The 288,358-nt window shown below is 39.6% G+C and overlaps 5 protein-coding genes and 3 non-coding genes across 25 annotated transcripts; 2 read left to right on the top strand and 6 right to left on the bottom strand.

The window, feature by feature from the left end:
* Positions 1–3,708: 3,708 nt before the first annotated feature.
* On the bottom strand, positions 3,709–51,840 carry CAPZA1 (capping actin protein of muscle Z-line subunit alpha 1). The gene is made up of 10 exons (XM_012466586.3): positions 51,157–51,840; positions 28,505–28,568; positions 26,353–26,404; positions 22,465–22,528; positions 21,478–21,684; positions 16,592–16,671; positions 15,594–15,672; positions 9,309–9,380; positions 5,715–5,777; positions 3,709–5,333 (listed from the first exon to the last, which is right to left on the bottom strand). Exons 1-10 carry the CDS (start codon positions 51,193–51,195, stop codon positions 5,193–5,195), a joined length of 861 nt encoding a protein of 286 aa, XP_012322009.1. The 5' UTR covers positions 51,196–51,840; the 3' UTR covers positions 3,709–5,192.
* LOC135273526 (small nucleolar RNA U13) lies at positions 23,412–23,512 on the bottom strand. The gene has a single exon (XR_010341315.1). It is a non-coding gene; the product is annotated as a small nucleolar RNA U13 (small nucleolar RNA).
* Positions 37,539–37,598, top strand: LOC135273498 (U7 small nuclear RNA). The gene has a single exon (XR_010341288.1). It is a non-coding gene; the product is annotated as a U7 small nuclear RNA (small nuclear RNA).
* ST7L (suppression of tumorigenicity 7 like) lies at positions 51,759–153,594 on the top strand. 16 transcript variants are annotated; one of them, XM_012466578.3, is made up of 16 exons: positions 51,860–52,097; positions 54,596–54,678; positions 60,828–60,990; positions 70,843–70,897; positions 72,816–72,931; positions 79,865–79,943; positions 89,233–89,387; positions 90,874–90,971; positions 91,239–91,353; positions 94,675–94,747; positions 95,652–95,754; positions 115,961–116,111; positions 120,647–120,739; positions 129,617–129,756; positions 141,006–141,053; positions 143,033–144,859. In XM_012466578.3, the coding sequence occupies exons 1-16, from the start codon at positions 51,893–51,895 to the stop codon at positions 143,039–143,041; spliced, it is 1,686 nt and encodes a 561-aa protein (XP_012322001.1). In that variant the 5' UTR covers positions 51,860–51,892; the 3' UTR covers positions 143,042–144,859. The 16 variants fall into 16 exon arrangements, 15 of the variants coding, with proteins under 15 accessions (XP_064228780.1, XP_012321998.1, XP_012322001.1 ...); XM_012466575.3 differs by lacking the exon at positions 143,033–144,859 and having other exon boundaries at positions 51,859–52,097; positions 54,647–54,678; positions 141,006–142,318; XM_064372705.1 differs by lacking the exons at positions 141,006–141,053; positions 143,033–144,859 and adding an exon at positions 153,303–153,594.
* On the bottom strand, positions 86,071–86,200 carry LOC135273519 (small nucleolar RNA SNORA17). The gene has a single exon (XR_010341309.1). It is a non-coding gene; the product is annotated as a small nucleolar RNA SNORA17 (small nucleolar RNA).
* On the bottom strand, positions 148,270–169,451 carry WNT2B (Wnt family member 2B). Of its 2 annotated transcripts, XM_012466584.2 has the most exons (5): positions 169,386–169,451; positions 156,311–156,531; positions 154,984–155,261; positions 154,015–154,279; positions 148,270–150,857 (listed from the first exon to the last, which is right to left on the bottom strand). In XM_012466584.2, the coding sequence occupies exons 2-5, from the start codon at positions 156,435–156,437 to the stop codon at positions 150,628–150,630; spliced, it is 900 nt and encodes a 299-aa protein (XP_012322007.2). In that variant the 5' UTR covers positions 156,438–156,531; positions 169,386–169,451; the 3' UTR covers positions 148,270–150,627. The 2 variants fall into 2 exon arrangements, with proteins under 2 accessions (XP_012322007.2, XP_012322006.2); XM_012466583.2 differs by lacking the exon at positions 169,386–169,451 and having other exon boundaries at positions 156,311–156,831.
* An 8,090-nt stretch (positions 169,452–177,541) lies between these two features.
* LOC135273434 (neuroblastoma breakpoint family member 4-like) lies at positions 177,542–200,327 on the bottom strand. 2 transcript variants are annotated; one of them, XM_064372714.1, is made up of 9 exons: positions 196,338–200,327; positions 190,764–190,906; positions 189,246–189,345; positions 187,819–188,021; positions 186,700–186,772; positions 185,638–185,774; positions 184,453–184,689; positions 182,246–182,446; positions 177,542–179,290 (listed from the first exon to the last, which is right to left on the bottom strand). In XM_064372714.1, the coding sequence occupies exons 2-9, from the start codon at positions 190,897–190,899 to the stop codon at positions 179,211–179,213; spliced, it is 1,167 nt and encodes a 388-aa protein (XP_064228784.1). In that variant the 5' UTR covers positions 190,900–190,906; positions 196,338–200,327; the 3' UTR covers positions 177,542–179,210. The 2 variants fall into 2 exon arrangements, with proteins under 2 accessions (XP_064228784.1, XP_064228783.1); XM_064372713.1 differs by lacking the exon at positions 196,338–200,327 and having other exon boundaries at positions 190,764–196,331.
* Positions 200,328–204,937: 4,610 nt separating this feature from the next.
* Positions 204,938–263,016, bottom strand: LOC135268153 (ATP-binding cassette sub-family D member 3-like). The gene is given in 8 exon segments (XM_064372715.1): positions 204,938–205,702; positions 208,831–208,954; positions 209,291–209,388; positions 211,419–211,488; positions 217,292–217,380; positions 220,437–220,535; positions 221,056–226,838; positions 262,781–263,016. Coding segments are annotated over 7 exon segments (492 nt in total). The 5' UTR covers positions 221,059–226,838; positions 262,781–263,016; the 3' UTR covers positions 204,938–205,693.
* Positions 263,017–288,358: the final 25,342 nt, after the last annotated feature.

Genomic DNA, 288,358 nt, shown 5'->3' on the forward strand with positions numbered 1-288,358 from the left:
GTGGGAGGGAGGGACAAGGGACAAACAGTCATTGCTTTTCTCTGCCACACCGGCTTCATTATGTGGAAAGGCTGGTGACCCTTACCCCTGAGCCGCATATTTGGGCGCTTAATTGCATTTCAGTCTGTGTTGCTCTTTTATTTTTTACTAGTATATAAGGTGGCCCCAGTCATCAAAACGCTAGCATCTTCAGAGTAAGGGACTGTTGTGTTAGGCAATAAGTGGTTAATAGTGACAGTACCATGAAGAGAAGAGCAGTTGTTTCACAAGATTGTATAGACAAATTAAAGGGGGTGGGGCTACAATAACAAGCCTTTGCATCAATTTTTTTTTTCTCGCAGAATGAAATCACACACACACACTAGAATGGGACAAGCTAAGTTACACTAAAAAGTTTTAAATCAAATATATCACTTTCAAATAAATCGAAGCTAGTGGTGTTCTCCATAGCAGTTACCAGCAGGAGGCCACACATTCAATCTAAGGAATTAAAGGAAGTCCAGAATCCAGATCGTACTCCAGCTGGGCTACCCTTGTACCTTCTCTCCGGCCAACAACCAACTGAAGCCAGGAATAACAGGCTTTAGCAACAGGAAATGCAGTCAGTGGGAACCAAAGCTACAGGGATGGGGAAAATAGAGCAGAGGAAAACATTGTTTTAGAAACGGATTATGCAAAGTAGAGGAAAAAAACTAGAAAAGTAGCCAAAGATGTTACCTTTTTTTCTCCCTCAATGTCCTGATGAGGTTCCAGAAGAGTAGAGAGGGTGAACTCAAAATTGCTTTGTTACTTACCATCTCAAAAACCTACCATCTACCATACTCAAACTGAATGCCTGGCTCCATTCTGACCAGCAAATCTAAGTCCATATTATTCTTGGATACAATCTACTCTCTTCTCTGGTCAGACTTCTCTTGGATGTTCTCAAAACGTAAACAAAAAGCTGCAGTATAGTAAAAACTTGGGTAAAAATGTGACGCATGTGGCTTTGTTTACAATAGAACTTCTCTAAACAAGTTTTATCCGGAAAAATCAACTTCACATGGGGTTCTAATTGTTATTGTCAGAGCCATTTGAACAGAGCAACTCCATCTTGAACAGGGGCTGGGTAAAATGAGACTGAGACCTACTGGACTGCATTCCCAGGAGGTTAGGCATTCTAAGTCACAGGATAAAACAGGAGGTCAGCACAAGATACACATCATAAAGACCTTGCTAATAAAACAGGTTGCAGTAAAGCAGCTGGCTAAAACCCACCAAAACCAAGATGGCGAGGAGAGTGACCTCTGGCCGTCCTCATGCCTCATTATATGATAGTTATAATACATTAGCATGCTAAAAGACACTCCTACCAGCACCATGACAGTATACATATACCATGGCAACATCAGGAAGTTACCCAATACAGTCTAAAAAGGGGATGAAGCCTCAGTTCTGGGAACTGACCACCCCATTCCTGGAAAACTCAGGAATCATCCACCGCTTGTTTAGCATATAATCAGGAAATGACCATAAAAGGGGACCATGAAAGCCCCTTGGGGATGTTCTGCCTATGGAGTAGCTATTTTTTATTCCTTTACTTTCTTAATAAATTTGCTTTCACTTTACTGTATGGACTCACCCCTAATTCTTTTCCTGCATGGGACCCAGGACCCGTTTCCAGTAACATTTTCACACATGCTGTTCTAGATGTCTAAAATGGCCTCCTTTCTCACCTTTCACATCCAGTTCGTTTCACTTCCTTGATTTCTTCCTTAAATCCATCTACATTTACATTAATCTACCTTAATTAAAAGATATAAGGTTGATTTAGGCATGCGTTGAAGGCAGTCTGAAAGTTAACTGGCCGACAGTGTTACTGGAATAAACCCATGGCCCTCCCAGTCTACCATAAACCAAAAGAGAGGCTGTGGCAAGTATAGTTGATCCTGCCTACAAATTCACCTACTCACTAAAATGTATTTGTAATCCCCAAATCAATACATGTAGTGCCTTTGTGGTCATTCATGGACACACACAGAGTGGCGAAAAACTTATGTGCATGTTCCAGTTGAGGTCCCACACAGTGCCCTGCTTTCTGGTTTCAGCCCTTGTATTGTAAAGTGCCCTTTCCATGGTCTATCTAGTGCCACACTTGTTGAATTCTTGTGCTTTTTGCTGGTGATTTCACTACTTAAAATGGCCACCAAGTATAGTGCTTAAGTGTGGTCCCATGTTCCTAAGCACAAGAAGGCTTTACAGGGAAAATTTCTGTTAAACTTCATTCAGGAATGAGTTTCAGTATTCACTAAGTCAGTATTCGAAGTGACTTTACAGAACCTAACCATGCTGAATAACCAGAATCAACTATGTGCTTATACATAACAGAATGCTTTTTGATACCTTAGATTTTAAGAGATGTGAGATTTGTTTTTGTGCTCAGAGAGCTTATATATACTCTGTGCCTTTATATATACCTTATCTGTTCTAAGGAGAAATTTAAGTTAGCTCAGTTTAAACTATAGGACAACCCAACTTTGTTCTGTACTTACTAATCTTCCTTTGATTTTTCATAGTAGGTAGCTGAAAAATGAGAAAGTGGTCACAAGTATTTGGTTTACTTGGTAGTTTTATAGATAATTGTAAATTCACAAGTTGGCATTCAAATATTTATCATTCTTTGAGCTTGAAGAGAATATGCCAAAAGTTTGCCAAGTGTCCCATAAACCTAGATGAGTCCAGCACCAAAGTCTTAGATTATAAAAGAGAACAGGCATTGGAACTAGGCAAGCAATAGAGGGATAACCACTGAGGCTCAGATGAAACGGTCTTCAGCAGTGCCATTTCAAACCAAATACACGAGGGAGGCTCCACAAAAATCTCTTTTCCAGATGGCTGGGAAATCTTTGCCCTAGGGTACAACAGGCTGATTTCAGCAGCTTGTGATAAAATAAATACAATTCAAGCAAATATTTCTGCTAAGGGAGGTTGAGAAGGTGGTAGGGGGGAGCCGGAGCTGGAGTGTCTCTGCCAGACTTAGTCAGGAGGGTTGATTTCCTCCCAATTATGCAAGAAACAACTTTAGATAGTCAAGGGGTTAAGAGATTTTTTTTTAAAGTCTAAGCTAAGGAATCAATGGGATAGCCTGGGGGTAAGATAAGAGAGTTCATAAATTAAAAGCAAGAATGTTTGAATCTATTTGCATTACAAGTAGAATGGAATGCAGCTAAATGTTTGGGAATTTGAACTGGCCTTGGATGGAGTATATGAAGCACAAAACTCCCTCTGGTTCTTTTAGGGAACGAGGATTAAAAAAAAGCCTCTCCGACAAGTCTGTAGCTAGGTCACCTAAGAAGCATTTCAAGATAACCCAGTGTGAAATATTAGCAAGTTTAAGGCAGGGATTCTTTCATTTCTACTTCTGCCTAGTGATTACGACCGTACTTGGGCCTTGCTTTCTGAATGACAGGTACAGAAGACAACTACATTTTTCCCTTTGAAAAACCAGTAGTCTCTGAGTGAAGAGCAGCATGATCCATAGATATTGCTCACGATTAAACAAGCTGTTCTTTATAAATCTTTGGATATTCACTGAGTCCATATAGTTGAAGGTAGAAACCAATTTCAGAAACCCTAAACATTCTCAACAAATAAGATCAAATACAGCTGAATATCTTACCTTGAGAACAAAGGCTGAAGCAATGAATCAAAAAGGAGAGACTCAGACGATTATAGAACAAAACAGGTATATTTCTATTAGACTACCTGATACAGAAGATAGTGTGGTATGGATGGACAGTATGAATGACAAATAATACAAATATATTTTATTTGAAATAAAAATGCATACATAGCTCAATGGGTCACTTGAAAACAAACTGTTCCTTGACTATATTACTGAGCAAAAACAAAACTGAAGCACAAACACCTTTCTTTTTTGACATGTATCTGGAGATAGATCGGAAGACACTACTTGATTTTTAAAAAAACTGACCTTCCATTAAGGCCTGGTCATAGAAGTGTAAACAATGTAAATGAATCCACCATTACCAGTTGTCATATCATATCTATGTCACCTGTGTATTCTGAGATTACACACATACCTGCCAATATACCTGGGAAAGGTTATTTGATCACAGTTACACTTGAGTTCTTGGCAGGCAGGACAGAGGAAGAGTAGTTTGAAATAAGTTTTACATCCTATTTAGAAGAAATCACTAGTATTTCCTTAAATAACAGGTTACAATAGAAAGATACTGCCTGGAATTTATCCTTTTCACTTTGGTTCATTTTTAGTTTTTGTTTGTGATTTACATAGCTGTTTAATTCATTTGCTTATAGTACAATCCTGCCATAAAGTATTAAAGCACAAGATACCTATTATTCCTTCAACATCTGCATTTTTCAAGTTTTATACTCTATATCCACAGTATGTCAGCAGTTCTTCAATGTTTAAAAAAAATAAATGGGTAAAACCCTTCTAAAAATGCAGATGTCTATAACTACAATGGTACTAAAATGGGAAGGAGACAATGAGAGAAGGGATAAAAGCAAACATGTTCATATGCAGGGAATGTGGTTCAAGTCTTTGGATTTAAAAACAAGTTCCCCAGAGAAGCTGGCACTTCCTTTGCCCTCCAAAAAGGACCTGAAAAGTCCCAATCCAAACTTTGGAAAATTACAGTTATGAGATGCAATAAATGATGATCAAAGCAGTCAGAGGGAGAAGGATGAATGTGTCTTCCATTTAGCTATAGATTGTAGCATAGCCTTTTTAGGTGTTGGTGGATCAGTAAAAACCACTGAAGTACCAGAAGTGCTTGGAGCTTGGAAGGATGGGGTAGAAAGTAATGACCATAATACCTTGTCTAAATCAGTAGCAGGGCTTCATGGCTAGGAAACTTTTTTAAACAGTAAAATGTCTCTAGGATAGATCTTTCTCTCTCCAACATTAAATGTGGCAGAATTAACCAAAAAAAAAAAAAAAAAAACATTTACACGTAGATATAGCAATAACAGAAAATTACAAGGCAGAGAACACAAAAGAATCAAGACAATGCTATAGGTTCAACAGTATTCCATGAGGCTAGAAAACTGGTTAACTTTGAAAGCCCTAGCAAAATATCACTCTTGTTTATAAATCACTTATTTATCATATGACCACACGTTGAATCCTTGTCTTTCCACATACTGGAGAATTCTACATTCAGCCTTTAAGCATTCTGCATTTCTTTGCCAATCTTGTAGCTGAGTATCTTGTTCCAGTCGATTTTGGTGCGGGTAACTGGAAGCTGCCGGCGCAAGGCCTTGAATGTGGTATCTGACATTGTTTGATAGTTTTCACTAATTGCTGTCTGCAATAGATAATTGAAGATGAGTTGCTTGAACAGAAATGAGGCTGGTTGTGAATAGGAAAATAACGCTATAGTCAAAGGATATGCTTGAGTCCCCTATAAAGGATAGACAGGGTATATTATTTTCAGTGAGCTCCTCTCCAACCTCTGAAGTAGGCCAAGAAGTTCACCTATATTATTTCTAAAACTAGAGCTACAGTCCCAAGCAATCCTGAAACCCTGATTGTAAGCAGAATGCCAAATTGGAAGGTCTGCAAAGTCTCCACATTTAGTAAAACTGAAGAGCAGGTGTATTTACATTAAAGGACACAGGCCTAACAAAGTATCTTAACAGCAAAATAATAAGATAGTAGATCTAGAAAAATCAGCTCCAAATCTTACCTGATACTCATTTTCTGCATTCTCTATGATTTTAATAAACTCCTTGGCAGTTTGGGCTTCATTCTAATGGAGGAAGGAAGAGGGGAAAAATCAGATTTTTTAAAATGTGTAAGCAGTAAGATCCTGAAAAGTAACTCCATCTTAACTAACATTTGTATAACAATTTCTAGTTTACAAAGTGTTTCCATGCCCACTACCTCCTTTGAGCCTCACAACAACTCTATGGAAGAGACTATGTTATAATCATAACCCCCATTTTGCAGATGAGAAAACAGAACCCTCTGTTTTCTTGACCAGAATTACACAGTTTTTGAATGATAAGGATGCAATCTGAAATTAGGTCTTCACCAAAAAAACCCATGCTCTTTCCACTCTACCACAGTACACCCAAAAGACATCATCAAGTCTTGAAAACGTGACGCCTTGAAAATATTTCTGGTTTAAAATGATATGAACAATGCCTTCAGACAGACACATCAGTCATATACCATAAGCTCACATATGCCTTTATTTGCCACTTAAGATGTTAAACTAGCCAATCACATTTTTGTACTACGTGGCTCAAGTATAAAATGAAATGAATCTCTCTCTTCCTGTTATCATTAAGTACAACAGATTTTTTTTTAAAGTATTTTTTTTTTTTTTTTGAGACGGAGTTTCGCCCTTGTTACCCAGGCTGGAGTGCAATGGCGCGATCTCGGCTCACCGCAACCTCCGCCTCCTGGGTTCAGGCAATTCTCCTGCCTCAGCCTCCTGAGTAGCTGGGATTACAGGCACGCGCCACCATGCCCAGCTAATTTTTTGTATTTTTAGTAGAGACGGGGTTTCACCATGTTGACCAGGATGGTCTCAATCTCTTGACCTCGTGATCCACCCGCCTCGGCCTCCCAAAGTGCTGGGATTACAGGCTTGAGCCACCGTGCCCGGCCGTATTTTTTTTTTTTTTTAATAAGATGAGGTTTCACCATGTTGGTCAGGCTGGTCTTGAACTCCTGACCTCAGGTGATTCGCCCGCCTTGGCCTCCAAAGTGCTTGGATTACAGGCACGAGCCACCACGCTCGGCCAGATTTTTTTTTTAAAGGGAAGAAGGTAGGATTTAATGTCTACAGCAGTGGTCCTAAGAGAGACTATAAGGTCAAAACTATTTTCTACTTTTTTTTTTTTTTTTTTCTGAGACAGAGTCTAGCTCTGTCTCACAGGCTGGAGTGCAGTGGCACAATCTTGGCTCACTAATTCGCCTCCCCAACTCAAGTGATTCTCTTGCCTCAGCCTCCCAAGTAGCTGGGATTATAGGAGCCTGCGACCACGTGCAGCTAATTTTTGAAATTTTAGTAGAAACAAGGTTTCACCGTGTTGGCCAGGCTGGTCTCGAACTCTTGACCTCGTGATCCGCCTGCCTTGGCCTCCCAAAGTACTGAGATTACAAAGTGTGAACCACCGCACCTGGCCTTTACTTTCACAATAATACTAACACAAAGTTATTTGCCTGTTTCGCTCTCACTCTGTAATATGTATATAATGTAATTTCCTAGAAACTACATAATGTACAATGACTTTTATCACTTTGAGGGATAATGAAATGTATGAAGCAGAGGCCAGTTGCAATGGCTCACATCTGCAATCCCAACACTTTGAGAGGCTGAAGCGGGTGAGGTCAGGAGTTTGAGACCAGCCTGGCCAACACAGTGAAACCCTGTCTCTACTAAAAATACAAAAATTAGCCGGGCGTGGTGGCACACACCTGTACTCACAGCTACTTGGGAAGTTGAGGTAGGAGAGTCGCTTGAACTCGGGAGGTGGAGGTTGCAGTGAGCTGAGACAGTGCTTGAGACAGGGCAACAAGAATGAAACTTCATTTCAAAAAACAAACAAACAAAAAACAACTAATATCACAATACTGATTGTTTTTTGTTTTTTGAGATGAAGTTTCAGCCACCTTTTAATGTCAGCCATCTTTTAATAAGCCAGACATTAAAAAATTTGTGAAGACACAGACTAATGTCATTCGTCTATTTTTTTTTTTGGATTTCAGAAATATATTTACAAAGATGTTACTTATTAACATACATGCATTTATCATTATTTTTAATAAACGAATATTTTGAACACGTCTTAGTTTTATTTATTTATTTGTTTTTGAGACAGGGTTTCACTCTGTCCCCCAGGCTGGAGTGCAGTGGCACGATCTTGGCTCACTGTAGCCTCAACCTTCCTAGGCTCAGGTGATCCTCCCACCACAGCCTCCCAAGTAGCTGGGACTACAGGCACTCAGCTGATTTTTATATTTTTTTTTTTGTAGAGATGGGGTTTCACCATGTTGCTCAGGCTGGTCTTGAACTCCCGGGCTTAAGCTTTCACCTGCCTTGGGCTCCCAAAGTGCTAGGATTACAGGTGTGAGCCAACTATACCCGGTCAACACTTCTTAGCTTTAATTTTTAGTGAGGTAAATATTCATAGATATGATGCATAAACAAAAACTCTTTGGGGGTATTCAATAACTTCTAAGAATATAAAGAAGTAATGAGACTACAAAAGAAATATAAGAACAAATCATGTCTTGGGCCAGGTGCAGTGGCTCACGCCTGTAATCCCAGCACTCTGGGAGGCTGAGGTGGGTCAGGAGTTCAAGACCAGCCTGGCCAAGATAGTGAAACCCTGCCTCTACTAAAAAAAAAAAAAAAAAAAAAAAAATTAGCTGGGTGTGGTGGCATGTGCCTGTAATCCCAGCTACTTGGGAGGCTGAGGCGGAAAAGTGCTTCAACCTGGGAGGTGGAGGTTGCAGTCAGCCGAGATCGCACCACTGCACTCCAGCCTGGGCGACAGAGCAAGATTCCATCTAAAATAAAGAAAGAAAGAAAAAAAAACAACAACAAATCATGTCTCTTCTTTCAAGGTACAGAACATAATATTGGCCAGGCATGGTGGCTTGCACCTGTAATCCCAGTACTTTGGGAGGCTGAGGCAGGAGGATCACTTCAGTCTAGGAGTTTGAGACCAGCCTGGGCAACACAGAGAGACCCCATCTCTCCCAAATATAAAAAAATAAGCTGGGCATGGTGGCGTGTGCCTGTGGTCCCAGCTACTTGGGAGGTTGAGGTGGGAGGATCACTTGAGCCTGGAAGCTTGTGGCTGCAGTGAGCTGTGATCATGTCCTTCCTTGCACTCCAGCCTGGGCACAGTGAGTCCCTGTCTCAAATAAAATGACAACAACAAACCATAAAACATTCTAATTGAATACTCCTAAAAATGTTGTTTCTCCAATGATATAAATGCAGCCCTATAGCATGCAATTTGGTAAACTTTCCTTGCTCTTAGTATTTATTGATTGAAGGCATTGCTTTCCTTGAGTAATTCTTACAATTGAGAGAGAGCGACTAAGAAGGACATTTGTCTAAAGCCATAATCAATGTTTTGAGTCAAAAACTGTGAACTAATATATGCCAGTTGGTGGTAAGAGGCACTAACAGAAGTTGCCAAAATCAAATCATTAAAAGCAAACTGAATTTCTACTGGCAGAATCAGCATTCAGGATCAAAACTAATTTTTTAAAGAAAAACAAGACATGAGTAAGCCAGACACTATTCCATACTCACCGAAACAGTTAGTGAATCCTGTACATCTTTATGACTAACCAACTGAACATTGCCATCTTCATAATAGTGAACCTGTGTGAGACAATGTTTGAGCATTTTTAGGGGAAGTTCATAGAGAAACCTGTTACTTAGGACAGAAATCCATGCTTTAAGATGATGAGCCATTTTATCAATGGTGAACAAATAATTAATATAACTAACGGTAATTCACAATGATGGTTAATTAATCCACAGAACATTAAGAATGCTTTTTCCTTAGCAGGGAAAACTGATTAAGTTCGACAAACATTTGTTATGTGCTTTTCACATTCTAAGCACTGTGCTAGGCATTGCAAATACAAAGGTTAAGATCCCACTCTTAACAATATTAAAATAATTAAAGTCATTAAACATTAGCTTTTCTCTGTGAAAACCAAGGAGTTTTAACGGATCCTAATACCTAATATCTAGCACATTTCTCCATTTTGGTAAGCAGATCTGACTAGATACAGGAAAAGTCTAATTGAGGGTTAAAGATGGACAGAAAACAAGTATTTTATTGGTAAAGCAGATATTTTTAAAAAGATAAAAGTAAGGCCGGGCGCGGTGGCTCAAGCCTGTAATCCCAGCACTTTGGGAGGCCGAGGCGGGTGGATCACGAGGTCGAGAGATCGAGACCATCCTGGTCAACATTGTGAAACCCCGTCTCTACTAATACAAAAAAAAAAATTAGCTGGGCACGGTGGCGCGTGCCTGTAATCCCAGCTACTCAGGAGGCTGAGGCAGGAGAATTGCCTGAACCCAGGAGGCGGAGGTTGCGGTGAGCCGAGATCGCGCCATTGCACTCCAGCCTGGGTAACAAGAGCGAAACTCCATCTCAAAAAAAAAAAAAAAAAAAAAAAAGATAAAAGTAGTTTCGAATAAAGTGAAGAGCTATAATTATGAAAACAATTAGCAAAAAGGAGGAGACAGACTAACAGATCAATGACATTTTAGGTTCAGTAAGTTTTGGCAACTTAAAAGATAGGTTTAGTCACCTTGACAAGGCTACTAACTGGTCATACAGAATAGGATAAGGGTATCCTTTTGTGCATTTGAATAGGCTCATGAAAGAAGCAGTTGTTACCTAAGTGGACAAGGTAGAGAAGGATATCTGCCAAGAAGATAAAAAAAAGTACAACAGAATAGAGTGTAACTGGTTTAGTTTAAAGAAGAACAAAGAACTCACTGCATATGAATATGTATAAAAAAGGAGTGTGGCAGGAGACATTGCTATGAAGTTGGAGACACAGACTGTGAAGAACAAAACACTTTATAAACCATGTTAAGAATTCAGACTACTCAGGAGGCTAGGATGGGAGGATCACTTGAGGCCAGAAGTTCAAGACCAGCCTGGGCAATATAGCAAGACCCCCATCTTAGGGAAAAAAAGAATTCAGATATTATCCTATTATAGGTGACACATAGGAAAAGGAATGTTTTAGAAAGATTACACTTGTGCCATGAAGAAAATAAAATGGAAGTAGCTGATATTAGAGCCATAATGCTAGAACAATAGTCCAGGTAATGCCATTTATCTAGTGCTATGATCTGAATGTTGGTGCCTTCCCAAAATTCTTATGTTGGAATCTAATACCCAATGTGATAGTATTAAGAGAAGGGGCCTTTGGGAAGTGATTAGGTCATGAGGGTAAAGTCTTCATGGGATTAGTGCCCTTCTAAAAGAGGTTCAGTCAAGCTCCCTTGCCACTCTTCTACCTCATGAGGACACAGTGTTTACCCCTTCTGTCACATGAGAATGCATAAGGTGTCACCTATGAGAAACAGAACTCACCAGACACTGAATCTAACAGCACCTTGATCTTCAACTTCTTACTCTCCAGAAATGTGAGAAATAAATTTCTGCTGTTTACAAATTACCCAGTCCAAGGTATTGTGTTATAATAGCCCAAACAAGGCTGGGCACAGTGGCTCATGCCTGTAATCACAGCCAAGGTAGGTGGATCACTTGAGGTAAGGAATTCGAAAACAGTCTGGCCAACATGGTGAAACCCCATCTCTACTAAAAATACAAAAAAATTAGCCAGGTGTGGTGGCAGGTGCCTGAAATCCCAGCTACTCAGGAGGCTGAGGCAGGAGAACTGCTTGAACCTGGGAGGAGAGGTTGCAGTGAGCTGAGATTGTGCCACGGCACTCCAGCCTGGCTAACAGAGAGACTGTCTCAAAAAAAAAAAGCCCAAACAAACTAAGACATCTGGTCTATGCTACCAGGAGATATTTGAACAAAACAGAATGTTTTGAGGGATAAAGCAGAAAAGGGAAAGAGAACAGTAATCTTCACTTACTTCATTTCACTTACTTAGTAATCTTAGCTGTAGTAGCTATTAGTTATTAAGCCTTTACTACGTGTTAGACACTGTGCAAACACTTCACCATTACTGCTATTCCCTCATTTAATCATTACAAAAACTATGAGATGAGGATTACTACTAACCCTATTTTACAGCTGAGGAAACAGACTTGCTTTGAGGCAGTTATTAAACAATAAGTTATCCATGTTCACATACCGAGTAAGAGGAGGAGCCAGGATGTGAATTAGGTCAAATTCCAGAGCTATCCAACATGTGTAATACCTCCCAATGCTATGTTTTGTCAAAAAGTTAGGAATTCCTTGATCTGGGTAGAAATAAAGTGTTTCAGCAGGGGCTGACTCTTTGTGGATATCATTAGAAGGGCATAACAGCCAAGCTCCATCTAGGCAGAAACCTATTTGCAATAAAAAGACTTCCCTGGACAACATGAACCTCCTACATATCCTTAAAGGACAAAATAAGTATCTTCTTTAATGGGGATAAACAGCTGGCTCTATCCAGATGGGCAGAAGAAGCTAGACTTTCCATACCCTCTCTAAACCTTAAAGTTTTACCTTTTGGCTTTTTAAGAGGTTAAAGAAGAAAAGGCAATATAAGAATCCACTGAGAACAGGCACAGTGGCTCACACCTTTAATCCCAGCTCTTTGGGAGGCCAAGGAGAGCAGATCACTGAGGTCAGGAGTTCAAGACCAGCCTGACCAACATGGCAAAACCCCGTCTCTACTAAAAATACAAAAAAAATTAGGCGGGTGTGGGGGTAGGTGCCTGTAATCCCAGCTACTTGGAAGGCTGAGGCAGGAGAATCATCTGAACCCAGGAGGTGAAGGTTGCAGTGAGATGAAATTGTGCCACTACATTCCAGCCTGGGCAATAGAGCGAGACCAGAATCCACTGGAGACGAGATGAAAATCCATTGGAAAAGAAGGGCGATAGTAAGAACCACTAATACTTACATGTAAAATGAGAACAGCAAAGATGTGAAAAAAGACTAGGCTAAATGATGATGACATATAAAGGTTAAAATCCCAATAGATAAGAATATTTAAAATATAGGTAGGTCCTACTCAAATATCAGCTTTGTTTCTTCATTAAAAAACTAGATCGTTCTTTCATTAAAAAAAACATTTGGTAGGGAAATGACTACAAACAGGATGGGAGATATTTAAAAAAAACAAAAAAAACTCAGAGAGCTGGCCATAGAAGAAACAAGATCTTCTGTATTTCTCAGAACTCGTCTGAAGAGAGGAGGTTGTGCAGAGCACATTCATTTTGTTCAAGAATAAAGACTATGCAATTAGTTTGAACTTCTGTTATGTTTCTTAATTAGGACATGGAAAAGAATATACAGTAAGGTCAATAAGCCTCACTGTTTATGATCTCAATAAAAAATTCCAAAATATATTAATTTCCTAATAATACCTAATTAATTACCTAATACACTAATGATATTATAATGTTTAGAAATTAACCCAGCCGGGACAACACAGTGAGACTCCGACTCTAAAAAAAATAAAAAAATAAAAAATAGCCAGATGCAGTGGTGTGTATTTTTAGTACCAGGTACTTGGGAGGCTGAGGTGGGAGGATCATTCAGTTGAGGAGTTCGAGGTTGCAGTGAGCTATGAAAGCACCACTGCACTCCAGCCTAGGTGACAGAGTGAGACACATCATTTCAAGAAATAAATTAAGCTCAAATTATATGTGTTCTAAAACCTTTTCTAGGTCTCATCTGCTAATATGAAAATGGTTCAATTAACTAATACAAATTTCAACATGACTGCCATCAACATAAATCCTCAGAAATTGTTGCCTTCTTAGCATGATGTTTTTGCCTATAGACTAGCCTGAAAGGCTAAATATCTTAATAATTTTTCCAAATAATTCTCACTCCAAAATTTAAAAGATATGTAAATAAATTAAGCCTTCCCCGAAAGTGTGATCAATCTGTGCTTAAAAAGGTTTAAATGTTGGTCTGTACACTGCTTACCAGAAATTATCACCCTTTGTGATGTGTGCCCATTTCATAGGTTTGCACTGGCTAAAATACAAATGGCTGTTTCTATCTAGAAACAAAATAAAACTTACCTACATAAAATTGACAGCAAAATTCCTTACTATAATGCTGATACCACAGTTACAAGAAGTTAATGCTGATGCCATAGTTACAAAAGGTCCAGAGTGTTAGGCTACTAACATATTTGGTTAACAGAAACAGAACAATATGCTGTTTTATGTTGCGCCTTCCCAGAAGCTGACCCTAAGACAAAGACTAGAGCCAGAAGCTGACCCTAAGACAAAGACTAGAGCAAAAGTAGTTTATTCAGGAGCAAATCCCACAGAGCTACAACAGGGACAGAAGAAGTGAGACACATAAGGAGAGGAAGCCTTACAGGTACATTTATGAGCAGGTTATAGCTGTGGGCATTAAGCTCCAGAAAACTAAATAGAAAATGCTTCAGAGTTGTCCTACTTGAGGAAGCTGCCATATTTCTCTACCAATATCACTGAGGGCTGCTCCAAGAGCTATGAACTCAACACCAGTCTGTCTCATCTGAGTAGGGCATGCTCCTATGGCCAGGAGCTACTTGTTGCAGGAAGCTATAGGTATATAAGAAATGAGCAGATTTACTTTTACAGAATTTATTACCTATACACTTCATTAAATTAGAGGATTAAAAAAGACAACTATTGGCAGGGTGCGGTGGCTCATCTGAGGTCAGGAGTTCAAGATCAGCCTGGCCAACATGGTGAAATCCATGTCTACTAAAAATACAAAAATTAGCTGGGCATGGTGGTGCACACCTGTAACCCTAGCTACTTGGGAGGCTGAGGCAGGAGAACTGCTTGAACCCGGGGAGGCAGAGGTTGCAGTGAGCCAAGATCCCACCACTGCACTCCAACCTGGGAGACAGAGCGAGACTCTGCATCAAAAAAAAAAAAAAAGACAACTCTTGGTAATTGTTGTTAAAGCACAGCTTAACACAATATAATACAGGTACAATTAGGTACTGATCTTCTCAGTTATCTGTACCTACTCTGACCTTAGAGTTAGTGAGGCTTAAAAATTAAACCATCCTAAATTTAGAAAGTCAAACCTCTGCTAGGATACTAAATTTCAATCCACATAGGCATCAAATGAGTTAAAAGCTATCTTATTCAGCTGCCTGTCTACCCTGACATCAGCATCAGAAATCTACTTCTGGGCTGGGTGCAGTGGCTCACATCTGTAATCCCAGCACTTTGGGAGGCTAAGCCAGGCGGATCACCTGAGGTCGAGAGTTCAAGAACAGCCTGACCAAACACGGAGAAACCCCATCTCTCCTAAAATTACAAAATTAGCCGGTGTGGTGCGCATGCCTGTAATCCCAGCAACTAGGGAGACTAAGGCAGGAGGATCACTTGAATCCGGGAGGCGGAGGTTGTGGTGAGCTGAGATCGCACCATTGCACTCCAGCCTGGGCAACAAGAGCAAAACTCTAAGAAATCTACTTCTGCTTGGCTATTTATATTCCAAAACACCAGCTATTCTCTCTCTGGGCTGGGAGGCAGAGGTTGCAGTTAGCTGAGATAATGTCACTGCACTCCAGTCTGGGTGACAGAGTGAGACTCTATCTCAAAAAATAATAATAATTATTATTAATTTTAATTCTTTCCTAAAACTGCTGTTTGACAATTCCTGGAAATATCTTATGTTACCTTTAAAGGAAAACAGTAAGTATAACAGTAAGTATATTGCCATATACTCTACATACTATCCTTTAACAACTCAGAATAGCTCTGTTTACGTCCCCAAGAAGGAAGCTTCTATTTCTATTCACTGCCGTCAATCTCCCTTTGCATCTACATATACTTGGTCCTTATTTAATACCAGAGCAACTTGTACATGTTTTAAAGATGTGAAGTTTGAAGTCTATAAACATGTTGGAATCTCACCTGAATCTTAAGCACTCCAACCACCTGCGCTGTAGGTGGTGTGATGGTGAACTTCCACTCTGATCTCCAACGACCATTCCTATTAAAACACACATATAACATTGCAGAATTAGCAATAAGCCCAAGAAAGAGGTGATTTGCCACTGAGGCACAGCAGCTGGGAAAGAGGGGTGCAAAAAAAGGAAAAAAAAAAAAAGAAAGCGTTATTTCCAGTTTGGCAAACTCAAAGCTCTGTCTACTCAAATAAAAGTTTGGATCTAAGTGGCCTGACCATAAGCCTTTTCTAAGTTATTTTGACTTTCATTTTTCCTTTTTTCCCTTGAAATGGAAAACCGGGCCGGGCGCGGTGGCTCACGCCTGTAATCCCAGCACTTTGGGAGGCCAAGGCGGGTGGATCACGAGGTCAATAGATCGAGACCATCCTGGTCAACATGGTGAAACCTCGTCTCTACTAAAAATACAAAAAAATTAGCTGGGAACGGTGGCGCGTGCCTGTAATCCCAGCTACTCAGGAGGCTGAGGCAGGAGAATTGCCTGAACCCAGGAGGCGGAGGTTGCGGTGAGCCGAGATCGCGCCATTGCACTCCAGCCTGGGTAACAAGAGCAAAACTCTGTCTCAAAAAAAAGAAATGAAAAACCATGCCTATTCTGCTCATGGGAGGCTCTTCCAAAATCAGATGAATAGGCTGCCGAGTTATACAATTAACTCAAGTAGCATTAACCCTAACTCAAGTAAAACTCAGATTTTCAACTGGGCACGTTACTAATCACTTGTTGTCACTCAAAATAAGAGTAACTTTTAAAGGAAAATATAATTATAAAGCCTTAGAACTGTAAGAAATCTAAATAATGTCAAAATCCTTCATTTATACATGGGAAACTGAAGTCTGTAAGTTAAATAATTATTCCAAGCTAGCTGGATTAAAAACGAAGTCTCAATTGCTGGCTTCTTTCCTATATAAATGACATACAAATAGAAGAGAATATCTATTTCTTACCAGAAGTTTTTAGGCTGAAACTGGTGGCTTTCAATACATGCAATAATAGTCTGTTGCCCATCAATAGTTTTAGCATAAACCTATTGTTTAGAAAAAAAAAAAGTTAAGACTCCAAACACATATTTAATTTAAACAACATGCACTGTACAAAAGCGGTGTGTTAAATCCTTTGGGGGAGACAAAGAATCAGATAAAATGAGCTTACAACACAATAGTGTTCATGGGATATGAACACAAAGCAGAACATACTAGGTTCTACTAGAGACAGTGATACAACGAAAACAGAGGGAAATACTGCTCCAGGTTTAGGGTACAAGGCAGGTGCCATTTAGGCTGGGTCTTACAAGACAGATGAGATTCTGATAAGCAGAGACCAAGAACAAATGCGAGGCACAAACTGAGGGCTTGTTCAGTGAAATCCCTGATAATTCCGTCAGGTTTAAAGAGTTTGTGGTGAAGTAGACTAATGAAAGACAAAACAGAATGGTAGATTTAGGTCATGTAATAGTAGATGTAAAGTAAGAAGTTTAAGACTTTATTCTACAGACATTGGAGAGACAGCAAAACATGACTAGAACCAAGAATAATCAATACTGGTATACAAGATAAAACAGAAGAAAAGCTGAAGCTTGGTTAGGACACCACAGGATTAATCTGGGCAACAAGCCAGAGTTGTATTAATGGGAATGGAAAGGAAGAGCTACATACAGAATGTAGAAATACAATCATAGTCTAGCAGTATATGGCAAATGAAGGGTAAAGGAAAGAAGGAACTTAAAGGGTGACTAAAAAGATGGTAGTGTCATTAACAAACTGGGAACTACAGATGGAGGTGTCTAGTTAGTAGTTAGAAACACTAACTCTTCCTTAGTGTGGGAAAGGTGAATGGAAATGCAATCACCAAGGGAAAGAAAAAAAAAAGTGCTTTATAGTCCACAAAATATGTTTCTACATATATTTTCTTTTACCTACAATAAATCTGATAAAATATATTGTTATCATCTACAGATGAGAAAGTTAAAGTTCACAAAGCTTCTTGCCTAAGGTCACTCAGACAGTGGTAAAGGCAGAATCCAAACCCACTGTTTTTGTGACACTGAAGTCCAAGTTACTTTACCTGCATTAAATGACTATGAACTTTGGGGAATGCCTACATTTACAAAGGTAGGGAAAAAAAAGAATGCAGTACAAACAGAGTAACAATAATTAGGCCAGGTGCGGCAGCTCATGAGGTCAGGAGATCAAGTCCATCCCGGACAATATGGTGAAACCCTGTCTCTACTAAAACACAAAAAATTAGCCGGGTGTGGTGGTGGGCATCTGTAGTCCCAGCTACTTGGGAGACTGAGAGAGAAGAATTGCTTGAACTCGTGAGGTGGAGGTTGCAGTGAGCTGAGATCGTACCACTGCACTCCAGCCTGGCAACAGAGTGACACTCTGTCTCAAAAAAAAAAAAAGAATTAGGGGGCTGGGCACAGTGGCTCACGCCTGTACTCCCAGCACTTTGAGAGGTCGTGGCAGGGGATCTTCTGAGGTCAGAAGTTCAAGACCAGCCTGGCCAACATGGTGAAACCTCATCTCTACTAAAAATACAAAAATTAGCCAGGTGTGGTTGTGGGTGCCTGTAATCCCAGCTACTCAGGGAGGCTGAGGCAGGAAAACTGCTTGAACCTGGGAGACAGAGGTTGCAGTGGGCTGAGATTGTGCCATTGCACTCCAGCCTGGACAACAAGAGCAAAACTCCATCTCAAAAAATAAATAAATAAAAGAAGGAAAAAAATAATAATTAGGGTTTGCTGATATAGCAGCCTAAGTAAAAGATAATTTCCAGAAGTAGCTGACTGGCTTCAGTGTGAAATGCCATACGGAGGGCAAGGATGAGGAAAAGGAAAGTGGACCAGGTAACTCAGGAACCATTAGTAATCTCAGAGAGCAGTTTCTGTAGAATGGGGACTAAAGTAAAAAATTCAGAAGTAAACAGAGGAAATGGCACTAGCCAGGAAAGAATGTGCACTGATTTGGTGGTGATGCAGAGAGAGATGAGAGCAGGGAAAAAGTGGAGAAGACGAAGAAAGAGCAAGGTGGAAAGGGCAGGTAAAGAAGGAGAAATAGGCTGGGCATGGTGGCTCATGCCTTGTAGTCCCAGCACCTTTGGAGGTGGAGGCAACCTAGGAGTCTGAGACCAGCCTGGGCAACATGGTGAAACCCCATCTATACACACACACACACACACCACAGAGAGACAGGGAGAGAGAGAGAGAGAGAGAGAGAAATTAGCCAGGTGTGGTGGTGTGCACCTGTGTGGTCCTAGCTACTTGGGAGGCTGAGGTGGGAGGATCCCTTGAGCCCAGGAGGTAGAGGCTACAGTGAGCCTGGGCAACAGAGCAAGACCTGCCTCAAAAAAAAAAAAAAAAAAAAGAGAGAGAAATAACTTACAGGAATTATGATTGAGGAAAGATTTTTATTCTCTTTAAGGACAGGAGAAATAAATCTTTTCTTAGGTAAAGAGAAATATATCAGAAGATAAAACAAAGTCCCAAGAAGATGTTTTGAAGTATATAGGATAGTATGAAATCAAGAATAAGGACCCTTCTCGCTCAGATTCGAGTAGGGAAGACTTCTGAGTATGAAGAAAAGAGATATAAAAAGATTTTCTGTCAATGTCAATACTTACAAAACGTGGGAGATTAGATGCCTGCCAGAGGACAATGAGAAATGTTTGGAACTATGTAGAAAACGTAATAGGGAATAATGAGATGAAATTACAGACTACCAAGCAGGTCAGCTTAAGACATAGGACACTGATGCACAGCAGACACCATCAGAACAACTCCATAACTTTCTGTGGCTTATTTGGTATCTAGTAAGGTTATTTGATGCTGGAGGTCTCCAAATTAAGAATGGGTATAGTCACAAACTTTGAATGGGTAACAATAAATTCAAAGTATATTTAGGATTAAAAAGTCAATTTCTAAATAGGAGTCCGTCATGTCTCCCCTTTGCAATACTGGTTTCCAAACGGGAATTCTGTACTTGTCTAGTCCACCATAATGGGTATTCTCCATTACTTAAAAAACAAAAACAAAACCAAACAAACAAAAAAACATAATGACACCTAGCCTAACATTTATCTAACATTTATTAGAGCTTACTTTGTGCCAGGTACTGTTCCAGGCATATATTACATATATTATTAATTCACTAAATCTTCACAACAATCCTATGAGGTAAAAACAATTATTTCCATTTGATAGTCATAGAATTGAGGCACAGAGATGTTAAGTAATTTACCTAAGGTCATACAACTAATTAATTGGCAGGGCCAGAATTCAAACCATTAGTAAGGCTTCAAAGTAGGTGCTCCTAACTGTATTCTAGACTGCCATGTAACTCATCATCATTGCATATTTAAAATATTCTAGTGAAAATTGCTGAGATATTTTCTCACAACAAAAAAAAATCAGTATGTGTAGTAATCCATGTTATTAGCTCAATATAGCCATCCCACAATGTATGTGTATTTCAAAACATCATGTTGTACATATTTTTGTCAATTTAAAAATAAATGCAAAAATAAAAAACATTTTAATGAATATTTTTCTTAATATACCATAATTTTATAAAGGAAAAATCATGATTAAAGCCAAATTTATCTATTTTTACACTCAAGAGGTAGTAAAAGAAAATCAGGCTGGGCACAGTGGCTCACACCTGTAATCCCAGCACTTTGGGAAGCTAAGGCAGGTGAATCACCTGATGACAGGAGTTCGAGACCAGCCTGGCCAACATGGTGAAAACTCGTCTCTACTAAAAATATAAAAATTAGCCAGGTGTGATGGTGGCGCCTATAATCCCAGCTATTTGGGAGGCTGAGGCAAGAGAATTGCTTGAACCTAGGAGATGGAAGTTGTGGTGACCCGACACAGCGTCTCTGCACTCCAGCCTGGGTGACAGAGTGAGACTCTGTCTCAAAAGAAAAGCAAATCAAACTACTCTTGATTAAAAAAGAAAAAAATTCTTTTTTTTTTTTGGAGACAGAGTCCCACTCTGTTGCCCAGGTTGTAGTGCAGTGGTGTGGTCTCAGTTCACTGCAACCTTCACCTCCCTGGTTCAAGTGATTCTTGTGCCTCAGCTTCCCGAGTAGTTGAGACTACAGTTGTACACCACCACATTTGGGTACTTTTTGTATTTTTTAAGTAGAGACAAGGTTTCATCCTGTTGACTAGGCTGGCCTCGAACTCCTGGCCTCAAGTGATCAGCCAACCTTGGCCTCCCAAAGTGCTGGGATTACAGGCATGAGCCACCATGCCCAGCCAATTGTTTGGTTCTAATAGTTCTGATTACCTAATATAAACATCTAAACTATGTAGAAGTAGCTTTACGTAAAAATGCCTGTATCAAAAACCCATAAATATGAGCAATAGCTTGATCAACAATTTTAGTATACATCTTTTTCCCCGTTTCCAAACCAAAGACTTTTTAGATCTGCATAAAAATACAAACAAGAAAGAAATTAGTGAAAAAGATTAATTTAAAAAAAGAATGAAAAAAACCAAAGACCTTTTTCTGATAGGTGTAAGGCATTTCTCAAAAGTAAATAAGTCAAATGTGAAAACAGAATACGTCGGGATCTAAATTTTTTGTGCACTGGGATTTTAAAAAGAAATTTTCTGTATAAAAATTTCCATTTTTTTCTAAACCCTTAGAAAGAAGGAAAAAAAAAATTTCCATTTATTTATACCCCTTTACAAAATGATTTAGGGAATAAAATGCAGAGAAGAGAGCATAACTAAGAAAGAAGTGATGTTTGGCAGGCCAAAGCTTCCAAAGGATAAGGTAAATATAAGAAAACATTCTCTTGATAACAAAGCAGTCAGATACTTAACAGTACAGAAGCCGTTGGAATAATGGTCTTTCACATAGGCTCTTAAAGCACTGTCACAGGATTCTCTCCAAGACTTCAGACCTCCATCAACTTCTTCTGGCTGGGGGTCACTTGCTTCTTTCCGTAGGTGATCAAATTTAAAGGAAATTTTGTTTCTTGGATCTAAAAATCTGCTATTACCCAGGTCACCATGCTCTGTAATTAAGACCTTCCAAAGAATAATTAAAAATATGAGTAACTTTTTAAAAAAGACAATTCTTACTGCCTTTTGTGAAACAAATCAATAAAAATTCTGAGGCAGTTAATTTTTCATTTAGTCAGATTTCTCTTTCATATTAATTTTTCAACCAAGTCCCATGCTACTAGGAATACTGTATTTATGAATGTCAACTTATATTACAAAATATCCTCCATATTAATAATATACTTTATTTCTTGGTTTCTAATATCTATATATGTACTTTATACATAGCTGTATTAATTTTTATGTACACTTTTGTATATTTTTTCATGTATTTTCCCAGAGGCGTTATGAAACTTTAGGGTCATTACACTTAGCATTTAAAATAGGTAGTACATTCATATGGTTCAAAAATAAAAAAATACATAAAGTGAAGTGTTTTCTCATCCCATCTCCCAACCACCAAAATCCTAAAGTAATAAGTAGTCTAAATTAAGGAGGAATGCCTCTATTTTTCCATTAAATATAATGTCTGCTGTTATTCTCATCAAGGAGAATAAAGACAGCTGGAAAACCTGTAAGACTCAAATCCTTCCATTTTCACTATTCTTGTTGCTCTCCTTTCTTGTCAAAGAAACCGATAGTATTATCAGAGAGAGGAAGAATATCCTAACATGTAGAATATTTACAAAACTATAAAAACTAAGACAGATTTATTCAGCACCTGGTTCAGACATCTGCTTTGGTTTCTATTAATAGGATATCTACTATCTGCCAGGCATAGCCTATCTAAAAGGCAATTATTACCTGATCTTCATATCCTTCTATCTTCACAGGTGTGAACTGATCCATGTTATACTGGGCAAATGCACTGTTTTTTAAAAAGTTTAAAAAAAAAAAAAAGGAGGAAGAGAGAAAAGAATTATGTGCAAATAAACACAAAAGGTAGTTTACAGAATAGTGAAAAGAAATGTGAAAATACTACCTGGTACTTTTCCCTTTTCTCCCCATACATCCAGTGTTAACATAATGCCTTCTAGCTTTCTGAAGGGACTCCTCTCCACAGGGATCTTAGAAGCTCCTCAAGCTCTGAAACTACCTTTTCCTCTCTGCTTTAAGCTCCAAAAGACCTTCTACTTTTACAATTCCAAAGTTGTTTTTTTTGAGATAGGGTCTCACTAGGTTGCCAGGCTGGCCTCAAACTCCTGGGCTCAAGAGATCTTCCCATCTCAGTTTCCCGGTAGCTGGGACTACAGGTTCGTACCACCACACTTGGCTGATTCCAAAGTTTGAAGCAATCTGATTATTGTGAACTGCCAATAATTTTAATCTTTTAGGCAGAAGCTTTCAGTAATTCAAAAGAATCTTCCACTGAAAAATGATTTTTTTTTCTCAGCTATCAGAGTCATGAGAAACTATAGTTAAATGTCAGAAGGCAACTGACACTAGAAGAAGGTGAAGTGAAGTTGAGCATGAGTCAAGTATCAAAGTAGAGCCTCAGGCACAGAATAGTTATTTTTAAGAGGCATGCATAAATAATCAAAGTACATGCCTAATATTACTGTTTGTCCAAAGCGTGATTTATTAAATTCTGCATTTTTAATGGCTCTCTAATACACTTAACAAAGCTAAAGCAAAAGACAAGGTAAAAGAAAGAAGTAAGAGCTACACTTATATTCTTGAAAAGTATCAGTCTTCTCACAGAATTCCCAATTTTAACCTACTAAAACAGACTGCTAGGATTTTTTCCCCCATGTCAGACAGGTAATGTGCCAACGTAACAAGGTGTGAGGGAGGCACATCTCACACATGCATGTGAAAACTCAATCATCACACTTATAAACTACAAAAGGATGGAGTTTTAAACAGTGTTAAACTTTCCCTAGGCTTTTCAAGACAAAGCAAAGTAACAAATATTAAACTTCTTAAAGTAGTTAAAGCCAATTTTCAATCTTACTTTGTTAAAGTTATTATTGTGTTATTTGTTTTGTTTTGAGACGGAGTCTTGCTCTGTCGCCCAGGCTGGAGTGTAGTGGTGGGATCTTGGATCACTGCAACCTCTGCCTCACAGATTCAAGCAATTCTCCTGCCTCAGCCTCCCAAATAGCTGGGATTACAGATGCACGCCACCACATCCAGCTAATTTTTGTATTTTTAGTAGAGATGGGGTTTCGCCATGTTGGCCAGGCTGGTCTCAAACTCCTGACCTTAGGTGATCCACCTACCTCAGCCTCCAAAAGTGCTGGGATTACAGGCATGAGCCACTGCACCCAGCCAAAAGTTATTACTGTGTTTTAAAATGAATCATCTCCTTAAAACACCACATCCCCATGTAACAAAATTAATCCTAAACACACTGGCTCCACAGAAAGGATATAAATTGTTCATAAAAAGTAGAATAGTTAAAAAAAAATGAGTAGGAAATAAATATTCTATTCTAGCATATGTCCTAAGACCATAGATTACAAACACCAACACCAAAATGAGCTTACCTTTAATTGCATCTCAAGTAAATAGGATCTCCACTCTACCAGCTGCCTAAGCCAAAGACTTGGGGTGATCTTTGATTCTTCTCTTTCTCTCACACTTCACATCCAATCCATCAGTAAATCTTACAGGCTCTACTTAAGTATATATTCAGAATCTGACTCCTTCCTACCACCTCCACTGCTACCACTCTAGTCCAATCACTAGCATCTATCCCTGAACTATTCTAATAGTCCTGCAATTACTAATCTTACTTCAGCTTTTGCCCCTCTACACAGCAGCTATTGATTATTCTAAAATATAAGTTGCATTATGTAATTCTCTGCTCAAAACAGTCTCACTTCCTATCTCTGTCAGAATGAAATTCACTCTTTAACATGACTTATAACACTCTACTTATTCCAGAAGTACTGGAATTATCTGGGGATGGTCCTGGTGGTCAGAAATCCAGGAAAGATGGCAAATCGTAGCTACTTCAGGACCTTCATTTTATATAGACTGAAGGCAATAATTATGATAATGATTATGAAAACATTAACTGAGCACTTACTATGAGGACTATGGCAAAGGGACTAAAATGCCTTTTTTTTTTTTTTTCGAGACAAAGTCTTGCTCTGTCACCCAGGCTGGAGTGCAATAGCACGATCTCAGCTCACTGCAACCTCCACGTCCTGAGTTCAAGTGATTCTATTGCCTCGGCCTCCCAAGTAGCTGGGATTACAGACACACGCCACCACGCCTGGCTAATCTTTGTATTTTTAGTAGAGACGGGGTTTCACCAGGTTGGCCAGGCTGGTCTCGAACTCCTGATCTTGTGATCTACCTGCCTTGGCCTCCCAAAGTGCTGGGGTTACAGGCATGAGCCACCACACCTGGCCTGAAATGCTTTAATACAGAAATAAAACTGAATTTTTATTCTCTATGGAAAATAAAATATTTGGGTCCAGGAAAATTCTCTTAACAAAAAGGTTCCCCAAGATCCTATAGTCTGTAAGAACCAGAATATTTATAAATACAAAGCTTTAGCGTCAGTGCAATTAAAGCAAATGAAGTATCTGAACTAGGTACCAACTTCTCTTGATCTTAGCCAAAGGCTGAGAAGCTACATGCCAACTTCTCTTTGGTTCTAATCGGAAACAGGACTACAGGCTTAGGTTGCAATTACACTTGGGTGATATTCAACACCCACCCCTTTCAGCTTCTCAAGTGATGTACAGAGCAGATTTATTGTGGGTAGCTCTCAAGGATAAAACTGGGACCAATATGGCAGGCAAATTGAAGAACTTGCCTTGTGAGATCGTGAATTCCTTATTACTAGAAGCACTCAGAGTAGATAACTGTCTGTTGACAGATGTTGACGAGATTCTTTCAGTAGAGAGGAGTTAAACTAGCAAATCATGAATGTCCTTTTCTATGGCAGATTCTATGAATCTAAGAGAAACCATCATTAGAGTGTATCTCTGATGTGAGCCTAGCTTCCTTAAAATAATGTATAATTAGGGTATCATTCATGATGATAATTCCAGTGACTTTAAGATAATTATTTGTTGCTCTGCATCAATCTGTCCTTGTCCTCTTTCCCCACCCCTACCCACCCTAGCCATTATTCAATTCTTTACAAAGAATTTGGTTAATAAGCATTATTCCACTCTTTACAAAGGAACTCTGGGCCAGTTGGGTAGACAGCAACTGAAACAGAACCTTTTCGTTTTTTTTAAAAGATGAGGTTTCACCATGTTGGTCAGGCTGGTCTTGAACTCCTGACTTCAGGTGATCCGCCCGCCTTGGCTTCCCAAAGTTCTAGGATTATAGGCATAAGCCACCTTGCCCAGCCAATATCTGCTATTCTTAAACATTATCGTTCCTCATTGGCAGATCATTCCTATCTATAGCTAGCCATTTAAAAACATTCAACACGAACTAGAACAACTATAAAGGAAAACCTAACAGGTAACATTAAACTCCGCTTTAATGGGGCTAATGTTGGCAGAAATAAAAATAGGTTCATATATTACAATAAGCTTTGAGGAAGTAAACAACATGTAGGGGGAACATGTTTTCTCCAAGAAAAAAAAAAACTAAAATTGCTAAAACCAACTGCCTTATTTTGAAGTATTTTAAACTTCATTTTTAGGGCACTAGTTTACTGTCAACATAGTTTATCCAATGTCAGAATAACACTGTAAGTGGATTTGGAAAGATACTTACTGTGCTGCCCCTTCCCTGAGGAGATTGTCATTATTAAGTAGTAGCCGAACATCTGAGGAAGAAAAAAATGTTATAATGTTCAGTGGAGGATAAATTTGAGAAATTTTAGCAGATTTCCAGGTTGAATTTTTAAAATTCAGGCTTTGTGAGATTAGTCTTCAGGTGTACTATATGAGTAGAAATTCTAAACATGCAAATGAAAAGATGCTAATGTTAACAGATTTGTGTACAATTATGTGTGCTATATAGTCTCAAAGAACTTCACAGCAAATGAAAAACATGGTTTATAGAAAGCTACAGTTAAGAGTGTTAATTTTATATCTAAATAAATCCTTTAATATGAGCATAGATCAGCAAAACTCTTAAACACATTTTTCGTTGGAGAATCTAATGTGGGGGTCTACAACCTTTTTAAAAAGCTGTGTGTCAAAAGTCTAGTCACTTTTCTTTCGGAAGGAGACAGTCTTTTGTTACTCAGAAACTACTAAGTATTAACTCCAAGAGGGAGGCTGATTACAAGGCAAAGGCCATTGACTTTCAGAGCTTCTGGAAGGCCTGGTAGTGGCCAATGTGTGCCAACAAAAACCAGCCCTCCTGCATGAGTAGCTTACCAATTCTTAACCTAATGCTTTGGTACCAGTTATTCTCATGTTATTCCTGTCAAGTATATTTGGTTGTCAGAATAAAACAAGGGACTTCTAACTACTAAGGATATTAATTTAAATTTTGTCAGTCAATTTTTTTTTTTTTTTTGAGACAAAGTCTCACTCTATCACCCAGGCTGGAGTGCAGTGGCACAATCTTGGCTCACTACAACATCTGCCTCCTGGGTTCAAGGGATTCTCCTGCCTCAGACTCCCAAGTAGCTGGGATTACAGGCGCATGACAACACACCTGGCTAATTTTTGTATTTTTAGTAGAGATGAGGTTTTACCATGTTGGCTAGGCTAGTCTTGAACTCTTGACCTCAGGTGATTCACCTGCTTTAGCCTCCCAAAGTGCTGGGATTACAGGTATGAGCCACCATACCCAGCCAGCTAGTCAAGAATTTATCTGAGCTAAAGTTCAAGAAGAATTTTCTATTAAAAACTGAAAATTTCAACAGAAAAAAATATTTTTCTAAATGTTACTAAGAATTTACATTTAGTCAATGTAAAAGAAAGACTAGAAAAAGGCTGCATTTGTTTCCTTTGCTGTTAGTGCACAAAATCCATAAACAATTTTATAAAAAATATCTTGATTTACTTCTATTATATCCTATATCCTTTGAAGCAAATATTTATGTTTCTCCTTGTTACTTTTACCAATTTTATCAATAAAGGTTATTATTGACTGTTCTACTGAGCTGGCTACAGAGGAATATCATACAGTTCCTCTGAAGTAGCTAACTTTCTAATATAAAATTAGAATCTCAAAATTAATGTTTGCTAACTGAACCAAGATGCACAACAATCATTATTTTACTTAAGGAATCTTTAAGATGCATTTAATAACTTAAGATGGGATTACAATGATTCAATTCATCATCAAATTTAAGATGCTCCATCACATTTTTCAGTTTGTAAAATGTATTAAGACAGCAGATAGTTTGGAAAGTTGTAAATAATTGTGGTTCCCAAACCTGCTGCGATTCACAATCACCTGGTAAAGAACTTGATGAAGTACAGATTAATCAGTTCCATCTCAGACCTAATGAATGTGAATCTTGAGGGAAGATAAAGCTGAATCTGCATATTTGACAAGCTTCTAAGATATACTCAGTTTGGTCCCACTGATAGTGTTCCATATCATGTGACTTCCTAAGTGAAAACACTGAAGAAAATTAAGCTATGACCTATAATGATAAAAATAAAACTATGAAAATAATTTAGTATTGCTTCTACATTTATTAATACTACTCTACCTTAAATCTTTTCTCACAAAGGACAGGCATACTAATTTATGGGTTAGGAGCTTTATTTTTACTCAGACCTGGGTTTGAATTCTTGCTTTGACATTTACTAACTGGGGGACCTTGGACAAGTTATTTTAATTTCTTTGAATCTTGATTTATTTAGTTATAGCTACAACAAGTCAAAACAGATAGCAAGTACTCAATAAATAATGATGATTAAGGAGGGATTAAAATAACTAAATACTTATCTTTACTCACCATTAAATACTTCATTAAATTCCCCTGGGGGTGCATGAGTGATGAACTTAGCAGCTATGCGTACCTAAAGAGAAACAAAATTTACACTAAGATAATTATGAAAAGTAACATATAAAAGGAGAAACAATTAACAAATTACAAAATTTTCATCACATCCCTTGAAAAAAGTGTCCTGTTTAAACCTTTACTGTCTAGGAGCCTTCAATTTTCTTTTCATAAAGCACCCCCAAAGCTGTTACTATCAGTATAGGTACATTCTGATTGGGGAATATATGTATTTTGATAATTCTGAATTTGTCTTTCAAGAACAGGATAATAGTTTTTGACCAAATATATTATATTCACAAAAAGAGAAAGCTATGATCTTGATACTGAACATTTAAGCAAAACTAAATAAAATATTAGCAAATTATGGAGTATACCAGTACCAATGATCTCAATGCAAGGATGGTTCAATATAATAAGTTAATGTAACTTACAAATTAAAAGAGCAAAAACATGTGATCATCTCAACTCATGCTGAAAAAAATAAAACTTAACACCTATTACAATAACATAAAAAAAAAAAACTATTAGTTTTTGGTAGATACAAAATAAATATCTTTAACTTAATAAAGGGTTATCGACCAAAATTCTATAGCAACCTTAATAATGAAGCACAAGCAATGTCACTAACTTTATTTATTAATTTATTTATTTTGAGATAGGGTCTTGGCTGTTGTCTAGGCTGGAGTGCAGTGGTATGATCAAGGCTTACTGCAGCCTCAACCTCCTGGGCTCAAGCATCTTCCTGCCTCAGAGAGTAGCTGGGGCCAAACGCACATGCCACCACATCTAATTCTGTAATTTTTATTTTTGTAGAGAGAGGTTTCACAATGCCCAGGCTGGTCTCAAACTCTAGGTTCAAGTGATCCTCTGGCCTTGGCCTCTTAAAGTGTTGGGATTATAGGTGTCAGCCGCTGTTCCTGCCCTGAGTCATCAACTTTAAAAGCAAGGCTAAGATGACTCGTATTGCCTCTGCTATTCAACACCATATTAGAGGTCGTGAGGAATGCTACGGAAAAACCTATTCTAGAGGTTATTAAACTTAACCTCTGCCCTCTGCCCCCTGTTGCCATTCTCCCTTTCTGGATATACTATTATAAATGGATGATAAAATGTTAAATTCTAACCTGCTTATCTCATTGGTTTCCTCTATATTGTATCTTTTTTGTCATTTTATGCTTTGCTTGGGGAAAATCCTCAACTCCAATTCACTAATGTATTCTTCATCTGTGCCCATTTTCCTGATCACACAATTTTTTTTTAAGAGATAGGGTCTCAATATGTTGCCCAGGCTGGAGTACACTGGTGTGATCATAGCTCACTACAGCCTCCAACTTCTGGCGCCTCAGGAATCTGCCCACCTCAGCCTCCTGAGTAGCTGGACTTCAGGTTCTTGTCACCAGGCCCAGCGTAACAATTATTTTGACTGGTCAATTTTTAATTTCCAATATTTTTGGTAATTTCTTTTTTCTTTCTTTTTTTTTTTTGCATTGGCAAGTACGTACAGCAAAGCATTCTTTTAGTGTATATGCAATCATCTCTATTACTTAATTTTTTTAGTTGTTTTTTCTTAGCGACAGTATCTCACTTGATCTTCCAGGCTAGAGTGCAGCAGTGTGATCATAGTTCACTGTAATCTCAAACTCCCAGGCTCAAGTGATTCTCCTGCCTCAAGCTCCCAACTACAGGTGTGTCTTACCATGCCTGGCTAATTTTTTAAAAATTTTAATTTCCTGCAGAGAGAGGGCCTCACTTTGTTACCCAGGTTGGTCTCGATATCCTGGCCTCAAGTGATCCTCCCACCTCAGCTTCTTAAAGCATTGAGATTACAGGTGTGAGCCACTGTGCCCAGCATAACTACTCATTTTAAAGTCTTGTTCTATTGTTTCCTAAAAATTTAGACAGATCCTCTGTTCACTGAGTTTGATTCTTCTCTTTCATGGTATTGGTTTTCCATAAATGGTGATCTGAATTTAATTTAATTTGCCTAGAGACGATAGTTTGTCTCTAGTGATTATAAGGGAGGAAAAGAGTAGATTTGCTTCCGCTCATCAGGATGTGTGAACAGTTTATCTTGTGAGCCTAAAGTCCACAGGCTATGTGGGACACTGCTCTGCCTCTAAGGTTCCAGTGCTAATACTCAGCCCTATATTCTGAGGACAAATGCTGTTTTTGTCTTCAGCTTAGCCCAAACCGGAGAGAAGGGAGGAGCTAAGTGGTCCAACTAGCTAGGGAGCAATTCTCCAATTAATCTACTCTAAGACTGTTCTGGGTCCTTTCCAGAAGAACATGGTATATCTAACAATAAACTGAACCTTATTTCTAGATAGGTATCCTCTGCTGACTTCTTTATTTCCTTCAAACAATTTCAAGTTATTGATGACCTCATCAAATTCAAATCATTCTTCAGCAGGAAAAAAAACTTTCAAGAGTCTTTTGAAAATAAAGCTGGGGCTAGGTGTGGTGGCTCACGACTCTAATCCCAGCACTTTGGGAGACTGAGGTGGGCAGATCACTTGAGGTCAGGAGTTCGAGATCAGTCTGGCCAACATGGCAAAACGCAAGTCTACCAAAAAAAACAAGAATTAGCTGGGTTTGGTGGTGGGTGCCTGTAATCCCAGCTACTTGGGAGGCTAAGGCAGGAGAATTGCTTGAACTCAGAAGGTGGAGGTTGCAGTGAACCAAGACTGCGCCATTGCACTCCAGCCTGGGCAACTGTGGGAGACTCTGTCTTAAAAAAAAAAAAAAGGGCCGGGCGCGGTGGCTCACGCCTGTAATCCCAGCACTTTGGGAGGCCGAGGCGGTGGATCACGAGGTCAAGAGATCGAGACCATCCTGGTCAACATGGTGAAACCCCGTCTCTACTAAAAATACAAAAATTAGCTGGGTACGGTGGCACGTGCCTGTAATCCCAGCTACTCAGGAGGCTGAGGCAGGAGAATTGCCTGAACCCAGGAGGCAGAGGTTGCGGTGAGCCGAGATCGTGCCATTGCACTCCAGCCTGGGTAACAAAAGCGAAACTCCGTCTCAAAAAAAACAAAACAAACAAACAAAAAAAACCTGGGACTGAGAAGAGAATTAGAAAAAAAACAGAAACTGAAGCCAGGCACGGTGGCTTATACCTGTAATCACAGCACTTTGGGTGGCTGACGTAGGCAGATCATTTGAGGTCAGGAGTTCGAGACCAGCCTGGCTAACAAGGTGAAACCCCATCTCTACTAAAAATACAAAAATTAGCCGGGCATGGTGGCTCACACCTGTAATCCCAGCTACCTGAGTGGCGGAGGCCGAATCTCGTTCTTGAACCCAGAAGGTGGAAGGTGCAGTGAGCCAAGATTGCACCACTGCACTCTATCCTGGGCAACAGGGTGAGACTCCGTCTCAAAAAAAAAAAAACAATTACAACTTTAATATCCCTAAGCTTATACAAATAATCTTACTGTAACTTCACTCTTATTCTGCAAACGACAAAGAAAAGCTGTTCTGTGATGAAACCAGTCAAGAAAGGCCTACTGATTGATGGAGCAAGGTAGAATGGAAAATCTGGGTTCCAAAAACTGTCTCTGTTGGTCCATTAGCTGACTAGATTTGTGATTCTGGAAACATTATTGTTTTTGGCCCTGCACTTTTCTCATTATAATCCAACTCTTCAAAAAGTCTTATTAGAAGATCTGCAAAATTTCTTTTAGCTATAAAATCCTACAAACTTTTTTAAGACTTGGAAGACAAAAGGTGGTATGTGAACTACCTGGAAACAGGGATCAGGAATTGACACCACAAAAGTATACATTGGAATATTCTTAGGTACATAAGGTTTTAGAACCCTGCCTTGAAGGGTAATTACAGATAGTATATTATTTTTTCTGTGATGAAAACTGGTGGAGAGGAAATGCTCCATAAGGCTCTTATATTAACTGAGCAAAAACAATAAAAAGGGATTCTGAACAGGAAGAAATCCTGCTCAACTCATGAAAATTACACTACATAGGACTAACTATTACAACATAGATTTCTAACTATATTTTCCTTGGCATGTACACTTAATCATATTTCTGTACTTTTCAACTGTTGGTATAAATCTCTTATTTAAGAAATCAGTAATCCTACTTTTAATAATAAACCTTTTTTTTTTTTTAGTCTATTTGTGACAAATCCCCATAGTGAGCTATGGTCTATACCCTTTCTGTCAAGGTGCATTTCTTATAATCTTTACATAACTGTGGAACTCTTTTCAGTCAAAGTGTGTGCAATCCAAAAAATAAGTATATATATATATATATATTTGTATATATCAAAAAAGTATCTTTCCTGAAAAGAATAAAGGAATAAAGCTACAGCCATATTTCACATACTACTTATATAACATAATGTTTGAATACATAATAAAATTACAAAACTGAAAATTCAAGATACTAATATTCCCAAAGTCCCACCCAAATTCTCAAAAGTTACAAAATCTGATGGAATTGGTACAACTGTAAGAACAGCAGTTTGTTTGGATAGAAGATGAACTGATACTGCATAAGGGGAAGTAATAATTCACCCATTCAGCAAACTAAGAAGAGAAGTATCAGTAAATAAAGACTGAAGACTGGATAAGACATTGTCACCACCCTCAAGGACCTGAAGCCTAGATAGTAATGTGGCAAGCAGGTATTAAATGCAGAGTGAGGCACAAAGGAAGATGCAATCAACTCTATACTGCCATTAAAAAGGGGGTGGTCTTCAAAGGCAGTGATGTTTGAGATGGATTGGAGGATGAGTAAGTAAGACCAGGGAGGGCATTCCAAGTAAAGGAAACAATAAGTACAAACTAAGACAACATATCATAACAAACTGAATGCAGACATTTACAAGATTTGCAAAATGTAAAACAATGTTACTCCTCACACTAATTCCTTTTTTATTTTGGAAAATAAAGTTTTTGTTTTTGTTTTTTTTAACAACAAATAACTAATTATGTTAAAATATAATAGTTTTATTATTAAGTATCAGGTTTTTTTTTTTTTTTTTTTTTGTTTTGTTTTTTGAGATAGAGTCTTTTTCTGTCACCCAGACTGGAGTGCGGTGGTTTGATCTAGGCTCACTGCAACCTCCATCTCCCAGGTTCAAGCAATTCTCCGGCCTCACCCTCCCAAGTAGCTGGGATTACAGGTGCATACCACTACGCCCAGCTAATTTTTGTATTTTTAGTAGAGACAGGGTTTTATCATGTTGGCCAGACTGGTCCTGAACGCGTGACCTCAAATGATCCACCTGCCTTGGCCTCCCAAAGTGCTGAGACTACAGGCGTGAGCCACTGTGTCCGGCCTCAGTTTTAATATCTAATGCAATAGATATAAGCCACACAAATAAAAACTCAGTTTTTAAGTATGTAAAGGGGTCCTGACAGTTTAAAAAGTTTGAGAAGTGCTCCATTTGTTGACTCAGGTAAATGTTTATAATATGCTGTTCAATGAAAAGGGTTTTTACTCCTCTCCTGGTCTTTTTAAAATTATATATTTACACCTATGTATAGCTACTAAATTTTAACTAGGACTGTCTCCAGTACAAAAGAATTTTTTTCTCTTTTTTTGGCTTACCTCTGTGTTCAAAAAGCTATACAAGAAACATAAGTTGCCGGGCGCGGTGGCTCACGCCTGTAATCCCAGCACTTTGGGAGGCCAAGGCGAGTGGATCACGAGGTCAAGAGATCGAGACCATCCTGGTCAACATGGTGAAACCCCGTCTCTACTAAAAATACAAAAAATTAGCTGGGCATGGTGGCGCGTGCCTGTAATCCCAGCTACTCAGAAGGCTGAGGCAGGAGAATTGCCTGAACCCAGGAGGCGGAGGTTGCGGTGAGCTGAGATCATGCCATTGCACTCCAGCCTGGGTAACAAGAACAAAACTGTCTCCAAAAAAAAAAAAAAAAAGAAATATGAGTTTACTAGTATGATAAAGCAAATTAAAATTTTTTTAAATAAAAGGAGCATGTCAACATTCCTCATCCTTTAACTTTTTTTAAAGATGAAAGAGGAAATAAAGGAAGATAAAGTCCACTGAGTGACATGAAAACTGAAAAAACCAGGTCAAGGAAGCCAAAGGACTGAATGAGGTAAGGTTGTAAAAATCCTAAGGCAATAAAGAAAGCTTTTTAAAGTTCCTACTTGACCAAGACCTTTGACTTATTCACTTAATATCTCTATAGTACCTTATGTTTTAAAATATACCGATTAATTGGTTAAACAAGGAAATTATATGAAAGAAAAAGGTAAACTAAAATCTCGCTTCTATTTTCTAAGTTAAAAAGTAAGGCAAGGGAAGAAAACCTAGTAGTAGTATTTGAATTCGGGTTCAAGTGCTGAAAAAACTTAAGTATTCCTTGAGCATCTGAGAATATCAAGAACAGGAGAAATATCCAATTAGAGGAACCAAAACATCTCCCAGTTTTTAAATGAAAGTGGAGAGATCTGAAGGTATATACGATGGCAAGGGTGAAATACGTAATGAATGGTTAAAGAGAATGTAGTTATCATTAGATGCCAACATGGGATCCTAAAACACATTGTCATGGCAAGAAATCCCATGTTATTTCCTGACAGTTACGAAAATAATGGATGGTTATTAGATATTTGACAGTTTTTGAAGTGTTCATTTTTCACTATTTGAACACGATACCACAAATATACCTTGAAGTAGTAGTAGACATAATTAATATATAATTTTATTAAAATTATATAATAGACATCATTATATAGACATTACATAAAATTATACATTGTCTATAATGTGATATATATATGTGTGTGTATATATATACATATATATGGAGTCTTGCTCTGTTGCCCAGGCTGGAGTACAGTGGTGTGATCTCAGCTCACTGCAACCTCTGCCTCCTGGGTTCAAGCAATTCTTGTGCCTCAGCCACCCAAGTAGCTGGGATTACAGGCATGTGCCACCACACCTGGGTAATTTTTGTATTTTCAGTAGGGACGGGGTTTCGCCATGTTGGTCAGGCTGGTCTCACACTCCTGACCTCAGGTGATCTACCCACTTCAACCTCCCAAAGTGCTGAGATTACAGATTTGAGCCACTATGTCCAGCCTGATACATATTTACATATTCACTATAAAATCTAAAGTCTGTTCCATGACTCCTCCTTCTCTAATTCCTCCACTGATACCACTTAGCTCCTAGATTTACAGCTACACTCATGCCTCAGGGCGTATTTCTCCTTCCTCTGGCCTGAAATGCTCTCTTGGATGATTCACTCCAATCTTCATTCAGTCTCTGTTCAAATGTTACCTGCCAAATAAACTACCCTTCTCTAACTCCCATATATAAATTAGCTGTTGTATCCTTCCAACATTTACAATTCTAGCCCCTTTACTGCTTTATTTTTCTTCAAGGAATTTGCTACCATTGATACTTAGATGTTTACTGTCCAACATCCCCCAAACAAGTCTAAGATCGTTGAGCAAGAGTCAGTAAACTGCTAATGTAAAGGGCAAATGGGCTTTGTGAGTCACAATGTTTCTGTCCCAACTGTAAACAAATAAGCATGACTGCGTTCCAATAAAACCTTATTTTGCTCATGCCTGTAATCCCAGCACTTTGGGAGGCCGAGGCGGGTGGATCACGAGGTCAAGAGATCGAGACCATCCTGGTCAACATGGTGAAACCCCGTCTCTACTAAAAATACAAAAAATTAGCCGGGCATGGTGGCGCGTGCCTGTAATCCCAGCTACTCAGGAGGCTGAGGCAGGAGAATTGCCTGAACCCAGGAGGCAGAGGTTGCGGTGAGCTGAGATCGCGCCATTGCACTCCAGCCTGGGTAACAAGAGCGAAACTCCGTCTCAAAAAAAACAAAAACAAAAACAAAAACAAAACAAAAAGAAACTTATTTTGTACACTGAAATTAGTATTTCATGTAATTTTCACATCACGAAATATTATTCTTTTTTGTTTTCAACCATTCACAAACAGCATTAGTTTATAAGCCCTATAAAAACAAGCAGTAGGCCCAGCACAGCAGCTCACACCTGTAATCCCAATACTTTAGGAGGCCAAAACTGGAGGATGGCTTGAGCTCAGGAATTCAAAACCCAGCCTAGGCAACATAGCAAGATCTTACCTCTATTAAAAATAATAAAGCAAGAGCCTGTCTCAATAAACAACAAAACAAAACAAAAACAGGTAGTGGACTAGATTTGGCCCACTGGCCGTAGTTTGTCAACCCTTGACAGAGAACAAAAGAACTTGTTATTAACATTTGTTCACTGCTGTATACCCAGGACAAAGACCTAGAACATGCTAGAAATGTAAATGAATGAATACTATTTTATTGTTTATAAAATTCTTTCATAATCTGTTTCTTTTTTGATCTTTAAAACAGTTTGTTAAAGCAGGCAGGGAACAGACCATTATCCCCATTTATAAATCAAAAAATAGGTTCAGGGGGTGTAAATGTCTTGCCTAAGATCACATGCTTATGATCAATGGGTGAAGCTGGAATTATAACTTAGACATTCAACTATATCATGTAGTATTAAATGGAAGTAAAATTCTAGAGGATTACCTTTAGTGTGTCACATGAATTTGGCTTTGTCAAAAAGTGTTCAAAGTGTATTTGAACACTTATCATATCACCTAAAATATAAGTGCTATTGATAATTAGTTCTATAGATACTAGTCTGCCTCCAAAGACTCAAGTTTTTTTTTGGAAGGGAAACTGCTTTGCTTTCCTTTTCTATACATTACAGGGTCTAGCAAATTAAATTACACATAGCAGGCAATGAGTAAATGTTTACAAAATCCCTTTTGAATAAAATGATGCAAAGGAAATGTTCTCAGCTTTAAGGATTATTATGAGGTACTATGGCAAAATGGAAAGATATAGGCTCTGGATTGGACAAACCTGGTTTTGAATTTCAGACACTTAAAAATCTCTTTGAACGATGTCCTCTCCCTAAAGTGGGACAGTATGTACTCCTTAAAAATTGTTGTGAAGTGTTACAGCTCTTTTAGAATTTGTGTAGCAGGTTTTCTGGTTTTCACCAGAAACTTTTTAAATTTTTAAAAATTGTTGTGAAGATTAAATAATAATATACAGTCAAGTCTTTGGCAGAACACTTATAATAGGAGAGGCTCAATAAATGTCAGCTACTATTAACTGGTCACAGCAAGATAACTGTTACTTTAAATTATAAACTGAGCTAACCCTTCAAATTACTATCAAATCACTACTTCAGAGAAAATAATTTTCTTTTTCTAGAAATCCTTTGGGTCCTAGCCACTTTATATTCTCTATCATTATCATCATAATAACCCCCACCAATAACTACAAACAGTAGCAGCTTCTTACTGACCAAATGTCTGTTCCAATTTCTCTTTAAAGTAATAACACATATTTCAAAGTTTTTTCAAGTTTCCTAAACAGGGTATATTTTAAGAAAGCACAATAGTAGTAAATTGTACCTCTGTAAATATTTGCTTATTTTTACTCTAAACCATTTCAAAAGTATTCAAGAATAAATAGTTGCATTTATTTTCCTGAAAGAGATATATACAGGATGTTATTCTTATCCTGCTAAGAAAGTAAGTTCTCTTTGCATAAAATTCAATGCTATTTCCTAAGGGAATTTTTCCCATTTGAAGATATTTCGGATGTTGCATCAAACTAAAAACTTCTGTATGGCAAGGAGAAAATTAACAGAATGAGAAGACAACCCACTGACTGAGAGGAAATATTTGCAAACCATACATCTGACAAAAGGCTAATATCGAAAATATATAAGGAACTCAAAACAACCCAATAGCAAGAAAACAAATAACCCAATTTAAAAATGGGCAAAAGGTCTGAACACATTTATCAAAAGAGATACAAATGGGCAACAGATATATGAAAAAATCCTCAACATCTCTAATCAGGGAAATGCAGATTAAAATCACAATGAGATATCACCTCATGCCTCTTAGAATGGCTGTTATCAAAAAGACAAATGATAACAAGTCTTGGGCCAGGATGAGGAGAAAAAGGAAACTTTCTATTTTGTTGGTGGGAATGTAAATTAGTACAGCCATTTTGGAAAATATTAATAGCATGGAAGTTCCACAAAATACTAAAATTACCATATGACTTAGAAATTCACTTTTGGATAGATAGCCAAAGGAACTGAAATTGGTACGTCAGAGAGATATCTGCATTCCCATGTTGATTTCAGCAGTATTCACAATAATCAAGATATGGAAGTATCAACCAAATCAACAGATGAATGGATAAAGAAAATGTGTTATATACACACAATGGAATACTCTATAGCCTTTAAAAAGAAGGAAATTCTGTCTTTTGCAACAAGAAGGATGGACCTGAAAGATACTATGCTAAGTGAAATAAGTCTGACACAGGAAGATGAATACTGTATAATCTCACTATAAGATATGTGGAATCTAAAACCAATCTCAGAGAAATAATGGTGGCTACCAGAGGCTAGGGGGTCAGGGAAGGGATGGGGAAAGGAAAGACATCAAAGATAGCAATCAGAAGGTACAAAGTTACAGTTAGACTGGGAGAATAAGTTCTAGTGCTCTACTGCACTGCATGGTGACCACAGTTAATAATGTATTGTATACAGTACTGGTTTCACTAAATAAAAGTTGCTGTTATCTATGTTTTTAAAAATTCAAAATAAGCTAAATATTATTTTCCCAGTTTAGACCTGGAGACACCTATGTGTCTTAGAAATAAAATATGCACTTACAAATAAAATTGTAGATGTATACGGTTTATTTTGATTTATCATCAACAGCAAGAGTAAGACTTGAAAAGCATAAAGATATGTCTTAAATTAGGATCAACATTATAAAAAACAGATGGTGGCACTTCCAAATAATTTGCTTTACATTCACTCTTTCAAAAGCCATTTTAATAGTCTTTAGAAATTGTTTTCTCTATTAGTAGCCAATTATGAGTTTTATTAGACACAAGTAGGTAGGGAAGCCAGGCAAGTTAGTTTTAAGTAGAACAATTTCACTTTAAAACATTCTACAAACTTAAGGGAATAACTGCTTTTTTGATTATGTCTTAAACACTTGACTATTTACTAAAGCAATTATGTACATCACAGACACACATGGAGTGGCATACTCCAGGCTTCTCTCTAAGGCCTCTTTTGAACTAAGATTTGACACCCCGCCCCACCTCCCTTACCCACATCCCCCTGTCTCTGGCCTGCCTAGCCCAGTTTCAGCAAGAATCTGCCCACCCTTGATATCTGATCAAGTTCTTCATTCCCTACCTCTGACATGTAAGTCTTTGACCTGCCTTCAGCAAGAATACCCCTACCCTCATGTCTCTTCTTAATAATTTTCTCCCCCACTCTGCTTATTGGCTATATGTAAATACTCAGCTGTTTTTACTGTATTAGGAGTTGAGCTTGATTTTTTTGCCTCATTCTAATAGTTTTTCTTTTTTTTAGATTAAGTCTTGCTCTGTCACCCAGGATGGAGTGCAGTGGTGTGATCTTGGCTCACTGCAACCTGTACCTCCTGGGTCCAAGCAATTCTCCCGCCTTAGCCTCCCAAGTAGCTGGATTTATTACAGGCATCCACCACCACGCCCTGCTAATTTTTGTATTTTTAGTAGAGATGGGGTTTCACCATGTTGGCCAGGCTGACCTCGAATTCCTGACCCCAGGTGATCTGCCTGCCTTGGCTTTCCGAAGTGCTGGGATTACAGACATACCATATCCAGCCATAACAGTCTTCTTTACTGTTTTAATAAGCATTAGAATAATTTTTACTTGAACTAGGAGTCACTGTATTTCATACCACTTAGTATAGTAGTGTTTAAAAATGACATACTTGGGGCCAGGCGCGGTGGCTCACGCCTGTAATCCCAGCACTCTGGGAGGCCGAGGCAGGTGGATCACAAGGTCAAGAGATCGAGGCCATCCTGGTCAACATGATGAAACCCCGTCTCTACTAAAAATACAAAAAATTAGCTGGGCATGGTGGCGCGTGCCTGTAATCCCAGCTACTCAGGAGGCTGAGGCAGGTGAATTGCCTGAACCCAGGAGGCGGAGGTTGTGGTGAGCCGAGATCGTGCCATTGCACTCCAGCCTGGATAACAAGAGTGAAACTCCGTCTCCCAAAAAAAAAAAAAAAAAAAAAAAAGACATACTTGGCCGGGGGATCAAAAAAAAAGAAAAAAAATGACATACTTAAGTATAAAATTTACAACATACAAGAATGTCAAATAGCGGCTCCTATTTTCTAGTTATCCCTTTCAACCACTCCCTTTTAATTTACAACTTCTCTATATCCCACATTAGAAATCATTCCGTAAGTTCTCATTCTGGTCTCTCCTAATACAAGGTATCCAGAATGTTGGTAAAAGACTGACAAGCATTCATCTTCTGTGTTTATTTAGAAGTTCACAGTGATAAGCCACAGTCATCAACTATTAAACAAAATAAAAATTTTAAAGTATTGGTTCAATCTCAGTGAAGATTAAAAAGTTAAGTCTTATCCTAAATGCAAAATAGCACTGATATATATACATATGAAGGAAAGGACCCTATTTAGTTTAATTTGCAGATCTGCCTAAATGTCTAGATCAAGAACTACACAAATACAAAAATCTGAGGTAAAACGCCCAAACTAGGAAAAGAAGATAAAAATGCATGAAAATATCCCATAAGCAACTTGTTTAGGAGCTTAAATGTGCTTAAAAAAATGCCCACAAGATTAAAAAATTAGGGAAAAGCCTCTTTGAACCTATTCTGGTCTGAGAGCTGCCCGAAAATAAAATAAATTAGGGAAAAATGATGAAGAACTTTGAGATTCACATATTAGCAAGCAATGATGCAGATGTCAAGTTTGAAACGGTAAAACTCGGCAGTGAGAACACATGATAGATGGAAAAAGCAGGAGTGGGAAACAAGAACGATTCTGTCTTTAAGATTTGGTAGGTATCTGGCATGTTACGACATTCTAACTTAAAGAATATCTTTTTACCAATATTTTTTCCTCAAAATCACTGGGAGTCAGATACGGTTTCACATGCCAGCTTTACCGCTAAATTGCTTGGGTATTAGTTTCTCCATTTGTGATTATAAAACTTACTCATATCTAGGACTGTTTTAAGAACCCAATGAGGTACTATGAGACGGACCCATATATAATATCTGCTATATATGGGAATATATATACCAGGCTGGGCATGGTAGGCTCATGCTTGTAATCCCGGCACTTTGGGAGGCCAAGGCAGGCAGATAGCTTGAGCCCAGCCTGGGCACACAGTGATATCTCACCTCAAAAAATAAAAAATAAAATAATCAGCCGGGGCTGGGTGCAGTGGCTCATGCCTGTAATCCCAGGAGTTTGAGACCAGCCTGGGCACAGAGTGATTATCTTGTCTCAAAAAATAAAAAAGAAAATAATTAGCTGGGGCCGAGTGCAGTGGCTCATGCCTGTAATCCCAGGAGTTTGAGACCAGTCTGGGCAATACAGTGATACTGTCTCTACAAATAAAAAAAAATTTTTTTTTTTTTTGAAACAGAATTTTGCTCTTGTTACCCAGGCTGGAGTACAATGGCGCGATCTCGGCTCACCGCAACCTCCGCCTCCTGGGTTCAAGCAATTCTCCTGCCTCAGCCTCCCAAGTAGCTGGGACTACAGGCGCACGCCACCATGCCCAGCTAATTTTTGTATTTTTAGTAGAGACGGGGTTTCACCATGTTGACCAGGATAGTCTCGATCTCTTGACCTCGTGATCCACCGCCTCGGCCTCCCAAAGTGCTGGGATTATAGGCGTGAGCCACCGTGCCCGGCCCAAAATTTTTTTTTTTAAGATAGGGTTTCACCATGTTGGCCAGTCTGGTCTCAAACTCCTGACCTCTAATGATCCGCCCACCTCACGCCTGTAATCCCAGCACTTTGGGAAATGGAGGCAGGCGAATTAGAAGGTCAGGAGTTCAAGACCAGCCTGGCCAACATAGTGAAACCCCATCTCTACTAAAAATACAAAAATTAGCCGGGCATGGTGGCACGTGCCTGTAGTTCCAGCTACTTGAGAGGCTGAGGCAGGAGAATCGCTTGAACCCAGGAGATGGAGGTTGCAGTGAGCCCAGATTGCATCACTGAACTCTAGCTTGGGCAACAGAGACTTTGTCAGAATGAATGAATGAATGAATAAATAAATAAAATCTATCAATAATACAGAAGTACTGGAGTCCTCAATATAGCCTCACAAAATTTGGAAATCAGACTGCCCTATGAGAGTTGACAACGAAATCAAGAAAGATGCTACCAAAGCAAGATTCATTCACTCAACAAATATCAGAAGACCCACTACGTTTTAGGCAATGGTGACTCACTAGCATACTGTCTTCATGGAGTTTACATTGTAGTGGGTAAAGAAAACAGAAGATTAAGTAAGTAAAATACTAGCTAGCAAGTGATAAATGCTAAGGAGAAAAAAGGCAAAGAAAGGGACATGAAATGTTAGAATTTGGAATTGGACAGAATAACCAGAGAAGGCTTTCTTAAGGAGGTGACTTCTGGTTAAGTATCTGAAGGGAGAGATACAGAAGGAAGAGAACTCCAGAAAAAAGAACAAATGCAAAGATTCTTCAGTGAGAATATGTGATTGGAACAGAGAAGACTAGGAGAAGAACAAGTAGGAGATAAAGTAAGAGATAATCTTCTCCTGGCAGCTTTTGATTAAAAAAAAAAAAAAAGTAAGAGATAAGTGGCAAAGAGATAACATCCCAGAACAAAGGGACTTGTCAGAAGATGGAAAGCCATGAGAGGGCTTTGAGCTGAAAAGTCACATGTTCTGACCTACATTTTAACCAGATCACTCTGGATGCTTCATTGGGGACAGACTGCTGGGAAGAAGCAACAGCAGAAGCAGGGAAACCAGAAAAAATAGTATGGTAATAATTTAGAGGTCATAGTGGTCTCTTCCAGAGTGGTTGGAATAAGGGTGTGGTAAGAAATAGTCAAATTCTGGGTTTAAAGACAAATCCTACAGGATTTGCCAGTGGACTATATGTGGATTGTGAGAGAAATAGGAGTCAAAGATAATGCTAATGTTTTTGACCTGAGCAACTAAAGAATGGAAGTGTCATTAACTAAGGAGGACAGACTGAAGGAGAAGCTGTAGCATGCAAATTTTTGACACATAACCAGCCCTCCAAAACTCTCGTGCTAGTAACGTGACAACAAATGAACCTATCTAGAGAAAAAATGTCCACTGCTGTTATACAAAGACCTGACTTGGTTTTGGTATTGGGTATATATGCCTATCATGAAATAAAATGCCATCAATATTTTAGACTATCTAGTTAAATTCCTTTCTTCTAATTCCATGCTCCATTAAAACATTCTAACTTGATTTCCCATGTTCCTGACCTATCTGAAAAAAAGAATCTAGTTCCTTCTATATGTATTGTTATTCCACTTTTATACATTAGTATCATAAGCCTAGCTAAAATGAGTTAATCCCCGAGAGAGACTTGGGTTTAGTATCCTGATCAATCAGGCTTCTGAGCTAAATAAGCAAAGGACTAAGATTTGAACCACAGCAAGTTCGCTAAGATAATGGTTCTCAAGTATCCCAATAATTATTGAGAGGCTTATTACAAATATTTTCTGACCACTGTTTCCAAAAAATTCTGATTCAGTACACATAGGATAGAACTCAGAAATCTGCTTTTGAAAGAAAAAGATTCTACTGTAGGCAAGGATGTTCTAAGATACTGTCATACTGTAAAGTTTCTCCCTGACCTTTTCACGGGGACTTTAATGATCTTTAAATTTCTAGAGCCATGTTTTTCAACGTGTGTTTAATAACACAGCATAAATACTAGAATTCTTCATGGCATACTTAAGCTCAAAAGGGCACTAAGCAACTTCCTTTTGTTTTTGAGACAGAGTCTCACACTGTCGCCCAGACCAGGCTGGAGTTCAATGGGGTGATCTCGGCTCACTGCAACCTCCTACTATCAGAGTCAAGTGATTCACCCGAGTAGCTAGGACTTTAGGCGTGTGCCACTATGCCCGGCTAATTTTTGTATTTTTTGTAGAGGTGGGGTTTCACTACGTTGTTCAGGCTGTCTTGAACTCCTAGGCTCAAGCAATCTGCCTGCCTTGGCCTCCCAAAGTGCTGAGATTACAGCCATGAACCACGGCACTGGGACATTCAGCAACAATTACAATGCAGTCAGGACCAGAGAACACCAATGTTTCAGTGTCTATAAAAGCATCCAGGTTACTACATCATTAAGTAGGTTGCTGTTTAGGACTATGTCTTTATTTCATCAAAACTGCTTACTATGTTACTATATACTCAAAGGAATTGAAATGGGTAAGAGCATAGGCTCTGACAGCAGACAACAGCATTGTATCCACTCTGCCATTTACTAGTTCTGGACACTTGGTCATATATTTTAACCTGAAATGTGCCTGTGCCTTAGTTTACTCTACTGTAAAATGGGTATAAGTATCTGTCCTATAAGGATGTTGTGAGATAAATGCATGGTTAATACATAAAGTAGCTAGCACAAAATAAGCACTTAAATGTCATTCAAATATAAAATAAAGAATCCATACAGCAAAGTTCTCTCACCATCTTCCTTTGGTGCAGTCTGGCATTACGCTGTTTTCTTGTTTATACAGTAATGTTATACCACGACCTATACTCAACAGAATGTTCCATCAGTGTTCCATTTCACCAACATTGCCTTAACAATCTGTATGTGCAGTTGTAGCAAAGATAAATTTTACACACTGCTCAAAATTTCATAATACATTGTAACTGTGAAGAATTATGATAAACCAGGAAGGATGTAGAGAAAAAGAAGAGGCTTGGGGCAGAGATAATTAAAAATGTTGTTAAAAATAATTGAAGCAAGGCAGGGCGCGGTGGTTCACGCCTGTAATCCCAGCACTTTGGGAGGCAGAGGCAGGTGGATCACTTGAGGTCAGAAGTTCGAGACCAGACTGGCCAACATGGAGAAACCCTGTCTCTACTAAAAATACAAAAAAATTAGCATGGCCTTGTGGTGGTTGCCTGTAATCTCAGCTTGAACCAAGGAGTTGGAGACTGCAGTGAGTCAAGATGGTGCCACTGCACTCCAGCCTGGGTGACAGACTGAAACTCCGTCTCAAAAAAACAAAAACAAAAACAAAATACAAGAATTCAAACATTAAAAAAAGGTCATGAATGAAAATAATGGTAGAAGGAATGTGGACAGGTTAGAGGTATTATTAAGTGAAAAGTGTATTTGTTTGTATATGCATAGAATTAGAAAAGATATTGGCAATTAGAAAGGAATTGGTAATATTGGCTGCTTGTCAGGGAAACTGGGTGGATAGAAAACAGGAGCAGGAGGCCTTTTCTACCATTTTAATTTAATTTTTTTGAGGGGACGGGTAGAGACCGGGATCTTGCTGTGTTGCCCAGGCTAGTCTCAAACTTCTGGGCACAAGTGATTGTCCCGCCTCAGCCTCCCAAAATATCAGATTACAGGTTGGCAGCCACCTTGGCTAGGGTTGGTCTCTCATCTGTCAAGCAGGTTCAGGTTCAATTCTACCCCTTTGAGAAGTGGAGTTGATAAGGACCTTCCTCTAGGTGTAATGAGAAGGTTCACTCCATCAATCTCAACTGCTCAGCTATTGTGGATACGAGGCGCACATGCAGCACAATGACTCTGAGCCCTGTGTGGAAATGCTGTTCAGTGATACTGTGTGGATATCACCTCATTATGTGCTGCACCCATCTTACCACTCTGGAATTGCTCACTGCCTTTGCCTCTCACATTGAGGCCAGAGATGTGGCAAGGAGCCAAGAGTGTGCTGGTACTGAGCAATGACAGTGCCAAAAAGACCAACAAGCTGACCTTAGCCTGGACTAGAACACTTATCTAAAAAGAGCTTGACTTAATTATTCAAATCACTATATGGAGGGCCACAGTGTAAGGCCTTCCAAATGCTTAGCAAGACCGAGATATCATAATTAGGAAGCTAACTTATCGGGGTGGGAGGCTGAAAGCCCTGTGACCCCAATGTTTCTGGGTCAAGGCAAGATTGGGGAGGTGTCTGGGTGAAACTGAATTTATTTCACTTTCTTATGTCAATCACTGCTTACCCCTTCCAATATGTCTTCTCCCACTGCTCACTCGAGGTACCTCTTACCCTTATTTACCAAATCCAGTTGGAAAGAATACTGTCAGAGTGAGTGCTGTTTTCTCCATCCTCATCTTTCTATCTCAGTAGCATCTGCTACTCTTTTAATTCATGTCTAGGAAACTTTTTCCCTCTTGGGTCCTTTTCCTTTAAAACACACACTTATTTTAATCTGATCATTTAAAGGAGAGTACTTCCAGCAGGTGAAGGAAATACTTTCATTAGGGGCTTTGCAAGGTTCCAAGTATATATACATTATCATTTTGGTAACCATAAGGCTTTGCAGTTTATGGTATCTATTAGGAAGATGCTCCCAGTGGGGTCAAATATTCTCAGCAGTGGCATGGCAGAGCACCAATGATGGTAGCAGATGCTTAGATACAAGGAATGCACAGAGGCACCCAAACTGTGGACGTACTCTTGGAACACAGGAAACACTCAGAGACTAAAAGAAATAATAGTGGGGGAAGGGCTGTTTTATAGGAGATGGAGTGTGAACTGGGGAGATATGAGAATTAATGAAGTTGTGTTCTCTTTCATACAATTAGGCTGTGCCTACACTGTGTGCTTGGCACTATGCTAGGCATTAGATTAAAAAAACATGGTTTCAGTTACCAAGGAACTCACAGTCTTGTTATCAGGACAAATATAGGAAAGCAGACAATAACTAGAACCTCCTGGAACATTTTAGTGTTTCAATTTTTAAAACAGAGATTTTTCATTAGAGTTTGAAAAAGTTAATTAAGAAGTTTTCTTGGGCTGGTTTGATCTAATTCCCCCGCTACCTCCCTATTTTAGATGGAAATTGAGGCCCACCCATAGAGGTTAAGTGATGTTTCCAAAATCAGTCACAGGTGGCTAGAAGCACGACAGGAAAAGGCCAAATCTAACACTCACAATTACTCTTTTCCATTACATCATAATATATCATTTATAAGCCACTAAATGAATGCCTATACTTTGGTTTTTCATTCATAGCTATACGGAAAAGAACAGTGTAGTGAAAAAAACATGGCTACATAATCAGAGCAACCTGGTATCTGAATTTTCTGACAAATTTACACTACTTTGTTTAGTATTAAGCCTGGTTGTAATAAAACAGCTAAGTGTTCTGGAAGAAATTATGACAAATCAATACTACTAAAGAAAGACTGGACATGTGAGTTTGCACCTGCTTATTAGGCTTTATCCCTGTCCCAGGATTTGTTAACAGATTACATCAATACCTCTCAGCAAAGCTAACTGAAAAGTGAAGATGGAAGAATGACAGTATTAATACTAATTGATGTCTTGTTAGAATTCTAACAGCCATACCAAACAACCTTTAGGACTTACTCCTACAAATGTAACTAGTAAATTAAGGAGATAATACAAAATCAAGGAAATCCAGTTTAAAAATATAAATATTTTTCATGTGCTCTAACAGAGCCCTCACATTTCATCTATTCACAATATTTTCTACAGCTCTGCTAAATAATTTTGATAAACCTGTTTCTCAAAAATGCCTTAAAACTGCTACCACTGTCTAAACTGAAAGCATACAGTTTTTCTTAATACTGAAAACTTTATCTTATTATTGAGAGCATTGTCTAAATTGAAAGCCTAACTTCTCAATTACTGTATTTTTGGAACCGCACACAAATATTCTACTAGTTAGGCTGAAGGGAAAAAATATGCCAATCACACTTTTTTCAGCCCTAAAATTCTCTTTGCTTTTATGTTTTACAAATGTTGAATCATGAAATAAAGGAAACAGACAATTAAAGACAATGAAAATAACCCAAAGAAGTAGTTCATCTCATATTTCAGGCTTCCTAATTATGGTATCTTGGTCTTGCTAAGCATGTAACTAAAAAGCTCAAGTTCATTTTCAGAAACTGTGAACTCAAAGATAGAACTAAAACGTTTATTTCTAAAAGTTATTACACTTTCAACTTCCTGTTTTATTTAGACAGCTCGTCATGACCATTTCAGGTAACAAAACCCAACTTCCTCTTTATAAAGTGATTAAAAAAAAAACTTCAGCAGTTAGTTATGAGAATGGATGATTTTACTAGCTTTTACAGAAATATTTATAAGGAAATTAGAGTCCATTATCACCAAATTTTCTAAAGGTTTACTGCCTTTAGAAAATGTAACAAGATAAAAAGCAATATTGACATAAATTTGGCAACAAAAGGAGTATGCTAGAAGAGGAAACTGGTCACAGACCTGCTATTATCAAACCAAGACTGGACCTGCACGGTAGCTCACGTCTGTAATCCCAGCACTTTGGGAGGCCAAGGCGGGAGGATCATGAGGTCAGGAGTTTGAGATCAGCCTGCCCAACATAGTGAAATCCCGTCTCTACTAAAAATAGAAAAATTAGCTGGACATGGTGGCAGGCACCTGTAATCCCTGCTACTCCAGAGGCTGCGGCAGGAGAATCGTTTGAACCTAGGAGGCAGAGGTTGCAAGGAGCTGAGACCACGCCACTGCACGCCAGCCCGGGTAACAGTATGAGACTCTCTCAAAACAAAAACAACCCAAGACTATTAATGTTATTAAATAAAACACTGTCAGTATCTAAAGGCATCTTAATTGGCACTGTAAAAAATATATTTTCCCAAGTTTAATTAAAGGCATTCTAACATGGTATCAAAGACAAAAATCCAACAACACTGGTAAATGTGTACCACGTAGGCACAATAAACTGAAAAGTTTATTATTCAAATTATTTGTGAAATTTTGGCTGGGTGCAGTGGCTTAAGCCTGTAATCCCAGCACTTTAGGTGGCTGAGGCGGATGGATCTCTTAAGCCAAAGAGTTGGAGACCAGCCTGGGCAACAAGACGAAACCCAGTCTCTACAAGAAATACAAAAATTAAATGGGCGTGGTGGCGCAAGCCTGTAATTCCAGCTCCTCCGGAGGCTGAGGCAGGAGAATTGCTTGAACCCGGGAGGCGGAGGTTGTAGCAAGCCAAGATTGCACTACTGCACTCCAACCTGGGCAACAGAGCAACACTTAGTCTCAAAAAAAAAAAAATTGTGAAATTTTATCGTAACAGTATTTTTGCTTACTTTTATTTGAATCGTTAACTATTTCCTTTAGAACAATTTATTACAGATTGATTTCCAGCATAAGCTCATATATGTCTTTGTTTTTGTCCTAAATCTTAAACATTTATGAAGATCAGTTTCCAAATAAGAGAAAATCTAATGCTGTTGTTGTTCGATGGCTTGTTAAGCATTTCAAAATGGCATGCCATATGTAGCTATATCAAGTTATTCTGTACAGAGGTCTTATGGATCTTAACAGTCCCCTCCCCATTCCAATTTCTTATTAAAAAAGACCCAGGCAGATTTACAGAGTACTCAAGGGGGCACATTTTCTAACAGCCACAGTGGGAGACAAATGTCATAATTCTTGTGCAATAAGTTGTCTTGTGAGATCTACTCTAAGTTCTATGTGCCCTAAAATCATGTACTTACTGAAAAGCCTGACAAACTGTTATGAAACTGTGCAACTGTCAGAAGAAAAGCTAGTCCACCTAACTTAGACTATGCTCTTGTATTTAAGACAATTTTCAAGAAATAAGTATACAAATTGCACACTGACAAATTCAACTAATCAAAGACTCCACAGTGGAGCATTAAAGAAGGCAGGATGCTTTGTCCAGACTCGAATGTGTTAACATGAGGTTTATTATGTGTTAACAGAAAATCTTTCTGGAGGTGAAGAAAATCCATCAGCTATTCTAGATTTGTTAACAAGAAACAAAATTTTCAAAAATTATCGTTAAAAGGATGTGTCTACAGGGAAAGACTGGTGTTCAAATTCTGAAGCAAAGGCCCTGAGGCTCACAGATTACAGCGAATCAGTCAGGCGACAGTATGTGAGAAAAAGTAGTGGATGTGTAGTGAGGTGGACATTTGGGACCTCTCTGTCGAGGAGTCGTGACAGCAAAATCACTTCCTGAGGAAGGAGGAGCAAAAGGGAAGTTAAGAGGCCATCCTGATCAGGAAGTGACTCGCCCTAAACTAACCCCACTTATATCTACAAATAGGGGGATGGGATGAGCCCCAACTGCTAAAGGCGGTAAAACAACTGCTTTTTGGTATGTCGCAACATAACCTTCACCCCCTCTCAAAATTACAGAAAAAAGTCCACAGTCACCATCCAATAAAGGAAACGTCTGTTCCCTTGCAGGGAGGCCCCTGGGCTGTGCCTTAGGCCCGGGAGGAAAGGAGAGTGGAGGAACGAGGAACTGGGGCCACCGTGAGGCAGAGGAAAGCCCCGTAAGAGGGAAGCGTCCCGACTGCGGAGAGCGTATGTCAGCATGGGCCAAGAAGTTTCTTTTTCCTGGAGACACTGCCAGGCTCCCAACGCAGCTCGGCCGGGCCCCTGTTCCCTGTCGGGGGAGGAGGTAAGAGAAAGAGGCGGACACCCCTTACCTTCTCCTCATCCGACACACGATCATCGAAGTCGGCCATCTTGGGCTGTTCTGGCACAGCCCGGCTGCGGGCGCGAGGCAGGCCGGGAAGGAAGCCGAGTGATGGAATCACCGCGGGGGCCGTCGGAAGGACCCGCCCGGAAACGCCGACCGAGAGGGCGCCATGTCAGTTATGCGCGGGGGTGACGTCTCCCAGCGCCAGCGCCCTAGGAAGTCGGCTTTGCCTTCGGTGATTTGAAGTTTAATATCTTTCTCGTCTCTCATCCATCTAATGGGCGCTGGCAGCGTGTTTCGATTTTTCTTGGCTCCTGGCCTCCATCCAAGTAGCTATTATAAGTTTTTCTGGTACCCGTTTATCTTCATGACAGCCGAGTCCAAAGCTCTAAGAACTGCTCGGCCGCTGGAATGATCCGTGGCTTTTCCAACCCCGGGGGGGCAGGGGTGTGAAAGGTGACGCTCATCTCGCTTGGAAGCAGTAACACTTCACTTTGGGGTCACATCTCAGTCCAGTCCTCCAGAACAGGCATTGCTGTCCGCCCCTTCCCTGCCCCACGAAGGAATAGGTAGCCCCAATCTTGGTACACGCTCCTCCACCTTCGAAATCTTCTCGGTCCCGGTTCCCCAGGACTCAGCCTTCACAGAGACCAACTGAAGGTCCGCCACTATCCCAGGATTCCCGACTCCCGGTTTCCTGTCCTTCTCCCCTCCCAGCTCCCGGCGCCTGCGGTAGCGGCAAGATGGCGGACCGTGGCTGTTTGGCGGAAGCCGAGGTTGCTGGAGCGTCTCCTGCACTTGTTCTCGGCCTAAACCCGATTCTGGGCTGGAGGGAGCGACTGCGGGCCGGATTGGCGGGGACTGGGGCTTCGCTGTGGTTCGTGGCGGGACTGGGACTGCTTTACGCTCTGAGGATCCCTTTGAGGCTGTGTGAGAATTTGGCAGCGGGTGAGAGGACCAGACCTTCTGGGGCAGGGCTGGGGGCCAGGAAAGGTGTTGTGAGCAAGAGCCAAAGGGCAGAGATTCTCGATAGTTATGACTCTGAGGAGTCGATGATGCGTGACCAAGTGCGTTTTTTCTTTTGGGCTGCAACCTTGCAGTTGATTGTCAAACCTGCTGCCGCTACCGGCTCCTCCCTACAACTCTTAAGGTCCGCCCTCTCTCTTATGTCCTCGTTTTTTTCCATGGAAAAGCCACCTGACAAACTATAAGCTTCAGGTATTAGGACAGAAGAGTGTATTCTCAGATTTGGATACATAATTTATATACACCCCCACCACTGATAGGATCCCTTAAAAGTCATTACTTTGAGTCTCCCACCGCGCAGCTGAGAGAACTCATACCCAGACAAGGAAGATGAGCACATCTGTAGTTTAAAGATTTCAAAGAAAGAAAATGACATGATTTTAATTGACCATTCTCTTGTTTTAAAATAGTTCTGTTAAGAAATAGTTTTCGTGATATTTTTGTCTGTTCTTTTAGGCTTATCTTGACTAATAAAATCGTACAGGAAATGAGACAGCACCACAAACAGTGGGTTTGCTAGTTCTTTCAACATCTGTAGAGCACTTGCTGTGTAGTCTTTGCTGAAAATACAAAGACATGTAAGAAGTGATGATCCTGATGGATTCTTATATACTGTACTATTCTTTAGTTGTAGATAGGATGAAGTGTTGAGGGCCCAGGCCCTCTTACCATGTGATTATATTTCAATCAAGGTCTGAGCAGCAACCTCAGAACAAGATGGAAGTATTTCTGTTACATGATTAAGTACAGTGGTTGATTTTTCTGTAGCAAAAGGCAGCAAATGTCCCCTTTCCTGTTCCAGAGATGACATTAAAGACTGTGAAGTAATGTTCGGAAATATTTTGGCTTTTTTAGAGGATAGGTATGATTAAGTTCAGATATAACTTGCACACTAAAATAAGCTAAACAGGTCGGGCGCGGTGGCTCACGCCTGTAATCCAAGCACTTTGGAGGCCAAGGCGGGCGGATCACCTGAGGTTGGGAGTTCAAGACCAACCTGACCAACATGGTGAAACCCAGTCTTTGAAAAAAAAGAAAGAAAGAAAGAAAAAAAAGCTAAACTGAAGTGTGAATTTGGCATCTCTCTAACAGGTGAAGTGCATAACAGTGGTTAATATGCACAGTGTTACTGATTGATTTGTCATTTATTTTTCTACATGTTAACCATTACAACATTTAATAAGAATAGTTGATTATAGATTTTTTTCCTTTTCTTTCTTTTTCTTTTTTTCTTTCTTTCTTTCTTTTTTTTTTTTTTTTTCTTTCTTTCTTTTTTTTTTTTTTTGTGAGACAGTCTCCCTCTGTCACCCAGGCTGGAGTTCAGTGGCAAGATCACTGCAGCCTTGAACTCTTTTGCTCAAGCGATCCTCCAGCCTCAGCCTCCCAAGTAGCTAAGACTACAGGCATGCACCACCACGGCTGGCTGAGTTTTATATTTTGTATAGAGATTGGGTCTCTTTTATTTGCCCAGGCTGGTCTTGAACTCCTGACTATAAGCGATCCACCTACCTTAGCCTCCCAAAACTCTGAGATTATGGGAGTAAGCCATCCTAGCTGGTCAGATTTTTATTTCTTTCTAAAACCCACAGTATTTATGAGAGAATTATTTGAAGTGAAAAATCTGCTCCAGGATTTCAGTAAGTCAGGGAGATTTCTGTTTGTTGTTTTTCTCTTTGAGCCATTTTGCCTCTCTAGCTGACATACCAAATACATACACTGTCCCTCTAATTTGAGACTGTGGTTTTGTATCTTACCAAAATAATTATGGAGTAGTTTTGACCCTCCTTTGTAAAAACATGTCTGTTTAGCTTCGTATTTTTACAGACTTGCAAAAGTTCTTGTCTGAATTATGACTTATAAGTGATTTAGTTTTAGTCTCTTTTTTTTTTTTTTTTTTTTTTTTGAGATGGAGTTTTGCTATTTTTGCCCAGGCTGGAGTGCAATGGCTTGATCTTGGCTTACTGCAACCTCCACTTCCCAAGTTCAAGCGATTCTCCTGCCTCGGCCTCCTGAGTAGCTTGGATTACAGGCATGTGCCACCATGCCCAGCTAATTTTTTTTGTATTTTTAGTAGAGACAGGGTTTCCCCATGTTGGTCAGGCTGGTCTTGAACTCTCAGCCTCAGGTGAGCTGCCCACCTCGGCCTCCCAAAGTGCTGGGATTACAGGGGTGAGCCACCGCACCTGGTCAGTTTTATTCTCAAAAGCAAGTTAAATTACCTCATTTGATTTGTTGCAAATATTACTAATATATATAAGCCATCATGTATAATATATACAAATTAAAACTTCTTCAAGTGAATTTCACACTAGATATTAATACTACTTAAGTCCCACCACTCATAAAGATACTTTCACATTTGTAACCTAAGTACTTTAAATTTGCATTTTTAAAAACTTTAATTCTTGTTCTTTTGACAGTGACTGTATTTTTAAATTCACTGACACCCAAATTCTATGTGGCACTTACAGGGACATCTTCACTGATATCAGGATTAATATTTGTAAGTACTTTCTATTTCCTTCCTTCATGTTTTGGTATTTATCTAAAGATCCTTTATATGGTTACAATAATTATAAATTGTAATTACCTATTGATCAGCATTTCCAAAACGTATTCAGCATTTGAAAAGAGTTACCTATTCAAACAAGTCTGGGGAACACTGCATCTCCCAATCCACTTTTAGAGATTGACAGTATTTATTTACATATTAAAGGCTTATTGTAAACTCTAGTCAAGCTACATAAACTGTCTAAACCAAGCCCTAGTCAGGGAGGGCTTGGGGTGTGTTGGAAATTAAATGCCTGCAGAGCCCAAGTTGGTAACAAAAATGAGTGAGATTGACAGAGTTTAAGAATTAAATTCTTGTTTCCTTAAGGACTGGGTAACCTGGACAGTGCATGCCCCTTCTAAAAGAGGCTAAAGCTAATCGTTGCCATATAAACTTGCATCTAGTATTACCAGTTCTTCCAATTTTTCAAATCATTTAAAGAGAACCCAGATAGGCTGGGCGCTGTGGCTCACGCTTATAATCCCAGCACTTTGGGAGCCCAAAGTAGGCCAGGAGTTCAAGAACAGCCTGGCCAACATGGTGAAACCCTGTCTACTAAAATACGAAAATTAATTGGGTTTGGTGGCGGGTGCATGTAGTCTCAGCTACTCAGGAGACTGAGGCACAAGAATCGCTTGAACTTGGGAGGCAGAGGTTACAGTGAGCCAAGATCATGCCACTGCACTTCAGACTGGGCGACAGAGAGAAACCCTTTCTCAAAAATGAATGAATGAATAAATCAATAAATAGAACCTGGATATACAGTTTTTATATAAAATTTGCTCATTAAAAAAAATTGAGATGGAGTCTCACTGTGTTGCCCAGGCTGGAGTGCAATAGCTATTCACAGGCACCAGTATAGCACACTGTAGCCTTAACTCCTGGGCTCAAGCCATCCTCTCATCTCAGCCTCCCCAGTAGCTGAGATTACAGGTGTGTGCCACCATGTCTGACCACAGTATTTTAATATTGGCAACATTGGGCAGACTAAAATTTATGTGTTATGCATTCAACCGATAGTTTTTCCAAGCCCCAGTTTCCTCATCTGTTAACTGAGGTTAATAACAGCATGAACTTTATAGGATTATGAAGACTAAATCAGATGTTATAAAAGTTTATAACATGGTAGCTTGTTCAGAGTGTGCACTCAATGAATTTTGGCTGTTATTATTCTGAGAATTCTCACAATTAAGAAACTTGTTTGGCCTGACAGAGTGGTTCATCCCTATAATCCTAGAATTTTCGGAGACCAAGATGGACTGATGACTCAAGCCCAGGAGTTTGAGACCAGCCTGGGGAACATGGCAAAACCCTGTCTCTACAAAAAAATACAAAAATTTGCTGGTGCGTGGCATGCACCTATAGTCCCAGCTACTGGAGAGGCTGAGGTGGGAGGATCACTTGAACCCTGAAGGGAGAGGTTGCAGTGAGCCAAGATGGCGCCACTACACTACAGAGCAAGACTCTATCTCAAAACAACAACAACAACCAAAAAAAAACCAAAACTGTTTAACTTTTATTCAACTTTTCCTTTAAGAAGATATTTTTAGTTAAAAAAAAAATTAAAGACCAGGTGAGGTGGCTCATGCCTGTAATCCCAGCACTTTGGGAGGTTGAGGCAGGCAGATCACCTGAGGTCGAGAGTTCGAAACCAGCCTGACCAAGATGGAGAAACCTCGTCTCTACTAAAAATACAAAAAAATTAACCGGGTTTGGTGGCGCATGCCTGTAATCCCAGCTACTCAGGAGGCTGAGGCAAGAGAATCCCTTGAGCCGGGAAGGCAGAGGTTGCAATGAGCCAAGATTGTGCCACTGTACTCCAGCTTAGACAACAAGAGCAAAACTCCATCTCAAAATAAATAAATAAATAAAACATTTTTTTATGATCCACATTAATATCCCTAGGATGTAACGTTTCCTAATGTATACTTTGGAACAATACTGCTGCAGATAAAAATCTTAAGAAGTTTTATGCCATGCATAGCCAATGGATTTGTCTCTTCTTTTTACATTTTTATTTATTGTTTGTAAAGACAAAGTCACTATGTTGTTCAAACACCTGGGCACAAGCAATCCACCCTCTTCGGCCTCCCAAAGTGCTAAGGTTACAGGCTTGTACCAACACACTCAGCCTGTTCCTTTTTTTTAATCTCTAGGTGGTGCTCTCCAGCTATAATAGAAATAGCATTTGTATTGGATCTATTTTTTTTTAATAGGGACTAATACAGACCATTTTGTTAAAGTGAAATGCCAAACAAGAACGAGATTTTTCTCTTGGCTTAAAAAATAGAAGCTATTGAGGAATTCAGGATTAAAACTACATGTTAATATAAGCTTCATAATTTAACATGAGCATATTTTAGCATATTTAGTCAATAGCATACAAAAATCAATTAGTAAAGACAATAAACTATCTTTTAGCCAGCCACAATGGCTCATACCTATAATCTCAACACTTTGGGAGGTTGGGGTGGGAGAATCCCTTAACGACAGAAGTTTGAGATGAGCCTGGGCAACAGTGAGACCCTGTTTCTATGTAATATAGTTTATTTTTATTATTTTTATTTTTATTTTTTAAGAAACTATCATTGAAGCTAATGTAGTGGAAAAAGCACTTGTTTGGGAACCAAAAGATAACATTTTGAATCTTGACTCTGCCACTTACTAGCTGATAACTTAGGGCAAGCTACATAAACTGTCTAAACCATAATTTCCTCAATTATAAGAGGGGGATAGCTTACTTATATAAATGATGTCTAAAACCTTTTAAAAAACGTTTTGTGGCCAGGTGTGGTGTCTCGTGCCTGTAATACCAAGACTTTGGGAGGCTGAGGCAGTACGATTGCTTGTGGCCAGGAGTTCAAGACCAGCTTGGACAAATGAGCAAGATCTGGTCTCTGTACAAAATTTAAAAATTAGCACATTGTGTCGGTGCACTCCTGTAGTCCCAGCTACTTCAGAGACTGAGGTGGCAGGATTGCTTGAGCCCAGAAGATCAAGGCTGCAATGAGCTGTGATCATGCCACTGCACTCTAACCTGGGCAATAGAGTGGACCCTGTCTCAAAAAGAACAACAACAACAACAAAAACCCAGCAAAACATTTTGTTGCACCTTATAAAGCAGCATTTTAAATATACAAAAGTTAGGAAATTCAAGTAACATTTTAAAGGTTAAACTGTATCATTACCCTTGCAATATTGATGGGTTTTTATTAGCAAAGGTTGTTGTGTTTATAATTTCTTTTACCACCTGGATTTAACAAACTTGTATAACGACATACAGTCACATATATAGTGAGATGTATTTGTGAATCAGTCTAGTGCAACAGTTGGAAGCTCTGAAGTCAGGCAAACCTCAATAAGAATCCTAGCTCTGCCACTTACCAGCGATGTGAACTAAAGCTAGGTATTTAAATTTGGAATGTGTGTCATCATCTCTAAAATCAGTTTTTGTGAAAATTAAATGACATAATGCATGTCGAGGACTTGGCATAATGCATGACTCATAGAAAGCTTTTGATAAGTATTTGCAGTTATTATTATCATTGTTCATTTGTGTTAAAAAGTTGACTTAAAAGTTGAAAAAGCCACTAATTTCATACTCATTTGTTAAAAACCCACTGCACTTTGTATAGTGAAGGGAAATGTGTTATTGTTACCCTTGACAGTATTTACCTTTTTTTTTTTTTGAGACAAAGTTTTACTCTGTCACCCAGGTTAGAGTACAATGATACAGTCACAGCTCCCTGAAGCCTCAACCTGCTGAGCTCAAGTGATCTTTCCATGTTAGCCCTAGCTGGGACTACAGACACACATCCTCACATTTGGTTCATTTTATGTTTTGTAGAGATGGGGTCTTACTATGTTGTCCAGGATGGTCTCGAACTACTGGCCTCATGTGATCCTCCCACCTCGGCCTCTCAAAGTGTTGGGATTATAGGTGTGAGCCACCATGCCTGGCTCTATCCAGTTTTCTTAACCAAGATTTATTCAATATGAACCTTGTCTTTTCTGTCACATGAACAATTTCTGCTTGTGTAAAGAAGTTTTATCTCAGCTCTTAGTAAAACATATGGTAGAAGTCAAATCATGGCCTCATTTGGTGATAATTAACTTCTTGCTAACTTAGTAAGCATGAGCAGGAATAAGCCATTTTATATTGAGCATAAAACATTGGTGACATGATATAAAAAAATGCTGCACCTTGATTTTCTCACACTGTCCTATAAACATTGTGGCATTTAGTCAGTGGGCCACAATATGACTATACTTTTGGTACCTATGTAGCATAATTGTTCTTTATTTACTGAAGCAAAAAATGTTCCTACAGATTTGAAAACTCTGATTTTTTGTGATGTGTTCTATTTCTGGTCATAGTAAAATAGTTTTCAAAAATAACAAAATCCGGCTGGTTGTGGTAGCTCACATCTATAATCCTACCACTTTGTGAGGCTGAGGAGGGCAGAGCCCTTGAGCCCAGGAGTTTGAGACCAGACTGGGTGACATGGTGAAACCTTGTCTTGACAAAAAATATAAAAATTAGCTGGGTGTACGCTTGTAGTTCTAGCTGCTAGGGAGGCTGAGATGGGACAATCACCTGAGCCCAGGGAGGTCAAGGCTGCAGTGAGCTGTGATCATGCCACTGCATTCCAGCCTGGCAACAGAGTGAGATCCTATCTCAAAAATATGTAAATAAGAAACAAAAAGATTAAAATCTCTTAGTTGTGGATATGCTTTGTTTATTCTTTACATACACTAATACATTTATCTACTACATTTGGCAGAAGACTAATCTGTCAGTTGATTCTTTTTTTTTTTTTTTTTGAGATGGAGATTTGCTCCTGTTGCCCAGGCTGGAGTGCAATGACGTGATCTCAGCTCACCGCAACCTCCGCCTCCCAGGTTCAAGCAATTCTCCTGCCTCAGTCTCCTGAGTAGCTGGGATTACAGGCATGTGCCACCACACCTGGCTAATTTTTATAGTTTTAGTAGAGATGGCGTTTCACCATGTTGGTCAGGCTCGTCTTGAACTTCTGACCTTGTGATCTGCCTGCCTTGGCATCTCAAAGTGCTGGGATTACAGGCGTGAGCCACCATGCCAGGCCTGACTTTTTTCTCTTTTTTCTTTTTTTAAGATGGAATCTCACTCTATTGCCCAGGCTGGAGTACAGTGGTGCAATCACAGCTCACTGCAGCCTGGACCTCCCGGGCTCCAGATATCCTCCCACTTCAACCTCTTGAGTAGCTGGGACTATAGTCTTGTACCACCTCACCCAGCTAATATTTTATTTTTATACTTTTTTATAGAGACGAGTTCTCACTATGTTGTCTAGTCAGGTCTAGAATTCTTGGGCTCAAGCGATCCTTCTTGAGGATTTCTCTTTTGGGACTTCTCAGCCTCCCAAAGTGCTAGAATTACAGATGTGAACAACCATGCCTGGCCTGGTTTCTCTTTTTATAACAGTGATAAACTATGGAAACAAAAAGAAATGAATATCCTGATTTTTCAGTGGTTCAATATGGGAATCAACCTGACTCTTAACCTATATTAATAATTTTACCAAATACTGGAGTAGTACTTTTTGCCTTAGAAAGGACTTTCTTATAATTCTTGTTAACCACATTTAGCTGAGGCTCTGCTTTGAGATGTTGAGGTTAAGTGACTTGCCCACAGCACACAGCTAATAAATGGCTGATTTGGGAGTCAAACATGGGCATGCTGATCCTAGTCTAGTCTGTTCATCTACTATGCTTATTATCTGAAAACTGTTTATGCTGCAGATAGAGTAAAATGACAATGTAACTTAACAGGGTTAAATTACTTATAGATTAAATGCTTCTTACTATTTTTTAATGCTTTATTACATATGCCTAGTTTTGCTTAAGCTTGTCTACATTTTATGACAAAACTATAAAAAAGATAATTTTACATGATATGTGTTATTGGTGAATCTTGTGTTTATGTGTTTTTTTTTTCTTTTTGGAAGGAGAGTGCATTTAACATTGCTGAATTGAACAGGACATCTTAAGAGAATGTTTTAATTTGAGCTCATATATCTGCTGATCAATTCTAAGTGGAGGATATTTTCTGTTTGTCATAGATATTTGAATGGTGGTACTTCCATAAGCATGGCACATCTTTTATTGAGCATGTATCTGTAAGCCATTTGCGACCACTGATGGGAGGAACAGAGCACAGCATTTCAGAACCAGGTTCTCCTTCCAGGAACAGAGACAGTGAAACCAGCAGACAGAATTTGTCAGGTGACTGCTTTCCTAATGTGTTTTCAGAGCTGTATATTTAAGATTGAGTTTGGCTCTGGGAGATAGAAAACTCAAAACAGCAGAGTGCTGTGGTGTGCATGTTTGTGTTTCCCCCCAAATTTTAATCACCAATGTGATGCTACGAGGTAGGGTCTTTGGGAGGTGATCGGGTCATGAGGGCAGTACCCTCTTGGATGTTATTAATGCCCTTTTGAAGAGACCCCAGAGAGCTGCTTGCCACTTCTACCATGTGAGGACACCACGAGAAGGTACCATCTATGAACCAGAAAGCAGATCTTCACTAGACACCAAATCTGTTGGTACCTTGGTCATAATAGACTTCCTAGCTTCCAGAACTGTGAAAAATAAATTTATGCTGTTTATAATCTACCTAGTTTACGATATTTTGTTATAGCAGTCCACATGGACTAAGACACAGAGAGAAATTTGTATTTCATGTTAATATAGGTAGTCCATGGCTAGTATGGAAAACAATAATCATCAGATACCCAGACCCCTTCTATTTTGTTAGCCTGCCATCCAAAAATGTAGTTTTTACCTTGTAGCGTAAGACAGTTGCTCTTACTTCAGCCATCATATCCACATTCCAATCAGTAGGAAGGAAAGAAATCCAAGGTAAGGTCACTCCTTCCCTCTACTCCACCCCATAGAAGCCAAGGACTATTCTCAGAGATGTTATATACTATTTTACCTTACTTCCTACTGGTCAGATCTGTTTCATGTGGCCACTACTCTCTATAAGGAAGGCTAGACATTGTCATCATTTTCTCAGTGTTTATATGCCCAGCAAATCAGGGAATCTTATGACCAATAATGGAGACGAGAAATAATCAGCCATCTCTGCCAAGAGAGGAAAGTAGGAAAAAAATTTTTTTTTCAGTATGCTTAAAAAGACATCAAAGTCTCAGCTCTTCATATATGAGTATTCCATTTTCATAACTGTTCCTCTATTCGTATCAAGTAATAGAAAGCAAATTTCTTTTTTTGGATGAAGTCTCACTCTGTAGCCCAGGCTAGAGTGCAGTGGCATGATCTCGGCTCACTGCAACCTCTGCCTCCTGGGTTCAAGTGATTCTCCTGTCTCAGACTCCCTAGTAGCTGGAATTACAGGCGCACGCCACTACACCCAGCTAATTTTTTGTATTTTTTTTAGTAGAGACGGGGTTTCACTATGTTGGCCAGGCTACTTTGGAACTCCCAACCTCAGGTAATCTGCCTGCCTCAGCCTCCCAAAGTGCTAGGATTACAGGCGTGAGCCACCATGCCCAACCAGCTAGAAAGCAACTATTTTTAATGATATGTAACTAGGAAAGCAAAATTTTCAAAGCCAAATAAATTTTTTTTTTTTTTTAAATAGAGATGAGGTCTCACTATGTTGCCCAGGCTGGTCTTGAACTCCTGGGCTCAAGTGATCCGCCCACCTCAGCTTCCCAAAGTGTTGGGGTTATAAGTGTGAGCCACTGTGCCTTGCCAAAATGAATACTTTTGGATTTTTGTTCCTTTCATTTGCTATAGGTAATAATCATGTGGTAATAATACAAATGAGTTAATTCCATAATATTCCCAATGTCTCATTTGTTCAATAGCTTAACCACTAGAGTTATGATAGTTCAGTAGAAAAATACTACTTAGGCCAGGCAGGGTGGCTCATGCCTGTAATCCCAGCACTTTGAGAGGCCGAAGCGGGCAGATCACAAGGTCAGGCGATCGAGACTCTCCTGGCCAACATGGTGAAACCCCATCTGTATTGAAAATACAAAAAAATTAGCTGGGCGTGGTGGCACATGCCTGTAGTCCCAGCTACTCAGGAGGCTGAGGCAGGAGAATTGCTTGAACTCAGGAGGTGGAGATTGCAGTGAACCGAGATAGTGCCACTGCACTACAGCCTGGGTGATAGTGCGAGACTCCGTCTCAGAAAACAAACAAAAAAATAGAAATATACTACTTGAGTGCAATTGGTGGAACTTTTTAGATGTGGTCATACAAAGCCCCTGAGGAACCACCATTTAATTGGAGTTCTGAAGCATAACTAGGAATAGTTGGGTAGGGTTGGCAGCCATTCATGAGTATAAGAAGGAATAACGGCCGGGCGCGGTGGCTCACGCCTATAATCCCTGCACTTTGGGAGGCCAAGGCGGGTGGATCACGAGCTCAAGAGATCGAGACCATCCTGGTCAACATGGTGAAACCCCGTCTCTACTAAAATTACAAAAAATTAGCTGGGCATGGGGGTGTGTGCCTGTAATCCCAGCTACTCAGGAGGCTGAGGCAGAAGAATTGCCTGAACCCAGGAGGCGGAGGTTGCAGTGAGCTGAGATCGCGCCATTGCACTCCAGCCTGGGTAACAAGAGCGAAACTCCGTCTCAAAAAAAAAAAAAAAAAAAAAAGAAGGAATAATAGTCAATTTCCCTTCCTCTTCTCATTTCTCCTCTTTCATAAAATAATTACAGCACCCCTAAGAACAAGACATATTAAATTGAATATGATATAGATCTGTCCTCATGAAGCTCAGAGTTCAATATGTAAATAATTATAACAATAGCACATGACGTGATTTTATTTTCTATTGTAAGACTGAGTATGCCATTAATAATGAGAGTGAAGAAACCCTTAAGAACATTCCATTTTGGTAGAGGATACAGATATAAATAAGTCGACAGCAAAAGAGTATGGTAAGCTGCTTTTATAGAGTATCTTATATGTGATACTCTATAACGATACATGATATCTTATACAAGATACTATGGTGACAGAAAAGAAAGAGTGGTCAGTTTTTGGAGGGAGGGCTGAAAAATATTTCACAGAGGAAATACTTTGAATTGGACCTCAAAGTGAGTTAAAAGCTGGGCACAGTGGCCCAAACCTATAATCCTAGTACTTTGGGAGGCTGAGGTAAGGGGATCACTTGAGACCAGGAGTTTAAGACCAGCCTGGGGGCAACATAGCAAGACCCCTGTCTCTACAAAAAAATCAGTTGGGCATAGTAGTATGAACCTGTAGTTCCAGCTAATTGGGAGGCTGAGGCAGGAGGATCACTTGAGCCTGGGAGTTTGAGGCTGCAGTGAACTATGACTATGCCACTGCACTCCAGTCTGGGTGACAGCAAGACCCTATCTCTAAGGGGGAAAAAAATTTTTTTAAAGTAAATTAAAGCATCCTTTTGTTCAATTTTTTTCTCCCTGGATAACTTCATCTTATTCAATAATATTAGCAACCATAGACATGTATGCTGGGAGGAACCAATTTTAAATTTCTACCCCCAAGCTCTCTTTTAAACTCTAGACCTACATTTCTTTGCTAGAATCTTCCACCTTTAATGGCCCTAACCACCCTGAACTCATTCTGTCCAAAATGAAACTAATTGTCTTCTTCCATACTTCTTCCTCTATAATTCTAAAATCTTTGATGGCATCCAATTCTCATTTTAGAAATCTTTGGGGTTTTTTTTAGTTTATATCATTTATATTACCCCTGTTTTCTCCAGTCAACCCAAAATTGTAACAATTCCCCCTTAAAAAATTGTCTTGACTCCATTCTACCTTCTTTTTTTTTTTTTTTTGAGATAGAGTTTCTTTTTTTTTTTTTTCTTTCTCTGCTGACAAGAATATGAAGGAAGAGTTTCATCCTTGTTGCCCAGGCTGGGGCGCAATGGCGTGATCTTGGCTCACTGCAACTTCCACCTCCCGGGTTCAAACGATTCTCCTGCCTCAGCCTCCCAAGTAGCTGGGATTACAGGCATCTGCCATCATGCCAGTCTAATTTTTGTATTTTTAGTAGAGATGGAGTTTCACCATGTTGGCCAGGCTGGTCTTGAACCCCTGACCTCAGGTGATCCGCCTGCCTCGGCTTCCCAAAGTGCTGAGATACAGGTGTGAGCCACCCAGCCCAGCCCATTCTACCTTCTTTTCTTTCAACATTCATAGCCCCATATCTAGGCACTTAAACATCTCTTCCCTGTGCTATTGCTATAGTATCCTAAGTGGTTTCCCTTCCTCTTATACTTTGCCTTCTAGTACATTCTCTCTGCTTACTATGTAAAAAGAAAAAGTGGTTTTCAAACTTTTTAGACTCAGGAATCCTTTTTATTCTTAAAAAATTATCCAGGACCTCAAAGAGCCTTTGTCTAAATGTAGATTATGTCCATCAATATTTATCATCTTAGAAATTAAAGCAGGAAATTTTAAAATATTTTTTAATAGCAGTAAATCCATTACATGTTAACATGTTGTAGACTGAAATGTGTCCCCTAAAATTCATATGTTAAAACTCTAACCTCTAATATAACTGTATTAGGAGCGGGGATTTTTAGGAGGCAATCAAGGTTAAATGAGGGGATTCTAATCTGATAGTATTGGTGGCTTTGTAAGAAGAGGAAGAGGATTGCTGTCTCTCTGCTATGCAAAGACACAGTGAGAAGACTGCTCTCTGAAAGCCAGGAGAGAGCCCTCACCAGAGCCCAACCATTTTGGTACCCTGCTCTTGGACTTCCAGCCTTCAGATTGTGAGAAAATAAATTTCTGTTGTTTAAGCCACTCAGCATATGATATTTTGTTATGGCAACCCTAGCTAACAGATTCTGGTACCAAGAAGTGGGGCACCACTGTAATAAACACCTAAATATGTGGAAGCAGCTTTGGTGCTGGGTAATGAGTTGAAGCTGCAAGAGTTTTGAGGTGCATGCTAGAAATATGGATAAGGACAGTTTGGCAAGGTCTCAAGTGGAAATAAGGAATGTGTGATTGGCAACTGGAGGACAGGCGATCCTTGTGTAAAGTAGTAAAGAGCTGGTGGAACTGTATTCTAGCATTTTGGGGAAGGTAGAACTTGAGAGCAGTGAAATTGAATATTTAGCTGAGGAGATTTCTAAGCAAAGTGGCACAACTTGGTTTCTTTTGACTGCTTATGATGAAATGTGAAAGGAAAGAGATAAATAGAAGAAGAACTTGTTAAGCAAAAAGGAACCAGAATTTGAAGACTTGTAAATTCTCAGCCTATCCATTTTATGAATACATGAGAAAACTTGTTCTGAAGAGAACAGTAGGGGTGTGGTGGAACAACTATTTGAAATCATGTGTGCACTTCATAGACAGTCATCTTAGTAGAAGCCAGGAATAGAGTTGAGTTTATACCAGCAAACACACTGCCAGTTTGAACTAAAAAGGACAGGGAAGGTGGGGCAGAATGGAGGAAGGGTGTTAGACTTTTTGGATTCTACTGGACCAGACCATAGAGCTACTCAGCTATGAACATGAACTAACGTCAAAGAAAAGGAAGAATGACCAAACCCAGGACTGCCACTCCCAATACAGGCCCAGTGGGCAAGGCTGTTTCCTCCTTGGTTTCAAAGAGGGGAGGCTGCCTTTCCAGTTACTGGGGCCAGGCCACTCTCACAGAGAACTGCATGGGTGGGGCTGTACCACAGAGCCATGGGGGTGACATTGCCACCCCAGTGGGCCTGGAGGGCAGAGTATCAAGGCAAAAAGAATTCTCAAGCTTTTTCTCTTTCTTTTCTTATCTTTCTTTCTTTGTTTTGTTTTGTTTTGTTTTGTGACAGAGTCTTGCTTTGTTGCCCAGGCTGGAGTGAAGTGGTAGGATCTCTGCTCACTACAACCTCTGCCTCCTGGGTTCAAGCGAGTCTTCTGCCTTAGCCTCCCAAGTAGCTGGGATTACAGGTGTGCATCACCATGCCTGGCTAATTTTGTGTTTTTAGTAGAGACGGGGTTTCTCCATGTTGGTCAGGCTGGTCTCAAACTCCTGACCTCAGGTAGTCCACCCGCCTTAGCCTCCTAAAGTGCTGGGAATTACAGGGGTGAGCCACTGCGCCTAGCCTCTTTTTTTTTTTTTTTTTTTTTTTTAAATAGAGACTAGACAAGGCCTCACTGTGTTGCCCAGGCTTGGGGTCTTGAGCTCCTGGGTTCAAGTGATCCTCCTGCTTTAGCCTCCTGAGTAGCTGGGATTACAGGCAGGTGCCACTGCGCCTGGCATTCAAGCTTTAAGATCTAATGGAATTTGCCTTGCTAGATTTTGGACTTGCTTAGTAACCATTACCCCTTCCTTCCTTTTGATTTTTTCCATTTGAGAATGGAAATGTCTATCCTATGTCTGCCCACCATCGTACAGTATATTGGAAGCACATAACTTGTCTGGTTCCATAGGTTCACATCTGGAGAGGAATTGAGTCTAAGAATTAATTGTACCTTCAGCTTCACCTTGTCTGATTCAGATATTTATTTTTATTTTTACTTATTTTATTTTATTATTTTTTGAGACAGAGTCTTGCTTTGTCACCCAGGCTGGAATGCAGTGGCACACTCTTGGCTCACTGCAGCCATCGCCTCCTGGGTTCAAGCGATTCTCCTGCCTCAGCCTCCTGAGTAGCTAATTTTTGTATTTTTAGTAGAGACGGGGTTTCACCGTGTTGGTCAGGCTGGTCTCAAACTGCTGACCTCAGGATCCGCCTGCCTCAGCCTCCCAAAGCGCTGGAATTATAGGCGTGAGCCACTGCTCCCAGCAATTCAGATAATATTCAGATGAAACTTTGGCCTTTATATTTTAGAATTGATGCCGGAATAAGTTAAGACTTTGGGGGTAGAATTAATGTATTTTTATTTATTTATGTATTTATGTATTTATTTATTTTTGAGTTGGAGTCTCGCTCTGCCACCCAGGCTGGAGTGCAGTGGCACCGTTTCGGCTCACTGCAACCTCCACCTCCCAATTTCAAGCAATTCTTGTGCCTTAGCCTCCCAGGTAGCTGGGATTACAAGCATGCGCCACTATACCTGTCTAATTTTTTGTATTTTTAGTAGAGACTGGATTTCACTGTGTTGGTTAGGCTGGTCTCAAACTCTTGACCTCAGGGTGATCCATCCACCTTGGCCTTCCAAAGTGCTGGGATTACAGATGTGAGCCATCGTGCCTGGTGGAATCAACATATTGTATATGAAAGAAAGACATAAATTTTGGGGGGGCCAGGGCCAGAATGCTGTAGACTGAATTGTGTTCCCCAAAATTCATATTTTGAATCCCTAATTCCCCATATGACTATTGAAAATTGGGCTTCAGAAGTTTATTAAGATAAAATATGAGTGGAAGCCCGATCTGATAGACAGGAATGCCTTTTAATACGAAGGGATACCAGAGCTCTCTCTTCCATGTGAGAATACAGCAAAAACTCAGCCTCACCAGAACTCAGTTGTGCTAGTACCCTGCAGGTACCCTGATTTCAGACTTCTAGTCTCCAGAATTGTGAGAAAATAAATTTCTGTTAAGCCACACGTCAGTGGTATTTTGTTATGGTAGCCTGAACTAATTTTACTTGTTGTGGGAAATATAATTATTTCTCACATTGTGAAACTTGTCTGATTCCATAGGTTCACATTGTGAAAAATAATTATATTTCTCACAACAAGTAAAAGTTCAGTAAATAGAAGACAGCTTATTCTCCGTTGTCTATTGTGAAATGGTGTTCAATTGAAGTATATGAAGAAAATTTGGTTTCACTCATGTGTAATTGGAAAGGGGAGTAGTATTTTAATAGCCTTCTCAGAAAATTTGTGGATATCTTTTTTTGAAATTACACTAAAACTTGCTATGAGTTCTTTCTGAAAGTTTAGTTGCAGTGTGGAATCTGAACTTTGAATGCTGTGTTATGTGAAAATCTATTGGTATATCTTACATTTTGAATGGATCTTTACTTATGTATAATTTTATAATATACATTGGTTGTTTGGAAAATACTTGTTTACTGAGTTATGCATATCATAAATGTTTATCAGTTTTCTTGCATAATACAAAAAACTCATTTGTTAATATCATCATCATTCTCACAGAAAAGTCTTTATTGTGAAATTTTCCAGGCTCACAGTAGCTGACACAAATTTTTAAAAATTTTAATATGTACTTGAAAGCTAAAATTTTATCACTGGCAGCAAATACTTTCATTTTCTTTCTTGATTTTGATAGACTCAGTTCATTTTTAAGAAAATATCTGCCAGGTACCCATCTAAATAACTGTAAGTTTGTGTGTGGCTCTTTCAAGTAAAAGTGATGTTCCCTGACAAAAAGGGCCAGTTCTGCTCATAAACAATTTGTTTACTAGAGAAAACCATCATACCTGCTATAATGTTCAAAAGAAATTTACTGGCCGGGTGCAGTGGCTCATGCCTATAATCCCAGCACTTTGGGAGGCTTAAGTGGGTGGATTGCCTGAACTCAGGAGTTCATGACCAGTCTAGGCAACATGGTGAAACCCTGTCTCTATTGAAATACAAAAAATTAGCCGGGTATAGCGGCCTGCGCCTATAGTCCCAGCTACTCGGGAGGCTGAGGCAGGAGAATTGCTTGAACCCAGGAGGCAGAGGTTGCAGTGAGCCAAGATTGTGCCACTGCAATCCAGCCTGGATGACAGGATGAGACTCCATCTCAAAAAAAAAAAAAAAAAAGAGAAAGAAATTTGTCTTATTTTTACTGCAAAGATGTGGAAGTGAAGAATCCAATGACTGCTAGTACAGTTTAGTGTCATTGTCTTGACTCATGCTAATGTGCTAGCATTTTTACCCATCATTGACTTTTCATCACCAGTTCAATTTTGCAGGACAAGTAAGACAAGTGAGGTAGGTGCCTAGGGTGCCAAATTTAAGGACACCCTTACTCTCAGGGTCATGCAACTGATTTCAAGTGAGCACATTTAAAAAGGCAAATAATGTCTTAGAATTTATTTTGAAGAGTTGTTACTTTGCATTCCATGAATCATACTTTGAGAACTGCTAATCTAAACAAAGGTCTGATATTTGTTATTTTTCTGCTTATAAACCTTTGATGACCAAGGATAATACCTAAACTCTTTACTGTAGTACATACGCTCCTTCATCACTTTCTTCCAGTCTATTTTCTTTTGTTTTCTTTTTTTTGAGATGGAGTTTCACTCTTGTCGCCCAGACTGGAGTGCAATGGCGCCATCTCTGCTCACAGCAACCTCTGCCTCCTGGGTTTAAACGATTCTCCTGTCTCAGCCTCCTTACTAGCTGAGATTACAGGCACACCATGCCCAGCTAATTTTGTATTTTTAGTAGAGATGGGGTTTCACCATGTTGGCCAGGCTGGTCTTGAACTAACCTCAGGTTATCTGCCCACCTCGGCCTCCCAAAGTGCTGGGGTTACAGACGTGAGCCACTGTGCCCAGACTCTTCCAGTCTATTTTCTAACCCCATTTACAGTTCTCCCTCCCACTCCTTACCCTGTACTCTAGCCTAACCATGCTGTATGGTTTTATGATACTTCCTCTGCTTTGGATGTTCTTCATTTTGCAACCTTATTCTCATTTTTTATAGTGATTCAATGTCAGTTCAAATGTCACCTCCTTTCTAAAGCCTTCCCTGATTTCCCCAGAACAAATTTAATCACTTCTTTTTCTTTTTTTTCTCTTAGAACAAAATGTACTATGGCACTTATCACACAGTTCAGGCTATTTACATGACTACTCTCATACTATATTTAATTCAATTAAGTGAGTCAGTTCCAGATGCTGTGCTTGGTTCCAGGAATATATAAATGAGCAAAGTTGTAAGACTTCATATTTTAAAGGGGAAACAAAACCAAGCAGATAATCACATTGTAATGTGGTAAGTGCTATAATTGAATTAGGAACCAAATGCTGTGGAGACAGAAGGAAATGACTAGATTTATGATTTAATTCTGTTTCTCGAGAGCATATTTTATTCATCTTTGTACCGTCTGTGGCTAGCACTGTGCTTAGCCTACAGTGGGTAGACAACAGATATTGGTTAAATGAAGATTTTAAAGTGTCTCTTTTTCCCCCTTGTTTTTCAGAATGTAAAGTGTGGAGAAACCCTCTAAATCTTTTCAGAGGAGCAGAATATAGGAGGTATTACATTTTGCTTTCAGTATAACTAGAGCATTGGTTTTAGAGTAAAGGTATTTACAAAAAATATTTGTCTTTGTAAATAAATCACAGCTCTTCTAGTAGGAGGTACTGATCTATAATAATGTAAAATGATTAGCCCAGAGTTTTACTTGGCAGCTTCTTGACTGTGTTTTGTTTTGTTTTTAATTAAAAAAAATTTTTAGAGATAGAGTCTCGCTCTGTCACTCAGGATATAGTGCAGTAACATGATCATAGCTAGCCACAGCCTTGAGCTCCTGGGCTCAAGCAATTTTCCTGCTGACTATAGGCACATGCCACCACATCCAGCTAATTTTTTTTTTTAAGTGAAAGCAAGTTTATTAAGAAAGTAAAGGAATAAAAGAAAAGAATGCCTACTCCATTGGCAGAAAGCAAATTTATTAAGAAAGTAAACAAAAGAAAGAATGGCTACTCCATAGGCAGAGCCCACATCCAGCTAATGTGTGATGTTAAGAAAAAATTACCAGTGTCAGCGTATTCCTGTGCATGAATGCTAAATTTCAAAATTTGAAGATTAGAAAATATCACTGAATGTAAATTATACAACAGTAGAGGGTACTGTATTTTTATATTGATTTCATATTGCTATTTCCTATTTTCATTACTGTGTCCATTTCCCTTCTGGCTTTTACTCTAAATGAGTAAACATCTTTTGAAACTTATGACCGAAGATACTTTACTTTTATGTTGAGCAGTGCTGTGTTTTACCTAGAAGTAAAATGGGGCATGTTATTTAACTTATTGAATAAGAAGCATTATGTTTCTACCATGTACAGGCACTGTGCAAAAATGATGGAGATAAAAAAAAATGACTAAGCAATAATAACTCCTGTGCTTAAAGACTTGATAATGTAAGACAGTGACATCCTGTGAAGTGAAAGCTAGGCTTTTATGAAAGATGCCATTAGCCTGTATTAAGGGATACCTGTAAGAAACAAGTCCTTGAATCTCTTATTTTGTTTAATCAAAGTTTGAAGGTATGCTTCATTGTATTATACAGTATCCATTGCCTGAAGATCTAAAAATATATATATTTTATATATATAATATATATTTTTGAGACTGAGTCTCTCTCTATCACCCAGGCTAGCATGCAGGGCAGTGGCGTGATCTTGGTTCACTGCATTCTCCTCCCGCCAGGTTCAAGCAATTCTTCTGCCTCAGTCTCCCAAGTAGCTGGGATTACAGGCGGCCCCTACTGCATCTGGCTAATTTTTGTATTTTCAGGAGAGACAGGGTTTCATCATATTGGCCAGACTGGTCTTAAACTCTTGACCTCAAGTGATCCTCCTGCCTCGGCCTCCCAAAGTGTCAGGGATTACAGGTGTGAGCCACCATACCCAGCTTAGGAGAAATTTCTTAGTATCAGAAATTCTTATGCTTCTTTTGAATGATTATTTTCTCTTAATATAAAAATATTACTTTTGGGGATACATTTCATATGTTAGCTCCATTTTAGGCTCCATTTTGTGTACCAGTTCCCAATCCTTAAGTTTCTTTTTACTAAGCCTTTTTTTTTTTAAGTTACAAAATAGAGACAAGATCTTGCTATATTGCTCAGACTGGTCTTGAGCTCTTCGCCTCAAGTGATCCTTCAGCTTCAGCCTCCCTAGTAGCTGGGATTATAGGTGCAAGCCACTGCATGCAGCCCAATTCAATTTTCAAAAGCAATCGTTTATTGAATATTACTTTTCTATTTGGTATTTGATGTTTTGTTACCATACTCTAAGTAGTTTGTGAAGTTATGTTTTGTTTTGCTTATGAGATTTTAAAACATCCAAATGTGTAGCAGTATATTTTTGAATTTAAGTAGTGTCTGTTATAGCAGATAGATGCTTTCTCATGTCCAATTTAAATATTTTATTGTGTTTTGGTAAAGATACACTTGGGTGACTGGTAAAGAGCCACTTACATACTATGACATGAACTTGTCAGCTCAGGACCATCAGACCTTTTTCACTTGTGACACAGATTTTTTACGTCCTTCAGACACAGGTATGTGTCATATCTGTTCATACTATAAACAGTGATCATGGAATTTATTTAAAAAAAATTTTAAAGTTATTATACAGCATTATTTGGCTTGGAGTAGTTTATATTATTGATAAGAAACTCAGATTAAATTAAATTATGATTGTAAGCTAGGCTGATACACTGCTTTTCCATATTAAAGAATTTAAAATATTTCATACCTTTTTTTATTACTTAAAAAACCTTTGAGATCTAATACGACAACTACTTTTCCAGAAAACAGTGTACCCTGTTTCAGTCTGGGAAATTTAACACCTGCAATTATACATCAAATAAAAGACTAGAACAATGTATAAACATTGGAGAATGGCATGTAAAGAAAACTGGAGTATGTTTTGTTTTAGTTATGAGTTAGAGATGCATATAAAGTGGTAGAAGATCATAGAAGTTTCTGTGTTTAGTTTTCTCTAAGTGCTTATCTATAGGAGAGAGTATTGAGACTCTTAATTGTCTGGCTTAATGTCAGGGCTCATTGATTGATTGATGGTTTCACTCGTCGTCCACGCTGGAGTGCAGTGGTGCAATAATAGCTCCCTGTAACCTCAGACTCATTACAAAACATTAGAATTATATCCATGAGCCACTACGCCCTAGGCTGGGATCTTTATCACAATTTTTCTTCTACTTTTAATGCACTCACCCTCTTTATCTATCTGATGAGTTACTTTTTTTTATATATATATATAAGATGGGGTTTTACCACAATGGCCAGGCTGGTGTTGAACTCCTGACCTCAGGTGACCTACCCACCTCGGCCTCCCAAAGTGCTGGGATTACAGGCATGAGCCACTGTGCCTGGCCTTGATGAGTTACTTTTATCCTTCATTATCCAAATTAAAAGCCACATTTTCTAGAAAGCTTTCTCTGGGATTCCTTGCCACAGAATTCAATACTTTGTTTTCTGCAATTCTATACTACTTAGTCCAGACCTCTATGAAGTAACTTCAGTTAATTTATTCAACCACAAACATTTACTTGTTAATGTTATCACATTGCTTTAATGTTTGTCTTTACTACTAGGATATGAACTTTTGGAGAGCAGGGACTACAATCTCTTCATCTTTGAATTCCTATTATCCAGCCCATTGCCTGGCATAATGTAGATATTGATATTTATTCTTTGATGAAAGTATAAATGAATGAATGGCCTAGGTGTCACAGATGTCTTAAGCAGTTTCACTAATAATAGCTAACACTTGTCTAGGCTTACTATGTGCCAGGCATTATTTTTAATCTTCCCAGTCACTTTATGAGATAGGTACTATTATCAGCCCTGTTTTAACAGTAAAGAAACCAAAGCAAAGGGGGATCAAGTAATATGCCTTGAGCGACACAGCTAATAATGATAAAACTGTGTTTCAAACTCAAGATTGGCTGTTAACCACTACATTATTACTGCTGCTACCCACCATAAACTCACTGAAGGGTCTGAAAAATAGCCAGTTTCCTGCATTAAAATGAGTTCATAGTGATTTATCTTTGCTAGATTAAATTAAATATGTTAAGAGTGGATGATAGGAGGAAAACCAAGGATCTTTGGTATGGTTACAGAAAATGGTTTAATTGCAAATAAAGGAGTGAAAAGAATAGACTTATGTTTATATACTTTTAAGTTTATATTAATGGCAAAATGATAGGTGCTGGGGAAGTAACAGCAGTACAATATCAGTATTGTATGGTAACTTTAAGCGTTGAGTGACTCTGGAAGTTAGGCCTCACCACCCTTTCTCTCACAGCCCCTCTCACAGAGTAACACTGAATTGCAAACATCAGCGGGCTTTTAAAATAGCAATCATGGCTGTCTACTAAAGGTGTGGTATTAAAATACCACATTTTTATTTGAATAACTCCTAAAAGAATTTTGGAAAAGAATATGTCCCTTCACACATTTTTAAGTCAAATTACTTAACATCATAAGGTTAAGTAATCATAGATAATGTAATTTTTGACAAACTACAAAATACAGACATTTAAAAATAATAGTATACCCTATATTTCAATGTGTGTTATGAAATGAAATGACTTAATGCCCACCACATCCATTGAAAAAGACATGAATAGGCCAAGGGCAGTGCCTCATGCCTGTAATCCAAGCACTTTGGGAGGCCAAGGTGGGAGCATACTGTGAGTCCAGGAGTTCAAGATCAGCCTGGGCAACATACTGAGACCCCATCTATACAAAAAGTTTTAAAATTCACCAGGTGTGATGGGGCCACACCTGTAAAATTAGCTGGGCATGGTGGCGCATGCCTGTAACCCCAGGTACTTGGAAGGCTGAGGTGGGTGGATCTCTTGAGCCCAGAAGGTCGAGGCTGCAGTGAGCTCTGATGGCACTGCTGCACTGCAGCCTGAGCAGCAGAATGAGACCCTGTATCTAAAAAAAACAACCAACCAACCAACAAAAAAAATACTTGAACAAATGCTCCTTTTTTGTTTTTTAAGACAGAATTTCGCTCTTGTTGCTCAGGCTGGAGTGCAGTGACTTAATCTCGGCTCATTGCAACCTCTCCCTCCTGAGTTCAAGTTATTCTCCCGCCTCAGCCTCCTGAGTAGCTAGGGTTACAGGCATGCATCACCACGCCCAGCTAATTTTATATTTTTAGTAGAGACAGGGTTTCTTCATGTTGGTCAGGCTGGTTTGGAACTCCTGACCTCAGGTGATCTGCCCGCCTCGGCCTCCTAAAGTGTTGGGATTACAGGTGTGAGCCACTGTGCTCGACTTACCAAATGCTCTTTAACAATGGTAAATTTTGTCTTTTTTCTTCTTGAATACATCTGTTTTATACTCCTATGTAACTTATTATTATTTTATGCTGTAGAGTCTTTATCACACTTCCATCCTTTTCCCAATAAAACATTAGAGTGTAACTTTTTAAAATTTGAATTTCATTTGACTGTAAGATTCTAAGTGTTGTGATGTGCTTTAATTATATTTCTGTCAAATCCTTAGAGCTACATATTTACCTCTTTAAACTTTGGAAAGAGTTCTGTATATTATCTAATTGACTGGGTGAGTTCTCATTGTCAGTTCTATCAACCAAATCAGATTTACTTTCTAACAGAGAAGTTTGACTTCATTTTTCAATTTATTTATTTATTTATTTTTCTGCTAACTAGAATAACCAGTTTACATTTTTCAATTTAAATAAATATATTAACATGCCTCCCTATGACAGCCATCTCTCTTCTGAATTCAGGTTCTAAGATAGAAAGATAGCTGTATCTTGGAACTTTGCCTAGAACTTATCACTTGGCCAAAATAAGGCTTCACTGCCTTTATTACTCCTTGCTAATGCCTGCTTTGCCTTGATGTGAGGGGACCTTCCCTTAGGAGCAATCCATTCTTTGATAGTAAGTAGGGAGGGGTGCTAATGGAACTTTAAAAAATTTTTATCACTCCCTTCTCCGTTCTGTAATATACTTGAATTCAGAGCATCTGGGGCCAGAATACTTTATTTCCAACGCCAAGCTTCACTGTTAAATAAGTAAAAAGCAGGAATCCTATTATAGGATGCCTTGATTAACCACATGGCTGCCCCCAACCCAAACTTTGGATTGTCCCTTTGGCACCTGGAGATTTTTACACTATAGGGCAATGCACCCTGTAAGATTCAGGATGGGTAAGAAGTAAGCCCTTGGTGTGTAAAATAGGAGAAAGGAACATATCTTTGCAGGGAGTGGGTATGGGGATTGTGGGAAAGGGAAACCAGAGAAACATTATTGGTAGATCATTATAGAAAAGAGTGATAAAGTTGAGGCTTTTGAAGTTGATTTTCTTAAAAAACAACAACAACAGAAAAAAAACGTTGATTTTCTTGAAACCATGTATCCCACTTTGGTCCTTGCAAACTTTCATCTACTTCCCTGGAGGTGTGTCTAACTGCAGCTACATGTTGAACTCAAGGAGGACAGAGTGTATCTGTGAATGATCTTCAAAAATGGACTGTTGATTCCATATTGATCTTTTCAGACCCTCACATAAAGGTCATGATTTATATCAGTAGTTTTATATTCAAAAATACAAATGTGTATATTTGTGATGTGGCAAATTTCTCTTGACTTATTGTCATCAACTAATTAGTAGATTTTGTTCTTATTCTATTAATTATCTAGGACAGAGAACAAACATATCCACAAAGGCCCAGCAATGTTTTTTGGATTTTTTTCTTCAACATTTAAAAATCAGGAGACTTTACATTAAAATCTGAATTTACACCTTTTGAAGGTTGAAAAATAGGGCAAAATTGAACCTGCATTTACACTTGGTAGTAATAAGATGGAACTGAGTTGTGGCTCTCCCCTTTAGACAGTGAATGTGCTTTCACTTTACTCATTTATGTTTAATGCCTGGCATTTGTAGGCATTTACATTTATGACCCCTGGCCTTATGATAACTGCTGATCTGTTTTGTGCTTGTTAGCGTATTACAATACTATTTAACTTTAAAAATACATAAATTTTGGCCGGGCACAGTGGTTCATGCCTGTAATCCCAGCACTTTGTAAGGCCGAGGCAGGCAGATCACCTGAGGTTGGGAGTTTGAGACTAGCCTGACCAACATGGAGAAACCTTGTCTCTACTAAAAATAGAAAAAATTAGCTGGGCGTGGTGGCAGCTGCCTGTAATCTCAGCTACTTGGGAGGCTGAGATAGGAGAATCGCTTGAACCCAGGAGGCAGAGGTTGCAGTGAGCCGAGATGGCACCACTGCACTCCAGCCTGGATGGCAAAGTGAGACTCAGTCTCAAAAAAACAAAAACAAAAACACACAAAAATACATAAATTTGAGTGAATTGCTCATTGCTTCTGTTAATTATATATTCAGCATATCAAGAGTTCTTAAAGAGAACAGTTGAATACCAAATCAGCATTTTGTTTTAAATTACTCCTAAGCCTTATTTTAGGAAAAAATACATATTTTTTCCTGTCAACTTTATTTCTTCTTTTCCCTTAGGCTTAGCACTGCTTTGGTTGTGAAGAGTATTCTTGAAAAGCCCATAGAGCATTTGAAAACAAAAGAATAAGATAAATTATTTAAAGGTGAATTAGATGACCTCACTAGAAATTTTAAAAAACACAAATGAAAATGAGATAAGTTTCAGATGTTAAATTAGCAAAGATTGATTATATTGTGTTAAGGTGTTAAATTAGCAAAGATTGATCATACTGTGTTACCCTGGCTGAAAAAGTGTAAGTTAATACAGTCTTACTGCAAGGAGTTTGGGGAGTATGTATCCAGAATCTTTTTTTTTCTCCTGTTTCCCCAAACTTGTTACATATCCAGAATCTTTTAAAAGATACATTTTTTTAGACAGATGTTCTACTTTTAGAAAGGAAATATTTGATTAGATATGAAAAGATACATAGTGAAAGATTGTAATCACAATGTTTTTATATTAGCAAAAAATTTAGTATAATTTAATTGTCCATCAAAAGGGAATTGGTTAAATAAATTAGGACATGTATTTAATATACTAGAGTACCAAATAACAATTTAAAATGTTATTAAAGATTCAGTGTCAAAATTTGATTTGTAAATATCATATAACTCATGGAAGACAGCCTGTAATCAAAAATAACAAGTCTAATATTATGCATTATTTTAATGTAATATTTATTGTTGTAGCAGAATGATGGTCTTTACCTGGCCAGGATCAGATGGGTGCCGACTTGCATCTATTTGTCAAGTTCAGGAAGCATTAGCTGTCAGCTAGCTGGTGACATGTTTCATATGAGAAATGTATTTTTGTTACACAAGTGGAATACATTGTCTCCTTTTCTAAGCCAAGACTAATATTTTGTTTCCAAAGGAAAATTCAAACATTTTTCACATTATTCTTCCTGGACAGTTGTAGGTTTTATTCCAAAAGCAACACTCATAGGTTCTCTATTTTTCTTATCAAATTTGAAATGGGCCAGATAATCTTCTGAGTCTACTTTATTTGTTTGTTGATTTAATTAAAGAAAACTTTACTTACCGTGAAGTCTTCATTTTGGTACAGTAAATGGTAGCAAAATTAATATTCCAAAGAACTCCTAACTTAGGCCTTTGTTGAATCCTGATAGAAGCTGACATTTTCAAGAGGTACTATATTCTAAATTAATTTCTCTTTTTTTTTTTTGAGTCAAAGTCTTATTCTTGTCACCCAGGCTGGAGTGCAATGGTGTGATCTTGGCTCACTGCAACCTCCCCCTCCCGCGTTGAAGCCATTCTCCTGCCTCAGCCTACTGAGTAGCTAGATTACAGGTGCCAGCCACCATGCCTGGCTAATTTTTGTATTTTTAGTAAAGACAGGGCTTTTCCGTGTTGGTCAGGCTGGTCTTGAACTCTCAACCTCAGGTGATCCTCCCACCTCAGCCTCCCAAAGGCTAGGATTACAGGCATGAGCCACTGTGCCTGGTCTTTTTTGCCCTTTTTACACAAAATGCAAGTCCATACATTCTTCCTAGAGTAAATCAATCATTAGGCAAAGACTTTGTTTTTAAATTTTTGTATATTTTTGTTTTTAGCAGCTCCATAGAACCTTTTCAGAGTGATAAAAGTAGAACTATAATATTTTATATTGACTATAATGTGATCTCATTTAAACTCCATGTTAACCTGCATTAGATATATAAATGTTCATGTATAATAATGATATAATTAACTTGTTTAAGTACCCTATATGTTGTTCAAATAAATCTTAGAAAGAATATATTTGTTTATATTTTATGTGAAGCTTCCAAATTTAATGTAAATTTCTCATATGGCTAATGTGAGCTAATAACCCAGTTTCTTGTTTTGTATGTTAAAGAATATGTTATTTAAAGGTTTGTTTACTCCATTAGCTTATTCTTCATACATTTTGCAGATTATTTGTTTACCATCTCATCTACTTTTTGAAATATTTTTTCTACAGTTATGCAGAAGGCATGGAGGGAAAGAAATCCTCCAGCTCGAATCAAAGCAGCCTATCAAGCCTTAGAATTAAACAATGAGTAAGTTTGAAATATATGAAAAGTAAATTTATTTTGAAGGAAACCAAGACAAACAATTTTTTTGAGACACGGTGTTGCTCTGTCGCCAGGCTGGAGTGCAGTGGTGTGATCTTGGCTCACTGCAACCTCCGCCTCCTGGATTCAAGCAATTCTCTTGCCTCAGCCTCTTGAGTAGCTGGGACTACAGGCATGTGCCACCACACCCAGCTAATGTTTGTCTTTTTAGTAGAGACAGGGTTTCACCATATTGGCCAGGGTGGTCTTGATCTCCTGACCTCATGAGATCAGGAGATCGGCCTGATCTCAGCCTCCCAAAGTGCTGGGATTATAGGAGTGAGCCACTGCACCTGGCCAAGCAAATGATTTTTATGTCTCCTTTTGTCTGTTCCTACGACACTTGGAGTCATTAGTGGTCCCATTTCCCTTTTGCATGTTATAGATATTTAATAAAATTTTCAGCGTTTGCCAACATCTGTATTTTGCTTCTGAAATTGTAAATCTATATATGCTTTTGAATAGAAATTATGCTAGAAATATTTTTCTAAGTTGGGAATGCTCATGGAGAATGGTGATAATACTTTATAGTTAAAAGGGTACTAAAATACTAATGTACTTATGCCATCTGTCATTTAAGTCATTAAAGCATTCAATCTTGAGAATGTTAGTTGTTAGTGGACTTGAAGGCATGAGAAGGGGATTAAAAATAAGTAAAACATAGCTCTGTCAAGTTTATTTTTTTCCATATTAGCAGCATTTTTTATAGTTCTTTGTATGAACTTTTTATTTTGAAAAGGCAGAATGTGAAATCATAAGGCAAGTAAATATTAACAGATCAAGTTTATTGATCTGTTTACTTGCCATAAGGCAAGTAAATATTAACTTGCCTTATGGCAAGGAACAGATCAATAAACACTCATCTGACGCAGACTGAATAAATGCCAAGAGTGAAAATATGGTTCCAGTTGGGATTTATCAAGGAATGCTTTCTGAATAATGTAAATTTAGAGTTGTTCCCTGAACCTTCTCTCCCCAGTATATATATTATCCTCATTTTTTGTTTGTTTGTTTGTTTTATTTTGTTTTGAGATGAAGTTTTGCTCTTGTTGCCCAGGCTGGAGTACCATGGCGCAATCTCGGCTCACTGTAACCTCCACCTCCCAGGTTCAAGCAATTCTCCTGCCTCAGCCTCCCAGATAGCTGGGATTACAGGCGTTTGCCACCACACCTGGCTAATTTTTTGTATTTTAGTATAAGAGACAGGGTTTTATCATGTTGGCCAGGCTGGTCTTGAACTTTTGACCTCAGGTGATCCACCCACCTTGGCCTCCCAAAGTGCAGGGATTACATGTATGAGCCACCACACCTTGGTCTAGTATATATGTTATTCTTATTAAGAAGACTTTCCCAAGGTGGAGCAAAAATGTCAGAGTAAAGAACTCCAAAATAGTAAACTGGCAGAAACTGTCAGCATCAACTTTGTTAAAACTCTGGAAACTAATCAAAAGTTTACAGATATCTAGTGAATGCTTAATCAAGGGGAAAAATACCTGAATCTCTCTAAGAAAGCTTTGTGGTTTTTTATTTACCCTTGCCCCATCCCTCACTCTCTAGCTCAGTGACAGTCTTGAAGACAACAGTGTACATGCCAGGTATAGGTTTCTAGTACCAGAGGACGTGGAATGGACCTTATTTTCAAAGAACTGTGGTTGTTTGTTTTGCCCTGTCTGGTGGCTCCCTGAAGGACTAGCTCAAATGGCTTGATTTCAGCTTACTGAAAGAAGAGAGTTTTCAATTTCAAAACTCTCGCAAAACTGACATAACTACACTTGAGTCATTTGCTGAAAACATTTAAAGGCAAATACATCAGCTACTGCTGCCTGGGGCAAGGGATAACAGGAAGGACAAGCAACAGACAAACCAGAAAGCTTGTGAGCAAAGGGAATTAGACACTTTTAGGAATAAAGGCTTTGAAAAGCTCCCACATATTTCTGGGAATCTAAAGACCCTTCACACAGCCAGAACTGGGCACATGCTCAGAAGAGACTTGAGAAAGTCCTAAACTCTCAAGTCTGGCTAACCTTCATGTTCTGCACAAGTAGAAGGTGAAGGCTAAGGCAGAGTTGTCAACTGTTAGGCTGAATGTTGAAGGTATGCCCTAGCACCCACACAGAGCCCATTTGCAAATACTTTTGCCGTTTGTGTTTTGTTTGGTTTTGATCCCAGGCGTTTAAGGAAATCTCTATCTAATCATCAAATGACCACAAGGCTAAAATAGCACAGATGTCACTGGTCACACATGACAAATAATACAGATTTTATAAAATTGGTTCAGAAAAGTCACTAAACAACTGCAAAAGTAGCAACAACAAACCCTAGGGAGTAGAGAATATTATATTTCTAGAGTTGCTAAAATAAAATATTTAGAATTTCCCATTTTCAACAAAAAATTACAAGGTATGCAAAGAAACAAGAAAACATGGCCCATACATAGGAAAGAAAAGAAATTAGGCTGGGTGTGGTGGCTTATACCTGTAGTCCCAACACTTTGGGAGGCCAAGGCAGAAGGATTGCTTGAGCTCAGGAGTTTGAGACCAGCCTGGGAAACATAAAGAGACTGTGTCTCAAAAAAATTAATAAAAATGAAAGAAATTAATAGAAAAGAGTGCCCCTTGTGAAGCCTAGACTTTGGACTTAATAGACAAAAAGTTTAAATCAACTATTTTAAATGTGCTCAAGGAGGTAAAGGAAACCATGATAATGATATCTCACCATTAGAGAATATCAGTAAAGAGGAAGAAATAATAAAAAGGACCCAAATAGAAATTTCAGAATTAAAAAGCTTAACTAAAATGAAAAATATACCATAGGTATTCAGCAACAAGCAGGTTTGAGCAGACAGAAGCAAGAACCAGTGAATTTCATTTAAGTCAATTGAGATTACCCAATTCAAGGAGCAGGAAAAAAATAAGGAATAAAGAAATATGACCTAAGAGAACTGTAGGATGCTATCAAGTATACCAATCTATGCATTATAGGAGTCCCAAAAAAGAGAGAGAGAAAAGGGCAGAAAGAATATTTGAAGAAATAATAGCTGAAAACAAAATAATAGCACACCAATTACAGCAGCATATTAAAAAATGTTACACACCTTGAACAAATAGCGTTTATTCCTGGATGCAAGAATGGTTAAACATTTGAAAATCAGTCAACGTAGCACACTATATGAACAGAATGAAGCAAGAAACCACATGATTATCCCAACTGATGTAGAAAAAGCATTTGACAAAATTCCCAATCTTGATAAATAAGTGGAAATCAAATTAATGTAATACTCCACATTAATAGACCAAAGGACAAGAGCTACATGATCATCTCAATTGATGAAAAAAGATCTGACAAAATCCAACACCATTTTATGATGAAAATATTAAAAAACTAGGAATAGAAGGAAATTCCACAAGAACATCTGAAAAATTCATTCTAAATACATACTTACTGATGAAAGACTGAAAGATTTCCCTCCACAGTCAGGAAGAAGGCAGGATGTCTGCACTTGCACTTCTGTGTTACATGGTGTACTGGAGGTTCTAGTCAGTGCAGTTAGGCAAGACAAATTTTTACCTGGCATTTAAATTGGAAAGGAAAAAGTAAAACTATCTTCAAACACAGATGGCATGATTTTATTTGTAGAAAACCTTAATCCACAAAAAAAAAAAAAAAAACAAAAAAAAACCTAGAGCTAATGAAAGAGTTGACAAAATTGTAGGAAACAAAATCAACATATGACAATCAGTTGCATGTCTATATCCTAGCTATGAACAATGAAAAGGAAATTAAGAAAACAATTCCATTTACAAAGGCACCGGAAAGATTTAAATACTTAGGAATAAATTTAATCAAGGAGGTGCAAGACTTGGATGCTAAAAACTGTAAAGCATAAGTTAAATAAATAAATGAAAAGACACCTTATGTTCATGGATTGGAAGACATTGTTAGAATAGCAGTACTCCCTAAATTGATCTACAGATTCAGTGCAATCCCTATAAAAATTCTATTTACTATTTCTGCAGAAATGGACAAGGTGACCCTATAATTCATATAGAACTGCAAGAAGCCCTCAATACCAAAACAATCTTGAAATAGAAGCACGGCATTGGAAGACTCACACTACCTGATTTTAAAACTTACTGCTAAGCTACAGTAGTTAAATCATAAGGATAGACACCTAGATCAATGGATTTAAATTGAGATTCTAGAAATAAACCCATATATCTATGGTCAGTTGATTTTTTTTTTTTTTTTTTTTGAGATAGAGTTTTGCTCTTTTTGCCCAGGCTGAAGTGCAATGGCACAATCTTGGCTCACTGCAACCTCCACTTTCTGGGTTCAGGTGATTCTCCTGCCTCAGCCTCCTGAGTAGCTGGGATTACAGGCATGTGCCACCATGCCCGGCTCTTTTGTATTTTTAGTTGAGACAGGGTTTCTCCATGTTGGTCAGGCTGGTCTTGAACTCTCGACCTCAGGTGATCACCTGCCTTGCCCTCCCAAAGTGCTGGGATTACAGGCGTGTGCCACCACGCCTGGCCATGATCTTTGACAAGGGTGTCAAAACCATTCAATGGAGGAAAGAATAGTCTGTTTAACGATGGTGGAACAACTGGATAGCCACATATATAAAAGCATAAAGGTAGTCTCTTACCTCATACCATATGTCCCAATTAATTTAAAAATCAATGAAGGACTAAATGGAAGGGTTAAAACTACAGAACTCTTAGAAGAAAGTATAGGGACAAATTGTCACCTTGAATTTCGAAGTGGTCTCATAGATTATAACACCAAAAGTACAAGCAGCAAAAGAAAAATTAGATAAATTGACTTTATCAAAATTAAAATATTTTGTGCATCAAAGGACACTGTCAAGAGGCAGAAATAGATTTGAGATTCCAGAGATTGAGAAGGCAAGGGAGATAGAGAGTGACTACTTTATAGGTATGGGGTTTCTTGTGGGGATGATGAAAATGTTCTGGAATTACATTGTGGTGATATATAACTTTGTGAATATATTAAAAATTACTGAATTGTATACTTTAAAATGCTTTAAACTGTGAACCTTATGTGAATTTTACCTCAATTTAAAAAACCAACGTTCTTCAAAGTAAGATTAATTAGGTATTCACATAATTAATTTCCTGAATTGATATCCATATAAAATACTTTTGAACAAATGCAAGAAAGCTTTAAGGAGGAAAAAATCTCTTTACCATACAGCCATACAGTCATTTTAAAAAAGTGTGTTTTTTTTTCCTCACTCCATCCTGTATTTTAAAATAAATGTTTTCTTCATATAGATTTTTTTTCCCCCTTGGGGGAAAAAAAAACAAAAACAAGATAACTCAAATACAGTAAAAACAAATAATAATAATTCAGGATCTTAGGTTCCAGGCAGTTCAAAAACAGCCAAACGGTTCTTTTTTTCCACCAGAATACCACAATGGCAGAACTTAAGAATTGCAATACTACGGTGGCTCAAGCCTGTAATCCCAGCACTTTGGGAGGCCAAGGCGGGTGGATCATGAGGTCAAGAGATCGAGACCATCCTGGTTAACATTGTGAAACCCCGTCTCTACTAATACAAAAAAATTAGCTGGGCATGGTGGCGCGTGCCTGTAATCCCAGCTACTCAGGAGGCTGAGGCAGGAGAATTGCCTCAACTCAGGAGGCGGAGGTTGCGGTGAGCCGAGATCGCGCCATTGCACTCCAGCCTGGGTAACAAGAGCGAAACTCCGTCTCAAAAAAAAAAAAAAAAAAGAATTGCAATACTAAAAATGGAGGGATGGTCCCAGCAGCTGCCCCTGGCCGGCTGGAACACACAGCACCACCCAGGCAGAGGCAGTGGGCATCCTGATGCCAGTCTGCCCATCCCTCTGTTCCAGCCAGCCTCCTGGCACAGGGCTGGGCCCACATCCTGGCCTCTGCATCTTGATCTGGGCTGGGGCCGGTTGGCCTGGTCACTCTGACCATTGCTCATGCTGGAAGTCCATCACAGGCTAAGTCACCTCCTTCAAGGCCAGGCCTCTCTCTCCCAGATGCCAGTGAAGGAAAACAGATTCCGAGTCCACAAATCAGGAGTGTCAGACTATGAAACATTCACACGTTCACAGGGCAAAACGCTGAGCATAGACATAACCTCTCTAATCTCTGCCACCTAATGACACATGTGACACAGCAGCCACATCTGCAATGCCTCTAGAGGCATCAAAAAAAAGTGTTTTTATTACATTTCACTTGGTTTTTGGAATGGCAGTCAGGAACCTTAGTGTTTTTGTTTTTTGTTTTTGTTTAGAGACAGGGTCTTGCTCTGTTGCCCAGGCTGGGGTGCAGTGGTAAGATGATAGCTTCATTGTAACCTCAAACTCCTAGGCTTAAGCAGTCCTCTTGCTTTAGCCTCTGAAGTAGCTAGGACTACAGGTGCACACCACTACACCCAGTTAATTTTTAAATCTTTATTTTTCTTTTTGCAGAAGAAGGGTCTCATTTTGTTGCCCAGGCTAGTCTCGAACTACTGACCTCAAGTGATTCTCCTGCCTTGGCCTCTCAAAGTGCTAAGATTATAGGCATGCGCCACTGCGCCTAGGCAGGAAGGCCAGTGTTTAAAGCAGTAGTATATCTAACGCTTCACAGGTATCTAGTGTAATGAAATGGAGAAATCTTTGTTGATTAGTGAAATTATTATGTACTATAAGGTCTTTCTATTTGAAGAATGATGAAATGGTATGATTTGCATTTTCCATATCTGAAGAACATTTTTTGTCTCCACTTAATGATTTCTACCTGCTATCACTTTTGTTTAATGCTTAGTTTTCTATGTTTATCAATAATTTCTTTCCTCTTGCTTAGATAAGCACTAATTATTAGAAATACAATGAAGGCCGGGCGCGGTGGCTCACGCCTATAATCCCAGCACTTTGAGAGGCCGAGGCGGGTGGATCATGAGGTCAAGAGATCGAGCCCATCCCGGTCAACAAAGTGAAACCCCGTCTCTACTAAAAATACAAAAATTAGCTGGGCGTGGTGGCACGCGCCTGTAGTCCCAGCTACTCGGGAGGCTGAGGCAGGAGAATTGCTTGAACCCAGGAGGCGGAGGTTGTGGTGAGCCAAGATCACGCCATTGCACTCCAGCCTAGGTAACAAGAGTGAAACTCTGTCTCAAAAAAAAAAAAAAGAAATACAATGCAAGCCACATATATAACTTTACATTTTCTAGTATCCACATTTAAAAAGTAAAAAGAAATAGGTGAAATTAATCTGTATAATGTTTTATTTAGCTGTATTCAAAATATTGAAATACTTTATTTTTTAATTATTTTTTTTATTTTTTGAGATGGAGTCTTACTCTGTCGCCAGGCTGGAGTGCAGTTGTTCGATTTCGGCTCACTGCAGCCTCCACCTCTTGGGTTCAGGGGATTCTCCTGCCTCAGCCTCCTGAGTAGTTGGGACTACAGTTGAGCTACCACACCCAGCTAATTTTTGTATTTTTAATAGAGACGGGGTTTCACCATGTTGGCCAGGATGGTCTTGATCTCCTGACCTCATGATCCACCCACCTGGGCCTCCCAAATTGCTGGGATTATAGGTGTGAGCCACCGCTCCCAGCCTAAAATATTTTAACATATAGTCAATACTTTTCTAAAATCTATTAATGAGGAACTTTACATTCTTCTAAATCTTCAAAATTCATTGTGTTTTTACACTTGCATCACATCTCAATTATAACTTGTCATATTTCAAGTTCTCAATAACCACATGTGGCTAATGCCTAGAATACTGGACAGTGCAGGCTTAGATAATTACAACTAGGACATTGTCTCTAGAAGAGATGGGTTTGTTATTTCTGGGAGTGGAATAACGTTTTATTTCTCTTTGTGGCCCCAAAACAAGAATTTGTTTATTAACCAGGTGTTGACTTAAAAGATACAAAGGGCCGAACACAGTGGCTCATGCCTGTAATCCCAGGACTTTGGGAGGCCAAGGTGGGCAGATCATGTGGTCAGGAGTTCGAGACCAGCCTGACCAACATGGTGAAACCCTGTCTCTACTTAAAAAATACAAAAATTAGCCGGGTGTGGTGACGTGTACCTGTAATCCCACCAACTTAGGAGGCTGAGGCAGGAGAATCACTTGAACCCAGGAGGCAGAGGTTGCAGTGAGCCGAGATTGCGACATTACACTCCAGTCTGGGCAACAGAGTGAGACTCCATCTGAAAAAAAAAAAAAGACACAAAGAAAAGCCTCTGTGTTTTAGTGCAGTGAAGAAAAGAAAACTTGGCATAAGCATTGTTGTGAAGAATGAATGAGAGTAGGAGTATGGGAGGAAGGACTTGAATTTAGAACAAGGGAAATTATACTGCATAATATTGTGGATAAGTCCATGGGAGGATGGGACAGAATGCAGAGGGGCGTGCTCAAATTTGGGGAAAATGTCTAGTCCTGGAATATGTTTCTAAGTTAGATGTTAAACGTGCCTAGTTGGCCAAAGGACTGTCTTCTCAATCTTCACCCTCCCTATACCTGCCCCGTGAAATGGATATCATAAAGTATATAGCGACTAAATCAGGTATGACCGGCTGGGCACAGTGGCTCACTCCTGTAATCCTAGCACTTTGGAAGATTGAGGCAGGTGGATCAAGTGAGGTCTGAAGTTTCAGACCAGCCTGGCCAGCATGGTGAAACCCCATCTCTACTAAAAATACAAAAATTAGCTGGTCATGGTGGCGCATGCCTGTAATCCCAGCTACTCAGGAACTGAGGCAGGAGAATTGCTTGAACCCTGGGAGACAGAGGTTGCAGTGAGCCAAGATCGGTCCATTGCACTCCAGCCTAGGCGACAAGAGTGAAACTCTTGTCTCAAAAAAAATCAGATATTACCACTAGAGGGTATAGTCTTCTGAGTGACAATTCAGATAATTGTTTATATATCTTTTTTTTCTCTCCCCTTTCACAAAAAGAAAACACAGGACAATAGGTTAGAGAATGAGACAGAAATTTTTTTTTTGAAGGACAAGATAAAGAGCAGAAGGGAAAGATAAGAGAGCAGAAAAATTGTGGAATCAGACATAAAGAATATACCAATATGTCCCTATGAAAGTAAAATATTGAATGAAGTTTTTTTTTCTTCAAAAGGTAGAAAAAGTGTAGGAAAGGAAATATGACATAGAGCAAAGGGACATAACCAAGAAAAAATACCTGCTATATCATTTTATTTAAAATTGCCTCCCTGCTTTCTTCATAGCTGTGCCACTGCATACGTTCTACTGGCTGAGGAAGAAGCAACAACTATTGTAGATGCTGAAAGGTTATTTAAACAGGCACTCAAGGCAGGAGAAACAATTTATAGGCGGTCACAGCAATGCCAGCACCAAAGTCCTCAGCATGAAGCTCAACTGAGTAAGCAAGTTTGAACTGCTTATTACTCTTTTAGCTCCTCAGATTTGCTTGTGTCTTAACACAAAACAACAGTAATAAAAAACTTAATACTTACAGGTTAATTTTCACTGGAAATAACTAATCTATTCATGATACCTACAAGCCAGCGAGACAGAAATGTATATTAGCCAAATAAAGCTTATGGAAGGGAATAGATCTGCTCAGGTTATTGAGAGAAGATGTGCTGCTCTGAGACTTAACAGTAATTTTTTTCATGTGAGAATTGGGCTGTTCATTGAAAAAACATAACTCAAAAACATTCAGCATTCAGGAGAGCCTTCTAGTGATAATAAGCAGCGATTATCTTTATCCTCGCCCTTACTCTAAGCAAGAGTAAAGGTACATTGTTTGCTTTGCTCTTCAGACTGTGTATCTGCATATAGTGCTAGGGAGTGGCTCCTTTCACACCATCTGATTCTTAGCCCTAAATCCAGCCTGATACTTGGCACTGATTCTTTCTTTGGTTGGTTTTTCTCCATGATGTGCTTGGGATCAGATGAACTATAGCAACAAAAGTCTTTTCGATTCTTAGATATGCTTTACTAATTATGATTAAGATTTTTTTTACCAAAGATGTTAGAATCATCAATGATGCTGCTTCCTGCTATTTTTATGGCCAGAGGGTTTTGGTTTCATGATTTTGGCAAATAGTGAAGCAGGAAATAAATTGAAATATGTTTATATAATGTATTATCTACTAGCACTTAAGTTCTAAATCTTCTTTTGTTTGTAAATTAAAATTTGGAGAATGTTTTTCTCCCTAAGCTAAATACTGATATATATGGTATATTTCATTGATGCATATTTTTATAACACACATTTGTGGGAATATATAATTTTGTAGCCTGGCACTAATGAAACTACATCTGTAAAAAAGTCATGCCATTTGTCTTTGTATAATCTCAAATATGGTTATGAGATAGTTACAGAAATATTTGTTAGCTCTTTCTAGAAGTAGTTTTATAGTTTGTCAATTACTCACTGTTAAGAAAAGTTTACATTAGCCATGGAAACTTTGTTTTGGACGTTTTTTGTTTTTCAATTAAAACAATAGAGAATATCAGAATAATAGATCATTTATGCACAAACTTAAAATATTAGGTTAATGTTACATCTTCCTTTTAATGTATTATTTATTTTCTGTTAATGTTAAAATAAACATCAATCATACATAAATTATATATACTAAGGTTACTATGAGAGGCAAAAATAATTAAATGTGTATTTTAAGTTTTAATACAGAAAACTTAAAACATGCACAAAAATAGAGAACATTCCTGTTCAATATTCATCGTCCAAATGTAGCCATAATTAGTATTCTTCCATTCTGACACAATTTAATTTTAATTGAATCTTCCAAGCGAAGCGAATAACATAAGTGGGTATGTTAATGAAATAGCAGCCCACAATACAAAAGTAATAGTTGTATCTTTTTTATTCTAAATAGGGAGAGATACCAATGTACTGGTATATATTAAAAGAAGATTGGCAATGTGTGCAAGAAAATTAGGAAGAATAAGAGAAGCGGTAAAAATAATGCGAGATGTAAGTAAATTGATGGTGGGACTATTACATTTATTCCTCCACAAACTAAAATATAGTTAAGTTGCCAGTTATTTTAATGCAGAGTCACTGTTTTTTAATTGGTAGTTTTTAAAACAAGGTGTTTATTTAATATATGTACCTTTCTTAAGGGTTAGGTCTTCTTCATAGCTATGTTAAGAAACAAGAATTTCTACTTTAATGAATCTGGCTCAGCTCTGTTGAGTTCCTTTGTTATGATTTTAATCTTTTTTTCCTTTTAATATACAGTTGATGAAAGAATTTCCTCCTCTTACCATGTTGAACGTCCATGAAAATCTCTTAGAATCACTTTTAGAATTACAGGCCTATGCAGATGTTCAGGCAGTCCTAGCAAAATATGATGGTGAGTCATATTCCCTTAGTTGATAGCATTGTTATTCTTTTCCAATGATGTAATTATAAATATGGTTATATTCTAGTATTTATCTAATTTTCTCTATTTTACCAGTCAATATTTAGCACACACTGAGTTTGCTATTAAGTACCTTCTTTATCAGGACTTTTATTAGCAAAAGACTGCAAGGAAGAACTTTTCTTCTGTCAAGATTTACTTGTTTGTTGATTGAGTGCCTAATATGAGTGAGGCATTCAGAGTATGATAGTGAATAAGACAACATGGGAGGCTGGGAGTGGTGACTCACACCTGTAATCCCAGCACTTTGGGAGGCTGAGGCGGGAGGATCACCTGAGCCCAGGAATTGGAGACTGGCATGGGCAACATGGCAAGACCCTGTCTCTACAAAAAAAAGTTAGCTGGGCATAGTGTTGTGCATCTGTAGTTCCAGCCTCTTAGGAGGCTAAGGTGAGAGGATCACTTGAGCCTAGGAGGTTCAGGCTGTAGAGAGCTGTGTTTGCGCCACTATAGTCCAGCCTAGGCAACAGAGGGAGGAAGAAGACTGTCTCAAAAAAAAAAAAAAAAAAAGAAGGGAGTCCTCATAGGATTTACAGTTTAGTGGAACTGTAAACTGAGCTGTGATTGTGCCACTGTAGACCAGCCTATGCAACAGAGGGAAGAGACTGTCTCAAAAAAAAAAAAAAGAAGGGAAGCCCTCATAGGATTTACAGTTAGTGGACAATACAAACAAACGAGCAGCAGTTACACTGAAGACTGAGTGTTTGGTGAGATAACTGGAAAAGTATGGGTGTTATGCACATAGTGGGCATACCTCATTTGTTTTGGACTGTCAAGCAAAGCTAACAGAGAAGTTGCTTAGTGGCATTTACTATAAGAGCAATTCAGAATAACATTTTTACAATGCTTGTTAGTTACAAAATGCAATGATAATTTGATATTTATAATAGTCTTGTGATGTGGTAAGACAAGTATTTTTACTGTCTCCAATTACTAAATAAGGAAACTGGAGTTTAAGAAGGTCGAAATATTGGGGTAAGTTCTCCCAGCCAGTAAAAGGCAAATCCAGACTGGGCGCGGTGGCTCACGCCTGTAATCCCAGCACTTTGGGAGGCTGAGGCAGGTGGATCACGAGGTCATGAGATCGAGACCATCCTGGTCAACATGGTGAAACCCCGTCTCTACTAAAAATACAAAAAATTAGCTGGGCGCGGTGGCGCGTGCCTGTAATCCCAGCTACTCAGGAGGCTGAGGCAGGAGAATTGCCTGAACCCAGGAGGCGGAGGTTGTGGTGAGCCGAGATCGCGCCATTGTACTCCAGCCTGGGTAACAAGAGCAAGACTCCGTCTCAAAAAAAAAAAAAAAGAAGCAAATCCAGGTGTTTGATTTCTTTGTTCACTTGTCTTCTCATGGTAACAATTCAATATATATTGGTTATTTTGGTTGTTATGTTATAGTAATAGCAGTTTATCACACATGAAGTTTGGAGAATTTTAAAGACAAAGCCTTTTTCCTCATCCTGAGAGAGGAATCAGCTTTTAATCTCAAGCTGAAAATTTGGCATTTCTATGCTTCTGGTCATATCTTTTTTTTTTTTTTTTTGACTTGGAGTTTCATTCTTGTTGCCCAGGCTGAAGTGCAGTGGCACAATCTTGGCTCACTGCAACCTCCGCCTCCTGGGTTCAAGCAATTCTCCTGCCTCAGCCTCCCGAGTAGCTGGGATTGTAGGCATGTACCACCACACCTGGCTAATTTTGTATTTTTAGTAGAGAGAGGGTTTCTCCATGTTAATCAGGCTGGTCTCAAACTCCTGACCTCAGGTGATCTGCCCGCCTTGGCCTCCCAAAGTGCTGGGATTACAGGCATGAGCCACTGCACCTGGCCTCTGGTCATATGTTTTACTTTAAAAGAACACATGTAAGTCACTTATTGGAGGCTGGGCACAGCAGCTCACACCTGTAATTCCAGCACTTTGGGAGGCCGAGGAGGGTGGATCTCTTGAGCTCAGAAGTTCAAGACCAGCTTGGGCAACATAGTGCAACACCATTTCTACAAAAAATATTATTAAAAATTAGCTGGGCATGGTGGCATGCACCTGTAGTCCCAGCTGCTCGGGAGGCTGAGGTGGAGGTTGCAGTGAGCCAAGATTACGCCACTGTACTCCAGCCTGGGTGACAGAGAGAGACCATATCTCAAAAAAAAAAAAAAAAAAGTCATTTATTCACATTTGTCCTATTATAGGTTCCTACCCATTCGCTTGGGAATCCCCATGACTTGGGAAGTTTGAAATGTGTTATACTTGGAAAGAGAAGTTTATTTCTTTTAAACATCTGGAATTCTTAAGCAATGCTTCAGAATAGAGTAGGCTCATGGAGAAATTTGTGAGAAATTCTTTCCATATGTAATTTACTGGATACATGGCCTGCTTACAATACTTATGATGAACAAGCTTAGGGACTGAATTCAAGAAATTAGAATAGAACCGGATTCATTAAAAATAAAATAAAACTAAAACTAATAAAGCATATCTAAGTTGATATGCTTCTGTATTTTCATAAGTCCCAGTTTTTACCATTTCAGAATCCTGAGGAAGTTGAAAGCAAATTTACTTTCTCAGTTCTCCATTTGCTAGTATGATTCTGGAATCAAAAATATCAAGAGAGTTCTTCAGTCTTACTCTTCTGAAAGCGTTATTTTGGACATTCTTTTAAAAATGATTTATATAATTAATTTACCTATAGTTCCAGATGAATTTTTTATTTTCTAAAAAATAGTAATTTAAGAAAATACAAAAATCTAGGAAGAAGAAAAAAAATCATCCTTGGTTGAATCAACCTGGATTTAACTACTGTTAAATATTTTAATTTTTTTTTTTCTAATTTTTGTTTTTCTCTATGAATGGATGAAGGTTTTACATAGTTTTAATTATACTATTCATTTTTCCCTGAACTTATTATAAGCAGGTTATTATAAAAATTTGTTGAGCACATTTCACCCATTGTGCAGAGGGCTTTCGTAGACATAATTTCATCTCAGTCAGAAAAGTATCATTATTTTGAGAAGAGAAAACTGAGGTCAAACAAGTTGCTACTAGCTCAAAGATGCTTAGCTAGTAAATAATAAGATCAAGGTTCAGACTCAGCTTTTTCAACTTCATATCTGGGTTTTTCCTACTATATTATACATTTTTAAATACAATGTCCAGGTTTTTCCTATATATCTACTGAATTTGCATTGTGAACTATTATTATTAAAAAATTGTCTCAATACATTTTTTGTAATTCCTACCTATATTGAAAATTATCATTACAGATATAAGCCTTCCAAAGTCAGCAGCAATCTGTTACACAGCAGCACTGTTGAAGACGAGGACAGTTTCAGATAAGTAAGTGCTGTAAAAACTGCAATTGGAAAGACTGCTAAACTCAATATCATATTTGTCCTCTACTGACTTTAAACAATGCTATTTTCCACTCTACTTCCTTCTGAATAGCCTGGATCTTTTAGGGCTTACAGACTTCTTGCTGTGTGTAGTGGAAAGAGCAACCTGACCTCAAATTCAAACTCTACCACATTGTAGCTATAGAACTGTAGGCAGGTTGATCATTTTGAGTTTCTCCTTCATCTGTAAAATGAGAATAACACCACAGGAGGGTTGAGGAGGATTATGTGTGGTAAGTGCCAAAAGCAATATCTAGAAAGAAAGCACACACAATAAATAGTACCTATGATGATGATGATGAAGTACGTGGTAGGGAAATAGGCATATGTTATTTCTTCTTAGAGAATAATTCTGAGCTCTGCTTTTCTTGTATTTTTGGCTACTTTTAATGAATTCTCTTTATTGTGCAGATAAGATACTCAGAAATCAACCAAATGGTGACTATTTTCTTTCACCTTAGATTTTTATGCTTTGATATGAATTAGAATGGGATTTTCAGTTTGTTTCCTCTCAGATAAGAATTTGATAAGAATGTACTGCTATTTCATGAGATTATTTGGATATCACTGTGTAGCATTTATTACTTAGTTACGTTTTCTAAAGTGTACCTTCGATGGACTTCTCCTGAAGGCCTTCTTTACCTAAGTTTGAAGATTTTCATTCCTTATGCTGCTTTGTTTTTTATATGTTGAACCACAAGGCTTTATTTATTTATTTTGGTGTCCTCTGGCTTTGTTTTTGGCCATCTCAAGAAACTCCTTTGATTCAAGGGGCTGTATTATTATCTAAATCCATACTTTCTGTTTTTTTAGCATATTTATTTTTTCATTTTGTGGTTTTCTTGTAGATTCTCTCCAGAAACAGCCTCCAAAAGAGGGTTAAGCACAGCAGAAATTAATGCCGTGGAAGCAATTCATAGAGCTGTAGAATTTAATCCTCATGTTCCAAAAGTGAGAAATTTTATTATGAAAATACTACCTTTATTTAAGTTTATCAAATTGATGACCATGTAGACCAAAGTCTGGGTCACTATTATTTGGTGTGGAATTGTTTTATTCTGCTGTATTTTGATGCTTATTATCACCTTAAAGGGGATGTTGAAACATTTAGGCATTTAGAAAGGTGGAAAGGAGTAATAGTTAGCTATATGCTTTGTAATTACTGTCAAAATATAATTTGAACTGTGTTCGCTTAGCTGTTCTTTTAGTATAGTTACAGAGAAGAAATAACGGCTTGGTCTTAAAAGATTATTCATATTTCATATCACTAAATCAAATTTCCTGTTACTGTGAAAGCTTTTTCTACACAGATGCCTAGCTTTTGAACTAGAGTTGGGTAGACAAAAACTAAAGACAAACAGATTAAAATAATCAATGATAGGAAGCAGATGTGGAAATTCCCAGACAAACTGGCTGATGCTTATTTAGTCCCAGATGAATCTATATACTTGCTTTGTCTCTATATTGTATACCTTGCAGGCATACAAATTATTGCTTCATCTTTGTGTGTTATAACACAAAGTAAAATTTAGGATTCTGGGTGGACACAGTAGTTCATGCCTATAACCCCAAGACTTTGGAAGGCCAAGGCGGGAGGATTACTTGAGCCCAGGAGTTTGGGATTAGCCTGGGCAATGTGGTGAGACCTCATTTCTGCAAAAAATACAAAAATAATCTGGGCGTGGTGATGCATCCTGTTGTCTCAGCTACTTGGGAGGGCAAGCAGGGAAGATTGCTTGAGTTCAGGAGGTCAAGACTGCAGTGAGCTGCAATCATGCCACTGTACTGAAGCCTAGATGACAGAGTCAAACCCCATCTCAAGAATAAAAAAAGAGGGGGATTTTACAAACAATGCCCCATGTTAGGAAGTATAGACTATTCAAGAATAGACGCCCTTACTACGAAATGTAATTATAGCTATTGATTCCAGTGTAAAGGATGTTAATAGAGCTTGGAAGCTAGAATAAAGAGCTGTAGTAAAGAGATTAATTGCTAAAAGATAATTTCCAAGAAAAGGATGTTGTAAGCCTGTTAGAGATATGGTTAAGAAAAGTACTTAAGTCCAAGAAAGAGAATGGTACAAATATTTATACCATTCCCTCATTAAGTGACACTGGTTCCATATATTTAAAGACAGAAGTTCACCCATATCCACAGTTTCACATTCCATGGTTTCAGTTATCCATAATCACCCTCTGTCTGAAGATATTAAATGGAATATTCCAGAAATAATTCATAAGTTTTAAGTTGAATGTTGTTCTCATAAGTTTTAAGTTGAATGTTGTTCTGAGTAGCTTGATGAAATCTTACACCATCCCCCTCCATCCAACCTAGTACGTGACTCATCCCCTTGTCCAGCATATCCACACTGTCTGTGCTACCCACCCGTTAGTCACTCTTAGTAGCCAACTCAATTGTCAAATTGACTGTCATGGTATCATAGTGCTTGTGTTCAAGTAACCCTTATTTTACTTAATAGTAACCCCAAATGCAAGATTGGCATATTATTATAACTGTTGTATTTTATTATTGTTGTTGGTTATTAGTCTCTTACTGTGCCTAAATTATAAATTGTATCATGGGTATATATTTTTAGGAAAAATCACGATGTATGTAGGGTTTGGTCCTATTTGTGGTTTCAGATATCCACTGAGTGTCTTTTTTTTTTTTTTTTTTTTTTTTTTTTTTTGAGACAGAGTCTCGCTGTCACCCAGGCTGGAGTGCAGTGGCGCATTCTCGGCTCACTGCAGCCTCCGCCTCCCGAGTTCAAGCCATTCTCCTGCCTCAGCCTCCTGAGTAGCTGGGATTACAGGTGCAAGTCACCATGCCCAGCTAATTTTTGTATTTTTAGTAGAGACAGGGTTTCACCATGTTGATCAGAGTGGTCTCAAACTCCTGACATTTTGATCTGCCCGCCTCGGCCTCCCAAAATGCTGGGATTACAGGCGTGAGCCACTGCACTCAGCCCCACTGGGAGTCTTAAAACATATGTCCTAAGGATATGGGGCGAGTACTGTAAACTTTTTATTATGAATTCTTCTACACATGCAAGAAGGTGTATAAAACAAAAATGTGCATCTTAATGATTTATTACAAAGTAAATGCTTGAAAACTACCGAGGTCAAGAAACAACATTGTCAACTCATAGACGCCTACCTGACTGCCCTTTCCCATTACAACCTCTTCCTTCTTATCTAAAGGTAACCACTATTCTTATTTATTAATTATGTTCATTTCTTCTCTTTCTTTATGTTTTTGATCTGTACCTTTCCTTTATTTCTGGATTTTTTTTCTTTTTAAGACAAGAGTCTTCTGCTTTTCAGGAGGCTGAGGCAGGAGAATTGCTTGAACCCAGGAGGCAGAGGTTTCAGTGAGCTGAGATCAAGCTATTACACTCCAGCCTGGGCCACAGAGTGAGACTCTGTCTCATTAAAAAAAAAAAAAAAAAAAAAAGGAAAGAAAGAAAAGAAAAAAAACAAAGACAAGGTCTTTGTCTCATGCCCAGGCTGGAGTACAGTGGTTCTATCTTGGCCCACTGCAACCTCCGCCTCCTAGCCTCAAGCGATCTGCCTACCTCAGCCTCCCAAAGTGCTGGGATTACAGATATGAGCAAACATGCACCTTGCCCTGGATTTATCAATGAGTTAAAGAGTGGTCCATGTTTATTTATTCTCTGGAGTAATTTATATAAAATTAGAATTATTTCTGCCTTAAATTAGTAAAATTTGTTATTAAAGCCATATGATTCTTCAGTTTTCTTTGTGAGAAGACTTTGAGTTACAAATTTGTTTTCTTTAATAATTTAATTACAAATTCAGTTTTTAAGCATATCATAACTATTGAAATTTTTTGTTTCCTGACCGGGCATGGTGTCTCACTCTTGTAATCCCAACACTTTGGGAAGTTGAGGCAGGTGGATCATGAGGTCAGGAGATCGAGACCTCACTGGCTAACATGGTGAAATACTGTCTCTGCTAAAAATACAAAAAAAAACAAAAAATTGGCCGGGCGCGGTGGCTCAAGCCTGTAATCCCAGCACTTTGGGAGGCAGAGGCGGGTGGATCACGAGGTCAAGAGATCGAGACCATCCTGGTCAACATGGTGAAACCCCGTCTCTACTAATACAGAAAATTAGCTGGGCATGGTGGTGCATGCCTGTAATCCCAGCTACTCAGGAGGCTGAGGCAGGAGAATTGTCTGAACCCAGGAGGCGGAGGTTGCGGTGAGCCGAGATCGCGCCATTGCACTCCAGCCTGGGTAACAAGAGCAAAACTCCGTCTCAAAAAAAAAAAAATAATAAAATTAACTGGTTGTGGTGGTACATGCCTGTATTCCCAGCTACTCTGGAGGTTGAGGCAGGAGAGTCGCTGAAACATGGGAGGCAAAGGTTGCAGTGAGCTGAGATCTCACCACTGCACTCCGGCCTGGGTGACAGAGCGAGACTCCATCTCACAAAAAGAAAAAAAAGAAATTTTTTGTTTCTTCTTATGTTGGAATTTGATAAGTTGTATTTTTCTAAAAATTTATTTCATCAAAAGTTTCAAATTTATTGACATAAAGTATTCATAAAATCCTTTTATTACCTCATTAATATTTGCAGAATTAATTGTAATATCCACTTTTTTTTTTTTTAATAAAGATGGAGTTTCACCATGATGGCCAGGCTGATCTTGAACTCCTGACCTCAGGTGATCCACCCATCTCGGCCTCCCAAAGTGCTAGGATCACAGGCGTGAGCCACCGCACCCGGCCAATATCCACTTTTTAATTCCTAACATTGGCTACTTTTTTTTTCCTTGACCAAATTCCTTAGGGATTTGTCAATCTTATTAGTTTTTACCAAGAACTTAGCTCTGGCTTTGTTGATTTTTTTTCCCACTATTTCTGATTCATTCATTTCTGCTTTTTATTGCCTTCCTTCTACTTCATTTGAGTTTATTTTATTTTAATTTCCTGTGTCTTCTTGCATAGGTGCTTAACTCTAATTTTCAGCCTTTCTTCTGATATACCCAGTTAAATCTAGAAACTTCTCTCAGCATCAGCACAATTTTAACTGCATACTATGGCCACATTTTTTTACATAATTTAGTTCAAAATATTTTCTTTTAAAAATAATAGAGACAGGATTTCTACATGTTGCCCAGACTGGTCTTGAACTCCTGGCCTCAAGCATCCTCCCTCCCTCCCAAAGTGCTTGGATTACAGGTGTGAGCCACCTCACTTGGCCCAAAATATTTTCTAATTTGTTTGTGATTTCCTCTTTGATTTAGGGTTGTATTTATTCCATTAAGGTAGATATACTAAACAACAGATTTTATTTACATTTTCCCCCTCTTTTTCTTTGTTCTGCTTTGCTCATGTTGAGAAATAACAGCTTTCCAAAGTAGATCAAACAGCCTTCTATTAGAAGAAGATGCCAACTAGGATTTTCATAACTAGAGAGAAGTTGTTACCTGGCTTCAGAGCTTCCAAGGACAAGCTGACTCTCTTCTTAGGGGTTAATGCAGCTGGTGACTTTAAGTTGAAGCCAGTGCTTATTTACCATTCCCAAAATCCTAGGGCCCTTAAGAATTATGCTAAATATTTTCTGCCTGTGCTCTATAAATGGGACAACAAAGCCTGGATGACAACACATCTGTTTATAGCATGGTTTACCACTATTTTAGGTTTACCACATGGTTTATCACTATTTTAGGCCCACTGTTGAGACCTACTGCTCAGACAAATGATTGCTTTCAAAAGATTATTGCTCATTGACAATGTACCTAGTCACCCAAGAGTTCTGATGGAGATATATAAGGAGATTAATGTTTTCATGCCTGTTAACACAACAGTCATTCTGCAGCCCACAGATCAAGGAGCCATTTTTACTTTGAAGTCCTATTATTTCAGAAATACATTTAGTAAGGCCATAGGTCCCATACATAGTGATTCCTATGGTGGATCTGGGCAAAGTAACTTTTGTATGCCATGGGAAATGGAAAAATTCGTGTGACTTGCTTTATTTTGATATTTGCTTTATTGCAATGATCTGGAAGTGAACTTGCAATTCGTCCAAGATATGTCTGTAGTTACAAACATGAATTTTGGGATACATAAAATATGCCTCAGTAAAACTATATAGATATAGATAAATTTTAACACTTTAAAATTATTTTTATTTATAGGTAGAAATTTACCTATTTTCCCCTCAACTGAATATCAAAGCAGTTGACAATTCAAAATATCCTGCTAAGTAGAGTGGTGCTGTAAACTTACATTATTGTTTGTAGATAGATCCTTTAAGCCAAGTATTATCAAACACAATAATTATTAAGGTTTCTTGGAGAATTGTTTTTTGTGGTTTTTTTTTTTTGAGATGAAGTCTCGCTCTGTCACCCAGGCTGGAATGCTGTGGGGCGATTTCCGCTCACTGCAACCTTTGCCTCCTGGATTCAAGTGATTCTCCTGCCTCAGCCTCCTGAGTAACTGGGTCTACAGACTTGCACCACCATGCCTAGCTAATTTTCATATTTTTAGTATAGATGGGATTTCACCATGTTGGCCAGGCTGGTCTCGAACTCCTGACCTCAATTGATCCACCCACGTTGGCCTCCCAAAATGCTGGGATTGCAGGTGTGAAGTACTGTGCCCGGCCAGTTTTTTGGAGAAATTTTAAGCTTCACCAACCTGAATAACATCCCACTTAAATAACATTGATGTTATATGAACTGGGAGAGCTCTGGAATTTGTGGCTGGCTGTTTTTGCTAGGGTTTTACAAGTGATGAAGTATGTACAGACCCCCTCTTTTTCTTCAGTTATGGTCTCTGTTCCTGACCGTCAGCTGGAAGCAAGCAAACATAAAGGGATTTAGGGGTTTTCTTCTTCAGACTTCAAGAAGAAGTCTTGGTCATGGTAACTTATTTAACCTAAGGAGCAGTGGCATTTCAAATATATGTATATCTATAAATCTTTTATTCTCACAAATTTATTATGCAAATGGTTGTATGAATCTTAGCAGTAAAATGACAAAGGACAAAGCTGTTTTAGAAAGAAATTTTTTTTGGCTACTTTCCACATAACTACAACAGAAATGGCTGTAGGTCTAGAGCTATTCAATTTGTTAAAGCTGGAAACTATTAGAAGTGCAATAGAGAAAGATCATATAAATTTCTTCAGGCTATGAATTTAGGTATTTCATTAATATTGATAGCTTGTTTAGATTTTTTAAAATTCTACTAAATGAATTTCAGTGTATAGTCACTGATAGTACCACAGTAAAAAAATTAGAACAGCATGTGTTCATGGTTTTTTACTTATTCTTCATTATTTAGCTATGGCTTTGGTTCAATGGACTTTATTTTTAGTTGTCAGACACAAAAAAGTTGTGTACCTTTCAGCTACTATATGAATTGCCAGTTTTATTTTCAGTAGAAAATGTTTCATATATCTTAAATATTCCACAGCATTCTGTTTCATTAATTCTGGTATCTCACACTTTTCTTATCCAACCATCAAATAGTTTTATAGATACTGTCTTTTTTATTGAGATAATTTACATACTATAATATTTACTTTTAAAGGATACATTTCAGTGGTTTTAGTATATTCACAAGATTATAAATTTATTACCACTATTTAATCCTAGAATCTTTTCCAGAAAGAAGTACCTGTTAGTAGTCCCTTGCAACCACTAATCTACTTTCCGTCTCTATGTATTTGCCTATTCTAGACTTTTCATATAAATTGAATCATATAATAGTGGCCTTTTGTGTCTGACTTCTTTCACTTAGCATACTGTAGCATGTTTCAGTTCTTCCGTCATTTTATGGTTGCATACTATTCCATTGTACCACATTTTGTTTATCCATTCATTAACTGAGAGACATATGGGTTGGCTTCACTTTTTGACTAGCATGAATAATGCTTTTTTGAACATTGATGTACAAGTTTTTGTGTGAACATAGATTTTTCACTTCTCTTCGAGTATACACCTAGAAGTGGAACTGATAGATCATAAGTAATTCTGTTTAATTGTTTTGAGAAACAGCCAAACTGTTTTGCAAAGTAGCTGCACTATTTTACATTCCCTCAGGAATGTGTGAGTTCTAGTTTCTCTACGTTTGTGCCAACACTTATTATTATCTGTCTTTTTGATTATAGTTATCCTAATGGGTATGAAGTGATATTTTGTTACCATTTTGTTTTGTATTTCCCTAATGACTAATGATATTGAGCATCACTTTAATGTGTTTATTGGTGGTTTATATTTCTTCTTTGGACAGATATATGTTCAAGTTGCATATTTTTAAACTTTTATTCATATAGTCTTTTTTTTTTTTTTTTTTTTGAGACAGAGTCTTGCTCTGTTGCCAGGCTGGAGTGCAGTGGCGCAATCTTGGCTCACTGCAACCTCTGCCTCCTGAGTTCAAGCCATTCTTCCACCTCAGCCTCCCGAATAGCTGGGAGTACAGGCGCCTGCCATCATGCCTGGCTAATTTTTTGTATTTTCAGTAGAGACGGGGTTTCACCATGTTGGCCAGGATGGCCTCAATCTCTTGCTCTCGTGATCTGCCCACCTCGGCCTCCCAAAGTGCTAGGATTACAGGCGTGAGCCACAGTGCCTGGCCCTATATATGTATGTATGTATGTATGTATTTATAAGAGACAGGGTCTCCCTATGTTGCCTGGGCTGGTCTTAAACTCCTGGGCTCAAGGAATCCTCCTGCCTCAGCCTCCCAAAGTGCTAGGATTACAGGCTTGAGTCACTGTGTGGCCTAAATTTGTTTTTGTTTTAAATTAAAGGTATTCTATTTATCTGTTCATTATAAGGTATTCTTTAACATTATTATTACAGTAGACCATTGACACTCTTGATTAGTGTGATCCAAAACCATTGTGAATGTCCATATTTGAAAATACCACTATTACATGTATTTTCACCTATGAAATGTAAACATGAGAATGGGTCACAAACCTTGCTGAGATATGGATGCTGAAGGGGCTGCTAGATGTATTTATTAGGTATATCATTCACATGCGTGCACAAGCCTCAAAGCACATTTTTCAAATTTGTGCCTTAGCAAAATGATGGCTGCGATACATCATGGATATTTAGAGCTCCCACAAAGAATAGAAATTATAAATGTTTGATCCATGAGTGTCAGTGATGTATTATAGATGTAACTATTCTTAGTATGACACTTCACACATCAGTTAGCATAATATTGTCCAACTTTAAGATCTAACAATAACTTGCTGTAATATTTTATTGAAGATTTTTAAAGTAAGCATCTGTAGCCAAATTCTAAATATTATTTTATATTCAAATTTAAAATAATTACTATAAAAACCAAAATAACAGAATGGAAAGTCCCAAAACATCCACATATATACTGTCAATTGATTTTTGACAAAAGCACCAATGCAATTCAATGGGGGAATGGAACTTCTTCAACAAATGATACTGGAACATCTGGATGTCTAAATGTGGTGGGGGGAATCATGAATTTTTTCACATAGCGTACACAAAAATTAATTTGAAATGTGTCATTAATCTAAATATAAAAACTAAAACTATACATCTAGACCAAAACATCCAAGACTATCTTTGAAAGTTGGGGGTAAAGAAAGATTTCCTAGGACATAAAAGGCAATTATAAGAGAAGACAATTAAAAATTGAACTTCATCAAAATTTTAAAAGTCTGCTCATCTTAGACAGTGTTAAGACAAAAAGGGAAGCCATAGATAGGAAAAAAATATTTGTAGTATGTTATCTGGCAAAGGGCTCATATCCAAAATATATAAATATTTTTAAAAAACACAATATTAAAAAATGGGCAAAAGCCTTGAACAGATACTGCAAAAGAAAAAATTGGAGTGTCTAATAATACATAAAGAGATGTTCATATGAAGGTAAAATGAAGCAGGCAAAAAAAGAAAAAAAGATGTTCAGCATCACTAGTTATCAGAGAAATGCAATGTAAAATCATGAAGTAATACTTTCACATCTACCAGAATGACTAAAATTTAAAAGACTGATAGAATGTCAGTAAGAATGTGGAAGTCAGAACTTTCATACGTTGCTACTAAGATTACAAAATGGTACAACCACTTTGGAAAGCTGGCAATCTGTGATACAATTACATATATGCTTCAACCTGTGACCCAGCAATCCTACCCAAGAGAAATGAAATCATATGTCCACAAGAAGAGTTGAACACGAATATCTTAGCAGTTTTATTTATAATAGCCCCAAACTAGAAACAACCCCAATGTCCATCAACAGATAAATAAAGAAATTACTATACAGTAGTATTCAGCAATAAAAAGACCTGATACAAGCAAAACATGAATGAAACAAAAAATATGATGTATAAATAAGTACATACTGAATGATTCCATTTATGTGAAATTCAAGAAAAGGCAAAAAGTGATCTGTGGTGATAGAAATCAGAATATTGCCTCAGGTGGTCAGGTGAGACATTAACAGGAAAGGAGAACTTTCTGGAGTGATAGAAGATATATTTTGATAGCTGGGCCCAGTGGCTCACGCCTGTAATCCCAGCACTTTGGGAGGCTGAGGTGGGCAGATCTTGAGGTCAGGAGTTCCAGACCAGCCTAGCCAGCATGGTGAAACCCCATCTCTACTAAAAATACAAAAAATTAGCTGGGCATGGTGGCACACACCTGTAGTCCCAGCTACTCAGGAGGCTGAGGCAGAAGAATCACTTGAATCCAGGAGGCAGAGGTTGCAGTAAGCCTAGATTGCACCACTGCACTCCAGCCCCAGCAACAGAGCAACAGTGTCTCAAAAAAAAAAAAAGAAAGAAAAAAAAATGTCTTGATTTGGGCATTACTTGTCTACATTTGTCAAAACGCATCACGCTGCATATTTAAGATCTATGTGTTTAAAATTAAACTTCAATAAAGAAAAAAGAATTTGACTTAGCATGGAAAGCATTGTAAAAGTATCTTGCCTTCTGATTAAATTAGATAATAATATATGTGAAGTGCTTAACATGGCTTCTGAGCATCAGGCAGTATTATTGGTTATCATGGTGGTTGTCACTTTATTTCTGTTACCCTTCTTTTTTTTTTTGAGACAGGGTTTTGTTCTGTCATCCAGGCTGGAGTACAGTGGCATGATCACGACTCACTGCAGCCTCGACCTGGTGGGCTCAAGTTATCCTCCCACCTAAGCCTCCCAAGTAGTTGGGACTATAGGTGCCTGACACCCAGCTAATTTTTGCATTTTTTGTAGAGGTAGGGTTTTGCCATGTTGCCCAGGCTGGTCTTGCACTCCTAGGCTCAGGCAATCTGCCCACCTTGGCCTCCCAAAGTGCTGGGATTACAGGCATGAGCCACTGCACCTGGCCCATCTTTGAGCTGTTCCAGTGTTTGTTTCTTTGTGTATGTTATTTTAGTGCTTATAGTGTTAGAATGTATAAGATTTGGAGATTCCTTTGTTGAGATGAGGTAACAGTGAAGATATTGAAATAGTTAGGAATTAACTAATTTGAATTAGCTAATAACATAATAATAGTTAAGTAATAACTAATTTGAATTAGTTACAATACCCTGAAAACAGTTTATTTGTGTCTTACAGAAGAAGCCCTTAGGGCAAGAGTAAAGTAGAAGAGTAAGAAACAAAGCAGTAACAAAAGTACATTTAGTAAATCTGTATAACTGGAGTACATATTTAGGAATATGTTATCTGTAGCATTTAAAAGTTACTATTTCAGCTGGACACGTTGACTCACATCTGTAATCCCAGCACTTTGGAAGGCCAGATGGGTAGATTATCTGAGGTCAGGAGTTCAAGACCAGCCTAGCCAACATGGTGAAACCCTGTCTCTACTAGAGGAGGAGGTTGCAGTGAGCTGAGACTGCACCATTACACTCAAGCCTGGGCAATAAGAGTAAAACTCTGTCTCAAAAAAAATAAAATAAAATAAAGTAAATAAAAGTTACTATTTCTTATTTTACATACTATTTCTGATTTCTTAAGAAAACTTTTTAGTGTTGTGCTGCCAAGAAAGTAGACTATACCTGGAAACTTTTAAGTGCAGGGGAAATTTTAAAAATAAATGATACATAGAAAGTAAAATCCGTTCTAGTTGATCAGAAATGGAAACCTGTAGAATGCTACAAGTCTTATCCACCCTAAAAGATAGTAGCTCTTTTTTAGTTTTTTTGAGACGGAGTTTGCTCTTGTTGCCTCTGCCTCCCAGGTTCAAGTGATTCTCTTGCCTCAGCCTCCCAAGTAGCTAGGATTACAGGCACCTGCCATTATGCCTGGCTAATTTTTGTATTTTTAGTAGAGGCGGGGTTTCACCATGTTGGCCAGGCTGGTCTCAAATTCCTGACCTCAGATGATCTACCTGCCTTGGCCTCCCAAAGTATTGGGATTACAGGCGTGAGCTACCGCACCTGGCCGATAGTAGCTCTTTAGCAGTAGGCTTGTATTTCATTGGCTAAACTACTTATATCATAGCACCAGCATATTTAAAAGATAAAAGGGAAATAGGTGCTCAGTTGAGATTCTGAGTGGCATAGCAGGAATAAAGAGAGGAAAGGAGGAGTGGTGTTTAATTCTGTGACCCAAACTTAGAGCACAATGAAACCTTTGCCTTTCCCTTGGGCCAACATCCCTTAGGCCATGTTGTACTGTGGCCTAAGTAGAAGAGTTGAGATATGAAATGCTTATTATCTTGAGGTGTGGCTCTGTAGGATGATGTGGAAAGGAGTTTTCTTGTAGCAAATGCCCTCTCTAGCCTCCTTTCCTTTTTCCCTTCAGTGTAAGTCACTTTCCTTTGCTCCTGAAACTGGTAGGTAGTATTATGTTTTCTTTCAGTTTATTCACATGGCAGTTCTGTTTGTTTTCTATCTGGGAACTGTCTTTAGTCTCCCCCAATACATACCGATGTGGACTCTGCATTCGGCCTGCCTGTCCAATCTCATAGAATGTGCACTGAGAAAACTAATTGCAGAGATAAATTGGTTCTTTGTGTGCATGACTGATCAAGAGCAAAGTACCTTAATTTCAGATGCCTTCAGAGAGATTTTTCTTTAACCTCTGCTTTTAAGAGGAAGATTATAAAGCATTATCATTACTTCAGGTCAGAATTATATTGCTTTTGGTCAAAAGCTGTTGTAAGATTTACAAAGTAATAGAAAAAAGTAATCTAAAGATAAATTATAAAGATCAAAGCAGTTCAAAATTAAAGTAAATTTGAGTGTAAGCATAGATACGGCTTTAGAGTCATAAAAGAACCCAGTAGACCATACATCATTATGTCTTCAACCATAGCTTCCAAAGGAGTCTTAATAATTATATTTTTAGTGAAAAGCAAGAGGCTAAACTTTCTTGCTTTACTCATTTGATGTATTGTTCATAGTTGAATACTAGTTAAAATTGTCCCCAGCAATTTCTCATTACATACAATAGGCTGATTTAAACATAATATAGCACATATTAGGTCCTAGCTTTGGTTTGTATCATCAGCTCTATTTTATTTGCTGATAATTTCTAAATCTGTGTCTTTTAACTTTGACTTCTTTCTTTGTCTGTAGACTTAGTGTTTCCATTTAGTTGTGGAAATCACATATGATAAGTACCTCAGATGCTTTAATGTGTCTCAAACTGAATTTTTAAAATTCGATGTCTTTTCTTCAAACTGCCAAACTCCCCCTCTCTTTTTTTATTTCTAGATTTTTATTTATGGCTTTATTATCCTCTTCATTAACCTTTACCTCTGCCATTTCCAAATTACCAACTCATATTATAACCTTGAAATGCTTTTTAGATCTAGCCAACTATCCCATCCTCACTGTCACTGACCATTGTTTGCCTTTATTACCCATACTTTAAAAATTGTATTATTATTAGAAAAAAAGTAATAGATACTTTTTAAAAATTCAGACTCTTCAGAAGTTTACAAAGTAGAAATCTCCTGTTCTCTCCCTACCAATTCTACTTCTCTGAAGTAACTACCTGTTGCTGTTCAGTGTATATATTGGCAGACATTATCTATGCATTTCTAAACATGTAGAGATAGATATAGAAAGAATCTGAAATACTTTACCATCTCTTGTGTGGACTTTTAAAACAGATTCCTTACTGGTCTTTGTGCCATCAGCCCTTCTCCATTCCAGCTATTGCCAGAATAATCTATCTAAATAGCAAGTCTTACCCTGCTGAAAGACCTCTGCTTGTTCCCTACTGCCTACAGGATAAGGACCAACCTCTTAGTATTACTCATATAAAAGCCCTTCATATTCTGGGCCAGTGTCTGTTTCTAGCCTTACTCCTTACTCTGCTTTGCTCATTATTTCCAGTGTCACTGTTCCCTGGATTGGTCATGCCTTATCATAGCTCACTGCCATTGTCTTCTCCACCTGGCAAGTTTCTACTCATTCTTTAAGACCCTGCTCATCTGTTGTCTCCTTTATAAGGAGTTTTTTCTAGTTTTCCCAAGAAGAGATAACAGCTTTCTCTTCTCTGTTCCTTCAGTACTTCAATCATATCTTTTTTTTTCAATTGGTCTGTTTATATATTTCTCCCTTAGTTCCCTGTAAACAAAAGCAGGACACTTGTCTTATCATTTTATGTCCAATACTCTGCCTAGCCTATATAAGCACTCAGTAAATACTGAGAAACAGACATGTCTGTAGTTTAGAACTACATTGCTTTAAGTCTATCTAAGTTTAAGAAAGTAGGCTGGACACAGTGGCTCACACCTTTAATCCCAGCAGTTTGGCCTAAAAGGCCAAGATGAGAGGATCACTTGAGCCCAGGAGTTAGAAATCATCCTGGGCAACACAGTGAAACCCTTTCTCTACAAAAATAAAAATAAAAAAGTTAGCCAAATGTTGTGGTGTGCACCTGTAGTCCCAGCTACTAAGGAGGCTGAGATGGGAGGATTGCTTGAGCCCAGGAGGTCGAGGCTGCAGTGAGCTATGATCGTACCACTGCACTCCAGCCTGAGTGACAGAGTGAGTTACCTGTGTCAAAAAAAGTAAAATTTTAGGCCGGGCGCGGTGGCTCAAGCCTGTAATCCCAGCACTTTGGGAGGCCGAGGCGGGTGGATCATGAGGTCAAGAGATCGAGACCATCCTGGTCAACATGGTGAAAACCCGTCTCTACTAACACAAAAAATTAGCTGGGCATGGTGGCTCATGCCTGTAATCCCAGCTACTCAGGAGGCTGAGGTAGGAGAATTGCCTGAACCCAGGAGGCGGAGGTTGCGGTGAGCCGAGATCGCGCCATTGCACTCCAGCCTGGGTAACGAGCGAAACTCCGTCTCAAAAAAAAAGTAAAATTTTAACCATCATTTCTTGAATTTTTTTTTTTTTTTTTTTTTTTTTTTTTAGGCAGAGTCTTGCTCTGTTACCAGGCTGGAGTGCAGTGGTACAATCTCAGCTCACTGTAACCTCCGCCTCCCGGGTTCAAGCAATTCTTTTGCCTCAGCCTCCCAAGTAGCTGGAACTACAGGCACGTACCACCACGCCCAGCTAACTTTTGTAGTTTTAGTAGAGACAGGGTTTCACCGTGTTGGCCAGGATGGTCTCGATGTCTTGACCTCATGATCCCACCCGACTTGGCCTCCCCATTTCTTGACATTTTAAAGCCAGTTTACATAACTATTTGTACAAGTTTTGCTTAATAATACAATTTTTTTACCTTTTAAGGATAACAGTGTGATTTCACCATGACCATATTTACTAATGAAATAACTCAGCTTTAAATGTAATACCATACAATAATTTATAATGTTAGATCGACTAGGAGCTGTGGCTCACGCCTGTAATCCTAGCATATTGGGAGGCTGAAGCAGACGCATTACCTGAGGTCAGGAGTTCGAGACCAGTCTGGTCAACATGGTGAAACCCCATTTCTACTAAAAATAAAAAATTAGCCGGGAGTGGTGGCGCATGCCTGTAATCCCAGCTGCTCAGGAGGCTGAGGCAGGAGAATTCCTTGAAACCTGGGAGGCAGAGTTTGCAGTGAGCTGAGATCACGTCATTGCACTCCAGTCTGGGTGACAAGAGCAAAACCATCTCAAAAAAAAAAAAAGTTAGATCTTTGTAGAGACAGGAAAGGAGGTGCAAGATGTATTATGCATAAAAAAAAGAAATCCAGACAAACATAAATCAGATTGTCTTTTTTTTTTTTTTTTGCAGGGTCCTCAAACTCCTGAGGTTTAGCTGTCCTCCTGCCTTAGCCTCCTGAGTAGCTGGGACTACAGGCATGTGCCACCATTCCCTGTCTTTGGTTTCTTTATTTTTTTATTCTCCAAACATATTATTTTCTACTACTTAGCTCTGTTACATTTCTATTTTTGTACACTGAGCATATACTTTACTAAGCAGAAAAAAAAGACCAAAAAAATCATCGGTCAGTTTTAAATCTTTTATATTTTTCTTAGAGAAGTAAAGTCGGAGTAGTAGAGTTTTTTGTTTTTATATTTGTTTGGTTTTAGTTTTCCCAGAGAGTTAAAATATATTTTTGGTAAAAACTAAAATATAAGTATGAATTTGAAGACATTTCAGCTGTATGTATCAGATTAACTCAGTTAATAAGTATTTTAATACTTGCTTTTAGTGTAATATGCTAGGCACCATAGTAGAATTTTTAGAATATGGTTTTTATAGTGTAATAAGTTACAGCCTATGCCGAGTAGCGGAAATTCCTGAGTAGCAGATTGGGAAGGAGATAAATAATAATCTTTTTTTTTTTTTTGAGACAGAGTCTTTCACTGTAACCCAGTCTATAGTGCAGTGGCATGATCTTGGCTCACTGCAGTCTCTGCTTCCTGGGTTCAAGCAATTCTCCTGCCTCAGTCTCCTGAGTAGCTGGAACTACAGGCATGCACCACCACGACCAGCTTATTTTTTTGCATTTTTAGTAGAGACGGTTTCACCATGTTGTCCAGGATGGTCTCGATCTCCTGACCTCGTGATCTGCCCACCTCAGCCTCCCAAAAAATAAATAATAATCTTATAATTTACTTAATATACATTTTCCTTAAATTGAAATTTTTGTCTTACATTTTGGGGATCACATTTCAGTGTCTAATCAGGAATTGATAAATTGTTTTGTTTTAAAGTCAAATTGGAAAGGATATTTGCTCGTGGGTAGGACCACCAATAATAATAAATAATTATTTTCAATAAAAAGCTAGCATAAGGAAGTTTTTTTTTTTAATTTTTTTTTTTTTTGAGAGATGGAGCCTTGCTCTGTTGCCCAGGCTGGAGTGCAGTGGTGCAATCTCGGCTCACTGCAACCTCTGCTTCCCAGGTTCAAGCAGTTCTCTGCTTCAGCCTCCCAAGTAACTGGGATTACAGGCACCCGCCACCACGCCCAACTAAGTTTTATATTTTGAGTAGAGACAGGGTTTCACCATCTTGGCCAGGCTGGTCTTGAACTCCTGACCTTGTGATCCACCTGCCTCGGCCTCCCAAAGTGTTGGGATTACAGGTGTGAGCCACCGTGCCAGGCCAAGGAAGATTTTTTAAATGATTAAATAGCAAATATTTTAAAATGTAAAATCTTGAAGTATAATTTCCTAATAAGTATGCCATGTGTGTTTATTTACCACCTGAATTATCACTTACATTATTAAACAGTAAAAAAATTAGGTTATAGTTGCTGTTTTAAAAAGTATTTTCTTGACACATCAAATTGTTATTTTTTATAATGTAAGTTTTACTGAATAATTGTTAACTAAGTATCTTTGCTTACATTTGCTAAATGGTTACGAATATACTAAATACTTAGCATGTTGGGGTTTAAGTCTTCTGAGTTCTAAAATTCATTGAAAATGATTTGGGATATTTTGTCTCTTATCTGTGAAATGAAACAGAATTTTAATAGAAAGAACCTGGTTTAAGTATTATGCAGTTTTCTTCTGAAAACTCAATATTCTTTTTATGATGGCAATTGCACTGTGATTGCCATATTTTCTTTGCTTCCTATGGAAGAAGCTCTTATGCACTTGCAAAGAACATAAGGAGTCATGTCAGAGGTCAGCTATTTGAGTCCATTTTCCCACAGCCGCCTGGTGTGAGTGATCTTTTACTGTGTTTTAAAAAAATGGGCGAGGATTAGAGGGGATTAGAAAGAATATTACCCGCCTGAATATAGGCCCAAGGAACTAAGGGGAGAGAACCCAACCAGGCAGCAAATGGGCTTTGCTTTACCAGGACGCAACCTCTGCTGCATTCCTTTAAGAAACTGAATGGGAAATGTTAAGTCCCCAAACTGGATTAGTAAATAATCTCATAGTTTGTGACATCTGCTAAAATAAATCGATGAGCAGACTACATTCTTACACTTTGAGAATAGAGCCAAAGGCATCAAGAGTAAGAGTAATTAAAGATGGGCATTAAACTTAGTAAGTGTTGGAAAGGCACATTTTGTAAACCGAAAAATTATTTTAGATATAATATGAGGAGTACATGTATATTGATTAAATAACTTAAGGCTTAAATTTCAAAACTACTACAGCTTTTTGTTTTTAAGAGTCTTCCTAGAGTCTTTATTGCTTGTAGCAGTTTTACAAAGTGTTTCACAAATTCAGCTCTCTAATATATGTTATCCCATCAGTTTGTATAACCACCTGAGGAACTAGAATTTGAAATGTGAGAATGTATCTTTTGAGACACCTCTGGAATTTTTTTTTTTATATGTTATGAGAGAAGTCAATATAGTTTGTATCTTACAACACAATTTGATATTAAATTGTTTGGAACCAAAGAGGTTATTTCAAACCTGTTCTAGAAGGGCAAGTGCATTCTGGTCTCAGTCTTTGGAGACCAGAATGTCTCCAAAGTATTTAGCTAACTAAATATGGTTTTTAAGGTTTTGTTTTAAGTTGACTAATAGGAAAGATGATGTACAAATAGTTAATTTTGTATCTTTCTACATATAATTAGTACATTTCGATTGGTATAGTAACTGTGATTAGAATGCTTTTGTTATAAATGATAATATTAGTACAAGTATTTTCATTAGGAGTTTAAGATAAAATTTAGGTTCATATCTGAAGAAGAATTGATAAACTATAACTTCTTTAACAGGAACATTAAATGCATCCTGCACTATGCTCTCTTGGTTGAATGCCTTTATTCAAGATGGCCTCTTGAATAAATTGTTTATGTCCTCCTGTTGTTCTCCTCACTCCCCAGTCTGTTCATCCACATTCTACCTGTCTTTAAATATCAGCTCAAATCCCATCAAGTGGTTTATTTCTAGACCCTAAATCATAATACTTCCTAAACATAGAGTTATCATATGACCCAGCAATTCTACTCCATTTCTCCAAGAGAAATGAAAACAAATATTCACTCTGAAACTTATACATGAGTGTTCATAACAACATTATTCATAATAGCCAAAAGCTGAAAACAACCAAATATCTGTCAGTTGATGAATAGATAAACAGAACATATATACCATACATACAACACAATATTATTCAGCCATAAGAAGGAATGAGGCACAAGTACCAGTGCATGCTACAAACTGGGTGAACCGTGAAAACATTGTGCTAAGTGAAAGAAACCAGTCACAAAATGATTCCATTTGTATGAAATATCCAGAATAGGCAAATCTATAGAGATATAAGATAGGTTAGTGGTTGCTTAAGGGGGGTGGCGGAATAGGGGAAAAGTGAGTTGTAACTAAAGGGTACAGGATTTTCTTTTGAAGTGATAAAAGTGTTCTAAAATTGACTTTGGTGATAGTTGCACATATCTCTGAATATACTAAAAATCCTTGAATTGTATGCTTTAAATGGGTGAATTCTAAGGCATGTGAATTACATCTCAATAAAGCTGTTATTTAAAAACTAACTTCAAACAATTAATGCCCTATCTGTATTCCTATATATTGTACATTGTTTATACCTCTAATAAAGCACTCAGCATAGTCTTGTTATAATTATTCACTTAAGAAATCTGTCTTTTCCATTGCATTATGTAGCTCCAGAGAACAGGCAGGGTGTTCTTTGGTATTCCCTAACAAGCATAGTACTTTGAACTCAGTAAATATGAATTTAATTGAACTTTTCCACAATTAAGTTCTTTTACCTATAAAATGTAAGAGAAAAAAGAATTGAATGTTGCCACAAATATTGTTCTAAATTTGGATTTTGTAATTTTTTTTTTTTTTTAGATGGAGTCTCACTGTCTCCTAGACTGGAGTACAGTGGCAAAATCTCAACTCACTGCAACCTTCACCTCCTGGGTTCTAGCAATTCTCCTGCCTCATCCTCCTGGGATTACAAGTGTGCGCCACCACGCCCAGCTAATTTTGTGTTTTTAGTAGACATGAGGTTTTATCCTGTTGGTTAGGCTGGTCTTGAACTCCTGACCTCGTGATCTGCCCACCTTGGCGTCCCAAAGTGCTGGAATTATAGGCGTGAGCCACCGTGCCTGGCCTGGATTTTATATATTTTTTTTTTTTTTTTTCCTGAGACAGTTTCGCTCTTGTTACCCAGGCTGGAGTACAATGGCACAATCTCGGCTCACCGCAACCTCTGCCTCCTGGGTTCAGGCAATTCTTCTGCCTCAACCTCCTGAGTAGCTGGGATTACAGGCATGCACCACCATGCCCAGCTAATTTTTTGTATTTTTAGTAGAGACGGGGTTTCACCATGTTGACCAGGTTGGTCTCGATCTCTTGACCTCGTGATCCACCCGCCTTGGCCTCCCAAAGTGCTGGGATTACAGGCGTGAGCCACCGCGCCCGGCCTATAATTTTTATATTTAATTCTTCCATTCAGTAGGAGATGGCTTAATTAAAAATTAAAAATAAATAAATTTTAAAAATATATGTAATTTTTATATTTAATTCCTCTTTGGAAAAATAAATATTTGCTCTCACATTATCTCCTCAGCTTGAGTTTCCATTTTATATTTAGCCAGGCCACACATATCCACTTATCACCTTATTTTTACCTATAGAAATATTCTAGTTTTTATAATTTGCATATAGAAGCATTTTATGCACATGTTATCAATAGAATCTTCATGTCATTTTAATTAGTTTTTTAAAAATCAGTTTGACTTTATAACATTCTGAATCTACATTTTTGTGGGTGTTTGAATTTAACACAATTTAATTTTTCTTTTTTCTGTTGTGTGTATATGTACGTATGTTTCTCTTTCAGTATTTATTAGAGATGAAAAGTTTAATTTTACCTCCAGAACACATTCTGAAACGGGGTGATAGTGAAGCAATTGCTTACGCTTTCTCTCATCTTCAGCACTGGAAGCGAATAGAAGGTGCTCTTAATCTGTTACAGTGTACATGGGAAGGCAGTAAGTATTCTTTTCCAAAAGTAACATTAATCTCTCTAACTATTCATTGCATTCACAGGCAGTCTTTTTAAATGAGATTGTCTGGTTTCCATAAAGATTTGTTGGTCAGATTGATTTTGAACGGAAATCAGTGGTGATATATTTGGTTTATTGGTAGAAATGCATAATGTTATATTGATCCCACAAAAGCAGAATGAGAAACTGTTACGGTATTCTGCCATATGTTCATTCAAGTTACGTATTTGTAAGGAAAGAAAATGAAAACTTGGCCCTTTGACTTACAAGCTTTTTAATGTGGTTGAGCTACTCTAATATTTTAAAAATTGGTCTTTTTTTTGTTTTGTTTTGTTTTCAGATGTATATGACATGGAACTATTTTTTTCATAACTAATATCAATCTATTTTTTATTTTATTGTAAAATATAATGTTTTAACTATTTTAAGTGTACAGTTCAATGGCATTATGTACATTCACAGTGTTATACAAACATCACCATTATCCATGTACAGAACTTTTTCATTATCCCAAACTGAAATTCTATACCCACTAAATAATAACTCCCCAGTCTCACCTCCCTCTAGCCTTTGGCAGCCACCATTCTACTTTGTCTCTATGAGTTTGACTAGGTACCTTATGTAAATGGAATTACATAATTTTTGTTCTTTTTTTTCTGGCCTTTTTCACTTAGCATAATATCTTTGAGATTCATTCATATTGTGTTAGAATTTCATTTTTAAGTCTGAATAATTCATTGTATGTATATACCACGTTCTGTTTATCTATTAATCTGTTAATGAACAGATATCCATTAAACTTGAGTTGTTTTTACCTTTTGGCTATTGTGAATAATGCTGCTACAAATATTGGTGTACAAATATCTGTTTGATTTCCTGCTTTGAGTTCTTTTGGGTATATACCCAGAAATGGAATTGCTGGATCATAAAATTCTATGTTTAATTTTTTAAGGAAGCTCAGTAGTATTTTTCTTCATCGCAGCTGCACCATTTTACATTCCCACCAGCAAGGCAGAAAAGTTCCAATTTCTTCACGTCCTTGCCAACACTTGTTATTTTTAGTGTTTTTTCTTTTTTTAAATAATAGCTATCCTAATGGCTGTGAAGTGGAATCTCATTGTGGTGGTGTTTTCCATTTCCCTGATGATTAGTGATGTTGAACATCTTTTCATGTGTTTATTGGCCATTTATAAATCTTCTCTGTAGAATAAATTGGATTGTTTTAAACTAATTACTGGATCTTTTAATTGTTGCTTCTTATAACCACCAAGAAAGTGAAGAAGCTTAATTAAAACATTTTACCAGTTGGATTCACATAATTCTTTTGAAAAGTACACCACAGCTATCAATAAAAATTCAAAAATAAATTCAGTTCTTATTCACTAAAATTGATTAACCCCCCTCAATTCCCTAACTTTACTCTGAGGCACCTTGGATGTTGCAGCAATTCACAAGAGTACTGTAGAACATTTTAAATTTTCAGTGGAAACACAACAATACAATATTCAAGGCTAGGTACGGTGGCTCATGCCTGAAATTTCAGCACTTTGGGAAGCTGAGACCTCCCAAAAGGTTGAGGCTGTAGTGAGCCAAGATGGCACTACTATACTCCAGCTTGGGTGATAGACTAAGAACTTGTCTCAAAAATAATGATAATAATAATTTGACATCTGTCATATATCACTTAAACTATTAGCTCCAGACAGTTCACAGTTTCAACATTAGATCCTACTCTCTGTTCCTTTCAATATTATTATATCTTTGCAAAGCTGGAGTTTTGTTAGTTGCTGTGATTAAAACAAGTGCCACACAAAAATCAATGTGAAATAGGAAATGAGGATGGTAGTGTCCAATGTGATTCCAGGTTTTAGAAGTTGTGCAGTGTCCAATAGTCTCATACCTATATTTCATTAGTAAGAAATTATGGTCATTTAAAAATGAAATAAGAAAATTGATTTATTGACTTTTTTCTTTCAATTTATGTATACTATTTTCCAAATAGCTGCTAAATTATTAGAAGATAAATTTTTTAAGTTGTTTGGACTCACTATTAACAAGTGAAATTGTCTTCATGTATTCTTGAACCAATTTGGGAACCTCTGCATTAACCATTTGCTAAAGGCCAGACACTCTGCTTGACAATGACAATAATAAAACTGATGAGCCAAGTGTGGTGACTCATGCCTGTAGTTCCACTAGGGAGGATGAAGCGGGAGGATCACTTGAGACCAGGAATTTGAGATCAATCTGGGCAACATACAAGACTCTCTCTCATATATATACACATACACACACACACATATACATATATATATGTATTTGTTTTTAAAGAAAATATTAATAAAATTGGGATTATATACTTGAGAAACTGAATGTCTTTGAGTAATTCAACTTACTTTTGCTTTTTCTCCAGGAGTCCATAAGCTTCTCAAAAGCAGATATTCTGTCTCATTCATTTTGTATGTGTCTTCACTGCCTGGCATTCTGCTTGGCAAATAGGTTTTCAATAAGTACATGATTTTATCTTATTTTATTGCTTTTTATGTAGGGATGGGATCTTGCTATGTTGCTCAGGCTGGTCTTTGAACTCCTGGCCTCAAGCAGTCCTTCCACCTTGGCCTCCCAAAGGAGCAGGGATTACGGGCATGAGCCATCGTGCCCAACCATATGATTTATACTGTATTTCATGAATCATGATCAATTATTTGTGTTATCACTAAATTGCTCTGTGACTTTGGACAAATAACTGTGGAAAATAAAAGTCTCAATTATGACAAAAGTTCATAGAGCCAAACACAAAAGGAAAAGCAAAAACCTTATCACAATTTTGATGACTACAGCAGGCCCTCAAGTAATGTCGTTTCATTCAACATTATTTCATTATAATGTTGATAAGAAAAAAACAATAAAACAACCCAGATTCCCAGCCAGGGCCACTGTCTGTATAAAGTTTGCAAGGTATTCCCATGTCTGTGTGGGTTTCCTCTTACATCTCAAAGGTGTGCACATTAGGTTAACTGGTGTGTCTAAATTGTCTCAGTATGAGTGAGTGTGGGGGTGTGTGTGAGTGGTATACTGGAATGGTATCCTGTCCATTCCAGTGGGTTCCTCCCTTGCACCCTGGGCTGCCAGGATAGGCTCTGGGCATGCTTGACCCTGAACTAAAATAATTGGGTAAATAATGATCCTGTTTTTATGAATCTTTCTTAAACGTATGTATAGCTCACATTTATTTCAATGTTTAAGAATTATTTTGGATCTTTATTTAGAAGTTTGGTGATGTTTTGTGACCAAGGAACTTAACTCTTGTTTATATCAGTTAGCCTATGGTAAACTTGGTTTTATTATATGACATTTCGCTTAAAGTTACAGTTTCCAAGAAACTATCTAAAATATTAAGGATTTATGTACTTAGCTAATGGAATAGATAAATAAGGATTTCTTCTTTAACAAATCTATAAGAGTTGGTGATAATCTAGATTGGGGTGGGCAAACTTTTTCCATAAGGCGCTAAATAGTAAATATTTTAGACTTTGTGGGGCATACAGTCTTTTGTTTTGAGAGGGATGCCGGGCATACAGTCTTTCACACAGCTATTCAGTTCTTGTAACATGAAAGCAGCCTTAGGCAATATGTAAATGAATGGCATAACTGTGTTCCAATACAATTTTATTTACAAAAACAGATGGTGGGCCAGACCTGGCCAAAGGGCCATACTTTGGTGACCCGGATCTAGATTAAGATCTGCTCACAGAAAGCTTTGGTGAGGCGGGGCGTGGTGGCTCATGCCTATAATCCCAGTACTTTGGGATGCCAAGGTGGGTGGATCACCTGAGGTCAGGAGTTCAAGACCAGCTTGGCTAACATGGTGAAACCCCGTTTCTACTAAAAACACAAAAAATTAGCCGGGCGTGGTGGCGCACACCTGTAATGCCAGCTACTTGGGTGGCTAAGGAAAGAGAAACACTTGAACCTGGGAGGCAGAGGTTGCAGTGAGCCAAGATCACACCATTGTACTCCAGCTTGGGTAACAAGAGCAAAACTCCTCATCTCAAAAAAAAAAAAAAAAAAAAAAAAGGCTTTGGTGAAACTCATGTGTGAAGTTAGGAGCCATTGAAAACTATTTTAGGTTGCCAATAGTAATGGCCAAACAGTTAGACACATTGCAGTCATATGAAGATTTCTGTAAGAAGCAGAATTATTAATTCTGCTTTGGAATTAGCAGTTGTGTGTGTAATGAGGAGACTGAAGCAGAAGGACCCAGCCAGTTTCATTTACTATTCCCTGTACTTTTACTCTAGCCAGACTAGGCTATTCACTACTATCTAAATCTTATCCTTCCCCTTATTCATTATTTTGCTTACTTTGTTTCTTGTATCTAAGATGTCTCACTACAATAAAGTAAAATAAAATAGTATGTGAAATTTTTATATAAATTTGTCTCCAAAATAGCTTTAATCTATAGTATAGGATGGCGAATAAGACAGAATTGAGTATCAACACATGCTTTTTTTTCTCAGCTTTTAGAATGATTCCACACCCATTAGAGAAAGGACATCTATTTTACCCTTATCCTAGCTGCACAGAGACAGCTGATAGAGAGCTATTACCTCGTAAGTAAATATTTTAGTTTTCCTAAACTTAAAAATAGTTTTAAGTTTAGATTGTTTATCATAGTGTTCTCCATTTTAAAAGTGCCTTTGGTTGAAATTCAAGACACTGTTTAAATACTGTTTTAGCCCCTTCTGGGACATAGTTGTATAATTTAATTTGTTGAGCAAAAATGTGTGCTAGATGCAACAAAGGACACCAAGATTAAAGATACTAAAAAGAACTGTCATCTTACAAACCTTGAGAAAAGAAATAATGTCAATCCTTCACAAACTTTATTATACAAAAAAAACAATAAAACAGCCCTTATGAATATAGACACAAACATCTTCAACAAAATATTAGCAAACTGAATCCAGCAACATATAGAAAGGCTTATATACCATGACCAAATGGGATTTATCTCACAAATGCAAGTTTGATTTAATATCTGAAAATGTAATGTACCGTGTTAATAGAATAAAGCACAATAGATCCAGGAAAAAGGCATTTGACAAAATCTGGCTCTCATTCAAGATAAAAAGAAAAACTTTCAACAAACTACAAATTGAAGGGGACTTTCTCAACCTGATTTAAAAAAATATATATATCTGAAAAACCCACAGTTAACATACTTAATGGTGAAAGACTGAATGCTTTCCCCCTAAAATCAGGAATAGGGCAAGGATATCTGTTGTCACCACTTCTATTCAATATTGTACTAGAGGTTCTAGCTGGAGTTACCAGGCAAGAAAATAAATAAGAGGCATTCATATTGACAAGGAAGAAGTAAAACTCTCTTTATTCACAGATAGCATGATCTTCTATGTAGGAAATCCTGAGAAATCCATAAAATACTCTTAGAACTAATAAATGAATTCAACAGAGTTGTAGAATATAAGATTAATATACTAAAATTAATTGTATGTCTATGTTCTAGCAGTGAACAATTTGAAAATTGAATTTGGAAAACAATACTAGTCATAGTAGCAACAAAAAGAAAAACTACTTAGAAATAAATTTAACAGAAGAAATATAAGATGTGTACACTAAAAACTATAAAATATTGCTGAGAGAAATTAAAAACTAAATGGAGAGACACTTGATGGATTGGAAGACCCAATTTTTTAATTAATTTATTTATTTGAGACCGAGTCTCACTCTTGCCCAGAATGCAGTGCAGTGGCGCAATTGCAGCTCACTGCAACTTCCACCTCTTGGGTTCAGGCAATTCTTGTGCCTCAGCCTCCCGAGTAGCTAGAATTACAGGAGCATGTCACCATGCCCAGCTAATTTTTGTATTTTTGGTAGAGACAGGGTTTTGCTATGTTGTCCAGGCTGGTCACGAACTCCCGGGCTCAAGCAATCCACCTGCCTCAACCTCCCAAAGTGCTGCGCCTACAGGCATGAGCCATGGTGCCTGGCCCCAATATTATTTAGATGACAGTTCTCTCCAAATTGATCTATACAGTCAATACAATCCATATCAAAATCTCAGGAGGGATTTTGCAAAAAAAAAAAAAAGTAACAAGCTTATTCTAAAAGGAAAGGCAAAGGATCCAGGCAATCTTTATGAAGAAGAATGATATGAAAAAGAGCAGTCAAAGAACTAGAAGGAGAACCAGAAATATGTAGGATTATGATTGCTGATAGTGTTTCAGTCTAGTTCCTGCTTTCAGGAAGCCAGACTTCTCAAAAGAATGGTCTACACTTTGTGTCTCAGTTGCATTATCATCTTTTCTTTTTTTTGTGTAAACTAGTAAATATCTGTTTTAACTTCTCTTTTTATGATTTAGCTGAGAAGCAGTCATACCAAAGGTTATAAACGCTAGCCTGTGCTACAGTTTTTACAATACTGAGCCATTAGAACTTAAGTCTAGGAAGGAGAGTTGCAGGTTTACAGCCATCTAACTTAATTTGTTGAAAAGTTTAAACAGATAAATGAAAATTTAGAAGGAGAGATTATGGCAAATTGAGTATGCTGGTGTTTTTCTTTTAGTGTTTTTAAATTTTCCTTTATCTGCTAAGTGATCTCTTCCTTCTCTGAATTCTTTTTTCTTTTTTTTTTGAGACAGAGTTTTGTTCTTGTCGCCCAGGCTGGAGTGCAGTGGCGCTCGCCTCACGGCAGCCTCTGCCTACTGGGTTCAAGCAATTCTCCTGCCTCAGCCTCCAGAGTAGCTGGGACTACAGGTTCGTGCTACCATGCCTGGCTAACTTTTGTATTTTTAGTAGAGACGAGGTTTCACCATGTTGGCCAGGATGCTCTCAATCTCCTGACCTTGTGATCTGCCCGCCTTGGCCTTCCAAAGTGTAGGGATTACAGGCATGAGCCACCGTGCCTGGCTCTTTTTTTTTTTTTTAAATACCCTTCTCTGAATTCTCAAAGTGTTTTGTGTATTTGTTTACTTCTTAATCTCCCCTTTTAGATTGTAAACTCCTTGAAGGCCAGGATTCTCTTTATTGTTCCTGGATGGAGTTTCTGCTCTTGTTGCCCAAGCTGGAGTGCAATCTCGGCTCACTGCAACTTCCACCTTATGGGTTCAAGCAATTCTCCTGCCTCAGCCTCCTGAGTAGCTGGGATTACAGGCACCCACCACCATGCCTGGCTAAATTTTTTGTATTTTTAGTAGAGATGGGGTTTCACCATGTTGGCCAGGCTGGTCTAAAACTCCTGGCCTCAAGTGATCCACCCGCCTTGGCTTTCCAAAGTGTTGGGATTACAGGCGTGAGCCACTGCACCTGGCCATTGTTCCCGTATCTCTTATAATGGTTACCATAAAAATTGGTATTCAATATATATTGGTTGAATTAATCAAATTTATTAATTTATTCTTATAAACATGGCAGGCACCTTGTAAGTACTTAACTAAAATGCCAAATATTAATACCTTTTCCCTGTCATCCTATTCTGAACTCCTAAACTGCTAACAAAGTTGATAAAAAGATGATGGACGGTCGGGTGCGGTGGCTCACGCCTCTAATCCCAGCACTTTGGGAGGCTGAGGCAGGCGGATTACCTGAGGTCAGGAGTTCGAAACCAGCCGGGTCAACATGGTGAAACCCCGTTTCTACTAAAAATATAAAAATTAGCCAGGTGTGGTGACATACGCCTCTAATCCCAACTACTCAGGAGGCTGAGGCAGGAGAATTGTTTGAGCCCAGGAGATGGAGGTTGCAGTGAACCAAGATTGTGCCACTGCACTCCAGCCTGGTCAACAGAGCAAGACTATGTCTCAAAAAAAAAAAAAAAAAAGCCTGGCACAGTGGCTCGCACCTGTAATCCCAGCACTTTGGGAGGCTGAGGTGGGCTGATCACCTGAGGTCAGGAGATCAAGACCAGCCTGGGCAACATGGTGAAACCCCATCTCTAATAAATAAAAAATTAGCCGGGCGTGGTGGTGCATGCCTGTGATCCCAGCTACTCGGGAGGCTGAGGCAGGAGAATCCCTTGAACCCGGTAGGCAGAGGTTGCAGTTAGCTGAGATCATGCCATTGCACTCTAGCTTGGGCAACAAGAGCAAAACTCTGTCTCAAAAAAAAAAAAAAAGATGATGGACAGTCCAGGCTTGGTAGCTCACACTTGTAATCTTGTAATCCCAGCACTTTGGGAGTCTGAGGGGGGCAGATCACCTGAAGTCAGGAGTCTGAGACCAGCCTGGCCAACATGGCGAAACCCCGTCTCTACTAAAAATAAAAAAATTAGCTGGGTTTGGTGGCGCGCCCCTGTAATCCCAGCCACCGGGGAGGCTGAGGCAGGAGAATCTATTGAACCTGGGAGGCGGAAGTTGCAGTGAGCCAAGATCTGGCCACTGCATTCCAGCCTGGGCAACAGAGCAAGACTGTTTCAAAAAAAAAAAAAAAAAGAGAGAGAAAGCTCTCAAAGGGAGGGCCTAGCTCTCTAGGAGGTCAAGAATGATTCTCAGTTCTCTGACTTGGATGACTTGGAGAATGGTCAATCTATCCTTTAGCAGTAGGAGCTGGTTTGGGAATAGGGGTTGGAGAAATAAGTAAGTTGAAGCCTTGACTATGTTGCCTGTGTAACATCTCATCCATGTATACATACATACCTGTATATGTGTATATATATGTACATATATAGAGATTTATATGCTTAAATATTTTCTTGTATAATCTACTTAACACATACATAGAAGTCTATATTTTACATCTCTAATATATAAGATATATTTGTAAGTTATGTGTATATAATGTATATTATAAATTAAAATATTTATAATGAGTAAATGTTGTAAGCATACTTTGGGTATAAATAATAGGGAGCAACTTCAAACTAGCTTAAACATAAATGGGAATTTGTTGGAAGAACACTGGGTTGTCAGAGAATTCAAAAGTAACAATTATATTTGGACTTTATAAGGGACTAGAACTGGGGACTATAAAGCCATTAGGATTTCCAGGAATCAGTTATTTGTATATCTCTGTCCCTGGCTGCTTTTTTTGGTCTTTCCTATTCTCACTTTCTTTTCCTCCCTCCCCAGCCCCATTTTCTCTTTCTGTGATCTGTCATTTCTGTTTCTCTCAGTGTATCCGCTTTATTCTTATATCTTTCTCTTTACAGTCTGGCTTTCCGTTCATAGACAACATATGGCCAAATTTGAGGCCCCTACAGCCCTCTGTTTACGTGTCATCAGTTCAGACAAACAATACAGAATGATTAATATCTCAATCCCACTTTTTCTTTTCTTCTTCTTCTTTTTTTCTTTTTTGAGACAAGATTTCACTCTTGTCATGCAGGCTGAAATGCAGTGGTGTGATTATGGCTTACTGTAGCCTTGCCTTCTAACTCTCAAGAGATCCTCCTCAAGCCTGTAATCCCAGCACTTTGGGAGGCCGAGGCAGGTGGATCATGAGGTCAAGAGATCGAGACCATCCTGGTCAACATGGTGAAACCCCGTCTCTACTAATACAAAAAATTAGCTGGGCATGGTGGCGCGTGCCTGTAATCCCAGCTACTCAGGAGGCTGAGGCAGGAGAATTGCCTGAACCCAGGAGGCGGAGGTTGCAGTGAGCCGAGATCGCACCATTGCACTCCAGCCTGGGTAACAAGAGTGAAACTCCATATCAAAAAAAAAAAAAAAAAAAAAGAGATCCTCCCACCTCAGCCTCCTGAGTAGCTAGAACTACAGGCACGTGCCACCATGCCTAGCTAATTTTTGGTAGAGATGAGGTTTCACCATGTTGCCCAGGCTGGTCTTGAACTCCTGAGTACAAGTAATCTGCCTGTCTCAACAAGTATTGGGATTCCAGGCGTGAACCACTGCCCCCAGACTTAATCACACTTCTAAAACTTCTGGGAGAGAGAATCAGATTTATCCAGGTGTTTATTCCTTGTCCAGTCAGCTGTGGCCTAAGGACAGGATTAGGTTGTGTAAATAAAATTGCCAGTGGTCTTAATATCTCTTTCTCTGTACATCTCACAAAACAGACTTGGGAGTCATCATATTCTAGATAGCAAAAGAAGTTCTAGGCATAAATCACTAAGGAAAACTGTATAGAGTGAGAACTGAACTGAGGGTGGAACCATGGATGCACAAAAATATCTAAGGAATGAGTGGCAGAAAGAGAGTTGAAGATTCAGTGAAGAGGTTGTCAGAGAGACAGGACAAGAACTAGAACTAGATATCATAGAACTAAAAGGAAGAAGAAATTTCTAAGTGAGGAGGAATATCCGAGGTAATAGGTAAGGTAAACACTAAGAAGAATCCATTGACTTCAGCAATTAAGGTGTCATTAATGAGAAAAATTTTATTTTCCTTCCTAAAGTCGTGGTGGTGGTAGTTTTTGTTGTCTTTCCATTTTAACAAGAACAAGTATATTTAAGGCAAAAGAATGGACCTTAAATTATGGAACATCAATATGCAAGAGTGTATTATATTAAGGTAATAAATTTAGCCTAAAATAATGCCCTCCTTTGTAAATTATTACAAAGGTTATCTAATATAAGGCCAATTTTACATAGTAATATGAATAAAATCAGAGTTATTATCATATTGTCAAAGTCATAAGCTGTAAGACCAAACTGCTTTTTGGCAAGCCTTTATTAATTCTAACTCCATATAGGGTATAAACTCCAGAAGATAGGAGAGGGGGAATATGCTGGGGGGTTTTGTTTGGTTATATTTTATGTTCTTAGAATATTTTTTCTGTCTCTGACTGTGGTAGAATGAACAAAATGTTAATAATATGGAGTTTTAATACCCACGAGTACTTAATGTTTTTTGTTTTTAATTTTCCTTCAACCTTGATATGACTTACCACATTCTGGAATTTGCTTATGGACCTCATAAGTTCAGAGTTGAACTATTCCCCTAGTTCACATAGCTGTTTAGTCATCTTTTATGCCTCCTGATAAATTTTTCTCTATAAGCCAGTGATGAAATTTAAACTTTCATTCCAAGGGAGTGTTTCTGTACTAGTCAGTCATCCATTATTTTGATATATTAGCCAAACATTGACTGACAAATGAATCTACAGAAAGCAATCCAAGAAGAAATAATTAGGTCTCTCCTACAGTAGAAAAATCTCCTATTTTAGGAAATTTCCTTACTAAAGCTATGCAGTTTTCTACCTTATAAAGTGAGAATAATAACTACTATCGATGAGGGTTATTGAAAAGAATTAAATGAGCTAATATAAATTAAAGTTATTTATAAAACATAAAGTGCTATATAGGTTAGCTAATATTACTAACTTTGCTGTCTTGTATTTCCCATCTTCTTGAATACCAGGGTTTGTTTCTCTTGATTTGAAGTTAGGAAGAAGAAGTTGGCCTCTTATGGCTGAGGGACAGTGCGAAGGGGACTGCTGACTGGTTCTTTGGGTGCTGAAAGTACAATGTTCTCTACAGTTTCTAATGTTTCTAACTTTTCAAAATTCAGTTTTGATGTGCTTTTACTTTAAACATGGCTCAAGTTTCTGGAAATTTTCTGGATTTTTAATGAGTTTATGTTTTGGTATATACTTTCTGAATATAGTATAATAAAAATAAAAATATAGTTGTTGAAGGAAGCTTAGATGTAATCTCTGTGAATCATTATGTTTTAAAAGTGAAATTTATAGCTGACCTTGGTTCAGCACAAAATTAGTCATCCCTTACTAATGCAGGATATTACATCAGGAATTCCTGGGTTAGTATCCAGCCCTAAGCAGAGAACTTCCCGGCCTAATGAAGTCCCAGAATAGCTCTCAGTTTAGCAGACATTTATTGAGCACCTACTGCATGTTAGGTACTCTAATAGGCTCATCTCAGTATTGTTATTCAAGTATTTTCAAATTTCAAATAAAATAGAAATACTTGAGTATAATTGATAAAATATCCAATCACTAGAAAAATAATAACTGAGTAAATGTGTAAATATGGCAATATAAGAAAATTTATTGTCAGAATCCTAGGCCTTTGATTTTCTAGTTTAGTTTTTTTGTTTTTGTTTTTTTGAGATGGAGTCTTGCTCTGTCAGCAGGATAGAGTATAGTGGTGTGATCTTGGCTCACTATAACCTCCACCACTTGGGTTCTAGCGATCCTCCTGCCTCAGCTACCCATGTAGCTGTGACTACAGGTGTGCATCACGATGCTTGGCTAATCTTTCTATTTTTAGTAGAGATAGGGTTTCACTGTGTTGGCCAAGCTGGTCTCAAACTCCTGACCTCAAGTGATTCACCCACCTCAGCCTCCCAAAGTGCAGGAATTAAAGACATGAGCCACACCATGCCTGGCCTACCTACTTTAGTTTTTACAGTGTTTAATGAAATGCCACATATAGAAACACATTAATAACTGGGTAAAATTATTAATTATGGTTCTAGGAAATCTCCAATGACATGTCTGCCTCTTTCTACTAGTCTTTGAACTCCCAAAGAACAAGAATTAATAACAACTCAAGGTCAGGCACAGTGGCTCACACCTGTAATCCCAGCACTTTGAGAGGCCAAGGCAGACAGATCTCTTGAGGCCAGGAGTTCGAGACCAGCCTGGCCAACATGGCATAACCCATCTCTACTAAAAATACAAAAATTAGCTGGGTGTGGTGGCCTGCGCCTATAATCTCAGCTACTTGGGAGACTAAGGCACAAGAATCACTTGAACCTGGGGGCAGAGGTTTCAGTGAGCCAAGATTACATCACTGCATTCCAACCTGGGCAAGAGAGTGAGACTCTGTCTCAAAAAAAAAACAAAAAAAACAGCAACTCAAATTTTTTTATTTAGAGAAGCTCTGTCACCCAGGCTGGAGTGCAGTGGCATGATCATAGCTTACTGCAGCCTCAAACTCCTGGGTTCAAGCTATCTTCCCACCCAGCCTCCTGAGTAGCTGGGACTACATATAGGCACACACCATCATGTTGGGCTAACTTTTTAAAATTTTTAAAGAGATGGGGGTCTCAATGTTTTGCTTAGACTGGTCTCAAATGCCTGGCTTTAAGCCATCCTCCTGCTTTGGCCTCCCAAAGTGCTGGGATTACAGGTGTGAGCCACCACCCATAGCTACAACTCACATTTATTAAGCACTTAAAATGTTCATCATTACAACTCTCTATAGTAACTTCTAGAGGGTTTAGCAACTTATTCAAGATCACATAGCTAATAAGTGACAAAGCTTTTTTTCAGAATCACCTCAGCATGACTTTGTAATCAATGCCCTTTCCCATGATGCCATCCTGTTCCCACACCCAGCACAGTTGTCTGGCTATTTAGATATGCTGTTGATGTTGGGATAAATAATGGATGACCGTCTTCTACCTTGTTTAGCCAGAGACTTTTCTTTCAAAAAAAAATTTTTTTTTACTTTTTAGTTTTTAAAAAAAGATTTCATTTGAAAAGATTAAGACTTGTTTACATGTTATTCTGAAATAAAATTGATTCTTACCAATTCTCCATTGCAGCTTTTCATCATGTTTCTGTTTACCCAAAGAGGGAGCTTCCTTTGTTCATCCATTTCACAGCAGGATTTTGCTCTTCTACGGCAATGATAGCCATTCTCACACACCAGTTTCCTGAAATCATGGGTATTTTTGTTAAAGCTGTAAGTATGATCTCAAGGACTTGTGTAGATTATTTGTAAAACACACAAGAAACCATCTCTGATCTGCCTGTGCTAACCCAGCTAAGCAGTGGAAGATATTTGTTGTAAATTAAAGGAATTTATTTGTAAAGTTACTGCCATAACTATGTCAAACATAAATTTTCAGTGATTTGAGCTACTTCTCCTGCTTAAAAGTTTAAAGAATACAATATAAGATTATAACAATATAACATTATAAAGTTTGCTCTTATAGATCACTTTTGGTGATAAACAGCATGTGTTACTATCTTTGGTATTTTTTAAAATTCCCTGTTTTGTAAACAAACCCTTCGATGTTTTTCACTTAAATGAAATCATTAGTTCTCAGGATTTGCTGAACTTTAAAGTCAAGAGCACAACAAAGATGGATAATAAGTACCTAAGGCAGGGGACAGATGAGACATTTGTCCCTAGGTACAGAATGTGCCTATGTCTCAAAGGTTCTCCAAGTTACTGTGTCTGCTTGTTCTTACTAACCTTCCCCAGACATGGATTACAACCATGTATAGATCTTTATTTTCATTTTTACCCTTTAGTTTTGAACTGCTTCACCATTTCCTGAATCAGTTAATACTTGAGGACTGACATTAGAGTGGGTATCTCATCACTATTTACTCTTTCTTTTTTTGAGACAAGTTCTTGCTCTGTCACCCAGGCTAGAGTGCAGTGATGCGATCTCACTGCAGCCTCCACCTCCTGGGTTCAACAGTCCTCCCACCTTAGCACCCCCCTGAGTAGCTGAGACTATAGGCACATGCCACCATGCACAGTTACTTTTTGTGTTTTTTTATAGAGACAGGGTTTTGTCTTGTTGCCCCGGCTGGTCTTGAACTCCTGGGCTCAAGTGAGCCACCATGCCCAGTGACTATTTACTCTTCTGTATAAACTTACTAATGTCACTGACTCAAAGTAAAATTAGCAAAGATAATTGCCTTTAAGTCTCTAAAGTCTGTTTCAAAAAAATAAAATGCATCTTTCTTGTACATCTTTGCATTTCTACCAGGTAATAAGAGTTAAAACCCAAAAAGAAAATGCTGATTAATATATTCCCCAAAATAAAAACACTGAGAACCATGGACAAACTAGTCCTTACTTGGTAATGTATTTTCTGTATTTTTCTCTATATGCCTCCATTCTAACTTGTTTCCTCAGAGTTTCTTTTTCTGCCTTAAGAATAGTTTATTTTGTGCCTTAAAGATTAGTTGGCTTTTTTCTGGCACCAGTGGTAAGAGCAGTGGTTTCTCTTTTTCCCTGAAGGTCAACCATATAATGTGTTAAGTTGCCACTGGCTGTAGGCCTAGGAGTCTGAGTCTGCACTTGATTCTGGGTCAAACTTCAAGAAGAATGACTTCCCACTGTTGTTCAGGGAGGATAGCTATTTGGTTTGGAAACTGACTATTCTATTTCTTCTTAGTGTAAAATGAACACTTAGTGATCATACTCATAACTGTTATTTACAATAGTGCTAATAGTTGAGTGAGTGCATCTCAAACTGAAATGACCTTACTATGTAATCTGGCATGGAATAAAAATGGACTAGAAAGAGAATTCCATCCATTTAATAGTGGGAAAGAAAAAGTGCAACTGTGTATGTGAGATCACAGGCAAGCAATGGGAGAGATGATTCTTGGATTTGTCTTAGGCAAGTGGAATGGGAAAGAAGTGGAATAGAGCAAGGAAAGAGATCTAGAATCTGGAATAGATATATAGCAACTGTTAATAGTGTATTTCCATGGGGTGCTAGCCACAATTAATGTTTATAGTGTCTGCCTTTACCTAGGCTGTCACTAATGGCACCAGCAGAACCTTTTTTTTTTATTTTTAAATTTTTAAATTTTATTTTTTTTAATACTTTTTAAGTTCTGAGGTACATGTGCAGATTGTGCAGTTTTGTTACATAGGTATACATGTGCCATGGTGGTGGTTTGCTGCATCTATTGCCCCATCATCTACATTAGGTATTTCTCCTAATGCTGTCCCTCCCCAATCCCCCCACCCCCTGCTAATCCTCCCCTAGCCCCTCACCCCCCAGGCCCTGGTGTGTGATGTTCCCTTTCCTGTGTTCATGTGTCCTCATTGTTCAGCACCCACTTATGAGTGAGAACATGTGGTGTTTGGTTTTCTGTTCTTGTGTCAGTTTGCCGAGAATGATGGTTTCCAGTTTCATCCATGTCTTTGCCAAGGACTTGAAGTCATCCTTCTTTACAGCTGCATAGTATTCCATGGTGTATGTGTGCCACATTTTCTTTATCCAGTCTATCATTGATGGGCATTTGGATTGGTTACAAATCTTTGCTATTGTGAACAGTGCTGCAATAAACATATGTGGTACCAGAAGAACTTTTATGATTACATAGCCTAAGCTCCCTAGCACTTCTCTAGCAGAGACTGAGAATGAATAATTACATATTTTAAAGTGGAAGCTTCTTTTTCAGACCAACAGTTATTGATATACTTTGGATTTCCAAGGGTAGGTTCCATGTAAGAGTTAATGGGAAATGACTGTGGTATGGGCAGTTTCCAGCTTTTTTTTTTTTTTTTTTCTTTTTTGAGATATAGTCTTAACTCTGTCGCCCAGGCTAGAGTGCAGTGGTGTGATCTTGGTTCACTGCAACCTCTGCCTCCTGAGTTCAAGCGATTCTCCTGCCTCAGCCTCCTGAGTAGCTAGGACTACAGGCACACGCCATAACGCCTGGCTGATTTTTGTATTTATAGTAGAGATGGAGTTTTGCCATGTTAGGCTGATCTCGAACTCCTGACCTCAGGTGATAACTCACCTTGGCCTCCCAAAGTGCTGGGATTACAGGGGTGAGCCACTGCGCCTGGCCAGTTTCCAGCTTATAAACACAATGTGTAAATGCCTTTATAGACAGACAAACAGCAAGGAAACTAGAGGCTTAAATTGCACTTCTTCACCACTTCACAGAGTGTGCTCTGTGCAGATGCTTTAGGAGCATTACCATCACTCAGGAGCTCATTAAAAATGCATAACCTCAGGCACCACTGCAGACCTTCTGAATCAGAATCTGCATTTTAACAAGATCCCCAGGTGATCATATATATACATATACATATATATACACACACACACACAAACACACATTTAAAGCTTCAGGAAACTTGCTGTACTCTATCCCCAACATGAAGAATTTAGAACAGCAAGATAGTGCTGCGTTGTCAAGGAAGAGGCAGCGTTGTAGAGTGGTTATGAAATAGACTCTGGGAGGCAAGCTGCTTTGCTTTGAATTCTAGCCTTGAAACATTGCTGTACAACCTCAGGTAAGTTACTTAACTTTTTCTACCCTTAGTTGGAAAATGAGAATAATACTACCTCTGATGGGTTTTCGTGCGGGTTAAATGAGTTTGAAATACTCAATTAGGACTGTGTCTACCCATAGTAAAAAGTAGGTGAGTGTTAGCTGTTGTTGCTGCCTTCATTGTCATCATCATCATGAAAATACAGCAGTAATGGGAAACCCTACCCCCATCTCGTTTAAAGCAGATATGTCCTAACAGTAAGTTCAAAATGCATTTTTTCCATAGACACTATAATATAAATGGTGGTTGGGTATCATTTTGAAAACACTATTAGTAGGCCAGATGCGATGGCTCTCATGCCTGTAATCCCAACACTTTGGGAGGCCGAGGCAGGCAGATCACTTGAGCTCAGGAGTTCATGACCAGCCTAGGCAACATGGTAAAACCCCATCTCTACCAAATATACAAAAAAATTAGCCAGGCGTGGTGATATATACCTGTGGTCCCAGCTACTCAGGAGGCTGGAATGGGAGGATTGCTTGAGCCCGGGAGGTGGAGGTTGCAGTGAGCCAAGATCTCACTATTGCACTCCAGCCTGGGCAACAGAGCAAGATCCTGTCTCAAATATATATGTGTGTGTGTGTGTGTATGTGTGTGTGTGTATGTGTGTGTGTATTAGTACTGTGCCTCTGGTATATTATGTGTATGTGAAATATAGAAAGAGGAGAAATGTGGTGGCTCATGCCTGTAATCCTAGCACTTTGGGAGGCCGAGGCAGGCAGATCACTTGAGGTCAGGAGTTTGAGACCAGCCTGGCCAACATGGTGAAACCCCATCTCTACTAAAAATACAAAAATCAGCTGGGCATAGTGGCAGTTGCCTGTAATTGCAGCTACTGAGGAAGCTGAGGCAGGGGAATCACTTGAACCCAGGAGGTGGAGGTTTCAGTGAGCCCCACGTCGCACCAATGCACTCCAGCCTGGGTGACAGTGAGACTCCGTCTCAGGAAAAAAAAAAAGAAAATGGAGAAATGTTTCACGTTCTAGGTATTGATAAACTATCTTGCAGAACAGAACCTGTTGGTAAGTTGCAAACTGTCTGTGTTAGGATTTCCAGTTAACTCAGATATTTTATAGCCAAATAAAGTAGAAATTGGTGAAGAATCTTTTAGACATATTTGTTCTATTTCAGAAGACAGACTTTTAAAAAATTTCCTAAATTTCTTTATCATTTATATTTTTCTCATCTAATATCTTTTTGTAATAGCTCACATGCCAGAGCAAATTGAATTTGAATTTCTTAAAATGTATTTGTTACAAAAATTGCGTTTTTGTGAGGCCAGGCACTGGGGACTGATTTTAAATAGTTCTTACTGTACATCAGATTTAGAGAAATGAAAGGGAATGGACTAGACTGGCTAATGATTTTGGTGCCTCTTCTTTTGCATGGTATCAGTCTATGTGGAATAAGACTTCATTTTTAGCAAGTTAAGATTTTTTTTCCCCTGATTTTTCTCCTGGCTGAGATGAAAACCTAGTCTGACATTAGACATAGAGCAATGAAAAAGTGTTGCATAAATCCCTGGAGATGTGGAATGTGCTTATATCAGAGCTGATATTCTCTAAGGCCAGAATTCCTGAAAAAGGAAAAATTGCTTTTAAGTGGTAGGTCATTTTCTCACCTGCTTTGAAGCCTGCTGGATTAAATATGAGAGTTCAAAGTAAGGGTAGCCAGCAAACCAACTGAACTGGAATCTGATTCTGCTTATCTGAAAGGAGCTTCTTTATTTAAGAACAGCACTGCCCTCTCTTTAGAGAACCAATCTTTTACTCTGGCCCCTTTCATTTCTCTCTTGCAAGAAAAGTGTTCTTAGCAAGGCTTCGGAGGGTGTTATCACAATAGTAAAAAGACTTAAAGATGATCTTGGGGGTTTCACTAACTTACTGATAAACTCAGGCTTGTGGTATGTGACTTTAGTGTTTTGAATTCAGAAATGTGTTTAAATATAAAAGTCTCTAGTTGGGGCTGGGCGCGGTGGTTCACGGTTGTAATCTCAGCACTTTGGGAGGCCAAGGCCGGCAGATCACTTGAGTTTAGGAGTTCGAGACCAGCCTGGCCAACATGATGAAACCCCGTCTCTACTAAAAATACCAAAAAATTAGCCAGGTTTGGTGATGCTTGCCTATAATCCCAGCTACTTGGGAGGCTAAGGCAAGAGAATCGCTTGAACCCGGGAAGCAGAGGTTGCAGTGAGCCAAGATCGTCCCACTGCACTCCAGTCTGAGTGACAGAACAAGATTCCGTCTCAAAAAAAAAAAAAAGTTTCTAGTTGGGTTTTAACTAAACAGGGTAGTCTTTGCAATTCTGGCAGAGAAGGGTGTTACAGGTAAAGATAGGAATCAGAGATTCCCAAATAAATTGACCATTTTAGTATAGCAAAACTTTGTTGAAGTTTGTTTTACTGAATGCATATTGTAGCTGTGCTGGAGTGGGAATGGGCTTTGTTACCACATACTTCTACTAATCTTTATGTGGGAAAATGTGGTTGGACATGCCAGTGACGAATTTCTGAACAACTCATAATTGGCTGGCTCCACTGTAACTAGGGCCTTAAAATCTGCTTGATTAATTCTTTAAGGACTACATTAGCCAAGTTGCATGATTTCCAAAGATATAGAAGGTCAGATGTTACACTAACAAAGAACCTCTCTACAGAATGTCTCACTGGGGTTTCTTCAGCCCCTTCCTAAAAATAATTAAAATTTTTCTTCCCAAATTACATTTTTAAAATAATAAGCAGATATAAATGCCAAGTGTCTTTCACTGAAAAGTGAACAAAACTTTTGGGAAGATTTGTCCACTATTCTTACTATTTTTTTCAGGGAAAAGGTTGATCTTCAGAACCGGGGGAGTTGATAAACAATTATAAATATATATTAATGTACACCAATTTTAAAATATATGATTGTTTTTAAAGGTTCTTAGTTTTCCATTATTATAACCTGTAACATGATAGTTGTATACTTCTTTATTAAACACCTAGGGCCACATTCAGAAATTAAATTAACAATTAAAATAAATTTCTTCTCTTTGTTTGAAAATGGATTACTTTCAAAGCTATGAGATTTTTTTAGTTCATAAGAACTGAGATAGTTTTTAAAATATTTTGAAATGTAACTAAACTTACATTTCTGTAAAATATTCTATAGCCATGCTATTTCCACAGTTATAAACCTGAGTTGTTTCCCAGAAAGAATACAGATAATAAAATAAGCCTATGTGTGACAGGTCAAAATTTTTAAATGTTTACATATTTGTTCCACTGTTGGTGCCTCTAAAGTCTTTATTTGGGCAGCCTTGCATATTCAATTTTAATTTTCTTTACTAACTGGGACTTTGGATCAAGAGAAAAGCTATTCTCTACTTCTTAGAAGGGTATTTCTCATGTTTCATCCTTGTTTTCTCCTTCAAAAAGAACCAACTAAGAAATTTGTGAAATTGCTGGTATTATTATTCATCCAGATTTTCTAAGCACTGAACTCTTCTAAGGGGGAAGGAAAATAATAAAAGTTAGGACAATGTACTTTTTTTTTTTTTTTTCGAGATAGGATCTCACTCTCTCACCCAGGCGGGAGTGCAATGGTGCTATTTCAGCTCACTGCAACCTCCACTTCCTGGGCTCAAGTGATCCTCCCACCTCAGTCTCCCAAGAGGCTGGGACTACAGATGTATGCCTCCATGCCAGACCAATTTTTTTTTTTGTCTTGATAGAGTTATAACCAGACTAATTTTTAAAACTTTTTTATAGAGATGGGGTCTCACTTTGCAGCCCGGGTCTCCAACTCCTGAGCTCAAGCAATCTGCCCACCTCAGCCTACCAAAATGCTGTGATTATAGGCTTGAGCCACCGTGCCCAGCCATGTCAATGTACTTTCTATTATTATGATTATTATTTTTGAGACAGAGTCTGCCTCTGTTGCCCAGGATGGAGTGCAGTGGCATAATCTGGGCTTACTGCAATCCCCGCCTTCCTGGCTCAAACCATCTGCCCACCTCAGCCTCCCGAGTAGTTGGGACTACAGGCATGCACCACCATGCCTGGCTAATTTGTGTATTTTTGGTAGAGACAGGGTTTCACCATGTTGCCCAAGGCTAGTCTCGAACTCCTGAACTCAAGCAATCCACCCGCCTTGGCCTCCCAAAGTGCTGGGATTACAAGCGTGAGCCACTGTGCCCAGCCAACAATGTACTTTTTAATGCATGTGTATATCCTTTCCCCAGGGTTTAATTCAGTTTTAAAGTTTGTAGAAAACATCCTTTTTTCCCATTAACATGTGCCTGTCAAGTATGAAGTTCACAGAAGCTCTCCCAGAATTTGTTTCACATATGTTTAATCATCTTTTTCCCCCTCAAAGTGAAAATTTCATTGCTAAAGTTTAGGACATCATGTCACTAACTGCTACTGATATATTTATTGCTTAATCATTAGCACTTGGGATACATGGCGTGCTTAGCAGTTTTTAGAAGAGCTATGCTTAGATATTGCTGTAAATCACTTATTCCAAACCCATTCTCCTAGTGATACTATAATTCACAATAGGAAACACTGATACTTGTTTTAGAAAACATCTCTATCTTTCAGACCCAGCATAGTCCTCTAAATTGGAAGAATCACAGGATACAGAAGAAAATTATAATATTGAGGAATAGTTTTTAGCTTTTTTCTTGGTGTTTAGCTTCCTTCCCCTACCAATCAAATTGCTAATGCTCTAAAGAACTAAATTAGGAAGACTACGTAATATATTACAATTCTAAACCAAAAGTAACCCAGACTTCAGTTAGTTCTTCACTTTTATTAAAAGAGATTATACTTATATTCTCATGTATTCTTACTGGAGCCATTGGAACATTATAAATGGGAAGTTTGAGTCATCAAAGTTAAATGATGTGCCTAAAATTACACAGTTGGTGAGTTAGCTTATTACTTTTAGTCGTGATATATACTTGGTTTCAATAATATATCACCCTTCACAACTTACACTGAAACAAGTACAAAAGAATAAATTTCATACCAGAGATAGTAATGCTGAAGGGATATAGAATGACAGGGTGGTGATATCCAGTGGCTTGCTAGAGAAATCTTCCTGTAAGAGTTAAATTTGGAGAAGAGTTTTAAATGAAGATGCTGATGTGGATTGTCAGAAAAATAGAAAGGGTGGTTAAGTTGGAGAAATGTTTACCTCAAAGTCAAGGATATCAGTGGGCAAATAAGCTGCCTGGGAGTACTCTTCACAGTTTAAGTCTGTTTGATGAACTCCAGTGCTTTAAAATAGAGAATGAAAGCTATGCATTGTGGCTGACGCCTGTAATCCCTGTACTTTGGGAGGCTGAGGCGGGAGGATTGCTAGAGCCCAGGAGTTCAAGACCAGCCTGGGCAACATAGCAAGACCTTGTAAAAATGAAAAGTAAAAATAAAAATAAATTAGCTGAAAAAAATTAAAAATAAATAAAAATAGCCGGGCATGGTGGCATATCCCTGTAGTTCCAGCTCCTTGGAAGGCTGAAGCAGGAGAATCGCCTGAACCCAGGAGTTGGAGGTTACGGTGAGCCATGATAGCACCACCACATTCCAGTCTGGGGGACAGAGCAAGACCTTATCTTAAATAAATAGGTACATACATACCTACCTACATCAATTACTTAAAAATAACGCCGCCGGGCACGGTGGCTCACGCCTGTAATCCCAGCACTTTGGGAGGCTGAGGCGGGCGGATCACGAGGTCAAGAGATCAAGACCATCCTGGCCAACGTGGTGAAACCCCATCTCTACTAAAAATACAAAAATTAGCTGGGCATGGTGGCACATGCTTGTAGTCCCAGCTACTCAGGAGGCTGAGGCAGGAGAATCGCTTGAACCCGGGAAGCAGAGGTTGCAGTGAGTTGAGATCACGCCACTGCACTCCAGCTTGGCAACAGAGCAGGACTCTGTCTCAAAAAAAAAAAAAAAAAAAAAAAAAAAAAAACCACACATTTGCTTTTCTGTCTTTCAAACTGGTTCATTCCAGTGTCATTCCTCTTCTTGCTAGTTAGCTGCTTAAGAAAGAATGCTGTTTGGTCATTTATACTACATGCTCACGTTACTGCATAAAGGACTTCAGCCTCTCTAAGTGCTTAAAATGTACAGTAATACTAAAGAAAATACTAAAGTAAGCCCTGGTTTGTAATGATTCGGAGGGAATTTGACTCTCAAGTTACTTTTTTAAAGTTTTAATATAAAATATAAATGTATACTTTATGTTTCAATATCAGTCTTCTTTCAAAATCAAAGGGCAAGTTTGTAAAGGACTATAGGGTGAAGTTAAACTGAACATAATCAACTTTTGGTCTAAAATATAACCTATAAGTTTTTTTCCTAAACTAGGAATTTTAGGTAGCAGAGTTACTTCTAGTAATTGTATCAATAGGTAGGAAACTTGGGTGTATTCCTTAATGTTCATGAGGCCTCAGTAAAATATTGGGTTTTCATTGGGTTTTCAGATATGAATTTGAGGAAATCAGTAAATTATTTTTGTTGTGTAGTAACATTAAGATTGTCTCAGGTCCATCTTGACAGTAGCCAGATTCAAGGAGAGAAATTATTTGGGATTCAGTAATACATAACAAAATTAAGAATAGGATATTTAGAGAATGCAAATCACATAATCACCTTCTGACCTCACCCTGTAATTTCAAGCATTCTGGAAATAAAATGTGTATGTACTGTTCAAGAAAAGAGCTTGAACAGAAAAGGGCTATGTTTCCTTTAAACACCCTTGCAGATGACCAATGTGACATACAGAGAAAGATGCAGCTTAGGGGACAATTGGAGAAGGGAGCATATTCTCACAGTCTTTTTTAGGAACATGCCAGCTCTTTTCTTCATTTATTCAATATGCTGGAGTCCCAGTTTCTTTGTGAAGCCAGAGTTCATGCTTTTACTCCCAGGTAGCAGCAGCTTTACAATTAAATTTTAATCCAACAATGTTGTTAGACTCCTATCAAGAGTACAGCCACAGCTGTTCTTGGCAGGCAAATACATTGCTGGTTTTCCTTTAGTCACAGTGAGATAGAAGAATGTTCTCTGGCTAGGGTGTGGACGAAGACACTTTACTAATCTTATGCATAATTCATCCTTGGTTGCTGGGGCACTCAAAGTTGAAACTTTGCCCTCTGACAAAATTCAGCTGGATGTTTTTTACTTATTAGACTCTGATCCCTTTAGGGGTTTAGCCCTTATTGGAAGCCCAGGGATTATAATTCAGCTAAGTCCTAGCTATGAAGATTTTCTTACTAATTTGCTCTTGGTGAATTTTAGCTATTGTAATACCACCTTTAAAAAAATAAAACAAAACAAAAACTGCAAGTAGAACATGCAGTTCAGAGAGTCCTAGATACCTGAAAAGAGTCTTCCTTGAATGTTGGCTTATTGAATGGAAGGACTCCAATAGAGCCTGTTTTGATTTGTTTTCAAAGTTTAGATTTTTAAAGAGACTCAGCATTTTTAAACATGGTTTTAATTGTTCTGTAACATGCTAAAATATAGTAATGATTGTTCTGTAACATACAACAGGTCTTTGTGTTTCAAATTCATTGGGTACCTATGAAGTATAAAATATAATCCCTGTTCATAAGTAACTCATAGTCTAGTGGTAAGGGGTTTGAGATGGGCATGAAGATGTACTAGTATAAGGCAGAAGCTATTGCCACAATAGATTAGTTCATCCTTGAATATTCATTTATTTCACTGGAAGTGACTGACTGGTGTGCTATTTTCATATGCCTCCCATAAGATATAGTGACCCAAAAAGTCAGTCTAGACTAATAGAGTATGCTTCCTTTCAGAAGAATGTATTTGGTTAGGTCAAGCAAGAACATATAGAATGAGACATCTTTATTCTTTTTCAAAAATGCAGCATGGAGTACTTTCATCTTTACACCCAGCAGCTGAAGTTCATCTTTTTGTAAGCAGTGATATTTATTATAATATTTATATGAATAGAATTTATCAAAAAATGGAGAGCTCTACAATTCAAAATTTAAGCAAGAAATGTCTCACCTCAGATTCATAGAGTAATTGCCGTAAGACAAAAGTTTCTACACATACATTTTATATTCCTCTTTTATATCCTCTCATTCCTGATAATGGCAGATTAATAAGGACTAATGGCCATCCTGATTTTCAGTATGAAACAGTGTGATTTTATGTGAAGCAGAATGGAAAAGTAAGAGTTAGGACCAAAATTACTTGGTTCTTTGGGCATGTGAAAGAATAGGAAAGAGCTACCCAGAATTTTCCAGAGCTTACTTGATAATGTCAGAGCTGCAGCTGGCAGTTGGTGATTCTGAAAATAAAAAACTAAATAAAAGGATATTGGGATAAGGCACTAAAATAAGGTTCCTTTTGCCCTTTGTTTATAGCTGGGTTTTGCTGATCAATTTTGCATTTTTGATAATTCACCTCTTTACAGGGAGAACCACCAAGATGATTTTCTCTCTAAGTAACTGAAAAATATTTCTTATCTTTATTGAGCTGTCTCATTAAAGTAACATAGACTTGCTGGATCACTGGGGATATGACTTACCATAGGACTTGGTTGAAGATAATGAGCATAGTTACCTTTTATTTATTTATTTTTTTGAGCTTTTATCTTTCAGATGGCATTGAGAGTAACCATCTCTTTTTTTGGCCTCAAGTTCCATATTGAATTTTTAAAAATTGCATTTTGAGCAATAACACTTCCCTGGTTGCCTAACCAGTTATACAAGTTGAGACTTCTGTCTCTATGCCTATTTTATAATAGCTTCTCTGGGAGAACAGATGAAAAATAAGCCAGTTAGATATTTTATGAGTATTGAAATCCTTTCCATTCAGAAATGTAAATAAAATAACCAGCATGAGCAATCAGCTTATGTCAGATTCCATGGGTTTATGTTACATAGGGAAATTATAGTGCAACCTGAAACATGCTTCTTAATGAATTCATAGTGCTGTCACAGTTGAATGTAAACCCTTGAGCTTTTCTTTCTGAAGGGTTTCAGAAATCACCGTTTATAAACTACCTAGGGGAGGGAAGAGAACTAAGATGATACTAACAAATGCTGTCACTGTTCTGTGGCTGCCTCCCTTCCACCATCAAATTTTGCCAGTTAAGTAAAGCATAAACCTAGAATATGGCATATCTTTTGGCTTATTCAATGTACATACACACACACACACACACACACACACACACACACACACACAGAGTCAGTGCCACACTGGGTGAGACCCACAGTTCAATACTCTGCTTCTGAAAGTGGCACCAGGGAACTGCTTTGGAAAATAAAAGCTTTGTTTTTATCCTAAGAAGTTAGAGAAGTTTGGTTAAGAAGTATGACAAAAGCCCCATAAGTAGCCATCTTTACCATCAGCAAATGCAGGAAGCTAGACACCTAACTAGAGATCACGAAGTCAGAATTTGTCTCCTTCTTTGGCTGCTACTCCAGCACACAGTAGTAAACTAGAATAAAGCTCCTCATTTATTAGTGAGCTATTTTGCAGTCTCTAAAGCTCTTTTGCAGCTCTTCTATGCACTATGGCCTCAGATACGATAAATCTGCTAGCTGCAAAAATCCAGTATACCAAGTAGGATATATGGGACCAATCAAGTTTTAAATTTGGGAGTGAGGAAAAGAAGCATGTATTTTCTATTTTAAATTATTTTCTTTTCACATTCTAATTTCTTAAGGGTTTGGCTTGATTTATGCCAGGTTCTGGGCCTATAAGTCTACATTAATGCATCACAGTACTGGATAGGATATTTGATATCTCTTAGCCCAGAATCTCAAATGATAAGGAGCTGTAGTTAATGATAGGTGGCACTTTGTTGAACTTTACAAGGTAGATCTTTTTAGTCCCTGTGTCTGTAACAAATGGACTCATCCTTGTGCTTTTCCATAGGTGCCCTGATGTTTACTGGCATAAATCAAGATACTGTGTGGCTCTATAGGGGATGCTGAACCATTTGACAGTCGAGATGCACACAGTCACCTCATATTATTTAAGCCCTGATCTCAGCATTCTAATTTCTCTGTATTCCCCAGTGTATATAATGTGTACTTGCTTGAAATTCCTTATATATTGCTTGTACATTCCTGCTTCTAAGTTTCAGCACATACCAGTTCCTTCTATTTAGAATGCTGTCTTCCTACTGCCCCCAATCAGTTCATACAACAGATAAAGCTATCTTTTAAAAATCCAACTCAAAAGTCACCTCCCATGGAATGCCATCTTTGATTATTCTCAGGCTTCTGTTTCCTAGTCCATTAAACCATTTCATTTCATTGTAATTGTTGTTTCTGTATATTGTCACTCAATAATTATTCTAGGAATGATCATCTTCCTCCATCCTCTTTTGTCTACTTACTACACACAAATATTTTGAAGGCCTATCGTGACCTTTTCAGTTTCCCCAGAGTTCCAGTTCACCTTCCTTACTGTTTCCTTTTACTTCATAGTTAAATTCCTAGAGAAGCAGGGCATGTGTTCAGAGGTTGGCCTCCACCTCAGCATGTGTGTGGCAGCCTGCTGAATAGATCCCTAAAATTGGGAAGGAGTTAACCCTCTAGCTTGACAGTCTCTGCATTCTACTTAGACACCTTCAAGAAGTAGATATGAGACCAGGAGTAGACCTAGAGATGGGAGTAGGTAAATTTCCACTGAAAGCCAGGTTAGCTTTTTCCTTCCTTTATACACAAGACCTATAAAGCTGCTGTCATCAGCAGCTCACTCAACACTCTCCTGCTCTGCCTCTTTTCCAGGAGTCAGGGTTAGTTTAAGAAAAAGCCTCTTGCTAGAAGCCATGACCTTGTACTTTTATCCCCTCCATCTGGTGTGTGGCCTCATGGGGCTGTGCTGCTATGCAGGAGGTGAGCAATGGAATTCTTCAGATGATGACTTCTGAGCCCACATGCAGAGGCAGTTGGGGGCGGGAAGCAGGGAAACAGTGAGAGCCAAGATCGATGGACCAAAAAGTAAAGTCGGCTTTGGGGAAGTCCTGACTCTAGGTAGACCGTTTTCATGAGGTGTTCTTCCCCTCACTCAAGCAGGGGCCCAGGTCAGGGAGCTGTAGCATCCCAGGTCTATGATTGATGAACATTGTGCAATTTTCTCTTCTGCCTTAACAGTTGGGGTGCAGGAGTGAGATAGGTAGCCTGTGCTGTCTCTAACAGAAAACATTCCAGGATTGAACAGAAAAGAGTTCCCGTTGCACACATCATCTTTTTGGAGCTGCTTTTACTCACTGTCTTGCACCTAAACAGAGGTCCAAATTTTGAATGGGAGAACAAAGAGTGGTTGAGAGCAGCAAGTGTTTGATCAAGTGAAAAATCTGCTATCTGCCTCATCTCACAGGGGTTTCTCTGGAGGGTTGAGACTCCTTGCCTTGGTGCACACAAATTGCTTGCATCAGCTAGAGTTCCCAGGACGTTTACCAGGCCACAGGTAGGCATCTATCTGGCTTGGGATGGGAGTTTCTTAGGACACTTATTCTCTGATCTTGCTTTCCTAACCCAGGAGTTGACAGCATTTTTAGAAGGAGTGAAATCTCAAAGGAAATTCTAATACATACTTTAAAAGCCTAAAGCTTTAATAATTTTCTGTCATGACTGCTTCTACTCTGTCTATACATTTAGCATAATTTCAAAAGGACTCGATAAAACAGAATTCTTAATGTTAATCTGAAGGGGAAAAAAAGGCATAGAATTAGGAGCCAGAGTTGTTTAAAGGTGGAATACTTTGTATAGTGGTCACATGGCACTGGTGGTAATAGTGGCAGAAATGGCAAAAGGGCCATTGTTTGATGAGGTTCAGGAGGGCCTAGGCTGTTCCTTTGTAAACTGTGCTCAGATATACTCTCCTGGCAGTCCTGGGACTCCTACAGGACTTGAACATTTTATGTCAATTTCCATTTTGAAGGTGTTGGGACTCTGGCTTCCCCAACCCTGGGCATCCTCAGGCTTTGAGGAGAATACACAGGATTTGAAGTCAGAAGACCTAGGTTTGAGCTCTGACTGAGCCAGCCATAGTTCATGTGACCTTGGACAATCACCAAATGTTTCTGAACAGCATCTGTAAAATGACAGTAACCCCTACCTCACAGGGTTGTTGTGAAGATTACATATATGCTAAAGCATTTTGTGTATGAAAAAGCTTCTTACAAGTATTACTGTTATTCCTGAGGAAACCTCACCTTGGAAGCTGTCAAAAAAGACAACTTTAGATGGAATTGTCTTCCTTTTTTCTTTATTCAGCTTAGCCTTTCTGTTTGGCCAGGGCTGCTTACAGGGGCTGGTGGGGTTGAAATAAAGTCACCACATTTTGGTTCCTTTGGTCAAAGAGAAAGAACTCCAATGTCCAGCTGCTCCATCCATAGACTCATAGAATGGAAGTGAGCAAAGGAAAATTTTAAGCCAGGATAGTTAAGGAGCCAATGAGAAAAGGCTTGCCTTGCATTCGCAAATCCAGAATGACTAAAACATCTTAAGTAAATAAGGAATAGCCACAAAGATGCTCAGAGATAATTTAAGCCATTAATGGAATGTGGGAAAATGAGTTTATAAACTCTCTTTTCTATCTCTTTACCTTTGAGGTCAGGGACAGGCATATTACTGACACCCCATTGGCCATTGCCCTATACCTGCCAATCACCCAAAGAAAATAATAGCTTCTGAGAAAGCTCAATTCAGTGTAGCAACTGTGATATATTTACCCTAATAAAGCCACCACTTGGTCTTTTCCAGTGCCTCTCTCTTATGGAGATCATCCCTGGAATCCAAAACTATCCTGTTTTCTAACCCAGTTAAGAGTTAAAAACAACCACAGGTCATGAGCAGTAGGCTTGGCAATTATACCTCATGCAGTCATAGGAGACTGCCGCATCATTCTCAGCATGTAGGGTGTACCTCTCACTATCTCTGGCATGAACCAGCCTTGCAAAGTTGTACAGTCTCAGCCACTCTGCTTTGGTGGTAATTCTTCACTGATCTCTCCTCTCCATGTCCTTTCTGCATCCTTCCCCCGACCACCCACCAAAGGAGTTCTGGTCCCCAGATCAAACAGTTGCCTGCAGGTTGGTAATGTAACTTTGTAGATATTCCTTGGTTACAGCTAAGGAAAAAAAGCATTGGTATGCTTTTTTTGAAATAATGGATCAAAATTTAATTGCTTTTTTAAAATTTGTTAGGGAGAGGAGGATGAGCAGAACTCCGATGCAGCCTGAGAGTTCTGTATGTGTCCATATATGTACACCTTGTGTGTGTGTGTGTGTGTGTGTGTGTGTGTGTGTAACCTTATGGTTGTGCTCAGGCTGACAGGGAGGGCAAAAAGTGAAAAGGAAGCATGTCTTTCTTGTTTTCCAACATTGCTTCAAAGATGCCCAACCCCCGTAGTAGTAAGTAGTTCCCAAGTGGAGGGTCGGGGCAGAGGCCTCCACCAAGGCCATCAATAACCAGGTATGAGCTACAGGTCTCTGTGTAATGTGAAGCTCTCCCGTATTTCATTTCTGCACCCAGGGGGCGGCTCTGCAGGATTGCTTACGGAGAGCTCTGTGTCTGGCACCTCTCTCCACAAGGCCCAGGCGCCCAGGGTCCCACCGACCTGCCCAGGAATGCATCACATTGTTCTCTGGTGCTGTAATTTGGCTGTAGGAGCTAGGCTGAATGCCTCCCAGGGACGAGAAACATACTCTCCCATACTCTCCCTGGCATCCTCCCTTCGCCCCAGCTAGCTTGAGCTTCTGCCCTATGACCACTGAGAGCATTTAAATAAAACCCTCAGACTGAGGAAAAAAATCCTAATTATCTCTCTTCTATTAAGCCATGTAGAGAGACTCGTGTCCTCAGTGGGTCTGAGAATTTGGCAGAGACTTAGTGGTTGGTGTTCTTGATAAGGGCAGTGAGAAAAAGGAGAAGAAATTACTCCCTGCAACAGGGAGGAATAGAAATGAAGCAGTGAGTGTTCAGAAGTTAGATCTACAAGAAGTTTTACAAACAGACCCTCAGGAACAGGCTATGTTTGTTTTTGTTTTTAATCTGAAGCCCATGATTTTATTTTTCCAGCATCACTCTAAGGAAGAGTGTGGATTAGTGCCATTATTCAGGGCTGGTAATAATAAAAGTTAGCTTTTATCTCCAGGTCTAGGTTATGGATGGCATTTTTCTTTTACCCAAGAACAACTGTTTACAGGCTGTGCAGCTGAGGTACTTCAGTCGTGTGCCTTCTCTAAGGGATTCCCAGATCCTTAAAATAGATAGTATCTTTTAAGTTGTATCTAAGCAGCACTTACTGTAATGCGTTATACCTAAACATTTATTAAAAGTTAGAAGAAATGAGTACCAACAGAAGGAATGGAAGAGAGGAGAGGGGCTAAGACATTGCTGATCTGAGGGACAGACCTCTATCCAATAGAGGTGGGCTGGGAGAAGGGGTTATTAGAAGCAGAGTGAGGAAACTAAATGGAGCCCTGAATGCACCAAATAAAGTTCTCATTTTGCTGCTTGTTCCAAATAAATTAGTATCTGTGAAGTGCAGAATGAACGCCAGTTGTCTAAAGCCAGTCAGAATGCAGAAGTAAGCTAAGAACTATGAGGAAAAATTAATTCCTTGGCCATCATTCCTTCTCAGGGCCACATAACCTCTGTAGTGGGGCTCAGATGGACGTAATTTCTCTTGCTTATTCACCTTGCTTTTCAAACTTCTGACTCTCTGGACAGCTTGCTCTTTTCCTAACCATTTATAGGAAATTGCAAAACTTGCATTTTTATGAGCTAGAATATGGAGCCCAGGGAAAAGCACAGAGTGTAGCATGAGATGCCAGAAGAGGCCCATTTCTTTCCATAGGATGAGAACCAAAAACCAAATAGATAATAGGGCGCAGGTAGATTTAAGTCAGGTTGACTTCCCATGGAAGTCCTGTGCCATTATTTACATGGTAACATGCATTTTCTTGTGAGAACAGGGGCTGGCTAGGACCTGAGGCTTTCCCCAGCAGCCTGGCATATAATATAAGGCAGCCTCCTTCGGTAAGTTCATTCAGCCCTACTGTTACATTCAGACTGACCATGATCCCCTTACCTCTCCACTACCCCAAAGCTTTCCTCAAGATGTCAGCTTTTCTCTTCCCCTCCCATTTCCCCCTCCTTAATCCCACGATTGGCTCATCAGTTATCCAGTTAACTCCACTCTGAAGGAAGACATTCTCTCAGCCTGACTCATTCAGGCCCATTTCTCCACAGGCATCCCCTCACCGCAGACCACATGGGCCCTGACTAGCTCATGTTTTGTGTTAATGGATGTGAAACCACAGCAGATCCCCTCACCAAAAGAAAATCCACCCTAAACTCCCACACAGGTCTCAGCAGGTTACACAAATATTAGTCCTATCATCCAAATAAATCTGCCCCTGTAGCCCAGAGCTATGGCTCCCCCAACCTCCTGCTGCCTGTGCAGAGTGAAGCTGCTTCAAAAACATATGAGGACCCCAAGGGATGTTGGAGAGGAACTTGGGAAAGAAAGGGGCCTATAGCCAGAATTTTATGCAGGGTCTTAATCTACAGACTTTTGTCAATACTTTATAGTCCTAATGAAGGACTGTTCCTAGAGAAGTCATGATGGGCTAGACCAGCCAGGGGCTTTGGTGAAGAGTATCTGTGGGCTGGAGTTTGGGGCATAATTAAAGCTCAGTATCTGACAGCTGGCCACAGTGACTTATGCTTGTACGCCCAGCACTTTGGAAGGTTGCAGTGGGAGAATTGCTTGAAACCAGGAATTCAAGACCAGCCTAGGCAACACAGCGAGCTCCATCTCTGAAACTTAGTTTAAATTAGCCAGGTATGGGGCATGTCCCTGTAGTCCCAGCTAGTGGGGAGGCTGAAGTGGAAGGATTGCTTGAGCCTGTGAATTTGAGGCTGCAGTGAGCCATGTTTGTGCCAGTGCACTCCAGCCTGGGCAACAGAGTGAGACCCTATCTTTAAAAAAAAGAAATAAATGAAAAAAAGAACAGGTATGTATCCTCATTTTGTAGATGAGAAAATCAAAGCTCAGAAAATTTAGCTATCTTGCTCAAAATATCAAAAGCAAGTGGCACAGCTGTGATGTTTAACCCAGGTATGTCATAGCTGCAAATTTCTATACCACTCCACTGCTTTAAAATATCAACAGGCAAAAGATAACCACTGTCCAAGTCACATAAAAATAGGATATCAAGGTTTGGGGGACTTCATATCCTACCCTTCAGCTTACTAAGCCTGCTATCTCTAGAGATTCCACTACTGCAAACCTAGCTAGGCAACAGCTAATAACGTAGAAGAAACCCTCCTTTTAAGCCAAATGTGGAGTTAATAATAATCACCAGGACGTGGAGAGTCACTAAATAAAGATTTGTTGAGTAAATGGAGGAAGGCTGCCTTCTAAGCTGTGTATCACTTTGGCCCCAAGCCCCAGCACTCCTTCCCACTATAGCAACTAATTCCTGCTCCCAGCTTCAAAGGCTAGGATCCTCTCATAAAGAATTACCAAAGCCAGAGATCCCTACCTGCCTAGTATTCACTGATGCCTTATGTAGGCCCTTGAGATAAGACCTGCTTACCCCCTCTCCCACCATTCATGAGTTGCCTATATTTTACTCCGTGTTTCCCCAAACCTGGCTAACCTCCAGAATAATGCATGGAAAGAAAAAAACAAAAACAAAAACCCAAGGCCTGGCCAGACTTAACTTTCTCTATCCTAGGAGTATTCTAGGGTATTCTAATTATCTGTTAGGCATGGGAACCACTGCATTTCACCTCAGTTTGAACAGGCAGCAAATGAGCAAAAGAGGCAGTGCTGTCCAATACAGGTTGAGAATGGTAGAGAGAAAAGAGAAAAAAGAGAGAATGAATGTGTGTTTGTATAGTTATGATTTTTTTTTCTTCTACAAAACACAGCAGTTTATAAACATATGAGCATGTGAACAGAACCTTGTATACTATGGCTAACATCTCAGGCTCTCAATAATAGAATGTGGTAGCCTAAGATTTTCTTTTGGGGTACCAGGTAGTCTGCTCAAACTGACTTCAAGAAGCGACATGCTGTTTCATCTTTGTCCTATCTAACTTTGGCCAGGTAGAAACAAAAAGAAGCTCTCTATAGGTACCCTTCCTCTTGCACACCACGGAAGTATCGGGAAGCTGGTACAAAGAAAAGAAAAAAGGAGCCTCAACTACATACTTCAGTGCAACTCATTTCACTCTAAAGACCCCCTATCTTTTCTGCTCTCCCTTCACATCTCCAGAGGGGGAAATCAGGGAGCTTGCTCAGTTTCTTGTATCCCCTGTCAACTCCTTCCCAGGGCTGAGGAACCAGCCAGGACACCATGGTCCCTATGGATTACTCTCTACGTCCTTAAATAGAAGCTGCAGCAGCCCAGGGTGGAGGGTAGAGGAAGGCGTGCATGCAAGGATCTTGTGCTTTTGAGTTGAGAGTCTTGAACTGGAGGGATGAGTGAGGTATCAGTGTGTTCAGGTCTGGTCCAGCCACTCTGCCTTCTTGGGGGCCTTGCAAGTATGGACGTCCACAATGTCTCTGCATTCCTTGCACCGCACAGCACAGCACCAGTGGAATTTGCACTCACACTGGGTAACACGGGTGACTCGAGTTGTGTCATACCCTCGGCCACAGCACATGATTTCACAACCATCTGTTCCTTTTGATGTCTTGCTGCAGACACGGCCTGCAGTGCCTAGGGAACCTGGGTTGGGGGAGAGAAGGAGTGAGAACCAAGTTATCTCTTCAGCTGCCCCGGATACCCTTACCCCCATTCTCAGAAGGAAGACATAAAGAATCCCTTTTTTGGGCTGGGCACAGTGGCTCAGTGTCTCACTCACGCCTGTAATCCCAGCACTTTGGGAGGCCAAGGCAGGATTGCTTTAGTCCAAGAGTTCAAGACCAGCCTGGGAAACATAGCAAGCCCTGTCTCTACAAAAACTTAAAAAATTAGCCAGGTACCATGGGCATGAGCCTGTAGTCCCAGCTACTCAGGAGGCTTAGGTGGGAGGATCACTCGAGGCTGGGAGGTTGAGGCTGCAGTGAACCAAGATTGCACCACTGCACTCTAGCCTGGGTGAAGGTGAAATTCTGTCTCAAAAAAAAAAAAAGGAAGCATGGGCTCTGATATCAGATTATCTGGATTCAAATTCCAGTTCTACCACTCTTAGCTATGTGATTTAGTCAAAATGAAACATTAACTTAGTTTCTCATATGAAAATGAGCCCACTAATAAATAGATCATTAGATATAATCTCTGTTCATCTGAAGAGATGAACTCATTAACATGACTGGCTGGACACATATTCCTAAGGAATTCCTGAGTAATATCCCTTGCATTGTTATTATCCCTAAGCATTATCCCTTCCCCTTATAGTGGAAACTCTTGAAAGATAGGGATCATGTCTTTCCCCCATGCAGAGGGAATGCTTAGAATCTCATTCTGACTGATCCTGCCAACAGACCATAAAATCAATAGACTTTTGGATGGGTTGGGCCCATAAGAGTATCTACTCCAATCTTTTCCATGGTTAATAAGGATCCAGAGATGGGAAAATAACTAGCCTAGGTTCAAAAAAGAAAATAAATTAACTGATTTCTACAGCATTAGTCTCCACATACCACTAGGATAGGGAAGGAAAATGCTAGAACTTATATGTTTTTGTATCTCATCAATTTAAAATATCTATTTTGTATGTATGTTTTATAATTACAAATTCATGTAGTGGAACACAGATAAAACTTATAAATAAATATACGTGTAATGTAGATATATGCTCAAATTGTTTTACTGATAAGAGTAAAGGATCCAGAATGTTATGAGACCACTGCTCTGGAACGTGCGTTGACTAGGTCTGCTGAATATGTTAGTCTCCTAGCTCCGAGGGCTGGCTCTTAAGTCCTCTTGGGCACCAAAAACCCTTCTACATTCTGGAGCTGTGCTGTCCAGGGCCACTAGTCACATAGGGTCTTTTACATCTAAATTAATGAAAAGCAAACAAAAAAATTTAGCTCCTCAGTCACACTAGCTATATTCCAAGTACTCAGTAATCACATGTGGCTAGTTGCTACTGTATTGGAGAGCACAGATATGAAAACATTTCTATCATCACAGAAAAGTTCAGCTGGACTCTACTGCTTTGGAGGGATTTCCTGGCTCCATATTCTTTCTGGGATGACTTATATTCTTTGAATTCCAGGCCCCACTTTGGGTTTTAGGAGACCTAATCTTATGCCTGTGAGAAAAACCAACAGACATTGACATATCCTCTCTTCTAACTCCAAAGTTCCTCCCCTAAAGGTGCATTTTCAGTATGGTAGTGTAGGCTTACACTTTGGATATTATGAAATTATTTCTAGGTATCCAGAGAGTGACCCTCTGAATTAGACCACATGGGAAGAAAGCCTACTTAGTGGCAGGAAATCACTAGGAAAATCAGAAGGGCCCCAACTGTTTTTCTTCTAACACCCTACAAAGTATACAGACTACTTTCTTTGTTACTTGGGTAGAGCCCCACCCTGTTTCTGTGCCCAGTTTTACTCCAAGCCACTTGACTCTTCCAGGAATGACAGTGATGGGTGAAAACAAACAGTACCAAAGATAGCTGAGGTTTTTTGGCTCCACTTCACCCAGGTCCTGACTGTTGAGCCTGTAGAAAAGAGCCTGGGAACCCCATGACAACAACCAGAGGAGAAGAGTTCCTGGTCTAACCTATCTGAACCAGAAATATGAGCCAGGATGGTAACTTTCCTTCTCTTGGAGAAAAACTGTATTGTCTTCCAGCACCTCCAAGAATCCCACCACAAATACCTCAAACAGACTGAAAAACGACCATTTGCTGCTTTACTTGCCTTTGGTAGGGATCTCTTCTTTCGTTCTTTCTCAGCTCTGTTTCAGAATCTTCAATGGCAGCACACTGGATAAAGCCTTTCAAGGACATCTTTCTAGCTTTTATCTCCCTTACGGGGAGCCTTTACCCAGCAGATTGGTCTCTTCTCTGTCCCTGAAACAGGTCATGTGGTTTCCCACCTACTACTCTCGGTTAAGAAACTGCCCACTCTTCTCTCAAGCTATCCAGATACTCCCCACACTTCAAGGAGCAGCTTAAATTCTACATTTTCTTTCTTCTTCTTTTTTTTTTTGAGACAGAGTCTCCGATCTCGGCTCACTGCAACCTCTCACTCCCTGGTTCAAGGGATTCTCCTGCCTCAGCCTCCCGAGTAGCCGGAACTACAGGTGCACACCACCATGCCTTGCTAATTTTTGTATTTTTAGTAGAGACAGAGTTTCACCAAGTTGGCCAGGATAGTCTTGATCTCCTGACCTCGTGATCCACCTGCCTTGGCCTCCCAAAGTGTTGGGATTACAGGCATGAGCCACTGCGCCTGGACAAATTCTACATTTTCAAATAAACTTTTATTGACTTCTCCAATCATCTCTCTTTGCATTTGTCTCCCCAATATATCTCATTTATTTAAGTAGATTGCAAAGAGCCAAAGGCTTAGGGCTGCATCTTATGTTTCTGTGTAGCCCACACATTGCTTAAAACTGAAAACAGGTAACTAAATTAAACATTCCCTGGATGATGCCTACTGTATCCCCGATGCTAGAGATACAAAGGAGCGATGCATGACCTCAGGCCTCAAGGAGCTGAGTGACTTCCTCTCTGCTTGGCAGCACTGGGCCTATGGACTGAAGCATATGTTAGCAACCTCATGACCAGGTGTTCTTGTGGGGAGGAAACTGCCTCCTCCCACAGCACCTCCTTCCCTAACTTCTGAGACTGAACAGACCATGATTAACCAGGGGTGCCTGCACTAAGAACTGGGACTCCACGTCCCCACCTGCCTTCCTTACTCACCTGCAGCCTTGTCCAAGACACAGTAATCTGGGGAGTTGTCAAAGTAGACAAGATCAGTCCGAGTGGCATGGCGATAGCCTTGGCGGGCTGCAGTGAAGTTGGCACCATCCTGGGTGGCCATCACCTGCACAGCCCCATCATAGCGCCGTCGCAGGTAATCACCTGTGCGGCGGAAATCTGAGAGTGCACGCCAGCAGGTGCGCAGAGTACAGGAACCACTCACGCCATGGCACTTACACTCCAGCTTCAGAAATCGCCGCACAGCCTGGGGGAGGGGGAAGGCAGGAAAGGGGGTGGTAGCTAGTCAGGGCACATTTTAGTCATCCCTAGGGCCAAAAGGATGAGTGCTCTGAGTTAGGCTGGACCTGGCCCTGGCTGGCTGATTGAGCTCTTGGTTGTTCTCCTACATCAGATCCCACCCATTCTTCCTGAGCAAGCTCAAGAAACTCTTCTTCCAGGAAATCTTCCTGGACCAACAGTGCTTTCCTTTTCATAACAGCCCACAGAACTTGAGAGCCACAGGATTCTGTTCATGATTACAATGTGCTTGCACCTCCTCTAGTTTTCACGTTTTAGAGTGCCAGGTACCATGCCTTCTACTTTAGTAGTGCGCCATTTTCCCACATAGTACTACGCACATAGAATGTGTTCAAATACCAGGGAACTGACTAGAACAACCTCTTATCCTCTCGGTCTTTATGAAAGCAGTTCTTTTCCTTCTTAAAATGTTACTTCTTTTCTCCACTTTTTCCTACTGGCCTCCTTTATGAAGACTCTTCACGCACCTGGTTAAACCTAGGCATTCCCAAGCTCCCTTGCATTTAGTGCTCCTGTCCCAGGATGATGGGGCTTTTGGAAGTGATCCAGAAGCCTTCAGCTCTTCCACCTTCACATTTATTTAGTCCATGGTCACACATACTGGTCACCCCCAGCAAATATGAGTGTACATAAACAGACATGAGTACTGACCGTGCGACCACAGCGGTTATTATGTAAGTTCATGAGGGCCCGGGCATCCTTAAGCCTCTTCTCCTTGGCATCTACGAAGGCCTTCGCAAAACGAACACCATAGTGGATGTTGTCACTGCAGCCACCCCAGTCAAAGTCCCCACGCTGGTCATGGTGTCGGCCACGGGTGTAGGGGTCACAGCTGCACACACTTAGTTCACCCTGGCTACAGGCACGAGTAATAGCGTGGACTACTCCTGCTGATGAGATGGCATATACAAAAGCTGCCTCTCGGCTACCTAGAGAGAGAATTGTAGAGGTGTGTTTCAGGAAGGAGGCCCATGTCTCTCCCCTTCTTCAGCCCATGCAACCTCTGACTCTGAAACCTCTTCTCTCCTTTTCTTTCCCAGAGTCACCCCTATACCCCCTTTATTCAAGGTGCCTTTCATTTCCAAGAGCATTCCCCAGAGCATCTGACCTCTTCCCCTCAGCCCTCACTACTCTCTATCCACTTCTTTATATATCTGACCTTTTGAGCTGACCTATACTCTTGTTTCCTGCCAAATTCCCTGTGTCCATCTATTGAAAAGAAGTCTCCTGGTGAATCATCCCCTCCCACTGAGCACCAGCACTGGCTCAGCTAAGCCTGCCTTAGTCCACATTCCAGGCCTTTTCAGGCCCACTCTGCTGGACAGTTCCCCCACAATGGAGACCCCAGCCCAGGGGTCAGCCGTTTAGAGATCCATGCTACCTTCCCTTGCCTGCTTCCTCTCCCTCCCTGTTCTTAGAGACTGATGAATTATTGCCCCTGTATGCCTGACACCTTCAGATTCTCATCTTCTTCCCTCTCTCCTAGTTTACTGTCTAGCTCTCTTTAGCTTTTTTACTGAGCTGAAGCCAAGCCACTGACTCTCCAAATATTTACATATCACCTTTCTGTTTATCTCTTGTTCCCATTACTGTAGTGTTGGGAGTATTGGGTGATGATAGTGATGGTAGTGTTAAGAGCAGAGGGCCTATCATAGACCTCAGCCTTCCTTACAGTACATGGTAGCCTCCCAAGCTGGGAATTGGGGAGGACAAGGAAAATGAGTGAGAAAGATGGAAGTTCTAGGGAATGCTTTACCTTGGTCTTGTCCCAGAGCACCAGGATTTAGAGGAGACCCTGTCTACAAATCTAAGGTGCTAAGAGTCTGTTCCCAACTATATCCTGGGCTCTGCCCACAATTCTTCCTCTGAATATGCAACAGTGTATGGGAGAGGAGAGGGGGGATCCTGCCTACACTTCCCATTCACCACACCAGCACAGAAAGGGAAGTAGCTGTCACAGGATGGAAAAAGCCCCTACTTCTGAGCATGACACGGCCAAAGACGGTGTGGTCCCGGTCCACGGTGGTACAGTTCCAGCGGTGGTGGCGGAATTGGTGCTGACACTCTCGGATCCATTCTCGGGCACCCTCGCCCACTGAACGCATGATGTCTGGGTAACGCTGGCACAGCTGCCGCTGCCGGCTCACCAAACCAGGGATATTGTCACAGATCACTCGGGCCCCCAGTGCCCCAATGTACCTGCAAGGTGGAGATGGCCCTGTCAGAACATCCCAGCCTTTTTTCTGCATTGGGAAGGAATAAGGAGGGGGTATATTTAGCATCCAGACCTTGAAGAGATTCTGTCCCCTCTCCCTAACCCACATTCCATAAAGCTGATGAGTAGAAAACCATTTCCCACAGTTCTGAAGAAGTATGAATAGTTATACAGTTGCAAAGAGAGTAATTGAGTGGCCTCCCACCATCACCAGTTCCCCAGCCAAAGGCCAAAGTGACACACACTCCCAGAACACAAACTAGGCATGTGTCACATACACAGAAGCTGTGGGTATGTCACACAGACTCATTGTTTATTTAACAAACATTAAGAGCTTCATGGAAAAATAAACTAACAAAATAAGGGTCTGAGACAACATTCTTTTTTTTTTTTTGAGATGGAGTCTCACTCTGTCACCAGGCTGGAGTGCAGTGGCGCAATCTCAGCTCACTGCAACCTCTGCCTCCTGGGTTCAAGCGATTATCCTGCCTCAGCCTTCCGAGTAGCTGGGACTACAGGCGCACCCACCACACCCAGTTAATATTTGTATTTTTAGTAGAAACTGGGTTTCATCATGTTGGTTAGGATGGTCTTGATCTCTTGCCCTTGTTATCCGCCTGCCTCGGCCTCCCAAAGTGCTGGGATTACAGGCATTAGCCACCACACCCCACTGAGAGACAACACTCTTACACTCCCATTAAGATGGATGATGACCTGCGTGGTTGGTCCATGAAGATATGGTTTGACAGCAGGGGAATGGTGACAGGAAGGGGCTAATGGGAAGACATACAGTGAGCAATTCAAGTAATGTTTACAGCTCTAGTCAGACCTGTGTAACTAAAAAAATCCTCATTCCCAATCGAGAGATCTGGGGAGGAAGATCTCACCCTCTACTCTCCTCCTCAAACCCTTTATTTCCAGGTAGGGACTTTCTTAACAAATGAACCTTTTAAAATCATCTTCCCCAACCTGGAGAGACATGCACAGGCTGTCTGCAGTGGGAAGCCAAAGGCCAAGATAAGTAAGAGGGTGACTCTCCCCAAACTCTAGTCCCCAGTCTGCCCAATATGAACAATTAAAAGAAGGTCAATTGAGATGGGATACTAAAGAATAGGTGGGTTGCCAGAGTCATTATTGTTTCTCAAGGCAATATTTTCTCTTAAACAGTTTTAACCCTGGATCCCACCACAAGCCTCAGGAAGAATATTTCAGAGAGAAAACAGGAGTTTATCACCCTTTTCTCCCAAGAGGCCACCAAACAAGATCTGACCCATTCACCCACTTCCTCCAGCTCAACAGCCAGCTCCGTTTCTCATTCCCTTTCTCTCTCTCCAACCCTATAGCACCTTTCTTGATTTGCTGGGAACTTTCTATTCTCCTGTCCAGAGCACATCAAAGGGCTGCCCTCCCTCCCCTTTTTTGAACAGGTGGGGTCATGGAGAGCAACTGCTACTGCAGACAGAAAAGATTTGGTTTGAGCTGTGAATGAGCCTGTGGTTTGGGAACGGCCCCAAAATGGGCCTAGAAGTGGGTGAGGAGAAGGGAAGGCTGCTGGTAGGGGGAGGGGAAAAGCCAGACTGCCCTGGGCTCTGTGTCCCCCCCTGCCACCCCTCCGCATTCCCACAGCCGGCCCTCACCCACAGACTGGATCACCACTGGTGACACCAACTCAAACAAACACAAGGAGGGCTGATGCTTGCCTCTTCGGGAACTCAGCAGGGCTGATGGGGCCCATCTGTCCCGGGGAAGGGGTGAGAGGGCTGGCCCTCCCCTAACAAATCCCATGGAATCAGCGTCCCCAGCACTGTCCATCAGGGCAACAGCTTCCAGGAACAAACAAAATAAACACCCCAGACAGGGCCAGGCCGGAAAGGGCTGCCTGACGCACAGCCCAGAGTTACACCCACTGCTGTGGTGCTTTGTTTGGAGAATCAAGACCGTTGGAGTTGGAGCTTGTCCCTGTCTCACCACCGTTCGGCTTCCCTAGTTCAGCCCAAGTACTACTCTAGGCAATGGGTGTTTTTTTTTTTTTTTTTTTTTTTTTTTTCCACTGGGGCTTGGGTGAGGAAGGTTGGATGGGAATGAGAGACCAATAACCCAGCCCTCATGAGACAGTCTGGAGTGGGGCAGGCCAAACTCGGGCAAAAAGTCCTTCTTGTGGTCTGACTTAAATCCATTCTGCTGCAGCCCACATAGGTCCTTTTTATTACATCCTCACTGAGTGTGGGAACATCTGTTCAGTATCTAAGATGGGAAGATGATTAAATGTCTCTATTACCACTCTTACCCCACTAAGTTACAAGTTCAAAACTCCACAGAATGGTGCTGGCTTGCTCTTCAGTATCAGCCCCTTGTAGTTAGTGTAGGAGGTCCCCAATAAAACTGAGCCTGAGACTAACCCCATCTTCCTATCAGTTCAACACATGCCTGCAAAATGCCTACCATGTGCCAAGCACTGAGCTTAGATGTTAAGGACACAAAGATATTGAAGGCATCTCCCATCTCATGCTCTGTTAGAGTGTTAGATGCCCTGACTCTCTAGCTTTGTTTTTTCTTCTGGAAGTTCTTCACTTCCTTCCCAGCTTCCTGCCCCACAATGCTGCTCTTCACCTACTTTTGGCCAATTCACATCCCTTCATTTGACAAAGTGAGGTATACACTACTCTAGCCCCTTGCTACTCAAAGTGTGGTCCCCAGAACAGCAGTGTCTGTATCATCTGGGGATTCATTAGAAATGCAGACACTCAGGCCCCACCCAAGGCCTAACGCATCAGAATCTGCATTTCACCAAGATCCCCCACATGGTTTGGATGCACTGCTCCATGAAAGCAGGGATTTTTTGTTGGTTTCATTCACTTCAATATCCCCAGTACTAAGAACAGTGCCTGGCACATAGTAGGTATGCAGTCACTATTTGTTGAGTAAACACCTAACTGTTCTGATTTATCCCCAACTCCCTTCTTCCCCTAGCCAGCCATAAACTTCATTTCCAATCTGCAGATGTTTTATGTTTGTATATTAAAGATACAAACGGGCCAGGGATCTGCTTTTTTTCTTTGCTTCTTTCATGTACAGCCCCTAGTGTACATGGTTCAGCCCAGCACATACAGGACTTTGAACATGGATAAAACTATTGGCCTCCATGAATCTGCTCTTAATGCCACGGCATCCCTCATTTTCATTTGTAAAATAAGGATGATAATAATAGAACCTACCTCACTGGATTATTTCAGATTGACCAAGATGATGCTCATAAGGTGTTTGGCCATCATACCTGAAGCTTAGTAAGGGCTCATTAAAAACAACTACTGTTGGTAACAGTAATGCTAACAATATGATACCACTCTGTGCTTCTTTCCTTTGGTGAGCCTGTGAACACAATCCTGCTCTTGTGATTCCCTACATCCAATCCCCTATAGAATGCAAAATGGAACAGGAAAGCACATGCCAGAAGCCCCTTATTTCTTGGTCTGTTTAGGATAGATGGACAGCAGTGGTTAGAGAGTAAGGGGAAGAATCTCAAGCTATAAGAAAAATCCAACTATTAACTGGTGAAAATGATGGCCTTCTGCGCCAGTGTGGAACACAGATGCACCAGAGTAACAGGCATTTCTCTTCCACGGGTTCTACAGAACATCAATCTTGCTGTTTTCTTCCTAAGAGAAAGGCCTGGGGGCTTAGCCTGCCTTTAGAAGGTAGCTTTTCACCTTATACCACAAGTGGCGATCACTGAGATGGGCATTTGGGCCTGTAGCTATGACAGGTGTGAGGCAAGGAGGCTGAAACACACTTCCCAGCCTGGCCCTGTTGCAGCCTTCCTCCTTTTCACAGGGGCTGCTAAGTCACTCTGTGTGTCACCTACCTCCCTCCCTAGCTCTTTCACCCAGGAATTTTTCCAAATCTTTAATATGAACCACATCAGGGGAGGGTAGTAGAGGCAGAAAGGAAAAGGGAGGAGTAGTCAAGGGTACAAAATGGGGTACAGGAAGACCCCCACTTGAGTCTTTAGTAACCACTGCCAGGATGCTGAAATTACCAGAGTGACACTTTCTCACCCAAACACCAACTGGTCCCCAAGACTACATCCCAAACTGGTAGCAATCAAGAGTCCCAAGAAGCAAAGTGCCATCTGGGTAAGATGAAGATGGACAGCGGTCACTTCATGCTGTCTCAACAGAGACCCTGAAGATGCCAAGTCCCCAGCTAAACCAAGCTCATGAAGGTAAACGGTGGCTTTGATCTCACACAGAACTTTGAAAAGTTTTTCTCCTTATTCTCCTTCTTCCCTTTCCCTTTCTAAAAGAATGTTTCAAGCCAGATGTAAGATACAGGCCCCTCTGTTCCCCCATCCAGAACCCCCCTCCTCACCTTCCCCAACACTGCAGAGATTAAAAAAAAAAAAAAAAAAAAAAAAATCCAAAAGATTTTTCTGAAACAGGAAAACGGGGTGGGGGTTGGGATGAGGAGAGACGCATCTTGAAATGATAGGAATCTGCAGCCCAAGCTGGTGGGCCCCTCGGCCAGCTACCCCTCACCCTTCAGCCAAGATTCCAAGTCAAGAGGAGAAAAGCCACAGGGTACAAGGGGAGAAGAGACCACACTTGGGGGTGGGGGGCTTGCACGGGAAGAAGAACGGAGTAAGGAAAGGAAGCGGGGCACTGCATGGTGGAGAGGGGCAATAGCCTAGTCCAGGAGGCCAGTTTGATTTCGGGGTGAAAAGGAAAGAATGAGTCTTTTCTAGGTTCCACTCTTCCTGCCTTGCCCTCTCCCCGGGGTGGGGAAGCAGGGAAAGCAGCTCCTTCTCCTAACGAAAGGTGATGAGTACCATCCAAGGAGTCGGAGGCAGGGAGGATTCTAAAAAGAACAGACAGCAGACATCCAGTGGATCTGTAATGCCTTTTTGCCCTCTTGTGAAATGTCTGGAGCCTAGGGCCTGCAAGAAATCTGGGGAGGGGGTCTCATAGTACCTCGGGACTCCGGAGCCCTCTAGCTCTTGGAGGTGAGAAACGGGAGATGGTAAAGAATAGGAAGAAGGGAGGGAGACATAAAGTTTCCAAATGACATCCTCAAAACGGTGGCTGAAGACGAACGCCTAGATAATGCAAACCCATGCGTTTTGTTTAATTGCGGGAGTTAATAGGGTAAATTTTGCCCCGATTCCATTTCTAAGCCTCGGCTGGGTGCTGCTGCCTCACCAAAGCTTTCCTGTGGTACGGGTGGACTAGAGTGGCAAGACACTCGGCTGACCTCGCCAGCTGCCCCTTTCTCCACCTCTCAGAGGGCGACCTTAGGCGATTGGGGCCCTGGCGAAGCTATTGCGGGCCTCGGAAGGTTATTGGTTCCCTGAACTCACCCTGAGGGACACTCGGAAGGTAGCTTCTGCCCTAAGGAGCCTTAGCTGAAATAGAGGGGGTACAGCACATGGAGGCCTGGGGAGCCGCGACCGCGGGGCGTCCTATCTCCGAATGCCCAGCGCTTTTCTCACCAGGCGTGTAAGATGTGGAGCCTCACACTCCCGCCACCCCACAACTTTAGACTTCAGTGACAGTCTGCCCGAATCGTCTCCGGCTCCGTCGAAGCAACAGCTTGGTCCCCTGAACAGCCCGTCCCTCCAGGCGCCTTCGGCCTCTCCTACCAAGCGCCTCACCCGCCCAGCCTGAGAGCCACACTTACCACCAGGACGTGTCTACGCGGGCCGGCAGCGTCAGCAGCAGCAGGAGCAGAAGGCAGGCAAGACCTAGGCGGGCCGAAGCCCGGGAGCCGTCGGGGTCCGCGGGTCTGGGGGAGGGCACCGGGACCGGGGCGCGGGGGCGCCGAATGGGGAGCTGCGCAGCTTCCTCCGCACCACCCGGTCTCAGCATAGCTCCCCGAAGACTCCCGCCCCGCAGCCCGGAGGGGCGTGGACGGGGCACCTTCTGAGGTTACTCAGGCCGCTCCTACCTCACACCCCCGGGGGCCCATGGGGTTCACCGGCGGCTGGGGACCTAGGGTCACCTGGGGTCCAAAGCCTGGGAGCAAGGTCCCGGAGAGGGGCTCAAGTTGCGGTGTCCGGAAGCCGACGACGGCGCGCCGAACCCGGGGTAAAGGGGCGCGCTGCCCGAGCACCCGGTGCGGTGTCAGGGGGTCTGCAGCGCGGAAGGGAGCTGCGGGCCTAGTGTGCGGACAGCCCCTTCGGCCGCGGGCTCTCATTGGACGGGGCGGGGCGGGGCCGAGGCCGGGGACACGCGCTGCCCTTAAGGCGGCTCCGCCCGCGCCAAGCCCGGGGCGCTCCTCGGCGCCCTAGGTGTAGCGGCCGCCTCCTCCCCTCGGCGCTCCCGCGCACCAATGCGCAGCTCCCCCACCTGCTCCCGCGCGCCGCGACGGGGCGCCGCGGCTCCTTCCAGCGCCCCGAGAGCCCAGTCCCTGCCGACACCGCGCCACCGGGTCCTAGCGCCCTTCATTCGGCAGCCCCAACTTCTGTAGGGGACCTACCGGCAGGCGGAGCGGGAAGGGGCTGCAGGCACTTCCCTCCTGTCCCCAGCCTACAATGACACTGGCGCTGAGGATGAACTCATTTCCTCCATCCTTGCGCATCTGTGAAATGGGTAGAATCCCTGCCACAGGGAGTTGGGGGAGTCCTATCTTTTCAACACTGCCTACAGGGGCGCCGTAGGCAGTCGGCTTCGGGCACGGAATGCTTTCACCTAGGGCTCATCGCCCCTCCTTCTTTCGACCCACTGCACCCCCGACCTCAAAGCATCACGTTTAGACCTGGCTCCTGCCTGCCCGGCCTGCCACGCCCGGGTGCTTTTCTTTACGGACTGGGAAGCGACGGCCGACGCGAAGGGGGCACCTGCGGACTCCCCGCCCCTTACTCCAGGGCTCAGCGGAGCTCAGTCTCTCCCTGCTCTCTCTCTGTGCCTCGGTCCACCCTCTCGGGCGGGGCTGAGAGTATGAAAGAATCAGAAACAGCTGGGAGGTTTTCCCGCACCAGAGGCCAGGGTGGGGGTCTTGCCGAGAGGGTGGAAGCCCTGGAGCTTTTTCCCTCCTTCGCCTTCCCACCCTGCCTCCTCCCCCGTGCTCCCTCATCCTCCCTCCGCCCGCACAGCGCCTGGGGGCGTGGCAAATCGGGAAGGGGTGGGAAGGTGCAGTCTGCCGAAAGTGACCCTCTTCTCCCACCACCCCAACCCTCACCTTCCCTGGGTTGCAGGTACAGCCCCTGCTGGCACAGGGGCCCTTAGTCAGAAGTAAAATTCTTTTTAAAATCCTGGTCCTTCTAACTCCGAGAGTTCAGAGTTCACCTGGCATCTGGCTCCAGGCCCTTCTTCAGCCTCAGTTTCTCCCACCTCGCAGGTGTCTTTCCTGCCTCCTCATGTGATTTATTTAAAGTCCTGGTGTAAACAACTCACTAGTAACTGCAGATGCCCTCAGCCCCAAATTCACTGTCATTCCTTGGTTGGGGGTGGGGGTGGTGGTGGCGTTAGAGGTGCCTCCCAAGTGTGAGCAGATGGGGTGCAGTTGGCTGCAGACATCTCAGAGACAGAGCTAGGGGAGAAGGTTTCAGAGGAACCTTTATCCTCTCTCCCCACCTCTCACTCCTTTACCCTCGCTTTCTGTGGTAAGGTGCTGAGTGCATTCATTAATTCAACAAATACTTATTTCCTACCACATGCTAGGACTGTGCTAGGCACTGGGGACACGTCGGTAAATAATTCATCCCCTTATGGAGTTTGCATTCTGTTGGGGGAGGATAGACAATAAACAATAAACATCAGAAGCAAAACAGAGTATGTTAGAACGTGGTAAGTGCAATGGTAAAGAGAGCACAGTCAAGGGGATGGTTACAGTCGCAACTAGGATGATCAGGGTAGGCTTCATTAAGGTGACATTCAAGCAGAGATCTGAAGGAGGTGAGGAAAAGAGCCAGGCAGCTTCCTGGCAGAGAGCATCCCAAGCCGAGTGAAGAGCCGGTACAGGGACCCAAAGGCAGGAGTGGGCCGGTGTATCAGGGCTAACGAGAAGCCCACCCAGCTGGAGTGGAGTGCACCATGGAGGAGGAGAATTCAGATGAGGCCCTGAGGTGCTCCAAGTCATGAATGGGAGGCAGTGCTCCCCGCTTAGGTGGAAAGTGGGGGCTGGGCTGGAGTTGGATGGGAGTGGGAGAGGACTGAAAACGGGGAGACCTCGAAGGACCGACTTCCTGGCACAGAAACTAGGACTGTATCATTTGTAGCCAACCAGCTAACTTCTTTTCTTCCCCTTCACTCCCTTTCTTCTAGTGGGGTGGGCTCCAGTTGGCCCTGCTATTTCCTTAGAAAATCGCAGACTCTGTGCTTAGTTTTCCTGAGAGGGGCAGGTGGGAGAGGAGTGAGCCCCGGCTCGTTCTTGGCTGGGCCCCTTTCCTTGGACCACTCTTTTATTTTACCTCCTCCCAGCCCCGCCCCATCCCTACACAGGGCAGTCTTGGAGTTCCAGCAGTCTCTCCCAGACTCCCCTGTGTGTTTAGACCTGGGTGTGACTCTGGCCCTGTGTTTATTTCTACATATGGGCCTGGGGTTGGTGGGAAGCACAGGGAGTGGGAAAGTTGGCTGAAGATGATCCATCAGCCCTAACCTAGAGTGGACTCACCCACATGGGCCCCCACATCACTTCTGAGGCCACTTCTCTGGCCTGAGCTGTCTTTATAGTCAAGTGGGACTGTGTCTTGGCACAACATAGATGCTCAAGTATTAAAAGCATGTTTTTGAGGCCCAGGCTTGGTGGTTTATACCTGTAATCCCGGCACATTGGGAGGCTGAGGTGGGAGGATTGCTTGAGCAGAGGAGTTAGAGACTAGCCTGGGCAATACGATGAGACCCTGTCTCTACAAAAAAATTTTTTTTAATTAGCCAGGTGTGGTCACGCACACCTGTGGTCCCCACTACTTGAGAGGCTGAGCTAAGAGGATTGTTTATGCCCAGGAAGTCGAGGCTGCAGTGAGGCATGAATGCACCGCTCCACTCCAGCCTGGGCAACAGAGTGAGACCCCATTTCAAAACAAATAAATACTAATTAAAAAAAAAAAATTAAGCATGTCTTTGAGCTGAAGTGGACCCAGAAACCTCAGCAGCTCCAAGACGGAAGGAAGTGGGTGAGGGGACAAGACTACTCTCTAAGGATTGTAAGTCATCTCTGCCCCCAGAGTGACAACCCAGGATGGGGCTGGGCTCCTTTTGCTGCTTCTTCCCCTCTCCTGAGTCCCCAGCTCCCCAGAAAGAATCCCAGGCTGCAGCAGCCAGCTGACTGCAAGAGCTGCACTCAACCACTTAACTAGAGAACAAATATGGAGCCAGAGAAGAGGTTTTCTGGGATCTGCCTCTTTGGAGCTTCAAATCTCAAAATAAACTTCCAGTCTCAAGGTCCTAGACACTACTGGAGAGCTCAGCTCCTCACGCAAAGGCCTGTTGTGGGGCTTCCAGGCAGCGGGTCAAGGCCAGAGGCTCAAGCTAGCTCAGGACCTGCTCCTTCATTTTATTTCCACACTCTCACTCTCAGTTCTGGAAGCCAGAGGGAGGAGTCACTGATTTGAGCGTTAAGTTCTGGTCTGTAGAACCCTGCAGGGAGTCAAGTCAGCACTTACTGAGCACCTGCTGTGTGCCCTACACTGGCCTGGGTATCCTAAATAACAAGGAGCAAAAGGGTCTTACTCCCGAGGCATTTTCATGCAAATGCAATAAAGCTGTCTGCGGGTGGCACACTAGGTTCTGCTGAGGTTCAAGGGTGCACGCTGTGGACATGGTGAACAGTATCAGTAGAGACCTAAGGAAGAATCCCAGGTTCCCTGGAGGCTGCCAGATTACCTGGGGCCTCCAGCAGGACAGCTTCCACCCAGCCAGCAGGGTCTGGTCCTGCCTCTTCCTCATAGTGGCACTAGAACCTCCTCCTGTCCTCTCAAAAGTGGGTGCTCAAAGAATAGTCTGCTCTCACCCTTGATATCACCTTATGCTCTGCTCTCTGGTGGAGCAGAGTTAAGATTTCTCTTCACTCTGTTCTCAGCTATTCGTGGCTGAATGATTTTGAATTTTTGCTGGCCCTGGGATGGGAGGGGAGATGAGCTAAGGGGAGCTGGGGTGTGGGTAAACAGCTCTTACCCCGCCCTGCTCTATCCTCCAGAAAGCTCCCCTTCCCTGGGCCCCTTTGGCGATGACCTTCTCTTTTTCCCTGTGGGTGGGAGGTGGTGTGGATGGTAATGAGCAGAGAGAAAGGCCAAGAAGGGGCTGGGGGGAGGTTTGGATGGGAGTCAAGGAATTCCTGAGCCTGCTGCTTGCAGAAGGGGCCCTGAGACGCCTTTCCTGAGATTTCTTTGCAAACCGAGGCAGGTCTCACTTGAAATGGGGCCAGGTTCACACAGGTAACTAATGCTTCACCTCTTGCCCTGCCACCCCATGCAGGTGTCTGGGGAAGTGAAGGAAGCTTGGAAAGAACCCAGGAGCTGTTAAGTGGGGGAGAGAGTGGGGATCCATGCTTTGTACACAGCCTGGCAGGCCTCTCCTTGGTATTTATGAGCTCTTAGGCAAGGCGTGGAACATGTCTCAAAGAGGCCAGACCAAGAGGGCTTTGGAGGGAAGGAGCATCAGCCCCAAACCAGGAAAGGGGTCTTGATGGAGGAGGAGCCCTTTCCTCCCAACCTAGTGGCTAAACAGGGGTGCAAACTACTCCCCAGAGGACGAGGAAGAAAGGAAGAGAGGGATCTAAAGGAGAAGGGGAAGGAGGAGAGGTGGCTTGGGGAGGTGAAATGATGGGGGCAGGGAGTGGGGGTGTCTGGAGCCTTTTGGCACTTTGGCTGTAATCAGACTGGAGCCAGGCAGTGGGCGGGCTGACAGCCATGCTGGGCGGGTGGCCCAGGTTCTGTGTGAGGCCAGTGGGTGTGCTGCTGGGATCCTGGGTGGCCACTGACCGCCTCTCCCTGAGGGAGGGTTCCCAGTCTGCTGATCACACAGGCTATGCACTGAGCCTTCTGTCTCCCCTACCACCTGTTCTGGGCCCTAGAATGATCTGGAAGTGAGAATTGTTTCCAGTGGACAAATATCTGCAGAGGGCACGGCCTGCCTCCCTGCCTCCCTCCCACTCTGCCTTCCTCAGTTCACTCCACCTCTTGTTCTCATGCTCTCCCCATGTCTCTTCTCTGAGTCTCCATTTCCTTGGGTCTCTCTCTGGCTCATGTCTCTGTCATTCTGTGTCTATTTTCATCTGTCTTTTGTGTTAATCTCCCTGTCTTTTTATTTTTTTGAGACGGAGTTTCACTCTTGTTACCCAGGCTGGAGTGCAGTGCTATGGCGCGATCTCGGCTCACTGCAACCTCTGCCTCCTGGGTTCAAGCAATTCTCCTGCCTCAGCCTCCCTAGTAGCTGGGACTACAGGCGTGCACCACCATGCCCAGCTAATTTTTGTATTTTTTAGTAGAGACGGGGTTTCACCTTGTTGACCAGGATGGTCTTGATCTCTTGACCTCGTGATCCACCCACCTCGGCCTCCCAAAGTGCTGGGATTATAGGCGTGAGCCACCGTGCCTGGCCATCTCCTTGTCTTCATGTGTCTCTCTGCGTGTCTGAGTTGGCCTGCCTCCCACTCTCTCTCTGAATGTCTCTGTCCTTCTCTTTCTGAATCTCTGCCTCTTGCCTATCTCCCTTTCAGTCTGCATAACTCCCTGTCTCTGTGTGTATCTCTCTGTATGAATCTGCATGACCGTTTGTCTTGCTCTTCCATCACTCTGTCCACCTATCTCTCCATGTCGTTTCTGACTCTCTGTGACTTTCTCTGTCTCTCTCTTTGTGCATGTGTGTGTGCACACCTCTATTTTCCTAGGTGTGTATCTTTGCTTCTGTCTTTGTCTCTTTCTCTTGCCCTCTGTCTCATACCTCCCCCTTGTAGCTCCTGTAACACAGTGCAGGGAGCACTGGACCAGAAAAAAAAAATCAGAAAACCTGAGGGTGTTTTCCCCCAACTCAGCCATGCACTGCTGGCATAACTCTGTAAATCACTTTCCCACTTCAGGCCTCAGTTTCCCTACTGGTGAAACAGGAGAGTAGAGATCTAGTTCCTTCTGTGGGAGCCTCTTTCTTCTTCCTAAATCTGACCCTGAAGTCGGGACTCCAGCATCCTAGGGACTCCAGTGGAGTGGGGTCTCTGGTACTGTCAGCCAGCAGGCCCCCAAAGAAAGACTCCTCGCTCCTTCACATCCTTACATATCAGGGTGGACAAGGTCCCTTTCTGGGGCCATGTCTGGGATACAAACCAGATTAGCTCATCTCTCTAATCCTCTTTGTGCTGGGGCCTCTGCCAGGCAGGGACACCCACAGCGCAGAGCAAGGGTGTGTGTGTGAGTGTGTGTGCAGATTCTTGGAGAAGGCAGGACACTCAAAGTTCTCCTCCCTTTGTTACCCCCTCCTGCCTGAAAAGCTCAAATCAGCAGCCCTCACTGTGTAAGAAACATCATCCGACTTGAGCCAAGTCAGGTTTTTCATAATCCCTGTCTGCAATCCCCTCTCCCCTAGTTTCTTTCTCTATAGACTGGACCAATCATTCCAGCCGTCCTCCTGGTCCTGAAAAACCCAGAACCCACCTCCTCCTCCTCTCATAACCCATGTGTTCTGTGTGTGTATTCTCCTCCAGTCATCACAGGAGAGGGGTCTTTCCATGAAAAGCAGGAGGGTGAGGCTGGGGGTCGTGGACACGCGGGGTGGGGGGAGGGCAGGGAAAGCAGGCTGTCCTTGGGCTTCATACCCCCAAGTCCGAGGCCTCCAGCCCTTCCCTGAGGTTTCCTTTGGAGAGGTCTCTCTTGCCTGGTAAGATCAAAGCATTCCCTCTGCCAAATCATTACCTTATTTTCGAGGCAATTAGAGAACTTATTGTATCAATTAGCCGGGTCTTCAGCTTCAGCGGTTTATCGCTGCCTGTCTCCGTCTTGCAGAGGAAAGGGTCTGCCCGGCACAGCCCTCCGGCCAGAGGGGAGGGCGGGGTGCAGGGCCGGGCTCTGGAGGGCCCCAGGGCCGCGGCCCGGGGAGCTGTCCGGATGCTTTCAGCTGGGATGGGCAGCTGGAGGGCACGGGGACGCGCTCCCGAGATGAGAGCCGGGCGGTTCCTCCCGGCGCCCGCCACGGCCGCAGGATCGCCAGCACCTGCGCGCCGGAGTAGGCCGAGAGAGAGACCCGCAGAGTGAGGGGAGACAGCTCCTGCCAGGCGCGGCCGGGGCGCCAGCCCCGGAGGAGAACGCTGAGCTTTAGCCAAGATGCCGGCCCCTTCCCGACTCGCGGGTGGGCGACTCCCCCTGTGAGCCGGGCGCCGCGCCGTGGCGTTCGCGGGAAAGGCACGGCAGCCTGAGCGTCTTCTGGGGGACCACCGCGTTTCAGACCCGGAGAAAACCTCAGAAGTGGCGTGGCACGGAGAAGCGGGTGTTCCCTAGGGCCGGCGACTGTGGCCGGCTTTGCTTCCGCCCAGACCGCAACTGCTGCCTGCAGCCGAAGCACACACACGCAGCGCGGATTCGAGTAAGCCGGAGGACACCTAGAGCCGTGGCTCTCAAACATTTTGGTGTCAGGACCTCTTTACACTCTTACAAATTGTCAAGGATCCCAGAGAGCTTTCGTTTATGTGGGTAATAACGATCCATATTAAAAATTAACATAAACACAGGAACCAACTGAAAAGTTCCCAGTGGCCAAAGCTGGACAATTTGCGCAACAAAATAAAATCGTTTTCTGTTGTTACCCAAAGCATAAAATTAAATATCCATGAGTACATGCTGATACAAATAAATGACTGAATGAATAAATAAATGGAGGAGAAGAGACAAATTTCCCAAGCAGAATCCCAAATAATTTATGTGGATATTCTGCCCTGAAGGAGGGGAAATACAACTCCCTACTACTTAAGTGTGGGCTATGCATTGTGACCTCTTTCCCAGAGCAAAGTACAGATAGGGAGTGTGGAGGGGAAGAGCAACTTCACAGTGGAGAAAGCTGACAAATACAACCTCACTGGGTGATCAAGGTCAACATACCAGTGTCAGGTTGCTAGTAGGTACTCGTGATATGATGTGATAAAACAGCACTTTCCCTCTGTGGTCCTCCTCCCCATAACCTAAGTCTAATCATGAGAAAAAACACCTGGTAAATTCCACCAGGGGAACATTCTACAAAATACCTGACTAGTACTCCTCAAAACGGTCAAGGTCATCGAAAACAAGGAAAGTCGGAGAAACTGTCACAGCCAAGAGGTGCCTAAGGAGACGTGACAAGTAAACGTAATATATCTTGGATAGGATCCTGGAAAAGGAACAGGACATTGGGGAAAAGCTGAGGAGTTCTGAACCAAGTATGGACTTCAGTTAATAATAATATATTAGTATTGGTCCAGTATTGTGACAACTGTACCATCCATTTGTACTGTAAGGAAGATGTTTATAATCAGGAAAACTGGGATATATGAGCACTTTGTACTATCTTTGCAATTTTTCTGTAAATCTAAAAACTGCTCTAAAATATAAGATTTTATTTTATTTTTATTTTTTGAGACAGGGCCTTGCTCTCTCGCCCAAGCTGGAGTGTGGTGGCGTAATCATGGCTTACCCTGAATTCTTGGGCTCAAGCCATCCTCCTTCCTCAGCCTCCTGATTAGCTGGGAATACAGGCACGCACCACCATACCTAATTAAAATTTTTTTTTTTTTTTTAGAGACAGGGTCTCACTATGTTACCCGGGCTGGTCTTGAATTCCTGGGCTAAAGCTATCCTCCTGCCTCAGCCTCCCAAAGTTCTGGGATTATAGACATGAGCCACTGCACCTAGCCTAAAATGTATTTTGTAAGATCAAAATGGAAACATTTAAAAATATTTCTTTCAATTTTTTATAATAACCCAATACTTATTAATATTAATACCATATTTTTATGGGAAAATACCTATAATTTCCAAAACAAAAAGAGTGAGAAGAATGGCATTATTTAACATTTTTGCAAATACTGTATCTTTAATGTTTGTCTTAATAGCAGGATTCTCATATGTGCTTCTCATTCAGTCTGGTGTGATATTACTTGTCATGTAGCCTCTGGAAAACTCCACTGTACACTCATGAGAGAATGAGGGAAACAAGAACGAATAACAGCATAGTGTTACCATGAACCCCTTTGAGAACCACTACCTTAGCAATCTCATCCATTCCTGTGATTTGAGATCCTCAATTCAAAGTTCCTAACTTTGACATCTCTTCGGAGTGTGCTGATTATGCCTGTCATCATACCCTCAACTTTTCCCCAACCATCTACCCTTTTAAGACTTCCTGGTATATGTCAACATGACCATCGTCCCTCTGCTCATAGCAGCTTTGTGGAATTAATAGTCAAGACACTGCACTCTCCACTGTGCACAATTATTTAGTAATGAGATAGTTATGCCTCTCATTTCTCTTAAACATATTGAGAAGTGTTGCAACTCCTAGAATAGTGAGTGAATGCTTAATAAATGGTTGTGGATGATTAGAAACGATTCTGGAGTCTGAGTTATTTTTCTTTCTGATGAAGTATCTTCACTCCTGCATAGCAACCTGAGTCTCCACCATGCAATGATAACACTCTGATTTAGTGAGTCTGACATTAAATATGTTAGCTGTAGGGTGTTTGTACATGTTCTTTACCAAGTTGAGGAAGTTTACCTCTATTCCTAGTTGATGAGAGTATCATGAGTGGGTGGTGGGTTTTGTTGAATGGTTTTTCTGCATTTATTGATATGATATGTGAGTTTCCTTTTTAGACTGTCAATTAATATAACCTATCACATTGATTTTCAAATGCTGAATCAGCCTCACACATCTAGGATAAATCCCAGTGCGTAATTCTTCTTATATATTATTGGACTTGATTTGCTAATATTTTGTGAATTTTTGCATCTATGTTCATGAGAGATATTGATCTGTAGCTTTCTTATACTGTCTTTGTGTGGTTTTGGTATTAGAGTAATCCTGGACTCATAGAATAAGTCAGGAAGTATTCCCTCTGCCTCTGTCTTCTGGAAGAGATTGTGGAGAGTTGCCTTGTTTTGGTCTTAGTGGAAGCAGCTTTTTTTTTTTTTGAGGTGGAGTCTCACTCTGTCACCCAGGCTGGAGTGCAGTGGTGCAATCTCAGCTCACTGCAACCTCTGCCTCCTGAGTAGCTATTCGCCTGCCTCAGCCTCCTGAGTAGCTAGGATTACAGGCATGTGCCGTCATGCCAAGCTAATTTTTGTATTTTTAGTAGAGATGGGGGTCTCACCATGTTGGTCAGGCTGGTCTCAAACTCCTGACCTTGTGATCTGCCCCCTTCAGCCTCCCAAAGTGCTGAGATTACAGGTATGAGCCACTGTGCCTAGCCGAAGCAGTTTTGAAACTGGGTAAATGGATAGAGGCTGAAACGGTTTTGAAGTGAATGATGGAAAAACCTATATTGGTGTGAATGGAGTATTACGGGTGATTCTATTACACTAAGGGCTCAGAAAAGAAGAACTATTGGGAAAGCTTCTCTCTTAACAATTACTTGAATGGTCATGACCAGAATGCTGGTAAAAATATGGAGAGTGAAAACTATTCTGATGAGGTCTCAGATGGAAATGAGAGACAATTTCCAGTTTCCAATTGGAAACTGGAGGAAAGGCCATCCTTGCTATAAAGCATCAAAGAACTTGGATGAGTTATGTTCATGTCTTAGAACTTAGGGGAAGGCAAAATTTAAGAGTGGTGAACTAGTGCGACCATAAAAAAGAATGAGATTGGCCAGGCACAGTGGCTCATGCATGTAATCCCAGCACTTCGGGAGGCCAAGGTGGGCAGATCAACTGAGCTCAGGAGTTCGCAACCAGCCTGGCCAACATGGTGAAACCCCATCTTTACAGAAAATACAAAAATTAGCTGGGTGCGGTGGTGCATGCCTGTAATCCCAGCTTCTCGAAAGGCTGAGGCAGGAGAATCGCTTGAACCGAGGAGGCGGAGGTTGTAGTGAGCCGAGATCACACCATTGTACTCCAGCCTGGGCAACAGAGTGAGACTCCGCTTCAAAAACAACAGTAATGAGGTCATGTCCTTTGCAGGGACATGGATGGAGCCAGAAGCCATCGTTCTCAACAAACTAACACAGGAACAGAAAACCAAACACCTCATGTTCTCACTCATAAGTGGGAGTTGAACAATGAGAACACATGGACACAGGGAGGGGAACAACAGACACTGGGGTCCTGTTGAGAGGTGGACAAGGGGAGGGAGAGCATTAGGACAAATACCTAATGCATGCAGGGCTTAAAATCTAGATGATGGGTTGATAGGTGTTGCAAACCACCATGGCACATACATACCTATGTAACAAACCTACACATTCTGCACATGTATCCCGGAACTTAAAGTAAAAAAAAAAAAAAAGAGTGATGAACTAGGACATTTGGTGGAAGAACTCTCTAAGCAGCAAAGTGCTCAGGGTGCTACTCTTACCTGCTTACAGTAAAATGCAAACAGAGAAACGATTTTAAGATGGAATTTCTTAATAAAAAAGAGAAGCAAAATGTAGAGATTTGGAAAATTCTCAGCCTCGCCCATGTGAAGAATAAAAAAGCATGTTTAGAGAGAAAATCAAAGGTGTGGGCAAGTGACTGTTTGATAAGGAGCTTAATAGGGATAGGAAGGAAGTGAGTGGTATTCATCAAGACAATGACAGAATGACCCCAAAGGCATTCTGGAGGTCTTTGTGGCTACCGTGCCCATCACATGCTTAGAGTGCTAGGGCCTTAGAAGCAGAATGGTATTGGAGGAGGGCCCAGGACACCTGTGGGACCTCAGGATTTCCTGCCTAGGGGCATTTAAAATCTTTGCTATGCAGGCCTAGGTGCAGTTGGGGCTGCTGCCCCAGAAGGTATGAGCCATAAACCTTGGCAGCGTCCACGTGGCGCTAACTCTGCAGGGATGCATGGTGCAAGAGCATGAAGTCATGGCTACCTCCATCTAGATTTGAAAGCATCCCTCAGACAACCTCAAGGCCCAGGCAAAGACTTGCTGCAGGAACAATGCTGCCACAGAGATCCGGCACAAGGTCAATACCTAGTAGAGTTGTGGAGGCAGGACCACCCCTGAGATCTCAGACCCATAGAGTCATGAACTTGCAATGCCAGCCATAGGAAAGCTGTGTAGGCTGGGCCCAGCAAAACTGTGGGAATGGGGTTGCTTAGGGACTTGGGGGCCCAATTCCTATGGGAAGTGTGTCTGGAAGGGAAGACATAGAGTTAAAGAAGATTATTCTCCAGTCCTTAGGATTTAATGTTGTTTGCTTTGGGTTTTAGACGACTTGGGACCTGTTACTCCTTCTTTCTTATTGCTCCAGTTTGGAATAGAAATGTCTGTCCTATACCTGTTCCACTATTGTATTTTGGGAGCATGTGAGTTGTTTGGTTTCATAGGCTCACAGCTGGAGGGAAATTAGCCTCAGGATGCATTGAGTCTCAGTCATATGTGATTTAGATGAGACTGTGGACCTTAGACTTTTGAGTTAATGCCGGAATGAATTAAGACTTTGGGGGTTGTTGGGATGGAATGAGTGTTTTGCATGTGGGAAGGACAGGACTTTGTGGGGGCCAGACGTGGAATGTTATGGTTTGAATGTGTCCCTTCTAAAATTCATGTTGAAGCTTAACCAGGAGTGCTGGCAAATGCCTATAGTCCTAGCTACTTGGGAGGCTAAAGCAGGATGATTCCCTGGGCCTAGGAGGTGGAGGCTGCAGTGAGCTATGATTACACTACCGCATTATAGCCTGGACAACAGAGGGGGACCCTGTCTAAAAAACAAAAACACGCCCCCGACACACACATGGAATTCGTGTTGAAACTTAATGGCATTATTAATGTGACACTATTAAAAGGTGGGGACTTCAGGAAGTAATTAAGTTATGAGGGTGGAGCCCTCATGAATGGGATTAGATGCCCTTATCTAAGGGCTTGACAGAGAGTTTATCCTTTTTTTTTTTTTTTTTTGAGACGGAGTTTCGCTCTTGTTACCCAGGCTGGAGTGCAATGGTGCGATCTCGGCTCACCACAACCTCCGCCTCCTGGGTTCTGGCAATTCTCCTGCCTCAGTCTCTGGAGTAGCTGGGATTACAGGCACGGGCCACCATGCCCAGCTAATTTTTTTGTATTTTTAGTAGAGATGGGGTTTCACCATGTTGGCCAGACTGACCTCGAACCCCTGACCTCGTAATCTGCCCATCTTGGCCTCCCAAAGCACTGGGATTAGAGGCATGAGCCACTGTTCCCGGCCAGAAACTTTAAACTCTTATCCTTGATTGCATTTGGGGAAGTCCAGAAGTGAGAACGAAAGAAATCTAACGTTTGGTGCCTACCAAGTACATAAGTGACATAAATAATCCTTGTAACCTTTACATATATAATTATTGCAACAATCCGGAGAGGTAATGTTTACTACTTCTAGTTTTTCAGGAGAGAAAGCAAGTTCGGAGAGGTTAAGTGTCTTCCCCAAGGTCACATAATAACACTAACAGTGATAGCAACATTAGCCAATTATTTAGTGCCTACTCCATACCAGGCATGTGATTTCTTTTAATCCTCACAAGAACACTTTAAAGTGGTGATTATAATCTTCATTTTACTCAGAGGTAACTGAGATTTGGACAGTTTAAGAAAGGAATAACTAAGAAGCTGCCTGAGGTCACACAGCGAGGTCCTCCTGTTTCCAGTCCCGCAGTTTCCATTCCATCACGGCCTCATGGAGCTGGTGGGTGGGAGAGGTGGGACTTGAGCCCAGGCCTGACTTAATGTTCTTTCCATTACTGGTGCTGCTCGGCAGTTCTTCCTGAGCACCAGGAAACCAGGGTCATGTGGTCCTTTGGAGTTCCCGACCTGAGATGATGGCAATGAAAACACCAAGGCAGAAGTCCAAAGGATCCTGGGGACAGTTTGCTCATGGAAGCACATGACCAGAGCTGCACAACAATATTGTTGTCAGGGACCCCGGGGAGGACCTTCAGAGGAACTGAGTTCTGTCTCCCTCCAGTAATTCTGTGTGGAACTCACGTGTTCCCCTGAAGCTGGTGGGCCAGGATGGGGATGCAAAGTTCAAACGGACCTAAAAGGAAAGGTGATGAAAAATTCCTGGAAGTAGATGAGAGAGAAAATTCCAGATAGAAAATTACCAGAAATAAGCAGGGCACGGTGGTGTGCACTTGTAGTCCCAGCTACCTGCGAGGCTGGGGTGGAAGGACTGCTTGAGTCCAGGAGTCCAAGACCAGCCTGGGCAAAATAGTGAGATGCCTTCTCAAAACAAAAAAAAAAAGAAAAATTCCTGGAAATATATGAGATATACCATGGAGCTCCCAAATCATCCAGCAAAGTTCCCTTTATATCCAAAATACAGATTAGTCATAGGTCCCTGGAATAATTTTTTTTTTGAGACAGAGTCTCACTCTGTCACCAGGCACCAACCCCACAGACCATGTCTGTTTCAACTAAAGTGGGGACTCCCATGTCCCTCACGGGACAAAGGTTTACAGTACAGATGCCTACATCGCAGTCTCCAGCTGTAAAATCTTCAATTCCTGCAACTTCAGCAGTTCAGAATGTTCTCATTAATCCATCATTAATTGGGTCCAGAAACATTCTTATTACCACTAATATGGTGTCATCACAAAATACTGCCAATGAATCATCAAATGCATTGAAAAGAAAACATGAAGATGATGATGATGATGACGACCACAACTATGATAATTTGTAATCTAGCTTTGCTGCATGTAGCGTGTACTTGATCTTGAATTTATTGTACTGATATTAAACATGCACGCTGGATGTTTTCAAGTTGTGTTTTAGAAAACTTTAATAATATTTAATGAGTAAATACAATTACCATACTTTTCAATTTAAATGAAGGTTCAGCCTTAAAAGTGTAAGAAAAATAAAGTTGTCATTCAGTAACTTGAAAAAATGAATAAATAAATAAATAAATAAAATTAATTCTGGATGAAAGTTAAAATTTGAGCAGGGAATATTTATTTTTTTTTCACAAAGAATGCCAGCAAAAACAAGTACATAGTAAAATTTTGAGATAGAAAATTTCCAATGTAAAAACAGAAATATATTAACTGACCCAGGCAGGGGTGATTAATTGATGATAAAATGCTCAGAGGGAGATTGTTAAAATACAGGATATTCAAGCTGTTTCAACCCACTTTCAAATTATAAATAAGGTGTCTTCATAAAAAGGTGAAGAGATATTTTGAGAGGGAGATTGTTAAAATACAGGATATTCAAGCTGTTTCAACCCACTTTCAAATTATAAATAAGGTGTCTTCATAAAAAGGTGAAGAGACATTTTGAGAGGGAGATTGTTAAAATACAGGATATTCAAGCTGTTTCAACCCACTTTCAAATTATAAATAAGGTGTCTTCATAAAAAGGTGAAGAGGCATTTTGGGTTCTGCACTCTGAACTCATCTGAAAATGTCCTCATGATTAAATTCAGCCTAAACATTTTACAAGGAACACTGCAGAGTCATGCTGTGAGCTTCCTGCCTCAGCCCATCTGCAGGTAGAGAAGGGCCAGTGTCTTCATCATCCCCATTATTGTGATACTAGGACGTTCCCTTGGTTAAGGAGGGGTCTATCAGCTCTGTCCCTTTTAAAGACAATAGACCCCCTCCTTAACCAAGGGAACGTCCTAGTATCACAATAATGGGGAGGATGAAGACACTGGCCCTTGGTTAAGGAGGGGGTCTACGGTCTTTAGAAGGGACGGAGCTGACAGAGCCCCTCCTTAACCAAGGGAACATTCTAGTATCACAATAATGGGGAGGATGAAGACACTGGCCCTTGGTTAAGGAGGCGGTCTATTGTCTTTAAAAGGGACGGAGCTGATAGACCCCCTCCTTAACCAAGGGAACATTCTAGTATCACAATAATGGGGAGGATGAAGATACTGGCCCTTTTCTGCCTGCAGATGGGCTGAGGCAGGAAGCTCACAGCATGACTGCAGTGTTCCAACAAAATGTCTCTTCACCTTTTTGTTGTGTTCTTTGTGGTGACGTGGGCTGTTTGAAGCAGACAGGTCAGTTGCGCTGCTCAATGTTCTACATTCTGCAATAGCCCGAGGATTACCTCCTGTGAAATTCATTTTCAGCAAGAACGTGGCATTGTTCTACTCTACCCTGGTAGAATCTTCTCTGCCTGCAGACGGGCTGAGGCAGGAAGCACACAGCATGACTGCAGTGTTCCAACAAGATGTCTCTTCACCTTTTTGTTGTGTTCTCGGTGATGACATACATTCTGCAATTGCCTGTGGATTACCTCCTATGAAATTCAGGCTAAACATTTTCAGCAAGAACATGGCATTGTTCATAGTCTACCCTGGTAGAGTCCTGGGTGACATGCTGTCTCCTGCCAGTGGCTCCACACTTCTGTTCTCTACAGGATGGGAATTGAGAGGAGCAAGGCTGAAGCCTGTCAATGCTGTGCGTCCATCTGAGGATTGGTCTCCCTAGGTATTGATCACAATTGGACTAGGATGGACTGTGGCTTCTCAAAGGAGCCTAGTGGGTTGAAATCATCAAGAGCATTCTGTGATCTAAAATTCAATCCTCTGTGAAGGTTCCCTGCAGGGTCATTATATTTGTACTTGAACTTGCTTTGCTGTCTTAGTTTTTTCTCATCAATTGGAAAAGCTGCTTTATAGGCATCGTATCATCCTTTGCATACTTCTGATAGTATTTGGTACCTGTAGGGGAGCGAGAGAAAATAATCAAATCAGCATTTTTGTCAGGTCCTTTTGAAGGCTGAGTTTAGAGGGATTGCTAAGTGGTGATATCCCAGGGGCAAACTGATCTCTTCCTGGGAGCTTGAGCTGAGGGTGAGGGTTGGGCTGGCTGAAAGGGGAAGCACCATTCACAAGTGAGAAGAAAACACCACTGAATTTCCCTGAACTTCCAGTCAGCCTGCGGTGCAGGATATAGGGACCCTGCCTATGCCCAACCGGCGGCTGGGAATATCAGCCCCTTTCCTCCTGATTCCTCTCTGTCTGGAGCAGAGTGATGGCTTTTCCTCCCAGTAAGGATGTGCTCAGCATCAATCATACATGCTCAGACAGAGGGCTGCAGAAAAGGAAGATCCTCTGCAGAGAAACCCACTCCCTTAAACTCCATGTCCCAGTCTTCTAGGGAGGAGCAGGAGGCCATGGGAAGAACTCTGGATAGAAGCAGCAGCAGGAACCTCAGAAAACATCCACGTCCACTTCCGGCCTTTAAAACAGAGGCGTAGTGATGCCACTGGGATATGATTGAACTAAGGCCACATGACTTGTTATTGACAACCCAGGAATTAGGACCCATGAACTAAAGCCATTTCAATAAATATTGGAGGAAGAGAGAGGAAAGGCTCCAATCTGGAGGTCTCAACAGTCATGACAGACTGCTGGGTCACCTTGGCTAGGACAGAAATAAGGTTTTACAAAAAAATATGAGAAATATGATGTCTGTGGTGCTGGTTTGGTTGGTTAACATAACTTTTTTAAAGAAAAAACAAATATATTTATAAGTATTCTTTCAAAGAAGATCAGGAAAGAAAGAAAATTAAAAGAAAAAAAGACACTCAAAATGGAGTTAGCAAAGAGAGAGCAGGGAGTGTAATTATGGCCCTACTTATTTTCCCCAATGCCTGGAAGTTGATTCCACACCTGGTTACACCCTACGGGATTTCTAGAAATCTTCTCAATATCTAGACCCACAGAACTCTGAAGTACAAAGTGAAAGGATTAGTCTGTGTTTTACTACATTCTCCCCTCCCACTTATTATTTTCCTTAAGTACATTTTGGGAAAGTTGACTTTTTAATACTTAATGTCAAGCGTCAAGAGTGGCATAAAGAAGTATTCATATACAATCTCTTGTGGAATTTCAGTCTTGATTTGTTATTGCATTCTCTTCAGGAGAGTGAGACCAGTAAGTTCTTTTTCAGGGCTTTGCGGAAGGACAATAAATGACCAAAAGTGAAATGTTCACATTGCAGTGCTGAGCCAATTAGTGGGCTGTAAAATCTGTGTGGTTAAATGTAAACTGGAAGTTTTATTTTAAACTGCCAAAGAAAATACCAAATTCCACTATATGTAATATGGGAGGTATTATTTCTATACATTAGATGTTAATGTAATGACTATTTCTCACTTTGTCTTGTATTCAAAATTGAGCAAGTGAGCTTCAAGCAGAGGCTAAAGGTCTAATGTATTCATTTTCTTGGTTTTCTTCTTGATTTTTTCTATGCTATACAAACAGTGCTGTTGAGAGGGGAATATAGGTCCCATCAAAGGCTGACGGAGGCTCAGCCTTTGGAATAGCTGCACATATGGGGCACTTCCATGTTGGTGACCTGTGATCATAGAAGACCAGTGGTCCTTCTTATCTTTAGCCACAGATTAGAGTCACATGGGACTGTTTTAAAACTACACACACCCAAAACACACCCCAGGCCATGGAAGTGAGAATCTCAAGGTGTGAGTTCAAGGCATTCATCTTAATTCAAATCTCACCAGGTGTTTATTACATGGCAGCAGGAGATAGAGATACTAAATAGAACAAGCCAATTTCCCATCATTTTCTTTCCTTTTGCTCTTTATCTCATGATTGGCTTTGTTCCCAGTGGTTCCATGGATTTTAGCCTTCTCTCTGAAAACTTCAGTGAAATCTCTCTCTTATCAACTGGGCTGGGCCAAAGCAAAGATTGTCCTGTGGATAGATTCTTGCCTGTCATCTTGTGTATGCATAAAGCTGGTTGTGGAGTCACTTTTATCAGTTAATTCAGAAAATGCTATCTCATATAAACTGGCCTTTTCATCTGAGTTGCATTTTTGACCCTTAACTGGACTTGTAGAAGTGGAAATGAGAATAAAAAGGAGAGAGGTTAGAATGACGTACCTCACGATGTATGCAGTTTTGAGGTCCTGCCCTCTGTATGTACTTTTGAAGTGATGTCCCTTGAGAATGTCATAAATGTCCTCCAGTTAATGTCAGCTCAAATGAGTCCATGAGGTGAGAACACCGCGTCCCTGGCAACTCCAGCTACATTGTCACAAGGCTACACATCTGGGGCTGAAGACTAAAGTGTATCCAGGCCAGTAGGGAACTCCCACCTGGTTCTAGTTTAGTTTTCTAAGTGGGAACCATTGTGCTCAGTTTTAACACTTCTCATTCAGAGGAACAAGAGACAGTTAAGGGTTGAATCAGTCGGGATGCTCAAAAGCTGACTCAAGAGAAAAACCAATGTGTAAATGATGCATTAAAGCAACGCTCCCTGCAGAAAGAGACAATGGAGATGGGGATGCTGGGAGGAAAGGTAAACTTCCCAGGAGAGTATGCAATTCCAGTCAAAGGACCCTGTGTTCAGCAGCTTAAACTGTGGACGTGCATGAGGACAAGGAGGTCTGGCTCTCCTGTGACCATGAGAGGGACTCTCAAGACAGCAGAATAAGGAATAGGGCAGAGTTCAGAGAGCAATGAGGAGATGGGGACAGAAAAGGCCTTGCATGGTGGAAGACCACGGGACACAAAGTTAAGACCAGACAGAGGTTACAGCAGCCGCTGGAGAAAACAAATGGAAGAGAAAAAGCAGTGGGAGAACGAGCTGTCACCATCGACAGAGTGAAATAAGAAGTGAGTGCAGCTAAGGGTCATAGATGTGATTACCTCTGCGCCCCAAGTGTGAGGGGTAGGGATTCCACTTGCTGAACCGGGATTCTCTTTTAATCATCTTCGGTTTGAAAACACTTGAGGTGTGAATGTTGCCAATGAGCCGCTGCCCTCGTGTGTTGTCAGCTGCGGTTTGGCGTGGATCATCTTCCCGCTGCGGAGGGCTCTTCAGCCAGCCAGAGGGCTGTGCAACCATCTCTGAAAACAAAATGACAGCGAATGGCATGCACTGGCATCCATGATCTTACTGTGACTTTCTCTTCCACCCAAAGGACGTCAAATCAGGAATGTGGCCTTGGGCAAGAAAGTCCAAAGTGTGAGGGGAAGCCAGCAGAGTGACTTTAATATTTTCTGTTTTGTTGATCTTTCTTCCATTACTCAGTAAGGACAAGTTTGTCAGGAGACAAAGGCACTCCTGATTCACAAAAATATTCAAGAAACACAAGATTAAGAAACAAATAACTACCACGTCGATAAGGCAAAAGCAAGGAAATCCCCCTGTATGTAGTCTGTGCTTTGGGGAGGGAAGAGATTATAAAAGTGAAAGTTAAATCAGAGCTGAGTGCAAACAGGAGATGGGGATGGAAGGGCCTGGCAGGGTGGCAGCCCATGGGACACAGAGGTGAGACCAGACAGAGGTTACAGCAGCTGATGAGAGAAAGGAACCGGGGAAGCCTAAACCTGGAGAATTTACAAAACTTGCATCGTTATAAGGTCTATTGAATATACATATAAACCCTATGTAGCACACACACCAAATATACATAATATCTATGAAAAATGACATAAATGTATATATCTGTATGTATTAATCTAATAAAGAAATATTAGATAGGGATTTAGAAGATATTAAATGTAAGGCAACAATCACTGTTATGGTTTATCGAAATTGGAAAAAAAAATTACAAACATGAGAAGCATGAGAAAAAAACCACGTGGGAGAAGCAAATAACCTATTAGACAGCAGGAGAAATCACCAGGTGAGGGAAAATATGAATGAGACAAAAGCATTCACTCTGTCCTCTCACCTGGAGCCTGTTCAGGCTCTGGACTCCAGGGAAAGTGAGGAAGAGAGGGTGTGCCTGAGCCAGTGAGGTGAGTCTTGGCAGGGGGTGTGAGAATCCATAGAGAAGCGAAGGAGATTCCAGTGGGAAGAAATCAGTTTAAATAAGTTGTCACGGCACGTGTCAGGGACTGAGCATGCCCCAGTACCCACTGAGCGCCTCCCACGTGTCCTCTCCATGAACCCATATGGTGCTTGGGATCTCACGAGACCCTCCCTGCTTCTGGGGACAAAAGTCCTTTCATTACTTAGCCGAGGGCTCCAGGAGAAGCTACTGAGTGGGACAGAGAGTGAAGATGAACACGACCCATGGTTTTAAGGAAATCTGAGCAGAATTGTTCCGTCTGAGATGGAAACTGAGGACGTGGCTGTGTACATGAGTGGAGATGATGAACTAAATGGATTTTCATAAGAGAGACTGATGTGGACACTTTCCACGTGAAAATTGCCCTTTGTTTTCAAAAAGAGCGGAAAAACAAGCAGAAGAAAGATCTGGACGTGTCATGAGACTGATTCGTGGGCCCAGGATTTACGCTGTACTGAATGTGCCTCATAGGTTGTCACGGAGAGTGCCCGATAGTTGAGAATCTGCTTCATGAGGGATGGGGAAGGAGAGGAAGAAAACTGGCAGAGGAGTATGTGTGAGAAAGGAAGGGAAGAGGGATCTCTAGAAAACAGAGAGCTTCACAATCACTCTGCCTCAGAGACAACATAGTCTGTGAAGTCACTTTCTAAATGTAAAGTTGTCAGAAAGATAAGTGGATTAGATAACAGCTATTTATAGGTTTATCGAGTAATTGTTATTGAATCAGGCCCTTTGGAAATTATAATAATTAATACTCTCAACAATGATTACAGGCAGATACTATTTTTTAGGTAGCTCCGATGAGGAAACAGAGATTTATATCCCCAAAAGACAAAATCTTTGGCCAAAGTGAACAACCAGAAGGAGGCAAACCCAGGACCTGAGAGCAGATTTTGTCCTAAGCCCCAGGCTCTTGCTCACCTCACTGGGTTGGAGCATCACGGATTTCAACTTGACCCTGAGTGAGCACGGAGAGGCGCCCATTCTCTGCTGCACCCACAGCACCGTGACTACCAAGACCTGGATTAGAGCTTCCTACCCTCTTTCCTTCCCTACCTTGAAAGGAACATTGGGTCCCAGAATCAGCATTGGCTGTGAAGCTGCAGGTGGTGGACGAAGGGCCCTGCCTGGCTAAGCCATTCCCACAGTCGAACCCTTGATCCAGCTGTAGTCCAAGACAATTGGGCACCAGGGTGCTTGGCTCCGGCTGTGTCAGTGAAGTCTCCATCTCTGACAGGTAGTAGCTCACGTTTTCACTGCAAGTCCCTTGGGGACGGGTCTCTTGGGTGGGAGCTGAAAGGAGAAGGGGCTTCAGTAGGAAGTCTCAGTTTTCCCTTTGTTAAGTGCTCCCAGACACCCATCCCTGCTGTCCCTGCTTCTCACTAAAGCAATCCAGTGACCAAGGCCACACAGACAGACATCATGTAAATGCAGGGAAACAACATCTTTTAATATGTAGGCAAGGCTGTCTTTGACAGTGGCCTTCGACAAGCATGGAAACTCCACAGACATTGTGCTGGGGCACAAATTACATCATTAGAGGTGACAAGAGACATAGGAACTGACTAGAAGGCCTGACAGATACCTCCCGTACACCTCCTGTACACAGGTGGCTGTGAAGTTGTCCTACCTGCCTGTGGTCCAGTCACCTGATATCAGGGCCAGGGAGAATTGGAAAGCTATCTGACTCTCTTGTATCTATATTAAATATTCCATCCTAGTCCTCCCTCCCTCCCTCCTTCCTTCCCTCTCTCCTTTTCTCCTTCACATCCTTCTTTCTCTCCCCTTCCTCCCCTCTGTCCCTCCCTCCCTCCCTCCTTCCTTCCTTCTTTCCTTCTTTTTTTTTTTTTGAGACAGGTTCTCTCTCTGTCACTAAGGGTGGAGTGTACTGGTGAAATCATGACTCACTGCAGTCTCAACTTCCTGTGCACAGATGATTCTCCTACCTCAGGCTCCCGATTAGTGGGGACTACAGGTGTCGATCACCTCGCCTGGGTCATTTTTTTGTATTCGTTTTAAAGATGGATTTCACCACATGTCCCAAGCTCATCTTGAACTCCCGAACTCAAGTAGTCCACCCGCCTGGGCCTCCCAAAGTGCTGAAATTACAGATGTGAGCCACTGCCCCCAGCTTCATCCTAGTTTCTGATTCAAATCAATGGGTTTGTATACAGCCTGTCCTCAGAATTGATCTTCCTTAGCCTAGACAGAGGTATGAGGCATAAAGGATATGGAGGCTACCTGGGAGAAAGTATGGCATTTCCTCGTCTTCATTCTGAGAGCAATCACTGTCTACAATCATAGCAGAGTCGACTTCGTCTCCCTCAAATGTTACTTCGGTGCTCCTGTGAGGCTGGTTGGAGTCAGAAGGGCTGTAGCTGTTTGAACAAGGGACAACACATTCCTCCAGTGAGTCCTGAGGGACTTCCTTTTCCTCAGCATTCTGCACCTCCCTCACGAGCCAGGTACGATAGAGATGACAAAGATTAAACCAAGAGGGATTCCCAGCTGGTTTTGATGGAAGGCATAAATAAGGTAGTGGTTCCAGAAAGCAAAGGGGAGGTTCCATTTAAGAGAGAACAGGCAATCCTCCTCTATCTGCAACAGAGCATGGCTGCCTTGGGAACCAGGGAGGAAGAGAGCAGCTGGTGTTCATTGCACTGGCAAGACAGGAGCTGAGGAAGGCAGAGGCTCTGCTGCTTCTGTATGGTACAGTCTTCACAGCACTCACACAGAACCAAAGACAGCTGCCACACCGTGTGTCTAAGCTGGGTTGTATTTAACATGCTGTGGCCAAGGGAATACAGGTGTCTGAGCCTTGGTAGACTCCGGAGATGGTGTGCCTTGTAGATTGTTTTTAATTTTAGCATTGTGATGTGAAATGTCAAGTTTTCCTGGGCACTTGTCTTGGTGTTTAACTTTGGTAGGTGCTTCCTAATTCCTGCTTGTTGTCTCCTTGTCATTTATCCTCCCTAACAAGAGTCTAAGGACAAGCATGTGAAAAGCAGCTTTCCATCTCGTCCTAGCTTCACTACAGGGGAGGACAGGTCTCCTCTGTGTGTGCAGGAAGTCCCTAGGGCTAGTGAGCTCATAGAGGGTCATGCTTACAGGTGCCACGAAGACGATGGACAAGCATGTTAACAGGGCCGTTTCCTTGTTGGTGAGTGCAGGAAATCGGTGCACTGTGCAGCTGTCTGTATCCTGAACCTGCCGTCTGTGACTACCTTCACCTACCTTGTGTTCTTTCTGAGACCTTTTCCATATTTTACCACCCATTACTCGCTCCTGAGTATTCAGTGTTACCTGGGGTCAGGTGATTCCTGTACTTTCTCGACCTCCTCATCTGTAATATCTTCATCTTCATCTTCATCACTTTCTGCAAATACAGAAGCGTCTATTCAGATATTTCCCACTTCACCCACTGGAAGCACAGTCAGCCCTATGTGCACTGAGACATGAACATCCATGTATGGGTCTGCATTGTACTGAAAACTCTCCTGTTTAGCCCTAAAAAATGCCCTGGCATGTTCTCCTGATCCATGAGGGAACGTGTTTCTGACCTGGAGAGTCACCATCAAGATGTGGCCAAATACTGAAAAGTCTTCTTGCTCCCCATATTACTGGAGGCTTGTCCAGCCTCTCTCTAAGCTTCAGCAGCTGTCTCCCCAATCTTGCCACACTTCTGATACCCAGGCACAGGCTTTGGCTCTGTGTCCTGTCCCAGCTTGCATTGAAACCTATATCTTTCTCTTAGGACAGGACAAACAAACTTGTCCCACAATACTCCCTACACTGGGAACATCATGGGCCCTCCAAGTGACTTCCACTGTGCTACCCAGGGACCCTCTCTCCATGGGGAGTGCTCTAGTCTAGACCACTTCCTAACACCAAATGCCCCGACATCAAGTGCCTTCTCCAACACTACACAGCAAGGGGTTTTATCTCATCGTGAAATATAGTCATAAGTGCTCCCACATTTGCATGCAAGAGACAATTTGTCTGCCTTTACAGATTCAGAGACAGGAACTCAGGAAGGATAAATTAATCATTTCCTCACAGTTGCTAAAGACATTGCTGAAGATAGAGCCTGGGAACCTTCATTCTTAGTCCAGGACTCTTTTTACTCTAACAAGCTGCCTCCTGTCACAGCCTCCTTCCTGTCCTTTAAAACTGGACAGACGCTGCCTCTTGCCTCAAAGACCATGTTCCAGCAAGAAATGAGGAGACATCTGCAATCCTGTGACCTCCAACCCCAAGGGTTTCCCATGTCTGCTTTTGCCCAGGAAGTCCTGGTCACGTCATGGCTACAGATTTTTAGTGGAAAGAAACACTACCCATAAAATTGCCATTGTGGAGGTGTGGAAGTCTGGGGACTTTCATAAGCCTGGGGCTGTGTGTCATCAGGGCCTGTGTCCACCTTACCTAGGCTGAGCTTGTTGGAACGTTCTGCAAGCCTGTGCCCCTCGGCCAGCTGCTCTCGGAGGTCCTGACGACCCTGGGACTTGGCTGGGTCATCAGGAGTGAGGAGGGCCTTTAAATGCTGATTCAGTGAGCGGGAGGCCTCTCTCTCTTCCCGTAACTGGGTCAGCTCTTTTGCCTGACAGCGAACCAGGGCTTTATATTGCCTATGGTGAGATAGCAGAGAACGTTTAATAATGGAAAGGGATGAGTGATCAGTTCTAATACTGCAACGGAGGTTTATGTGAGCATGTCCTCAAGGAGCCCTCCAAGCAGAAGGTCACAACATGTTTGGGAAAATGCCTGTGGCCAAGAGAAATTGTATATATGTATTTTATAAATATGTATTTTTATATATTTTATATATATATTATATACATACATATATATATATATTTTTTTTTTGGCAGGGTGCAGTGGCTCATGCCTGTAATCCTAGCACTTTGGGAGGTGAGGCAGGCAGATTACCTGAGTTCAGGAGTTCAAACCCAGCCTTACCAACATGGTGAAACCCTGTCTCTACTAAAAATACAAAAATTGGCCAGGCATGATGGTGCATGCCTGTAGTCCCAGCTACTCGGGAGGCTGAGACAGGAGAACTGCTTGAACCCTGGAAGCAGAGGTTGCAGTTAGCTGAGATTGTGTGACTACACTCCAGCCTGGGTGACAGAAATGAGAGTCCATGAAAATATACATGTGTGTATATATATAGTATACATATATATTGTATTTATATATACAAAGGCTTCCTCTGTATCAGAGAGAGCTCCTGTAAGATCCTCTGTGATGTTCCATTCATTTATTTCTTCTGTAAACAAAAGTCAGTGTCTTCCTAAGTCAGTTTCAAGGGGATGTACTTTCAGCTCCTCACTTTGGCCATGGACATTTCTATGTGAAAATTCACATAGTGTATCTTGCAGTGACTGGAAACAGAGCCGTGCACAGAAATGTGGTCAGGTGCAGATGGGGTGAATTGGAAAGATGAAAGGAGAAAGGAATGGCAGGTCAAGAAGGCAATATTGATTGAATGAATGAGTTGCTGCAGTCAGGAGGTGACTCTGGCTAAGAGTAAATGGGTGGTGATCACACACCATTTTGAGTGTATTAAATGCTGCTGGGTGGTTCATTTTCTTTTGATGAATTTTGGATACGCAAATTTCAACTCAACAATTAGTTGTTTTAAGAAGAGAAAACAAAGCTCAAGAAACAACTGCAACCCATAACTTGCTAAGATTACTGTTCTGTTTTATGAGTGTTTGTGTGAAATGTGCCTGCCATGTAAATGCCTGACCTTGTCCTGGCCGAGTTTAGCTCCTGCTTCTCCCAGCTCAACTGCTGCACTTCAGAGATCACACCCCTGCCCACCTGCCTGTCCCCACGGCGCCTCTCACCTGAGCTCCTCAGCTTGCCCGAGCTTCTCTGCCAGCTTCTCCTCGATGAACTGCACTTCATCCCTCAGCATGGAGCCTATGTCTTTTTCCTCTTCACACTCTGAGAAGAGACAGTCATGCCTGCCTCAGTGGAAGGCTGGACATACTGGTGTGGTCACTGCCTGCAGGGCAGGTGGCAGTGTCTATCCCAAGGACAAAAGCATCCCCAGTACCAGATTGTAGTGAGGGACTTTTTTCATTTTTTATTATCAACCTCCCAACTTGCTGGCATCTGATACTCTCCAACTTAGAGATGGGGAAAAAGAAACTCATTGACACATCGAGTAACTTGACAGGATGATTCACCTGGGATGAGGCAGAGTCAGAATTCATAGCCCCCGAGGTCTGGCTCTGAATCCTGGGACACTTTTGCAAGCCTTGCAGCCTCTCCTGTCAAACACTCTACTGGGGCATAAAGCAGTGATATCCTGTATAGTAGGAAAGGCCCTTAGGACGATGAGACTCATGGATTCCCTGGTACTGGGAATTTCAAGCACATATATGTCAAAGATTTAAAAACTGATATCTGAATATAATTGCATGAAATACGAGGCATAAGACCCTGAGGTCATCATGGAAATATGACCAAATACTAATAACGTTTGAATTAAGTTAGAAACAGTAGGATGGAGAACTAATAGATAGTGTTTACTCTGTGCCAAGAATTGTTCTAGGAGATTTAGAAAAATCACGGCATGTAATTCATTGCAGCAGTTTACAGAGGTAGGCGTTATTATAGTACCCAATGAACAGATGAGGAAACTGAGACACAGAGAAGACAGGCCACTTGGATGGGGCCCAGGAGACTGGCCCAGGTTCCCTGCTCTGCACACGGCACTGCTACCTCCCCAATGTCTTATGTGCCATCTTTCTTCCTCTTTAGAAAAAGAGCCTGTGCCCCAGGAAGCAGGACTTCCCTCTCCCCAGGGTACTCCCTGCTCTTCATGCTGTCACTTATGGATGCCACCGTTACTATTAGGAGCAGTCTCCTCTTTAAGCTCCTTAGAGCAAGTACTCCGTACTGTCACCATGTTTCCCCTGGGGTTCCCTGAAGAGAGATTTGCCTATTGGGCTCAAAGAAGCTTAAACAGAATGGCAGTTCATTAGTTCCAGGCATTTAGACCAACAGACTAGATGTTATTTGTCTGCAGGATCTTCTAGGGTACAGAGAGCATTCTGGTAAACATGATTAAGCATCTTGCTGAGAAAAGCAAGTGGCTCTGTGCCTGTGTCAGAAGTCAATAAGTAGGATTTTAACTCTAGTCCCGCCTCACATCGGACTGCTAACGTGGAAAAGTTGCTAAATACGTTGTGCCTCTGTTTGCCACCCTTAACATAATGAAGCTAAAATACCCATTTCTGTTTTCCTAGAACTAAGGGAAGGATGAAATTAATTTTGATGAAGAGACTCTTCAGTATCTCACAGAGACAACAGGTGCTGATTCATCACTTTTGTGATGGTGACTCTACAGAACTTACTGTATTTCTTCATTTTCTTGGCCAGAGAGTAGGCAGTAGCTTGAATTATAAGAAATTTCTCCTTGAGGTCTTCAAACTGCTGTTGGCTCTCTGCCAGCGGGACTTGCAATTCCTCGTTGATTTCTAGAATAGTCATGTCTGCCCTGTCATGGGACAAATGTGCGGCAGTTACCACCATGCTGATGTTTGTGGCAGGAGAGTTCAAACAGGGACTGGGGAGAAGAAACCCAAGCACATGATGATCAAAAACTACTGAAATCAATTAGGTTTAGTCAGGACTGAGGGATGAAAACAGCTGGAATTGACTTACGGTTGCGAATAACTTAATCCACACCTCACAGCACTTTAGAATCCTTAACAGCAAAAACAGCATTTACGTTGCCTGAGCTCAGAGCGAAAGGCACTGCCTGTAGCTCTGCCTCTGACAAGAGTGAGGGAGGTCTCAGCCAGTGTGCCAGGTAACCGTTTGCTGTTGCAATAATAGAATTATGAGAAGGTGGGGTTGTCATGGAATCTCAGGAGCCCTGCATTCCAACTGCCCAGGCTGTGCTGAAACCCAAAGCCCCCTGTTCTCACCTGAGAGTCACTGATGGGGACCATTTCCTTGGCAGTCTCTCAGCATTTGTGCACCTTTGTGACAGTGCTGCAGGCTCACCTCTTTCTCAATACATCTAAGCATATTCCTTGTTCATCTCGTGTGTGTATCAAATCATTAAGGTAGAGATAGTTTCCCAAGAAGTTACATTTTCTTAGTGGTAGTGAGGAAGTCACCCCACCTTCTCTAAGTTAAAACAGATCTTAAGGCTTTTCTACAAATGAATGATATCAAACTTTAAGACTGCCAGATTTTAATTTTCCTTAAGTTAGGCACTTGGAGAAATGTTGTGACATTAAAAACCAGACAAATGTAATGGCTGGGTGTGGTGGCTCACGCCTGTAATCCCAGCAGTTTGGGAGGCCGAGATGAGAGGATTGCTTGAATCCAGGAGTTCGAGACAAGCCTGGACAAAAAGCGAGATCCACTTCTTTAAAAAACAATAATAAAACAGAAGTATTCAAACATTGAATATACTTGTACTTATTGTTTCAAAGTAATGTCTAAAAAGAGATATGGAGACATCCATTTTAATACGAAATTATAATGTTAAAATAATGATAGATTTAGAGTGGGTATAACAGTTCCAAGAATATTTTGTAATGTAAATGATTGGCTATCCCATAGCCTTACTACCGAAGTCTCTGATATTTGTGATGGCAAGAGTCACTTTTAAATTTTCTTTGAGTTATCATGTTGAAATCTAACTTTTGTCATTTAATGTGTAATGTGATTGTTATACATTTATAACACAACCATATAATAGTATGATTGTTTTATATGTGTATGTGTATGTGTGTATATATGCATTTCATAGTTGGTTAATAAATTATTTCCATACTGGCTTTTGTAATAGAATGACTATAAATGTTAGGGTCAGATCGGAGTTAGGATTTCAGCTCCCTGACTTGCTGCCTGTGCGACTTTTTACAAACTAACTACACGGAACCTTTCTTCATCTATAAAATACCCTTTTTTTTCTACTCATGACTCCTGTGGTCCTTGTGGACCCATGCACATATTCTCATGAAAAGTAGAATTGTTCTGAGGATATGATGGGGTTCCAGGGTTTCCTCCTGGGAGCTGGCACTTTGGAGCTGGCAGGACCTAGCCTGATTTTCTGTCTTTAAAAGGCTGTAAGTCAAGTTTTCACTATCCATCTTTTCTAGCTGTCGCTTTTTCATCTCCTTCTTGTTTGGGCCTATACTTTAACTTGAAGTCTGTAAATGTCGGTCCCAGCCCTGCCTTTCTGTGTATCACAGCAACTGCTTTCTCTAATTTTGAATTTCTGAGAATTAGTGCAGTATATCTTTTCCAGCCAGGATACCAATGGCATAGATTGTAGTCCCGTGTATGATTCAGTCGGGGTGTATTCTTGTGTTCTGATCAGCTGAGCTAGGAGCAGAATCTCAAGTATAGACTGTGGCTTGAGATGTTGTACCAGATAAGCACTTAGTAACAAAATGTTCATTTAAATACAAAGATTCAGCTATCATATACTGTATTTCAATTATTTTTCAAGCATAAGTAACATTAAAATTAATTGCTAAGTTATTTTAATAGTGAAGAAATTGCCTTTTACAATGGGAATAAAAGAGAAAAGCAGACGATCCACTCAGTTTTCTGAAAACTGGTAAGATAACACACTTGAAGTTCATGTGTTTATGGAAAGGGTTTTGATTTTTGGTTATTTTTTTTTGTTTTTTTGCCTGGGGCCAATACACACACACACACACACACAAACAAACATCTTATGTATGTATATATGTGTATATATACGTATACACATGTGTGTGTATATATACGTATACACATGTGTGTATATATACGTATACACATATATGTGTGTGTATATATACACACATACATATCTTAAAGATATTTTGAAAAATAGCTGTAAAATATTTTATACTACATTTCTAATAAAAACATGAGGTTAAAAAACTCGTATCAATATATTAACTTCCCATTTATAAAATTACATAGATTTATTAAGATAATATTAAGTATATTTTTACAGTGATTGCTTAGGAGCCTTATTTAGTGATAAATTTAGTGATTCCCACAGAAAGAATTTGTTCCTGTAGCATTCATGAAAATAAAATAAAGATTATTACATAAAGCACGGGTCAGCAAACCTTTTCCATAAAGGGCAATATAGTATGTATATATTTAAGGCTTTTCAGATGACATAGTCTCTTGCAGCTGTTCAGCTCTGCTACTGAAGAGTAGCTATATATAAAATACATAAATGAATGGGTGTGGCTATGTTGGCTATGTTCTAATAAAACTTTACTTACAAAAACAAGTAGCAGGCTAGATTTGGACTATGGCTCAGAGTTGGCTGGCTTTTGGTTTTAAAGAATATAAGCATTGTTTCTTGTGAAAGTTATACTTCAGTTTTTTATTTAATTGCCACTTGAAAATTTGAATTCAAATGAGTTTATTCCATTATTTATTCAAAAGACATTGAGTGCCATCTAGGTGCCTGTGCTCATTCCAGGTGCTAAGGATGATGGTGGTGGACATGATGGATAAAATCTTGCCTTTAAGGAGCATACATTTTAGTGGAAGTCTGAAGTTTGTGAAATTAAGTGTATATTTTAGATGAGTTGGAGAGGTTAAAGAAATTGTCATTTTAAATTATTTTAGAAATTGGATTTTTGCCTCGTCGGTGTTTAACGTGGCAGAACTTCTAGAGGGTTCAATGGTAGAATGTATTAAAGGTAATTTTTCAGGGGCCTGCAGTTCGCCAGCTTGCTCTTCACATGGCTTGCTTATTCTCATCTTTTAGATTTTCAGCCCACGTGTTAGCACTTTATTGAACCTTTGTCTTTTCTGATCAGCCTATTTGAAATGGCTTTCAAGAATTCCTTCCTGTTTTAATCATCATCTTTCCTTAAAAATATTTCTGTTTATATATATATATGTATACACACACACACACACAGTATATATATATATAAAGACATACACACACACACACACACACACACACACACACACACACAGAGTCAACCCTCTGCATCTGTGGTTTCTGAATCCGTGGATTCAACCATGTGAAGATTGAAAATATTCAGAAAAAGAAATTGTGTCTGTACTTATGTACACATTTTTTTCTTGTCATTATTCTCTGAACAATACAGCTATTAGAATAACAGCTATCTACATTGTATTAAGTATTATAACTAATTTAGAGATGACTTAAAGTGTATGGGATGAGCCAGGCACCAAGGCTTACCCCTGTAATCCCAGATCTTTGAAGATGAGGTGGGCAGATCACTTGAGGTCAGGAGGTCGAGACCAGCCTGGCCAGCATGGCAAAACCTTGTCTCTACTAAAAATGCAAACATTAGTGGGGCGTGGTGGCGGGCTCCTATAATCCCAGCTACTTGGGAGGCTGAGGCAGGAGAATCACTTGATCCTGGGAGGCGGAGGTTGCAGAGAACTGAGATGGCAACCACTACACTCCAGCCTGGTGACAGAGTGAGACTTGTCTCAATCAATCAGTTAATCAATCATATTGGATGTAATGCTCAGGTATGTGCAAATACTATGCCATTTTTCATCAAGGACTTGAGCACCCATGGATTTTGGTATCCAGAGAGGTCCTGGAACCAATCCCCTTTGTATACCAAAGGATGATTATATTACAGTGTCTAATTATCTTGTTTACTAGGTATCTTCTTTCATTAGAATGTAAACTCCATGAATTCAGGGACCTTGTTTGTTCTATTCATTGTATCTCCAGTTTGAGCACAGTGTGTGACACATGGTAGTCATTGAATAAATGTTCCAGGCATTGTCTAGTTGCAGAAGATACCAAGTTGTTAGCAAGGTGCCCTGTACTCAGGAAGGCACATTTTAGTGAAGAAGACGGAAAATAAATACTCAAACAGCTAGATGTTCTATGTAATTGCAGATAGTAATTAATTCTGTGGCCAAAAATGAAGTAAGATAAAGGGATAGCTATGAATAGGTCTGTTGCTCTGCTACTTAAGCTGGAATGGACAAGGTCTTTCTTGAGGAGGTGACATTTAGTCAGAAATCCACATGAAAATGAAGGAGTCACAAAGTGTAAATATCTTAGAAGAATGTATTCCTGGCAGTGGGAACAGCAAGAGGAAAACCTTAAGAAGGTGGATGTTTGAGAAACCATTATTTATGGAGTTTGGTGAGAAGAAGCAAAGTAGAAGCATATAACCTTAAAAATAGAGCCCAGTGCCAGATCATGCAGGACCTTGAATAATCTGGTGGATGGACAGCTTGAGAACGCTAGAACTCCAGAATAAAAAACAGTTTGAGAGAATTCATGCTCATGTTAAAGCTAAAACTGAGGTTGTGTGGCACCGATTTACATAAGCACTCAGCTCAGATTGGGTGTAATACAACTCTTAGATAAAGCACAGACCATTTGTCTCCACTCAAAGCAAAGCATTGAGTGCTTTGCTTTGAGTGGAGAGCTAGTGTTTCACTCAAACTAGTTGATCTCTCTATTATTTTTGCTTTCATTGTTGTTCCCTTTTGGGATATATGTATCCAAAAGTATGGTGATTACAATAGCATTGTGCTATTGCGTGCAAGAGAAACAGCATTGTTAAAATTGTTTACATAATTTCCATGCAGTTTACATAAAAATGGTTCCATGAAGTGTGTGTTGGGGCACCCGCTCTATGATGAGCATTGTGCTCAGTGAAGTGTGATGTACAAGATAAACAGAAATCACAGGCACTCAGTAAATATCTGCTGAATAAATGAACTATGCAGTTTGTTTTATCCTCATAGTAGATTCATTGTTTTATACATAGAAAAATACATTTTTTGTTTTTGTTTTCTGCCAGGTGGAGCACCTACATAATTTCATTTTGTTTCGGTTTACAATGGGCTTCATTGATAGCAGTATTGCCAAATGTAAGTATATTTTGAAAGAGATGATATTTGTGGAAAAGGTGAAATAGTGTTACTGTTTTAAATCTTACCTGTTTGGTTTCAGACCTTGCCACTGTGGTTGGTTACCTAGTTGTCAGTCGCCCTTTCTTAGATTTGTCTCATCCTCGACATCTCAAGAGTACACATTCAGAAATTCTAGAGGTAAAGTGATGATAATACAATGAAAATTTAACAGTAAAAATAAAGCCAAATGTTTAGTCATAAGTAAAAACTAATATTTTTTTCTATTTAAGGATTACTACCAAAGTGGAAGAATGCTTTTGCGAATGTCTCAAACTCTGGGTCGAATAGTTTTGGCTGGGCGTGAAATGACTAGATTGACTGAGTAAGATTAGTAATAATGAGCAGTTGCAGAAAATAATTTTTAAAAATATATTATCCTTAATCATTGTACCCAGTTGAGGTTCAGGGGGAAACATTTCCTACCCCAAGAAGGTGGTTTTGATAAAACATTAAGGAAGATTTTTCTGATGGTGAACTTTTCTTGTTTCTCGAAGACTAGTCTGTGCATTACAGTAGGTTAGAGGCTCTCAAGTTGTTTGCCCCATCGACACTGCTATTTGCTAAGTTGGGAAATATTGAATCCTGACAGTCTTTTCTTGATTTATAGAAAACTAAGTTAATGAATAGAATTTTCTCATTTGAATTTTCTTATACTCTATCATACCTTTTTTTCTTAGAACTTTGATACCGGCAGCCTAGCAAAACAGATAAATAGAAGTGAAGTTGACTTTAATGGGGAAAAAATGAGATATTAACTTGTATCTGTAGGTGTGTTTGTGAATGTAGTCCTATTGTCTAGTAGTAAAATTGTCTTTAGATCATAGAATGGAAATAAATTAAGTATGAAGATTTCAGTATTTTAAGCTCCAATATAAAGGGCCTAATATGGTATAAAAAGCACTATACATTTTAGGTCACCTGAAGAAGTTTGATGACTTATTGTCTTTTCGAGGCCTGTGATCCATCTTCATATTTTTCTTTTTCCTCCTTCTTAGCACCTGTGGCAGTTAAGGTCTTCTTGTCAATATAGAAGTTGTTAACTACTATGAGTAGAATCTCTGTCATGAAAATAGTAACATTCTTCCTACTTGTTAACTTATGCCTTTACAGTTGATGCTGTGAACAACTAATCAGTCGCAGAAGTTTCCTTAAAGCAGCTATCTTCTTTTTGTGGTTTCCACCAGCTTAAGATGCATATCTGCTTTCTGCTGGCTTTGCATTAGCACAGTGCTGAGCATTTCAAGGCAAGGAAATTAGGTAGAAAAAAATATTATTATACATGCACAATATTGAGGGAAAGAGGACTTGATGACTTGAGATTTGGGACTATTATAATGTCTCAAAAGCTATCTTTACTTGGCCACTGCATTTAAAATTTAATACAATTTAAAAGAAAGGAATGAAGCCACTGTTATGGGAAATGATGCTCAGTAAGTCATGACTGTACCATACAAAGACACTCAGCCTCCTTCCTCAGCAAATCGTAATCTGGCCACTTCACTGAGGACCTGAGGCTTTTCTCTCTCATGACTCTTTCTGTGTCTCACCCACATCAGAAATAACCTACCCCATGGCAACCACACTGTGACCCACCAAGAAGAGAATATTTAACTCTTTAACGGCTTGACCCGTTTGTTTCTGCGATCACTCCCTCATGCCTGACATGAAATCCACATAGGGCTCTGAAACTCCTTAGATCAATCTTTAGTTATTCCTACCCACTGAGGGGACCACTGAGGGTAGACAAGCATGAAGTCTCCCAGGAGTCACTGGATGGATGTTGGTTAACTCCTTTCATCCTTCCTGACCTGACTCACTCCTACCACCTTATTGGAGCACTTTGTACTCTCTTGAAGGAAAGCAATTCAGCTTGCCTCTTGTGGACAGTGAGTACTCCATTGTGAACATAATAGACTCCTGTTGGTGTCCCAGGTAGACTCCATGAGCCTTGCCCCTCATACCCCTGGCTGGGCTGAGACATGTCATTGGTGTGGGCATGACTCACAGACACAGGATGATTTGCATCGGAATCAAAAATCAAGTTGGAAGCACAGACATGGGGTGGGTCAGTGAGATTTGCTTTCTTCCTCACCTCAGAGCATACCTGTGTCACCCTGGGCCCACTGTCATGACACAGACAAATTCACACCAACATATACAATGCATGCCCACCAGGTGTCTGTCAGACCTCTTAATTTGAATAACATTTGTCTTGCCAGCAGCTATTGTGTTCTTTACAAGTTTCTTTCCCCAACCGTGTCCCTTGAGGTTCTATGCCTGCCCAAGGCCAGTAGCATTTTTGTCTACCTTTCTGTTAAAGATATTACCCAAGTTTCAATTAATCTAGCCTCATTCTGTGTCGTAGATATTGGCCTTTTTAGCTGAGCAGTCCGTTAGCTTTCATTACGTTTTTAGAAACAAGACTGGGCCTTGTCACTCCAAGATGCCACAAACAGCCAATGGCTATTTGTAGCACAATCGATTCATTTTGATTCAAGGGTCTGTAGATTCCCTCTTGCATTGTCTAAAATCCTTGCAACCATGAACAATATTGGTAGTTGGTGATAGAAGGCTGAATATTGCAGTTGTCTTTCTAGAAAGAAGTTGGGGTAACTGCTTTGAATTGTTGTGTAAAATTTGCATAACTGTTTGCACAAAATCATGACAGATGATGTTGGGATAATAATCTACCAGAAGAGGGAGATTTTATTCTTAGGCTCAGGGAAGAAAACCAAGGCATCTCTATCATGACAGGACCTCAGGCCTCCTGGAATCTTTCACAGTGTCCTGTGCTCCCACTGAGGAAACTGATGTTCCTATGTTAGGATTGCACAGTGGATTGTTTATGTGTGTAGGGGAACCTGCTTAATGTGTCTGTGCCTGTCTGAATTTATTTACAGAAATTAAAAAGGATCAAGAGGAAGTAGAAGACCAAGACCCAGCAGGTCCCAGGTAACTCTGAGGAATCATGGACAGTTAATTAATTCAGTGTTGATATCTGGAGACTCAGATGGAGCAAAAATCAGAGTGTGGTGAATATACCTGTTCTATCTGTTCAGCCAACCATGAAATAGCAATATTCATAATGCTGATTCTTTTCATTGTATACCTATATTTGTATTTGTTCCTTATTAATTCTGTTCAATTGTACTAATCTGTATTCATTTGACTCTGTTGAACTGATCAGTCACATACATTTTCTGCAGTCCCCTTTTCTGTCCTTTTTGCTTAAAGTGAAGGTAAGGCATACATCTGATGTCTGCCTCTTTGGCATTACCATATTTTCAAGTATTTGATAGCAGGAAAGTAAAAAAAAAAAAAAAAAAATCTATCTTTTTTTTTTTTCTTAGACAAGGTCTGGTTCTATCACCCAGACTGGAGTGCAGAGGCACAATCTCGGCTAAAAAAAAATAATGCATGTCATGCTCATAATATTGAGAACTAGAGATGTTAAGGATACAGGAACTCTCTCAATGACGTCTCCAGAGCCTATATTCACTTGGCCATTGATGGTATTTCAACAAGATGTAAGCAAAAGTGCTGAATGCACTGTGTCCTGGCAGTTTCCCATGGGGATCACTCCATCTCTTTCCTGCCGAGCTCATGGTCTGCCCAGTTCACTGAGCACCTGCTGCTCTGTTTCCTGCTCAAGACAGGGAAGGATGATTGTATCTCTCTGCGGGGATTGTACTTGGCTACCCGCTACTCTTGTCCCTGAAAAATTGTCTTCCATGAAACTGGACCCTGATGCCAAAAAGGTTGGGGACTGCTGATCTACTTACTCTGAGGTGTCTTCCCTCCACTGACGCAGACCAGCATCCCTTCCTTTACATATGGCCAGGCTTGCATCCTCTGCAAAGTTCCAGTGGTTTTTTTCCATGTGTGGGTTGGTAGTTTCAATCACAGGTTAGTCTCAGTGCTATATTCTCGTGAAAACCATTGACAACTAGTGTCTCTGATAAGTGCTGGCCTAACTGATGAGCAAAACAGAGTGATTTCTGTTCCCATGATGTCCAGAAAATCCTTTCTCTGAGCAAGTGCCCCTTGTGGTAACAGCTTCATGAGATGCATAGAGAAAAACTCCAATTTTTACTTCTTCTTGCTTATTTTTTTTTTTTTAACTTCTAGGAGTTTCATGTGGATTCTTGGGAGTTTAATCAATCAACTTATTTTCTAGTAAGATGAGGTAATTCTGTGATGTCTCCCAGTATATCTGATTATGTGGTAATTAATTAGCAACAATGTCAGGTACGGTGGCTCATGCCTATAATTCCAGCACTTTGAGAGGCAGTTGGATTGCTTGAGCTCAGGAGCGTGACACCAGAGTGAGCAACATGATAAAACCCTGTCTCTAGCAGGGCATGATGACACACACCTGTAGTCCTAGCTACTTGGGAGGCTGAGGTGGAAGAATCACCTGAGCCTGGGAAGTTGAGGCTGCAGTGAGCTGTGATTTCACCACTGCACTCCAGCCTGAGCAACAAAGCAAGACCCTGTCTCAAAAAAAAAAAAAAAAGAAAAAACTGGCAACAAAAATGTTGGCCTTTATCTTATTTTGTTCAGTAAATGCATTTTCTGTTGAGACCATTCCATTTTCCATTTTCCATTTCTCCATGAATTTCAAAGAAGGAAATTCTTTTCTAGAATCACAGCAATTCATTAATCAGAAATAAAATACACGTTGACCTTGCATCTGCTATCTGCCCTGCTTCTTGCCAAAGAAGCTCTGTCCTGCGATAACCATTCAGTGCTCAAAGGACACTTTCAAGTGGGCAGTGGCTCCCTGTGAGAGCTGAAGATGCTGAGGCTTGCAAAGTTTCCTTCGCTTGCCCAGCATGCCCTGACTAGTCCTGGTTGGAATGTAAGCCCCATGTCTGCCTGACTCTATGGCCCAGTCACTGTCATTTCTCTGTGGAGGGACCTGTCAGGGACTGAACCAAGATGGGTTCTGACCCTTTTTTTAATTGTTGAAATTATTTTGGAATAATTTTAAGTTGAAACAGAAAAGTTGCTGTTCTGATATAAAGAACTCCGGTAGCCACTGTCACAGATTTCCCAAGAAGGACTACGTCTGTGTTCTTTGTCTGTGAGCAGTCAGCAGTTCCTCCAGTTCCTCCAGGGAGGCCCAAAGTTATAGTAGGCTCTCCCTGGAAAAGCACTCAGGGGATGAAAGGTCCTAGTCCCTAGCCAGCCTCTGTCTTCGGGGTTTCAACTCATTTTGGAAATCTTGAGCCCCTGTAAAGCTGTGGGGCTCCATCTCAGGAGCACCCAAGCCAGGACGGGCTCCTATGAGAAGGAAGGGGAATGTTCAGACATGTGCTTCAGAAGTCAGATGCCTGTGATATGGGTCGGCCCTGCCAGGGCATCAGGAATGTGGGCCAGGAGCAGCCACATTCATCCACGCAGATGGGCTGAGATGAATGAATGCACCCTTTGAATAACACAAGGAAGCATTCTGCGTGTGGCTTCATGAAAATAATATGTGAATAGTGTGTCCAGGGGTCTGACAACCATGTGTGAATAGTGTGTACAGTACATAGCCCTGACCCCAGCAGCTGTGTCAAAGGCGATCTGCCCCACCTATCCTATCCCTACAGAGAGACTTGGTAGAATCAGGGAGAATACAACCTACATTATCACATGCTCTCATCGATGGCTTCCCCCCACCTGCCCAAAGAACAATACTACAGTACTTCATAAGTTTGAAAAACTTGTCCCTTCACTCCTGCAATTGCCAAGAATAAAGTATAAGCTTAATAAGAATCAGCAGTTTAGAAGAGAGGGATAAAGTGACATAAATTAAGTGATAATTAAAAACATTCCCATAGCTTGACTTTAAATAGCAAGTGCAGAGAATCAGAAAGGGAAAGATGTGTTTCCCCAGTCTTCATCAGCCAGATGTGTCATTTCAGGATGTTTTTCTCTTTTGCCCAATATGAACTATCTTAAAATATTAGAGTGTCCTAAGTGGCTTATGGTTAATGATGAGTGAAGTGTGCCCTGAGCAACTAGGGAGGCCACACCAGGCCGAGAGAAGGACTCCTGGACAAAGACCATGAAGCTGGATGGTACCTGAGGCAGGGCAGGGCCATGGAGGGGCCAGCATGGCGGCAGGGGAGAATCTGTATGAGCGATTGGTGGGAGGCGATGCTGCATAGAATCATGGGGCAGAAGTTACAAAGAGCACAGAGGCAGGGTGAGTGGGACAGCCAGGTAGTGGAAGGTGGAGAGAAAGTATTCAGATGCAGGGTATAAACATGCTAAGAACTGGGCTTTGGGGCGATAAAACTGCTAAGACAATTGCTAGAGTGGAGATGGCACAGTCAGAGAAAGCAGACAGGGAGGGTGTTTGAACTCAGGCATCAGTGATGAGAGTCTGATACAGTGTGCTCTCAGGCAGATGAAAGAGAACTAACACGTGGAGGCATTTTTAAGAAAACTTAGAGAAACCTTGTAGAGAATGAGGATGTGGAGAGGGGGTTAAACCATTATAGGCAATGGGAAATTCAAAACATCCCAGAACCCTGAAAAGTTTGCCACTCTTTGTATTTTGTCGGTAGAATCCCAGCCCCCCTTTTCCTCGTTCTTTCTCAAAGCCTCGCAGCTCAAACTCTTGCCCTGCTCTTATGCCCCTGTGTGTGGAGAACAGCTCCTACTCTCCTATGCTCTGAGAGCTGTCTAGAACTTTCCCTCTGGGCCACAAGAAAGAGATGAATAATAACAGAATGATCGCCATGACCTTGTTAGACAATCCAAAGTCCTCTGGGCCAAGAAGGTTTTTTCACTTCAGGGACACCCCAATCTGAGCACCTGCCCTGTCAGCGTCCCCAGGCACAGACAGGAATAGTGACATCACCTGCATTTACATGATGTCTGTCTGTGTGGCCCAGGTCACTGGTTGGCTTTACTGAGAGTCAGGGACATCAGGGATGGGTACCCATTCTGGGTGTCCTTAAGAAAGGGAAAACTGAGATCATTCCTACTGAAGCCTCTTCTCCTTTTAGCTTCCACCCAGGCAGCCTGTGTCCAAAGGAAGTGGAGTGGAGACTTGAGCCACCACCTGTCAGAGATGCAGGCTTCACAGGCACAGCTGCAGCAAAAACCCTGGTGCCCAATTGTCTGCGACTACAGCTGGATCAAGGGTTCCACTGTGGGAATGGCTTAGTCAGGTGGAGCCTTTCCTCCAACACTTGCAGCTTCAAGGCCAAGGCTGATTCTGAGAACCAGTGGGCCTTCCAAGGTAAGGAAGGAAAGGGGAATTGGAAGGTTTATAATCCAGATGTTGATGGTCATGGTGCTGTGGGTGAAGGAGAGAATGGGGCCTCTCCATGATCCCTCAGGGTCAAGTTGAAATCCATGATTCTCCAACCCGATGAGGTGAGCAAGAGTCTGGGCCTTAGGATGTAATTTGCTCTGAGGTCCTGTGTTTGCCACTTTCTGCTTTTTCACTTTGGCCAAGGTTTTTGTCTTTTTGGTATTTAAATCTCTGTTCCCTCATCAGAGATACCTGAAAAGTAATATCTACCTGTCATCGTTTTTGAGAATATTAATTATTATAGTTTTCAAAGGGCCTGATTCAATAAGAATTGCCCAATAGACCTATGAATAGGTGTTATCTAATCCTTTTATTTTTCTGACAATTTACACTTAGAAAATGACTTCACAGTTGTGTTTCCTCTGAGGTAGAGCAACTGTGAAGCTCTCTGCTTTCTAGAGACCCCTCATCCTTTCCTTTCTCACAGAGACTCTTCTGCCAGTTTTCTTCCTCTCCTTTCCCATCCCTCATGAAGCCAATTGTCTATCAGGCACTTTCAATAACAAACTGTGAGGTACATTCAGTAACAGTGTAAATCCTGGACCCACAGCCAGTCTCCTGATATGCCCGGCTGCTGCTTCTGCTACTTTTTTCTGCTCTTTTTGAAATAAAAGGGCAGCTTCCACATGGAAAATGTTCGCATCAGTCTCTTATGAAAATCCATTTAGTTCATCATCTCCACTCATGTCCACAGCCATGTCTTCAGTTTCCATCTCACAGGGATCCACTTCGGCTCAGATCTCCTTAAAACCCTGGGTCGTGCTCATTCTCACTCTTTGTTCCACTCAATATCGCCTCCTGCAGCCCCTGGGGCTGCCTGGTGCTGATCTGTCAAGTGTCGCCCTCAGCTGAGGAATGAGGGAACCCTCGTTTTCAGGAGGAGGAAAGGTCACGTGAGGTAACGAGCACTATCTGGGTCCCTGGAGAGGACACATGAAAGGTGCTCAGTAGTTGTCGGGGGATGCACAGCCCCTGACACGTGCCGTGATAACTTATTTAAACTGATTTTTTTCCCACTGGAATCTCCTTTGCTTCTGTACAGATTCTCACACCCCAGCCAAGACTCACCCCACTGGCTCACACACTCACTTTCCCTGGAGTCCAGAGCCTGAACGAAGCTCCAGGTAAGAGGACAGAGTGAATACTTTTGACTCATTCATATCTTCCTTCACCTGGTGATTTCTCTTGCTGTCTAAAGATCATTTGTTTCTCCCACACCTTTTCTTTCTCATTCTTCTCATTTTCTAATATTTTTCCAATTTCAATGTACCCAGAATAGTGATCATAATGTTACATTCAATATCACCCAAATCTCTATATAATTTTTTATTAGATTAATATGTACATATATATGCATTGTTGTCACTTGTGATATATATTATGCATATTCGGTGTGTGTGCTACATGGGGTGTATATATATATATCAATAGATCATATAATGATGCAACTTTTGTAAATTCTCCAGGTTTAGTGTTCCCTGGTTCTTTTCTCTCATCAGCTGCTTTAACCTCTTGTCTGGTCTCACCTCTGTGTCCCATGGGCTGCCACTCTGCCAGGCCCTTCCATCCCCATCTCCTGTTTGCACTCAGCTCTGATTTAACTTTCACTTTTATAACCTCTTCCCTCCCCAAACACAGACTACATACAGGGGGATTTCCTTGCTTTTGCCTTATCGACATGAAAGTTATTTGTGTTTCTTAATCCTGTGTTTCTTAAATATTTTTGTGAATCTAGAGTACCTTTGCCTCCTGGCACACTTGTCCTTACTGAGTAATATAAGAAAGATCAACAAAACAGAAAATATTAAAGTCACTCTATTGGCCTCCCCTCACACTTTGGACTTTCTTGTCCAAGGCCGCATTCCTGATTTGACGTCCTTTGGGTGGAAGAGAAAGTCACAGTAAGATCATGGGTGCCAGTGGATGACATTGGCTGTCGTTTTATTTTCAGAGCTGGTTTTAGAGACCTCCCTTGGGATGAAGAATGCTCCACAGCTGGAAGGTGATTCAATTGAAGGCTCAGCAGACAACACACAAGAGCGTCAAGTCATTGGCCACATTCATGCCTCATGTGTCCTGAAACCAAAGATTATGAAAAGAAGACTTCCATTGTACATCAAGTGGATTCCCTGACCTTCACACTTAGGGTGCAGAGGTAATCACATCTATGACTCTTAGCTGCACTCACTTCTTAAATCTACTGAATTATGTGGATTCTGTGAACAATTTCTGAGTAATTATTATAATTGTTCTTAATGGCAGTGCTCAAAACTCATCACTGTGTGACCTCAAGTAAACCATGTAACTTTGTGAAGCTGCAATTTCATCATATTTAAAATGAAGAAACTTGACAGATTTTCATTCTGACACAGAATGACAGGTCTCCCAGACATTAGAAATTGATTTATTTACAGCCTCTGATACACCTCAAAGCACTGTCATTACTCAATACAGCTGGAGGATGGTGAGGCTGCTGAGAGGCACGTTTTCAAATGGGATTGACCCAGTACTCCTTCCTTCACTTCTCCCTCAATGCTAGGTAACCCACGTAACACTCATTGCACCTTCAACTCACGCAAGTTCAGCATCAAAACTTAGAGGAGACCTGGGTACGGGACAATCTCCCAAGTGCTAGCCTCACAAACTCTAGGTGAGAAAGAAAGCTGAGAAAGTGAGGAGGTCCCTCTCATCCCAAACACACCCTCTACCTCACAGGAACACTGAGGATCATTAACCACCCCGACCATGACCATGCCAGGTTCTGTTACTGGAAGGCAAAAACACATCAATGGTGTTATAGCAACTATATATATATATGTATATATCCAACAATAGTCCATAAGAAGTGTTCATGGCTCTGTTCCTTTCAATACATGGGAAAACTAAATGAAAACAAAAAAATAGCATTAGGTTTACAAGACACCCGAAAATATGTGTTCACACATGTTTTCAGGGGATATACGCAAATGATTTTGATCACTTGATACCTTGAAAAGAGCTCTTGTGGGACACAATGATATTGGTAAGTGACAAGTATAAAACGAGTCTTCAGTGACATTAAAGAAACAAATCAACCCACAGATAGAGGAAGAGCTTTGCACATAGGGATGTGAAATGGTCTGAAGTGTAATGAAAAGCCAAGATGCTGCCTCAGTCAGAGAAAAAAAATCAACATCATAATGGGATACATCGAGGAGAATACTGAGTCAGGGGAGAAAATATTTTTAAAGATAAATTATTCACTAACCAAAATAATATGGGATAATGTACTGCTTTTCACATACACAGACAACTCAACTTACGTACCATCAGTTGCATTAGTTTGAAGTGTTTTTCAAGAAACCCAAATTGTGTTCACTGACTTTAAGTCAACAGTCACCACTCCTGCCTCCACTTTTTTTTGGAGATAGGGTCTGGCTCTGTCACCCAGACTGAAGATCTTGGCTCACTGCAGCCTCCAAAGGAGCTGGGAGCACAGGCATGCACTACGATGCCTGGCTAATTTTTGTATTTTTTGTAGATGGGGTTTCAGCATGTTGTCCAGGATGGTTCTGAACTCCTGAGCTCAAGCGATCTACCCACCTAGGCCTCTCAAAGTATTGGGATTACAGGGATGAGCCGGTGCCCAGCCAACAGCCAGCGCTTTCTAATCCACATTATTACTAGGATAGATGACTTGCTTTGTTAACTGGCATATGTCAACACCTAACTTTTCTTTTCCCTTTTTTTTTTCTTGACCTTATAAATTATCAAGAAGCTAGAGATACTAGTAAAATTCAAGAACTATTAAAATTTGACAAAAATAATGACTCATAATTAAAGTTGAAGATCAATCAGATGTTTAAAACATCTAATTTACACAGTGGTGCACAGACCCACTACAATTAATTTGATATTCTTCTCTATTCCAGATGTGACAAAACCTGAGCTACAGACTTGCTCAAATGCCAAGATGAAAAGCATACATAATAACGTCTACGAAATTAAATGGAAAGTTGTATATATACACCCCCCATTCCCACCATGCATGCATGTAAACATACACACACACACACACACACAGAAAGAGAGAGAGAGAACAAACTTTGAAATGTGGTAATGGGAACAGGAAAAAAAGCTGAATTACTGAACCGTTTGTAGTTGTCAGAGTTCCTGAGTTTGGGATTAGTTAGCAAAGGCTTTGGAGAGCTAAATAAATAACAAATTTTGGTTGGAAGTGAAAAGCAGTGGGCCTGGGCATGAGGAGAGCAGCTCTTGTGGATATATCTCTCTAAGAATTGCCTTTCCTCCATCCACCTGGTTGAAGCAAGAACATTCCTATTCTTACAATGTAATATATATATATATATATATATGTGTGTGTGTTTCAAAACTGTGTATCTAGGTCAACTGTGACCAGAGGCAAAGATACTATCATTGGTCCACTATGAGACAAGCTCCTACCCAAAACCAAGGGAAGTCACATGAATTGGAGTGGGAACTGAAGCATTTCAGATGAAAAGGGGAGGGGATGCTGGGCAGACTATTTTATAGTCTATATATAGCCTACTACATATCCTACGTCAATGCAAAAGGTAGATGAGGGTTTAATAAGAAGACTACTGCAAAAGCTGTAAGAGTGGAAAATATGATTAAGACAAGAACTGGAGAAATCAGCAAGAAGAAGGAAAACTGGTTAAGGCCTATCAGAGTCAGGAGCTTTGGCAATATTCTGAGATGGGGAAAAACAGTAATTAGAAAACTGAAAAACACTTCCATCTTGTGAAATTTTTTGACTACTACTTACTAATGATCTATTAGAATTAGAGATACTGAAGCAGAGAAACGGGCTGAAAGGAAGTCCTAGTCTAGTGTTATAAACGTGGAATTAGAAACATAAATTGACAGTCAATATTTAATTATGGCTGGACGCATACAAGTCAAAAGATCAGAATTTAAATTTCTGTTGTTTTTATGGAGTCAACCTGCAAAATTCTTAGAAAATCCTTATAAGACACCAAATTACCAGTTATTGGCCAAAGTACCTCACAAAAATAATTTTAAAAATTAAATAATTATAATTAAAACTATTATAACAACTCTACTTTTCTTACAAAAGCATTAAATATTTACATTCTGCTGTTCTGTCCATAAAATAAATTCTATATAAATTTGCTTAGATTCAAAACTAATTAAACAATCTTTTAAAAAGTAGAGAAACTTACCTTACTAAGATTTGAATACAGATCGACCACACTGTTACAAAACTTTTCTACATCTTGTGTAAGCAGCTGGTCTGGATCAGCTATTCTGTTGTCCAGATTTCCCATTTTATAATATGTGAAAGCTCTAAAATAGCAAGAAGAAAGTGATTTTGAAACAAGCGATTTTAAAGACAAAACAAAAAAAAATTCACATTACACCACCTAGCTCAAATACATAGAAATGAAAAAGTCTGGAGCCAGAGGATATCCTATTGATTGCCCTAATTGATTTTAGAGAGGAGGACACAAGTCCAGAAAATGATGACTTGTCAATTAATGGAAGAGCCAGTTCCCAATATGCTGTTGTATCCAAGAGCAGTTTCCTTAAAAAAAAAAAACAAAAAGCCACCATATTGATCAGCTTCATAAGTACTACTCTTCTATTTAAGTATTTTTAATATAAAAATACGTTATCACTTACTGAAGATACTCCTCCTAGAGGTATTTAGTGAGTCTTACTCAGAAGCACAGTTTAAGCTCATTTAACCCATACTTCAATAAGTTATTAACCAGAGAAATCTAAAACAAACAAACAAATATTATTGATCATGCTTCATTTCTACTTACTAAATTATAATTTATTTTGCTATTATTTTATTTTGTGTCCCAAATCCTATAATTTTTATAATTGAATCCAAATTGATATAATTCAGCTCTGTTTTACTTTACTGCATTTAGCTATACCTAATGTACCTGGTTTGAGTAATTCTATGTTAAACTCTACATGGAGTATGTTAATATCACTAATTATCAGATGTATCTTGCCATCTTTTTTTGGCAAATAGGCAAAAAGTAAAATATATCCCCTTTCTAGCCAATCTGTAAAGACTTGCTTTTAGGAGTTCAGACATTTACGTTTATATCTTATGTTTCTTACTATCAACACTACAACCCTAGACAATGGAATTCTGTATACACTGTATCAATGAGGGAATGTATACTCTTACTAGGTCCACGAGGTAGGTAGTTTCTAAGGCAAGAACTTCTTGCCCAGCACCACGCCCTCCTCCCATCTCTCTCCATCCGGGAGATTTAACAGTCTCTGTTTTAATTTTCAAGGGCGCAAGAAGAATCAAAAGTCAATCACTACAGCAGAAGTTCTAAGGAACTCCTTTCATTGGTCTGGGGTTTTAGAGAAGGTGGGGGTTCCTCCCAGGTTAAAAGTCCTCTTCTTCCACATCCCTTCAGCCTCCATGTTTGGGTCCCCTTCCACAAACACTCCCTTCGTGGAAGCCATCTTTCTCTCTCCTGGATTTCCCCTCTGGAGTCCCCTTCCACACTCTTTTCGTGGAAGCCTGTCTTCCCCTCCTAAACTCCATCTCTCTCTCTACTCCCTTCCCCTCAGTGTGGAAGCTGCTCTCCTCTCCTGAATTTCCATCTTTCTGGATTCTCTCACTCAGTGTGAGAGGGGCTTTCCTTCTCTGGTTTTCCCCCTCTGGGAACCCTTCTCATTCAGTGTGAGAGCAGCTCTTCTTTTCTCTCACTCAGTGTGAGAGTTCACTGTTTCTCTCTCCTTCTCCTTTTTCTCTCTTTCTACAAACACTTTTGAGTCCGGCATTTACTGCACACTGCACCGTGGTCCCTCTCTCATTCTTGAGAGGGGAGGAGACCAAGAACCCGGAGAAACATCCTCTCAGGGGAGCTGAGGGCACTCTGAACCCCGATATTACATTTGCATTTGTTTAAAAAAAAAATACAGGTTTTACACCAACTAATGCCATTTTCCAGATTACTTCTACAGCCATCTTTACTAACATTTTCCATTGTTATATTAAAAATTTTCTCAAGTGGTCTTTGCTGAATCTTAATCTTTGATACCGATATTGCTTATCTCATTTATTTTAAAAAGTCTAAAAGCTATGTAGCCCCATTGTCCAGTTATATTAAACAAGAATTTCTGACAATTTCAATCTAACTGGATTTTCTCATTTTTACCCACAAATGTAGAACATTAAATTCTTATAGTACCAAGAAGATTAAAATGAGAACCAAACTAAGATAATCACTTATATTTTAGACTTAACAATTTATGTATAAAAAATTCAGACCATAAATTCCAATTTAACTTAAACTAAATTACTTCAAGTTACTATAATAGTTTATGGCCTAAAGTAATCAGGATGATTTGCACTCCCCGCTCCAAATCTCCCCCAGCTCCCCAAGTTGTACCCGACCTGTACCCATTTGCAATGACTGGAAACATTTCTGGTTGTTACAACTATGAGGAGGGTGCTACTATCTAATGAGATGCTGCTAAAAACTGAAGAAAACCTAAACTGAAGGTTTAATAAAAAATGCCAAATAACCCCTCACCCACATATGTATGTATATGAATATATGTACATTATAAATGAAATTAAACCAAACATAATCCTTTCATCTAGTATAAATATTTACATTGAAAATTATACTATAAATTACAAAACTAAACTGAAAATAGGAAGTTAGTATCATAAATCTTTAAAGAATCTGATAAGTAAAAACCCTTAAAGATTTTAATAAGATGCAAATTTCCCGTGTTAAAAAGATTTTTAATGAATTAAACTTACGAGAGGCATGGCAGTGATGAAGTTGCATAAGTATCTCTTGAAATCTTTCCTGCTACGACCAATGATACCACTGCAAACCACCACATGCAATGCATTAGTTGGAAAAGAAGCAAAATCTACCACTAGGAAAACTTCCGTAAAGCTTTAAAATTACTCTTGGAAACTTCTATTAAATCAAAATAATCAATTTTAAAAGATTCTTAAAAAAAACACTTCTTTTGCAAAAATATGTTTGCAACTTTAAAATGTAATCATTTTGAACTCGATTGAATCTCATCCTGCAAATGGCAAAATTAAACAGAATGATAACTATTTCCCTAGTAAAAATGGCCACTTTAAAAAAAGGCTTAAGTGGCTACAAAAAAAATTTAGATAGCAAAACAGGAGTTTTGCTTTATAGCCCCAGGAGTGCATTATTATGAATAAACAAAGTAGTATTTTGTTTTCAAATATTTTAACAATTTGACTCTCATTTGTGTGAATGGCAGGGAGACAGACTAATGGGGATGAGCAAAGGGTCAAGAATAAATATTTTAGGCTTTGTGGACCCTATAGGACTCTGTTGCAACTACTCAATTCTGCCACTGTAAAACAAAAGCAGTCAAGAATAAATATGGCTGTATTCTAATAAAACCTTACCAAAGCAGATGGCAGGTAGTAAGATTTGACCTTGAGTCCTAGAGTTTGCCAACACTGGGACTAATGCATAGATTAGAGCCCCAGAATGGATCTATAGAAGCCTCATGTCCCTCAACACACTTAAATTAGACTAGCTCTGCTTTTGCCTACTGTTAATCTGTTTTATGTATTTTTCTGCTTTTAAAATATACATTAACATTTTTTTAAAAAGGTTCCAAAACTTTATCAAAATTTTGAACAAAGCATTATAAGTAAAGGATCTTTGAGTAAGATATGTCTATGATCTAATACAAAATAGAATCTATTTGATCACAGAACTCTTTTTTCAAATAATACTTAATAATATTCCCAAATTTCATAAGATATATTTATATAAAATATTTGAGAAACACTGGACTAACTGGTTTAAACCTAGCTGCCCATATACACACAAAAATGACTAGCATATATATGACAAGAGAAATAATTTCCTTTCTTTGAGGGAACAGATAAATAAATTTGGGAAGCCCTAGGTTAAACAAAGCTAACTAATGTCTTTACCAAAGACCTTCCCAAAAGTTTTAATGTATAATATGTGCATTTTTACTCTCTGAGAAGGCTTTGTAGCGTGAAGCATTTCCTCTATCATAGCTAAGATTCCACAGAACATACTTTGGGAAATGTTAGACTGATTAAAAGAAATTAATACTCCAATTTTTATGTAACCCCTAAAAAGCAAAACAATTGAAAACAAAAATGGCTAACTACAAGAAAATTAAATAGAACCACACAAAAATGTTGTTTATAGCAATAAGAATATTAGAGACATTAAGCAATCAGGATAGTAACAAAGGTTCAGATTAATTTACGTTAAAATTGTTTGAATCAAACCAAAGTACATAAAACCAAAGTGCTTTAGTGCTGCTCAAGCTGTGACACACAAGAACATGCCATCATTCAGCAATGGTTTACCATTGGAGTAGCAGCTATAAATTTAAAAAATGGTTTCTTGAATAAAGCCTTATTTCTGCTTATTATTCCACTGCAAAAGAAACATAATTAACAAAAAAACAATTTTACAGTAGCTCTTATCACTGTAACTTCCAAATGTTTAAGAATCTTTATAAAAGCTAGTTTCGCAATTTTAAAATGCTGCTTGTAGCCAAATGGGTGAAAATAAAATACATCTTTATGATCAGATAAAGCAGCAACAGGGTATGAAGAATTTTCCTCCACGTCACAGAATTAGCACAGTTTCTGCCTTAAAAAGGGTGTCTTTCCTATTAAGATTTTCCCACACTCCACAGTCATTAGTCACCACAACAAATAAGTTTAACATATGAAAAGAATATTAAAATGAAGTACATTAAGGACCATAATAAGTCTCTTTGAGGCTTTCTTTAGCAGAAATACATGAATCTAGACTTACTTTAGAAAAGACAAAAAGGGAAAACAGATAAATCAATTTACACTGTAGCTTAAATAGTGAGATGGAAATATATGTTAACTTTTCAAATAAAATTATACTGTATGAATGTGTAATATTTTAAAACTTCTTATTGAGACATGGTCCAAATAAAGAATTTCATACATAGCAGAGGCTCAGAACCATTTATTCAGGAGAAAGTTAACAACTTTAAAATGAGCATTTTACAATTGGTGAATGTTGGTTAAGAATAAAAGGAAGTTCCTTATGCAAATCTTTTTTGTTGTCGTTGAGATATGATATCTCTAAGCTTAAGTGATCCTTCTGCTCAGCCACTCGGAGAGTTGGGACTATAGGCACGTGCCACCACAGCCAGCTAACTTTTTTATTTTTGTAGAGGCGAGGCCTCACTGTGCTGCCCAGGCTGGTCTTGAACTCTTCGCCTCCCACCTCAGCTTCCCAAAGTGTTGAGATTACAGACATGAGCCACCATATCCAGCCCCTTATTCTATTTTTACAACTTTTCTGTAAGTGTAAAGTATATCGAAATAATGGTTTTAAAAATATTTTTCAGAAACTCACACAAAAAATGAAAAAAAAATTTTTAAATCTCATAATTAATTTTAAAACTGAGTACTACACACACACACACACACACACACACACACACACACACACACACGTGCTCGATTACGCTCCCCTACAAACACCCTTCAAGGGAGACCAAACAATTAACAAGCTCTCAACTCCAGCTTCTAGCAAGTGTTTAAGGCACTTACTTTTAGATATGAATTCATAGCCAAGAGTCATAGAATGCTTGAGGAAAGCCTCTAATGTGAATGACAAACAACAGTATAACAAAGGACCATGAAGGAAACAAATAATGCAGGGAGCTAAAAACACATTAAAAAAAAGAATTAAATAGCTTCAGAGGTGAAAAAATATTGCATACTTAAAAGAATGATCGCTATAAAAATGAACATCCATACAAAAGATAACTCTTGGAAAAAAAATTATAACAAATAAAAATTCACCAGATAATAAAGTTAAAGAAATATCCTAGAAAATAAAATAAAATGGCAGAGACAAAAATAGAACAGAAATTACAAGATAATCAGATTATTAGTCCAGGGACTCCAACACTCAGCTAGTAAGAATCCAGAAAAAAATGGAGAGAAATAATTTCTTTTTAAACACAAGAAAATTTATCAGAGAATCAGTTTCCAGATAGAAACACCTAGTGCCCAGCACAATGAATGAAAAAGAAAAATTCATACCAATGTTCAGTGAAATTTTCAAACATTCAGTAATACAACAGCAACAATTTTTTAAAGAAGATTGAGGGAGAGATTGAGGGAGGAACAAATCCCAGCTACAGCTGAGCAATTAGAATGGCAAGAGGCCTCAATACCCACCCTGGAGCTGCACAACAGAATCTACTGGATGCTTCATAAAGGTTTGATTAATTGAATCAGAATCTCTAGGGGTGGGGCACAGACATTCATAGTTCTTAAAATTCTCCGGATGATTCCAATCATTCTGCAGCCAAGTCTGAGACCAGAACAGAGTGATACTCTCAAAATTCTGAAGAAAAGTGATTTCCAACTTGGAATACACAAACATAGTTAAATTATCAATCAAGTATGAGACTAGAAGAAAGACATTTTCAGATCTACAAGGTCTCAAAAATTTATCTCCCTTCCACCCTTACTCAGAAAAAGAGTGTATCTGCCAAAACAAGAAAGTAAACTGAGGAAGAGAAAAACAAAAAGTCCAGAAACAGGTTATTTAATTCAGAATGCAAAGATGAAAGAAATTCCCAAAATAATGATAAAAGCAAGTTCAAACATGATTGCTATTCAGTGGGCCTAAAATGCAACCAATCCTGATTAAAACAAGAAGACAGGAAACTATAAAATGTATACGTGGGGGTGGAAATAGAAAGATGAAGTTGATAGATTAGTTGGTGTCTGACCATATTCCAATACTGAAAAGATTTTACAGTATTGTCAAAAAGCTCAAGCTGAATTAGGGGGAAGTACGTTAAAAAAAAACAAAAACTAATGTGCACAAATAACAACTGGTAATTTATAAACACCAGGAAAAACAAAAAGTTGTATGGAAAAGGTACTATCGAAGTATGCTATGTGGCTCAGTTGTAAGCAGCAGTCAAAATCATATAAACAATACATTCTGATTTAACAAAAAATTATGTAATTTTTATTGAGAAGATGAGCGTGGGAGAGTATAAAAGGGCTAATTCTCACCTTCCAAAGTAGGAAATAAACACTTCCTCTCTAAAAATGAGAAATCTATAAGCAGTAATACAAATATATAATATGGAAATGCAGACACAAAATAAGAGATGAAACAGTAAAAAGAACAGAAAATGACTGACTCCAGATAATGACAGTTATGAGTGAGAGGAGCCAAGAGATTGATGTGTTTTGTCATTAATGCTATAGGACTATTTGACATTAAGCTATGTTCATGTATTATTTTTAAAGCTATGTTCATATATTACTTTGATTAAAATTAAAAGGCACACGACTGACCAGGGAAACTTGGGTTGAATATACTAGCCTACATAATTTACCCCTATTCAGAGGTACATACTTTCAGAGCTTTAATGCTGTGTGTACAAGATTCTTTACTGTCCTAGAGATATGAGTTAGAGAGCATGGTCATAAAGCATTCTTCCTCTTCCTACAAATCTTTAAGAAGCAAATCAATAATCTAAGACAAAAAAAACCTTTATTTCAAATTGTTGGGGCATTTAACAATTTTAAATACTGTCATTCAAAAAGTTATTTTAGATTAAATATTTTAAGAAATTTTCTGACAAAAACTACATATCAGGAAATAAAATTCCTAGTAAAAATTTTTACTCTGACATGCAAATTAGTGTTACAAAAAAAAATTCTTAAGTAATAGATAAATGGTAAATGATTATAACCCAAGATATCCCAACTGACATTTGTGATGTTTTTACATTCAAAATTAGCAATTCCAGTGATTAATAACATGTAGAAAGACTATAATGAAAAACATATAAAAAGTACTAACAGTAGATGCAGACAGAAATGTCAAAGAATTGTTTTCCCTTCCAATAAACATGCTCAATGTGATTCTTTGAAATGCTTTCAAATTTTCCTCCAAATTATCTCATTAATTTCAAAATTCCAACTTGTTGCTTTTTTAGAACTCCCATTACCACACTTATTTTTTTTTTTGAGACGGAATTTCGCTCTTGTTACCCAGGCTGGAGTGCAATGGCGCGATCTCAGCTCACCGCAACCTCCGCCTCCTGGGTTCAGGTAATTCTCCTGCCTCAGCCTCCTGAGTAGCTGGGATTACAGGCATGCGCCACCATGCCCAGCTAATTTTTTTGTATTTTTAGTAGAGACGGGGTTTCACCATGTTGACCAGATGGTCTCGATCCCTTGACTTCGTGATCCAGCCGCCTCGGCCTCCCAAAGTGCTGGGATTACAGGCGTGAGCCACCGCGCCCAGCCCTACCACACTTATTATATTGCATTTTAATTTTCTGTCTTCTTGTCTCTAACTCTTCATAAACTGTCAGCTCAGTAAGGCTTGGTACAACTAGTTTCTCCTAGTTGCTGGCATATAGACCCCTATCACAGTGTATTGCACATTGCCTGGCACATGGAAAACACCAAATATTTTTTAAGAAAATGAACAAACACGTAATTTGACTTGAGTATCTTTTACCTAATTTAGAATCTATTTCTTGCTTATAAAGATAATGCTTAAATATGAGACAAATTAGCATTTCACACATATAGGAGGAAGGTGAATGAAAAAGTACCTTTCAATTAGTGTCCCATTTTGAATCATCCAAACATCACAATATGTTCGAGACACCAGCATAACAGCAATAAGTATCAAGTAATCTGTCTAAAATAAACCAGGCATAGTAAATTAAATAAATGCATTTTAGAAAGTTCAAAGAAATATTACCTTGGTAACAATTTTTGGTTTACAAATCTAAAGTTTTATGCTAGTCTTAATACAGTTGGCTGACATTTTTTCTATGAGCAATTTTAAACATAATCAAAATGGAACTCAAGAATATTATGTAAATGGAAAAGGTCTCATAGACTCATTTAATCTTTCTCATTCAGAATTCAAAAGTGAATCTTAGGCAGGTCAAAGAACTTGCCTTCATACTCCTAGTCAAGGACAGAAGCTAGGATATAATTTAGATTACCTAGATTATAGTGTATTGTTGATTTTCTTATATTTCTAACATATAACTTTAACAAAGAAAAATGACAGTAACTGTAAATATACAGTTAAACAACTAACAAAAATTGAAACCTAAAATTTTGCCTAAGTAGAATAAATTTGGTTTAATTTGTTAGAAAAATTTCTAATAGTGCCCATGCCCTCAGAGGGCTTTCCATTTAGTTATGAAGGGAAGAGTTACACATAAAAAGTTGCAGACAAATTTAGGCAAACATATTTGCATCACTTCATGTCCTAAGCTGTGGGATGGGAAGGTTTGGGGTAGCAAAAGACAGTTATGGCATTAGAAATATGATAAATAGTAAAATAAAAAAGAGAATGAGGATTAAGGGTAAAAAAGGTGAAGGATGTAATGGGGAAAAAAAGGGGTTAAAATCATATGAACTATGGTATTGTATAACCAGCAGAGTTTATACATATAAAATTCTTGCAAGCTTCTCAGTAGAACAAAAAGTGATTTTTAAAAAGTGATGTTTAAAGAATATTACTTAAGCAATGCTGTGCCAGATAGATTATGAAGCAGGGAAAGTTCAGACGCTGGGTGATTGGCTAGGAATCAGTTATCTTTCTATGAGATGAGAATCCTGCCACCCCAAGCCCAAACACACACATTTAAAGCTGATCTTAAACTTTAATTGGAAAAATAAGACAGTGACATAGAAGCTAAAGTCAGGGAAGAAGGTCTGCAGAGGGTGGCAGGTTGGCCAATTTAGCCCCTTCTACCTCCCTTACTAACTCCCAGGGATTCATTCAATGTCTCAAATTCGTTTTACATTCATTGAACCCCTGCAATAGTTCAAATGAACATTAAGCTTTAACTAATTGGAGGATAATATACAAATCTTTCCTGAGAAGCTTATATTTTAAATAAGGATTCTCCAAAGGCAGAAATTTGTAGAAATGAGAAAACAGTTATGCCTAAAGAGTCATTGGAAATAGTCACGAAAAAGATGAGCATTAGGCAATTTTTTAAAACATATTTGTTTTTGATGTAGGGAGGGACAGGATTTCACAGACATGATGTTGTAAACAAATGAAAGGCTGAAGACATAGAGTCAGATCATAAAACAACATCTTCTAAGCAGATAATATTAAAAGGAAGGCCAAAGTCAGGTTGTGATTTACTCTATAAGAAAAAAGAAATCAAATGTTTTTATTAGGATTTTAAGAAATAATACAAATTGGAAAAAGGAAAAGAAGCAAAAAGGCCAATTAAAATATAGTAATCCAGGTAAGAGACAGTGAGAACAGTAGGAATGTAAAGGGAGAGACTCATTTATGAGAAATTTTAGGACACTTAGAACATTTATAATATAAGGGAAGGAGCAGATCTAAAAAGTGTGTGACTCCATTTTTAAATTAAAATATATGCTTACACACAAGATGACTATATATCAAAATGAGTAAGAGGCTGACAGGTGCCAAAAAGAAAAAAAAAAAATGTAGCTGCATTTTCTAATTTTCTTCAAGGAACATGTATTGTCTGTCTAATTAGGAAAAAACAAGTGCTATTACTTTTTTAAAAAGAATTTCTCAAGGGCAGAATCATCAGGACATGATGCCAAGGTAAGGAAGAGAAGAGCAAATTCAGCATGATGGAGGAATGGACGTTGTCGCTGGGAAATGCAATGCTTTTATAACAGTTAAGTACAGGAAAAATTAGCAGATCCCAGTGACCAAAAAGGGTGACAAGGGAAAGAGAAAGAGTTGAAGGTAATGTTATTTCTAGTTACAGAATGAGAGAATGCTGAGGAAGATTGAAAACACAGCATTATTTTAATAATCATTAAAAATGTTTATAAAGATAATCTTGATAAAAGAGCAAAGGAATTACTTATAAAACTTTATTCATACAAGCAGCTCACTTCCTGAAATACCTGATGAATCCAGATGTCATTTTGGGTATCTAAAAAACATTTAATCAAATATATTCCACACTAATGTGACTTGTTAACATCTCAATATAATAAAAAGGTTTGTCTTTTGAAATTTAACCTTATTTTTATTGACAGTATTAACTATAACAAAGCAACACCATTTAGGGTAGCTGCATGGCAGTACCCTAGTATTTCATATAAAATAAAATGAAATGATACGTCCTAAACAAGAGAAAACTATTTAAAAACTGGCATTGAACAAGGGTTTTTATATGACAGGTGATGATTTAAAGACAAAAATTTAGTAGTCTTCTTTATCTACAGAGAGAACATTTGACCTACAGTATAACCGAAGTGTTATGATTTGATTGTTCTAATATTATGTAACCTCGAAAGTTGAACACTTAATGATATAATTTGGGTATCTGTCTCCACCCAAATCTCATGTTGAAATACGATACCCAGTGTTGGAAGGTGGGGCCTGGTGGAAGATGTTTGGGTCATGGAGGTGGATCCCTGATGGCGTGCTGCTGTCCTCCAGATAGTGACTGAGTTCTCATGTATCTGGTTGTTTAAAAGTATGTGGCCCCTCCTCAGCCCTTTGCTCCCTCGCTCACCATGTAAGACACTGGCTTTCCCCTTCACCTCCCGCTGTAACTGCAAGCTTCCTGAGGTATCCCTGGAAGTGGAGGAGATGCTGTGCCATGCTTGTACAGCCTGCAGAACCATGAGCCAATTAAATCTCTTTTCTTTATCAATTACCCAGCCTCAGGTATTTAATGCAAGAACGGCCCAATATATTTAACATTATAATTTCCTAAGACTTACCTCTTTGCAAAATGTTCTAGGGACCATGATTTTGAGAATCTGGGTGAGCCTTGAGAAAAACACCTTGTCCACCACAGCTCGCTCCTTTTTCCCCTCTTTCTACGTTAAAAAAAAAAAAAAAAAAAAAGGCCTTTTAAGATAGCTATAACAAATATATAATAAAATTAAAGAATCACGTTTCATCTAAGTCAATATAAGCAGCTATCAAGATAAATAAATTTACAGAACATAGACTTGCATACTTACACTGCTACTCATATTCAAACATGTTTTTGAGAAAATAATGTTGTCTAAAAACTGAATAAGGAAGTGAGTTCTGGAACCACATAATTATCTGGGTGAAGAAAACTACAAACAGAAGACACAGCAACTGAAAAATACCAAGGTGAAAGCCTGTAATGTGCCTGAGGAAGAACAATATGGCCAACCTGGCTGGAGCTGTGAGGAAGGTACCATCACAGAGGATGACGTCAGACAGAGAGCTGAAAAAAACGTCGAGGACTTACTGAGTTTTGTATTAGCCACTTCCTGATTAACACCACACTTAAAAAAAAAAAAAATCCTGAACAGAATTTTCCCTGATATCAAATACAAGAAACTTCTGGATTCCTAGATTTACCATTTCACATTTCCAATATCTGTCAGTTCATTCTCTCTTCCTCAGAAAATTTCACATTTCCGATATCTGTCAGTTCATTCTCTCTTCCTCGTAAAATTCAAAGACAGACAAGGTTCTTTCACTCATGCAGCTCACATTCTAGTAGGAGAAACATAGACAAAAAATAAACCAATAAATAAATTATTACAGATAGACTAAGCAGGGTCATGAGGGAAAAAAGAACGGTTCAGACAGGATGGTCTGAAAAGCCTCTTGACATTTAAGCTTAGACATAAATAAAGTGAAGCCATGTGATTATTTAAGGTGGGCTGCAGGGTGGAGGAAGTGAAGCACAAGGAACATCAAGTACAAAAATCCAGTGTTAGAAATAAAATAGCTGTGCACATTTGACAGCAAGATGACACTATTGCTATAGCAAAGGGAACAAGAATGAGAGAAGTTGAAAAGGTACGCAGGGCTTACAAAGGATGGAACCTTGAAGCCACAGTAAGGCTGGAGAGCTTATTGTCAGTGTAGAGGGATTTAAAAGATAATCTTAGCTCTCTCAAGAGTTTTTTCATTTTCACTAGCTGCATGAAAATGGAAGTACTAAACCATTTGCAAAGATAAGGAAAGAAGCAGCAAGACTATCCTATGGTAGAGGCTATTTACTTATCACTCTTGGAATGTTTGGGAGAACAGACAGGAGAAACTTCTTGGAAAAGGCAAGACACTCCAGAAAAACCCCAATCCCCTGATTAACTACTGTGCTCCTGACAAACAAATGCCTGTACTTGTAGAGTAACTCTATTAGTTAAATATAATGTAAATATGCTTTGATTAAATAAATAACTTGATGAACCAGGTGAACTGTTTGGCTACTGAATTAGAATAATAACTACCAACTATATGTGAGACACTGTGCTAAGTGCTTTATATATGATATAATCCTAATAACTAGGCACCGAGTGTAGTACAGAACTGTAGACCACAAAACGAAGTCTGAAGGCACTGGGTTTATAGGGTTAGACTAGAAAGACTACAATAGGAAGAACTGGTGAAGAATCAACTTACCCTGCAACTGCTGGAACACACACTCAGCATTTCACGTCTTTCAGACAAAGTTGCAAACCCCATCCTACTGAGTTATAGGCTTAGTCTACTTAATTCAGACATGCATGCATTCATTCATTCAACAAACAACTACTTGATCCAAACTCTATTCTAAATGATAAGGACACAACAGCAAACAAAACAGAGAAAAAGCCCTGCTCGCAGTCCATTTAGTTGAACTAGCCTATTCTCCTCAAGCTAAATCTTACACATTTAACCTAATCTCCTTTTGTATTTTCCCCAAACCCAGAAAACATACGAAGAAAAGAGTAAAGAGAAGGTGATCCATATTAATTACCTTTAAAAAAAAGAAGTTAAACCTCTACTTGTTTTTCCTCCTGTCACCATCACCACTCCCTCCCTCACTTCACCTTGCCTTACCTGTAGTCAACACCTTTCTCCATTCTTGGCTGGAAACTTAAGTGGCACAATCCTGAGGTGAAATGGACATTTGAGTTAAATAGAGGACCACCTGTTTCTAGCTACTCTAAAGAAATGATTAGAACAAACAATGAAGAAGGTTAGAAAAAAAAGAGTTACAAGAGAGTAATGTTGAAACACTAAAATATTAGTTGCTAACTGGTATAAAATTCTTCATTTTCTTCTGTCCCTGTTGTCACTGTCCCTATCCTTAAACTGACTGAAAGCTGACAGATTTTCATTACATTTCAATCCATGAAGAGAACTATATTCTTCCAAAAGTTATCACTGTTTTCTGCAAAGGACCACCTGCGGGTTGGGGGAGCACGTGGCTCAGAAGGGCTGAATTCAAAGAGATGTCAGGAATACTGGACTATCTTGATCACAGCAAAACTCTACCTGAAACCTATCTAAATAAGAATAACTATAGAGGCAGTACATTTCATAACATTACAAGAATTCATTTTAAATTCACCATTAACTTTTCTCACTTCTAAACTTCCCAGTAATTTTTTTTTAAATACAAATAAAAAGACCACTGTGGTGATATAAGTTTAACATGAACATTATAGAAAAAGCAAACAAATCATTAAAAGCTTTTCGAGAAGTCAAAGTAATAATGCAACAAGGAAAAAAATGCCTAAAATTCAAGAGGTAACAAAGTACAATGGGAAATTCCTATTAATGTCAATTATCTTAGGTGAGATTGACTGAAAAATATGTTTGAAATAGCAGTAAAATAAGAGGCCATGTAGTGCTGACAGAGTAAAGTATTCCTGTATATTGTAGGGAAAAGTGAAAACTGGTACAACTATTATATATCATTTATCAAAATGTAAAATGTACACTAACTGTAAAATGTAAAATAACCCAGCAAATTTACTTTCAGAAACCTACCCTACAGATATACCTGTACATATGCTTAGCCACACAAATAAAAACATTGTACTCTGTTTATAATAGCATAAAATTAAAAACAACCTAAATGTACACCAATATTACATAAATCATAACAAAATTGTTCAATGAAAATTCTAGACAACTCTAAAAAAGAAAGCACCTCACATACTTACAAACAGAATACGAAAGAGCAGTTAAATTAAGTAGTTCTACAGCTTTAAACTGATCTAAAAAAACAGTATGCTGGAAAAAATTAGAATGATACATGCAATTCATTTTACACATGAATTTATGAAACTTTCAAATATGTAAAGTAATTCTACGTATATTGCTTATGGATACACACACCTACACAAAATACAAAAATATGCATGGGAATGCTACTGAACCCAGTACAGTACTTATCTTTATACATTTTGAACTTCATTATATTGCTCTCTAACTTTCTAATTAAATCTTTTTTTCTCCTTAAAATTCATGTCTTATGAAAACTGCCTCTCCCTACCCCACCTCCATCACAAAGGATATAAAAAATTTCTATGAAAAAAAATGTTAAATTGCCTTCCTCATAACATATTCACTGTAGAAAAATTAGAAAAATATGACGACCAAAAATAAGAAAACTAAACCTACTGTTTTGTTACATATCCTATTAGATTTCATTTTAGCACATAGGTGTGCATGTGTGCACTTCCTATAAATTTAACAAATGTGGTATCAGTGTGCATCTTGTGTCCTTTTTATTGCCAATTACTTAATATAAACTAAATTTATCTTGCTCATACTATGCAACTAGCAGATAAGTATATGCTAAAACAATATTGTACAGAAAAATGAGAAGAAAAATATGAGTGAAATGAATCTAGCTGTCCTGAAACTTGCAGTTATGATATGCAAATAAGAGATATGAGTAAGATAGGATAACTAAGATTTCATTACTCAGCTATAACTTAGATATGAGAGATCATGGAGCTGGAGATACATCAGAAAAGTAGACATAAGCACATCTTATCACATTTTTCAAATACTGGGAAGGAAATACTACGGAAACTAAAGAACAACAATCTTGATGTCAATCACCAGGATATTCAGAGAACAGACACTGACATGGAGAGCTGGGGAAGACTTGAGAGACACTAACCACTAGAAGCCAGCATGAGTTTACTAAAAGTACATCATAGTAAACTATTCTAATTTTCTTCTTTGTTAAGGATACCATACTATAACATACTAGCTGACATGTAGAACGTAAGCTCTATGAGGGTGGAAACTTATTTTTATAACTGTCATATACCTAGAGCCAAAAACAATGCCAGGCATATATGAGGAGCTCAAGAAATATTTATTGAAAGATTGACTTACTAAATGAACTAGTAAATTAATAAAGAAATTAGATGTTTCCTATAAAATTATTGTGGCCTTAATGGAGAAGTATGAACCAGATTTTGCTGTAGTTGGATGTATTCATAGCTGAATAACCAAAAACAAAGACTAAGAGAAGCCACAGAGCAATCTCCTTGGCCCTTACATAGTCAATACTACCAGCATGTGAAAGAAAGGAAAGGCAAATTAAATGTCTAGATAATTCTTCTATTTAACATATCAGATGTGAGAAATGCACTAAAAATTAGACTAATGGTATAGACAGTGGATTAAACCTAATAAACTGACATTTACAGCAATAAACTAATGTTTATCTAAAAGAAATCAACTGAGTTAACATATGACCCAGCAATTCCACTTCTAGGTATACACCCAAGAGAAATAAAAGCATATCTCTATATAAAAACTTGTGCACAAATTTTCATAGCAGCATTATTCATAATAGCCAAAAAATAGAAACAACCTCAATGTCTACCAACTGATGAACTGATAAACATAATGTGGTATATATATATACAAACAACACTATTCAGCAATAAAAGGAATGCAATACTGATATAACAACAACATGATGAAACTTGAAAACACTGTGCTGTGTGATAGAAGCTAGGCATATTATATGCTTTCATTTATTTGAAATGTCCAGAACAGGTAAATCAATAGAGACAGAAACAGATTTGTGGTTGCCAGGGATTGGGGGAAGATGGTAATAAGGAGAGACTGCTAATGGGTATAGGATTTTTTGGAGAGATGAAGATTTTCTAAAATTATGTAGTGGTGATAGCCACACAACTCTGTGACTATACTAACTACTCATTTATACACTTAAATGGATAAATTTTATGGTGTATCAATTATACCTCAATAAAGTTATCATTAAAAAAAGAAATAAATCAACTGATGAATATAACATGTAGAGGTATAGAGCTGTTTGTCAGAAAGACACCTGAAGTTTATAATTTACCATAAACTCCACTTAATGTAAAAAATAGGGCGAAAGAAATAAAAGCAATTTCAGGATGAATTTTAGCAATATCATATTCATATCAAGGAATGTAATCAGGCTGATATATTCCACGCTAGTCAGGCCACATCTGGACAACTACATTCCACTCTAAGCACAATGCCTAAGGAAACTAGTGTAAGTCCAAAGGAATGCATACAGAACTGAAAAAGGATCAGAACGCATGTCACGTGAGACATATTTGAAGGAATCACGGTTGCTTAGAACAGGGAAAGACTCATAAGATACAACTATCTTCAAATATATGTGGGTCTACTAGAGAAAACATCCAGGCAAGGTGGCTCACACCTATAGTCCCAGTCCCAGCTACTGCAGAGGCTGAGGCAGGAGGATCCCTAGAGCTCAGAAGGCAGACATTACACAGAACTATAATCATACCACTGCACTCCAGCCTGGATGACAGAATGAGACCTGGTCAGTAAAAAGAAAATTTTAAAGAAAAAGTAAGACATAAAAGAGAATAGAGATGAAAGGAGGGGAGAAGAGGGGAGGAGAGAAGAGGGGAAGGGAGAACAGGGAAGGGGAGGGGAAGAGAAAGGAGGGGACAGAGAAAAGAAAAGAAGGAAAGGGAGAAGGGAAGGAGAAGGAGAAAGAGGGAGGGAGGGAGGCAGGATCCCAATACAAAAGATGCTAACAGTCACCGCTAAAAAGCTAGAAGGGGGGAAATTAATGTCATCATGGGCTAGAACTAATTCAGTTAAGGGTGCCTCCTAGAATGACACTTTCCACTGAATAAACAGTTTCAAGTAAATACTAGAAGATACTTGTCAGGAGTCCTATTTCAGAAAGACTTCCTGTAATATGTAGAAGACTGGAGGTATTTTTAAGTTCTCTACTAATAAAATTTTATCCTAAATCAAAATCATATAACAAAATTAATGAAATAAATGCATGAAATCCAAAAAAGAAGATGATTTAAAATGTTACCTCATTGTTCTATAATGGTGGTTTTCCACTTTTCTTACTGCAGAGGAAAAAGAGAGAGAGAGCTTTACTTTGTGTGCAAAGTGCTATCATTAAAATGAGTTTAAGATGTCAAATATACCAAATTATTTAAAAGTGTTTCTTCTTTTTCATTCATAGTGAGATAGAACATATTAAATAAAAATAGTCCAGCTGACTCTTAGTAAGCATTATTTACAAAAAGCACTTAACAAATTTTTACTACTATTATGTAACAGACATTTTGTTTGGCAATTTTTAGGAGTGTGTGTGTGTGTGTGTGTGTGTGTGTAAATGCAAACATAAATACAAGTCTACTTCTTTATCCTTGAATCACAGCTTGGCCATGTAAACTGCTTTGGCCAATGGAACATCAGCAAACCAACACAAACAGAAGCTTGAAAAATGTGCACTGCTTCCTCTTACCGCTGGAAATCTTTCCCTAACCACATGAGCAATCCCAGGCTAGTCTTCTAAAGGATGACAGAGTATGTGTCACTCCCATATTACAAATGAGGAAACTGGCCTGGAGAAAGAAAGCAGTATGTCCAAGGGTCATATTCTGACTACTAGTCTAGGCTACCTCCCCAAACAGTCTTGTTTAATTAGCCAGGTATTGGTCCTTTCCATAACACACTACCATAATTGGCCAGGTATTGGTCCTTTCCATAACACACTACCATGGCACCCTATGCTTCTACATAACACTGATCACATTTTGAATTTGTTTGGTGTATATTTCCTTCCCTTAAACTAGTTCCATGCTATCAGGAGCTATTGCAGGCTGGTTTCTAGCTGAGGTAATATGGTATCTGGGGTACAAATGTTCATTAGGGATCAGTATCTGTGAATGGAAGGCAGAGAAACCAGTTTTGGGCAGAACTCAAACTGTGATGCAAGCCCAACATGACTTCAGCCAACCATACAGGAATTTCTAAAGCAAGCACTGTCCATCAGAGTGCTCTGTGATGGGCTGAAATGGCCAGGTCTTTAATACCTCTGCCTTGCTCTGTCTGGAAATGCATGCAGGGAGTTTGTGACATGAGGAGAGAGAAATGTCTCTAGAGCTGAGGCAGACTCTAAGGCGGGAAAGTGGGGAGTTGGGGGGGAACACAAGGGCGGTGGAAGAGAGGCCTGCAGGATCTCACATTTCTCACAGCTAGGCAGTAAACCCTTCTTTAAAGGGGAATCTGAGTTTACTACAGGGGTCATACATTATTCAACCCTCTGTGTTCAACATGTAGTTGAACTCCGAGGATCTGCAGAATGCACATCTTCATTAATAAGATACCAGGTCACCAAATAAGACTAGAAAGTCAAACCTAACTACAATTCAATAGATGCCCTTATTTTAAAAAGCACTTAGGTTATTATTGTTTCTAATTTCAGTTGTATTATAGATTATTTATCTGTTTAAAATCTCTTATGAATTATAAAACTGTTAAACAAAATGCATTTTAGCACAGCAAAAGAAACAATGCAGTGAAGAGATAAACTGTGGGAGAAGATATGTGCAACCATATACCTGATTAGGGGTTAATATCTAAAATATGTAAGGAACTCAACTCAATAGCAAGACAACAATCCAATTTTTAAAAACGAGCAAAGGACCTGAATAGATATTTCTCAAAAGACATATAAATGGCTAGCTAGTATATGAAAAAATTCTCAACATCACTGATCATCAGAAAAACACAAATCAAAACCACAATGAGATAATATTCATACTTCTTAGGATGACTACTATCAAAAAGATTAATGATAACTATTGGCAAAGATATGGAGAAAAGAGAACACTTGTATACTGTTGGTTGATAAGAGTATGAATTAGTACAACCATTATGGAAAACAGTATGGAAATTCCTTAAAAATTAAAACATAACTACCATATGATCCAACAATCCCACTGCTGGGTATAGATCCTAAGGAAATGAAATCAGTATCTCAAAGAGGTATCTGCACTCTCATGTTCCCTGCAGCACTATTCATAACAAGGATGAATGGATAAAGAATATGTGGTATATAAATACGATGGAATAAATTCAGCCTTTAAAAAAAAAGGAAATTCTGTCATTTGCAACAATATGGATGAACCTGGAGGACATTATACTAAATGAAATAAGCCAGGCCCAAAAAGTCAAATTCTGCATGATCTCACTTACATGTGGAATCTAAAAAAGTCAAACCCAGAAGCAGAGAATAGAATGGTAGTTGCCAGGGGCTCAGGGGTTGGAAGAAATAGGGAAAAGTTAGTCAAAAGGTACAAAGTTCAGTCACCCTAAGACGAACAAGTTCTGGAGATCTAACGTACAGGATGGTGACTATAGCTTGATAATAGTAATCGTTTCACAATATATATGTATATCAACATAAAAATTAAAAAATTAATATTCAATAAGAATGCCACAGTGCTTACCATTAATAAATGTTACGGGTTGATATTTACAGAGATAAATGGAGATTCATGCAGTACGATGCTCACAAAAATACATATATACATGTACACACACACACAAACACCCCTACACCAACATCAATGAGTGAGCCACATGATCAGTCGCTCTCTCATCACTTCATCACTTTTCTCTCTCCAAGTTTCCATGAAATACTTTGTTCAGAGGGAACCATGACATCTTGTAAAGCTTCAATTGGCCTGAACACATACTCTAATATAAAGTCCTATTTTCTTTAATCAGTCTGTGACAATTAAAATTTCTTCATAAGTTTCTTTAAAAGATTCTTTATAAGATTTGTTTCTCAGGAAGTTCTATGAAAACATCTTCCATCTGTAGTTATCACTATAAAAGACATTTTTAATGGCAAAACAATTCAGTATGAGTACAAAAGTTGAAGGTGATTTTCTTAGTTTTACATTAATATACATTAACCTGATATAAGTTCCAATATAGCAAATTTATCATACATGTGGTCTGTAGATGATCACTTAGCAACCATTAAACACAATACTGGCACTAAAATCTGTATAGTATGGTAGTCATTCAGAAAACCCAGAATATGCTTAATTTATTTTTAATTTATCATCAAAATGAAAACAAAATTAGTTCTATAAAGAAAGTACGGCCAAGTGCAGTGGCTCACACCTGTAATCCCAGCACTTTGGGAGGCCGAGGTAGGTAGATCACTTGAGGTCAGGAGTTCAAGACCAGCCTGGCCAACATGGCAAAACCCTGTCTCTACTAAAAATACAAAAATTAGCTGGGCATGGTGGCGCACGCTGGTAGTCCCAGGTACTCCAGAGGCTGAGGTAGGAGAATCACTTGAACCCAGGAGGTGGAGGTTGCAGTGAGCCGAGATCGTGCCACTGCACTCCAGCCTGGACAACAGAGCAAGACTCTGTCTCCAAAAAAAAAAAAGAGAGAGAGAGAGAGAAAGAAAAAGATAGAAAAGAAAGTTCTAGGACGGGTGTGGTGGCTCATGCCTGTAATCCCAGTACTTTAGGAGGCCAAGGCGAGAGGATCACTTGAGATCAAGGAGTTCAAGGCCAGCCTGGCCAACATGGCAAAATGCTATCTCTACTAAAAATACAAAACTTAGCCAGGCATAGTAGTGCACATCTGTAATCCCAGCTACCTGGGAGGCTGAGGCAGGAGAATCACTTGAACCTGGGAGGCAAAGGTTGCAGTAAGCCAAGATAGCACCATTGCACTCCAGCTTGGGTGACAGAGCAAGACAATCTCAAAAAAAAAAAAAAAGGAAGGAAGGAAGGAGGGAAGGATGGAAGGAGGGAAGGAGGTAGGGAGGGAGGGAGGGAGGGAAGGAAGGAGAAAAGTTCTGTAAGGGAGAAATGCCAGACATAGGTGATGGGAAGGAAGGCAGCAAACCACATTGCCGTGTATGTACCTATGCAACAATCCTGCATGTTCTTCACATGTACCCCAAAACCTAAAGTGCAATAAAATATATATCAAAAAAAAAAGTAGACCCTGAATAATGCATCTTTTGACCTATTATCTCTAGGTCATAGAGATACTATCCTAGATCACCTGAGTGAAACCTTAAAATCAACCCTTTCTCTGACCACCCCCCACTCACCACCAAATCTCTAGCTTCCTCCTCTTTCCTGAGCTCCTGACTTGAGTATCTCATTTTTAATAAGGTATCTGTACCTGGATTTAATGCAAACATGTCTATTTCTGAATTCACCTTTCTACCCCAAATCTATTCTTCCATTATTCCATCCTGAACATAAGCCCTAAATCAGTGAACCCACCTTCATCTACCAGCTACCCAAACCACAAAGCTGCTAGTTATTCTACGATATTTATTTTCTCTTTCTCATATATTTCATTTCCAATCTTTCTCTATGCTTTTCTTTGCATTTCTACTACTATGATTTCAATTCGAGCCATAAAAATTTCTCATGTGAATCATAATAATATTCTCATTTGTTTTCTAAGTGGGTTCCTTACATTAGTTCCTGTCCTCTTTCAATTTATTTGCATAACCACATCAAATATGTGTATATGTATATACATACTGAATATATATACACAAGTACACATACATATGCACAACCATACATATATGTATAAACCACATACATCCATATAAAATATATATCCTATGGAATTCACCTAAAGCAATGCTCAGAACCTTAGTTATTTCAATAAAAAAATGATAAAAAAGGTTAATAATATAAGCATTCAACCAAAAGTTTACAAAGAACAAAAATAAGCAGAGGAAATTTAAAACCACCCAAGCAGAATCTGAGTTAGAAAACAGAAAAACAGTAAATACTAATAAATTAAAATCCAAGAGTCGATTCTTTGGAAAATAAAGCACAAGACAATGTAATTTTAAAAGGAGTACAAAAGCGTGTGTGCGCGCACACACACACACACAAATAAGCACAAAAATAGATAAAATTTGGAAAAAAAGGTAAGACTTCTTATCTCAATTCTATGTAAAGAAATTTGAAAGTCTGAATGAAATGGGTGATTTTCTAGAAAAATATAATTTTCCAAACCTGACCCTTAGCAGAGACAAGAAAAAAACTAAATAGACTAAAAAACTGAAAATATGAAAGTTGTCTGAGAGCTGCCCATCTCCTACCCTTCCATTCTCCCCCTGCCCCCTACACCAAAAAAAACAAACTCAAACTATTTACCGGGAAATTCTAACAAAACCCCTGAGTGAACAGATAATTCCAATGCTTTAACTGTTTTAGGAGATAGACAACAGAAGCTTTCACGTTATTTTTGCTGCAAGTAAAACACTGACACCCAAACTTGGCCAGGCTCCCATCTGTAATCCCAGCACTTTGGAAGGCCGAGACAGGTGGATCACTTGAGGCCAGGGGTTCAAGAACAGACTGGCCAACACTGTGAAATCCCCTCTCTACCAAAAATATAAAAATTAGCTGGGCATGGTGGCACATGCTTGTAGTCCCAGGCACTTGGGAAGCTGGGACATAAGAATCGCTTGAACCCGGGAGGTGGAGGTTGCAGTGAGCTGAAATAGTGCCACTGCACTCCAGCCTGGGCAACAGAGCAAGGCTCTCTCTCTTAAAAAAGAAACAAAAAGGCCGGGCGCGGTGGCTCACGCCTGTGATCCCAGCACTTTGGGAGGCCGAGGCGGGTGGATCACGAAGTCAAGAGATCGAGACCATCCTGGTCAACATGGTGAAACCCCGTCTCTACTAAAAATACAAAAAATTAGCTGGGCATGGTGGCGCGTGCCTGTAATCCCAGCTACTCAGGAGGCTGAGGCAGGAGAATTGCCTGAACCCAGGAGGCGGAGGTTGCGGTGAGCCGAGATAGCGCCATTGCACTCCAGCCTGGGTAACAAAAGTGAAACTCCGTCTCAAAAAAAAAAAAAAAAAAACCTAACAAAAATTGCACAAAGAAAACTACAAACTGTTCTCACTTACAACAGCAGATTTTTTTTTTTTTAATTTCAGACAATGAGAATGTATTGCCTATTCAAAAATTAAATACCTTATAATTAAAATTTAAACATAAACATACACATAATGACTTTCAGAATAAATTCCAAATTCCATAGAACGGTACTCAAAGAACTTCACGAACCTGCTCCTGCCTTCTTTTCAGGTTCATCTCCTGGCACTCAGCACAAACACTCTGTGCTCAAGTTACCTTCATCTATCAGGTTAAACTACGTGAAACTGCAATTATTTGACCATTTCTCACTTATAAAATGGCAACTGCACATGCCTCAACCTAATACTGTGCTCTCTCTCCCCCCACTATTTCCTCATATACTATTTCTTCTGCTTTAAAGAACTCTTCATCAATCAATCTGTTTGATTACCACTTGTCTTTAAAATCCAGCACCTATCTTCTTAGAATAGAGTGGCCATCTGTATTAGTTTGCCCAGAATGGTCCTTGTTTACACTGTTGTCCTGATATAATAATTAATTGCACCCTTTCAGCCTCAAAACTGTACCAGTTAGGATAATATATTACATGGTGACCCTATCTGAGAAAACTTCCTGTCCATCCTCTACCCTCACACAGTGTGTATTAGGTATCCTCTGTGTTCCCTAGGCAATCTGTACATCATATCTCTCCCCTCATCAGCTTCTTGAGAGCAGGGGACATGTCTCATTCATCTCTACTCACGCCTAAGACTATGTCTGACACATAATAGGTACTTCTATCTTGTTGTACCTTCTAAACTTTGTTTCACTTAGTATGTTAATAAATTTCCTTTTAAAAAAACATTTTTTAAAGGAAGATTTTTAGTTGAGTTAGGCCAAGACTTTTGGATTTTGTCAAAAAAGCAGAAAGATCTAAATGACCAGATATAAAACCGGGAAACGTGCCAGAGCCAAGGCAGTAAACCAACCAGAACAAGTTAACAAGAGAGCAGCTGCCTATGACAAGCAATCTGAGGAGTACAAGGATATATTTCCTCACAACACACACTGGGTAAGACAATTGTTTTAAGGTACCATTTCAAAATAAATGCTCATTCAGCTACATTTGAATCTACTTCTTTAAAAAAAAAAAGGTTAATTGCCATATTTCTATTCCTTCAACTATCTATATTTTATCTAATTTTGAATATAATCAGAACTTCACACTAAAAAACCCCTACTTGGACATATATTACTTTAATTGACAGCTTAAGTGTTTTAAAAAAAACACATGTTGACTCAGTAAGGTCAGATAAAAATAAAACACCATTTGTATACAAAGTAAAATCAAAGTAATCTTATTTTTATATCTTTATAAGGATGAAGATCTAGAAGTAAACAACTGAGGACAAGAGTATAGATATCTTAAAAGCCAAGTCCTAATGACAATATCTACATTTAGTAATAATGATGCAGGTTTTCTAATAATGTATACCTATACAGCAAACTAACGCTTGCTAACGTTTAAACTAAGTCCATTAACATCTAAGTCTATTAACATGAGGAGGTATTTATGACAACTATGGGGCCTAATCCCAAACTTGTTTTTCCTTAGGGAATTCTTTCACAGATCAAAGGCTATTCTTCTAAATGTCCTCAATAGTGGCAAGTATTCATTTTTAGGAATAGGCCTTCATTACTGAAAATGCTCAAAAGTAGTTAAAGCCATGTCATAGGGTGATTATGTTAAACGTTGATGTTTTGGATCTACTAGAATTATAGACTAAGAAGTACTATCACGGTAAAAAGAGGAGAAATAGAAGATAGGAAGCCAACAAATGTGCAGACTATAGAGTGAGGACAGGAAAGGTTAGAAACAGGAAGAAGTAGGCAGGCATAAATTATACAGGGTCTTAACACTAACAAGATTTTAGCCGAATATAAAGAAAATTGCCTTTTACTTTATTTTAATTTAAAAAAAAAACACCAATTTTGAATAATTAAGGAAACAGAATTGCAAAATAAAACTATGAAAGTGGAAACTCTCCAAACTTATCAATACCCTGTTATGGACCACAGGCTCTCCAGGTACATCATAAGGGACTTAAAGATTAACAGGTAAAGTACTTACCCTCAAGGATTTTACAATCCACCTAGAGAAAAATACAGATAAACAACTATCATATCAGACAAAGTTAAGTATTATGTTCTAAACAAGGTGCTATCTATGAAAGGCAAGAGCAACCAATATTAACCCAAGGGGGAGAAAAAGTGAAAACTTTATTCCAGAAATGATGTGGAATCTAAACTTAGACTTAAAAAATAGACAGGATTTAGGATGAGATGATTAAAATAATAATATGATGTTCTACAATAAGGGAACACCATAAGCAAAAGAACTGATTTCTTAAGAGAGCAGAGTATATTAGAAGAAAGTAAAACAGTCTTCTCTAGTATGATTATACAAAGAACTTACATATTTCAAAAATAGACTAAATCTGTTCAAATCCTAGTAATAGTTCAAAGTATGGCTCTAGAGAAAGAGTTCCTGGACCAGAATCCCAATTCAACTGTGTGCTAGCTATGTGACTTTGGGCAAATTATGTAATCTCTGTTTTCTCATTTGAAAAATAGAGATAATAACACCATTAGCTAAAACATGTAAAGTACTTATAACACAACCTGGCATAAAGACTCAAAAAATGTTAGTGATCATTATTACACCTTTTACTGGCTGTGGGACTGAAGAAACATGGAGCCTCATCTCTAAGAGTGGGGACAATAATATTTACCTGATAATCTTTGCCCTCAGTGATTAGAATATATTAGGCACCTAAGGATTACCCCAAGATCAGAAATGATGAATGCCTGAACAATGGCAGGAGTATGAGAGTGGAGGAAAGAAGCATGAAAATTACTAGAAATGACAAGTAAGGGAATAAATAAGAGTTGGGAACTAACTACATATGGAAATGAGAGGGAGAGAAGACCACAAACTTAAAGACAGAGGAAGTATTAGCAGCCATCAACTCCAAACTGATACCTCAAAAGGCAAAGTATTTTTCCCCAAGTCTCAAAGGCAGTTTGCACCTGGGGTGACTGAAGGACACTGATTTCACTGACTACAATAAAGAATAACAGTAAAAGAAGCATTCAGAGAAACACCAATTGGATTCACCGTGAACATGCTGATTTCACATACCAGTAAGCTAAGTATATGGAAATGTTCAGAAGACAATTTTTAAAAATGCTTAGATTTGAAGTTCATGAACAGAGGTGTTGATTTGGAAGATATTAATATGACAATGATTTGGAGATACAGTGATAAAAATCCTTTGGGAAACAAAAATATAAAATCTGAAATATGAGTGTTGTTTTTGTTTATTCAGATGCTGTACTAAAAAATTTAGAATGTGTTCTGAAGCAACCTGGTTTAAGTTGTTCCCTGACTGACAATGCTCCTAGGTAAAGAAGCAAACTTTGCTCTTAAAAGGAAAGTATGTTTATTATAAGCCTCAAAATTATTCTGACAAGTAATTTTAAATAAAATGTCCAGACCATAATAAAAAATAATCAAGCACTAAGGAAACTAGACTCCATAGCCAAGGACCAGCAGAAATTATAGAAAACAAAAAACAAACTCAAGATTTCAGTTGGCATTTGCAGATACATCCTATAAAAAAATGTAGATTATATATTTTTATATACACAAAAATTTTTTTAAGATACCAAGAAAAGTCACAGAAAGTAACGCTGATCTGAGAGAACCAAATGAAATTTCTAAAACTAAAATGTGCAATTGACATTAAATATAAAATCAATAGGTTTAAGAGATTTCACACAGCCAAAAAAAAAAAAAAAAAAAATTACACCATGACAAATGCACATAATTCAGGACAAAAGTCAAAGAAGGTAGTGTTCTAAAGTATCTGGGAGGGTGATAAAGTATTACTGATTAATGTTTAGACTTGAAAAAAAAGTGAAACCCACATTAAAAGTTCTAGAAAAACTTGTAAAAGAAAAAAAAGAGAATAAGTTATTAACTACTAGAAGGGTTAAAAATGAAATAATGGAAAAAAGAAATCAACAGGCTCACAAGTGAACCTACACAAAACCAGCAGAGGAACTGTCCAGCCACCCACAAAATTGAGGGTAAAAGATGATGGTTGAAACCACTGAACTTTGGGGAGTTAAGCCATGAGTCAAAGAAATCAGAAAATATTTTGAAATGAATAATATATGTAACAACAGACTTACAAAATGAAAAAGTTTATATGACAAAAAACCTGCAGGCTCCAACTAAAGCAGTGTTCACAAAGAACTTTATAATCTTAAATGCATATATTAAAAAATGGAGATTCAGCGTGTTGTCCAGTGTCCAAAATAATTTAAAATAAATAAAAATGGCCAAGTGCAGTGGCTCACACCCGTAATCACAGCACTTTAGGAGGCCAAGGCAGGAGAACAGCTTGCTTGAGTCCAGGAGTTTGAGACCAGCCTGGGCAACACAGTGGAACTTCTTTTTTACTAAGCAACAACAGCAACAAAGTTAGCCAGGTGTGGTGGTGGATTCTTGTAGTCCCAGCTACTTGGGAGGCTGAGGTGAGGGGAGGATCACTTGAGCGGCTGAGGTGAGGGGAGGATCACTTGAGCCTGGGAGGTTGAGCCTGTAGTAAGCCATGATCCTGCCACTGCACTCCAGCCTGAGCAACAAAGACTCTGTTTAAAAAAAAAAGAAAAGAAAAGGTTGAAAATTAGTAATCTATCTCAGAATATTAAAAATAAAAAACCTAAGTGAAGTAGGAAAAATACAAATATAGAGAGAAGCAAAAAATAATGAACTAGAAAGGACACTAGAGAGAAAGCTACACTAAAAGTTAATTTTTTAGAAAAATTAACACATTTTTTAAACTCATGGCAAGACTAATCTTAAAAAAAGAGGGCAATATAACCAACATTAGAAAGCGATCTACGTATCAGAGGCAATCTCCACCAAAATCCCAACATGCTGATTCTAAAACTTCTATACAAACAGAATACAGAACCCAGAAATAAAGCCACATGCCTACAACCAACTGATCTACAAAGTTGACAAAAATATACACTGGGAAAAGGACACCGTATTCAATAAACAGTGATGGGAAAATTGGACAGCCATATGCAAAAGAGTGAAACTGGACCCCTACCTCTCACCATATACAAAAATTAACTCAAGATGGATTAATGATCTAACCATAAGACCTAAAACTATACAAATCCAAGAAGTTGAGAAGCATATTTCATAACTTGTTTATAAAACAAGAGGAAAACTCTTCTAGACATTGGCCTCAGCAAAGAATTCATGACCAAGTACCAAAACCAAGCACAACAAAAACAAAAATAGACAAATGAGACTTAAACTAAAAATCTTCTATACAGCAAAAGAAACAATCTATGATGTAAACAGACAACCTACAGAACAGCAAAAAATATTTGCAAACTATGCATCCAACAAAGGGCTAATCTCCAGAATATACAAGGAACTCAGCTCAACAAGAAAAAAACAAGTAACTCTATTAAAAAGTGGGCAAAGAACACGAAGATATTTTTCAAAAGAAGACATACAAGGGGCCAAAAACATTAAAAAATGCTCAACATCACTAATCATCAGAGATACGCAAATTAAAACTGTAAATTTTTTAATAAAAAGTCAAAAAACAACAGATGTTGTCGAGGATGTGGAGAAAAAGGAATGCTTACACATTGTGGTGAGAATATAAATTAGTACAGTCTTTATGGAAAACAGTGTGGTGATTTCTCAAAGAACTAAAAACAGAACTACCATTCCAACCAGCAATCCCCCTATTGGGTGTATACTCAAAAGGAAAGAAAAAAATATATTAAAAAAGATACTTGCACTGGTATGTTTATCACAGCACTATTCACAATAGCAAAGATATGGAATCAACTTAAGTACCCATCAATGGAGGATTGGATAAGAAAAATGTGGTATATATACCATGGAATACTACTCAGCCATAAAAAAATTGAAATCATGTCTTTTATAGATTTGTAAACACAGACAGAACTGGAGGCTATTATCCCATGAAATAACTTGGAAGCACAAAGTCAAATATCACGGTTCTCGCTTATAAGTGGGAGCTTAACATGTGTACACACAGACATACAGAATGGAGTAACAGACACTGTAGATTACAAAAGGTGGGACAGTGGTGGGATGAGGGTTGAAAAATTACCTATTGGGTCAAACGTTCACTATTTGGGTGATGGGTACACTAAAAGCCCAGACTTCACCACTGTGTAATATATGAATGTAAGAAATCTGCACTTACACCTTTAACGTAAAGACTATTTTTAAAATTATACACAATACCAGTGCAAAAGTTGGTAAGATTTTTGTAAGATTCACTGCACTCATAAAATTGGGTTCCTCAACAGCAGCTATAAAATAGTGTTCCATAAAAATATGGAAGTCCTTTAGAATAAAGGCAGAAGAGCCACGTAAGTCACCTTACAAAGGGAATTCTGGAAAAATGGCTTATAGCAATTGCACAGTATTTTTAAAATAAACTTTTAATTCTGATATGATTGCACATGTATTGAAAATCTGCTAAAATAATACAGATTTCTCATATGCCTTTCATCTACATTTCCCAATTAATGTTCTAGCAAATTTGTTTTATTATTCTTTTCTCTATATATACACACACGTGTTTTCCTGAGCCATCTGAGATTAAGTTACTTCTAAATACTTCAGTGTTTATAGTCTAAAAACAAAGACTTTCTCTTACGTAACTACAGTACAATTATCAAAATCATGAAACTAACATGGATAGAATACTAAAACTACTCAGACCTTATTCATACCTTATGCCAATTTTTTTGACTATTCCAATAATATTCTCTTACCCTGTTCAACCAACCCCTTCCTTTTGACCCTGTTCTTACTCATACCTAAGTAACCAGTTTCATCATTTCTCAATTTATCCATACTGTTTCTTTTTGTACAAAATGAGCAAATACATATTTATTTGATGTTCCCTTCTTTCTTACATAAAAGATAGCATACCTAGTCTTTTGTACTTTGCCTTTTAACTTACTGTTTCCTAGAAATAACTTTCTGTCAGTCCACAGAAAGCATCTTCATTTTTCTTCACAGCTCTATTTCACTCCATTGCATATAAGTACCACTGTTTATTCAACCACCTCTTATGTATGGGCATTTAGGTTGTCTCCAATAGTGTGCAATAACAAGCAATGCTCCAATAAATTACCTTACACATCTGTATTTGCACACTTTCAGGGCTGTATCCTCAGTGGGACTGCTGAGTCAATACACAAATGCATATGCAGTTTTGTTAGCTATAGTCAAATTCCCTCCACAAAGGCTGTAACTTTGCATTACCACCAGGATTGTAAGAGAGTTCCAGTTTCTTCACAGCCTCACCAATAAAGTATATTGTTACATTTTTAAGTTTTTGCCAATGTAATATGTGAAACAGCATCTTAGTATAGATCAAATTTGCATTTCTCATATTTTAAGTTAGACTAATCACGTTTAAGCATCATTTATATATATATATATATATCTTAGCCCTTTATCAGTGATATATATTACAGATATGTTCTGTAAGTTTCTTTTGTTATGGTGAGTTTTTTACCACACAGAAGCCTTTTAATTTTATATAGTCAAATTCATCAATATTTTCTTTTGTTGCATCTGGATTTTTGAGTCACACTTAGAAAAGCTTTCTCTATATCCAGGTAGGGATGGAATCCACCTACGTTTTTCTCTGGCATTTGAATACTTTAATGGATTTATCCTTACATATGGTATGAGGTGTAGATCTCATTTTATCTCATTTCCAATGGCTAAACAGTTATCCTACTGGCATTTATTAAAAAGTCTGTCTTTAGTGATTTGAGATGTATGGGATTATTTTGAAGCTTCTTGAACCCATCCTCCTCCTCCCAAGAAATAACCTGACTCACCAACTAGGATAGTAAAACCCAAAACCCATGGACAACACATACAACAAAACTAGAAAGCTAGATAACAAAGTATTTCTACAAATCCCAAAATATGAATAGGAGGTAACAACTTACCAACAGCTACAAGAACCTGAAAGGTAGCAGCAGAGTAAATAGGGTATCTCATGCACATGGGGAAATCCCTAAATCATTAAAAGGACTCACTGGAAAGCTTGAAGGACCAATTTGAGAGCAGCAGCCGAAACTGGGAGGTGTTCTACACAGTCCAATAAACAGCACTATAGACAAATGCAAGGAATTCAACGTAAGGTCTAATGGGGGTGGAGCAGCCTGGACCCCTGAAGACTCAAAATTAATCCATTAAAGCTCCCTTTCAGAACAGAGCCTCCCATGAAAAGAAACTGCAGGCAAGAGAATGTGAGAGCACAGGAACAAAGTGAAAGAAACAGCCTACAGATCTCAGACAGTAAACAGTATTTTCAAACTCTACATGAAAACAACAGAAGAGCATAAATTAGAAAAGTTATCCTAAATCAAACTTCTCCTTCTAACAGTTGAAAAAACAAATTTCAGACAAAAAAAAAAAAAAAGCAAATAATGGAATAGAATCAAAGTTAAATCTTTTACAAAATTATAAAAATACAAGAATAAAAATAACATCCCTACAGACAATGAAAGCATGTGAGAAACACATTCTTACAAGATATGAAAACTATAATCTATGATCTCAAAATAAGGCAAAAAAAATTAAGAAGCAATGCTAGCCAGGCACAGTGGTGTGTGCCTGCAACCCAGCTACTTGGGAGGCTGAGGCTAGAAAATCCCTTGAGGCCAGGAGTTCAAGGCTGCAGGGAGCTGTGATCATGCCTGTGAATAGCCACTGCTTTCCAACCTAGGCAACATAGTGAGAGCTTGTCTCTAAAAGACGTAGAAGAATCCAATGCTAGACATAAACTCACAATATAAAACAAGACTTGTTAAACTTACAAATGTGGTGATAAAATAATTAGAAATTTTGAAAGAAAACTCATTTCAAAATTGAATATGAAAACATAAAATGTACAAGAGCAAATAAACACAACAAATAAAACATGAAAGTAAATATACAAATTATATACAAATATACAATTTCATATATTCAAACAGAACAAAATATAGAGAAAAGTAATACAAATGATAAACAAAGAAGGTAAATTTATTTTTTTTATTAAAGTTACTCCCCCCAAAAAAACCAAAACATAAAAATGGAAAAAATAATTCCAAAAAATTTCCTGAAATACCAGTAATCCCAGAACTTTGGGAGGCAAAGGCGGGTGGATCATTTGAGGTCAAGAGTTCGAGACCAGCCTGGCCAACATGGCAAAATCCTGTCTCTACTAAAAACAGAAAAATTAGCTGGATGTGGTAATCTCTGCTACTCAGGAGGCTGAGGCAGGAGAATCGCTTGAACCCGGAAGGTGGAGGCTGCAGTGAACCAAGATGGTGTCACTACACTCCGGCCTGGGCAACAGAGCGAGACTCCATCTCAACAAAAAAAATTAAAAAATAAATTTCTGATTTGAAAAAGATTAGAATATTTTTTATTCTTGAGATAACAGTCTCGCTCTATTGCCCAGGCTGGAGTACAGTGGTGCAATCAGTTCACTGCCCTCTGCCTCCCACGTTCAAGTGATTCTCCTGTATCAGCCTCCTGGAGCAGCTGGGACCACAGGTACATGCCACCACGCCTGGCTAATTTTAGTAGAGGCAGGGTTTCACCATGTTGGCCAGGCTGGTCTCAAACTCCTGACCTCAAGTGATCTGCCTACCTCAGCCTCCCAAAGTGCTGGGATTACAGATATAAGCCATTGCACCAGCCTAGGATTTTTTTAAATGTGAAAAAAAAAGGAAAATCCTGTGGGTACCCAAAAGACCATGTCATCTAAAAAAGAAAAGCAAATGAAATTATCCACAGACTTCGTTAACAACCCTCAGCGTCAGAAAACAATAGAGTAACATATTTAAGATATTCAAGAAGAGAAAATGTGAAGCTAGGATTTTACATCCAGACAAATTTTCAAGAACAAAGGTTACAAACTGTTTACAACATGAAAGAATTCAGAGAGTACTGTTCCATGAGCTCTTCCTGAGGACTTTACTACACAACAAGCTCTGGACAGGAAGAATGACTATAAAGCCGCTGACCTATAAAGAGCTGGTGAGCACTAAATACATATTTACTTGTAGAACTAAGACTCAACGAGAGTTAAAAGGGAAAGAATACATAATAGTGTACTTCAGAGACACTGTACATTCAGTTCTAGACCACTGCAATAAAGCTAATGTCACAATAAAGTGGGTCACATGAACATTTTGGTTTTCCAGTGTATATAAAAGTTATATTTCACTATACTGTAGTCTATCAGGTATCCAATGGCATTATGTCTAAAAAAAAATCGATGGACATACCTTGGTTTTTAAATAGTTTATTGCTAAAAAATCTTTATCCTTTTGTTGGTGGAGGGCTCCATGTTAATGGCTGCTGAATGATCAGGGCAGTGGCTACTGAAAGCTGGGTTGGCTGTGGCAATTTATTAAAATAAGACAACACTGAAGTCTGCATTAGTGATTGATTCTTCCTTTCACAAAAAGAGTTCTCTGTGTCATACTATGCTGTTTGATGGCATTTTACACAATAGAACTTTCAAAATTGGTGTCAATCAACCTTCTCAAACCCTGCCACTGCTTTATCAACCGAGTTTATGTAATATTGTGAATCCTCTATAGTCATTTAACAATGTTCACATCATCCTTACTAGGAGTAGATTCCATCTGAAGAAATCATTTTCTTTGCTCATGTGTAATAGGCAACTCTTCATCCTTTCAAGTTTTATTATGAGATTGAAGCAATTCTGTCATATCTTCAGATTCCACTTCTAGCTCTCTTGCTATTTCTACCACATCTACAATTACCTCCTCCACTGAAATCCTGAACCCCTCAAAGTCATCCATGAGGGTTGGAATAACTTCTTCTAAAAATCCTGTTAATGTGGATATTTTGACCTTCTTCTATGAATCACAAATGTTCTTAACAGCCTAGAGTACTGAATCCTTTCCAGAAGGTTTTTTATGTATTTAACCCAGATCCATAGCAGGGACAACTATCTATGGAAACTATAGCTTTCCAAAATGTATTTCTTAAATAACAGGCTTTGAAAGTCAAAATTACTTCTTAATCCATGGGCTGCAGAAAGGATGCTGTATTAGCAGTCATGAAAACATTAATCTCCCTGTACATCTCCAGCAGAGCTCTTGGGTGACCAGCTGCATTGACAATGAGCAGTAACATTCTGAAAGGAATCTTTTTTCAGAGAAGTAGGTCCCAACAGTGGTATTAAAATATTCACATTTTAATAAAGCGTAAACAGATGTGGTGCTATGCAGGTTTTGTTGTTCGATTTATATGTAGGCAGAGTAAATTTAGCATAGTTCTTAAGGGCCCCAGGATTTTCACTATGGTAAATGAGTACTGGCTTCTATTTAAAATTGCCTGCTGTATTATCCCCTAACAAAAGAGCCTGTTCTTTGAAACTTTGAAGCAAGGCATTTATGTCTCTTCTCTAGCTATGAAAGTCCTAGATGGCATCTTCTTCCAATAGATAGCTGTTTTGTCTACATCGAAAACTTGTTGTTTAGTGTAGCCCACCTTTATCAATGATCTTAGCTAGATCTTCTGGATAACTTGCTGCAGCTTCTATACCAGTACTTGCTGTTTTACCTTGCAATTTTATATTATGGAGATGGCTGCTTTCCTTAAACCTCATGAACCAACCCCTGCTAATCTCAAACTTTTCTTCTACAGCTTCCTCACCTCTCTCAGCCTTCATAGAACTGAAAAGAGTTAGGGTCTTGCTCTGGATTAGGTTTTAGTTTAAGGGAATGTTGCAGCTGATTTGATCTTCTATCCAGACCACTCAAACTTTCTCCCTATCAGCAATAAGGCTGTTTCTTATGATGCTTGTGTTTACTGAAGGGGCAGTTTTCCTTCAGGAACTTTTCCTTTGCATTCACAACTTGGCTACCAGGCACAAGAAACCTAGCTTTTGAATGTCATGGTACCCCAAAACAATTACAATAGTAACACCACAGATGCCTGATCACAGATCACCATAATAGGTATGACAATAATGAAAAAGTTTGAAATATCACAAGAATTACCAAAATATGATACAGAGATATAAAGTGAGCACATGCTGTTGGAAAAATGGCTTCAATAGAGCTTGCTCAATGCAGGGTTGCCACAAACTCAATTTGTAAAAAAACACATTACTTCCAAAGCACAAAAAAGTACGATAAAATGAGGCATGCCTGTATCTATTTGGTCTGTCTGACAACATAGATACAGTACAACCAAAAGATAAGGAAGAATGGAAAGGGCATAAGTGAAAAAATTTAACTATTTTCAGCAATCATATTAACAGCAGAGGTATTTGTATTATTATTTGGAGAACATTGAGTGTGTAAACTGAGATAATGCAGCTGAACATTTTTGTGATAACTCATTTTGACCATCAACTATGTCTCTGACAATCAAGATTCTTTATCAGTATGGGATACAAGGAGATACAGATGTAAACAGAAGATGATAATTTAAAATCTCAAAATCTTATATATGGATTGGAAGCATCAGTATGCATATCCTGGCTCTGTCCACAAGAAAAGCCTAGAAACAATGGCCAACCTAGTAGAAATGGGCATCCCTAATCCCAACTGTGATCTTGAAATACCATTTCCCAAAAAAAAGGAAGCAACCTCTTCTTAGGAAAAAAAGCTGATGTTAGATCTGGGTCAGGAAATGTCTAAGAAGACCCTAGAATGTATTACTACAGACAGCAAGGAAGCTATCAAAGATCACTAAAGCCATGTCAAAAGGACTAAGGAGCCAGCTTAAAGAGGCTCCCATTGGTCCAAGATGGGACAACTGAGCAAAAATAAGGACAATAACTGTAATGAACTGAAGCACAAATAATTAAATCAAAAGGTTCATAATGACATGAAGAACTCACTGGTCCCTCTCAAGACAAAAACAGAAAATTAACATATTATTTTGAAAATTGGTAAATAAAGAAGCAAATTAATCGAACTGCACCAATAGGTACAACTACTAACCAGATGGTAGAAAAGGTTTCTTTCTGTGGAAGCATTCCACCTTATAAATGAAGAAATAACAGAATTCAACTATCACCATATTGCAAGCTTTAATAAATTCACTGATCTAGGCATCAAGCATCAGTGGTTGCTAAAATCAGAAAAAGAGAGAAAACCAGACACTATAACTTTCTTTTTTTTTCAAGACAGGATCTTGCTCTGTTGCCCAGGCTGGAATGCATGGTGCCATCAGGGTTCACTGCAGCCTCAACCTCCTAGGCTGAAGTGATCCTCCCATCTCAGTAGCTGGAACTACAGGCATGCATCACCATGCCCGGCTAATTTTTTTTAGTTTTTATAGAGACAGGGTTTTGCTATATTGCCCAGGCTGGTCTCAAACTCCTGGGCTCAAGTTATCCTCCTGTCTTAGCCTCCCAAAGTGCTGGGATTACAGGTGTGAGCCACCATGCCTCGCCCTATATATCTCCTAATGCAGAATATACCACACTAACTCCTAGGAAGTGAAAAAAAAACCCCAAAACACAAAGCAAAATCTAAATTTGATCAAGCTTTTAGATCCAACTACCAAGTTATAGGAAATACGAAGGATGAAGAAAAAGTATGCAATCAGCATAATTCAGACTGGAATCTGTATAGGTCAAAATAACTGGCTGCTTCAAGGAATAAACTGTAAGAAAGAGAAAAGAGAGGTGGCAGGAGGATGTGTAGGTTAAGAGACTTAGACCAGAAAAAAAAAAAAAAAAACCACGATCACAATTAAACTAGTTTTCAGGAATGCACATTTGGGTGATGAAAGTATAAGAAATGCAAAAACGATTATACAGAAGTCAGGATTGCAATTACTTTTAGGTGAGAGAAAAGAGACTGTGACTGGGAAGGGCCATGTCGAAGGCTTATGCAGTGGCTAGAAGATCTATTTCTTGATCTGGGTAGTGGTTAAAAGGGTGTTTTTTTGTTTTGTAAAAGATGTCATTGCTTTATTTGTGTATTTATGCAGTTTTCTGTCTGTGGTATAATCTACAATTAAAGGTGCCTTAACTCTTAAAGAGTATTTCACCATGATTATATTACAGTCATGCACTACATAGCATTTCAGTCAACAATGGACTGCATAACCAACAGTGGTCCCACAAGATAATGGAGCTGAAAAATTCTTTTCACCTACTGACACTGTAGCTGACATCATACATTAGTCATATGTATGTGGTGCTGAAAGTGTAAAGAAAAACCTGCTGCATTACCAGTCATATGAAACAATTAGGTACAGTACATAATGCTTGATAATAATAAATGACTACGTTACTAGTTTATGTATTTACTATACTATACTTTTGTCATTATTTTAGAGTGTACTCCTACTTATATTTAAAAAAGTTAACTGTAAAACAGCTTCAAGCAGATCCTTCAAAAGATATTCCAGAAGAAGGTATTGCTATCATATGAATGACAGCTCCACACATTTTATTCCCCCTGAAAACATTCCAGTGGGAAAAGATGAGGAAGTAGATGACAGTGGTATTTTTTTTAATTAAAAAAAATTTTTTTAATTCGGTGTAGCCTAAGTGTACAGTGTTTATCATGTCTGTAGTAGAGTGCAGTAATAGGTTAGGCCTTCACATTCACTCATAACTCACTCAATGATTCACCCATAGCAACTTCCAGTCCTGCAAGTGCCATTCACAGTAAGTACACCTTATACGGGTATACTGTTTTTGATATTTTATATCATACTTTTACTGTATCTTTTCTATGTTGAGACATGTTTAGAGGCTGGACACAGTGGTTCATGCCCGTAATTCCAGCACTTTGGGAGGCCAAAGCAATCGGATCACTTGAGGCCAGGAGTTCAAGACCGGCCTGGCCAACATTGCAAAACCCCATCTCTACTGAAAAAAAAAAAAAAAATTAGCCAGGCATGGTAGTCCCAGCTATGAGGGAGGCTGAGGAAGGAGAAGCACTTGTGCCTGGGAGGCAGAGGTTGCAGTGAGCCGAGACTGTGCCACTGCACTAAAGCCTGGGCGGCAGAGCCAGACCCTGTCTAAAAAAAGACATGGTTAGACGAAAAGAAAAAATACCATTGTGTTACAACTGCCTGTAGTATTCAGTACAGTAACATGACGTACAAGTTTGTAGCCTAGAAGGAATAGGCTATATATACCGTATACCACACAGCCTGACTGTGTCTATGGCATCTGGGTTTGTATAAGTACACACTATGATGTTCACACAATAAAATTGCCTAACAATGCATTCCTCAGAACGTATCTCCATTGTTAAGCAATGCATGACTTAATATAGCAAATAAAATTTTAATAATAAACTTTACCTTGTAATTTAATATAAAACCTTTTTTAACCCCTGAATGATTCTCGAGTTCTCTGAATCTAAATTCATTTGAAAGACTTTGATTTAAATGCTTTATTCTGCCTTTTACCTTCCACATGATTAATTCAAACTTAAGGACTCTCATAATTAGATACTATTTTTATTTTTTCTGATTCCTCAATAAAAAGAACTATTTCAAAAGACTGTTGTTAAGAATATATGTAAAACATTTAGAACAATGTCCAAAATATTTTAAGTGTCCAATACTTTATTTGTAGCAATATCTCCAGCTTCCTGTCCTTGCAGTTCCTTCTCAATTATAACTCTATTAACTCCATGCCTTTGCTCAAGCTGTTTTGCCTACCTGGAATGCCTTTTACCCCTTAGCAAAACACTATATATTTCTTAAGGTCAAGCTCAAATGTGAAACCCTCCCAGCCAACAACGTGAAGAATTAAATTGTGTTCCCATCACAGGTCCAGTCATGCTGAGTTGTACAAATTTTCCATGCATTTCTAGTAATAGTTCCACAAGACTGAAGTTAGAAATAATGTTTATTTAATTTGGTATCTCAAAGCGTAGCCTACTGACATACAGCAAACATTGAACAGAATGTACTGGATAATGTTATTATTTCTTCTCACATTTATGTTTCCGCCAATGGGGGAAGAGAGAATAGATGTTTTCTTCAACCAGTGATAAAATATATATGGAAATGTATTCATCTAGCAATAGGTAAATTAGAAATTACATACTTAAGAAATGGGATCACCTCATTTATTCTGTCCTATGCTTGCTTCCTCCACCCCATCTCTTTACCAAACAACGTATCTTGAGCGTTGCTGGTGGGGGAAAAAAAAATCACATGAGTCCTACAGTTGAAAATACCTTAAATATGGCCGGACGTGGTGGCTCACACCTGTAATCCCAGCACTTTGGGAGGCCAAGGTGGGCAGATCACAAGGTCAAGAGATTGAGACCATCTTGACCAACATGGTGAAACCCCATTTCTACTAAAAATACAAAAATTAGCTGGGTGTGGTGGCATGCACTCTGTAGTCCCAGCTATTCAGGAGGCTGAGGCAGGAGAATCACTTGAACCTGGGGGGCAGAGGTTGCAGTGAGCCAAGATTGTACCACTGCGCTCCAGCCTGGCAACAGAGTAAAACTCCATCTAAAAAAAAAACAAAAGCAAACAAAAACCCTTAAATCTAATTCCCTGATGCAACACAACTGTATTCACAGGTAAATAAAGTACTCTTTTAGGCCAGGCATGGTGGTTCATGCCTATAATCCCAACACTCTGGAACCCTATCTCTACAAAAAACTAAAAAATTAGCCAGGCATGGTGGTGCACACCTATAGTCCCAGCTACTGAGGAAGCTGAAGTAGGAGGATCACTTGAGCCCAGGACGTCTAGCCTGCAGTGAGCCATGATGGCACCATGCACTCCAGCCTGGGCCACAGAGCGAACCTGTCTCAAAAAGCAACAACAACAATAACAACAAACTATATTTTAAATAAAATACTACCAGGGAATGTTTTGTTAGTTTTTTTGAACTAGAAATTTGGTACAAAATTGTAAGATACAACATTATCTCTTTCAATAGTCTATGAGTTTCTCAACAGCAAAACTCTTATCTAATTTACTTTTTAACTTAACATCTAAAAACCCACCATCTGATACAAAGCGAGTATTCAACTTTGACGTGGTGGCATGATCTTTGGGTTGTTTTTTTATTGAGTAGTTCACTGATTTCCACCTACCTATCTCAGGCCAAGCTATTTCCCTCCAGCCCTCATTCTGGAAAGAGGAAAAATCTGATTTTATCTCAAAATTCTTCTTTTTTGCATTTTTCTTACCCTCACCTCCAAGATAAACTGAAGAACACAACTGAATTGATAGAAGTTTGAGTGTGATGCAAGGTGATATGCAGTATTTTTATAGGCAAGATAAAAGCATGCATAGTAAAAAGGAAATGCATCAATATAATGATATGATTTTAATCAAAGGTAAATGCCATCATTGCAAGTTGCATCCAAATTTCAGACAAGTTAAAATGTGAAGAGATGCTAAAATATAAAAAAGTACATCTTAGAATCAGTAAGATATGACACTAATGCCAAACATTACAACAGGTGTTTTCTTCCTTCCTTTTTCTAGTTATTCAAATTTCTATGGTGTATATTTAACTCTGATAATGCAAAAATGTTTAATTTTTAAACTTACAGAATCGTCTTTATCCTCTCAGACACTATGTTTTAGTCTGTTTTCATGCTGGTGATAAAGACATACCTGAGACTGGGCAATTTAAAAAAGAAAGCGGTTTAATTGGACTCACCGTTCCACGGGGCTGGGGAAGCCTCACAACCATGGCAGAAGGTAAGGAGGAGCAAGTCACATCTTACATAGATGGCGGCAGACAAAGAGCTTGTGCAGGGGAACTCCTTTTTATAAAAACATCAGATCTCACGACACTTACTTACTACCATGGGAACAGCAGTAGAAAAGACCTGCCCCCATGATTCAAATACTTCCCAATAGTCCCTCCTACAACATGTAAGAATTCAAGATGAGATTTAGGTGGGGACACAGCCAAACCATATCATTCCACCCCTGGCCTCTCCCAAATCTCACGTCCTCAGATTTCAAAACCAATCACGCCTTCCCAACAGTCCCCCAAAGTCTTTACCCATTTCAGCATTAACTCAAAAGTCCACAGTCCAAAGTCTCATCCGAGACAAGGCAAATCCCTTCCACCTATGAGGCTGTAAAATCAAAAGCAAGTTAAATACTTCCTAGATACAATGGGGATACAGGCATTGGTTAAATATAGCCATTCTAAATGGGAGAAATTGGCCAAAACAAAGGGGTTACAGGCCCCATGCAAGTCTGAAGTCCAGTGGGGCAGTCAAATCTTAAAGCTCCAAAATAATCTCCTTTGACTCCATGTCTCACATACAGGTCACAATGATGCAAGAGGTGGGTTCCCATGGTCTTGGCCCGCTCCACTCCTGTGGCTTTGCAGAGCATAGCCTCCCTCCTGGCTGCTTTCATGGGCTGGTGTTGAGTGTTTGCAGTTTTTCCAGGCACATGGTGCAAGCTGCTGCTGGATCAACCATTCTGGGGTCTGGAGGACAGTGGCCCTCTTCTCCCGGCTATACTAGGTGGTACCCTAGTATGGACTATGTGTGGGGGCTCCAACCTCATATTTCCCTTCCACACTGTCCTAGCAGAGGTTCTCCAGGTGGGTCCCACCCCTGCAGCAAACTTCTGTCTGGGCATCAGGCATTTCCATTCATCCTCTGAAATCTCTGCAAAGGTTCCCAAACCCCAGTTCTTGACTTCTGTGCATTTGCAGGCTCAACACCACATGGAAGCTGCCCAGGCTTGGGGCTTACACCCTCTGAAGCCACGGCCTGAGCTGTACCTTGGCCCCTTTTAGTCACAGTTGGTGCAACTGGGATACAGGGCACCAAGTCCCTAGACTGCACACGGCAGAGGAACCCTGGGACTGGCCCATGAAACCATTTTTTCCTCCTAAACCTCCAGGCCTGTGATGGGAGGGGCTGCCACAAAATGTCTCTGACATGTCCTAGAAACATTTTACCCATTGTCTTGGTGATTCACATTCAGCTTTTTGCTACTTATGCTAATTTCTGCAGCCCGCTTGAATTTCTCCTCAGAAAATGGGTTTTTCTTTTCTATCATATTGTCAGGTTGCAAATTTTCTCAACTTATATGCTCTGCTTCCCTTATAAAACTGAAGGCTTTTAACAGCACCCAAGTCATCTCTTGAATGCATTGCTGCTTAGAAATTCCTTCCACCAGATACCCTAAATCATCTCTCTCAAGTTCAAAGTTTCACAAATCTCTAGGGCAGGGGGAAAATGCTGACACTCTCTTTGCTAAAACATAACAAGAGTCACCTTTGCTCCAGTTCCCAACAAGTTCCTCATCTCCATCTGAGACTACCTCAGCCTGCACTTTATTGTTCATTTTACTATCAGCATTTTTGTCAAAGCCATTCAACAAGTCTCTAGGAAGTTCCAAATTTTCCCACATTTTCCTGTCTTCTTCTGAGCCTTCCAAACTGTTCCAACCTCTGCCTGTTACCCAGTTCCAAAGTCGCTTCCACATTTTCAGGTATCTTTTCGGCAACATCCCAATCTACTGGTACCAATTTACTGTATTAGTCCATTTTCAGGCTGCTGATAGAGACATGCCCAAGCCTAGGCAATTTAAAAAAGAAAGAGGTTTAATTGGACTCACAGTTCCACATGGCTGGGGAGGCCTCAAAATCATGGTGGAAGGCAAGGAGAAGCGAGCCACAACATGGATGGCAGCAGGCAAAGAGAGCTTGTACAGGAGAACTCCTCTTTATAAAACCATCAGGTCTCATGAGACTTATTGCTATCACTAGAACAGCACAGAAAAGATCTGTCCCCATGATTCAATTACCTCCCACCAGTCCCTCCCACAATATGTGGGAATTCAAAATGAGATTTATGTGGGGACACAGCCAAACCATACCAGACTACGTCTCATGTTGCGTACTTCATACATTTAAGAAGCTGTATAAATATTTTCATAATAGGGACATGAAGTGATACATTACAAACATAACATGGTGACTAAATTATTATTTACCTAGAGCAGTTGCCTCATTCTACACAGTGCTTTTTAATGTCAATAGATGTATTAATATAATACTAAAAAGTCAAAATAATTATGTCTATTATTATAATATCATTATAGTGGTGAGATAGCTACATCTATTTACAGATCTCAAACTAGCTGATTAGGCTTTGATGAGCTTTATTTTCAACTTTATGCTTTATTAACTTAACTGCATTCACTCAGGCCTGTTAATCTAGCAAACCAATAAGAAAGGTATATTTAAAAAAAAAAAAAAATTTCCATTTCTCAATCTTGCGGCAAAAAAACACACAAAAAATAAACAAAGAAAACACCCTTTCGCACACTCCTTCTATTTTACATACAAAAGCTTCAAACCACCTTAATATTTATAACAGGTCCACTGTATGACATAAATACCAGTTATCCAAAGAATTTTATCCTTAAGCTTATGGAAGGTTATATTCTTGACAGAGATGCCTATAACAAAAGTGACTTACTCTTAAAAAGAATGTTATGATGAAAGCCATGTTTTTAAGCAAGGACCTGTTGCCTAATTTTATGTAGAAATAATATAAATGTCATTTTAAATAATCATTACATAAAAATCTTTCCAAAAAGGCCTAGCACAGTGGTTCACGCCTGTAATCCTGACACTTTTGGTATGACAAGGCGGGAGATCGCTTGGAGGCCAGAAATTCAAGACCAGCCTGGTCAACATAGTGAAATACCACTTCTCATAAAATTTTATTTCATTTAGATTATATTGTTACAAAGAAAATTTAGGAAGATCCTATCTTTCCCCTTCATAATTCAAGTTCATATTACATTGAAACAGATTAGAAGGTGATGATATTTATCAGGTCATGGATGAGTATGATGTTGATCCTGGGGAAAAAATTACAACTTACTTATCTAAATGGGCAGTATGGCATGAGTACTTAGAAGGAAGTGGTAAATTCTAGGAGCAATATGAATTCACTACAAAAATCATGTCAGACTAAGGTCATTCTTTTATTTGAAAGGAATCAAGAACATTTTGTAAATTTTGTTCACTATGCTACAAAGCATTTGATGATAAACAAAATCAGGGTTTCTCTGACCTTTCCACATAAGAGACCAGGGCACATACAGCTCTAGGGTCTATCTGCACACCTCTATGACCAGGAAAGAAAGACTCTTCCCCACACTGGCTCTAGCAGAAACATCCCAAAAGAGGACTCTGGCCCAGTATGGATCAGGTTATGGATATTGTCAGAACACCAGGTCTACTAACACAGGAAAATGTGTGAAAAGGTGCCGGTAAGTGAAAGATGAGAGCCAATACAATAACCAATGGGTGTCAATTAATAGAAAGATTATAGTGGTGTAAACATACTGTTCTATACTTAGTCCTGTCCAATCAGTTTTTTAAGTTTGTTAGGAAAACAGAAGAAATAGTAATTACATGTGCAGACTAAAAAGTTTCAGAAGGAAGAAGTAAAGTGCCCAACCAAAAATAAGTATAAAAACTTGCACCTAGGTTTTTAAAAAAAAAGTCAGGCCAGGTGCAGTGGCCACTCCCAGCAATTTGTGAGGCTGAAGAGGGCGGATCACCTGAGGTCAGGAGTTTGAGACCAGCTTGACCAACATGGCGAAACCCTGTCTCTACTAAAAATACAAAAACATTAGATGAGCATGGTGACGGGCACTTGTAATCCCAGCTACTTCGGAGGCTGAAGCAAGAGAATCACTTGAACCCAGGAGTCGGAGGCTGCAGTGAGCCAAGATCGCACCACTGCACTCCAGCCTGGGTAACAGAGCAGGACTGAGTCTCAAAAAATAAAAAATCAAACACACCAAGTTGAGGAGGGGGAAAGAAGGGAAAACCATTCTGTAAACTAAATACAAGTGAAACGAGTCATAAAAATGAATGTAACTTCATGCTATTTTAATGAAAGCTTAGGATCTTAGGATCTTTAATGAAAGCTTAGGACAAGGCAGGTCACAGTTCTTTTCTAGTGTGTCAGTGAGAAGACACTTTGAATACCGAATTCCATTTAGTACCACCTCTTTAAAAGGTGGAGAAATACTGTCATAGTCAGGAAGCAGCAACTGAAAAAATACAGAGACCTAAAACCGTGTCACATAAAACTAACTTAAAACACTTTCCAATTCTGAAAGTAAATGATTCTATCAGTTGAAAAAGACATCTTTCGGGAGATTTTCATGGGTACATCTGAGGAAATTAGCCAGGCTGCAGAGTTTTTAAGAAGCTAACAATGGTATGTTTTGTTGTCCTTTTAGTTTTCTTTTAGCAAGCATCGGACTGAGAGCTACCTTTTATTTACTGATTACTGGGTTAAGATATTTTCACCATTAATCCTCACTTAACTGCTGAGTGAATAAATACTACCATCCCTATTCTACTGAGGTTCAGAGAGGTTAAGTAAATTGACCAAAGTCACAGATCTAGCAAATGGCTAACCGAAAAACCGAACCCATATCTGACTCTAAAGACTATTCTTTAACACTATGCCAAACTGCCTCCATAATAAAGATCAAGTTGCTATATATAAAAATGTTCATTTTTGTAAATTATAAAATACATGTAAATTAAAATAATCTTTCAACACTATTTTACATCTGTAAAGTAGAAAAAAATTGAAATACCCCCTAATGATCAGCAGGTAATTAAGTTAGCATTCATTCATAGTATTGCAAATTGGCACAACTCATGAAAAGTAATACATCAATCTGTGTAGCTTAAGAATGCCCACACTGTTTCCACAACCACTAAGGAAATTCATAAGCCTCCAATCATTAATCTCATTCCTGGCAATTTATTCCAAGGAAGTTATTCAGCAGAGACGAAAGTGTTCACTTGCAAAAATACACAGTATAATCCATAAAAATTCCAGAGGCAGTCTAGATGCTCAATAGCTAAGAATAAAATAAATTAAGCTATAGCTACACAGAGGAATATTTATGTATTTCTTTAAAAGTATAGTTATTAAGGTCACGTATAGGGAAATATAGGAAAGAGGTATGTTTTAAATGAAAATAGCAAAACATATAACTATGTAAAAAATGCACATAAATACAGGATAAAAGGAAATAATAAAACAATATCTGTATTATGGTTATGATATTATGGATGATTTTAATTTTCTTAAATTGTGTTTAACGTTTACACTATTATTAACTGTCAAAAGCAGGTGATGATAATGACAGCATTTTTATAAGTTTCTGAGAATTGCTTTACCCATACATATACGGGATATAAGTGGTCCGGCTCCTAAAGAGCTCATAAATACACTAAAGACAACATTTACATTTGTAGAAAAAGAATTTGCTATTTAAAACATAGTAACCACAGCCCCCAAGAAATGAACATCTCATTTGTTGTTGTAGAGTCAAACAAATACGAGTCTGCTATATGCCAGCCACAGTTCTAGCCACTGGGACTATAACAGTGAATAAAATAGACAGAAATTCTTGCCCTTGTGGAACTTACATGCTAGCAGTAAGTATATACTGCAAAGCTATACAAAAGACAAGATAAATATGTAAAATGTAGAGCACTATTTTATAGTGATAAGTGCTAAGAAGAAAAGTAAAGACAGGAAGGTAGACAGGATGCTATTTTAAATTGAGTGGCGGAGGCCAGGCACAGTGGCTCATGCCTATAACCCCAGCAGTTTAGGAAGCTGAGGCCAGAGAATCTCATGAGCCTAGGAGTTCGAGACTAGCCTGGGCAACATAACATGAACTCGTCTCTACAAAAAATATTAGCCAGGTGTGGTGGCGTGTGCCTGTAGTCCTAGTTACTTGGAGGCTGAGATGAGAGGATTGTTTGAGCCTGGGAGGCAGAGGTTGCAAGCCAAGATTGTGCCATCACACTCCAGCATGGGTGGCAGAGTGAGATTCCGTCTCAAAATAAATAAATAAAAATAAATTGAATGGCAACAGAAAGTCTCACTAAGATGTCTGATAAAAGACTGAAAGAGGGGAGAGAGTAAGCAGTGTGAGTATCTGAGGAAAGAGCACTTCAGGCAGGGGAAACAGCAAGTGCAACCTGAAAATAGAATGCCTACCCAAGGGTGTGAATGTGCCAATAACTGGGAGACATAGTTAATTAAACAACCTGCACTCAGTTCCCCCTAGCAGACCACAGATAGCTATACAGTTCTTAAAACAACAGCTCTGGACCTGATCTGCCTTAGTTAGTTTCAGTACACAGCTACTTTGGCTGTCAAATTCTTCAATGCTTTTTTTCCATCTAAGGTTGCTTAAGCATCTCCTTTTTATTGCAAGGATCCAAAGGGGGCCAGCCCATATAACATCTACTCATGGGTCACTGTAAGGGTCTCAAGCAGCTCTTGTCCCTCACGTGACTCATGCTTGTACTTTGCAAAACACTCGGTTTGCCTGTAAAACTGAGAAAAGTGAAGCCAGGCCCCTTCTAGAGCATGAGTTGAAAGGAGCAGATCTAAGGAAGGAAAGCTGACTTTTGAAGTTTGCAGGGAAGTCGTAGAGGGGTTAGAAGTAAGGCAGTGCAGGGAGTAAGAAGCTAGAGATATAAGGACATCCGAGCAGCAGGCAACAGGGAAAAAAAAAAGTCAAGAAATTTCCAGCAGTGGGAATGTCCACAAAACTCTAAATAAAAGCATTTTAAGCTGTTCACTATGCTGGGATATAATCCTTACCAATCCTCCCAAATTTTCAATAAAGCTCTACTACAAATATTTGCTTTGTGACTGATTCTTTAGAGAAATTAAGGCAGACACCAAAGAGACAGCCTCAAGAGACAAAATGTAAGTACCTCCTAAAATAGAGCAGAAGCAAGGAAGTGAAGTAAGGTGTCACTAAGGGAAACGCAAGCTCCCTGAAATTCCTCAGAAATAGAAGAGGAAACTGTGTTCCCACCATTTATCGATTGGGGCTTTTAAAAGAAGAAAAATCACCCCATAATGAGGTGGACTTTGGTGTACCTAGCTAGAGTATACTCAGTCAAGTAATGAATAGTTAAAACAACAAGGTAAATTCATGCTTCGGAAATTTTAAGAGAGGCGATCATCATTTAGATCACCTAGAATAGTTAAATAACACTTCATGGACCAGGTGACCCTGACCTAACCCTTTAAGGATGACGAGAGTTGGAGAACAGGGATATCATAGAAAGATATTCCAGGTATAAGTAACAGCATGAATAAAGCCCCAAAGCCAAAAATGAGTGTGGCCTGTTCAAAGAACAGTGCAGAAACTGGCCTATTTGGAACAGACAGTACCCACTGGCAGGCAATGGCACATAAGATTAGCCAGGTAAAGTGAGACCAGATTGAGGGAGGCTCTGAAATCCAAGATGAGAAATCTGAACTTTAATTGACAAGCATTGATAACAAGCAAAAGAAACTGCTTTGTTCTGTTCTGTTTTTTAAAGATAATAAAATACTGTGGCTATAGTATTGGTACCATTGCCTTCTAAAATTGGCCCACTGATTTCCCACTACCCGGGTCAGGTTATATATGGTCAGGTACACAACTATTACGTCTGTGAAAAGAATGTTTCTATTCATGTTTGTACTAGGCATCTCCAACTGCCTGTCAATTATCCTTCAAAGTTCTTCAACTCGCCTGTGTCATTTATCCTCTCTATAAACACTGTCTAACCTATGACATAGCCAAACTAGGGAATTAAAGATGATTCAGTTCATGCCCTTAAGAAACACAGGATCTGATGTAGGCAAAAGCCAAGAAAACAAACTAGTACAATACACAGTGGTAAGTGCTACAGTAGCGGATGCCTAGAGCAGTAGTCTCCAACCTTTTTGGCACCAGGGACCAGGTTTTGTGGAAGACCATTTTTCCACAAATTGTGGGTAGGGTGAGGGATGGTTTCAGGATGAAACTGTTCCACCTCAGATCATCAGACATTAGATTCTCATAAGAAGCGTGCAACCTAGATCCCTCACGTGTAGTTCACAATAGGGTTCATGCTCCTACGAGAATCTAATGCCACTGCTGATCTGACAGGAGGCAGAGCGCAGGTGGAATGCTCACTTGCACACGCTGTGGGGTTCGGGTCCTAACAGGCCACCGACCTGCACCGGTCCATAGCCCAGGGATTGGGGACCCCTAGCCCACAGTATCATAAAAGCAGATGATACTTACATCACTTTGGAGATCAGAAAAAGATAGAAAACACCTAAGACAGAGTGTTGACTGAGTCTTGAAGAAAAAGAAATAACAGCTGAGCATGGTGGCTCATGCCTGTAATCCCAGCACTTTGGAAGGCTGAGGTGGGCCAACAGCTTGAGCTCAGGAGTTTCAGACCAGCCTAGGCAATGTGGTGAAAACCCACTTCTACAAAAAATACAAAAAAAAATTAGCCAGGTGTGGTGGCAGGCACCTGTGGTCCCAGCTATTATATTTTGTAAGCTGACGTGGGAGGATTGCTTCAGCCCAGCAGGCAGAGGTTGCAGTGAGCCATGATCACGCCACTGCACTCCAGCCACAGCAAAAAGAGACAGACCCTGTCATAAATAAATAAATAAATAAATATCAAAGCATGGGGAGAGGTAGTGAAGGATGACAGTGATTACAATCAGACTGCAAAGGCTAGGCAGAGCCTGTCATACTGAGAGACTGTAAGTTAATTCCATATGGCTGGATGAGTGGGAAAAGTAGGCGAGGACCACACCACGATATACATGAAGTTTATATTTTAGAGTAGCTGAATGATTTTAATGAAGAAATATTATGATCATATCTGAGTTTCTTAGAAAGAGCTCTGGTGGCAGGGAAGACAGACTGAAAGGGCACCATAAAGTCTCTTCCTATCATAACTGCAACAAAAGTCTGATAAAGGATGCTATAAACAGTCATTTTATTCCAGTTATCCACTCCTACCCCCTTTCTAGGCTTAACATACATCCTTCATGAAGCCTGCCCTAACCCTTCCCAAACACATTCATCTTGTCTTTCTCAGAACTTCTTAAGACATGTCTGTCTATACATTTCATTCTGCTATCAGTGTTTAAGTTTCTTTTCCCTAACAAGAAGGTAAGCTCCCTGAGAAAAGAAGTCATATTTTTAATGTATGTAATACATACACACACACAAATCTTATAGCTCCTAGCACAGTAATACAACATTCTGAAATAGACACTTCCTTTAAAATGTCCCTCTTTATCCATGAGTAAAAAGATTCTGCTTTTCCCCATAAATAATAAAATAAAATGTAAGATTAGGCAAACTAAGGTGAAAAAGCACAGCAGTGGTGGGATCCGGAGTGAATAAAAGGTGATCAGGATTGAAAACAAGGGACCTTTCTGGGGAGATGGAAATGTTCTAATTTGTCATAGGGATGTGTTATACAGTGTACTCATTTGTCTAAAAAATGTGTCACTAAGGTTTGTGCATTTCAATGTATACAAATTTCACCTAAAAAACCTACAAAAATAAGGAGTGAGGAGCAGGTTGATACAGACGAAACAAAGTTCTTGTTGGGCAATCCTTATATTATCCCATGTACTTTTTATATGTGTGAAATTTTTCACAATAAAAGGTCAGAAACACACACACATATATATATGAGATCTAAATGAGTGAAAAAAAATTCATTAACAAAAATTTAAAATAACCCAGAACATTTAATTATTCATTCTCCTAATGTTTGGAGAAATGTTACACTGTAACTTTTAAAGTGATTTTACTAGCTCTATTATCTACCCAATTCTAAAACCAAACTACTATTAACAACATAGACAAAAGAAGGCCAAGTACCCACAGGTTCCTTAATTAAGCACCAGATATTAAAATTAGTTGTTACCAAAGATATTCAAAAGTCCAGTATAATATAAAAATTAGAATCTTCTAATGTTCAAACTGTGATACCAAAGGTGACTGAAAGATATTTATAAGACTTCTGGACATATAGTATCTTTAAAAATACATCAATACCATTTTTAATGGTTTCAAAATAGTTCAATCATTTCATTTCAACAATTTAAACTTCACGCTTATCTACTCGGTATCTGCAATCTCCTCCCACAAAATAATGTGTAAAATAGAGATTTTCCCCACTTAGCCCAACGAAAAAGACTAACAACAATCTTTTGTTCAGTACATTTCCTGCTAAATAATTCAATCCCCACAAAAGTTCACAACGTTTCTCAAGAAAAGGAGTAACTTTTAAAGTGTTTTACAAGGGCAAACGAGCAGCTAAAATCATTTAATAAGACAAATTCTATTATACTATTTTACTGCTACTGCTACTATTTCCCACTAGATTATGTTTAAAATTTCCCTGGCCAATAATCTATGGTCTTATAAATTGGTTTAGTAAGGAGTGTGGACTGTGACTGGATGGGGGCATGAGGAGAGTTTCTGGGGTGCTGATAATGTTGTTTCTTGACCTGGGTGCTAATTACACAGGTGTGTTCTATTTGTAAAAATTCTTCAAGCTCTACACTTATGTGTACATGTATGTGATATAATATCACATATACATATAAATATGTGATACTTCAGTAAAGAAGTTTTTGAAAAAAAAAATCATAAAAGTAATCCAGAACTGGTAGGGTTGTCCTCGAGTTCCCTCCTCCATATTAAAACTCCCTGTTCTATGCCCTGAAACACTTCTTTGCAAAAACGGAATTCAAGTTAAAGGACCTAACATTTTCTTTCTACTGGCATGTTCTCAGTTAACAGGTAACTTCTATTTGCAACTCGGAGCTCACAAAGCATACAAACCAATAGAAAAACTTGCTTAGTATTTTCCCAAATTAATCCTTTTAAAAGCAAACTGAATAGAAGAAAAATGAGTAAGCACTCTATTGCCCAGACTATGTGCAAATCATTTTCAACTCTGTTAAACGGATTTAAGAAGGAAAAGAAAGACCATCACTTCAGACTCTAGTAAGATAAAAACAGAAGGCTGCTAGAAAGAACTTCATGGAAAGGGTACTATGAGCTAGAAGTCTACTTGTCAGTGTTTTAGTCCAAATTTTATTAATTAGATATTTTAGGCAAATCGAACACAGTAGACAACAGTACTTGCGCAGAGGAATGAATGAAATAAAATTCATGAAAATAGTATGTCAAGATTTAATATGAAATATTCAATGACTGGCAAGAATGGTTGGGAAGCAGCCTTTTCTCATTCACTTGTCCAGCAAATAAAAATTGTTATTTATACCTGTATGTCACAACCGTAATTCAGAGGGCTCTCTCTTCCTTTCTGTGATCTGATAACTTCCCAAAGTGAAATCTAAGCACTGAAATTCTCTAGCAGTGGAGTGTCATTTAAAGGGAGCTTGATCCTCACCTAAAACACACTCTCACCTTTCACCTACAGAGCCCAGGAAGGAAACATTGTCTTCTTAGTCCGACAGAACCGATTCAGCCTTTCCGGATGAAATGCCAGGGCGTTCACCGACCAAAGGGTTCACCGACTCCAAGGGGTCACCACTTTAGAAGGCAATCCTGCCAAGTGGACCGGTGATAGTTCACAGGCGCCAACCTAGCGACTTGGCAACAGCAGTTACTCAGGAATCGTGCCAAACCTCGTTCAAGTGACTTAGACAGTAGCGTCCAGCCTGGTGAATCCAATCCCCATCCTCAATCACACATCCACGTCCCCAAAACAAATCCTTTACGGTCTTTCTGGAGATGAGATGGCAAAACCAGAACACACCCAGAAAGTTGACACAGAAGGGGGTAGTGTGGGGAAGGGGGTGGTGTGGGGAACACACCGCTTCCCCCTCCCACCCGCGACTGGAGGCTGCTGGCTCGGGGCTGGCTGGGCGCCGGTTCGCCAGCGGGCGCAGGATTCGCAATGCCGGAGTGGAACGAGATCGCAGGACCAGGCCGGCACCGGGGACTCGCGGACACCCTGACATTGGAGCCCCGTGGCAGTGGCGGTCGGCCCTCTCTCCGCCTGACCCCGCCGGGCGAAGGGAGCCGGGCGGGGAGGGAGAGCACGCGGGGAGCGCCCGCTCGGGCCCGGGAAGGCGGCGCGGCTACGGGCCTTCTTACCTGTGCAGGCCGAGGGCGCGGCGCCGCTTATGGAGCAGGCAGAGCAACAGGAACGCAGCACCCTCCAGCGAGGAGTTTCGCGCCGTCACGTACTCGCTGAAGGCCGCCAAGGCACGGCCGGTGCTAGCGAGCCGGCGGGTGGTACTCGACAGCGCCTACCTTAGTGCAGGAAGCGCTGGAGCCCACCCGGTACTTTGGCTCGGCAGGAGCGCGCGCGGGAGCCTCTGAGGGCGGAATAGTCCCAGAACGCGCTCTGCGCACGCGCGGACCCCCTCTGGGGCTCCGGAAACGCGGCGCGCAGGCGCTGGGGCTCCGGAAACGCGACGCGCAGGCGCTGGGGCTCCGGAAACGCGGCGCGCAGGCGCTGGGGCTCCGGAAACGCGGCGCGCAGGCGCAGGGGCTCCGGAAACGCGGCGCGCAGGCGCTGGGGCTCCGGAAACGCGGCGCGCAGGCGCTGGGGCTCCTCAGCCCTGTGAGGGCTCGGTTCTGCCCCCTCCTCACCCCTACCCTCCCACCCTTTGCGCGCACACCCGGCTTTCACAAGAACTGGATGAGCGGGCCCGGCCTGCGCTGAGGACCTAGTGGGCCCTGCCTCTGCACTCCCCCGGTGATGGACCGTTACCACGCTCTTAAAGGAGCCCAGGAAGGAGGCAGGCGGCCCTCTCACAGAGCATTTAGGGACAACACTCAGCACAGTGATTATTAGGACGAAACCAAACAGTTGGGAACTCCTCAGAGGTGTAGGGAGAATGACACAGATCAAAGAGCTTTTTCCAAGCCAGTGTTTCCCAAACCGCGGGTTATAATCTCTAGCGCATTGTGAACTTGGTTTCGTAGATCGGGATCACCACCCTCCGTTTTTAATAAAATTGAGACTAGAGTACAGTAGAAAAGTTTCACAGTACATCGCGTAGTAAAGGAATTGTTTGGAGAAATTTTGATTTCACTGTTTTGTATGTATGTATCACTGGTGGCGATGTAAAACGTATTTATGTAGAGCTGATTAAACAAAAAGTTGGAGAAACACTGTTGTTTGCAAAGGGAAATTCAGAAGTAGCAATCATGCATTGTATTAAAGCTGGCCTCACTCCCAGAATCAGAAAGGCTTTACAGATTACAGCATTCTTCTCTTGCCTGACCCTATGATGCAGGAACTGTTAGCCCCAGCATTCGAGCCTAGCATTTATACTGTAACAGTGAATCGCTGTTTTCAGTTGAGGAAACTGGAGAAAAGCAAGTGTGTCAGAAAATAAGTTCATAAAACCTCGCATAATGCACATACATATTAAAGTAGCCTACAAAGTAGTGGTGCTGTGCCCTAGGTGTTTTCTCAAGATAAATGAGCAATTGCCTAATACAGGTTATGAGGATCACAAAGATCAGGTACAATAATGGCATGCATGTAGAGGTGCTCAACAGTGAATTCTAAATTATGCAAAAGTGAAGCTCCTACTAATTATCTATTTGTCTTGTGGACATTTTCATTACCTGGAGTGGCCAAGGGTCTTGGCCTCTGAAAGTTCAGTGAAAATCGCTGACATGAGGCAGATTAATAGAAGAAAAATTAATAGGAGAAAAGGCATACATATTTATTTAATGTGTATACATGGGAGCGAATGAAGACCCAAAGATACGGGGAAAATTGTCCATTTTTATGTGTAGGTTCAACAAAGTATGGACAGCTATGTAGAAATATGATTGGATGAAAAGGGTATAATCTAATGCTAATAGAATGAGTGGGGGCGCCCAGCAAGGCCTGTCTGTCTGGGTTCTCCTTGGCCTTCTAAGCACCATTCCTTCCTTCTGGATACGGGGCAGGACCCTCTCTGGAATGGAGCTCTTACGGGTACAGGCAAACAAGGTAGGTCAGATAATTTATGGCCAGTTTTTACACAAAAAGGTGGAGGGAAAATTTGCAGAACATTTTTAGGCTTTTATGCCTGGCTTTAGGGGATAGAGGTTCTGGTTTCTGTGTCTTGCCTCGAGGAATAGCGATCCTAATTTCTATGGCTAGCCTCAGGGAATATGGGACTCAGAGACAGGAGGGCTGGAGTAGGGCAGAAGTTCAGAGAACTTTTGCTCCAGAGGTCTTCATTTTGGTGTATTGTCTTGTGAGCCCTAATGACCTCAGTAACATTAAGTCATTAGGCATGCCTGGCACAGAGAACACAAGGATGAACAGATCATGGAGATCATATTCCCCAGAGGCTGTTAGAGAAGAAAAACATGTAAAAAAAATAAAGCATAAATGTAGTAAGTACTATATGAGAGATATGAACAAGGTGCTGTGAGATCACAAACAGCAAAATATTTAGTTTTGTCTAAAGCTTTCAATTAAGGCTCAAGACTTGACAAAGATGATTCTGTAGCTAAATTCTAAAGGACAGAAAGAATCACTCAGGAGGACAAAAGAGGAAATTACTAATTCAGTAATAAATTGCAAAGTGCTAGAAAAAGAGTTGGAAACTGTGTAAGAAAGTAACGGTTTCATCTTAGAGTTTGTAGCAATGAAGGAAGTAAAAGCAAGATTAGTCAAAAACAGTCTGTTTAGAAAACAGATTTCAAAACATTCAGAGGAAAGATAGAAATGACCCATTCACAAAACATTCTAAAAAGTATCCTTGTTCAAGAAGCGTGGGAGAGTCTAAAAAATTACATTAGTTATTTGAGCTCATATAATTTTAGCTATTGATAAAGCCCATCTGATAAAGATCACTAGGAACAAATCTGTAACCCAAAAAGTTAAATTTATTAACTTGCTATAGCAAAGGACATTATACAGCAGAGAAATTGTGGCCATGTCTCAAAAAAAAATAATAAGGAAGAAATGAGAAATCATTATAGTATTTAGAGGAAGAGAGGAGTTTAGGTAAAACTAAATAATGCAGTGCTTGATAGGCTCAAAGCAAATCAGAGCTGTATGTAATATCAAACCTGGGCTGAGAAGCAGATTCAAGATTCTAGTTCCTTAGAAACATACATTTAAGATTAACATAGAATATTGCCTCTGAAAATCCCTTATCTGAACCTCTGCACTAGAAATTAAGACGGCTTTTGTAAGTCAAAGTGACTCAAAGAGTTCAAATTTGCCAGGCAAGAAAGGGACATTCTGTTCTCACTGGTAGACTCTCAGAACAACCAACTTTCTGACAATCTAGGATTTTAGAGAACAAAATTCCTTGGCACTATGTCTTTTGATAATTAACAATGCAATTTTGCAAGTTCACACTTTATAATACTAAATAATTAAGAAAAACAGAAAATGTGATTTTATGGCGCAGATGTCCAAGAGCTCTGATTTTTAAAGAATTTGAGCTATTGAGAACAGGGGGGCAGGGTATATGAAGTTAGTGAATCTGGAAAGCCTCAGGAAGAAAGGTTGTGTTAGCCAGCCTCCAAGATTGTCCCTGGTGATCATGGTGTCCTATTCATGCCCTCATGGGACTTCCCTCACATCAGAGCTGAGTCTTGTGATGAAGGTGATGCTATGTGACTTCGAAGGCCATATTATAAAAGGCACTGTGGCTTCTCCTTTGATTTCTTGGATTGCTTGCTCTTGGGGAAGCCAGCTTCCACAGAGAGCACTCAAACTGTCCTGGAGAGGAATTGAGGCCTCCCACCAGAAGTCAGACCAGCTTGCCAGCCATGAGAGTGGGCCATCTTGGAAGCAGATCCTCCATCCTCAGTCAAGCCTTCAGATGACTGCAACCTCATGAGTAATCTCAAACCCGACAGCCCAGCCAAGATGCTCCTAAATTTCTGATTCGTAGTAACTGTGGAAGGTAATGTGTTTATTGTATTAAGTCACTAAATTTGGGGGTAATTTATTATGCAGCCAGTGTGATTTGCACCAAACCTTGAAAAACAGATGGAAAAAAAGAGGATTCAGAAGAAGATACAATCAGAGCAAAGATGCAGAGACCAGAAGGTACAAAGCAGATTGAGGAAGGTGGTTAAGTCTGATGTGGATGGAGGCTGAGGGAGGCATGTGAAATGAGAAAAAGTTTGAAATGTTTAACTGAAGTCAACTTGTGGAGAATCTAAAATACCAAGCTAACCGGGTAGGATTTTTATTCTGCATGTGAAAAGCACTATTGCAGGTTTTGGGAAAGGGTTGTGACCTCAGATTTTGTTTAAGAAAAATCATGCTAGTGGCAGTGTGTAGAGTGGATTGAAGGAGGAACCATCAAGCAAAGAGACCAGTGTGGACACACGAAATAGTCTAGGTAAAAGGTAGTGAGTACCTGAGTCAGGGCAGCACAAATCAAATGGGAAGAAAAGGACTTTGTGGATTCACATAAAATGGGAATAGGTGAAATAACTAATTCATGGGAAGAAAACTTTAACATTGATCCTGATATTTCCTGGCTGAATGTCTAAGAGGATGATAATATTTACCCAAGGTCAGAGACAAAGAAGTGGTACCTGCTCATCAGGAAAGACAATGAGATGCAAACAAATTCCTTACTAGTTTCTCATCACCAAGATAAACTGCAATATCCTTAGCATCTCACATAAACCCAGCTATGATATAAGCTCTGCCTACCTCTCTAACACCTATCTTGGCAGACCTCCCCTCCTACAGATGTATTCTACCCCTACCCCAGGAGATAGATGCCTGCTGCTATTCATTTCTGTAGTCTTCCCTTGAATATCCTATTCCTTCTACGTGAATCCCTTCCTACCCTAACATCCTCACGTTCAACTCAGTTTATCCTTTAAAACGAAGCATTGATGGTCCCCTACTCTGAACGGTCATCTCTGACCAGTCTCCCCAACCCCTTCACCTCATTGCCAAGTTAATTATTCTCTTCTTTGTATTCTCTTCTTTTTTCATATATAATTCTATTAATATGTAGTAGGGTGTCTGGGGAGGCATAGCTTAAATTTTTTTAGAGAAACATCCAGTCATTTATCTGGGACAGTAAATACCTCAAATCACTGAGAACAAATCATCTTTGCTTAGAAAAGAGTCACTTGAAAAGCTCCTCTTACTGATAGAAATGGAAGGAGAATAGGTACCCAAGTGCACCAAGGAAAGGACATCCCGACAAGGCTTTTTCTTCAAATAGCCCTAGTTAGCCCAAGCTGGCACTGAGGAAGTTTGCACAGAAGAGCCTCCTGGGAGGAAAGAGATTGAGATCTCAACCTTTTCCTTTTTGGGTTCACCATTACTAGACTTTCTGATAGACTCAGATAGCTGTCTCACTAGTTCAGGGTCCCAAAGAGGAACTCTTCAGAAAGAATGAAAAATCTAGCCCTGATGGCCACGGGGAGAGTTGGTTCTTGCACAGTACATGGCTAAGCCTTGAAGGCCATCCCAATTCAGTTACCTAAGAACTACATGTTTTTTTAGAATGATGCCCAAGCATAGGAAAATCTTGGGAGTCAAAGCTTTCAGCCCCTCTGCAACTTATACATCCAAGACATCAAGACAGGTGTGGGGACGAGAGTGACTTTACTTGAAAAGTTAATCCACCATGTGACTTCTTACTAACTCAAAGTCCAGGAATGCCTCCAAAATGTCTAGTTGACATACTATTCTTTATGTAATAGCAACTATTCATTATAAGCTTCCTACAAAACAAACGTTGATGCTGTTGCAAAAATCACAGGCCATGACACTCATAGCCATCTACACATTCCTTCCAGAGCACATATATTTTCCCCAAGATATTAAGCCCTGGGTCTGGAAAGTTGCAGCGCACAGATCTACCTGTCTTTACGGCTGCCAGACCACACTTCTCTTTGTAAATTCCACCAAATAAGTCACCTTATGCTGATAAACTGGATTTGTCTGCCTCCTTCTTCAGTTTCTTGGCTCCTTTGACATGGGGGTCACTTTGCATATATGGCCCTTTTCCAGAACAGTAGGGGAGCAAAAAGACTTGGGACTCAGGAGAGCCAATTTGCAATAGCAACACTAGCTAGCGGCTGAAGGTTTTTGGTAGCCTAAAACCTCCTCGATGGACTACTTGGAAGCCTCAGTTCACTATTTTGTCTGGAAATAAGTCTAACTTCTTTGGGCTGAATAGCTCCAATAGTTTTTGGTAAATTAAGTGAGAGAGGCAACCTCAAAATTTCCTAATAAGGATCTCCTAATAAGGGCCCAAACTGGGCAACTAATTGGAAAAAACAAATGCCACGTGATTTTTACCCCAGACTGTTGAGTCAGGTCATAACAATTAAAAACACATATGCCACACAATTGTACTTTCTGTTTCTTTGTGGTAGGTATATCCTTGGGCCTTGATACAGTATGAGTACATGGCAAGTGGAAAATGTGTGTTGGCCTGAACAAATTGATGTTGAGGTGCTAAGAGGAATGTGCCATGGTTGCCTCAAAGATAACCAGAAAATTAAATTCTAGTGCTGAGGAAAAAGATCAGTGCTAAATATTTATTCAACTGAAAATGTTAGTTAACAACTTACTATGTGCCAGGAACTAGGGCCAGTGGTAAGGAAAGCAGAATAGTCCTTGCCTGGAACAATCTAAAAGGGAAACAGACATTAATCAAATAAGTAAATTCCAAATATGATGAGTTTCAAATATAGATTTATAAAACATATATGTGGATATAGAGATCTGCCATATACAAAAGATAGAGTCTTAGAAATGAGCAAAATTTTTAAAAAGAATAATGGGCAGGTGAGAAGTGGAATATAATCCTCCAAAACATCTTCATTTGGAGGAATGCAGGAAAGAAAAGAAGCTAGAAGGAGCGTGAGAACAATTAAAAAGATAATATGGGAGCTGGGCGCAGTGGCTAAGGCCTGTAATTCCAGTTCTTTGGGAGGCCAAGGCGGGTGGATCACTTGAGGCCAGGAGTTCAAGACCAGCTTGGTCAACATGGCAAAACCCTGTCTCTACTAAAAATACAAAAAATTAGCTGGGTGTGGTAGCCCTGCACCTATACTCCCAGCTACTTGGGAGGTGAGGCAGGAGAAGATTGCTGAGCTGAGACCACGCCACTGCACTCCAGCCTGGGTGACAGAGTGAGACACCATCTCAAAAAAAAAAAAAAAAAAGATAATGTTGGAACCCAGAGGCATGTGAATCGCAGAATCAAGATAAAAGGAGTTTTCAAGAGGGTATAGGAATGTTAATTGAGACTGTCAGTGTTAGAGGTGTATTCCTTAGTGAGGCCTCTTCTGTGCTCCCTTTTCCTTCCCACTGTGTGTGGATTATACCCTGTTCAGGCTTCTGCCAGAGTTCCTAGATGTTTATTTATTTAAATTGCAGTAACCATCATGAGGGAAAGAGCCAAATCTTATTTTTCTTTAATCCTATATAATCTGAAAAAAAAAACCCAATTGAATACACACCTCATACTCTAAACAAAATAAAAATTATAAATTCATAATTGCTCAAAGACCAAATTTTTTTAAAAGGAGAAAAAGATACCATAAAATATTAGAAGAAAACATGAAAGAATTTTTAATGACATACTTATCTTATAATCTTGGCATGGGGAAGACCTACGTATTAAAATCCAGAAGCCATAGAAAAAATAAATAAATAAATTTGACTACTTAAACATAATTTTTTCATGATTAAAAGCAACCTGTAAACAGGGTAGAAAGAAAACTGTAAGGGAAAACTGTACTTGTTTTTACAGATAAGTACTTAATTTTTCTAAGAGTACCTTAAAATCATTAGGAAAAAGCCAAAAGCTAAATTTAAAAAATGAGCAAAGAATATGATATAGCTCACATAACAAAAAAATTAAAATGGTTCTTAAACCTTAAAATGAATAAAGGTTCTAATATCTCCACATCCTTGCCAACACTTGTTATTTTTCATTTGTTACTATTATTATAGCCATCCCAATGGATGTAAAGTGGTATCTCACTGTGGTTTTGATTTTCATTTCCCTAATAACTAATGATTTTGAGCATCTTTTCATATGCTTATTGGCCATTTGTATATCTTTGGAGAAATGCTTATTCAATTCTTTCGCCCTTTTATAAATTGAGTGGACTGTCTTTTTGTTGCCGAGTTGTAAAAATTATTTATATATTCTGGACACTAAACCCTTGTTAAATATATAATTTGCAAGTATTTTCTCCCATTCCATAGTTTGTCTTTTGGCTGTCTTAATAGTGTCCTTTAATTTAAAAAAGTTTTACATTTTGATAGAGTACAATTCATCGATTTTTTTTCTTTTGTTTCTTATGCTTTTGGTGTCATACCTGGGAATCTATTGCAAATCCAGGATCATGAAGATTTATCTCCTAGGTTTTCTTCTTAGAGTTTTGTAGTTTTACCTCTTTCATTTAAGTCTTTGGTCCATTTTGAATCCATTTTTACATATGGTGTGAGGTAGGTGCCCAATGTCACTATTTGGCATGTGGATATCCAGCTGTCCCAGCACTATTTGTTGAACCAATTACATTTCTAAATGAAATTTAAATATGAAACAAAAACTCCAATCTTCTCGGGCCTTCCTACTTTAAGAGTTATGTCGAAGTTCTGGGGTCTTATATATCTCTAGGGCACTATGGAGACCATTCCATTTATTAACCATCTGTCTGCATTAGCTGTGACTAAAGTGTCATTGCCGCAGCCTTCATGGTTCCTTTTATGTCATGAAAGAGGTATGAGATTTTGGGGTGAGGCTGGGATCTTCAGACGTAGGCATTCAGCTGACCTGTGCACCATTCAGCTAAAGAACCCCGCTCTCCTCCAGCCTCTCTCTGGATCTTTTTAGTTTCCTCGAAACTCAGTCTCAGTTTCAGCTTTGGTGATCAAAAGTCAGGAAGGCATCTACCAACCCCAACGAAGGCAAAGAGAAACATGGGCCTTTCTCTCTGAATGGGAAAAGGGAAGGGGAGAATTTTAGAGAGAAAATATAAAACTGGTATTTCAAAAAATTATCCTGCTACTTGTGGATTGAGAGCCCACCTAAAAGAAATTCAAAAGTAAATAAAGTAGTCCTACCCTCTCGAAATGAATAATCTACATACCAAAATAATAATAACCAAAAGGGTCACTGTAATAAAAGTTGTGCTGGATATATAATCAAAGTACTATAGGAATCTATAAGAGAGTAAAACTTCCAGGCTAGGGAGTTGCAAGGAAGCAAGTTTCTGATGACATATGTCTACTTTTATATTTACATTAATTTTGGTTCTTTTGTCCACTGTGTGCCACACTTGTATGCTCAGTTCCATTCATTTGTAAAATTCTGCAGATACAAAGCAAATTGCAGCTACCATACAGGCTTGCCCTATTCAGCAGCTCAGTGCTCAGCCATCCATCTGTCTATGGAGTCTATCTGTGTAGCCAGTCAACCAGACACAGCTCTTAGGGCTTGATAAAGCTTAGTTTGACTGGTTATTCATTCCAGAAGCCCCATTCCCCTTTTAGAACCAACGTGTTGCCTTGAACCCAGCTGTAATTGGATACTTTGCTGAGACTTATCAAGTCTCCTTCTCAGAAATAGAACTTTGCATGATACCATGCCCAGGCTGAGATCCTGCTCCCCACTCTCCTCGTGTGACAACTGGCCACTATCTGATTCTGGATTCTGTACCACTATGTGCGACCCACCAGAGTGGAAAATTGCTAAAATCTGATGTGGTGTGTCAGAAACACCATGATAATGCCAGGAAGTTCTAAAATAAAAAACTACGAAAAGCCAATGGAGTCTTCATTATTTCTGTTTGTATAATTTTTAAAAATTATAATAAGTAAAGTTTCACCAATATAACTATATACGGTAATGATAAATTTCTGGAACAGAAAAATGTAAATTGGGTTCTAATACAATTCAGGTCTAAATTCATACTATATTGTCTCAATTGCCTATGTTATAAAATGCACCAATGATCTATCAGTGATTAATCTTATTAGGGAGAAAAGAATGAAATACAAAACAGTTAAAAATATAAGATGACCTTTTATATTAATCTTTAACTTTTGTGGGTATATGGTAGGTGTATATATTTATGGATTACATGAGCTATTTTGATACAAGCATGTAATGCATAATAATCACATCAGGGTAAATGTGATATTCATCAAGCATTATCCTTTGTGTTACAAATAATCCCATTGTACTCTTTTAGTTATTTTCAAATGTACAAATAAATTATTTTTGACTATAATCACCCTGTTGTGCTATTAAATCTTATTCATTCTTTCTATTTTTTTTTAATACCCATCAACCTTCCCCACTTCCTCCCCTCCCGCCACCCCCAGGATGATATGGATTAAGTATAAAAAGGACCATACAAGTTACAGAAAGAAACAGATTGATAAGGGTAGAATTAGTATAAGGAAAAGAAAGAGCATAGGAGAGTATAACAACATGAATGTGGGAGCCGACTTGATTAGGGTCTTATTGCAGTTTAACATAGGAGGAAGCTTTGTGTTCTCTGACTGATTCCAGACTTCAGTTTCTCCATCCTTGTCTTCCATTGCCATCAAAGCTCTTTTTATAATACATAAATATGATCATGTCAGTCTCTCATTTAAAATTCTTCAGCTACTCTCCATCTCATTAAGAATAAAATCCAAACTTGTTAGCATGGGAGTATGCTTTTCTTGGTGTGCTCCTAGCCTAGCTCTTCTGCTCATCCAGTCATATGGATGATGTATCGTCTTGGTATGGCAGGTTCTGCCCATTCTTTGCATTTTGATTATTTTGTTTGTTTGTTTTGAGATGGAGTCTTGCTCTGTCACCCAGGCTGGAGTGCAGTGGTGCAATCTCAGCTCACTGCAACCTCTGCCTCCCAGGTTTAAGCAATTCTCCTGCCTCAGCCTCCCTAGTAGCTGGGATTACAGGTGACTGCCTCCATGCCCAGCTAATTTTTTTTTGTATTTTTTAGTAGGGATGGGGTTTTGCCATGTTGGCCAAGCTGGTCTCAAACTCCTGACCTCAAGTGATCCCCCCCACCTCCACCTCCCAAAGTGCTGGAAAGACAGGCATGAGCCACTGCACCAGCCCTTGCATTCTCATTCTAATAATCTAATCTCCTACCCTGATCCTGGTGTATATTGCCTTTCAAGACTTGGCTCAGTCAATGCTTTCCCTTATCTTGTCTCAATCTGTGCTTACTCTCAAGTCAAAATAAAACTCTCTCTGCTACTCTATAATAGAAAAGGCAGCTCTTTATTATACTAGTTTATTTACTTAACTTCTGCCTCTGTTAGAGAGTGAGTTCCTTCAGGGCAAGGTCTGTTAATTTTTTCTGCAAAGGGCCAAGTAATAAATATTTCAGGCTTCATGGGCCATAGAGTCACCAGTATTCAACTCTGCCATTGTATCATGAAAACAGCCAAGGACAATAATATAAATGAATTGGCATTGCTATGTTCCAACAAAACTTTATTTATGGACTCTGAAATTTGAATTCCCTATAGTTTTTACATGTCATGAAATATTATTTTTGTTTGTTGTTGTTTCTTTATTGACCATTTAAAAATGTAAAAGCCATTCTTAGCTTACAAGCCATACAAATATAGAGGGTAGGCCAGATTTGGTCCACAGGCTATAGTTTGCTGACCATTGCCTTAGGAGCAGGAATGAATTGATTATAAAATAACTACCAAGAACAAACTCGAAATCCAGATTTCCTCAGTTTTTAGTCTAGCCTGGTGTTCTTGATGAGCTGGACACTATTCACATGCACAAATAACAATCGGTTATAAGATATAATGGTTGAGAAAGCCCCATTTATAATAGAAACAAAAAAGATAAAATATTTAGGAATAAACTTATAAGAAATGTTCAAAAACTATATGAAGAAAATTACAAAACTTTCCTGAAACACACAAAAGTAGACTTGAACAAATAGAAAGACACCCCTTGTTCTTGGATAGGATGTTTCAATATCATCAGTATGTCAGTTCTCCTTAAGCTAATTTATAAGCTTAATGCAATTTTAAGGAAAAAAAAAATCCGATGAGCTTTTCTTTTTCAATGAAGGTAGACAAGTTAATCCTAAAGTTTATAGGGGAAAATAAACGTCAAAGAGTAACTGAAAAGGCAGCGTATAGCCCTACCAGATATTACAAATACTATGCCAAAATGATGAACACACAGGGAAAGAGGAGAGGCACCCAATATATGTTCTCCAGGCTTTTTAGAAAACATGGAATTGGTCCTTTGGCCACACACATGCAAATCTATCAGAAAAGTGATATCATAAACATCAAGGAAATGGGCACTTGTTCAAAAAGGAACATGGAACAAGTGTTACCATGCCAAAACTGGAAGTCTACGATGTTTTCAGCATGTTGTTGGCATCATTGTAAACCAACAAGTTAACGGCAAGATTATTATCAAGAGAATCGGTGTGCATATTGAGCCCGCACTCTAAGAGCTGAGATAGCTTCCTGAAATGCAAGAAGGAAAATGATCAGAAAAAGAAGGAAGCCAAAGAGAAAAGTACCTGGGTTTAACTGAAGCACTAGCCTGTTCCACAGAGAGAAGCACACTTTGTGAGAAGCAATGGAAAGGAACCTGAGCTGCTGGGACCTATTCCCTATGAATTTATGGCATAATAAGTGTTAAAAAAAAAAAAGGACCTCCAAACTATAAAAAACAAAACAAAATACTAGAAAGATTCTATCATTAAAACAGTGTGGTACTGGTACATGAATAGACAGACCAACAGAATGGAAAGTCCAGAAATGGAGTCAAGTGCATATAAAAATTTACTATTTAACAAAGGTAATATCTCTTTTCACTCAGGGAAATATAATTTTTTTTTGATAAGTGGTGTTGAGATCGCTGGATAACTATTTGAAAAAAAGTTAAATCTCTTCCTCAGACCATACACGGGAATAAACTCCACATGGATCAGAGATATAAATGTGGAAAATAAAATTACACAAGTACAACAAGAAAACATGGCTAAATCCCTCTGTAGTCTAGATATCAGAAAAGGTTTTCTAACTATTTCTAAAAATTCAGATGTTGGCTGGGCATACTGGCTCACGCCTGTAATCCCAGCACTTTGGGAGGCCAAGCTGGGTGGATCACCTGACATTGGGAGCTCAAGACCAGTCTGACCAACATGGAGAAACCCCACCTATACTAAATATACAAAATTAGCCGGGCATGGTGGCACATGCCTGTAATCCCAGCCACTAGGGAGGCTGAGGCAGGAGAATCACTTGAACCTGGGAGGCAAAGATTGTGGTGGGCCAAGATTGTGGCATTGCACTCCAGCCTGGGCAACAGGAGCGAAACTCTGTCTCAAAAATAAATAAATAAATAAATTCAGATGCACTAAAATAAAAAGTTGATAAATATAATTATTTAAAATTTCTAAACTTTGGCATGTCAAATACCACCATAAGCAAATTCAAAAGGCAAATGACAAACCTGAAGAAATCATCTGGAGCCTACATTGCAAATAAAAACTGAGTATTACTAATTTATAAAGAACTTACAAAACTTAAGAAAAAAGACCAAAAATCCTATAGAAAAATGGGCAAATGACAAGATCAGACAGTTTACAAAAAGAGATACAAAAACTGGTCTTCAAACACATTGGAAGGTGTTCAACTTCGCTCATAATAAAGAAATGCAAAATAAACTATACTAAAGTCAATTTCTTACCCACAACATTAGCAAAAAGATTCAAAAGCTTGATAATGTTACTATGTGGCAAGGTATGGAGAAAGCAAATATCCTCATGTATTGCTGGTAGGAATGAAAAACAATTGAGGGGAATTTGGCAGCACAGATTCAAATGCAAATATAAAATTCAAATTCAAATATAAAACTATATAGGCATTTACCCTGGAGTGCTGCCTCTAGAAATTTACATATACTAGGAAGTAGATACACACCCAAAAATACAAAAATGCAGTATGCACAAGATTATTTTGAAATAGCATAATATTGGAAACAAACCAACTGTTCAAGTATAAGACACTGATTGATCTTCGGTATATACACACAATGAGTTCTGTGCAGCTGTACAAAAAATAATAGGGAAGATTTCTATACACTGAAATGAAATAATTTCCAGGAGGTATAATTAAGTTAAAAAAAATCAAAAGAGCTTATGTAGGATGGTAACTTTAACTTATGAAAGAAAGGAAAATAAAGATATATACATATATTTATTTACCTTTGTGAAAAGAAACACTAGGTGAAAAATCAGATAACAATGAAATATGTGACCTACAGGGGTTGAGGAAATAGAGTGAAAGGGACGTAGAAGAGTAACACTTCTCTGAGACCAGCTTTTTGCATAAGCTTGACTCTTTAAAGCATGTTTACATTCTACATATTAAGAAATTAAATTCAATGAAAAAGAATAAGAAGAAAAAATGAAAAACTGAAAGCAAACCACAACAAATGAAACTGATTATATTTCAAATTAATATTATAACCAAACTGGAGAGAAAAAAGAAGAGAACCAAGGATGGAGGAGAAGAAAGAAGAAAGGAATCTAAGTAGCTTATGAACATAATATTTGACTATACATCCTCAGTCTTATGCAAGGTCGTAGATAAGGAAAATGAATCCTGAACTCATTATAGTAAACTTGTTTATTCTAGTATTTCGGGCAAAGCAATTTTTTTTTTTTTGACACAGAGCAGTGCTCTGTATCTCGGCTCACTGTAACCTCTGCCTTCCAGGTTCAAGTGATTCTCCTGCCTCGGTCTCCTGAGTAGCTGGAACTACAGGCGCGCATCACCATGCCTAGCTAATTTTGGTTTTTTTAGTAGAGACGGGATTTCACCATATTGGCCAGGGTGTTCTCGATTTCTTTACCTTGTGATCCACCCGCCTCAGCCTCCCAAAGTTCTGGGATTACAGGCGTGAGCCACCACACCTGGCCCAAAGTAATCCTAAACTGTTTTAGAATTTTATTTTGGACTGATCAAATGAGAAAATGTATTGATGTTGTTGGGATCTAGAGTTATCACTGAAAAAGGGACAAAAAAAAAACATGGAGGGGGAGACCAAAAAGAACCCGGAGGGAGATGAATTGCAATTAGAAACCTCAGATGTGACCATATACTTTGTAAAATATGTGTATGTTATGTGTTTGTGTGTATATGTGATGAGTATGAGTCTCTATTTACTTGCAGGTATACATTTGTGTATACATGTATGTACATTTACATACTACTTTGTTCTGTCCACTGGAAAAAACCAAGAAACAAATAAAATTTGGTAGCAATGATCATACCTCATACCTAGATCTTGGTCTTTTAACACCAGTTACCACTAAAAGGAAACATGGCTCCTCAAAGAAATGGCTAATTCTAGGGATGGAGCAGGGTAGGTATAAGACAAAAATCTAGTTGTGGCAGAAAATTTAAAAAGTTGATTAAAAAAATCATGAGGGCATGTCACAGGAACTCAAGAATCATCTTGAAAAGGCTCCTCCAGACCAAATTTTTGATAATTTGTGCACCAAAATAAATCCAGTAATAAATTATAAGCAATTAAAGAAATAGAAATTAATAAGTTCATATCTACAATAAACAGACTAATAAATAATAGTGGAGAAAAGAGGTCTCTTGATTATAGGTAAATGCTGAGGGCCAACTTGTGAGAGAGGAGTGCAAGTTGGAAAAGTATTATTTTGTGCCGATCATAGTAGAAATTGAATCAGGTAAAATTCTTCAATGGGTGCTAAAGCTAGGAGGAAATTTTGATGAGAAACAGGACATTTTCATAATCTTAAATGATCTCACAGATAACTGCTTATCAGTTACAATGGAGAAAACACAGTCATTTTACAGAGAATAAATTGGACAAAATCTTGACTGGTCAATCCAAATTAACATCACCAACGTAGAAAAGATAGGTATCTCATACCTCTCAACATCTCTTACACAGGATTCCAGCCTAGAATGCATAATTTGAATCTTATCACGAGGAAACATCAGAACAACGTATGATGAGGATCATTTTGTTTAAAAAGGGAGGGAGTACTATATTCATAAAAAAGTGTCAGCCAGGTGCAGTTGCTCATGCCTGTAATCCCAGCACTTTGGGAGGCTGAGGCCGGCAGATCACAAGGTCAGGAGTTCGAGACCAGCCTGACTAACATGGTGAAATCCTGTCTCAACTAAAAATACAAAAAATTAGCTGGGTGTAGGGGCGCGCACCTGTAGTCCCAGCTACTTGGGAGGCTGAGGCAGGGGAATCACTTGAACCCAGGAAGCAGAGGTTGTAATGAACCGAGATTGCACCACTGCATTTCAGCCTGGCAAGAGAGTGAGACTCAATCTCAAAAAACAAAACTAAACAAAACAGTCAATGTCATAAAAGGCAAAGAAAGGATATGGAAAGCTTCCAGATTAAAGGAGGCTAAATAGGTGACAATTAAAAGGAGTAGATGACCCTGAACAGTATTTTGGATGACAGCATGAAGGGAGTACAGGACATTGTTGAGGACATTACTGGGTCAATAACCAACAAAACTGGAATAGTATTGGTAGATAAGAGTATTATTATATCGATGTTACATTTGCTGAAATTGCTAACTATACTGTGATTATATTAGAGAATATTCACATTCTAAGGATATATACACTCAACTTCTTAGGAGTAAAGAGCCTTCAAGTGGCCCTGAGGAAAAACACACACATGTATAAAAAGAGAGAGCACACACACAAATTGTAAAGCAAAGGTTAAATATTTATAATAGGCAAATCTGAATAAAGGGCATATAAGTGTTTTGTGCCATTTTAAGCTTTGTAACTTTTGATAAGTTAGAAATTATTTCAAAACAAAAAGATTTCTTTAAAAAATAGAAAATTTAAAGATGTATTACAGAATATTCATGACAGCCTTATTAATAACATCCTAAAACTGGAAACATTCAGTGTCCATCAATAAAAGAATGGGTAGACAGGTTGTGGTATATCCAGACAATGAAACATTACTCAGCAATAAAAGGAAGAACCGCTGAACAGTAGAGCAACATGAATGAATTTCCCAAACACAGAGTGAAAGAAGACAGATAAGTAGACACACACGACTTGATTCAATGAATACAAAGTGCAAGAACAGACAGAATGAATGTATGATAAAAGCAAGTGGTTGTATGTGGGAGTGGGGTAAAATCCACTGGAAGGTGGCATGAAGGAACTCCCTTGGGTGACAGAAAAGTTCTATATTTTCTTTGCGGTGGTGGTTTTATGGGTATTTACAAATGTCAAAACCCATCAAACTGAACACTTAAGACCTGTGCTTTTTATTGCATGTAAACCATAACCCCAATTAAATGAATGAGCGAACAAGCTAAGTCTCACTCTGTTGTCCAGGCTGGAGTGCAGTGGTGCAATCTCGGCTCACTGCAACCTCTGCCTCCCGGGTTCAAGTGATTCTCCTGCCTCAGCCTCCTGAGTAGCTGAGATTACAGACATGTGCCACCATGCCCGGCTAATTTTTGTATTTTTAGTAGAAACAGAATTTCACCATGTTGGTCAGGCTGGTCTTGAACTTCTGACCTTGTGATCTGCCGCCTCAGCCTCCCAAAGTGTTGGGATTACAGGCATGAGCCACTGCGCCTGGCACTAATCATTTTTAAAAAAGAAAGATCTTAATGGTAAATTTGGATGGATATAGTAGCATCTACTTAAACATCCCTGGAATTTGTTCCAGTGTTAAGACCATTTACTTATAACCTTATGTCCTGAGAAGGACCGGGAGTATCTAAAAATATGAAAGAAAAAATAACTTAAGAAGACCTAAGGTATCTGAAAAATGGAAGGAAAATAATTTATCTCAAATATCTCCCAAGCAACCTTTAGAATAGTTAAGAATGCCCTGTGGGATTTACAGTTAATTTCAAAACACAACTAACCAGTTTGTAATTCAGAAAGATGCCTATGTTGTTATACTTGGAAAGATTTCTAGATTTTGCTGGTTGGAGTTTTTGTTTCACATATATAATGAGTGTCACATTCCTAGAATGGGCATGTTTGAGCAACATTGTATATTGAGAATATTGTCCTGGTCTGCCCAGGCAGGGCACCAGGACTACAACCATACATGCTAGCAGGTTCAACCAGGCTTGGGTATCTCTCTTAAACAGTATATGAAATAATTCATTTTACTAAGGGAATAAAATCACTATTTCATGTCCTTAATCCATTTTCTGCTGCTTATAACAGAATACCTGAAACCTGGTAATTTATAAGAAACATAATTTATTTCTTACAGTTCTGGAGGCTAGGAATTCCAAAGTCAAAGGAAGACATCTGGTGAGAGCCTTCTTGCTGGTGGGGACTCTCAAGAGTCCCAAGGTAGCACAGGGTATCACATAGCAAGAGGACTGAGTGTACTCATGTGCTAGCTCAGGTCTCCTTTCCTCTTCTTATAAAGCCAACAGTTCCCCTCCCCTGATAACTCATTAACCCATTAATTCATGAATCCATGAATGGATTAATCCATTCAAAAGAACAGTGCCCTCATGATCGATCCAATCACCTCTAAAGGCTCTACTTCTTAATACTACCACACTAGGAATTAAGTTTCAACATGAGATTTGGAAGGGACATTCAAACCATAGCAGCTCAGAAACATGAAACTGCACTGTGGTAATAATGCAAGTTTAAATATCTGTGCCGTATTTTAAGGATTCTCAGCTATCATCCGTCTATAGTTTGACAGTGAGCTGCAGCCCCTCTTTCTCCAGGTGCTGTCGAAGCCTTCAGCCAGTAGGCACAAGTGTGGTGTTATCCCCTGATACTGTGGCAGGCGGGCGCTGCTGTTCTCCTGTTCTCTTTTGCCTCAGAGTGACACACTGGTCTAGAGAGGAGGGTGCTTTCTGTCATCACAGCTAATATATGAATTCCAGAGGTTCTCATTCTCTTCAGTTCCTCAAAGTCCAATTTCAAAGACACATATTTTATCAATGACTTTTTTTTGAGACAGAGTCTCCTGTTGCCCAGGCTGGAGTGCAGTGGTGTCACCTCTGCTTACTGCAAGTTCTGCTTTCCGGGTTCGAGTGATTCTCCTGCCTTAGCCTCCTGAGTAACTGGGATTGCAGGCACCTGCCATTACCCTGGACTCATTTTTGTATTTTTACCAGAGATGGGGCTTCCACTATGTTGGCCAGGCTGGTCTTGAACTCCTGACCTCAGGTCATTCGCCTGCCTTGGCCTCCCAAAGTGATGGGATTACAGGTGTGAGCCACCTCGCCCAGCCTCAGTGACTTTTTTATTGTTTTAGGATGTTGTGCTTCTGTTTACTACTGATCAAATCTTTGCAAAACAAGAACTTCCATAAGAAAATCTTTGAGACAGGGTCTTGCTCTGTAGCCAAAGCCGGAGTGTAGCAGCACCATCACGGATCACAGCAGCCTCCTGCTCCTGGGCTCAAGCGATCAAACCACTTCAGCCTCCAGATGCTATGGGCTTCTGTCTGCAAGCTTCTCTAAAAATCCCTACCAAATTGCTGCAGCAGCCAGAGTGGGAAGGTTTTATTTCACAGTTCTCCATGGCACAATGTGGAAAGTAAATATTATCTGGATGGAGTTCTCCCCCAAACACACAAATGCCTTTCCCCTCCAACTGCAGCACTGCAGCATCTGAGGTCAAAAGTGATGTGTGTTTGTTTTTTGTTTTGTTTTGTTTCACAAGTTATCCATTCTACACCCAGCCATATTTAGGTTGCAGATTGATCTGAGCACATGCTCTTGAACAAAAACACCAGGAAGTAGAAAGAACAATGAGCTTGGAGTCATGAGTCTGAGTTTCACCTCAAGCTTTGTCATAAATGACTATGTAATTTTAATCTTTGGCTCTCAACTTTCTCATGTGTGAAATAAGAAGGTCAATACCGGTTACCTCTGGGAATGGGGTTTGGAATCAATGGCTACAGAGATTTCCAGATTTAGAGGTTCATGACCAGGCCGGACAAAGACGCACCAATGAAGACAGTAGACAAAGTGCTTACATACTCACACATGCGAACACCACTGAGGGAGAGTCGTTTTTCATATTACACGTTTCTCTATTGTTAAACAGAAATGTGTATGCATTATTTTTATACATTTAAAAATACTAAAAAGTTATAAAATATAACATTTTTGAACAAGTTGATTGCTAATATCCTTTCTTGCTTGAAAATGTTATTGTAAGGTGTTGGGCAGGGTGAAGGAATTCACTCCAAGGGGCTACAGAAGGGAGTGTTAGGGTGATGGACCTGTTCTGCATGACACCAGGGTGGTGAGTACATGACTTTGTGCATTTTGTAAAACCTACTGAACTGCACACTACTCCATACTAGTAGTACCCCCACATACTACTAAAGAGTGGAATTTGCTATATCCAAGTTTTTTTTTTTTTTGAGACGGAGTCTCACTTTGTCACCCAGGCTAGAGTGCAGTGGTGCAATCTTGACTCACTGCAACCTCTACCTCCCAGGTTTAAGCCATTCTCCTGCCTCAACCTCCCAAGAAGCTGGGATTACAGGCACGCACCACCATGCCTGGCTAATCTTTTGTATTTTTAGTAGAGATGGAGTTTCACCACATTGGCCAGGCTGGTCTCAAACTCTTGACCTTGGGATCTACCTGCCTCGGCCTCCCAAAGTGTTGGGATTACAGGCGTGAGCCACTGCACCCGGCCTATATCCAAGTTTTTTTTTTTTTTTTTTTTTTGAGACGGAGTTTTGCTCTCGTTACCCAGGCTGGAGTGCAATGGCACGATCTCGGCTCACTGCAACCTCCGCCTCCTGGGTTCAGGCAATTCTCCTGCCTCAGCCTCCTGAGTAGCTGGGATTACACGCACGTGCCACCATGCCCAGCTAATTTTTTTGTATTAGTAGAGACGGGGTTTCACAATGTTGACCAGGATGGTCTTGATCTCTTGACCTTGTGATCCACCTGCCTCGGCCTCCCAAAGTGCTGGGATTATAGGCTTGAGTCACCGCGCCCGGCCTATATCCAAGTTTTAAAAAATATTTCAGGCTACCAGGAATCCCAAGATGGAATGTAGACCGTGACAAATGAATGTAACTATATACTGCAACTGCATGGGGTAGGGGAGGAGTTGATCTAAGTAATTTTGGAAAAGAGTGTTTTTACTGAAAACTGATTTGACTACAGTCAAAAAGAACTGAATAAAATCAGTGTATTCTACTTATGTTTCAAACAAGAGTACAGGTTAACAATTCTGACGGGTTAGTGATTCTGATATTACTTTATAGGTATACTAGGGTTGAACACAGAAGTAAATAAATTGTAGATAACGGAAGTCATGTTTCTCACTGTCAGAAAAAAGAAGTTACAAATCAGCAGAAGGATGGCTAGAATGAACCCCATGGTGCTAGAACAGAGTCAAAGATAACAGTAGGAACTCATATTGATTGACCGATAGATGATATAAAAATAAAAAGGGCTTTCATTTGCCATACCTGGAACAATTTTGAAACACAATTAATAATGATAGTATTGAATATAACTCAAAGAACAAAATAAAAATCCATTAGCCCATACTGATAAAAATTATGGTTGAATAAATAAATGAGGCAAAGTAAAAACTCTTTCTCACAGAAAAATCCCAAAATTCCAAAGAATAAATGTAGATGGAATGACTGCAGTAAAAAACATTTGAAAATCTCAGTAATAATGACTGTGGTTAAGACTCAGGGGTAAATGCTAAAATTACCAGGTGAAATTTTAAAGAGAAACAGAATAGTAGCGTAACCTCAAAGTATTTTCCCCAAAACATATTTTAAATGCTGTAGTGATTTTAATGTATGTCCAAAAATTCTTTGATATTCCTCCCTCCAGGCAGTGTAATTTATTTGCCCAGTCCTTGAGTGTTAATTGAAGTTAATAACTTGTTTCTAATGAATAGAATACGGAAAGGAAAAAAATAGTAATTTTATAGTAGATAAATTTGGCACATACCACCTTAGCCAAGTGATCAAGGTTAAAATCACCAGGAATAAATTCACCAGGAATAAATTGATGAGCACATGTTGATATCATGTGTCCTCAGTACGATGCAATAAGAACAACAATTCATCTCCATGGCATTCTCTCAAAAAGTCCATAACTCCCGTCTAATTATGAAGAAACATCAGATAGACTCAAATGGAGGGATATTCTACAAAATAGCTGACCATTACTCTTCAAAAGTGTTAAGTTCAGGCCAGGTGTGGTGGCTTCACGCCTATAATCCCACACTTTGGGAGGCCTAGGCAAGGCGGGTGGATCACAAGGTCAGGAGATGAGACCATCCTGGCTAACATGGTGAAACCCTGTCTCTACTAAAAATACAAAAAGTTAGCCAGGTGTGGTGGCACATGCCTGTAGTTCCAGCTCCTCAGGAGGCTAAGGCAGGAGAATCACTTGAACCCGGGAGGCAGAGGTTGCAGTAAGCCGAGATCAGGTCTTTGCACTCCAGCCTGGGTGACAGAGCGAGACTCTGTCTCAAAAAAAAAGTGTCAAGTTCATGAAAAACAAGGAAAGACTGAGAAACTATCACAGATTGGAGGAGGCCGAGGAGTCACAGTGGCTGAGTGCAATGTAGGATACCACTGGATCCTGGAGCAGAAAAAGAGCGTAAGTGGAAAAGCTGGGGAAACTGAAGTAAAGTCTGCTGTTAATAAGGCTTGACCAATGTTGATTTCTTGGGTTTGATAAATGTGCCACACTTAGGTACAATGGTAACATTAGGGGAAGCTGGATGAAAGGTGTACAAGGATTCTCTGTACTATCTGCAACTTGTTTATATATTAATAGCTAAAATTGTTTCAAAATAAGAAGTTTATAAAAATGTCATGATAAAATGTCTTCAGTACCACAATGAAAAAGTGTCTAATCAAGAGCTTTATTTTTGCATCCTGAAATCAAGTAAGAAAGTAGCATAAATAGATAAATCCTTAAAAAATTTAAATATAAAGAAATATAGATGATTATACTCTTTTTTTTTTGAAATACAACATCTCAGGCCTATCAGCAAAGCCTGGGAACATAGCTTGCAAATCACATGAGACTAGAACTAATTATTTTGCCTTTTAGCTTGCTTTTCATATCTTTAAATGAACCTCCAGAGATCATGCAATTCCAGGCCAGGGAACTATTTCATTCCCATCCAGGCTTATAGGCCGAAAGAAAAATGTTAACATTAGTACAAAGCAACTAAATACAATTTCATGTTTTTTTCAGAGATAGAAATGTGTAATGTTATATTTACATGACTATAAAATGAAGAATTTATATAAAATTGTTCTATAAATACACACACACACACACACACACACACACACACACTCTTCTATTCACATTAGAAACAGTTTATGGAATGAGAGGCAGATGAAAGGAAAGGGGATGAAGAGGAGCTTCCTGTATCCCTGGGTGGGCACTGACTTGACGGTGACCCCTGCAGGCGGTCCTAGAAAATGAGGTTGGATGAGGTGTTTGCTGGAAGCTCCTGAGAGTAACTGCAGTCTGAGTGCTAGTGAATGATGAATGTTAAAGTTCAGTAAGTGAGATTTTGTTGTCAGGTCCAAGAAGTGAAGGGGGAAAAATGAATAATAATTACAGCTTCTGTTTATAGTGGCGTATCTCACTTTATTGTCACTACAGCCCTAGGTGATAGGTACTATTATTATCCCCTTTTATAATTGGGGAAACTGAAGCTAAGAGACATTAAGGAACTTGCCCAAGCTCACACAGCTGGTAATTGAGGAAGTGGGATTGGGATCTAGCCTTCTATTGGAATCTAGAGTTTGTGTTCCTAACCACAGTACAGAGTCTAAAGTTGAGCAGGCGCAATAACCAAGAAGGAAAGGATAGGCAAAATAATGTGAGAGAGTTTAGCATTTGCTTCAAAAACCTGAGATCCATTTTCCATGCTGCTAGGACTGGTTTCCAAGTTTAAAGATTGGAATGGGGCCGGGCGCGGTGGCTCAAGCCTGTAATCCCAGCACTTTGGGAGGCCGAGGCGGGTGGATCACGAGGTCAAGAGATCGAGACCATCCTGGTCAACATGGTGAAACCCCGTCTCTACTAAAAATACAAAAAATTAGCTGGGCATGGTGGCGCGTGCCTGTAATCCCAGCTACTCAGGAGGCTGAGGCAGGAGAATTGCCTGAACCCAGGAGGCGGAGGTTGCAGTGAGCCGAGATCGCGCCATTGCACTCCAGCCTGGGTAACAAGAGTGAAACTCCGTCTCCAAAAAAAAAAAAAAAAAAAAAAAAAAAAAAAAAATATATATATATATATATACATATATAGATATTTGGTTTAATGTTCAGTTTTGTTTTTTTTTAGGTGTGAGAATAAATCCAGTTCCTGTTACTCTATTTTGGTCAGAAATAGAATTCTTGAAAATTAAATATATATATATATATATGTCTCAAATATATATTAAATAAATAAATTTATATAAATATATATATATATATATTTGGTGCCACAGACTAAGGAGGCACACCCTGGGACACACAAATATATATATATATATATATATTTGAGACTTAGTTTCACTCTTGTTGCCCAGGCTGGACTCCAGTGGGGCAATCTCGGCTCACCACAACCTCCGCCTCCCGGGTCCAAGCAATTCTCTGCCTCAGCCTCCCGAGTAGCTGGAATTACAGGCGCCTGCCGCCATGCCTGGCTAATTTTTGTATTTTCAGTAGAGATCGGGTTTCATCATCTTGGCCAGGCTGATCTGGAACTCCCAACCTCGTGATCCACCCACCTTGGCCTCCCAAAGTGCTAGGATTACAGGTGTGAGCCACCGTGCCTGGTTTTGACTTCATACTCCTTGATTATATCTTCATATGTATGATGCATTTATAATTGTATACACTGCATCACTGAACTGTTTTCAGTGAAAAATTACAGGCCAGAAGAGAGAAAGAGGCATGATTATTTATTTATTATTTATTTTGAGACAGAGTCTTACTCTGTCATGCAAGCTGTAGTGCAGTGGCGTTATCTTGGCTGACTGCAACCTCCACCTCCTAGGCTCAAGTAATCCTCCCACATCAGCCTCCTGAATAGCTGGGACTACAGGCATGTACCACCACACCTGGCTAATTTTTGTATCTTCAGCAAAGATGAGGTTTCACCATATTGACCAGGCTGGTCTCAAACTCCCGTCCTCAGGTGATCCACCTTCCTCAGCCTCCCAACGTGCTGGAATTACAAGTGTGAGCCACCGCGCCCTGCTGTTAGTGTCATGATATATTTAAAGTGCTGAAGGAAAAAAACTTTTACCCTAAAATATTGTATCTGGTGAAAATATGCTTTAAACATGAAGGAGAAGTGAAGACTTTCCCAGAAAAACGAAAGCTGAGGGATTGCATCAACACCAGACCTATCCTACAAGAAATGCTAAAAAGAGTTCTTCAATCACAGAGAAAAGGTCATTAATGAGCAATCAGAAATTATCTGAAGGTACAAAACTTACTGGTAATAGGAAGTACACAAAAAACCACAGAATATCGTAACACTGTAATTGTGGTGTGTAAACTACTAATATCTTGAGTAGAAAGACTAAAAGATGAACTAGTCAGAAATAATAATCACAACAATTTTTGAAGACATACTACAAGAAGATATAAATAGGCCAGGCACGTTGACTCCCACCTATAATCCCAGTACTTTGGGAGGCTGAGGTAGGTG

Source organism: Aotus nancymaae, unplaced genomic scaffold (assembly GCF_030222135.1).
Source record: "Aotus nancymaae isolate 86718 unplaced genomic scaffold, 86718_ANA_hifiasm-v0.15.2.pri h1tg000007l, whole genome shotgun sequence".
Taxonomy (NCBI): Eukaryota; Metazoa; Chordata; class Mammalia; order Primates; family Aotidae; genus Aotus; species Aotus nancymaae.

Excerpts from the sequence above, each read along its gene's own strand:
- LOC135273434 (XM_064372713.1), bottom strand. The coding sequence starts at position 190,941 with ATGGTGGTAACTGCCGCACATTTGTCCCATGACAGGGCAGACATGACT. Across the intron at positions 189,346-190,763 it reads CAAGAAAATGAAGAAATACA|AGTGTGAAGAGGAAAAAGAC; the intron begins GTAAGTTCTGTA and ends GTCTCTTCTCAG. Across the intron at positions 186,773-187,818 it reads TTCCAACAAGCTCAGCCTAG|AAAGTGATGAAGATGAAGAT; the intron begins GTAAGGTGGACA and ends CTGTATTTGCAG.
- CAPZA1 (XM_012466586.3), bottom strand. The coding sequence starts at position 51,195 with ATGGCCGACTTCGATGATCGTGTGTCGGATGAGGAGAAG. Across the intron at positions 26,405-28,504 it reads ATTTAATGAAGTATTTAATG|ATGTTCGGCTACTACTTAAT; the intron begins GTGAGTAAAGAT and ends TTTCTTCCTCAG. Across the intron at positions 5,334-5,714 it reads ATGCAGAAAATGAGTATCAG|ACAGCAATTAGTGAAAACTA; the intron begins GTAAGATTTGGA and ends TATCTATTGCAG.
- WNT2B (XM_012466583.2), bottom strand. The coding sequence starts at position 156,656 with ATGTGGGTTAGGGAGAGGGGACAGAATCTCTTCAAGGTCTGGATGCTA. Across the intron at positions 154,280-154,983 it reads ATAACCGCTGTGGTCGCACG|GCTGTGCGGCGATTTCTGAA; the intron begins GTCAGTACTCAT and ends CCCCTCCCCCAG. Across the intron at positions 150,858-154,014 it reads TGTCTTGGACAAGGCTGCAG|GTTCCCTAGGCACTGCAGGC; the intron begins GTGAGTAAGGAA and ends CCCCCAACCCAG.
- ST7L (XM_012466575.3), top strand. The coding sequence starts at position 51,893 with ATGGCGGACCGTGGCTGTTTGGCGGAAGCCGAGGTTGCTGGAGCGTCT. Across the intron at positions 54,679-60,827 it reads TGATATCAGGATTAATATTT|ATATTTGAATGGTGGTACTT; the intron begins GTAAGTACTTTC and ends TGTTTGTCATAG. Across the intron at positions 90,972-91,238 it reads CGGTAAAAATAATGCGAGAT|TTGATGAAAGAATTTCCTCC; the intron begins GTAAGTAAATTG and ends TTTAATATACAG.